Genomic DNA, 261,519 nt, shown 5'->3' with positions numbered 1-261,519 from the left:
GGGGAGGAGGGGACATTTTCTTTAGGCGGAAGGGAACCTTTACTGTGATGAGGAAGTGGGGGGAATGTACTGTGATGAGGTATAGAGGGTCCATGTATGACGAAGAGGGAGGGGGGCCCATGTATGGGGAGGGGGGCCTATGTACGGGGAGGGGGGCCTATGTACGGGGAGGGGGGCCTATGTACGGGGAGGGGGGCCCATGTATGGGGAGGGGGGGCCCTGCCAGATTAATTGGTACTGGGCCCCACAGTTTCTGATGGCGGCCCTGCCCAGAAAGGTCCAATATGGTGAATGGAGGATAACATTAATATTCTCTGTACTAATCCCAGCGTTTGGTATAAGGCGGGTGCTGCATTCGCTCATACAGTGTTTTCCTGGGACGCACCCTCATCAATATTCCAGACACACTCCACTTACTCTCTCTGGCCAAAAGGATGTTTCATCTTTCATTTAAAAATTATACACTGGTTCCCTGTAAGCTGCGTTGCCACGATTGGCTGCAAACTTAAAATCAATACTAATCAATGACAGGTCTGTAAAATAAGGCAGTTGAGTCATACTGTTCTCCCCACCCACTCACACCACTTCTTCTGGAAACGGCTGTAAGGAATCACACCACGAAACCCCCAAAGACGAGACTCATGATGTCAGCAAACCCACAATTAATATAAAACGCATTTATATATAGGAAATACTATTACTGAGCTTAATCATATACATGAAACAACCAGAGTGTGTATCCATAAATAAGTATACCCCTGCTCTTTCACTGTTCAGGATCCGTGCAGGGGGAGGGGCATCGCTTGTAGAGCAGACACAGAGTGAGTGACAGATTGGCAACCTTGCTGTGCAGAAATGCAGTTTGTGGACTGGTAGATTCGTACATAGGAACACGGAGAGTGATGTCATAGCTGCTCAAATGACTGCAGTCCCAGCTCTTTAATCAGTATAAGATCTCATTAGGACACTGTCCTGATGATGTGAGAGGAGCTGTCTGTAACTGAAGGGAGGGGGTAATGTCAGGGTCACACTGCACAGTGTATTTTAAATATTGGGGTTTGGTGTTTAAAGATGGCTTCAGACCTTCATAAAATTGATTGTGCCTTAAAAGCAGAAATTAACTTTGATATAGATTCCATTCCTCTCCAAAGGCTACAATGCTTTATTATTAAAAAAATATATATTTTTATTTTTTTTATCTATTTTTTTACATCTTTGTTTTATTATTTCTTCCAGTCCCAGCGTGTACACCTATTAAATTTTAAATTTTAAACTGGTGTTTGTCACTTTTCTTAATTCATTTATTAGCAAATTTCTAGTGACCGTATAGGTTTATTTACATCTCTGTCATTCCCACAATGGGTGAACGGCTTTTGTCCAATCTCAGAGGATCATCATCATCATCATCATCATCATTTATTTATATAGCGCCACTAATTCCGCAGTGCTGTACAGAGAACTCATTCACATCAGTCCCTGCCCCATTGGAGCTTACAGTCTAAATTCCCTAACACAGACCCACTGAGAGAGACTAAGGGCAATTTTGATAGCAGCCAATTAACCTACCAGTACGTTTTTGGAGTGCGTGAGGAAACCGGAGCACCCGGAGGAAACCCACGCAAACACAGGGTGAACATACAAACTCCACACAGATAAGTCCATGGTTGGGAATTGAACTCATGACCCCAGTGCTGTGAGGCAGAAGTGCTAACCACTGAGCCACCGTGCTGCCCACAGGATACAACAGGTTTAATATCTCTCTAGTTTCTGAAGATAACAGGTGCAATTCTCATTTATTTTTTTCACATTAAAGAAGAGCTCAGTACAACTCCAGCTGTAGCTGCTACATTACAGTATCCCCATTTCTGATAACAAAGTATCATTGTTGTGTAACAGTACATAGTACATTCCTCGTAGTGAGACACAGAACTGACATGTGCGACACGTGTGTTATTGTAGAAATACATAAAAACTCTCAGAATCAATTCCTGGTAAATATTTTACTGAGGAATAGTCAGGACAGTTTAGTCATTGTTTAGTAATTACTCGGATGTCACCTGGTGCCAAAGGTGAATTATATAAGATAAACTACAATAAAACTGCTCGTATCTCAAGGAAATTATATCTGCGATTACTGTACAATCTGATTAAAAGGTGCATTACAATGTCAATCATTAGCGTACGGCACGGAGTCATGTTAGAATTAACAAGACAATAAATATTTTACCAGGTGTGTAAATATATTTTTCAAAGAAAGTCAACTCCATCATTGGAGAAACTCTTTTCAATAAAGAAAGCAGAAATTGCCGTACAATGCGCACAGGCAGACGAACTTTGCCGGAAAATGTTTTAAACAAAATCAAGAGAAAGATATTGACAAGCTGAGAGCTGTGAGCCTGTGTCTGTGGAGCAGACTAATTGTGTCTGTCAGCCATTTTTGCTTGCCAAACAGAGAGATTTTGAAAAGGAGATAATGATTTGCCGGAGGATAGTTAAGATAAATGACTATCAGGTGCGTGCTTAAAAGGCAATTAACTTTATATTATATAAACATGTAAAATTCCAAGCGATTTTAGCATATCTCTGTCTTTATGTATAAATATGTTCTTAGTGCTTAAAGTTACCACCTGCGTCTGCAATTGAGTGTGTGCATTTTTATCAGTAATCACACTATGTATTTCTGTATTTTTATATCTGTTAATTTTCGTTGGTTTCTGCGATAGCCGTCAAGAGAGATCCTGAGCTGTACAAATACTCAAACGTAATCACATCTACTTATAATTCTCCATGTATAATTAGTTATTCTTTTACAAATGGAGCAAGTTGTGTTGCAGATACATTTCCATAAAAAGTAAATAATTGTGATATTGAAATACATTTAATAAATTTAAATCTTGAGTCTCCTCAATATGGCCCACAGGCACTGGTCCTCCTTTCTGTTTGCTTGTAGTATGTAAGAGTCTTCTGGCTCAGTGGTTAGCACTTCTGCCTCACAGCGCTGGGGTCATGAGTTCGATTCCTGACCATGGCCTTATCTGTGTGGAGTTTGTATGTTCTCCCTGTGTTAGTGTGGGTTTCCTCCAGGTGCTCCAGTTTCCTCCCACATTCCAAAAACATACTGGTAGGTTAATTGGCTGCTTTCAAAATTCACCCTAATCTGTGTGTGTCTGTATGTGTGTGTGTGTGTGAGGGAATTTGTAAGCTCAAATGAGGCAGGGACTGATGTGAGTGAGTTCTCTGTACAGCATTGTGGAATCAGTGGCGCTATATAAATAAATGGTGATGATGATGGTAGTCTCTTGGAGCTGCCGCTTTATAGATTATTGCTGGTTGATGGGACCTGCAAAGACCTAACTGGATGTACAAGGTAGAATGAATAGTTTTGCACTGGGTGATGGGTAGAATGGGGTGTGGGGGGGGGGGGGGTCCTCCTTATTGGAGAACAGGAAAAAATAAAATTATAAGAATTGGAATTTGATTTGCAGAATAAATAATTAGGAAGTGGTTGATCTGTACAAATTTTACATATTTAAAGGAATTGTTTCTTGTGATGCAAATATTTTTCTTTGCACAATATTTACTATTATACAATGCAGCTAACACAGCGTGGAGGTGGTAGACATCAGACTTTACATTAAATTACCTTACTCCATGTAGATGCAAGTACCCTACAATTATATAACAATGTGCATATAGGTACACATACAATAAGTGAACTGCGATGCTTTTATAATATGAGCTAACGCACCTACTTGTCTACCCAACGCATTTCATGTGTGATCGGCTCTCCGCCCTAGGAGAGGGCGTGACTGTGACATAGCTCCTCTGTATCAAGGGCAGTTGGACGGAATTTCCGCCTGTTGATTCTCTAAGACCCTGGTTTACAAATATGTCCTTAGACAGATCAACAATCTACAGCGCTGAACTAAATATAGCAACACTATTTGCATTTGGTCTTCGGGTCGCAGATGATACGTTTGGAAAACAACCTGAAAAATCAGTAAACCGAGTTGCTGCTTTCAGTCGTGTTCAGGACTAGTATATTCAGTAAGCTGCAGAGTTGGTGATGTCTTTATTGAACAACAAATACTGTATAAGAATTGAGGAGTAAAACCAACTGACCTGATTTATTAACAGGGGTGTCAGGTGGGGGCCCCGTCAGAGCCTGGTCGTGGGTGGGGAACAGTGACCAAGCTTCCTAGGGCCCATCAGTAACCGCCGGGAATCCTCTCTGCCGCCCTGTTCGTTTACTCTGATAAATTGTATTTGAAGATTATGGGGCTGATGCGTAAGTTGGACGAAATTGCGCCCAAAATCACCAGAGCAATTTGCGTTCTTTAAAAAAATCACAATTGCGTCCATATGAAATAACGTCAACTTCGTCAATCATAAGATACCAGATCGGCAACAGCAGTATATGCGCCTGGTTTACTGCTAAAACCCCTAATACAGCATTAACAACTCCACTTCTCGTGTACGGAAAGAAAACTCTTTGCTTCAATGCGCACACAAAAGCATATTCGACAGAGTAACAAAGAAAGAGAAATTGCCAGAGTAAGCCGGGGCTTTGTAAGTAGCCAACTGCAAGTGATTCGCAAGTGCTAGGGACCATCAAACCCATCATCCGCTATTTGCACCTGTCCCAGTCTGCATCTGTTCACAATTGTGCAAACACGCCCATAGAGAGCAAGTTCACGTGAGATGCGCAATGCAAACTATATACCCCGCACTTATGGGCGGTTATAAGTTATAATATTCCGTATGTGCATCAGTGCATCCACACGCATGAAGTGTACTCACCTGTACTCAGCAGGGAACGTCGTACTCAGATTTATTACCCTTGCGTATGGGCATATTAGTGTGTTTCCATATATAACAGGGTCCAATTGTGTAAATGGTGAATTTTAGGTCACAAAAGAACATTTTTGCTGCAGTTTTGCATTTCTGTTGTTTGTGAATGATCCAAAAGTAGATTCAAATATTTGACATTTGAAATAAAGTAGCTGTGATGTCCCCTGACTGTAATCAGTGATATGTAGCGTCATACCCTGCGGCCGGCAGGATGGGGGGGACACTGCGCCAGGCTTGGGGGGTGATATCTTCACGTAGGACATGCACAATGGACTAACTTCCACACCACAATAATCGCACACATCGGTTGTATGGTTTGTCTGCCTGAAATGTGTCTGCGGAAAATAATTGTTTCATAACAATGACAATTTGTAGCCCCAAATATCACCTTTTTCATCCCTTAATTCAGTTCAATAAAAAATGAGTTGGAGAAAAAAAGGGCGCAATCCTGCATACATTGATGTGCTGTGCAGTGTAACTCTTCCTCTGTATAAATTACCCCCTGTTCTGTATATACTTTGTAGCTTTGTATAAGCGGAGTGTAAGCTCTATGGCAGAATGATCCTGACATTGCTTTGCAGCACTGTACATATCCTCCACTAGGGGTGCTGTTCCATTGGTGTCTATGGAGGCTGCATCAGCTCATCTTAGCCACATAGTGCCCCCTGCTGTTAACTTAATATATACAGACCTGAGAGCGTGGGTCAGGATTCCTTATATGTCCATCTGTTTTACCAAATTATAACAAATGAAATTAAACATATGCTGATATTTCTCTGGGTATGATATAATGAAGGGGAGGGGAGACAGCATTTTTTCATGCAAGTAAAAACATGTCAAATGTATTTGTGCTGAATACCTGTTTGATCTGCATTTTTTCCTTGCAATTTGGAGATGAGTATATGGTTTTTAAATACATTAAAATGTGGCAAATGAACAGAAATGGAATAAGTAGTGTTTTGGAAAAAGCAAATACGTCATGGTCTCACTTGGAACAATGTCATCCACTTACAGGTGTTTAACTTGCACCTGTAATAGGAAGACGCTGGGAGCATGACTGTGACATAGAAGTGTGTGACAATATGTAATGCTCTGTCCTCGGTAGACGGAGAGAGTATAGGGGAACCTTCACCCATTTACCACCTGCACAGTCCACTTTAGGTAAAATGCAGAGATCATCTTTAATATTTGTTCATATCAGGCCTTAAAAAAGAATAGAAAAAGGCATTTAGAGCACAAAAATGTGGTCACACCATTGTCAATGCTCTCAGTATGCACAGCAAGGCTCCGCCCACATTGTGAGATTCCATCATGGCCGCTCCCAGCTAGAAAAACTGAAAATGTCAACATGAAACATTCAATTATCACTTCAACATGTCTGAGAGTCTCTGAATATTTCCATTGTGGGTTCATATTTTATCTTATTTACTGTATGTTCAGAACGTCTGACAAAACTTCCTGAGTTTAGTTTACTGTTGTCTAACTGAGCCCCTCTGGTTTTAATGGGAAAATGAGCTCCTTTATATAATGCCCACATATTACACAGCACTATACAGAGAATATTTAACCGTTCACACCAAACCCTGCCCCAATGGAGCTTACAATCGAAATTCCCTACCTTTGAGTGCTACAATATTTTGAATCATTACTTGAAATAAAGACCAACACAGCACGTTACCCGGTCTATGCTCTTCTGCATATCCAGTGCAGTAACACTTACCTATAATAACCTATCACTGTTCCTGAGCATGGGATAGCCTGAGCGCTGGGAGACAGGCTCTTGGTGTCATCGCGTGACTGCTATCGTCACTTAACCTCTCTGGTTCAGCTTAAATGAATGTAAAGGAAGCCTGTTTCCTCTACTTCCTCGCCTGGGTAGGATCTGCTCTAAATGTAGCCGGGAGTCTCCAAAGAATCTGAGGGACAACATGAAGACATCCAGGAATCCAGACCTCAGTCCTAATTGTACAATCATGTCGTCGATTTGAGGTGACATTTCACAGTGACCCGCAATTCAATTACACACCAGTAACCAGAGTTACAGCATAAATATTGACATACCCACGCCTTGTGTCATATACAGTAGGCTAAATGTTATTTCTCCAACATATAGACTGCAGGTTGGCCTAGTCTTGTGACTGTTCTGATGCTCTGATTGGCTGCAGGTTGGTTTAGTCCTGTGACTGTTCTGATTGGCTGCAGGTTGGCCTAGTCTTGTGACTGTTCTGATGCTCTGATTGGCTGCAGGTTGGTTTAGTCCTGTGAATGTTCTAACTAGATGCCCTTAAAGTTTGCAAAGTTGTCTCCAAAGAATGGTGACCGTGCACAAGAGCCAAAAAAGGGCATTTGCACTGTGCACTTTGTCTTATTGATGACTTATTGTTACCTACTGGGACCCTGAGTGTAGAGTGGATGTTACTGCCAGGTATACATATATATTCTCTTGCACGGTGCATGCATTCAGCGTAATTGCAGCATCTCTGCTGTCTGGCTACAACAGACCTGGTTATAAATGTTCTGTTACATGTATATCCCACAGGAATATTTACACAGGATTTATCTGAAATGGGCTATTACTATTAGGGCTAATTAACTGTAATCAGATTTAACCTAGGAAATGATTCATCTGAACTGGTTATTATAGTGTTGATGTGCAAACTGCGCTGTTTTGTGCTCACTCTTGGGGTTCCCTTATTCTTCATATCCGATTATAAATATATGATGACTACACGGTTTCCCCGAATTCTTATCATTAAAATGCAAACAGAGTTCAGTCCACAGAACAGTTATTGTCACCGGTTCTGCTCTATAAATCAACCTAACTGAATAAAGATAAATGTAATATTTAGCTGGTGCTGATCAGAGGAGCGGCTGTGAGATCCACAGAGAGGACACAGGGTAGAAGTACGGTATGCACTCAACTCACCAAATATTTGAAGTTGCCACCTTGAAAGTTAAAACATGCAAAGGCTGTGGTTAGGGGTTTGAGAATACTGAGGCAGCCAGATTTGGGGGTGCAAAAAGGAAGTCAATGGGAGTGGGCACAACATGTTAGGGGTGTGTCCATGTCACAAGGGGAATGGTAACAATTAGAGATGCTCACGTTCAGTTCCTCGGAAACCGAACACACTTGAACTTAGGGGATCCGAGTACCGAGCCGAGTCGGTTCAGTACTTTAGCCCTTTTTCGGAATCAAAAACGAGGCAAAACATCATTGTGACATCGTCTGATCTCGCGAGTTTTGGAATCTATAAATACCGCCCTCCATGGCAATCTAGCGCCATTTGAGAGAGGGACACAGAAGAGGTAGCATAGAGTGTAGAGCAGTTGGGCAGGAAAGTTATAGTATTGAAAGAGGAGGGTGGTAGCAGTGGTAAAGTAATCAGTGACATTCAGGAGAGCTCCATAGCTCCAGTGTTAAATCTCTTGCAGAAAAATACAAATACTATTGCTGCTGTCAGTGTAGATGTAATTCTGCAGTCCAATTCTACTGTGTTATATAGGTAACACACAAAAAGTAGAGCTGCGTTGGTAATTCTAATTGCATAAAAATAAAAAAACTAGTGCTGTCAGGGTTGGTGTAATTCTGCAGTAAAATTCTACAGTGTTATTTAGGTAACACAAAAAGGAGAGCTGCGTTGCTAATTGTCATTGCTGAAATACAAATAGTAGTCCTTGCAGTCTTTTCTTTTGAATTTGCACCAAAAAGTATATGGTGTTATATACACCCAAAGACGAGAGCTCCATTGCTAAATGTCATTGCTGAAATACAAATAGTAGTCCTTGCAGGCTTTTCTTTTGAATTTGCACCAAAAAGTATATGGTGTTATATACACCCAAAGACGAGAGCTCCATTGCTAAATGTCATTGCTGAAATACAAATACTAGTCCTTGCAGGCTTTTCTTCTGAATTTGCAGGCAAATTCTACTGCGTTATATAGGTAACAAAGAGGAGTGCTCCATTGCTAAGAGTCAGTGCTGAAATAGAAATTATAGGGCTGGCTGGCTTGGTTTAAATCTGCAGTTACATTTTACTGTACCATAGCTCACTCAGGAACAGGAGAGGTAGAAGGGTTCAGTGCTGAAACAGAAATTGTAATAATAGGGCTGTCAGTGTTCTTCAAAGTCTCCAGTGACATTGTATTGTGCCATAGCTCATACAGAAACAAGAGGGGTGACATTGTTGTTGTCACTCTCCAGTCTCAGTCATGATGATACTAATTCCTCTACCTCATGTGCTAAAGCCTATGGTCAAGTGCATAGTGGTTTTAAGTCAGGTAAACAAAAATGTAAATAAAAAGCTTGTACCTTTTCAAAGAAAAAAAAACCTCTCTAAAAAAGGCGAAAGTTTACTGTAGAAAAACATAAAATTGCCAAGATACCATTCTACCCAAAATATTACCAGGCATACCAGCACCATGTAGCTCCCTTCTCTTAGCTAGATTTCAGCACCTGCCATCTACACTGTCATCATATTCACCCTCATCATTGTGTACATACTTCCTCAAACAATACGAATTCATCCCCGCTGGAATCCACCATCACAGAAGTCTGTGTACTTTGATGTGACTGCCGATAATGGCCTTTCTCATGGAATTTGTAGTTCATTTTATGGAAGAGCTGTCACAATTTTTGGTCAATTCTTTTAGAGCAGAGCAAATGTCAAAATGTTGTGCTGACCCATCTGCATCACCACTGGGTGTCTTGGGAAAGCTAAGTTTTTTCCGAGAAGCATTTGCCAGAGAAACTGAAGGAGAGGATGTTGATAGCTCTTGGATCCTGGCGAAGCAAATTAAGTCCTAGATCTACAATTACAATATAGTTAGTGGATTTGCTTAGTTTAATTTCATCCTTCAATTTCTGTAGCTGCTTCTCAAAAAGTATAATTAAGGCAATCACTTGATTCAAGCTAACCGTGTCTGCACTCTCTTCACAGGTGACTACTTCGCTGGACTAAAGTACATTCCCCTCAAATTCTAGTCTTCTTGCAGCTGGTGCATTTTCCTACATGCTGTTGCAGAATACAGAAAATGACCCTAAAATTTCGGTACACAGACAGCATCTCCTTCATGTCATTGTCATTTATTAAAAAGTTCTGTATCACCAAGTTGATAGTGTGAGCAAAACAGGAAATGTGATGGAATTCCCCCCCTCGCTGCAATGCTCTAACAATATTGGTGGCGTTATCAGAAATTATATATCCTCAGGAGAATCCAAGCGGGATAAGCCTTGTTGCAATGAAATCCCTTAGTTTTTGTAACAGATTGTCAGCTGTATGCCTCTTAGTGAAGCCGCTGATTCACAGAGTAGCCTACTTCTTAAAAATATGACGTTCTTGTGTACATGCTGCTGCTGTCCTTGCTGGTGAAGGCGAATGACCAACCCAGTGGGCTGTCACAGTCATATAATCTTTAGTTTGCCCAGTTCCGCTTGTCCCCATATCGTGGTTAAGTGTACAGTGGGTAGTAATGCATATTGTAGCCCAAAAATTACATTTTTACGAACTTTCTGGTAGAGGTGAGGAATAGCTTTTCTAATAAAATGGTATTGTGATGGAATTTGGTAATAGGGACAGAAGACCTCAAGTAACTGTCTAAAACCAGCTGCATTAATAGTGGACATTGGACGCAGATCTAATACTGGCATAGTCCCCATGGCGTCTGTGATCCGCTTTGCGACTGGGTGACAGCTTTCTTACCTTCTTCCTCTAGCAAAGGATTGTTTAACAGTCAATTGTTGTAAACTACTAGTAGTCTTCTTCTGGGTGGAAGATCCACCACCAGCAGCAGCAGCGGGACTAACGCTCAATAATTCTTCAGAGGAATCATGGTTAGTGGAGGAGTCATCTCGCCTTAGCAACTTGGATGCAGGACTAACTCCCATCACTTGTGAGGATATTGATGATGAAGGTGTTAGGGGTGTAGATTGCAGGTGCTGGGATCTAGCTGAGAGAAGGGAGGTAGATTATGCTGGTAACATGGATAAGGATCCTAGATGGTTAAGGTCCCTACCTCTACTGACTGTGGCTTACAAAGTCTACAAATGGCTAGACAACTGTTGTCAGGATTTGTGTATAAATAATTGCACACATAAGAGGTGGATTTTGGTCTTATGCCCAGGCATAACAATGGGCTTCTTCTTATCACTGGCAAGAACTGCTGCAGTCTTCGTTTGAAAGTGTATGAAAATAATATTGTGACCTGTGATGTGGTCAAAATTGATTGCAAATGACTTTAAATTAGTGTTAGGGAGGTTAATAATAATGTAGGATCAAAAACAGAGCAAAATTATGTGATTTTAGCATATTTTAGCAATTTGTCTGAAAAAATACAGATCCAAAACCAAAACACACGAGGGTGGTTTTGCCAAAACCAAAACATGAAGCTAATCCAGATCCAAAACTAAAACCACTTCACGGGGGTCAGTGAGCAGAACTAGTAACAACCCCACCCACAGTCCCCCCAAATCAGGACCGTCCTACTGAATTCATGACAGTTGGGAGATGTAATATTGCTGAAAAATGACTAGATTTGAAGTGCATGCATCTCATTTAGAAAAGTTTCTGGTAGTTTGTAAAAGAGGGGTATTGTTTCGGTTCCAGTCTCAGGTAGCAGAATGACCAGGCACAACCCTGGCTGCGATGCCCCTTTAATCTGTGCAGATTACAAGTGACAGCATCAAATCCAATCTGTTCCTTCTACAACCAGAGACTGTGCTGTAAAACTGGCTACATGGCGCCCCCTACCGGCCAGACAACGCAACAGCTGCTCCTGCCTGATGATGAATTGCGATAAATTCTAGTACGAACCTGTAAATCAGAGAGCGGCAGCCTGGGGCTCTCCAGGGGCTGAGGAACTACAAGTGCCAGCATGCTGGGATTTGTAGTCCCCAAAACAATTAGATAAGTGATGATTACTCTGCTGCAGATGATACAACTGATCCGGGGGTACGGAAATAATAGGAGGGCGCCAAAGGAAAATGGATATTTTGCAATTATCAAAATAATTTACATACAAGCATGAGGTCTATATGGACTTTATGTGACAATCTATTGCCGAGTACGGAAATTGCATTATTATATACTATATATTTGTTTCAGGACTACACAATTATCTCCTGTATTGGGGTTAGTGTAGAGAGATTGGGGCTATTGTCGTATTATGAGCACAATAATGCTGTGTAAATCGTGACTGGCAATCGGAAATGTTTTATTTAATTAGAGATTGATTTATTTAAGTTTTAATTAACCCGTTCGCTTGTCACTTTGGAAGGGTTAATTAGAAGATAAGCAGTAATATAATTACTGTTATACTAATAATATCACATGGATAGAGCAGTCACACAAAGCTCAGGACGTTGAACGGCAAAACAAATATTTGTTATGCTGAATTAACCTCAAAACGACATATCTGATAAGAAAGATGACAACAGAGTTTCGTATTCAATATTTTATTTGCAGAAAATACAAATTTGAAATACCGGAAACGAGACGATTGTTTACAGAAGAAATGAGAAACACAGAATGAAAATATCAGAGTTACAATGTAACAAGGGGAAGATACATTACAATGTTATTACTGTACTAGGAGGTAAAGCCAATAATCTGGGAACGATATGAAAAATAAAGTAACACCTGACATATGTCAGTCTGTGCAAATATAAACATAGTCTGAGTGACAGTAAAATCCTATTGTCAGTAGTCTGTCATTGTTAATACAAGTGCCAGTTAAATTATGTCAGTAATATAAAACTTTCTGTAACAAGTAAGAGCCCATTGTCAGTAAGATAACAGTGCCTGGAAAAATCACACTGTCAGTAAAACCGCATTATCAATAGAATCTTAATGTCAGTAAGAGAATACAGTCAGTAAAATAATATTGTCAGTAAAGTAAAACTGTCAGTAAGGTAACGCTCAGTAAAATGACATTGTCAGTAAGATCACACTGTCAGTAAGGTAACACTCAGTAAAATTACATTGTCAGTAAGATCACACTGTCAGTAAGGTAACACTCAGTAAAATGACATTGTCAGTAAGATCACACTGTCAGTAAGGTAACACTCAGTAAAATGACATTGTCAGTAAGATCACACTGTCAGTAAGGTAACGCTGTCTGGAAAAATCACACTGTCAGAAAAACCACATAATCAATACAATCTTATTGTCAGTAAGATGACACTGTCAGTAAATTTAGATTGTTAGTAATATGTCATACAGTAAGGGGACCACTTACCCCGGGCTGGGGGATGTAGGGTCCTCTCTGGAATTATAGGAAACAATGTACTGAGATTAACACCCCAAATTCAGCCTGTTAAGATGCTCCCAGTAATTCATGTACAGTGTATATAATAATAATAATAATAATAATAATAATTATATACAGCCAGTCTCACTCCGCCCCCTGTGTCCTACTCACCCCACACAGGGTAATACATGTGTGATGCCCAGGTGGGGCACTTACTGCGCTGGATGTCCCGGATACATTACTTCAAGTGTCCTGCATACAAGAGGTGACATCACTAATTGGCTTTAATTTATGATCCAATCACTTGTCCGCTCCCATCGGAACCAGCAGTCACCAGTGATTCATCTCTGAGTGTTTGCCCATTACAGGGACTATGGGACGCAAACACAGAAAGAGCAGAGTCTCCGGCAGCGCTATCTATTACATGGAGAGCTGGAGATTAATAGTCAGCTCATTAGCTGCAAGGTGCCGGCTGCTTATCTCAAGTGCACCCACTTCATTCACTCTGCAGATGTGTCACAAAAGTACTATCATCAGCACAGTACCCCCAAATACCCCCTCCCTCCTCTTCCTTATGCCACCCCTGTGCTCCATCCATGATAGGAGAGGTATTAGTAGATGGGGTGGCAGCTATGTATGGGGGGGGGGGGGGGGGGGGTCACTGTACTCTGAGGACTCTTCTAGTGTCCGGTCCCCAGTACTATAATATGTGAGTAGTCAGCGATCCGATAAATCGCTTATCAGCCCTGAGTGTGTCTGCAATGCAGCACGGTTTGCAGTAGATGTCGTTTCTAATAAACGCTGTCCATTCAGTTAGCTGTCTTCTAGAACAAAATACAGTCATTTTTGGGGAAGGAGGGGATGGATTATTAATGACTGGAGAATCTTTCCTTACTTTTCATTAACGTTTCAAGATTTTTTTTTTCTTTTTTTTTTTTTTTTTTTCAATGACATCAATGCAAATGTGACTGTCAGGGGCCAAATGACTGGTAGATTTTGTGAATGGAATACTCAGTGACTGTAATGACGTCATTGGGACGCTGGGGGGGACATCCCCAGTTTGGGATTGGTCACTATAAGGGTTGGGAGGCTCTCATTGGTTGGCCACCAATGATCAAACGCCTACACACTGTCAGCCAGGCGGTAGATATAAAAGGCCTGGGTCCCTCATTGGTAAGCATTGAGATTTGGATACAGTCTCTCCCACTATCAGTACATCTACTACTGGACCATTGACTGGTGAGTATATCTCTATAGATATCATTCCTCAGTCAGCCATGGATGGGTCACACCACCTCCTCTGTGATTGGGCATTGATTCCATACTGGGACCTATCGACTGATTGGACAGAATGTGCCCTTTGATGTGTGTTTCTATTGAAGATTTGCAAATGATAACTTCATGTTCAGTTGACTGGATTTTTAAAGGGCATCACTGTGTCAAGAGTAGACAACCCGTGACTCTCCAGCTGTTGTGGAACTACAAGTCCCAGCAGTTGGAGAAACACAGGTCGCCTACCTTCTGCAGTGTAGGTTGATAGGATGTATTGTCTTGAGGTAGGAAATAACTTCATCCCCCTGAATGTAATACAATCTGCGCCACTAGTAAGATTGTCTAATAAGATTGTGTCTTGGTTGCAGAGATTAGTAGTTGCTGGTGTGATGGGTGTTGGTGCATCTGTTGGGTACAGGAATGAGGAGCTGACGGGGACTGGTTGCTTTTAGATGATTGCTCCGTATGCTAATACTGATGGGATTCCTGGCAGGCAGCCAATACTTCTCCTTTAAATCTCTGTAGAAAGGACATTATGGTGGTACTGAAGATCTCATCCCTTCTTGCTGTCTTGGGGTTGGTGGTGTGCCAGATGTACAGCTCACAGGCATCACCAGTCAGGTAAGGTTGTCCTGTCTGTCTGGCCCAAATGTCTGGATAATATCCCTTATAGATCAGATATCAGACCTTCATCCATTACCTTTCTCTCCATAAAGACCTGGCTTGGAGTCCTTACCGGACCGGGTGACAGTCAGTGATTACGAGGCGCGGAGGTTACTTAACGCATTGGTCAAAGAATTTGTACAGATGACAGCAGAGGAGATGGAGCAGGCAGGTGATGGGAACAGGTGAGTGTGGATCCACCTTTTGGGGGGGGGGGGGGGGGGGATTGGAATTCCCTAAAGCACAGATCACATTACTGCTGTTACACCTAAAGGGTCTGTGTACAGCACAGAGCACATTTCTGTTCCTGATTCTACACCTAGGCTGTCAATGTACAATGCAGAGCACATTGCTTTGAATGTATTTACCCCTAAATATCTATGTACAGCACAGAGCACATTAGTGTTCCTGGTTCTACACTTAGGAGTCTATGTACAGCACAGAATACATCACTGTTCCTGATTCGACATCTATGGCTCCATGTACACTGCAGAATAATTGCTATAACTATGTATACAGCGCAGAGCACATCACTTTACCAGCGTTTACACCCTATATACATATGTGTTTATAGGTGAAGCCCTTAGTCTCTCACATTTCCTGCACAGTGTACAGCGCCGAGTGTATGTTTATTCCGCACCTTGCTGCACACAATCCTCACTTGTTGCTGCGCTCACCTCACTCCTGGAAATGACATTTGTGCTCTGAGAACATTGTTGGATTTTTGAAAATTCTTCTTATGATTATGTTGTTATTATTCTGCAACAAGAGCCCGTAACTCCTTCACTGCCAGAGGTATCTGCAGATTGTGTGAGTCAGTGATAATCTAAGTGTCTATTAGTCATAAAGACAATGGATGGTCCCCACTGGATGCTCCATGGGGGATGCAGGATAAATTGTGAGTGGGAGGTATGTTATTTATTGCAGATAAGTAGTCCAGGGTGTTGGAGGTCCAGTCAGTGTCCCGCATGCCTTCCCCCCCTTATAGTAAAGGCATGAAGTGTAATGTCAGCTGGTTTGTCTGCAGTGAGAGCATTAATAATATCTGGGCGTTCACATAATGCACTAAGCGATGACTTCATTAACTGAGCTGAGAGATCAATAGCAACGCATGCCCTGCATTGAAATACCCCCCCAGCCGGCACTACAGCATGATTAGGTGATCTCAGCATGCTAGCACCCCCTTACTGCAGCTAGGGCTGTACCCCAACTCTGCCTGTAAGCACAAGGCATGCACTCTACTCACACTCAGCATGACACATGAGCAGGGCTAACAAGCGAGTGAGCTGGCTACTGGCATGGATTGTGCAGATAAGTTGCACGAGGGTGGTGCATGTGTCTACTTTAGTTTGGCTGTTTTTTTTGGCATGTCTTCTTTTCTCTGTCTCCCCCCCTGCAGCTTGGATAGACCCATGTCCAAACGTTGCTCGGGTCTGAGTACTTGCACGCTGTGGAAACTGTCTCAGGATTTGCACAAATTAAACTCTTATCCTCGTACTGATGTCGGTGCCGGGACCCCCGGCAAGAAGAGAAGCGCCCTGGGGGCTATGGACAATGAACATTACGCAAACTATGGCGAGCACTTCGATATTAATAACTAGGAGGCGAGGCTGACTCGGTGCATGCGGAGCTAACGTTACAGTCTTGTTTCAGCACCTGGACAGGGCCAAGCTCAGCTGGAGCTCAGAGAGAACAGGGGTGATAGATAGGTACCAGAGCCGCACCCCTGTACCCCAATAACACAAGCACACGCTGCAATCCACAGATTATTATTTAAGAAAATCTCACACAAAAATGAAGAAAAAAAAAAAAGCTTTTTGTCCCTTCCATTGCTGCTTCTACTATGTACAAATAAAGTAATCTCATCTGCCTGGTCAATGCACTTAGTTAATAAACCTATTTTTCTACAAGGATAAGCATTGTTGTTTTATTAAGGAGAATGACTTAGGGATTCTGGTAGGGAGAGAGCAGCATGTTACAACCTTACTAACAAAGGGGTGAATGCATGTAACAAATTATCAACTAAGGTAAGAAACTTATTTTTTTTTATTTCTTGATTAAGGAAATAGGTTTTAGAACTTTATTTTCTTGGAGGAGTTTGTTGACTTGTTGAATTCAACTTTTTCTTTTTAATATACTAACGTTAGATATCTGTATTTGACAAGGTAAATGTTTAATTTAAGATGAAAGAGCTAAATCCTTTAGAAATTCAATGTACACTAAGTTTGTTTCAGGAATCAGGACACAGTTGCTGTTGAGTCAGAAAAATATAGTTTCATTGTTTTTTAAATGCTGCTTATGTATTTTGAACTTATAATATCATGTAGATGAAGGTAATGGTTGGACGTTTGATACTTTATATCAGACTTAGGTGGTTCTCCAGGTGCTGTAGAATTATAAACCTGAAGCTGGCAGGTATGCTGGGACTAGTAGTTCCACAAGCTTGTGTTGCATAGATTAGTGAATATATATATATATATATATATATATATATATATATATATATATATTGCCAGCTATATTGTAAGGATTCATTGTATGTTGGAGCCACTTCTGTATTGCTTATAGAAGTCAAAATCTATTTGCCTTAATGATATTGATGGTGGTTTAATCCATGCTATTGTCATCCAGCAGTGTAGCACCACAGAAGCGAGCGTGTAACATGGCCACCTGTGTCACCCACCGCTTGGCAGACTTTCTGAGCCGGTCAGGAGGGATGGCAAAGAATAACTTTGTGCCCACCAACGTCGGTTCCAAGGCATTTGGCAGGCGAAGACGAAGCATCCACGTCTAAACTTAGCAATGACATCAGGAATACGGTAATGCTGTTCGCCAGTCACTGTCTGGACTCTGAGACCGCCTGATCTTTGTGGAGTTTTGCATTATGGTGACAACATTTTAAGGATCATTTATCTTTATCATCACTGATAATGCATCTTCATGTGGCGCTCACACTCATCATTTTAATTAAAATGTCAGTTTTTTTATTGTAAACTCCTATCCATTAGCAGATAATAAGATGAATAATATATTTTATTTTAATAATTACCGGTTATAGTCACTGGTCAGCTTCTCTGCAGCACTAACAGTTAACTGTTTCCATGCTGCACTTATTGTCAGTTCGCTCCACTCCCTGTCAAGGTCTTTTGTAGTCAGTGAGTCATCGATAAGGAAGTCGGAGCCCGGACTTCTGTCTGTTCAATCTCACTTGATAGAGGTCAGGTAGATTCTGCTTCAAACTAGCAGGTCTAATAAAACAGCGTTAGGATGTGCTTTATTTCCACAATATGGCAGTGAAAAAATGATGATCAATAATTTGCAAATAAACCTATTATCATTAGTGAAACTTATTTTTTTATGGACTGAGGTCACATTTAAAATAATTTATAAAGTAAGGTTATTTAGCTAGGGGTTGTGACCAAAATAAGGACCTACATATTTCCTCTTAATATATGCTGGTTTTAACATGTAGTGTAATAGACTGAAGCACGGTGATAGGATGATTTGTAGGCAAATGATATTGAAAGAAAAACAAGAAGAAAAGAAAAGAAAAATAACGACTTAATCAGAACCATAAATTTAGATTACAATAAAGCCAAATTAAACACAATAGTTACAATAATTGCAATTGTTGCCAAAATATTATTTTACCACTAAACCTTTTACTTTATTAGGGCATTTATTTGCATAGTAAACTCATATTCGGGAATAAGTACATTATATATTAACAACATAGGCCATTTATTAAGGGCTTAAGGTGTAAAGTTTAGAACAGGTGAAGAATATTAGGATAATTAGTGGGAATATAAATTATGCTTATATATTTGGTAACCAGATATAAGCAGGAATATGATTGGGGAGTTCTAGAGGAATATGTCACCTACAGATTGTCTACTAGACACCCCTGCATGCAGCACAAACAGCCAGTGGTTGCATTTAAGCTTCTAGTGTCTCTTGTGAATTGCCCATAGCTGGTAAATGACCAACTGTGGTATGTTTTACTGACTTAGCCCCCCTATACTGACACAGAGTACCCTTAAAGGTGTGCAAATACCAACATTGCATATGATAAAGACTGGTTGGGGGGCTAGGCACCATTGACCTGTACTTAGCTGAGGAGGGGGCTCAGGGTAGGATGTAAGCCAATCATATAACACTTATTCCCTACTGTGGGATGCCCTCTTTGGCCAGTTATGCCCGGTCTCCTGGGCAATCTTGAGTCATACTTTGATGCAGATGGGAAACTTTTTTAACGCATTGCCCCTTAGGAGTACTTATGGCAGATACCAGCTAGTATCCCCTCCAGTTTGATACATTTAAGTATGAACTGCACCAGGATGTAATGTACTGGGGGCAACTACGTCCCAATATGCTGATCAGGAATCCTAGCACTTCTGTTATTTCAGGGATAGGGGTAGATATAACATGGGGATTTGGGCTGGAGAGTCCATTTAAAGAGATGTATTAAAACCTTTGATTACTACAAGCTACATCAAAATCTATTAACGATGATCATTCTATAATTATCTGAAAATTAGTTTTTCTTTAAATTTTACACAGTATCTTAAAATAATTTTTTGTTTTCCAGTTGTAAAATCATCCTTCTTTGTGTTTCAGATTGCCATGAAAATGAGACGTCAAATTTCTTCCAAAACATCAAGAAGGCCAAAAAATAATGTTTTGCATCGTACTAGACAAACTCATGTTTTATAATTTTTCTTTTTTAAAAAAATAAAATAAAAACATTGCTAGCGCCCTTCTTTTATTTATTGTAAAAAAGAGTTATTTATTACAATAAAATTATGATATTCTTTTTTTTTTTTTTATATATATTATATTTCAAAATAAAATGTGATGTTATCCTTCGGTTCTTTATATTCCGGCATACGCAATGTGACTCTGCTTATAATGGCGACTTTGCAACTCTCGGGGATTAACACAAAATAGAGACCTCTCTGACAGCCGAGTTGAAGTTTGGTGAGCTGTGCCTTGGTGTGACACATTGGACTGACATGATTGTACAGTATGTTCAGAAAAATTATCAAAACTTAAACATTGTATCAATTGTGTATTTCAGCAAGATTAAAAAAGTATTTTAGATACACCTGGATTTTCCCTGCTGTTCTTTCTTTCTGGCTGTGATTATTATAGACATGTATTTATTAATGTTACATTCTAATCCCGGGGAACATCACATGCAAAGTGCTTGCTCAGGGGGCAAAAGTCCACCGTAACTTACACATGGTTGTGGTATGATCCAATAACTTATCGTTAGGACCCAAAAATGGCTTCAAGTCAAAGCTCCTCTCGACTGATCTGTGAGAATATGAAAAATATTGCAGGTAGCACCAGATCCTTCCCGTCAAAAAGGTATTATAATAGACATTGAGACCTGCTAAGGTAGATGCACGTGGGCAGGTCAGTCGTTTAGATTGGAAGACGGCACACACAGACCAAAAGTTGCCCTCCATTGCCCGCATGTACCAACATGTCTCATAATGGCCCAGTTGACCCTCATCGCATTATTACTGGACTTTGCAGCTTGTCCAGGCACCACACACTGCGATTGTGGTCTATTAACCAATATTGACTGCAATACGGCCAGCGTTAAACATTTCTCTTTACAAATAAACATCCTATAATTAATGGCAACGCTAACTGCTGTGATTTGTCTTACAGTAAGCTGTGGTCTACGAGCATATATGACATAAACGGGAACATTAATGAGAAGAGGGGGGGCTGGTAACTGTCCTTTAATAAAACCCATCAGCATGTTTTTATGTACTACTAGCAGCTATCAGACTTTGTGCAGGAAAGGTGTAGAATTTGCAGGTTTGTTTTTGAAACGCAGGGTGAGTAAACTGTGCTCGGATGATGTTGGACTGGCGCTCTATGTACCATCGTGGTAAGTGTCTAAGGGGTAAATTTATCAAGCTGCGGGTTTGAAAATGTGGAGATGTGGTCTATAGTAACCAATCAGATTCTAGCTCTTATTTTGTAGAATGTACTAAATAAATGATAACTAGCATCTGATTGGTTCCTATAGGCAACATCTCCACTTTTTCAAACCCGCAGCTTGATAAATTTACCCCCTAAGTCTCTGTACAGACAGCTTATAAATCTGCCCACATGTCTTTCACTCACAACGCAGCTTCATAAATACTGTCTATATAATTGTTACTCAACAGCTCATCACTGTAGGATAATAATGTAGTAATAGTGGGTTATAACGTAACTTCCACAATACTCAAAGTTGTTACAGTTGCTTTTTTTAAAAAATAAATAAATAAATATCATTGTTATCCAGAGTCTAATTCTCTTTATCATTAGCTTTCTGTATATTTAAATCCTTGTTTATACATTATAACCGGCTGTACATGCTACGTGCTGATTTTTATATATTGCTTTATGTATAGTCATTTATACATGTGGTTATTGAATCTGGCTCACCAGACAAGCTTTCTGTATTGCAAATCATCCATCTCTCTATCCCACGAACCTTTAATTACTACTGTTTATATACATCTGTGACTGTCCACATAGGCTCCTGCTAATTTTGTATCCATATGCCCATGTCTGTAATTAAGTACAACCTGTCACATGTCTCTATATTAGTTTATGTCTGTGGACAGGGGAAGAGTAGTTTTGGTTTATATAAAAGTAACAATGTTACCAGTCACTGTAGTAGGTCTTGTGGATCACAGTAACAGCATCTGGATTGGCTGTAATCCGATTCACAACGGCCTGATTTTATTTGAGGAAAAGTTGGTTGTTTTATTCCTGCTGGGTCACTGTGATACTGATGACAATACTACAATATAATACAATATACGAGACATCACCGATTGGGAGAAAACTAATGAGAATTAATCCACTGACATGTTATTACCTTTCTACACATTTCTTTTAGAAAGGTTCCCTGGAATTTTTACTGAAAATGAAGATTTCCTAACAGATATTTTGCCAGCTCAACAATTAAAATAACATTATACAGAAAAAACACAACTGATTTTAAAAATCATAGAAATCTTTACAGGCTCTTAATGCTAATAGAGAGAACATTGTTATTTCTGGCTACTGAGTGATCATTTATCATGTTGTTGTTTTGTACGGCTGAGCAGGCTGCTAATTTTCAAAACAGTTTGTCCACTGGGGGCGCTACACCTGCTCACTAATATCACCTGTCACCTACATACAGTGGAAGGGGCTGTTCTGTGAGCTGAAATATTATTCATGAAAAACGAATGATAGCAAGGGAGGTTTTTGTAAAACTTTGCAAAATATATGTATATAGTTATTGAGAATAACTTCTTTCCTTATATTATAGCTTTGAGAGAATATAAATGTGACTTCAGGTATAGTTTATTACTTGATCATTGTGGCTGCAAAGTAATAACGTGAGAGTAATGGTGCCCATGTAAGTAATTCTGTACGACCCACTGATAACTAGTAATATGTCCTCTGCTGATGTATTAGGAAATAGAAGTATCTGGCTGTTTAATAAACCCTCCGTACACTTGTTTTGTAAACAGAACATCTGTATAATAACATTTTCAGTTTCGCTCATAACATTGAAAGCTGATAGGATTACAGGAAGCCCATATCTCTGCTATTACTGACTCATTGAAATATAAGAGCTGTGTCCTTTTCATATAGCACCAAGCTAACAATCTAATCCTGCGTCTCTGTGCTCAATATTATACTGGATGCCAGAAATTACTCATATAAACCCCCCTGGTTTCAAATCTATTCCACAGTCCACATATTACTGTTGGGAACCGTATAAACATCATCTGCACAGAGGGGGGAACAATAAATTGAGATACTCCTAATTTAATACAATTTATATTTCGAGGAAGTTTGAGGAGGAAGAATATTCCTTTGTCTGACCTCCATCTTGAATACAATCCAAAATTACAGGAACTATAACATAAAGGACTTTTACATACACAGCAGAATACAGTGACCAGGACAAGAGACTTTGTGATGTTCCTTTTTGATTCCTTAATTGCCACCAAGAGAAGACAAACAAAGTCATCACAGGATACAACAGGATCGTAGATTAGGATTATGAGTTGAATACTGAGAATTCGGATATATCCTCATATTGAATATAAATTGCTTGTATCATAAATCACCCATTTGGATGAACATTTAATTAAGGACGATTCTTCTCAGGCTTCTTGTATATTTGAGAACCTGATTTATACTGTAGAGTTTGTGCATTTTTCTCACCTGCCTGGATGTCTATTTTTTACATTTCAATGATTAAGTACAATTATAACATAACACTATATACATTTTTATGGTAGTAATATCCTAATTATCTATTATTAATTTATTGTCCTCCACTCCCTGTTTGTCTTATATTATATTGAGTGTAGCTCCCATCTCGTTTGACCATCATCAATCTTCTATTGTCCTAACCAGTTCATCTGGTTACCACCATTGCAATCTTTGCCGTCACCATATAGACCTACCGGGCATCATTATATAACTTAATCTGTATTGAACACACACCAGAAAGTCAATTAATGGATTAATGTTACATGTGCTATTGATTACCAAGAAAGGATACTCTGTGTATTACTCTGTCCTTGGTCCATCTCTCTTGTTGCACCTTAAACAGCCTGCAAATATTATCAGTGTAATCAGACAATCACTAATTCACTCAACATTAACGGCCAATTAATTAAGTTCACTGAAGTATTCTAATGCAGACAATGACTGGTGATAACTGCCTGGAACGAGGTCCACTGACGTACTAATAGATTTCTTCTGGTCAGTGGAGTTCAAGGAAAGAGACCCAGGTTAGATATCGCTCTCTCCTGCATCTCACTGTACACCTATCTCAGGTAAGTTACCTCGTACATCTCTCTCTCCAAGGTGGGTACAGTTGTTGTCCTCTATAAAGAGGTCCCCAAACACTTATCACTGTTCTCTACTGCTGGGCGTCCTAGCAAGTATCCATAAAGTTGGGATTAGGCAGAGCGGGCGCAGGAAATGAACCAGTGACTCGGGCAGATAATCCCCAGGTTTTCCCCATGATGACAACATTTTACATCTCTTTAAAGGCAAATGCAAAACATGACTAATTATATTATTAAACCTATGGGTTGGGATATGTACTCTCCAGCACAATGGGCCACTGATAAAAAAAAAGTTACAGTTAGATCAATATATCCGGAGCCATTAGCCCTGGGCTCTCCAGGTTGTCCCGCAATAAATAATATAACAAGGTCTCTCTGACACGAAGGTCAGAGGCTTTTTTTCTTGTTACAGCTGGTAAGTAGATTTGGAGATGTCTGGCAGTCTCTCCAATCCACCCCATCTCAATTAGTTCCAATATACAATCAATTGTCAATCTGGGCTCCCCACCCCTAAATACCAGGTAATAGGAAGAAAGTCCTGTACTCTGATGCCTTCTGCTGCTGTAAAAGTGGACCCCTGGTTTTAAGATATCTACACCAAGTGTGCGAGCCCAATAGGGATGACCAACATGGTCAGGAACGTTCTCGGTGGATCGGTATCACCTATTGAATGCTAGGGAGTGGTCCAGGCTCATGGATATACAACAGCTGAATCAGCTCCTTCATCAATCTGCTCTCAGGGCTTCTTACTGAAGTTAGCGTAGTTGATGTGTAGGACCTTCGTCACTGTGACACCTCTCTGTCTTTCTCTGGGAGGGTCTGGTGGAACGGTCAATTACCACAAACACCTTCCCAGTCACTTTAGAGCCATTCTTCATCCTTATACAGAGGAAATCAGTGTATACTAAATCTTTATGGCCCAATATCTTCAAGATGCGGGTTGAGACGGGTTGGTCCATTATAGCAACCATTGGCTTATCTCAGACTTCTCCCATTCTCGAATGAATTCTCTACTCACTGGACAACAATTTCTTCAATAATTCAGGACTACTGACGCAGTCGGCCACAGAGACCCGATTATAGGATTTGTTTCTTGGTAATATTATGGTCTTTCTGGACAGGGAGAGTCTTACTCTAGGTCAAAAGATGTTGGGTAACATGGAAGGGTGTCCTTCTGGCCAACTCCCAGTAGATCCTCTTGATGTTCTACCAATATTGCTTTGGCACAAAGGACAGAGACAGATTAATCTTCCCCATTCATAAACTAAAGGTGCAACACAATTGTCTTGTGAGTGTAGATGTGAGGACACAAAAGTTTCTTTCTATGGAACTGTATTTAGATGTGTCCTGCACATCTCGTTTTGCATAGGGCGATGAATGGACCTAAATGGATTAAGTGCGTCCCTTGACTGCTGAAAGGTATATAAGAATAGGATCGATGCTATGCCAACTTACGAAAGATCTGCAAAAATGACATACATAAGCAGATACATGCTCACGTAGACTAAATAAAAAGCAATATTAAATACTTGACATTGAAAATAAAGACAGCTAGAAGTCCCCTTACTTCAAGGAATTATATGCAACATAAATTGTGTTAAAACAAAAAGTTTGTTAAGAGAAACTGAAAACTATTAAAGGAATAGACCGAATGTGACTATCGGTCAATGTCTAGTGGTGACGTTTCCATTGTTCAAGATAGTGTTCTGTGGGATCTCACCCTCTAAACCACCATGATCACAGCAGATGAGGGAGAAGAGGAATATTTTATCAAACAAATGTATCAATGCTCTTAAAAATGTCTTTGATGGAATGACAATACATGTTTATACCACTTTTATGTAAAAAAAAAAGGTATTATTTATATATAAAGTCCTGTTTTGTTGTAATTTTATTACTTAAAACGTTGTTTGTTTTGTAATTACTTTGAAAAAAAATGAAAATGTTATAGTTATATTCTATTCTCTTCATACATAATAATGTCCTACTGTTTCACAGATGCATTCGGGAAAATATTTGGAAAAACGGTTATACCAAACACAGTAATGGAGTAATTCTCTCATTCCCTGTGGACTGCGGATGAATTCATTGAAACCCGATGAGTAAATGAAAATAGGGACTTGGATTGTAATTTATCAGTGTGAACCATGTATGTTTATTTAGGGCCTCAGAGCATGTTCTCCGTCTATTCCAAGTCTGGGAGCGCGCACAGGCCATCCTCCGTCTCACTAGAAGAGGCATCGTCCTTATTCTCTATGCCCGTCCATTTAGTTCTTATCAAATGTAAGTGAACTAAGAATCTATTTAGCTTTATTTATGTTTTTCTGCAATATATATATATATTTTTACATACAAATGCAGGTGTCTGTCAGTATAGTGCATCCACAAACAGACACCCACAGTCCACTTTTGAGGTTCTGCCCATGGAAAATGGAGATACCCCTATGTACACAGGAATACTGGACCAACTGAGAACGTGAGCACTAACTAACGCTTGGTGGTAACACAAATCCCTTTGCTGGAATCTTACTAAACTGACTTCATACGTGACCTTCATATGTGCGTATTATCTACACATGTAAAATCTAATACCATCAGATGAGATTTAATTCACTGAAGTACAACCCGATATCTATACTGATATGAATCAGAAGTTTGCAGTGAACGGTTTGGAAGATAAATCATTTCTACATTGTATCATGATATAAAACCACAGGAATCATCAAAATGAATATTGGCTTTTGATCTCCAATGAGGATTTGGCTTCAGCCGCCCTGCATGGATCACTAGATGGGCAAACTATGTAAGATATTATAGAATCACATTTATATCAGTGTGACGATGTATGAGAGACGGAGCCCCCCACATCCTGGAGCATTGGGCACCAGACATTCTGCATATTGGGGTGTCCCTTTTTGTAATTATATATTACCCCCTCATAGCCCAGGGTACCCAACCACTGCTCTGCTTTCCTCTCCTCCCCTGCTTCCAGGAAATGTACCGACCAACTCTCTAGCCAGAAAGTGCAGAACTACAAGTCCCAGCTGGGAATTGGAGAGACCACAAATTATATAACGCTGATCTCTACTGCTTAGGCACCCTGGGGCTTTCCAGCAGCTGTGGAATTACAAGTCCCAGCATACTGGGACTTGTAGTTGTACCACAGGGCCAAAGGCTTGTTAACCCCGGCCAAGGATGACTCATTGTCTTCAGTCTTTACCATGTGAATACATCAAGATTAAAACCCTACTAACATCTGTCTTATAAATTTAATTTATAACTCTCTCTGTCATGTATTTGCTCCCCCAAACATGTTACACCCCCCAAAAGCCCTCGGCTTATTGAATAATCAGGCCCTTATGAGATGTTCACACAAACTTTTTTATTTTACCAATTTATCTCTTACCCCCAGGTAGCAGAACTGCGGTGGTCTCGTATCCAGGAGTTTCTTAGAAACTTGCCCCTGAAACGGGCAACAGTCACTTTTCCAGGTCTCATCCCCAAGAGAAATTTAAATAAATGTGATTGGACAAGACATGGTCGGCATCCAATCAGCTTCTTTCTTTGCTCATCTCTAATTTTATCACCCTCAGAATAATTAAAATAAAGGTTTTATAAATGAATAATAAACATTATCCCCATAATCCACCTAAATTGCTATTTACACCTCCCTGCAGTTTTGCGTGATGTCCTTGTTACGTATTTGACTTAAACTTTTGTAAAAAGTTTACTGGAATATTTGCAGGTTGAACATTCTCTTTGCCCTTTAGAGATGCAGAAATGGCGTCACCAGAAACCAGATCCGACAAATCCGTGGGAGAAGAACGAAATGACTGCTGACATCTCTTTTTATATCCTATAAAACCCACAACCTGTTGTCTCCATCTGAAAAAAAGATGTAGATGTCAAATGGAACGGGAGCGTAATTGGAATTCTTGCAAATAAAAATTACATTTATTTTATAACTTTTAAACTGATTTTTCTGCCGTGACCACGATTGTTGACAAATATCTCATGATATATCTATTACAGCCATACCGCAGAGTGATATTATATCACATACTGCACAAGGCTTCATATGATAAGTTCTATATTATTATTACTTGTCTGTCACCTAATTATCTTTACAGACACATCCCCGTCCTGTCCAGACACTGAAATACTGGCAGTAAAAATAAGGAGAAGTTGTATAAAACATCTGTCACACTCTATGTTCTTATGTAAAAGGAACAATATATATTGTTAGTGTAGCAGGTAGAGAGGCTGGCTTGGGATCCATAGAGTAAGATAAGTGCTAAATAGTAATAATAAATACATAATAATGTAATATATAATTATATTTCTATATCAGTAACATTCCAATAAGCAGTTTTCTAGTAAAACAAAAGAAACAACCTTAAATTATTAATATTCCCTAATTCCTGAATTAGATTTAGACAGTGTCTGTCAGGCAAGGTCCTGAGTGATCCAGGTAGCAGAGGTTTTCTCCTTAAAATCAATGCAGTGTTCGATGGTCAGGAACGTTACACTTCTATGGTGCATGTATGAAGTTCATGTCACATGCAACCAGCGGTCACGTGATTTCAGGAATTTGTTTCATCTGTAGAATCTATATTTTAATAGCATAAATACGACTTTCTTGAGTGAGTGACTTATTTCTATGATGCTGTTGTCTGAGCAGGGCACAGCTACCAAACATACACGTGACAGCCCTGCTGGGTGACCTGGAACATGTGACTTGCTAGGTGGTCTGGTAACTGTGACAGTTTTTTTCAGCCACATATATCAGTGCATCTTACTGGGACCACCCCCCAGCAATGTAACTTCGATTAAAGAACGTATACATATTTTGTAGTGTATAAAGAAAGTCTTACTTCCTTTAACATAGTGATTGATAATATAGTAATTTATTTATTATACTCTGTTGTTACAATTTCTACATGTAATGTAGAGTATAAAAAAAAGTTATTGAATTCAGTTACTAAAGTAATTTAGTCATTACATTTCAGTTTAATTTAAGGCAGTTACCGCCGGGTTTCTCTAGTCAATCAGATAGAAGGGAAATTGTTTTTAAATAGTTTCTACCATATCCCTTGTAATTGATAGCCATGTCAGTGGAGCAAACCAACTATTTTTATGTTTGTTTCAATCATTTAGATTAATTAAGTTGTGAATGTGGCTCGAAGTGAAATTAAGTTAATTTTCCCAATGTGCACCCTACTTTTAACTTTAAATATATTCACATTATTATTACCATTTATTTATATAGCGCCAACATTCTCCGCAGCGCGTTACATTAACGTTGGCATCAACAGTTGCAATTCTCAATTCTACAATGCTGTTAGGGCTGCTAATTGTGACAAATAAAAATAAAACAAGAGGGCATAAGCATGTGGGGTGTTCAATTATGAATTTAGGGCGTACACCCTCACTCCCTTTTTCACTTAATTGACTGTAGATGAATATGGGGACCATTAATACTCAGTATAGATGTCTGTTTGCAACATGTCAATCATTATTCAAATTAGAAAAAATAATATTCCCATTATATAGATATATATATATATCACTATCAGTGTAAATCAATGTCTCTCTACTGAATTTGCAATACACTTTAAAATAGAGAAGCATTTTATAATCGATTGGTCATTAGACCAAACACCCATGAATTCAGCCCTCTGCGTATACCAACAAGTGATGTTGTTGATTTAATCAACAATTTGATAAACATTTGGTAATAATCTCGTCTGGGACAAATGGATAAAGAGATCATTAATCTAACGGACCTGGTGGAATTATTAATGTAACAGGGAATGGTGACATTTTGTGTCTCAGGATTTGGGTAATAACTCACTTCGTCCTGCAGATGGAATAGAACCATATACATCGCTCTAGACCTCTTTACTTAGTGTTCAATTTTAGGCTTCTTAAATTGTTTGATATAAATGCATTTCTTTAGTTAAAACAAATAGCTGAGACTTAAAATTGTCTGATGTGGCCCAACAAGGCCCTAAGTAGCTAAGTACATTCTCAGACCCTTTTAAGATTATTAACTAAAAAATGTAGTCTGACCTCAGTGTTTATATGCTGTATGTTTATACAATCCATTATCCAATTCAAAGTACTATTCCAGTATGAACCATCCAGCAATATAAATCAGTCTGCTAACACAACCTGCAATGTGTAACTTAATTCCAAGTAAATATAAAATAATCTTCACACCCCATGAAACGACATGAGCTGCACTGACGTCACCAAACCCAAATGTCTGTCTCTTTCTGCAATTACTTAAGGTATATGTACAGATAGCATGCGGAAATATCCTATTAAATGATGAGGAATAGAGCCAGGGCTGTAATTAGAAAATACTGCACCCTTCTTACCCGTCTAATTACCATCTAATCACTAAAATCAAACTCACCTAACACACAGCTGCATCCACTAATTATATTCTACAATGCAATACAATAATTATATCTTTACCAATGTAATACAAGTGAATGTGATTAGTGTGTGAAATCAGACACACCTGCTGCCTCGTCCTCCACCTGCACTTCCTGTCAGCCTCTCCTCCTCGTCCTGCACTTCCTGTCTTCCCCCTTCCTCCTCCTGCACTTCCTCTCTTCTTCCTCCTGCCTTTCCTTCCTCTTCCTCCTGCACTTCCTGCCTTTCCTTCCTCTTCCTCCTGGATTCCCTTCCTCTTCCTCCTGCACTTCCTCTCTTCCCTTCCTCTTCCTCCTGCACTTCCTCTCTTCCCTTCATCTTCCTCCTGCACTTCCTGTCATCCTCTCCTCCTTGTTCTGCACTTCCTGTCTTCCCCCTTCCTCCTCCTGCACTTCCTCTCCTACTCCTCCTGCACTTCCTTCCTCTTCCTCCTGCACTTCCTGGATTCCCTTCCTCTTCCTCCTGCACTTCCTCTCTTCCCTTCCTCTTCCTCCTGCACTTCCTGCCATCCTCTCATCCTCGTCCTGCACTTCCTGTCTTCCCTTCCTCTTCCTCCTGCACTTCCTGTCTTCCCTTCCTCTTCCTCCTGCACTTCCTGCCTTTCCTTCCTCTTCCTCCTGCACTTCCTGCCTTTCCTTCCTCTTCCTCCTGCACTTCCTGCCTTTCCTTCCTCTTCCTCCTGCACTTCCTGTCTTCCCCCTCCTGCACTTCCTCTACTCTTCCTCCTGCACTTCCTTCCTCTTCCTCCTGCACTTCCTGGATTCCCTTCCTCTTCCTCCTGCACTTCCTCTCTTCCCTTCCTCTTCCTCCTGCACTTCCTCTCTTCCCTTCCTCCTGCACTTCCTCTCTTCCCATCCTCTTCTTCCTGCCATCCTCTCATCCTCGTCCTGCACTTTCTGCCTTTCCTTCCTCCTCCTCCTGCACTTTCTGCCTTTCCTTCCTCCTGCACTTTCTGCCTTTCCTTCCTCCTCCTCCTGCACTTTCTGCCTTTCCTTCCTCCTGCACTTTCTGCCTTTCCTTCCTCCTCCTCCTGCACTCTCTCTCTTCCCCTCCTCTTCCTCATGCACTTCCTCTCTTCCCCCCTCCTCCTCCTGCACTTCCTGTCTTACCCTTCTCCTCCTGCATTTAGATGATGATCCATATACACCTATCAGGAAACAACCGTTAGTAAATCTAGCCCTAAATCTTCTTTGACTGTATTTTTCTAACAGAAATTTGTTCCATCCATGTGCAAATAGTTGCTATGTGCTGTTTGGGAGAATCTTTTTATTGCATCACTCTAGTAATGCTCAGTACAGATTGGTGGATTCACAGACAGGGGAGTCATGTCATAGCAACTGTATAAAGAAATAACTGATAAAACCAGCTTTGCCATTTCAGCTTTTGCCCTACATCAGCAGCCATATATCAGATATATTTTTGGAGGACAGAATACTCCATTACACTTTACATTTTAACAAGGCTATTTTGAAAATCTGTGTAATTCAGAAAATTATATTTTACCTTCCTATTTCAATGTAATTGTTTAAGTCATCATGCAAACATGTTACCACTAAAAATAGTTACTTTATCTTCTTAGAATAAAATATTCAACAGGATGAGTAAATCATAATATAACTGAAAGAAATGTGAAACTTCTTCACGGCCGGGGCTCTTTTTTTTTCATAAACTTCAAACGCGTCAGCCATGGGATTCTTTCCAAACGTTCTGTTTGTATCCAAAACACTGAAAATAAACCTGTCCGTGGACAGATGAGACCAACAGACCGGTCCCAGAAGTTTATAATGAAGTTTGCATGTGAAAATCTCTGGAAAAATAACTTGTGGGTGGATTTACAGAATTTTTACCAAACTATTAAATCATTTAAAATCCTGGTGACACAAACTGCTCTCAATATCAAGTTATTACATGCAGATATAACGCGTTTCATTACCAGATGACACGTCACTGTGTGGTATCTTAGACAAGCTGGGGGTCTGACCACAGTGAATATTGAAGATCCCAGAAATCTGAGGTCTGAGGGGTTTACTGGATTTTTTGTCATCTACAGAAATCCAGATGTTTCAGGGTCACTTATCTCATAGATAATATAGAATCACCATCAACGTCCACTTTCCGGTGCTACATGAGATGGAGAATAGACCATAAACATGATACCCTCCTACATGTAACATTGTACATGAAAGATTTCATCACTGCAATCCTGCAACACAGAACAATGTCAGACTCCGCTGTGGATGTAAAACACACAGACCCCGATGTATGGGGGAGTTCAGAGACCACACATGAAAACGCTGCAAGATGGAAAATACACGACTTGCAGAAATGCGTTTCCTTAGCGGCCGCCTTCAGATGGTCGGAGTCAGAGATCTTTCCTAAGACCACGAGTCTGACCCGGGAGGACGTGGTCAATGGTACCAAGATCACAAAATAACAGGAAATAGTTTAAAGGGGTATTTTGTATTTTCCTTATAAAACCCACAGTCTACCATAGGAATGAATGTACAGCTTGAAGTATATTAATGTTCTCTGGTCTATTGTTTCATCATTCTTCTCTTCTGTCTGTCATAGTAAAAAGTTACTTCCATGCAGGAAATAGATGGATAAGCGAGAGGTCTGTCAAAGCCAGAGCCCCAGGCCCATCCCACAATAGGCCCTGTAAGGACGTTTTTATTTTCTTGAAAAGATGCAAAAAAATGATCTCGCACCTAGTACACATAGGTTCTAAACAAACAAGACAGGAACTTATTCATTTTTGGGGGTAGGAAAATTCAGTGTCCCATACAGAGCGGTTGGAGGAGGGAACTAAGTTATTGATTTTGGGAGTCAATAAAGTACATTTTGTGTCATGGAGCATTTTTGGGTGAGTCACCTATCATCCTCCCAGTAATATTTTACATATAGAGCAGTGGTGGCACTGCACCCTCCCACTGTGGCCCTGCACCCTTCCGCCTGTGGCCCTGCACCCTCCCACTGTGGCCCTGCACCCTTCCACTGTGGCCCTGCACCCTTCCGCCTGTGGCCCTGCACCCTCCCACTGTGGCCCTGCATCCTTCCGCCTGTGGCCCTGCATCCTTCCGCCTGTGGCCCTGCACCCTCCCACTGTGGCCCTGTACCCTTCCGCCTGTGGCCCTGCACCCTACCACCTGTGGCCCTGCACCCTTCCCACTGTGGCCCTGCACCCTCCCACTGTAGCCCTGCACCCTCCCACCTGTGGCCCTGCACCCTTCCGCCTGTGGCCCTGCACCCTCCCACCTGTGGCCCTGCACCCTTCCGCCTGTGGCCCTGCACCCTCTCACCTGTGGCCCTGCACACTCCCCACTGTGGCCCTGCACACTCCCACCTGTGGCTCTGGACCCTCCCACCTGTGGCCCTGCACACTCCCCACTGTGGCCCTGCACACTCCCCACTGTGGCCCTGCACCCTCCCACTGTAGCCCTGCACCCTTCCGCCTGTGGCCCTGCACCCTCCCACCTGTGGCCTTGCACACTCCCCACTGTGGCCCTGCACCCTCCCACCTGTGGCTCTGCACCCTCCCACCTGTGGCCCTGCACCCTCCCACCTGTGGCCCTGCACACTCATCATGCGGGGGTATGACTGGCATGTAGGGTACAGAGGTTATATATTTTTGCTTTATTTGCATGTTATCAAAAAATATTTTTATTTTTGCGGGCGGGAAGACGTGTAGAGGGGAGAGGGAGGGAGAAGGAACGTGTAATATATGTATGTGTAAATCTGTATGTAATACATTTATTTATAGTACTGGGACTGACACCCTGCACAAGAACTGAGACTCATCCTTAGTACAAAAACTTGGTATTGTGCCCCATACAGGGCGGAGCTACCGGTATTAATTTCCTGCAGGGGAAGTGGCCAGTTATAGTTGTACCTCTATTACATATTTAACAAGCTTGAATTTTCTTAAATAGATTGTTAGCTCCTCTCCTGGCCTTGTCAGCTGACACACAGATTATACTACACAGATTATATTTCCCATAATACATGAAGATTAGTCAGATGCAATAATCAGAACCCAGATGAAATCCTGTTTATATCAGAAGTTCTCACAATCATTTCCACAAACTTCTTCTTTCTTCATTGTAGCCTGAAGTGTCCCCGGAGACTGCGCAGTGTCAGAGCACATGGAAATCATTCCCTGGCTGTATCTGGGATATAACTGGGTCTCGTTCTGTATTAAATATAAACATCAAAGAGTTTGTTTCTCCCTTTTAAACTACAACTAAATATAGTAAATCTTATATTAGTCCAAATATTTCCTTTTGTTATCTGTGCTGCAGACAGGGCCTGAAAAACACATTGACAACACATGGGCTCAGTCTCAGCAGTTACTTTGTGTTTACAGTGCATTCTGGGAAATGTAGTCTTCAGATTAACTACCCAATATCACCTGCTTTTACGCACCCTAAAAATCTCCATATCAGTCAGGACAGGTTCATTATACTATTCTGTGCTAGAAAATAATACACTAATTATCTTATTATAATATTATTTTGTAATAAATACAGGATCTTGTTGTGTTACCTGCGGGTGGTGTGTTAGACACCTGTGTTGTGTTACCTGCGGGTGATGTGTTAGACACCTGTGTTGTGTTACCTGCGGGTGGTGTGTTAGACACCTGTGTTGTGTTACCTGCGGGTGGTGTGTTAGACACCTGTGTTGTGTTAGCTGCGGGTGATGTGTTAGACACCTGTGTTGTGTTAGCTGCGGGTGATGTGTTAGACACCTGTGTTGTGTTACCTGCAGGGCTGTATTGTACCCTCTGATTCCTTATTGCTGAGTGTTACAGGAGGTCTCAACTGATTTACAGTTTCCACAAAATGGTTTAATTACCTGCAGTCCCTGAGAATTGGGCTGTTTTCGGTGTTGTCGGTCTGATAGCCGGGTGGGGCAGAAAGGTAAATTATTTCTCTGGGACTAGTAATAAAAATAGGAACCTGCAGCCAAATAATCCTTATTTCCAGCTTGTCTGGCATCACTGCTTATTGATTGCTGAAATCCTATCTGTACCTTGAAGGCCCCAATCTGCACCCTCAGATCAAATGACTGTTCAGTGTAGCAAAAATATTACACCAGCCATCGCCCCCGAACTTGAGGTTCACCGAGGCTGGAATAAGGTGCTGCACTACAAGAAAACAGTTATAGATTGATAAACAATACTGATACTTGACACAGATCACAATTAGAGTAATTAAATCCTCGTTTATATTGGATTCGCTGGTCCCACTTCAGATAAGTGGTCTCAGAACCAACTGAAGTAGCCACAATCCAGTGGTAAAACGGGTTTAGAATACTCGCTATAGTCCACGGAAGACTTCTTACCACATTTGTGCCATCACATCTATTAACATTTATTCATTTGTTTGTACAATTATTCATGTTATTATATTTTTAATTTATTTTATTATTCTGTGCGCTATGTTTTTACTTTGACATTTATTTATTTTATTATTTTGTTTTATGATATTGTAATCTATCAACATGTCTCCAATTCAATCACTTTACTATACCTCAACTCATACCAACCTCCGGGCATCCTATCCTTGTTTGCTGTCTGTCACTCATTCTCTTACTGGCTGCCACCAATTACTGGTCCTATATTGGATACTGGGCATCCGATTACTGGTCCCATATTGGATACTGGGCATCCGATTACTGGTCCTATATTGGATACTGGGCATCCGATTACTGGTCCCATATTGGATACTGGGCATCCGATTACTGGTCCCATATTGGATACTGGGCATCCGATTACTGGTCCCATATTGGATACTGGGCATCCGATTACTGGTCCCATATTGGATACTGGGTATCCGATTACTGATCCCATATTGGACACTGGGCATCCGATTACTGGTCCCATATTGGATACTAGGCATCCGATTATTGATCTCATATTGGATACTAGGCATCCGATTATTGGTCCCATATATTGGACACTGGGCATCCGATTACTGGTCCCATATTGGACACTGGGCATCCAATTACTGGTCCCATATTGGACACTGGGCATCCGATTACTGGCCCCATGTTGGATACTGGGCATCCGATTACTGGTCCCATATTGGATACTGGGCATCCGATTACTGGTCCCATATTGATACTGGGCATCCGATTAATGGTTCCATATTGGATACTGGCCATCCGATTACTGGTCTTATATTGGAAATAGGGCATCAGATATACAGTGCCCGGTTCCACAACGCATAATTGGCGCCCTTATCTGTGTCAGCTGTGTGTGCTTCCATTTATCAAACATACTAACAGGTCTGTTATGTAAATTGGCTGTTGCCCATCCATGTGTGTCCAAGTTGAAAATTAGTCCCTATTGGCAGAAACCTATTATCAGGGCACCAATAGGTATCAGCGGCGTTGGTGGTAGATGTTAAACCACAAGAAGCTTTTAGACTTAACCAATTTGTTAGTTTTATTTCAGATCTACAGATGTAGACAGATAGGGTTAGGGTTGTAACAGATGATATATACATATAAACTGTTGCTTACAATTGATACTGACTGCAATAGACAGGCAGTATGACAAGCTTATGCAATTAATGTACTTAACACGATTATAGTACATTAATACATGCAGATGGTAGTAAGCTTATATTGTGGGCAATGTCAGAGATGTCAGAGAACAGGTTGTTCATATATATTTGTGTGCCTCCGCTCACTTTATATATCTATATATAAGTTTATACAAAAGGATGCAGCTCCAGTTATATCACATCTTTACAGCTCAACTGTCACTGGAAGAACCTGCTGAGAGCCGAACTCCTGTCTGTGCATGCTCAGTAGAGTGATTCAGACGGCTGAAAGCTGCCCCACTTCCTGTCTTCACTAGATTACAGGGGACACCACTACCAAGATGGGAGACGGAGCGTAGCGCTCCATATTAATAGTCACTGCCAACTGTGTAACAGTTTAAGTTTGTCAATGTTTATAATTTCATTTACAAACGATATGGGCAGTCAGAGCAAAACATCACCGTTGTCGCTCTATACAACTCAGCAAGTGGCAAGTTCATGAAACGCTCATATTAGCACAGTTGTCTTTCCAGTACACCTTCTACATAGACAGGGGTTGTAGACGGAGGTGAAAGCATTTGTTACAATTAAAATAACATTTGTGGTAAGTCGGCAGTAGTGAAAAATCAAGTCCATAAAATTTCTGTTTCTATTCTTTACAAAATGGATACGATCGATTTATTATCTTCTGAATATTTCCGTTTACTACATTTGTACATCTACAACATTTTTGCTCACAACTGTATTACAAAGGTAACGGCGAGTTTTTCATTGCTGTGCGCAGTAACTGCGATGATACAGTGGGAGATAATGTGAACAAAGAATGATACAAGTTCCACCATATAGTGACCTCTAAACGAGGGGCTTGTTGTATATTCCAGGAGAACATGGGGTGAGAATATTGTGGGTGACGATATATAACTACTTATTGTAGATATACTTGGTGTGAGAGGTGCTCTGTCTGCTCTAATGGAAAGTTTAACCCAAAACTGTGTAATAGAAAATGTTTGAAGTTACCAAACATGTAGCGTGTAGCTCCAAAACAAAATCCACCAAAATTCTGAGCATTTCAGACAAATTGGAGCCATTTTCAGGTCAAACCAGACACATGATGTAAACCTCTATTTTACTTAATGAGGGGTTTGTGTTTCATTCCCATCACAGTTTATATGAATGTTAAGTACAGTTTCTGCTGTAACAACTAAATTCTAGGACAGGGTGTACCCAAATCTTTACCCCGAAGACTGAAGACCTATATTTATGTTAATGTTTATTCCACATGGCTTTATGGAACTGCTGTATGGAGGCAAAAAAAAAAAGGTTTCCGCTCATCTAATATATAGAGTGTACCCTGGCTAATGTTAGAATTGGGTAACGTTAGAATTACACAACTATCTGACTTTACTTAGGAGGCACTTAGTATTCATATATTATATATATGGATTGGCCATGATGTTGAGCCCGCACAAGTACTCGCCTCCTCTCTGGGGCAATCTGTAGGAGCTGCACTGCGCAAAAGTTAGTTGTCATATACAAGTCCGACCTCTGGCCCCTTAGTACCAGCGTGAGGAAATGATTGGTTGCTTCGGTCAGTCATAGTGTGTGATTGGGTCATTATTTTACTATGACAGTCCAAGAAGGAAGAAAAGAAGAAAGAAGAAAAGAAGATTTCAATTTATATTTAATAAAGCGGCCAGCAAGGATTTTCAGGGAGTCTTTTGGACTACTGTCCATTATACTGGGATTTTAAAGTTGCCACTCCAGGGTCCTAATCTTTTTAATTACCCCAGCACCCACCACCAAGGGGGTCAGGAAGACTGATAGTCTCTGGAAGGGGAGGTGGGGGATGTTTTTTGCACCCCCTCCCAGAAGCAGCAGCTCAGTGGAGACCAGACTGACGCTGATTTTGACTGTAGCAGGGAGTCTCCGAGCCTGGGGTCTCCCAGTTAGAGAGGAAACCAGCCCATTTTCCTCTGCTCCTCGGTGGAAGCGCATCTGCGCAAATCACAGCGTGCCTTCAGTTTTCAACCAATCAATGTTGACCATCAATTCACTAAGAACCAGTTCCTCATGAATACTGCAAAATAGTCATAAAGTAAATCAGTGAGGTCACTTAGTGAATTAATTGCCCCACCCACAAAATGGCTGCCATCTGTATTACATTTGGTGCTGTTGAATTTTTTTTCAGCCTGTTGCAACTCTCTCCAAGAACTAACACTGTGGGGTAATAAATGTATTATACTCCGATTTTTTCAAGTCGCCGGAAATTGGCGAGTTTACAGCTAAAATTTAAAGTGGCGCTGGCTTGTAAAGGCAAGTTTGTGACTTGAAAAAAATCGGAGTATAATACATTTACCCCTGTATCTCTATCACAGCAGACTTTTTTTTTTAGCAATTAAAAGCTGAAAAATTCACATTTTCTTTTGCTTCATCTGCTGGGCCTATGAGGTGAGACAGGTCTGGAGCTTCACATTCCCTGGTCTGGGTTAGGATATCTTACAAAAACAGGCTGAAAATTCAGAGTTCTTGCATTTCCAGAAAGCTTCTGGGAATATTTTATTGCAGGAAACCGCAGTGTTTCACCTCGCTGGAAGGAAAATAATCTGGGAATGGGGCCCTCTGTCCATGGAAGAATGCTCATGTGCAAAGCTTTCAGTTCAGGGAAAGTTTGTGAAGAGAAGTAACAGGGAACGTCTGAAGGAAACACCTGTCATACATAAAAACATTCAGACTCCGGACGCTGCAAATTAGTAAATCATGTGTTTAGTCTCATGACTCTTTTTTTCTTTAACTGGGACATCACAATGTTAATACTTTTATGCACAATGTCATCAGGAATGTCAGAGATTAAAGCAACATTGAAGGACAGAACTTGTCTCCCTGTGGCGTTCAAGCTCTTGTGGAACTACAAGTCTCAGAATGCACACTTCTACTCCCTGAACTTCTGGACAGCCACAGCTGAAGATTTAATTGTTCCAGAGATTGTACGCAGTGTAGGATACTGTTCAGCTGCTGTAGAACTACAGGTCCCAGCATTACCTCAGAGCCAGAGCTGGGATTTATAGTTCCACAAATGCTTTTCAGGCGGCGGATCTTGTAAACATGGCACACAAACATGGCGATGGTCTGTTATTTTCTCCAGGAGATGATTGCCATTCTCCCACATTCTGTTCCACTCACGTTACCCTTCAACTCTCCGAAAGTCTCTAATTACCATCCTCAAAGCTTTGACCAACATGATCGAGTTTGGGGCCTCACCACAAATCTGTGAAAATATTTCCTCTGTGATGGCAGACGAAAATAGAATTATTCCAAGTCGTTTTGGACTCCAGCCTAAATGAAACTATTCAGATTTTCACTGGCGAGAGGACACCGTCTTGTGAGCAAATGTACCAGGATTCTCATTCTCCTGAAGCATCTGTACAAGTGGGAGCGAGGTCCTCAGCTGTCAGTCCCAACACAGTCCCTCCAGTAACTCGCTGGTTTACCAGGGAACGCGACTGTGAGCTGAATGATTTCATTTACACTGCGAACTCCAACAGGTTTTGAAGTAAGTTTTGGCAACTTTCTAACGAGATCAAACATTTTATTGATGGCAAAATCCTCTCCTGGCTTTTTAGGATTACTCTGGCGCGGAAACTTATGTGTAACGCTTCAAATACATTAGAATTTATCCTCCAGCTTCATTATGTTAAATAGTGTTAGAAAGTGACAGTATAACCTTTCATTGGCTTCAAGGAGCACAATACAGCAATAAGTACGTTGGTGAATAGACTTATTGCAGTTACAACAGCTGGGGGAGAAGTTGTCTTCAGTTTTCTTACTCTGGGGTGAGGATTTATTATCAGACGACAGGATCAGGAATTGTACAAATAACTTTATCACATGTGTGTAGGATTTAGACATTTCCAGCTATTTCCCATGTTGAATACTCTGATCTTATTGTGTCATTTCTCATAATAAGTTTGTGGCTGGATCACTTATAAATAACTTATTGTATAAATATATTTAAATTATTAGCACAGTGCGCCAATTTATATCATTGCAAATGTACAGATTTTTATGATATTGTGTTGCACTTTTGTATAGGAAATGTATTTATTGCTGAGACAGTAGACCAGATTTGTGTAACCTTTCTAAGGAAAGTCCCCGATGCTAATTAGACCCTTTGATGTGTGAGTGTCTAACACATCCCTTAGCAAGAAGACCCAGCAGGAGGTTGTTACCTGTTGTCAGGTCTTGTTAGAGAGACAGGATCCTGTCTGAGTATTGTAGACTCAGGATACAAGTAAAACAGAACTTAACACAGAGTTTTAGGAAATGAAAAGATTGATGTAAAATTTGTTAAAGATTAAATTGCGTTAGCTCCACAGTTATGGGATATAATACATCCTAATGATAATTATTGAATATGATTTATCAGTCTTTGCGGAGCCATCTAGGATCAGGAGGTGGTGTTAATATGTAAAGATTATATTAACGTTAACTAAATTAAAGCAAATGACTATAGGAAAATACAAACCATTTAATAAATCTATGCTTTGAATTTAAGTGTGAACACTAGAGGAAGAGACTTTATACACAGAAGTCAGAGAGAAGGTCAGGAGGTCATATTAAAGGGCTTAGTAGGCTACAATCACCATCATCATCATCTATTTATATAGTGCCACTAATTCCGCAGCGCTGTACAGAGAACTCATTCACATCAGTCCCTGCCCCATTGGAGCTTACAGTCTAAATTCCCTAACATACATACACACACACACACACACAGAACAAGACAGACTAAGAGCAATTTGTCAGCAGCCAATTAACCGATCATGTTTTTGGAGTGTGGGAGGAAACCGGAGCACCCGGAGGAAACCCACGCAAACACAGGAAGAACATACAAACTCCATACAGATAAGGCCATGGTCAGGAATCAAACTCATGACCCCAGTGCTGTGAGGTAGAAGTGATAACCACTGAGCCACTGTGCTGCCCTAATACAATGCTACAATCTGACTGGTTACTGTGGCTTACAGCACCTTGTGTGTCTGCACCAAGCTACATATGGGGATAAATGGATGATGTGATAATTGCTGTAAACGCTGAGTAGTTGTTTAATATATTTTTACTATTAAGTTGCCTTAGTATCCAATAAAGTGGAAACTGTTTCTTTAAGACGACTGTAGAATTCCAGAATGACATTCCAGACTGTTGTCAGCCAGAGCGAGATCCCAACAACCAGTCAGGAATGTGGAGACACAAAGGTCCAGTGTGTGAAATTATCCAGGATCCGCAGTATAATCAGATGGAGAACAGTGATACATTGTTGCAGTTTATAATCAGAGATTATGCAGAATATTTGTGTGACACAATGTATTGTTTCTGGGGACAGAGAATAATCCTGAAAACAGAAATATCCTTGTGCTTGTTACTCACCTGTACAGGTCTGTGTGAGAGGGTCGAATATACAGTGTTACTGTACTACACAACAGTGCTACAATGTCATAGGGTGAATATAGGGGAATAAGGAGGAACAAGCAGACAATTTTGACTCTTTCCTGTACATTTGCCCCGAGCTGGTCACATAGTCGGCTACCTTGGGGCTGGGTCACTGGGCTACATGCATTTTTTTCCTTTAAAATGTTCCTGATAAGCTGCCCCCTGGCCTAAAATTTGCCAGCCCTCTCCTGAAGTCCAGAGGAGGAGTGAGGCCACTGCAACTGCCTCCCCTATGCCCTGTGCTGAAATACTCTTAGGCATAACCTCCTAATGGCTCCGATTTTGGAAGGACATCCCGATTTGCAGTCCACAAAAGGGGTGGGGCTTACAAGGAGAGTGGGTGGAGTTTTAAACTATTTTGCCCAATTGTGGGTGGAATTTGTGCAAAACAGGGGCGTGGCTTATTCTGTCCCTCCTTCAGGATTCTAAACATTAGGAGGTGGTAGCAGAAGTCAGCTCTGTTCCTCTTCTGTATATATTAACTCAATAATAGATGTAACGATGCTTTGATCCAAAGATGGAGCACTCCAGCGCTGTGTAAGTTAATACATTGGAGACTACCGTGATTAACATCTTACAAAACAAAAGTCACTCACCCCCAGCAGTTGTATCTTTCCGGGTGGCCGACAACTGGGAGACAAAACAGGATATCAGACAATTGGTGATAACTGACCTATCTGCTTCAATACCGTTACAGGTACTGGCGAGGGTGGGTCATTGCAATCCCCTATAGCTATATACTGACCTATAGATGTATAGTGATTTATAAATGACCATTAGATGAATCCAGGACATATACAGTCAGCTCCAGTACTGAAAATCTACAGCCCGGCCGCTTCTGCCAGGGCCGGAGGGAAACTTGCTGCTATGATCTCCAGCGGTAGCTGAGGCCAATTTATTTATGCAGCCACTGAACAGGAGGCGTATTTAAAAAAAAATATATAGAAAAAAATGCAATGTGGTTGTCAATGAAAAGCGAAAATGTGTGGAAATGGGACAAGAAAACGGAACACAGGTACAAAGGCCAACGGGTACGGTAGCACGACAAATAATTATTTCCAGACCCATTTACATGATACACACCTTAGAAACACCTGTAAGATGCATTTTAAAAGACAGTGGGTTTGTGCCATAATTGACTAGATTCTAAATCAGTGACGGGCAACTGGGTCACATGTGGCCCACCAAGCCTTCAGCTGTGGCCCCGAGCTTGTACCTACATTAGGACTCGTCGGTCCTCCGCTTTTTGCCCCACCGAGCTTTGCCCACAGCCCGGGCGCTTGATAAATAAGTGATTGTGAAGACTAAGGGGGGTTTTAGATAAAGTAGGAAAGTGTTTTGGGGTAAGTGTGGTACTAAAGGGCATATGGGGGTAGTTTTGGTGAGTGTGCATTGTGAGGGGTCTGGGGACTTGTGGGCAGGGGCTGGGGGCTTCTGCACGTCTTCTCTCTGCTAATCTTGGTTTTCTTTACTTTTTTAAGCATTGTTTTTTCTTCTGTTCTTGCCGCTTTGCTGGATGGGCAGTTACACATCCGGGAAACCCTCAGTGTTTACTGACAGACACATTTGCTATAGAGAACAATGATCTTTATTTTGCACGAGTGCAAAATAATCTCCTGTATATATCTACCCTACATAACTAGTATTGTAACCCAGAGAGCGGCTGCATTGTTATAATACTATCCTCGCCCATACGCCGGCTGGACAGGGACAGATATAATTAGCTACAACAAGTGCATTCTTGTGATAACGCAGCCACACGTTAATATTGGATTCTTTAGAGAAAATATTTTAAATGTTCCCGGGTCTCTCTTTACAGCTTGAGGTCTGTACCCAGCATCAATTAGTCTTTTATTTAGAGAAAAAATGAACTTTACAATTCATTAGTTTTTCATGTTTCAGCAGCTTCTAATAAAATGACAAATACCACCCTGGGCTTCCTCTGAGCCCCCCCCCCCCCCCCCCCCCCCCCTGGAGAGATTTACATAGCAGAAAAACATTTCAGGACAATATTGTTTCCCAAATATACAAAGATGTTACTTTAACCCAGAGTCACATCACTTTCTGATACCATCTCTCACCTACAAGGTAAAGAGAAAGTTGTATGATGACGTCACTGAGCCAACACACATAAATATTTCCTACATTTATTTCTCTGAAGATTCACACGTGTAACCAATCCCTCAGCAAAATGTGAAATATTCATTTTCTCATCAGCAACAGGATAACAGCTTAATTACAGCACATTAATGTGTGTCCTTTACAATCATTCTTCTCTAAAGACCAGTAAACAGAGAGTAAGTGCAGACAAATATATTTTGTCATTTAGTTAAAAGAGATTCTTTGAGTTAGAGCGATTTTATTGCTCCCATTAAGTCATTTCTCAGGATTTTATGTTTGGAAGTGAATTTAATAATTGCGTCCTGTCACAATACCAGAAATCCTTTTAAGACATCAGACAAGGCCCTGTGACCCCGGGGAAACCTTTATTTCAGATCTGGGATGTAAGAAACAAACAGGCATACTGCAATTAAACAGGTTTGCAGCCTCCTAGGTAACATCATCCATCTGTAAAGATTACTGCGCTCACAAACAGAAGAGAGGCCAGAAATTGTTTAATCTACATAGCACAATCCCATATGAGGAGATCATTGAGAATGCAATGAAAGTCTAATGCCTATAACATATTTTTGGACGTAAATTCCAGAAATAATTAATATTGGCCGTGCAAACTCCTGAGTGCAGGATTAGCAGACACAGAGCAAGCACCAGGTACAGGGTGTTGTGCTACTACTGGCTGTACAGACATTATATCTGTGCTTTTAGCTCATACCTTAATTATTGTCCTCTGTATTGTGTGTGTGTATGTATGTGTGTATGTGTGTGTGTGTGTGTGTGTGTGTGTGTGAGGGGGGGGGGGGGGGGGGGGGTCTGTTAGCCTCCAGGAGAAGCCCCAGTGACCTGGAACAGGCGGCTCTCCTGTTACACCTGACTCCTAGTAAATGTTTCATGCGGCCAGGTACGGATCAGGCGTCCGGTGATGTCACTCGCCGGCTCAGTCCTGGCTTGTTACATTGTTACACACAGAGGGTAATAAATTCATCCATCCTTCTGTCATGACAACTTCTACCCCCCGGTGAGTGTTACGTGATCTTTATATTTATGTAGTATACTGGAATGGTATCAGGGAATTGTTGGATGGGGTGTGTAGGGGGTTTACTGCTTCTGTTGCTGCCATATGTCTCTATGTCCTTATGTTCATGTATTTCATTTTACATGGTGATGATGATGATGTGTTGGTAGAAACCTCTATATTTAAAGGATAACAGTAACATTAAAAACTGCAAAGGAAACAAAAGGTACATTGATAGAGTGTTGTAAAGTTATTATGTATTAGTTATAAAAAGAGGGACTGTAGAGGTCAATGACTATGGGAGGTCTGGGGTCTGATCCCTGTATTCCTGAATGTTATTCTACCTAATAACAAATATTATGAATGAAGACCTCCGTGGGTACTTTCTGCGCCCATGTACTCTCATGATGGCGTTGTATACTGCACTTAATACTCTGTGGGACGCAGTATATGCACGCAGTATTTTCCAGCACAGGGCTCAGTGGTTAGCACTTCTGCCTTACAGCACTGGCGTTATGAGTTCAATTCCCGACTATGGACTTATCTGTGTGGAGTTTGTATGTTCTCCCTGTGTTTGCGTGGGTTTCCTCCAGGTGCTCCGGTTTCCTCCCACACTCCAAAAACATACTGGTAGGTTAACTGGCTGCTATCAAAATTGACCCTAGTCTGTGTCTGTCTATCTCTCTCTCTGTCTGTCTATGTGTGTGTGTTGGGGAATTTAGACTGTAAGCTCCAATGGGGCAGGGACTGATGTGAGTGAGTTTTCTGTACTGCGCTGCGGAATTAGTGGCGCTATATAAATAAATGGTGATGATGATGATGGATGTTCTCGTGTGATTGGAATTCAGCGTTTTCACTCGTTATCAACCTGCTGCATTTTAATGGTGGATAAACATGAAGCCTAATTAGCACTTATCTAGGACAATTCTACTGTAGTGTAACTTGGTCATCACTATGGAATTGAACTTTGCTATTAATAACTGTCTGCAGAGATAGAGGAACATATACACATTGCTGGGTGCTGTGGCAGAACTGTCCCTCTGATACACTCCGGTGTTCTGCCCCATTAGGATGCCTCAGCCTGGATATTTCTGTTCTAGATACTGAGACGTACGCCACCTACAGTCAGGGCCAGGTACTACATCATCTGTAGATGCTGTAATACAAGGGATGCACTCGCTGGACTCCACGTACATTATTATTCCTGTAACAGTTCTCACCTGTATTGTATCCATATTCCTAACAGGTATCTGTACTCTGTATTAATGCACACATCAGGGTTTCCCAAACCCAGTCCTCAGGAGCCCTAACAGTGCAGGTTTTCCAGATCTCCTTGCTGGAGCACAGGTGTAATCATTACTGACTGACACATTGTAAACTAAATATAACAATTATGTAATAACCAGTGTCCAGATATAGATAAAAATATAGATTAAATTGTAAATCAAATGTTGTTGAAATGATAAAATAAAATATGCTCTAAAATTAACAATAAACTGGTTATATATAACTAGGCCCAAAATCCAGAAATGTTCTTATACAATAATTTATGTCCAACCAGGAATACGGATCAGTATGTTGAAAACAGAGCAGAATGTTCCTTACGTAATGATACTTCTCTCTCTCTTATGTGGTGGATGATGCTCATACAATTGTACTTTCATTATCTTGCCTTTGTTGTTCCATCCTCAATAAAAGAATATGTATTAGATCTAAATTTCCTATACGCAGGTACTGGGATGTACCTACCCTTCGTCTGGTACGGTGTGTGGTGTATATAGGATGTGAGGAAACTCTGACTATCGCTCAATCAATACATTTGGGACAGGAAGAGTTAAAACCATTTATTAATAAACCATAACCGTAATAAAATATAAATACCAATAAAAAGTTCAAATCAAACTTACATCAAACTTCACGCACCACGTGTGGTGGTATTTAGAATAAACACTACTGGGGTAAACCATAATTAAAATAACCCCTAATATACATAATTGAAAGGAGATTTGCCAGAGGGTCAGCGATAAACCAATAGAATGACAAAATGCACAACACAATTAGACTAGACAGTGTTAAAACAATCCACAATACCTAAATATTAACTAATGAATAGTACCTCACAAACCTCGCCGCTAGGAAGTGATCTTTTACTTATTCTTGTGGCTGAGAGACAGGGATCGAGTATTCTAACCTGTCTCCCCTGCAATGTGTCTATACTATGCGGATATACCTTCACTGTGGAACGCACTGTACTTCCGGAGTTTCGGAAGCCTGATTAGTTCAAAACAATGACCCAACGCGTTTCATCTTAGACTATTTCAAGGGCTGATCTGTGTCGGTTGTAATAGCGGTGATTATTTATAGTCCCACTGATCATTCAAATGTTCATTTGGGAATAACTGACTAAACTTTTTTTATCAAATGTGTTCAGAAGAATAGTGAGTATATTATTAGAAAGGAAGTATACACAGTAATATGCACGATGAGACAAATCCTTTTGTGTCCCAAAATATAGTTTGTGCTATAGACAATATAAATATTAATAATGAGACAATCCTTCTACATTGTAAACAAGATTAAATACAGACCATTCAGTCTTTACTTCCTATCATTTTATGACTTATCCTTCAAATTTAAATTACCAATCTACATGGCATAAAAGTAGCATATTATTTATGCCTGAATCTCATTATACCCTGGAATATTATTAGGTTACATGGTGCCAGCGGTCATTACTAATACTAGAATGTTATTTTTGGAAGTAGAAATATTAAGAGACCATGTTTTCTTTCTCTCAATTTCATTGGTTCAAAGATCTTTCTGAGGATATTCTGTATTTGATGAATAACTGTAGGTCTTCCTCAATCATATATAAATTGCATATTCATGAAATTTACTATGATTAGAACCACTCATGAACATGTTGAATGTGCGGTTACATAACCGATGGTGTAAACATATATAGCTCAATATTGGTTTTCAATGCATTTTGTTCTAAAGGAAACACTCACATGTAATAGGTTATCATAGTCATAGTGTTGTGATAAATTAAGAAATTGATGTAACATAGTTGACAAGGTCAGAGATGGAGTGACCTCTATCTGTCCTACTCAGCTACAATGGAGAGAATAAATCATAATCACTTGTCACCATGATTGGAGAATAATACGGTATCTCCCATCGTAAAGTGATCACCTTAGTTAACTGTTTGTGAATTAAATAATAAGAATTAAAATATCTTGACCTGGTGAATGAGTAGCGGCCGTGTAGTCTACAGTAACAGCTGGTCTTCATCCCGTTACTAACCTGGCTCCACTCTGCTTGGGTCCCAAGATCCGACGTGGTTGGTTATGTCCAGAGTGGTATTAGCACGACACCTATAAGTGAAGTATGGAAGGAATGACCAGAACTCTGCTGCCATTAAGGGCGACAAAGATATGGGAAGAATAGAATGAAGATGATATTTTATATTTAATAGTTTTAGTGGTGTCTGATGTTATAAAGGTAATTCCAAGGCCACATTTAATCCTTATGGTACAACGGTTTTCAGGGTATATATTAACTTAGCTTCCTCTATATTGATGTCCTTAATCCAGTTTCTACCTCTCCAGATATTATTTACTTTTATAATTCCAAAGAATTTCAGTCCTGTGATGTCACAATTGTGATCCGTCATGAAATGGTGACAGTGGGGGTGATTGTCGAAGCCTATTCTGATATTTCTAAGTTGTTCTCCTATTTGTGTCTTTACCTTCCTTACAGTATGTCCAATGTACTGTTTTTGACGTGGGCATTGAATTAGATATATCACATTCTCTGTACTGCAAGTGATAAATTCCTTGATTTCAGATTTTGTTTTTTATTGTGTGTCGACTGATATTGGAGAATTGGATTTGCACAGTAGTAGAATCCATAGCACTCGGTCTGACCAGTGCAGATAATTTTAAAACATTTGCACCTTTGTAAACAAGAAAGTTCCCCAAATCATCACAAAACCAGGGGCTTCTCTTTATAAAGAATTTTTTCTCGAAATGTGTTTGTTGTGCTGAATAAAACCATGATAACGAAACCTTTCTACATGATAGATGTGTTCTGTAGAGTCACTCACAAATCCTAAGATGATGGCCTTTGCAGTGCATATGCTGTGTGCACAAGACACAATATTATGTTTATAAGAAGCCTGCTTTTATCTTTTGCCGAACATCAACTGATTACATGACTCTTCCTGAGGGATGGGGAAGTGAGTGGCATATTGAATGTGACGGGGTGGATCATATAGGGAATCCAGCAGCCCATCCCCAAAACTGCATCTTACTGGACCCGCAATACAAATCAGACACATCTGCTAAAAACCACTCTGTACCAAGCACTAACCACACTAAAGTACGCTCCAGAGCACTACTACAATCCCTAACCCTTCCTTGGACAACCCCATTTTGCCTGCAACTCCTTATACCAGTCATTTCCAGATCAAATGTAATGGTCTTCCCAATAGCTCATACATAGATTTGCATTACTGGGGGCAAACTTTGTTCCCATAGCTGTACCTTGTAATTGTAAAGAGAAATGATTATTAAACCAAAAATAGTTATGGGTCAGAATGAATTCGATGTTAGATATATGAACTGGATTTGTGCTTCTTCAAAATGGCCATCTAGTTGTAAATGCTATTTTACAATTATAATGCCTAAATTATGTCTGATAATGGTATATAGTGAAGTTACATCACAGGAGACAAGCTAATAATTCTCCTTCCATTATATGTTGTTTATATATTATAAAATGTACGTGGTATATTTTATGTATTATTATCTATCAACTAACAAATAGTGTGAAAGATTTGATGGAATAAATCCAACGCATGAAATTGTCACACATTATAACAGATCCCTGGGTGGTATAATTATTTCCCCTTTCATCTGAAAAACCTGCACTGTTAGGGGTCCCTGAGGACTGGATTTGGGAAACCCTGGCGCTCATTTCTGTCTGACTACATACGGGGCCTGGTTCATTAAAAAACGTAAATGCAGATACCTGTATATTTTGCAGCCAGACCCGGGGGGGGGGGGGAGGGGGGATAAAATGCCTTTCTGTAGATCTTGGATAATATTCCATCTTTTGGTCTAGTTACATTTCTGAACAGAGATCACCTTTGCTTATTTGGAAGATTTCTATAACCTTAAGGAGAATATAATATTCTTATCTAGGTAAAGAAAAGTTCCCCTATGAAAATTGCTTAATGACAGACATTTAATTGCAGCTATTAAAGCAGAAATCCACATAAAAGATTTAAATATAAAGTTAAATGATTTTTAAGAATGCATCATCCTAGGTATCCTCCTACAAATCATTAACTTTTTTTCAAAAGCTCTCTGATTAGCAAGTAAAAATGGTTGCCAGACACACACACACAGCCAGTCTGCTACACAGAAACAGGCTCACAGCTCTCAACAGGTCATGTGATGGCAGAGAGGGGAGCAGGAGAATGTCACAGTGCAGGCAGAGCTCAGAAGCGCGTTCCAAAGCCACTCTGCTCACAACATCATGTGCCATGTGACTGTGGTTGCCATGGTTGTCCAGAAACCTAAATCATTAATAGCAGCCTGAAAACAAGGGTAAATGGTAAATATCAATATTCTTCTTATAGCCGGACAAAGTGATTAATGTTAATCACATCTGACTTTTTCATAGGTTTGCTGCTTTAAGTCAAACTAAACCCTAGAAATGCAGATACAGAGTCCATATATTTATTGCAAACTATTTGAAACTTTATAAAAACACATTTTCCTATTTGATGTGCTGGGCAGCACTCTGAGTTGGGATGGAAATAGCTGTTTGATTAAGATGCAGGAATTTATTTTATGTCAAACCAAGAAGCACGATCCGTTCCCTTGTGCTGTTTATCATCAGACTAATGATGCAGAAAATATTAAATCATGAGAATATAAGACAAACTCAGATTTCATTTTAAACAACGCACATAAATCCAGCATACGCCCGTCCATATGTAACAAGCAGCGGAAGTGAAGATACGTCTGGTGATGAATACAGGTCTAGCTCCGCTCTGCTCTAACAGACACTATACTGTACGATACGTCCAATACATATGTGGGATATAAAGTCGCAAAAGAACACACAGAAAATTTTTTAAATGAATGTTATCTGTTAATAATATAGTTATTCATGAGAAAACATTTAAAACGTTTTTTTTTCCCATTATTTTCTCAGGCGGCAGTCGTACTTACACCCACATGCGCAGAACCAGGGATAAGCGCAATAAAACTTTGCAAACATTTGTTTCATAGAGATAAATTAATTCACTATTAGGCTTAATATTATACAACAGAGATCACCTTCTTTACGAATTAAAGTATTTTTTGTTGTAAATACACTCGCAAAATAATATTATATCTGCACAAGTGAGAAAGAATATAATATTTAACATTTTCAGTTTCACACAAAATAATTTACATGAGAGTTGGTTTCTCTCCTCCCCCACTTTATATGGCAAGATACAGACATTTATCTAGAGAGAGTTGATAGGATAAATACATTTACATTTCACAGCAATGGCATATGGCATCCAATCAGGTACATCAGCCCCTACCAGAGAAATGTTTGTAATCAGCTCTGTGAGACCAAGGGCTAGATTTACTAAACTGCGGGTTTGAAAAAGTGGAGATGTTGCCTATAGCAACCAATCAGATTCTAGCTGTCACTTATTTAGTACATTCTACAAAATGACAGCTAGAATCTGATTGGCTGCTATAGGCCACATCTCCACTTTTTCAAACCCACAGTTTAGTAAATCTAGCGCCAAAGGTCTCTTTTTGGAAGAGGACTACACACAGACACATCCAGGAACTTCATTTCCCATTTGGACACAGTGAAAGCGTAACATTTTGAACATGAGGAAATATACTTAAATATTAGTAATATGTACACTGTTTATTGTTCATGTTTAAAGTAAAACTATAAATAATATAAACTATAAATAATAGCAAAAAGGTTATAGCATGGAGGGCTGGTATCTTGGAGAGATCACATTTGGTCAGTAATGATGTGGTGCTTGAAATTATATTCTTTGTTTTCTAGAAGTGTTTGTAGCTGTGATATGATAGGAATAGATCTTGTTAGATTTTGTTATTTAGGACATTCTCTGGTTACACTGTTTGTGAGAAATGTTTGTAGTGTATTGAAATTAGTGAATATTACTGGGATGTTTGTAGAAATCCCCTCCCCCTGTGAGACCGAAGAGAGATTAGTGGACAATGTGTGAAGACTGATGAATAGAGAGATATTTGTGGTGGATTTGCTAATACTGGTTGTAATAAGTTAGGGGCCTTTTGCTGAAGGTTGCAGTTTTAGTAAAATGGCCACCTCCATGCCGCTAGCATGCACTCGTGACAAAGCATGGCGTGAGGTCAGCCATCTTGGATGGTGACTTAGCACTGTAAGATGTATGAGTACTACAGTATATGTACATGCACGCAGGCACATATACATAATTATCAAGAAATTACTACGACACTGTACCTACACATAGATTGTCATCTATTTTATGTACCATGTGTAAGATTATGTTATTGAAATTATATTATGACATTATTGTACAAGTAAAGATTCTATCTAATATATATATATATATATATATATATATATATATATATATATATATATATATATATCTGCGCTGCGGTTATGAATTTATAAGTCTTGACAGAGATTATTTATTGAAATCTGTGAAATACATTAAATTAGGTTTAAAGGACTGTAGTAGACGTGTCATAAGAGGGAAAGTGTAAACACGAATGGTGATGTAACGATTGTATCCAGGAGCAGAACAAGAAGATAGCGTGCGCAATTATGGCGTAAATGCGGGTTCTTTTACAGCCAGCAGTAAAGAAAACTCCCGGCAGCTTCAGACATGAAATTGTATCAGCCATTTAGAAGCGGTTAGTTAGTGATCGTCATTATCACCAGTGCGTATTTGTACCAGATGAACCAACTGTTTATAATTGATAGCGCCTTTATCCAGCTCTGACTAAAGAACGTCTGTTTAACGGGCAGCTAAGCGTTTCCTGTATCCTGAAAATGGTGAAAGGAACGGGCTTTGGAATGTAACATTTCTATCCACTGTCCTACATGACAAAGCTGGATTCTTATTTTCAAAAATGCCAGAGCACTGATTGTTTTCCTAGACATGCTGAACGTGCCAAGGCTCGGCTGCCAACTCTGCCGTTTGTCAGAGGGGCTGGCGTGCCTAAGAGTATTACTGGGCTGGTTTAAGCTGCCAAACCCTTGTTAGAATGATCAGCCAGTCTGTATCTAATAAGCTATAACAGAGCCCTCTGTGCCATCACAGACGAGTGTAAGCTCTGTAGCCCAGCACAGACCTTGGCACCATTCAGCAATACAGAGCCACATTCTCTGTAGATAATACAGACTTCCTGTTTAACCCAGCTAAATCTTTGGTGCTGCAAATATTCTATACCCCCCCCCCTTTCCTTGGCCACTTACCTGCCCAAAAGGTATACTGGACTTCTAGTCTAATCCTGTCTGTTACATTCTGAGGGTCCCCCCTTACAAGATTAGATTATAAAATTATGGGGAAATTATTCAAAACTAAATTATCTTTGCATTACATTGTGCAACGTATATGAATAAATTATTTTCATTATTGCAACTTTTGCTATAATATGCAGAAGAGAAAGAAACATTTACCTCCTGTCCTCAATCACACACGCGTATACAATAAATGCACATAAAATTTGTAGATTGTTCAGTTTATTAATTATAGAAATTAATATAATGACTTTGTTTTTAATGAAGTGGTTTTATTGGTAAAGTTAGGTTTGTCCTAATTGAGTTTCTAAAATCATTTAGATAAATTTTTATTATAAATGGACAGATTTTCACTTTTCTTTTTCCTTTCTTTGAGGTCTTATTAGTTTTGCCGTGATTTGATATCGTCAGTTATTTCCCTCAGATTTATTTGATCTTAACTGGTTTGCAGGGCAAAAGTTTTAAAAACGGTTCAGTATTCTGAGAGCCAGAATATTGTTTGTAAATGGTAATTTGCTTTGATTTGCGCTCTCCCAGCGTGGATTTGTCACACCCACTTCCCATCAGTCCGCTACTATCTCTGTTGGAGCTTCTCATGGCACAACACAGTAAACTGAAGCTTGGGAACATGCTTAAAAGTTAAAATGTATCAGTATATAAAGCGGTAGAGAAATTGTATGTTTAAATAATATGAGCAACTAGGTACTTGGCATCTGGCTTCAGCATGAGCCATTAATCGCGCAGATTAAAAAAATTGAAAAGCACCATTGGAATGTGACATAAGGAGAAAGGGACGGGCAAGGATTAGCTTAAATATCAGCAGCAACTGGATAAATAGGAAATACAAAGGATTGTTAGTATCTTGGGAGGGGAACGTGGTTGTCATATCTGTTGAGAGTTACATTGGGGGTGGATTGGGGGGGGGTATAGTGACATTCACTCAAAAGTGCAGGATGAACAGCTACACACAAAGCACACCTGAGGGTTGTACAGAGTTACTGTGGTTAGGAAATAAGATCGCAATAAGAGACACAAATAGAGCTAGTAGCAATTTCCTTATTGACTATTCTTATAATCACACATTTAAGCAGAAAAACACAAAACACTATTTTAGTTCTGCACTAACTGATCCAATCTAATGCCCAATATTCTCACAACTAATTTAAAGGACTGACACTCGCCGGCACAGCGTCCTTCTTTCTACAAAGGCCTGTGGTGTGTTTGGGAGGTGACGTATAGCCTAAGCAGCATAGTAGGGTGGAAGAGGGTGGAGCAGGAGACATTCTAGGAGATTGTTTTGCATTGCGCTGGCAAATTACTGGCAATTTTTAAATTCTAAATAAGTTGAATGAGGATGAGGAGGCATCGGCACTATTTTTCTTGACTTCAGTACCACTGACACTAGCATTGCTTCTTTTCTTGTACAATGAATTTTGTGAGGTGGGGTTTTCTGAGCACATTTACCCTTTACTGATTGTGTCAGATTTTGACTTATAACTTGGTGGTTAATTATCATCATCTGACCACCTTTGAGTATGTGAGGAGAGTAAATGTTCATCCTCATTATCCTTCTGAGGATGACTATTAGATCAGAGTTCTACTGTCTCATCATACTCATCCCCAAACTGCTGTGAATAGTCACTGGCAGATAAAGCTCTGTACCACTAATAACGAGTTTAATCTGCCAACATGGACGTGACTCCGAGCTACCAATCACCTGCTTCACCTTATGACAAGTTAGTTTTTGTTTCTATTTACAGTGCATTGTAAATACACTAACTGTGGTGACAAGGCATTGCCTGAGTATTGGAACGCTGATAAGATCCTTTTATAATGCTATAGACGTGTGTCGTTTGCTTGTTCCTTGGCTTCTTCCTATTCAGTGCACTGTGATTGGCCTAATTCTCCTGTGAGTTTAAATTATTTAGCGAATTTTGGTAGAATCTGGACCAATTAACCAATGAATTGGCAACTTGCTGACATTCTTCTGACTCTCAGAATTGGCCAAATCAATTTGCCTTTTGCAGCCTCCACGGGTGGCAGATCCTAAAACACAGTTAAAGGGTGTTGTGACAAGATGGGTCACGATTTGCATCCTCTTCCCCAGTGGAGTGTGTGCATATGGACAATCAGCGTGGGGAGGAATATAAGACTGATCACAGTATTCTTGAATAAGCCAGGTGGGTGTCAGTTATTCATTCCATTGCTGTTAAAGGTTACAAAATGGGGGATACAGTCATCAGCTCCTAACGCCCCTACAGCATCACAGATGCTTGTACGGGGTTAAAATGGGGTGTTTCTCTTCATCACCTGGGATTAGGAATCTCATTAACCAGTTCTAACCACTATGGTTCTGTCCTGGACTCTGACAGACTCGGAGGTAACAGCCCAGCAGAGGAGAGCTACATGTGGGGAGAATCCTAATCCCTGACATCACCATCCCATCTTCCCTCCCAGCCAATCCTGAACCAAGCTGACCTAGAACTACCCCTGCAGGGTGGGATTTCCAGTGTGGGAAATTTTTTCTGTTTATAAAGACTTCTGGGTGTTCTAGGATTTCTTTAGCTTGGTGTAGTCCTGTTTCTCCAGCTATCTTGTGATTCCTGCTCCGTCCTGTGATCTAGACGCCTCTGCGGTGCGCATCCTGTCTTCCTGCTTGACTGCCAACAACCTTTGCTCCATCCGGAGTGCTTGTGGGTCTGTCTGCCTGGTGAGGCTGCTGGTGCAGGGAGACTGGGGCTCAGATCCCTAACAAGTCGGTCTACAGCAGTGGTCAGGGAACAGGGGTAAATTACCCCAAATGGGGTTAAAATGAAATTCCTGGGGGTAATGCTGCCGATTCACATGCTGTCAGTTGGATTGTAGACCCCTTTAAATGTGAAATTGCTGTTGTACCAGAAGAGCCTCAAGGGTTGGCAGAGACACTTCTTTAGCTGCGATACAATAATGAAGTACGTATTGCATTTGAAAACAATGCAGATCTGTCATATTTTTGGATGTCAACAGCTGCAAATGTATTCAAAATTGCACATGAGGAGGCAGTCAAAAAGTTGCTGCCTTTTGCAACAACCTACCTTTGTGAACAAGGATTTTCCACTCTAACGAACTAAGCAGAGAAATCGATTGGATGCTGAAGACTGTATCCAAATTGCTTTCACATCAAAATGCCCCAATATTGATGCTCTCGTATCAAAAATGAAGCAACATCATTTCTCCAAAACCTGAAGTTTTGAAGTTGAAGCTTTCAAAGAAATTTTGAATAGATTCATTCAATAAAATTTTTAATTCCAATAATTAATAATATATGATTTCCTTCCTTTCAAATGAAGGGGGTAACGTCGGCGCATCTAAATATATTTTGGGGTAAAAGGTAAAAAATTTCGCTGACCCCTGGTCTACAGCTATTGGCCAGGTGGCCGGGACCATCAAATAAGAAGAGGGTCAGTGCAATTGCTAGACCAGGAGAGTGTTTTTAGAAGGATACAAAAGATTTGAAAGGATTAGTTTCTCCAGCAACATCCTCAGCACCCCCAACTGGACTTCGACTTGTCCAGGGAGCAGCATAACACCACTGGGTTCATGTAAAGTAAACACTGTTCATCTTTAGTACGGAAAAAAAGCTCAAATATGGGCGCTAATGGGATCAACAATTCCGATTAATAAACTATTATCCTGCAGCTTCCGCTAGGCAACCTGCTGAAGTTGCCCCTCCAAAAGCTTCAAATATAATATTTGTTATGACAAATCGTTATTATTGATATGAGATATGAATGTATCGATGGACTGCTGATCTTCATCCCATACAAAAAATTGATCGTCAATATAACGGCCACAGAGAACCAGGTCCGCCCCAAGCAGCGACCCCCAAATGTACAGGTCCTCAAAGAGGCCCATATACAGGTTCGCATAGCTCGGGGCGAACCTGGTTCCCATGGCCGTCCCTCTGGTCTGTAAATAAAACTCTGAGTCAAAAATAAAATAATTGTGTTCTAAGATGAATTGGATAGCTGAAAAAATAAATTCAGACAGAGTCCACCATATTCTCATCCTTCTCCAAAAAATATCTAATTGCCTCTAGGCCACGAGAGTGTGGAATGTTGGAGTACAATGACTCCACATCACAGGTAATAAACTTATAGGTGTTCTTCCATTCCAGTCCATCTACCAAGTGTAGAAAATTGATTGTATCTTTAAGATGGGACCTTAATGCGAATACATAGCTTTGTAAATGAATATCCACAAATGATGACAAATTGCTAGTAAATGAGCTGACTCACGATATAATCGGTCTGCCTGGGGGCCTTTCCAGGCTTTTATGGATCTTAGGCAGTTGATAGTATGTGGGTATTACTGGATATTGGTTAAATATAAAACCAAATGTATCCTTATTAATGATCCCATTGTGCAAAGCCTTTTCCAAAAGGGTCTTTAATTCTTCTTGATAGACTTTAGTAGGATCTGCTTTGAGTTTCATGTGAAAGTCAGGGTTCTTCAGTTGTCTATGGGCTTCGCTGATGCAATCTTAAATATTTTGTAAAACCAGTCCGCCTCCTATGTCCGCAGGTTTGATTATAAGAGTCTTTTCAGATAACAAGCTTTTCAGGGACATTCTCTCTTGTCTGGTAAGATTGTCCTTCAAGGGTTCTCTTTCTGCTTTCTCACATAGCTTTCTGAAATCTTCCATGGTCTTTTTGTAAAAGCTTTCGACAAAAGGACCATCTAATACTTGACACTGAACTGAGTCATGATAATATAGACACCATTGAGTCCCTATTATAAATATTTACAAGAAAACATTTATATTCCATACTGGGATTTATGGATTATTACATTTATAAGATGTCTCATTATGACTATATGGGATGAATCTCAAGATGTTATGCGCATAACCTACAAATGTGAATTCACATATTTATCAACATCCCTATATAGACTATCAGGAATTTTAAACAGCAGCATATGTTTTGGATGTTTAGCAGCCAATTATTTTCTTGAGCTCTGGGTTAATTGATTGTGTAAGAATATATTCCTATATAATTTTTATTCATATACCTTGCCAGGTTTTTTTATTATGGTGCAATTTTAATAAAATATATCAATACTATTTTTCCAGCATATCCCTATTTGTTATATTTGAAACTTTATTACGGATGTTTGTAACTTTAAAGCACTGGTAAATTTAAGGAGTGTTGTTTGGATTTTGATGAGAACTTGGGGTTTGATTTTATATATATTTTTTAGTGACTATTGTTTGTAACAGATGTTTCATCTTTTGTATAAAGATTCTATTGTATCCACCGTCTCTCTTTGACTGTGTGACCTGGACCCCCAGATACCAGGACTTCTCTCTGGGTCTTTACCCCTAGATACCAGGACTTCTCTCTGGGTCTTTACCCCTAGAAACCAGGACTTCTCTCTGGGTTCTTACCCCTAGATACCAGGACTTCTCTCTGGGTCTTTACCCCTAGATACCAGAACTTCTCTCTGGGTCCTTACCCCTAGATACCAGGACTTCTCTCTGGGTCCTTACCCCCTAGATACCAGGACTTCTCTCTGGGTCCTTACCCCTAGATACCAGGACTTTTCTCTGGGTTCTTACCCCTACATACCGGGACTTCTCTCTGGGTTCTTACCCCTAGATACCAGGACTTTTCTCTGGGTTCTTACCCCTACATACCAGGACCTCTCTCTGGGTTCTTACCACTAGATACCAGGACCTCTCTCTGGGTTCTTACCCCTAGATACCAGGACTTCTCTCTGGGTTCTTACCCCTATATACCAGGACTTATCTCTGGGTTCTTACACCTAGATACCAGGACTTCTCTCTGGGTTCTTACACCTAGATACCAGGACTTCTCTCTGGGTTCTTACACCTAGATACCAGGACTTCTCTCTGGGTTCTTACACCTAGATACCAGGACTTTTCTCTGGGTTCTTACACCTAGATACCAGGACTTCTCTCTGGGTTCTTACACCTAGATACCAGGACTTCTCTCTGGGTTCTTACCCCTAGATACCAGGACTTCTCTCTGGGTTCTTACCCCTAGATACCAGGACTTCTCTCTGGGTTCTTACCCCTAGATACCAGGACTTCTCTCTGGGTTCTTACCCCTAGATACCAGGACTTCTCTCTGGGTTCTTACCCCTAGATACCAGGACTTCTCTCTGGGTTCTTACACCTAGATACCAGGACTTCTCTCTGGGTTCTTACCCCTAGATACCAGGGCTTCTCTCTGGGTTCTTACCCCTAGATACCAGGACTTCTCTCTGGGTTCTTACACCTAGATACCAGGACTTCTCTCTGGGTTCTTACCCCTAGATACCAGGACTTCTCTCTGGGTTCTTACACTAACCTTCTGATACCATCACAGTCATTTTACAAATCTATATAAAGTCTGAGCGGTTCCTCATCATCTTCCCAATTAGTTCTGTTGGATTCTGTAGAGATTTTTACTTTATTTCTCTGTCCCTGATTTCAGAACAGTCATTAAAATAACTCCGCTCGAGTGAACCGATTATTCCTCTTACATTTTGTATTACTAATTCACCATCAACAACGTCAAAAAGATAGGAAGGATAGATATGAAACCTCTGCTTCGCCGTCCAACCTTCCATCCCTAGAAGAAATAAATTAAGTAAATGTTATAAAGCCCTCTCTGCTCCCAAACAAAACAGACAACATGTCTATATTAGAGAATGCAGAGAAATCTTTTCTCTATATATTTATATTATCCACTACCCAAGATAAACCACGGCTGTGTGAGCAGCACCCCCTTTGTTTTATTTCTGTGTTTGTTCCCAGATGTAAAGCTCTGCAGAGTATGCTGGAGCGATATAGATCAATGTTAATAAAGAAATGGATTGTTTGCTAGATATTTAGCATCTCTGTGCTGGGGATGACCTGGGCAGCATCGGTGATATGTTGCTAGATCACTGGAAGTGAAGTCTACACTTTTCGGCTAAGTGTCGGCAGCTGGGTACAGGACAAGATAACCGTCAGAAAGGATTATTTAGATTGGGGCAACGGTCAGTGTGGAGGTCAGCAGCTGGACACGGTCAGAGGGTGTTAGATGACCCCGGACCAAGCTAAGGCAGAATGAGGAACAGGGAGGACGATTATTCCTGATGTTGCTGAGGTTCCTCTTGGTGCAAGGACAGCATTAGACGGACATGAGTGTATTCTCACCAGTAGGGTGGACAGGATAATGTACGGGACACATAGTGGTAGATCTCTGCCATTGTATTATCCCCAATCAATATGTTTGTGCATCACCGAATACTGACAAAACAAAGCATCATTTTTGGCTGTAACTTCCCCGTTGAGGGGAATTAAGTAAAGTGCAATTTAGGGTCATTACTGAGCGCAGAGCCGGGGTCTGACGTGTCAGCCGGGACACCACAAACGTCGCACTTTCACGTCCATAATTAAATCATTTACTGGTAACAGGGACCGTTTACCCTTCTGAGCAATAGAGAATTATTTGCCAAATGGATGTGAGGAGGTTCTGGCTTAATGTGTGGCAGGGTCTAGACTGACTCATCGAACATTAACCGTTAGGAATAGAAGCTGAATTCAGTTAGGGACAATTACAGACTGTGATTCTGTGTCTCTCTTGATCCCATTGTCTTACACTATCCCGACTGAAGGACGGCGGGGAAACTTTTATATTATTAACCATGTGTGAGGGGAAAGACTGGCAGATCTGGAATAAAGCTGCTGGGTGACATTTACAGGGAGCCGGGCGACAGACAACACTTCCGGGTGCGCAGAGAATATTATAAAACAACTGAACGGATCCATCTGAAACTTTGTGCAACATTTTGCAGATTTTCAAGCTGCGACTGAAATGACAGAACCTCACTTTGCTCCACTGTGACATTATGATATTATGAATTTGAATAAATATTTTTCCTCCTTCTGTTATAACTATAGCTCATTGGTCATTTTAAACAAATGGCTGTGATTCCTGATGAATTAGGAACTGATTTAAATGGACAAACTACACCCCTATCCATTATCGTCTCCTGCAAAACGACATCTCATTTTTTGATTTTTAAATAAAGACCCAGTTTTCTTGCATCGATCCCAAACTCTGTACGGGACAATCGTCTCTGCCCCAATTCTCGTCCGCCATCATATATAAAATCTACTCAACTCCCAATGACAGCGTCTTGCAGAGAATGTGTCATACAACTGACAAGTGATAGACAAGGAGGCGAGATATGAGGAATCCAGCTCTGGATCAGTAATATATACACCAGACTTACGGCAAACCTAAACAGCGTATTTGCCCCCATATGCAGAGCCTTATTGTCAAAGAACACTACATTTGAAGCATTTTGCCATCATTACCCTCGTATTTTCGTACGATAGAAAGAAAACATTGTATCAAGGAAACAGCCACATGTGCAATACATATTTTTCTCATTAATCTGCAACCAGCCAATCAGAAGTGGCCAACTAGTGTTGCTGATTATCATCATTAGTATTGTCATAGTATTTATAGTATTTATACCAGGGGTCGAGCACCTGCGTATGAGACGTCTCCTGGCGATCATAGGTATGTCTGTGACCAGGTATCAGTCGGGTGTCTGAACACGCCCTTATTGTACTCCAGAGACTTGGGAACGCCCCTTGCCTCCTCCATCACGGATCTCCAGTTGTAAAGGGTTGTAACTGTCGGATACGTCCGCCTCTGAATATGCACATTTGCGTCCATTTGTTTTGTGGGTATGTGCAGTAAGATAAAATCATGTATATTATTCTGTCAACTGATGTGCGTCCAATTCTGATTCCGACCCTCTGTGTATATACAGTATATATTGTGATACTGACTCCTGGCAGATGACAGACACAACCAACTTCTTGCTGGAAAGACGGTGCTTTTTATTGTTCACGTCACAAATAGCTAAGCAGACTTTTGTCAGGGATAACACCAGGCGACCCTGACTCTAGTTAGACACAGTTCAGCTGCCTAGTGACTGGTCAACTATCTGGCGTCGGTCACCCCGTCCACAAGAACATACAGTGTTTAATCCTCCACCCAATCACTACAAACCAATCACAGAACACAGCAAATCATTTACACCCCTGTGGTGCGTCTGTGTGCTGCACGTGAGACTGAGAGAATATATCCCTGTCTGCAGCCTGCTGCTTGGGCCTTTACCTATCCCTCTGTAGGAGGGGTGCGGGAAATAGGCATCTTTGTCAGACACACACATGTGTATATATATATATTCTTTAAAGTGTATTTGCTGTCCTCCTGTTAGTCAACGAATGCCTCTGTTACGTTACCTTACTGATCATACCCAGATCACAGCAGAGATATAATTGATATTGGCAGCATTGTATAAAAGAAACAATAATAAACAATAACTAGAATATAACAAATATGTTTTGATGTTATTGTAAAAACATATAATTGTAGAAAACATTTTTACATGTTCTCTGCTTTGTTATTGGTTTATAAGCATTGTCCTCCAGAACTAATCAGGCTGTTGTATATAATATACTATTTGTATTTGGGATTTTTTTTTTTGAGTCATTTTTGTTGCTTATTTTGGTGTTAAAATAATATCTGTCATTATCCTTTTTAAATGACAAACATTTTTTCTTATTCCCATATGTTTCCGTCTTGATATATATGATACATATCCTATATTCATTTTAACACAAAAGGTAATTGCTTTCAACAATGTCCAAAAACACTTAAAACAGTCATAATATTCTAACACTACAGAGATGCTGCATCCTATGCGCGGATATCTCAGTAATTGGTGCTTTGTCTACTAATGACTAATTACTGATCCCCTGGTGGGGGATTAGGAGAGGGATATAGAGACTGTATCCAGAATCAGCCGTTTTTCTACCAAAAAACAGATTATACCGAACATGTGATCGGGTCGGTCTCCTGGGATTATAGACGTTTACTGGCAGATAGATCACCCGGCAAAGACTTCTGTTGTGTTGGGCATTGGATGGAGAACGGATACTGATAGAAGAAGAATAGAGAGAAGAAATGAAGAGAGGAGGAAAGTGGATTTATAAAGAACAAACATTTTTTCCCCTGAGGAGATAATATGGGAAATATGATGAGATCATCGTTACATTGTTATAATTAACTTTAAATTGTGGTATTTCCCATTTTTCATTTCCATTTACAGTAAAACCTTTCCAGCAATGGGCAATGTGACATTTCTGTGGCACTCAGTTAATATTTATATAAATATATATCAGACAATAGGGACGGAGCCCAGAGCCCGGAGCCCGGAGCCCGGTACACAAGTACTAGGCCATCAATAGCTGTTCACTATGTGGTTGTTTATGATGGCTCGTGACTGATAAGACTGTGTCATGTGTTGGAGAGTTATTGGTGAAGAGCTGGAGATCAGAATCAGATATCTAACATTAGAAATCCCACAACAACTTTACATACAGAGTAACAAGTGTTACATTGACCACCATTCATGTAACAGGCCGCGACGCTTTCAGAAAACACATTGTATCGCGTTGCCGAGGTTCTTATTCTTGGTGACATTTCTTTTCACAAAAAAAATTCCTTTTGGCGCTTAATAGGACTATGGGCACATTTTTATTTACTATTTCTTTGCACAAACAGGACCATTTTCTACCACCAGAAGTGCCGGATTTCCCATTGAAACTCACATCTCAAAAATCCTTCATTGATAAAATCCAATTCCAACGAAAAATGTTAATGTTGATACTATATAGTTACTTTCTAGCAACACAACGCCAAAGCGAAACTCGGAAATGGTGCGACGTGTCGGGTAAGCAACACATGTTACACTAACCAAAACATTTCCCCTGCGCTCCCACACTTATCATGTATAGTGGGGTGGCATGGTAGCACAGTGGTTAACATTGCTGCTGGAGAACATTAGTGCTGTGAGTTTAATTCCCGACCAAGGACCTATCTCTGTAGAGTCTGTGGGCCTGACTCATTAAGGAATGCAAAATGAACATCATTGCATTACTTTTAATCTGCACATCATTTGAGGCGTACCCACACCGATATTCAAGTACAAGCAGATGGGAAGATCCGTCGGTGATGAATACGGGTCTCGGTCCACTCTGCTCTAACAGACAATACACTGCAGAATACGTCCAATACATATGTGGAATATTAGGTCCCAAAAGAACACAGGGAAGAAAAGTATTAAAAATATATATTTTTTCCATCCCCCCATATAATACATTTATTAGGATGTTATTAATGTCTACTGTACATAAAATACATTGTTACAGTTGCTTCTGATTACAAACACATGTTCTAGCTGTATACAAACACATGTTCTAGCTGTATACACAGCCGTCATCACTAGTAATCAGCACTTACACCTGACCTGTAGCTGGTACAAGTGATACGACAGGAACACACGTACCTGAGAGATGCCCAAAGCTTGAATCAGACACTGCTGCGTGCGCTCCAGCTTGGCACCTCCTTACTGTACATGACTACGGGCATACGCCCTGACTGTACACTGACTACGGGCATACGCCCCGACTGTACAGTGACTACGTGTATACGCCCCGACTGTACACTGACTACGTGTATACGCCCCGACTGTACACTGACTACGTGTATACGCCCTGACTGTACACTGACTACGTGTATACGCCCCGACTGTACACTGACTACGTGTATACGCCCTGACTGTACACTGACTATGGGCATACGCCCTGACTGTACACTGACTACGGGCATACGCCCCGACTGTACAATGACTATGGGCATACGTCCTGACTGTACACTGACTATGGGCATACGTCCTGACTGTACACTGACTATGGGCATACACCCTGACTGTACACTGACTACGGGCATACACCCTGACTGTACACTGACTATGGGCATACGTCCTGACTGTACACTGACTACGGGCATACGCCCTGACTGTACACTGACTACGGGCATACGCCCTGACTGTACACTGACTACGTGTATACGCCCTGACTGTACATGACTACGTGTATACGCCCTGACTGTACACTGACTACGTGTATACGCCCCGACTGTACACTGACTACGTGTATACGCCCTGACTGTACACTGACTACGTGTATACGCCCCGACTGTACACTGACTACGTGTATACGCCCCGACTGTACACTGACTACGTGTATACGCCCCGACTGTACACTGACTACGTGTATACGCCCTGACTGTACACTGACTAAGTGCATACGCCCTGACTGTACACTGACTACGTGTATACGCCCTGACTGTACACTGACTAAGTGCATACGCCCTGACTGTACATGACTACGTGTATACGCCCTGACTGTACATGACTACGTGTATACGCCCTGACTGTACACTGACTACGTGTATACGCCCTGACTGTACATGACTACGTGTATACGCCCTGACTGTACACTGACTAAGTGCATACGCCCTGACTGTACATGACTACGTGTATACGCCCTGACTGTACATGACTACGTGTATACGCCCTGACTGTACATGACTACGTGTATACGCCCTGACTGTACATGACTACGTGTATACGCCCTGACTGTACACTGACTAAGTGCATACGCCCTGACTGTACACTGACTACGTGTATACGCCCTGACTGTACATGACTACGTGTATACGCCCTTACTGTACATGACTACGTGTATACGCCCTGACTGTACACTGACTAAGTGCATACGCCCTGACTGTACACTGACTACGTGTATACGCCCTGACTGTACATGACTACGTGTATACGCCCTGACTGTACATGACTACGTGTATACGCCCTGACTGTACATGACTACGTGTATACGCCCTGACTGTACACTGACTACGTGTATACGCCCTGACTGTACACTGACTAAGTGCATACGCCCTGACTGTACATGACTACGTGTATACGCCCTGACTGTACACTGACTACGTGTATACGCCCTGACTGTACACTGACTACGTGCATACGCCCTGACTGTACACTGACTACGTGTATACGCCCTGACTGTACATGACTACGTGTATACGCCCTGACTGTACACTGACTAAGTGCATACGCCCTGACTGTACACTGACTACGTGTATACGCCCTGACTGTACACTGACTACGTGTATACGCCCTGACTGTACATGACTACGTGCATACGCCCTGACTGTACATGACTACGTGTATACGCCCTGACTGTACATGACTACGTGTATACGCCCTGACTGTACATGACTACGTGTATACGCCCTGACTGTACATGACTACGTGTATACGCCCTGACTGTACACTGACTAAGTGCATACGCCCTGACTGTACACTGACTACGTGTATACGCCCTGACTGTACATGACTACGTGTATACGCCCTGACTGTACATGACTACGTGTATACGCCCTGACTGTACACTGACTAAGTGCATACGCCCTGACTGTACACTGACTACGTGTATACGCCCTGACTGTACATGACTACGTGTATACGCCCTGACTGTACATGACTACGTGTATACGCCCTGACTGTACATGACTACGTGTATACGCCCTGACTGTACACTGTCTACGTGTATACGCCCTGACTGTACACTGACTACGTGTATACGCCCTGACTGTACACTGACTACGTGTATACGCCCTGACTGTACACTGACTACGTGTATACGCCCTTACTGTACACTGACTACGTGTATACGCCCTGACTGTACACTGACTACGTGTATACGCCCTGACTGTACACTGACTACGTGCATACGCCCCGACTGTACACTGACTACGTGTATACGCCCTGACTGTACACACGCTCACTGCGTATTCCCCTCACTGGCAGTGGAGAAGGAAAAACGTCACTTACATAATTTCCCTTCTATGGACACATTGTGTCCGGCGGCAGCGGTAGACGCTTCTTATAGATTTCCCTGGCTGACATTTACTTGTGATTCATACAATGCTGCCAATATATCTTTGTACATGTGCTGACACTCTGCATTTAAAGCTTCAGGAACAACATCTAAATCCTGTTTGATGCAGCCGTCTCGTTATAATCAGCTCTTGTAGAATATTCCTCTGTCCGGATCTCTTAATAACTGAGACTGAGCCACAACACGGACTGTAACCAATGGTGGATTCTCTTCATCAGGTCTTATGTTGTGTACGGGATAGGAGACGGGTCATATAGCAGTTATCATTAATATTAAGAAAATATTATTATATCTACTCATGAAAAGTAATGTGATAACTGAACCAGGCACAAATAATATTTTGTGGTGTGATCCTTTGTAATTATACTTTTTTTCTAAATATAAATATATATATTTAAAAAAACAGTCTGATTGGTTACTATAGGCTTATATTATTATTATTATTATTATCATTATATACAGTGATATATATTTGTGGGTAGTGGGAGGAGTTCTGCCAATAGACAGAAACAGAAACAGAGGTAACTGCTGAACACCTGCTTAAAAAGTCCAATACTTTATCCACTAAACAGACTATTTCTATACAGAACTAAACCTAAGATTCTCAGGTACATAATTATTTAGATACTGGAGATAATTGGGTGGTAAATGTGTACTTTTAGGGGCAATGTTCTGCAAATATCTCCGGAACGCTCGTGAATGTGCCCATTAAAGTCTTCTTCCCCGTTGTCCACTACGATTCCAGGTTTGTGAAGGTCGGTGATCATCTGCTGTATATTAGTTACAGTGTAACAATAAATGTAGACTCTGCTGGATGGGATTTGTCACATTCCTATATTAGAACCCACCTTTCATGGCATTCTGTGGATCTCTATAAACTCATTTATCTATCTGTGTGAGAGGAAATATAAATATGGCCTTTAAGACTAATGGTCTTAACTAAATTGACATTTACCAGATGCGTTAATGCTTTTACAATCATCATACTTTCGTGTAGCCTATAGTTCATTAGTGCCCTACTGGTCATCCTGCCTGTAAGACCCCTCCACAGTCAGCTCCTGTACGTTGTATGAGAAGACGAGCAGGTACCACCGATAAATCCCAGATCTGATCCATTGTTACAATACTAGAGGATTACCTACCTTGCATGAAGCTCATTGTCTCTATAGATCACTAAGGATCTTGGGTGTCAGTGAGCTAGCAGGGGCAGGTGTTTGGAAACTGGCCTTTTAAGGAGCCACAAGGGGTAGCCAAATATGTTACAAAATAACAGATTAGGAAATCACAGTAATCTTGCTTTAGGAATGGAGACCTCCAGCACCCAGCTTAGAAGTTACCAGTTTGTTGCTAGTGTTCTGTATTCATCACTGCGACACAACAGATAGATACATTTCTTACTGACTTAAGAAGTTATTTTGTTTCCTGGCTTAGAAAGACCATTGACCACATTGTAAATCTGACTAAACCCAGTGTTTGAAGCTGTTCTGGGGTCTCTCCTCTCTGATTTACCTTCTGTTTGCTGAAGTGATGGATGCTATTGACATTTCAGCCATTTGCGTAGAACAGTCTCCTAGTTTGTGCCAGTTTTTCTTTTATCCAAAGTGACCCCTCCTTCCCCGACCACAAAAGCTCTCTGCGGCTCCGTAAAATAACCCATGATATTTGTTTGGGACAGGTTGTGTTTGCAAATGTAAACTGCTTTTCCATTAATCTAAAAGGGTTCTTGACAGTCAGGGCTCTTGGATCTTTGTAGTTTTATTATTATCAATTTGAATTCATTATTAATGAAAATGTTTGGATTGTAAGCTCTTGTGAGCCCAGTAATGTTCCCATCTGTCCCTGGGTTGTATCTGTGTGCGGCAGTGGGAATTCATGGTTTGGAAGTCAGGACCATTAACTGCCATTATTATAACTAAGAAATGAGATTGGATGGCAGCGTTTGTTCTCACAGCAATGTGCATTAATCTTGTTTATTTGGGGGGTGAGGGACCCTATTTGTGTGTCACTCTGCCAGCTCCATGGCAAGCTGTAACTGCACACCCTAGCCGGCTAATGCCAGACAGGACTACAAAACACAGGCGTTTTACACTCCACTTTCCTCTAAGACTCAATTACAAGAGTTCAAAACCTCAACAGCTTATTTTGTGGCGTCATTCTCCTTATTGTGCGCAAATTAACCCATCTGTACCAGGAAGCAGCTAAATAAAGATGGCGGTATCTGCAAATGTTTGCTGGGAGGGGGGGGGGGGGGTCATTCCTTATTAAGTGCAGATTAGGGGCTATGAATCTAGGTTTGCACTGAAGTAGAAATGAGATTTAATTTTATAGGAAGAGATTATTTAAATAAAGTATTTGGCAAAGGGCGGTCACCACTTTACGGGAGGCCACACAACCCTTCCCTCCTACAGCCGGACCGGGACTGTCTGGCAGGTCAGGGATGATGGAAACCCAACAATTATAGTGAGACTTATTATGCAGCTCTGAGATGAATGGGTATTTGTAGGTGAATATGAACAGTGTCAGGGGCAAACGCAGGATTTGTAGAGGGGGGTTTCTCACACAATGTCGCCAGTGGGCCTGGCCAGCATGCATGGGGGCGTGGCTATAATATTAGACAGTGTTTGGCTGCTCTCCAACTCTTCCTATCCCCATAATATACATGGGCAATGCTGCATGCACTACTGTTAGGTCACACAGCTCTCCCTTTTCAAGCAGAGCCGTGTGAAGCGGGAGCAGGGTCCAGCCACCTCAATTATACAGTGCACCAGACTTGGAGGGGGGTTTTCCAGGTACTAGGACCCCCCCCCCCACACTCAGTTTGCCTGTGAGTGTCATGAGCAAAATACAAACACACACAAGTGACATTGAATAAACAGTCCAAATGGCCCCTTCTCAGTATTCATTGAAGACATAAATCAGGTTAAACAGGACAGTACACATTTACAGTAATAAAGGGGATGGACCCAAAGTGGAAGTAACGGGTCCGGAGTTGCATTAGACGTGATCGTTCTCTTGTACCATGAATCAGTTGACGGATGTTATAGCGCTAAGACACAGCGAGAGACGATATCTCAGCTCACAATGCAACAATGTCACCCACATCCATCCTCTCCTCCTCCACAGTCACCTACATATTAATTAAGGACATTAGAAGACAGAGGACGTTACAATGTATCTAGATGTGGTAAAGCAGGCAATCCGCTATGTCGGGTACTTAGTCTCCGGCACGGAAGTATAGAAAAGCTTTCCATCTAGTACTGGAATTTGGCCCCCAAACCTTGTAGCGCACAATACTGCTGCCTAGTCTGCCTCACCCTTGTCCAGTTTTGCTACTAAGGGCCTTATAATATAGACAAACAGATTTTCGATGATGATTTTCTCTCTTCAGTCCAAACTGAAGTGATGACAAGATATAAATACGAGATTTTCAACGTACCAGTTAATGACCCCAGCGTACACATTAGTCGTTAGCATGAAACTGACGGACGATAAGAGCACCAACTTCTATCCTATTCCCTGGATTAACATTAGCAAATAACATTTTCTATTTTCTTAGTGTTTTGCTCAGATATTAATGTGTGTTCTCTGTCCACGGTAAGTCCCTCAGAGGTAAATCTGTGACTATCTATGATGCTGGTAATACAGAAACGTAAAAGAAAATAAGGATTATTTGAATGGTAAAAAATTGCACACGAGAGATCTGCGCCTGGAGATTAGTAAAACGCTCTCATTAATGACCTTCACACTAATAACATTTCCTGCATGTTTCTTGTTACAATCTCTGTGTCTCCAGGGCTCGTTCCTCACGTTCTTCAGACCAGATAATGTTCTTTTCAGGAGAGACGAGGGATGATTTCTCTTGTCTTGTGTATTCCTTGTAAATAAACGTCTGAGGACCAGGAGAGCTTATTGTTTAATTATAGGAAAATCAGGGACAGTTATACAGGAGCATTCACAGCTAAATATATATTAACATATTGGATTGTGGGGAAGTGAAAGGCCGGCTCTCGAGATTTTTTCCCCCAATGTGTCTTATACAATGACATATGTAAAAACACCCCACAAGACCGGCCGGTTTGGAGATGCTCTGACTCAGCCGTCACAATTTGGCACTTGTCAAAGTCGCTCAGATCCTCACGTTGCCCATTTTTCCTGCTTCCAACACATCAACTTCAAAAGCTGTAAATTGCGCTGTACTGAGATGTCTGATGCTGCAAAATACACGGACACACTCGTCAGCCTCTCACTAAACAGCATAATGATAATTTAGATAAAGAAAGAAGACAATTAATTCTGTTTCATTTTCTAACTTTACTAAAATATTTTGTCATTTTTCTTTGTTTTTAGAGTGTGTCAGATGTGTTATATAGTTCTTGGGAACAGCTGAGGATGGCGTTTCAAGATGGAAGTCTATTTAACTCGCTGCCCGTTCATCGGTAAGTACATCAGCCAATTGTACAGTCATTTATAATTTGTCTCATTATTGTTATAATATGTTCTTTTCTCTGATCCCTTCCCCAGCATCTTCTCATCTTCCCTATGGCCTTTCCACTTTTCTGCTCACTTGTAGCTGGTCCTTATTTAAAAAAATATCAAAACAAACATTTAATAGGTGTCTCCTTGAATGTCCTCCACTTCTCCCGCTCCTCTAACATCATACTTAGACCGCTTGCATTATACGCAGACCGTTTGCATCACACTTAGACCGTTTGCATCACACTTAGACCGTTTGCATCATACGTAGGCCATAAACAATATTAGGATTGGTCTCTACAGAAAGACCACCCGCTGTTACCCATTACTCATTTTCTATGCAGCCTGGAGGTCTGGGTCTAGTAGTTCCATCATAGCTAGAGAGCTATAGGTTTCCTTTGGTTTAGAGTATAAATCCCCAATTAGACTTTCTAGTTTGCCTTCCAGATTTCGAAACGTCTCCATCTCATCCTCCCTCCTGAACACACTTATCCTGTGAGGTCAGCGGGAACTAATTAACAAGTCATTTGCTGAGAACCGAAAGAAATAAAGTAAAGCGCGTTGTGTGCGCATCAGGAGCAGCGCGGACTGTTAGTGACCTCGTTAGGCTGCTGGGTGTATTTAGATAGAAGCCAGTGTGGGGTCTGCAGGCTATTAATCCCCCTGAGAAACAGAGAACACGCTGCAGAATATATATTAAAAACAAATTAATGTAAAGAAAGGTGTAAAATGCTATAAAATTATTCGTTTACAGCATCAGGTTGAAGCCTCGTTAGACGTGTGGATCTGTTTCACACATTTATTGCTGGTTTTCTGCCTAAACAAGATTATGCAGATTGACTATATTAGGGAATTCAGACTGTAAGCCCCAATGGGGCAGGGACTAATGTGAGTTCTCTGTACAGCGCTGAGGAATTAGTGGTGCTATATAAATAGCTGATGATGATGATGGTGATGATGACGACAATAGAAGAAATTATGAGATCGGACCATTACCAGAGAGCAGTGATTGAGTGGGGGTCTGTGGGAGCCCCCTCATATATGGCCTCTTGTACTGTCTGCAGCTTGTGATACAAACTGCTTTTATTATTCTCCTTCCTTAATGTATAGAAGTGCAGCGCACAGGTCTAATGCTGAAGGTTATTTCTCTTACATAGGTGGGATGTAATTGACGTTGGTGCCATTGAGTTCTATGGGCTGGGATTAGAATGGACGCCGGGGGTCTCAACATACTACACGAATCCCCCAAACCAAATAGTGTGTGTAACAAACAAATCCACAAAACAAATTGTGCCTGGTTTGGTCATCTCTGTTTTAGCGGAAACTTTACTAGGAGTGTAAATTTTTGGACCCCCCCACTGCTCCCCTTTCTCCAGAAACCCCAAACTTGTAATTTGTAGATTTAGACTCTGCATTAAATTAGTCAAATTAAACACTAAACAGAAGACAATATGTGGAAGAATTGACATTGTGTGAAAACTAAAGAGGAATTGAATGAAACACAAGCTACTGTCTTTAATATCGCCATGGAACTTGTGAATAAGGGATGAGAGATTCTGGACCTTGTTTGTGTACATTATCGGATGGGGTTGGAGAAGCAGAGATCTAGAGTCCAACTCTGATTATCTCAGAACTGTAGCTTAAAATTTTAGCACCACCCCCCTAGCCTTCAATTTTAACCAAATTAACCTAAACTATTAATACCCTATGCCCCCCTTCAGCATTGAACCCTGGGCGGTCGCCCCCTCACACAGCCCTAGTTCTGTTTATAACGCATTACTCCTGTCTCCTGGGGACGGACACGACAAGTGCATTCACGTATCCTGTTAGATGTTAGGGGTAAAAATACTTTGATATTTCACAATTAATCCTGTCGCTGGCCAGGGTCTAGAAAACATTATTCTCCCAAGTGTCTGAACAGTTCTCTGTGTTTTACTTTGCATCGATTTGAACATTATTTCTGTCAATTACCCAGAGGGGGTGTGGCCGGGACATGAGGGAAAGTGGGCGGTGGCTAATTCAGCTCCGCCTCCACCAGCCAAACAAGGGGATCTATTTAAGTCTTGGCTCCCCCAAGATCATCTTTAATATAGTCATGCTCCCCTGACACCCCTAGACACAAGGGACTGGTAGAATGGGCCACTGTGAAAGTTTCAGTTACCCCTTTGCTCTCTAGCGCCATCTTTTCTGCATGGAGGTACAGTGCAGGCTGACAGGAGTCACCTGGGAAGTATGGGTAACTGATTCCTGTCTCATCACTGAGGACACGGCGTAAAGCTGGGGCCCATTCTCCATCCGATCCCACATAAACCTGGGGTGGGTACAGTTCTACCTCCCAACCTTGCAGGCTCCTGATTCAGGACAGACAGTGAAAGGGGCATGACCAAGTCACAATGGGCTGTGACCAAACCCCTGGGAGCATGTCTAGTGTTTGTGAATAACTAGGCTGCCCTATACACTCCTGCCCTCTATAACCCAATTATTGCCGTTGGCAGAGGCGTGGTGAACGTGACATACACCCCAAATTTCTGAGTGTCAAGACAAAGATGTCTGCAGTTGAGAAGATGGGAAAGACCCCTCAAATCCAGACTGTCTTACCTAAAGCTGGAGGGTAAAGTGCTGCACAGAAGCTGTGGGCAACAAGACCTCCTGCAATGAGCGCCACTAATCCAGGGTACCCCCTACCCTGACCTAATACCATTTATAAGACCTACCGACATACCCACCTACCTCACCTCTTAAACCCACTAGCATAATTACCAGAGGAAGATACAGGATTGGAGATCTCCCCCCGTAGGCAGCTACGACAAGGTAATAATGGAGAAGGGCCCTGCACCCTCCTGCACCACTATGTTATGGTGGGCCCCTGCTTTGTCCATTGGGCCCCTCATATCCATACCCCGTGCTGCTCCCATCTCCCCTTATTCACACTGTAGGAATTCACATTGTCAGGAAACTACTTTTAAAACGAATGAGACCTTTGTTATCTGACCTTGTAGCTAAATTAGGTTTAATTAAGATATTTGGTGTTGCTGTACTTGGGGGCAGCACTAATTGTATGACGGTATCTAGCAGTATAACTACAGTGTAGAAACGTTTATGTAAATATATAGATATCACCTTTAATCCACTACTAAAAGAAAGTCCGATCTGCACAGGAATAACGATATAAAACTTGTTAGAGTAGATTAACATATAAAAAAATTATTAACCTTTACATTGAGCCAGATATGACATTTGGTCTAAACATGAAGGGGTTAAAGTCCTCTGGCCGGGGCGATCTTCAGGGGCATTTTCCTGTCCTGTGAAATTCATATTTTACTTATGATGACAAAGTTATTTCTGTATCCAGCCGACACAATGATATTATTCAGCTCCCCCCAGGTTCCCAGGCTGCTGTCAGGGGTAAATGACTTATAGTTTGTCCATTATTACATTTCTACTATTACAAAATTTCATTTCTTTGTAATAAATGCAGATATTACACCTTTATCTGGTATATTTGTATGTATTGTGTTCAATACATTGATTTTCATTCATTCAGATTTACTGTAATTGGAAATATTGTCACTAACACCGCAAACAGCCGAAAGCATCTGACAACTGACAGAGCAGATGTCAGAGAAATGATCAGTGGTTAGCATTATATAGATAGCGGCACAGTGGTCAGCATTGCTATCTCAGTGCTGGGGTCATGGAGCCCTATCTGTGTGAAGTTTATAGGTTCTTCCTGTGTTTGGGTTTCTTCCCACACTCCAAAAAAAACATACTGGTAGATTAATTATCTTCTGACAGCGCTGGGTAATATGATAACCACTAATATATGATAATAATAATAATATTCTACTTCTCCATCCCTGTGAAACACTTCCCAAATAAATTCAACAAACCCATAAGGAAATATTCAGGATTTTAACAAAAATAAAATAAAAATAATTAAATCCATATGGTATTTTTTGCAAACCACCCATTGTATTTGTACATGTACTGCTAAATAAAAGTCCTCTCCATTCTTAGTTCAGCTGGTGATGTGTAAGGAGGATTATATCACAGAGCAGGCTGAGGTCTAGCCAAGGTCCACCGAGATATTACATGGTTGTGCAGCAGACCCTAAGTGCTGTGTGTGTTTATCTCTCAAATATTATATATATATATATATATATATATATATATATATATATATATATATATATATATATATATATATATATATTGTCAAAGGCAGTGGTTTTCCACAGGCCTGTAGAGGGGAGTTGGGTATTTAGCTGTCAGTCTGCAGACAGAGATACACATTTGTGCACCTAGTTTAAGGATACAGAACTGAAGGACATATGTGTGAATATAATAGTATAGAGTGTGATATAACACATATTGTGAAATCGTTTAGAGGTTTCTCTTCCCACAGCAGCAGCAGCTTACAGGGGGGGGTCTGCAGTGAGTTTAATTAAGCAGAGCACCTGTGGAGAGCTCCTACTTATAGACCAGGTGGGAGAGTCACCTGTCCATCAAGCTGGGGCTGTGGGAGGAGTGTAAAGCATTTTGTCCTATAGATTGTAAGCTTGTGAGCCGCGACCTCTGACCTCTCTGTCGATTGTCTTATTACTGTGTTAGTTCCCAATTGTAAAGCTGTAAAGCGCTATGGAATATGCTGGAGCTATATAAATAAATGATGATGAGTTATTCATTATGCAGTGTATATATATATATATATATATATATACATACACACAAAATAAAAAAGATGAGGTTGTACTCAATTCAAAGTTGCTCAGCGCTGTACAAAGTCCATAATGAAAAGACAAATCCACATTTGATTCATAAATTAGAACAGACCAGCATCTGTCAGGAAATATTTTTTAGAATTTTGATGAAAATAATAGAAAACACTTTTCTGCAGAAATGCAAAACTGATCGCACCAGCTGAGTGTTGCTGCTTTGAGCTGTATTTAAAAGATTGCAATGGTGATGTCTCTATATCCTAACCCTATGCCCTGATTAAAGCACAATGTTCTGAAACAATTTTTGGGCAGGGCATGAATTGTAATATATTTATATATATTTTCTACTTTTTTCATTAAAATTCCTAATAAATTGATGGAACAGTTGTGGATATATATATATATATATATAAATGTTTCCCCGTACACTCTGTGCAGGTGACAGATACACTTTATGTGACTCAGACGAGTACAGATATCTGCTCTCCACAGACTGTATCCTCAGCAGCCTCCTCTCTACCCATCAGTCTATTGTAATTGTGGTTTTATTTAATCAGAGAAACAAAGCAGAAATTAATGGGAACGCCGCCATACAATAGTCCTCCCATTATGTCCTGGGTGAATGGTTCCAGCATATGGTGAACGTTTGTCAAACAACAGAAGTTTCTGTAAATAGAACAAAACTTGTCCGAAGGGAGAAACCAGAGCAGCTATTGGCCAGATACAGCCCATAACGAAAACTAAAAGCGACAGTCGCTGATGTTGTGTAGATGCAGTTTTTACCTAAAGATGAGTAAAATAATTTGGTAAGATTTTATGTTTGTAGAAATTTGTGTATTTAAAGCCCTTACACTTTTTTCTGTATTTGGAGTTTCTTTGGACTAAGTTCAGCCGACAAATTTGTATTTAACTGTTTTGCTTCCCATTGCGAATCCGCAGTTGGTGTGACCCCGCCATAATCACAGCTATTTGTGACGCGTTTATCAGAAATAACCTTTAATTTAATTCTACCAAGCAAATGTTATGTTGTTATATTGAGACATACAGGAGTTTCCTATGGTTCTATATTATAATAATAAAAAAACATTCCCCAATTCTTCCTTTAGCTAATTGTTTGCAATTAACTTTTTTTTTGTGAAACTTCCATAATTTCTAAGAGAACAGCGATTAACTTATTTGAACGTGTTGTATATGTAAGGGGGCCTTCATAAAATGTGTATTTTTAAAGAGACACATTTAGTTTTTTATTTTGCAAATTAAATCCACATATAAGTTTGTAATTTCCGCAGCTGGAGATCCACAGGTCGTCCGTCACATTGTGTCAGCGCTCTGAGGATCCATTATATAATAAGATGTAACCACCGCTCTTCCATAGATACATTGTAACTGAATGAAACACAACCCCCACTCCTCCAAAAATGTCTAATGCAGAAATATCTTCTGGTTTCCTTTTCTTAATCTAATGAGATCTGGTTCTTTTAATTTGCACTATTCCATGAGGGAAAAAAAATCCAAAAACACCCCCTAAGAAATAAGTCAAAGAACAGCCCCTTCCCCTACAACCCCAATCACTGGCTCAGTGGGCACTAAATAAATGTTCCGGGGTCACTGATTCCCAATCTGAACGGCTGGACCAGTTAACCAATTAGAAGTGTGGAAAATATTTGAAACTTTTTCCCAGGTATCTGATTGGTCGGCCGGTACAATCATTAAGATGGGAGATTCGGTGTCACTCATAGCGCTGGTATAACTATCAGATGACCCTGAATCCACAGGATCTGCCCCGCTGTTCTATGAGCACCTCTGTGAGACGACCAAAGCTCGATTTGTGCAAAATATTGATTATATCGCTGGGGTTTCCTGCACCCCAGTGTCACGTTGGTACATATTGTGCACAATGATTACTCTTTCAATCAACATCCATTTATTACCTCTCTAGTTCAATGAGGGAACTGTTCCATTCCTGTTATTGACATATTCCCACCACCACCCCTTAATAAGGAGGTGCAACCTGTCTCAGTATCCCCAGTATCTGATAGTATGTAACTAATGCCAGGGATAATGATAATGAGAGTTCCGTGGCTTTTGTTTTCTCTTTCATACCTCAGTCCCAATATTCCTGATTTTGGCTGGCCAGTCCCTCTTCTCTGAGCTGGAAAAGGGGTGTGGCATTTTTGAAAGTGGGCATGGCTTCATGTGAAGGTGGGTGTGGTTTGTGCAGAGCAGGGGCGTGGTTTAGGTGAATCTTCGGTGGGACAAATATCTTGCCATAGTCACAAACGTAAATATACGAGGGATATAGAAAATAAGATTTGTTTATCTCCTTCACTAACTTTTTCAAATGACGTACAGCGCAGTCTCCCTTGTGCTGCTGTCGAGGTCATTTGTACCAGTAGAGCTTTGCTGGTCTGAGTATATGTTATAACAAGGTAACCCGTGCATGATACTCATGCATTATAGTCAAATCAAGCTACTTAAGGTGTTAAAAAGGTTCTTGTCATGCATTTGGGCCATAGCCCAGGCCTCAACCACCAACCACTCCCCACTGTCACCCCCGGCAACCACCAACCACTCCCAACTGTCACCCCCGGCAACCACCAACCACTCCCCACTGTCACCCCCGGCAACCACCAACCACTCCCAACTGTCACCCCCGGCAACCACCAACCACTCCCCACTGTCACCCCCGGCAACCACCAACCACTTCCCACTGTCACCCCCGGCAACCACCAACCACTCCCCACTGTCACCCCCGGCAACCACCAACCACTCCCAACTGTCACCTCCGGCAACCACCAACCACTCCCAACTGTCACCCCCGGCAACCACCAACCACTCCCAACTGTCACTTCTCCTTCAAGAAATATATATATATTTTTTTAAAATCTTTATAAACACTTTTAACAATTAACAAATTAAATTAACAAATTAAAAACATCTTAGTATACCAAATTTCAGCCCTTTCTGAATTTTTTTTTCACACACACTAAAAATGTAGTAGGTCAGTGTATAACTCCACCCAGCAGGTGGCGCTGCAGCTTGGTTTTATTTTTTCCACACACAGACAGACTAACACACGCCACTAAGCATTTATATTATAGATAATGTTTATTTATATGAGGCAAGTACAGTACTATATGTGTTTTGTTATATTGTTTGAAAAGTTTAAAAAAAAAAAGTAGGGGTAGGGATCCTATTAGGTTCCCTCCCTCATGTGTTCAATATGGTTTAACAGCAGAATTGTTTAATGTGTTCCCCCCACTATGTACCCCTTCAATCCTTCCCTTTTTTATTTTGTGTCCTTTCCTCACCCCCCATCCCTTTCTTCTTTCTGTACCCCATAATTTTTGAAAAATTAATAATAAAAATACTATTGAAGTTAAAAAAAAAAAAAAAAAAGTAGGGGTAGGATGCAGGAAACTAGAAACTGACATTTGACTGAGATGAGTGTTGCTGCAGTGTAAGAAGCCGGTAGTTAGTTTTGCTCTATAATAAAACATCTTCTTTACCATCCTCACCCGGACGATGTCCTGAGTTACCTGCGAGCAGGACAATAGCTGAAGTTCATGAGACACCAGAGGTCATCTGCAGGAAGGCTCCATTATTATTATTCTTGTTATTTATACAGCACCTTCTGAAGAACTGACCAACGGGAGAAAACCCAAACATACATCCGTTATAATGCGATGAGCCAGAGCGATTGTCCAGCTCCCATGACAGCAGCTAGAGGTGAAGACGGAACCACTAATCCTCCTTACGGTGAGGAGCAGATAGTGGTTACAGTCCTTCCACCCGCTGAGTCCTTCTCACAGGACAGCAGCATTATCGCAGGCTGCAGAGCATCACGTCGGCCGCTGTACAGTCCATTGAGGGATTAGCTGGCGGTATTGGCCAACAACAAGGTAGAAAGAGAAGCAACAGCTACGCAGCAGCCTCCGGCTTGTCCTGCTCCTTCCAATGACCCTCAGTAAAATAAGGAGACACAGATGAACCCACAATGTATGAAACTGAAGTCAGAATAACATACATTGTAGTTGCATTTGCCTGTTATCTGAATGCTGGACTGGGTTACATTAGTAATACATAAGTAGATTGGAGTGAGCTATTATAGAACCAATATGCTTATTATCCTTATAATATTCTGTTATATATAACTCCAGGCCCAGCGAGCGTCCGGGCTCATTCATTACGCAGAAAGCTCCGCCGCGCAGAGAGCGCTGGATTAATGTAATGTCACAGGTTACCCGGCTGAGCACTATCATACCTTGTTGTCAGACAATGGTGCGTCCAGCATTAACCTTATATCCATTTACTGCTTTCCAGGGATTTTGCAACAAATAAATTACAAAATGTAAATTTAGCCTGGAGAATAATAGCCGGATAATTGTCCTCTCTTCAGTCTGTTACATCCACCGCCGCCGAGGTTATGAATGAGGGAATAACGTGGAGGCTATTTGGATCATTCAGATGATAAAAACATTTTTTTCCATCTCGTCAGAGTATATTATAGGAAACGTATCTGAGATAAATCATAGAAATGACAGTATTCACACTAGTATTAACCCATATACATCTTATTTCATGTAGGTATATTCTGCACGTGCTGGGGTAGATAGCCAGACCTCGCGCTATGTCCTGCTTCCTTGTGTGACTTGCGGTGCCCCCTCTACATAGTCCTTTATCTGTTCTTATATAAGTTGAGGGGTTACTAGACATGATGTTTAGGCTGTTATTACTCTATATCAGCAATGTCCTCTAACTTCTATCTTAGACTTGTTTTACGAGGGGCTTCAATGACTAATTGCAGCAGTATTTGGTAATAACTTACATAAATTACCTGCCCAGTGTGGGGCTGAAAGCCACGCCCACCTGATGACATCACCAGGTGACAGGCTGCAGGTATGACACCTGAATATCTAAGACACGCCTCTCTCTACAACATCTGCTGCGCAAAACAAATGATATTATTATTATTGTAGATTTACAAGGTGCCACAGTGCTCCGCAGCACCGTACAGTAGGGAAAACAGGACATGCATTAAACAGCAGCATACTGGGCAAACAAAATAAATATAGACATGAAAACAAAGGGTATGGAGGACCCTGCTCATTACAGAGCTTACATTCTAAGGGGAGGAGGGCACAGCTGGAACAAGAGGAGCGAGTGTGGCTCAGAGTGGAGATTGGGATAGTTGTGAGGGTGCATTAATGTGAATAGTATCATCAGAGATAAGGTCACCTCTAATAAAGAGATGGGTTTTCAAAGAGCGTCTAAAGATTTAAGGGCTGTGGGAAAGTCTGATTGAGTGTGGTAGGGAATTCCATGAGTGGGGAGCAGCACGGGAGAAGTCTTGTAGGTGGGAGTGAGAGGTGGTTACCAGAGACGGGACAAGGCGCAGGTCAGGGTAGATCTAAGAGGGCGGGAGGGAGAGGTGGTTACCAGAGACGGGACAAGGCGCAGGTCCGGGTAGATCTAAGAGGGCGGGAGTGAGAGGTGGTTACCAGAGACGGGACAAGGCGCAGGTCCGGGTAGATCTAAGAGGGCGGGTGGGAGAGGTGGTTACCAGAGACGAGACAAGGTGCAGGTCAGGTTAGATCTCAGAGGGCGGGAGTAAGCGGTGGTTACCAGAGACGGGACAAGGTGTAGGTCAGGTTAGATCTAAGAGGGCGGGAGGGAGAGGTGGTTACCAGAGACGGGACAAGGCGCATGTCCGGGTAGATCTAAGAGGGCAGAAGTGAGAGGTGGTTACCAGAGACGAGACAAGGTGCAGGTCAGGGTAGATCTAAGAGGGCGGGAGGGAGAGGTGGTTACCAGAGACGAGACAAGGTGCAGGTCAGGTTAGATCTAAGAGGGTGGGAGTAAGAGGTGGTTACCAGAGACGGGACAAGGTGTAGGTCAGGTTAGATCTAAGAGGGCGGGAGGGAGAGGTGGTTACCAGAGACGGGACAAGGCGCATGTCCGGGTAGATCTAAGAGGGCGGGAGTGAGAGGTGGTTACCAGAGACGAGACAAGGTGCAGGTCAGGGTAGATCTAAGAGGACGGGAGTGAGAGGTGGTTACCAGAGACGGGACAAGGCGCAGGTCGGGTAGATCTAAGAGGGCGGGAGTGAGAGGTGGTTACCAGAGACGAGACAAGGTGCAGGTCAGGGTAGATCTAAGAGGGCGGGAGTGAGAGGTGGTTACCAGAGACGGGACAAGGCGCATGTCCGGGTAGATCTAAGAGGGCGGGAGTGAGAGGTGGTTACCAGAGACGGGACAAGGCGCAGGTCCGGGTAGATCTAAGAGGGCGGGAGGGAGAGGTGGTTACCAGAGACGGGACAAGGCGCAGGTCCGGGTAGATCTAAGAGGGCTGGAGGGAGAGGTGGTTACCAGAGACGGGACAAGGCGCAGGTCCGGGTAGATCTAAGAGGGCGGGAGGTAGAGGTGGTTACCAGAGACGGGACAAGGCGCAGGTCCGGGTAGATCTAAGAGGGCGGGAGGGAGAGGTGGTTACCAGAGACGGGACAAGGCGCAGGTCCGGGTAGATCTAAGAGGGTGGGAGGGAGAGGTGGTTAGCAGAGACGGGACAAGGCGCAGGTCCGGGTAGATCTAAGAGGGCGGGAGGGAGAGGTGGTTACCAGAGACAGGACAAGGCGCAGGTCCGGGTAGATCTAAGAGGGCGGGAGGGAGAGGTGGTTACCAGAGACGGGACAAGGCGCAGGTCAGCAGGAATGTCTGATCCTCTCCGACATGAAGTTCCAAATCACCCAAAGATTTGATGCTTCAACTTATTTCACCTAATTCCATCCAATCCGACATTTTACACTTTGGGATGGATACAGTTACAATAATATCTTTATTAAAGTATCATTAGAATTCCTGAAGATGCAGAAGATGTAATTTTAAGTCATAGAAATACAATAAACATAGAATATTTTATAGTCGTTATTTAAAGGGCTACAATTACTGTACCTAATTAAACATTAAGCAATGAGATAGTAGATAATTATATATGTTACTATACAAAGATCAGATGCCATAATACAACCGACAAACAACATTATTGATTTAGAATATAGATGTTTACTAATGACAAGATGTATTAATGAGTAGCTGTTAATATTTGATATTTGTATTAATATATCTCTGGTATCGTGTTGGTAAATGGTTAATGAAGTAATTGTAGGAACTGAAACAAGAGCTGTATGTTGTCCTCCTGCTGTTTGTCAGTTCTGTATAATGGAACCTTATAGTGACTTTGGCCGCACGAGTCATTTTTTTGATGCCGTAATACAGATATTATTTATTTGCACCTGTTCCTGATCTATTGTGGTGTCACTCAGTGCGCTGCTGTCTGCAGTATTACATAGGACGGGAGATAAATCTGGAAACCGAATACGGGATCAGATTAAATCGGGGCACATTTATCAATATTCACATAAAGTGAAAAGTAGTTTTCAATCCTTATCGCAATGATAAGGATTGAACTATTTCTCACATTTATGTACAGCCCTGCACAGAAACAGCAGTTCCGAAAAACTGCTGTTTCAGTGATAAAAAAAATCATACTTACCCCCCTCTTCGGAAGCGCTGTCTCCGGGTCTTCTCTTCACTCTTCAATTGCGCATGTCCAGTTCCAAGAACTGGACATGCGCACACAGATCCCCTCTCTGTCTCTGCAACTATCGTTGCAGAGAGAGAGCGCTGAGTGACAGGGAGGGATCATGTGATCCCCCCACACATGCGCTGTCCAGCTCTGCTCTCCGGAGCAGAGCTGACAGCATTAGATTTCTTCCATTCGGATGATGTACGCCAGCTTCAGCTGGTACATTAACATGACAAGTTCCCGAAAAAAATGTTTTTTCGGGACTTGTTAGATTGCGGCCCGGAGCAGTCACCATTCTCTTGAATGGTGACTGCTCCCAAAAACGAAGAGGAATGCAAAGCAGCAGATATCCATGATATCTGCTGCGGTGCCCCCTTAATAAATTTGCGGAGGACACTGTGGGACCTTAATGACCCGTTAAAAGCACTATCGTGCTTTCTTAAATATGCCCCTAAATCCTCAGAAATGTGAGCGCTCGTTTCATTGTCACTTTCGCATCGGAACAAAGTTTCACTAAGTGGTGACGACTTTGCGGCTGATTCAGAATGGGACAAACGCCAGTTTGTGTTACGTGACACAACGGCAGAATCCCGCACACGTGTCTGTCAGGAGGGGTCTCACCTGCTATAGGTGCAAATATCGCTACTGACATATTGTAAGCCAGGCGCTTACGCTGCACCGTGAGAGGCGAAGGTTACTCCTGTATTATGTCCAACTCTGATTCAGACGCAATGACACCCAAATTATGAAGATGAAGTTGCACTTATAACTGTTCTACCTGACTCAGAGCCTACAATTATGAGGGGGATTATAGGGTCTATTTATCAAGCCCTAAACCATGTGGAAAGGGTTTTTCCTGCATGGATCAGGCATTTGTAGGTATAGTCACAATTTAAGACAATATCTCCTACATTAGGCAAAGTATCGCATAATACTCAATCTCATGGTGAGAGCATTACAGAAGAGGGTATCTCTTTGGATCGCCCATTGGCAGACTTCCTGCTCTCCCCTCATCATCATCACTATTTATTTATATAGCGCCACTGATTCCGCAGCGCTGTACAGAGAACTCACTCACATCAGTCCCTGCCCCATTGGAGCTTACAGTCTAAATTCCCTAACACACACACACACACACACACACACACACACAGAGACTGGAGTTAATTTTGATAGCAGCCAATTAACCTACAAGTATGTTTCTGGAGTGTGGGAGGACACTGGAGCACCCGGAGGAAACCCACGCAAACACGGGGAGAACATACAAAGTCCACACAGATAAGGCCATGGTCAGGAATTGAACTCATGACCCCAGTGCTGTGAGGCAGAAGTGCTAACCACTGAGCCACCGTGCTGCCCCCTGCGCTAATTAACAGAAACAACTTTTGCACATTCACAGTAAAACTCCCGGAATATTCAATCAGAGTCATCGATGGGACATCTCAGTCCTGACGCGACTTTAATAGTAAATCGCAATGTTAAGTCATTTGTCGCGGCAGAAGTATAACATGGAAGCACCATTCTGGGTGCGGGATCTTCCCAAAACTTGGCACAAGATGCAATTTTGCTTATACGATATGAAACAATCTGCTGGGAACTGGCATGGAAGAGTAACTCTGTGTTATATTATGCACCCAGCGGCTATTCATCTATCTATCTCCGTACAGAGCGTCAGATTAGTAACGGTGGCAGCGAGAGGTGCACAGAGACAGTCGACATTTATAACCACAAACAACGCTTTGCCCTTTATGGGAACGGTGATGATAAAATTAAAATTCTCTCATCTTGGTCCAAATTGTGAGACTTAGATCCATCTGATACAGTAGCAAAGGTTAATTATCCATAAAGACATGAGCAGGGGCCAGCGAAGAATTTCAGAGGTGGGATTCCAAATGCTAAAAGTATAATAAAATAGGGACTATCAAATCTATCAGCAGAAATCTCCTCTTTACCCTTTGTCAAATATCACGTTACATTTGTGTAATATGACTATATGTTCATTGCTTGAAACTATTATCTTCATTGCTCTCTGCATGCTGCCACATTTCTGAGAAAATTTCCACAATCCATAAAGGACATTAGAGCAGGGATTATCAGTCATCCTTTCTGTTCATATATAACAATGCTGTGAGTAATACATGTGTTTCTGTGGATGCTTTTACTTCTACTTTAGCGCAAATTATTTTACGTTCCCAGAATTCTCCTTCCTAAATTAAAATATAGGATATTTTGTGCCATAAAGAGAAGCTTAGAGAATAACATTTAACCCTTTGTTCCTTATGGGACCCTAGTAAAGCACATAGGAGCCTAACTCCCCCTTGTCCTATTACTTTGGAGCAATTAGAATTTAGTTAGAATTATGGTAAAATAATCATTGTGTGAAAACTATCCAAAAGAGCTTACAATCTAACAGACATTAATAGACTACTCCCATTTTGTCTATTGCCTTGAAAACATTCTTAATTAAGAAATGAAGACGTGCCCTAATTCCAAGAGCTTGCAATCTAATGGAGCACTGTAGCTTCAGATATTGTTTACTAACACATAGATCGTTTGTCTCACTCTCTACGCAGCGTAAATCCCTTAATAACGTGATCATTAATAGAGCACAATATTCTGATAATCACACTTTTGAGAAATCACTTGTACGAATGATTTCTAGACATATTAACCGTTTCCCAACTTCGCATCAAGCGCAGACATTTTACTGGAACTATAAATCAGAAATCAATTCGAGCGGGTTCTCTGCAGGTCATTAACTGCGCGGAGTTCCGTGTGACATTATTCATAGTTAAATCAATCACTTCTTCATGCCAATAAGAGGAAATCGGAGACTTTTCAAAAGTGTTTATCAAGCAGGTTAAACGCTCAATCATTAAGCATCATTTCTGTAATAGGTCTTACAATAAATTGATTGTATAAATGATGGGAGCTGAAAATCAAATTCATGCTTCATAACCTTTTTGGGATTATTTGTAATTCTATAAAACATCTCAGATCTGATTCATTAAGAAACGCGTACCCAGAAATGAACTATACGCCAGAGAACGCAAGTGTATAAAATTCATCTTCACGCACAAAGGCCAAATAAGACACGTTATGATTTCATGGGCGGAACGGGGAGGGGATTGGGCGTATGCCCGTAGTCAGCGTACAGTAAGGGTGCACCAAGCTGTACGTATTTTATGTACAGTAGACATTTAATAACATCCTGATAAATATATTTCATAGGGGGGGGGGGGATACAATTTTGCAATCAGTAGTGTTTTTTCCTATTTACTGGATCACAGTTGGATATTGCTGGCAAGCTGGGTCTTGTAGTTCAACAGCTGCTGGTGAGCCAGGTTGCTGGCGCCCTGCATTAGATTACATAATGTCCGTATCATCGTTAGTTCCAATTAACTGATTGTTTTCAACCTGATGCCCGACCCACGTTATTACATGTTGTTTACAGTTGATATCGGAGACTACGGCCGGATGAAAGCACATTGTGATGTTGTTTATTTCATAAGAGAACTCTGCAATTATCAGCAAGCAGAAAACACAACGACGGTGATAGTTTAACCCCGAGGGCACTGGGTTTGCTGCAAGTAGGACAAAGTACAGCTCACTGCAACCTCTTCACTTTCAGACGCTCCAACTATTAGCGCCAGTTCAAAATTCGATTGAACCGCCCCGATTCGATGACCGTGAACTTTTGTCTCCGTCATATTGAAATTCGGAGTTATTGTTCGTTGTCGAATGAAATACAAAGTTCAAACTCAAAATTTGCAGATAGCATTAAAATTAACAATGAAATGTTGTTGAAATGTCTGAGCTTAAATGGCTGCGTTTTATAATATTGTTTTTGTCCTCACTAGTACAACAAATATTATTATATTATTAAAAAGATACAAATAAAAATACAAATACTACTACGCCATTAACGCTCTGTTCACTTTACATAAATTTACTCAGATTTCTTTAGTCAATTGAAAGTTTAAGAATTTAAAGTAAATTTTCAATCCACTTTAAAGCATCTATACTCCTAATTATAACGAAATACATGTATTTCAGGGGTCTGTATGCTGCCATCTGGGGTGGAATGTCACGTTCACCAGAATGTGACTTACACCAAGAAAGGTGAATACATTGCATTATTGTCCAAGTGCAACTGACACTTACAACTGCCTACAACTTGAAGGGCAGAACAGGGGTGGACAGACGTAGACCACGCTGGCTTCAGGGAGGTGGGCGTGCGGGGCTTGACGAATTGAATCATTTTGGCCCTGCCCCTAAACGATTGTCACAATATTACATAATTACTATTGCGGGGACGAGAACCGGGAGGCTGACCTGCTCTCCCTCCCAGAAATGCGGGAGTCTCCCGGACATTCCGGGAGAGTAGGCAACTATGCGTTAAAGAAAAGCAGCAAATGAATCTCTAGAGACTGAAGTGTCTTTTACATTTCTGTCTCCATTACTGAAGTCATGTTGTCTTACCTGTCAGTCTTTGATTAAATCTTGGTCTCCATGAAAATGGCCACCTCCATAGGCATCAATACTTGGACATAGGACACAATTTCTGAACTGTGTCATCATGCCACAGATGGAGAAGCCAACCACGTCTTGTACTGGCTCAGCATCAGGGAGAATGCCAGACTCTTCAGGGAGTGAGGGAGGTCACCCCTATTTCAGGGAGTCTCCCGGACATTCAGGGAGAGTTGGCCAGTATGACGTAGGCAATGTACAGTAAGTCTGTGCTGAGGGTGCAGATCCGGCTGACTCAAGCTCTGGGCATCTTGTGCGTACTTTTATTTTAGCTGCATCGTTTGCACCTACCAGGTGTGTAAGGACCGACTGATAGTGATGACTACATGTATGTGTGCCAGACTCTGTATTTGCAAGTAAGAAAATCTAAAATGCATTGTATGTACAGCACACATTAAGAAAATCCTGATTAATGAATTTCACCTTAAACAAAAAAACAAACAAACAAACAAACACATTGTTATCAAAAACATAAATTTTTATTAATGATTATAAAACACAAAGAATTGTTCATTTGTTTGATAAATATATATTTTTTACCTGCGTTCTGATGGGACTTTATATTGCACACGCATCCTGCCCTGTGTTCTGTCTGTTAACATACGGCAAGTAACGTACAGCCAGAGTATACTTACACCCAGATTCAAATGGAAATCTATCTTGCGATCCGCTTGGGCTTGAACACAGACAGACGTGCTTAGACGTTAAGAGCATGTTTTTTAATCACAAGTTGCGTTCAAAGATGAATAAGACCCTCTATATCTATCCCCAATAAGAAACCCCAACCCCAACAATGTTTAATCTGAGCTCCTTATGTTGCAGAGAGAAAATAGACCATTGAAGTGACCAGTGTCCCTGGTGCTGAGCAATAAAATTGGGGAGATTTTGCATTATCAGACTGTGCCGTAACACTACAATTTGCAGATTAATGTAAATCCCGTCCCTCTATCTCATGCATCAAATTACACTAAAGTTTATTTCTAGAAATCTTATTCCAGCACCGTGATCCGTTGTTGTTTTTCTGTTGCAGGATGAACCTCATCCAGGTGGACTCCGTCCAGCGGTGGATGGATGACCTCATGCTGATGACAGAGTGCGAGTGTATGTGTATCCTACAGTCTAAACCCATCAGCGTTGATGATGATTCTCAGACGGACCTCATGCTGTCCTCACAAGACAGCTCCAACAACACTCTGGAATTGCTGCTCCGGAGAGCGTGGATTATAAGCACCGAGCTGACCAAGATTGTCCAAAAACTGGAGAAGAACAGGTGGAAACGAGTCCACGCCATGAGCATTAGAACAGATTGCCACGTGCGCTCCATGATTAAAGAGTACAACGCGTTTAGTAGGACTTCAACAGACCAGATGCACCAGGTATGGAAATTAAACGTTAAAATCATATTTGTGCTTTGATCGGGAAAATAAATGTGAATAGATGTCGTCCGAATCACAGAGTATAGATAGTTTGCTGGTCACATCTTCAAAAGTAAATCACGTGATTCTTCCAATTGTTGTGTGTTGCCCCGATCTTCCTTACACCCTGTTCTGGGGGCTAGTCCATTCCTAACAAAGATTTCTAGGTGTCTCCACCAGAACCTTCAGTTAGATCCACCATTCCCATGGTGTCCACAGAGAGGTCACATTTCCGACCAGCCCAACCCTTTCCGGGAGCTTCGGCACAGAATGGCCAAATTGTTGGATGAAAATCACTGTATTTGTAATTCCCTATTGCTCTAATTTTTTCCCTTAGGGAATGCTAAATTGTTATATTTTCTAACTAGAAACCATCTCCAGCCCCCAAACTTATAGAACGATGAGAACATTGTCTTCAACTCTGCCTCTGACACCTCTCATCGCCTAAAATAATCCTCCTACTCCTCTACACACTTATTTAATTCCCTACTACGTCCGATCACACTCTCCCTCCACCTTTAAACATTTGGACTCTCTCCGAAAACCAGCTCTTCAATAAGCTTACCCGACACCCATCTATACTACTCACACTGGTTCACCCTCATACCTACCCTACTCCCACCTATACTAGTCTTACTGGTACACCCTCACACCTACCCTACTCCCACCTATACTACTCACACTGGTTCACCCTCATACCTACCCTACTCCCACCTATACTACTCACACTGGTTCACCCTTACACCTACCCTACTCCCACCTATACTGCTCACACTGTTACACCCTCACACCTACCCTACTCCCACCTATACTACTCACACTGGTACACCCTCACACCTACCCTACTCCCACCTATACTACTCACACTGGTACACCCTCACACCTACCCTACTCCCACCTATACTACTCACACTGGTACACCCTCACACCTACCCTACTCCCACCTATACTACTCACACTGGTACACCCTCACACTTACCCTACTCCCACCTATACTACTCACACTGGTACACCCTCACACCTACCCTACTCCCACCTATACTACTCACACTGGTACACCCTCACACCAACCCTACTCCCACCTATACTACTCACACTGGTACACCCTCACACCTACCCTACTCCCACCTATACTACTCACACTGTTACACCCTCACACCTACCCTACTCCCACCTATACTACTCACACTGGTACACCCTCACACCTACCCTACTCCCACCTATACTACTCACACTGGTACACCCTCACACCTACCCTACTCCCACCTATACTACTCACACTGGTACACCCTCACACCTACCCTACTCCCACCTATACTACTCACACTGTTACACCCTCACACCTACCCTACTCCCACCTATACTACTCACACTGGTACACCCTCACACGTACCCTACTCCCACCTATACTACTCACACTGGTACACCCTCACACCTACCCTACTCCCACCTATACTACTCACACTGGTACACCCTCACACCTACCCTACTCCCACCTATACTACTCACACTGGTACACCCTCACACTTACCCTACTCCCACCTATACTACTCACACTGGTACACCCTCACACCTACCCTACTCCCACCTATACTACTCACACTGGTACACCCTCACACCTACCCTATTCCCACCTATACTACTCACACTGGTACACCCTCACACCTACCCTACTCCCACCTATACTACTCACACTGGTACACCCTCACACCTACCCTACTCCCACCTATACTACTCACACTGGTACACCCTCACACCTACCCTACTCCCACCTATACTACTCACACTGGTACACCCTCACACCTACCCTACTCCCACCTATACTGCTCACACTGGTACACCCTCACACCTACCCTACTCCCACCTATACTACTCACACTGGTACACCCTCACACCTATCCTACTCCCACCTATACTACTCACACTGGTACACCCTCACACCTACCCTACTCCCACCTATGCTGCTCACACTGGTACACCCTAACACCTATCCTACTCCCCCTATACTGCTCACACTGGTACACCCTCACACCTACCCTACTCCCACCTATACCACCCACACTAATGCACCCTCACACCTACCCTACTCCCACCTATACTACTCACACTGGTACATCCTCACACCTACCCTACTCCCACCTATGCTGCTCACACTGGTACACCTTCACACCTACCCTACTCCCACCTATACTACTCACACTGGTACACCCTCACACCTTCCCTACTCCCACCTATACTACTCACACTGGTACACCCTCACACCTACCCTACTCCCACCTATACTACTCACACTGGTACACCCTCACACCTACCCTACTCCCACCTATACTACTCTTACTGGTACACCCTCACACCTACCCTACTCCCACCTATACTACTCACACTGGTACACCCTCACACCTACCCTACTCCCACCTATACTACTCACACTGGTACACCCTCACACCTACCCTACTCCCACCTATACTACTCACACTGGTACACCCTCACACCTACCCTACTCCCACCTATACTACTCACACTGGTACACCCTCACACCTACCCTACTCCCACCTATACTACTCTTACTGGTACACCCTCACACCTACCCTACTCCCACTGGTACACCCTCACACCTACCCTACTCCCACCTATACTGGTCTTACTGGTACACCCTCACACCTACCCTACTCCCACCTATACTACTCACACTGGTACACCCTCACACCTACCCTACTCCCACCTATACTGCTCACACTGGTACACCCTCACACCTACCCTACTCCCACCTATACTACTCTTACTGGTACACCCTCACACCTACCCTACTCCCACCTATACTACTCACACTGGTACACCCTCACACCTACCCTACTCCCACCTATACTGCTCACACTGGTACACCCTCACACCTACCCTACTCCCACCTATACTACTCTTACTGGTACACCCTCACACCTACCCTACTCCCACCTATACTACTCACACTGGTACACCCTCACACCTACCCTACTCCCACCTATACTGCTCACACTGGTACACCCTCACACCTACCCTACTCCCACCTATACTAGTCTTACTGGTACACCCTCACACCTACCCTACTCCCACCTATACTACTCACACTGGTACACCCTCACACCTACCCTACTCCCACCTATACTACTCACACTGGTACACCCTCACACCTACCCTACTCCAACCTTATCTTGAAACTTTTAACTTTATTGATAATTTTTATTTATTTTACAAGTCGTCTTTTCATAATGCATCTACTTGTACTTTACCTTACTGCCCTTTTAGCAAAAACTCATGTTAAAAGAAAATTGCAAACATTATTTTATTTAACCCATGTTATGGGATTCAATTTGCATTCATGTTTTAAGACTTTCAGGTGTTAGTTAATTATAGGGATAAATTGGCAGGAGACTGTTTATTGCAATAATTGAATTACTTCAGATAATTTTACTGTTTCCTCCTCCGAACGCAAAACAGAAGCTGAATTATCTACTTGTAATTTCAGAGGTCGTATCCATCACATTCAGACGCGTCAATTCAGCGCCCGTCTCTCCACTCACATACACTTATCCCAGTAATGGTTGCTTGGGATAGACGTAAATTATGGGAAAAAATAATGTGTTATCAGGTTTCAAAACAGCATAATAACTTTTAATTAAGTCGTTTTAGAGAAAAGTGAGTGCAATCACATCGCAGCAGATGAAAAATATGTTTGGCGGATATGGGCGATTGACTTGTTGGTGCCTAATGTGGCTGTTTTGTTGTTCAGTCTGCTGAGCTGGTGGATTAGTCTATTTATAGATCTGTGAGCCGGGACCTAATATTTATAGTCTTACAGGGACAAGCTTAATGTTTATGCATCTTATAAACATTATTCACGCTGCTTTTTAAATGATGTTGGTAAAAAAAAAAGAATCCTTTTATTTATCTGCAGAATGAAACATTATTAATGGAAAAATGTTCAGAACTTGCAGAAATCACTGAAAGGTAAGTTTGATTTATTGTACAAATAAATTGAATGACATTCACCCTATTAATGGACATTTGCAACTACTTTCATAGACGTGGTTGTGCTGAGCGTATTTTACATTTTTGCTTTTCCCCTCTCATTGATTAGCGTCCTTAATATTATACCTATGTCACACAAATAATGGTTTATTTAGCAGGTGCATCTTTAATTATAAGGTAAATTCCCACCCAATGATGTGAGATGAAGAAATGGTATTTTAAATGAATAGTACAATCGAGTGTCTGTTTCCTGGTACACTGACCGTACCGCCAGCCTCTTACTGTGCCAGTCTCTTACTGTGCCAGTCTCTTACTGTGCCAGTCTCTTACTGTGCCAGCCTCTTACTGTGCCAGTCTAACATTCATGCCCAATAAGAGTTTAAATTACATTAAACTCTTAAAAATATATCTGTTTGTATACTTGAGAAATGTAATAAAAATAGATCCCTAGCATTGTAATGTTTCACCTTATGGGTCATTTTCCCCTTTATTTCTTCCACCATCTCTCTCTCTCTCCCCCCCCCCCCCCCCATTGCCATCCCTGTCTCTCCCTGAGTCTCACCTGTCTACCACCCAGCCTCTTTCTCTCTGTATCTCTCTGCCTATTTCCATCCGTGCCTCTTTCAGTCTCTGTCTCTCTCTCAGTCTCTCTCCCTCTCTCTCTGTCTCTCTCTCCCTCTCTCTCTGTCTCTCTTTCCCTCACCCCATCTGTCTCTCTCTCTCCCTCTCTCTCAGTCTCTCTTTCCCCCTCTCAGTCTCTCTCCCCTTCTCTCTCTCTCCCTCTCTATCTCTCTCTCTCTCCCTCAGTCTCTCTCTCTGTCTCTCCCTCTCTCAGTCTCTCTCTCCCTCTCCCATCTGTCTCTCTCTCTCTCTCTCCACCTCTCTTTCAGTCTCTCTCTCCCCCCTCTCAGTCTCTCTCCCCTTCTCTCGCTCTCCCTCTGTCTCTCTTTCAGTCTCTCCCCCTTTCTCTCTCTATCTCTCTCTCTCTCTCTCTCTCTCTCTCTCTCTCTCCCTCAGTCTCTCTCTCTCCCTCAGTCTCTCTCTCTCTGCCTCTCCCTCTCTCTGTCTCTCTCTCTTTCTCTCCCTCTCCCCATCTGTCTCTCTCTCTCTCTCTCTCCACCTCTCTCTCAGTCTCTCTCTCCCCTCTCAGTCTCTCTCCCCTTCTCTCTCTCCTCCTCTCTCTCTCCCTCAGTCTCTTCCCCTCTCTCTCTCCTCCTCTCTCTCTCTCAGTCTCTCTCTCTCCACCTCTCTCTCAGTCTCTCTCTCCCCTCTCAGTCTCGCCCCCTCTCTCTCAGTCTTCCTCTCTCTCTCCTCCTCTCTCTCTGTCTCCCTCTCTCTCTCCTCCTCTCTCTCTCCCTCTCCCTCTCTCTCTCTAATCACATTACCCAGATTTTCTGTCAGTCAAAATCCCTATAATTACCAGGAATGTAGATTCTATTTTCCCATATCAGAGATACGCATTCTGGTACTATATACATACATATGTATTTTATATTATAAACAATGATAATTATATGTGTACGGTTAGAGCCCGACCCAGAGTGAGACGTGCTCCTGTTTGCATAGCGTATATCTGCGTACTTTCACACTGCGCATGTGGTCATGAAATGAATGTGCACAATTACGGCGTTTCAGACCTGTGACTTTTCGGCACTTACGACTCCTTGCGCCTGCAGAGGCGTGACGGGGGATGGAACGGGTGTTCTTACATAGGCAAAGGGCGTGTTCAAGCAATTGCGACAGATTCAAACTGGGACGTAGTCGCAGATACGGCTGAAAAAGTTGTTCTATTTGTGGGTGGTCAGGGGTGGGGGTGAGTAGCGGATGGTGAGGCTTACAGGCACCCAATAGAGGGAGCTGGTTCTAATTAGAAATTTTGTGAATGATTCACAGATGTTTATTGAGATTTCTTAGTCGCTCTGCCATAAATTAAGATTTCCCGAGCGTGTTGTAGCAAAGATAATATAATTAGTATTATTTTTTTTACGCATGTCAGGAAGTTGTTACACTTTCATGAATCAGGTCCTTAGAATTTATTCACATAAATATTATTATTATTATTATTATTATTTTGTGTATGTTATACTGCACATTGGTTAATTTGGAAATAGAAAGTAATATAAATTATTCAGAAACATTCTATGGTAAAGAAAAACAAAAAACAACAACATATTTTTTGTCCGCTTTTAATGTTGGATAGAATAATATAATTATGAGTCAGGACCTAAAAAAATTAGTACAAAGCAATAATCACCATCTGTCCGACATTTATATACTGTACATTTCATCAATCATTTCCCCCCAGAAATAAACATTTTTTTCATGTCTGCAATTATTTTGTCTACATTACATGTCTCCGTTTTCCCAACTGTACAGCACTGAGCACTGTGGTGCTTTATAAATCTACCTTAATATTTAGTTATTTACATTTTGCCTCAAATTGAATTGCCCCAATGCTTCTGCATCCCCTTCTTATTAACACAAATTCTCACAACAACAGCTTGATGTGGATCTATGGGGAGACTCTGACCACATCTTCGGGCCCCTGATACCTAGTTTCCCTGTCTCAGTTATAATCGCTCTCAAGGAGACAAACCAACAAAAGTAGCTGCAGAATATGTTAGAAACAGAAGTGAGGAGGGAGAGACCCAATCCCCTAAATCACACAGAGGGCGATTCTAGTCCTAGGACGTCCCTCTGAGCCCCAGCAAGAGGACCCGGAGGCAGTTACTTAGGTGGCCTAGTGAGCAGGGATGGCTTTGGTGGTATTACAGGTGCCCCATGCTTCATCGCTGGGAGCACTACCAGCCATGCCCCCTCCAGTGGGATCGGGGTGACCCCACAATGGATATGGCCCAGGGACCCACATTTGCAGAGGCTGGGTGTGACTGCAGCTCACCCAGGATACAGTCATTTTGCTGGACGTGTAATACAAACATCTGTCATCTCTCCTGTGTTCCATTCTGCTCAATTCTTAATTGGATCCCGGTTACCCCACTAGGTGCACCCAGACGGACGATGAGGACAGGCTGTCATCAATGAAATTCTGCATTAACGAGACCCTGACATCTGTCGGACAATATTTTAGTCAGCTGATCAATCTTGCGTTAATTCAGGAAGTTAAGGTAATCAATAAACCATGTGATTCAAATATGTAAATAATCAGGATATTAGCTAAAATATCAGCAAACAGCTTTATGCAGAGTTACATTGTTGCAGACAGTTCTACACTTACATACACTGTTACATAGTGGCAGACACAGTGACATGCTAGCATACAGTTACATAATTACATATGAAGTCACAAAGTTACATGCCTGTTACATATTTACAGAAAGTTACATAGTGTATAAATAGTTACATAGTTGCAGACACTGTTACATATTACATATGCAGTAACAAGCTTGCACTGTCTGTTACTTAAACAGTTACATTGTTGCAGACACAGTTGTAGCTATAGCTGCATATTCCTTTTGTCTCAAATGAAGGAAATAGGAGTCCAAAATGATAACTGTATCTCCCTCTGTCTCATCATTTCTAGATCTCATTAAGAATCATTTCCACAACCTTCTGTTTTCTATTTATCTGGAGAGATTTTTTTTTTTAGATATTTTACCAAATTTGATCAAACCTGACACAGATCATTTAAGAAACTGTAAAACATTAAGAGAGTGTTGAGAATGACTATTGGCAGTGGATGGGCAGGTCTGTGAGCCGCTCTCTGCCAGGGACTGTGGCGGGTTGTACAGTAACTCACAGGAATGATGTCATTCTATGATGTAATGTTCTGCTGTGGTGCTGCACGTCTACTGAGGTGACACTGCTGCAGGAAAGGTCACATCTTTCTGTCATTATCCTCTTCCATTATTCCTCATACTCTACTGGCTAAACACGGCCTAAAATCCTACAAAAAGCTTTAATACATTATTTACCAGAGTGACAAGTACTAAATGAATAAATACTGACATGCCGTCCGGATTACGGTAAACCCCGGGGAAATGTTTCCAGCTTAGTCATGTTGTTACCTTGTATCAATTCTCCATGGATAAAATATATACAGTATATATATACAGTCTGTGTTATCTCTTCCTTTACAATGCTTAGCAATGAGCTCACAGACTTGTATTATCCTGAAGGTCCTTAAACTGATATTTATTTCTTATTATTATAATTATCAACCTTCATTTATGTAGCACCAACATATTCTGCAGTGCTGTACAATCTGCGGAAACATCAGCCTTGGCCACATTGGAGCTTACAATATGTCTGCCACAGACATGTAAACACACAGACACCGGGGTCGATTCAGTTACAAGCCAATTATCCTACAAGTAAGTCATTAGCCCGTGGGAGGGAAATGCGGCACCCAAAGGAATCCACCCAAACATGACAAATATATCATGGGAAAAAATTAAATCTCCTGTAGTAATTAAATATCACAGTATTACTAGTAAATCGTGCCACAGATCCCAATAAAATAATAGGTCTATACCAATAATGCATCACATATATATGTATAGATAGATAGATATATATGTATATATATTTATATATAGTAAAGGAACAGGTAGCAGACACCATCTCCTGGGGTAGGTGGTGGTATTAATGCTGCAGCCAGAAAATGACACAAACACTCTGGTGCAAGAAGCCGCAGCTATTTTTTTTATAGGCAAGAAAGTAAATAACAAAATAAGATAACTCAGATTCTTACTAACTAGCTGGCTGGGCTGGGGGCATTTTCCCGGTTCCATAGTGGACTACCTTGGGCTGCGTCATCTGCATTTTTTCCTTTTTTTTTTTTTCCTTTTTTTTTAACCTTTGATTTTTCATTTTAAATTTTAGTCCAGGGAACTGAGCCAAGCCTCACCCCCAGAGTAAAATTTGCTAACCAGTCAACCCCTGCATTCCAAGTAGTACCTCTCACAGGCAGCAGATTGTCACACCCTTTTATTTAGGCCTGGCAGGTGCAGCTACTAATCAGCAGGTGCAGCTACTAATCAGCAGGTGCAGCTACTAATCAGTTTGTGTCTTCCAGCTGGGAGGCTGGAAGACACGGATTGGGCCTCGAGACTGAAGCTCCAGCAACAATTTCATCCCTATGCCCTCCATTTTATGCTTATCTTCACGATAAATACAATTTCACACATTATTTAAAGTGCATATAGGAAATTTGCATCTTGTGTTAACAATGGAAAGTGACTGGATATTTATATAAGTTTTTTTTCTTATTCCCTATTGCAGATTAATAAACTTAATTATTATGATCTGCTGTTATATATGTACAGTGCACATACTGTAACTTTTTACCTTTCTAAACTATGGTACCAAATAAGTGGTAATAATTTTAAAAAACTAAAAAAATATTACATTTAGTGGTTGGGAGTAAAAGTGAACATTATGTTCTTGCAGCAAAGAGGCGCTGAGGTAGCATCGGTCACTCGTATAAAAATATTGTTTTGTCTTTTTTCCTTCATTTATTTTTAAATACAGCACTGTTTAAAATAATTAGTTATCTATATATGTAGACATAGTGCTCGAGTGAACCCACAAAATAAAGACACATTGGGCCTGATTCTTTAACACATGAAAAAGGAAAGTAAAATGAGTTTCTTTAAAAATGGATGTAATCAGGTATACACATGTCCGTATTCAACTAGCAGCCGATCTGATACATCTGGTGATGAACACGGGTCTAGGTCCGCTCTGCTCTTACAGACATCACACTGCAGGATACGTCCAATATAAATGTGGGATATCAGGTCACAAAAGAACGCACAGAAAACAAAACCATTCAATTAATGTCATCTGTTAATAATATAGTCATGCATGATAAATATTAAAAAATAAGTGTTTTTTTCCTTCCATAAAATACATTTATCAGGATGATATTAATGTCTACTGTTCATAAAATACAATGTTACAGTTGCTCCTGATACAAACACATGTTCTAGCTGTATACACAGCCGTCATCACTAGTAATCAGCACTTATACCTGACTGTGAATCAGGTGCTGCTGTGGGCACATGAGCTTGGCACACCCTTACTGTACATTGACACATATCAGCATTTACATTCCTTAATGAATCAGGCCCATTATGTTTATTAATATTATTTAATTATAGAATTGTTAAAATATAGTTGTTTTCTTTAGGCAGATCTACTCTTCTGTATGCATATATGTATCATACGTAGCCTTCTGTGTAATATCATACGTAGCCCTCTGTGTAATAACATACATAGCTCTCACATGACATCATACGTAGCCTTCTGAGTAATAACATACGTAGCCCTCTGAGTAATAACATACATAGCTCTCGCATGACATCATACGTAGCCCTCTGTGTAATAACATACATAGCTCTCACATGACATCATACGTAGCCTTCTGAGTAATAACATACGTAGCCCTCTGAGTAATAACATACATAGCTCTCGCATGACATCATACGTAGCCCTCTGTGTAATAACATACATAGCTCTCACATGACATCATACGTAGCCTTCTGAGTAATAACATACGTAGCCCTCTGAGTAATAACATACATAGCTCTCGCATGACATCATACGTAGCCCTCTGAGTAATAACATACATAGCTCTCGCATGACATCATACGTAGCCTTCTGTGTAATAACATACATAGCTCTCACATGACATCATACGTAGCCTTCTGTGTAACATCATATGTGGCCCTCTGTATAGTAACGTACGTAGCTCTGTACGAGAGCATAGATAAGTGCTTCTCTAAATGACTATTAGGCTGCCGTGTGCATACTCTATCAACGGGTCCAGGTTGAGGCCTTTCCCCTGAATGTTATTGCTCTAGAATAACAGTTATCCAAGCTGTTAAGTATATAAATTGTACAAAGAGTATGATTCCTGGCGCCACATATATGTGATTCAATATTTAAGACAGGCTAAGTATAGTACACAGTTCTTTAATGAATTTCTATGTTACACAGTAGTTTGCACATAAAAATGCTCATAAAATTACAATAAAATCTAATAAAACCATCAGGATTCACCTGTGAGTCTGGTTTATCAAATGAAGTTCAATTGAATCAATATTATCTCTAATATCCACATACACTCCTCAGTGTTGTGCGATACTAAATGTCTTGGATTTGTGTCCCACAATTTATACTGTAAATTTTGTGAGTACTCACATGTAAGATTATATTCCTAATAATGTCCTTGTTGGATCGCAGGGTCTTTTCCAGGCAGTTGGGGGCTGTACGTTTGTCGTCCTGTGCGTGTTTGTAGCAGGATACTGCTGGTTTGCATCGATCCGATGCGCTTCTTAGGGTGCGTTCCAACTTCCGGTTCTGGCCTTGTCTCCGCCTCTCAGATTGGCTTAACCAATAACTTTTATCTTCTTACATTACATGTACTTTGCACATATATTGTTAGAAACTTAAATTAAATATATATATAAAAAATGAATATAAGTTGTCATATTAATAGTATAATAAATACTTTTAATCGTAAACAATTTTGAATGTAGCGAACAATTCTTGTTTTGCTGACTCTGATTTATAAATATACATTCTAAATCTTTAAAATGATAACATCTCCGGTCACAATAACCTCTCTTTATAATAACTATCTGTAGTACTTTCTTTTCAATATAGGAATGGGTGAATTTTCTAATTTACTGATTAATCTTCTAAAAAGCTGCCTAATTCAAATTCTTAGTTTAACCCTTAAGGGTGAACATTTCAAACATCCATTTCATTTCCTCCCTTGAAATTTTAGTCAGAAAGTCCCCTCGTCTCCAGGATTTGGTGATCCCTTTTATTCCTAGAAATGTAAGACTTGATGGATCTGCATTATGTTTAGTGCATAGTGGTTGAATACACTGCGATCTTCTACTTTATTTGTAATATTTCTACAGTGTTCACTAAGTCTCACTTTCAAGCTCCCAATCGTGCGGCCAATATATTGTAGGACATTGTAAGAGATAAATCACCTTTATAGTATTACATATAATTTTTTTTCTTTAATAGTCAATTTTCTCCTATTTGAGTTCGACATTAATTCACACGTAGGTTTTATACTTTTAACATTGGTAGTTTTACATACATGACAGTGGTTACAATGATAGAAGCCTGCCTTAATTTATTATAGCCATGTCCCTCCTGTATCTGTTGGTTGTATGGTAATTGCAATTTTTTACCAGATCTTGTTTTAGATTTTGACTCTTTTTGAACACTATTGTAGGTCTGTCTTGTATTATACAATCCAGTTTTTCATCTTTGAAAAGAATAGACCAGTGCGCCTCTACTATTCTCTTTAATTAGTAAGTTTGGTCTCTGTATGTGGTAAAACTCTAACTACTTCTGTGTCATCTCTTTCTTAATTTCTTTCTGAGGATTTTAACAATTTTCTTTTATCCATTACTTTCATATTTTCAAACTGTCTATTTACTAGTTCTGAAACATATTCTCTTTCAAGGAATTTAACTCTCATGTCCCCCGCTGGTTTCACATAGTCTGACTCTTTGGAGCAGTTTCTTCTAACCCTCAATAATTGGCCACTATGATCACTGCGGAGCCATTTGCTATGATGGTTGCTAGTGGCTGGTATATGTTGATTGCAGTCAACTTTCTTTTGGTAAGTTCTGGTCTCTAATTTTTCGTCTTCCACAAAAATCTCCAAATCCAAAAACTTATTTTTTTTACTTCTGACGTTTGCAAAAAAACGTAAATTAAATTGGTTGGAGTTGATATGGTTAACAAACATATCCAGGGCTTCTTTTCCTCCCCTCCAGATACATATAACATCATCTATATATCTCTTCCATTTGATGATGTGATCAGCGAAGGGGTTGTTCTGACAGATTTTACTGTTTTCCCATTGGGAGACAAATACGTTTGCATATACTGGTGCAAAACAAGTGCCCATTGCAGTGCCACATATTTGTCTGTAATATTTTCCCTCAAACCAGAAGTAATTGTGTTCTAGTATGAACACAAATTGCTTCCACGATGAAATCTATCTGTAAGTGATCTAATTCAGACTCTTCACACAAAGTTTTCTTAATTGCCTTTTTTGTGATTGATCACAAAAAATATATATATCGACATAACGTTGCAAGTCATGACCAGATAATCCTCTTTCCAAATGATGCTTTCGAGCATATTTAAAATCTGTGTCATGTCTTTCAAATAGCTCTTTTGACTAGTTACTAGTGGTTGTAGAAAATTGTCTATCTATTCTGACAGGTTGGCTGTTACTAACCCAATCCCTGATATGATTGGTCTGTCCGGGGGATTGGTGAGGTCTTCGTGGATCTTAAGTAAAAAATACAAGACTGGGAGCCTCAGTGTTTTAACATTTAAATATTCGAACTCCCTTTTGTTTAGAATACCAGTTTCCAGACTTCGAGCTAGTATCTCTTTCAATTCTTCTTTATATTCATCTGTAGGATCTTTTGGTAAAATGGAATAAGTTTATTGGTCATTAAGGAGTCTATGAGCTTCCTTTAGGTAATTAGGTTTGTCCATAAGGACTATCCCCCCACCTTTATACGCTGATTTTATGATCAATTCCAAATTTTTTTTGAGTTGACATCATCATCATCATTTATTTATACATACACTTTCTTGTTTTAGTTTTGTTAGATTTTTCTTACTTTTTTGTCTTATATTCCATTTTTCCAAATCTGTCTCAACCATTTGTTGAAACGTTTCTATATATGGGCCCTTTAAATAACTAGGATAAAAATATGATTTGGCCTTGAATTTTGTATGTTTAAACTTATCTGATGTTGGAATGTGTTGAAATTTGGATAGATTTTGAAGAAAATATTTCTTCAAGGTTTCAAATTTATGCAAATCAGTATATGTATTAAACATGTTAAGATTTTTTATTGGGGACAAATTTTAAACCTTTGTTCAGTACTTTGAATTGATTTGTAGAAAGTTTGTGTTTACTTAAGTTGAAGATCCCTTCTTCCCTTTTTGCTTTCTTATCTTTGGGCTTGTTCATGTTAATTGATCATATCATTAAGGAAATAAAGAGTCCCTAAAAGTAATAGGTGAATAAGTTAAAATGACTGAAAATAAATAAAGTCCATTAGAACATATAGAGGATTATAAAAAAATTGGAGGAAATTACACAACAAAAATTATATAAAATATCAGAAGAAATAATAGCTCCAAAACATAAAAAGTATCATAGGCATACTATAGACTATAAGAATGACCCTAGAGGATGACGTCAGAAATCCACATGTGAAATAAATAACACTAAGATACAGAACAAATATAACAAGAAGCGTTGCACAATCTATAATCCAGTGAGACACAACAACAATGTTACAATGTTGTGTGTAGTGGTTCTGTTACAATAAAATCCCCCCTTATAGAGAGGTTACCTTTAAGAAGAGATACTAATAGGATATATAAACTTCTAAACCCAGCCAATTTAAGTCAAAAGAGAGAGATTGGTAATGGTCTTAATAAACCATAGAATTATAAGAACTTAGAAACAGCTTCCAAAAAGGAAGGAAGGAATGAGAGGATTTAAGGGAGAAAGAAAAGTCACGCCTCATTAAGAACATTGCCAAAGAAAGGGTTAGATTAAAAGATTTTAATGATCCAGAAAAATGCATGGATCTTTTTTAGAGATAGCCAGGGAACAACATTCCCCGGGAATAAAATTAGTATTAACCCCCTTGAGCCTAAAAAGAAAAACATGGGCAGAAGAAGAGGAAAAAGAAGAGGAAAATCAACTAGGAACATGCCCAAAAATAAGAAAACAAAAAGGGAAACAAGAAAGCACTCACATGGCATTATATGAAGCCCTCTGTGTACATTAGGTCTAATGCACGTTATTTACTGGGGAGAATTCTATAAAGGGAGGTGAAATAACACCATAATGTATTAAACATAAACTGGAGATAAACATTATATTACTTATATAAATTATAATGTTAATTTACCTCCTTTTGAGGGACTGGTAACCTCAGGAATATGAAAGTCTTTTCCCTAACAGTGTAATTAATACCTGATATCGTATCACAAATTAATATCTATTGTTTTATTTAAACCATGTTTAATTGTTCTCTTTTTACTTTTGTTTTCCATGTAATTCTATAAATGTCTCATTATGTGATAACTGGAACTTACTTGTATCTCATTAATTGGGGGCACAGAAGGACATCTCTTTATTAGAGTATAGATCACACTCTAGATACAAATCTCTGTTACTACTTATTGCTCCTATCTCTTCTTTGTACAGAGAGAGAACATTATACTAATTTTGCTTACAATACAGGGATATAACATGAGATAAGTGGAATTAGGATTCTGGTCAGAAGAGCTTACAATCAAATAGATTTTACATGGATGGATGATACGCATTTCTGTGGTTTGTTAATGATATGAGCTGTTCCACTGCTACATTGCTCATTAGTAAAACTTTCAGAGAAGTGTTACAGGCCTTATAAAAATAATAGTGTTCGTTGTGTACAGCCTAATTACCTAATTTAGATTTACACAGTTGTAATAGGTTGAGCTTAATTGTCCTACTGGACATGTTATCCCAGTTTTTGTTATATATATGTCTGTATCAAACTCACATTTTTACATAGTAATTCTGATTCATTCACCGTTTTGCTGCCGATGTAAATTAGACAGTGAGGGGTTATACATTTGGGTCAAAAAACTTCATGGAGAAGAGATGAAGTCTGATTGTTTGTAGATCTCTTCTGAGACACATCCGACTACGTGACTTATTAATGATGTAATTGTTTCACGAATAAAACTGATTTTATTGTCTGTTGAAATGACAGAGGGAGCGTTGCTCCATCGTGACAGATCTCTGTATGTACAGCCTGGCGTAACGTATAAATGATTATTTTGCCCTCAGAGCCTGGTGGAAGAATTGGACACATGTGATAATATATACAGCATGGACTCAGCAATACACAGTCTGTTCAGCCTGACCCAGGAAGGGTCCCGGCTCTGCAATCTGGTGGCTCAGGTGAGATTATCAGTGTCATATTTACTGTTCAGTCAAATGATTAATCAATCCATCCTGCCATCCATCCGTCCGTCCATCTATCCATCCTTCCGTCCATCCGTCCATCCTTCCATCCATCCATCAATCCATCCATCCGTCCATCCATCCTTCCGTCCATCCATCCATCTATCCGTCCATCCTTCCATCCATCCATCAATCAATCCATCCATCCATCCATCCATCTATCCATCCATTCATCCGTCTGTCTTCCATCCATCCATTCATCCATCCGTCCATCCGTCCATCCATCCATCAATCCATTCGTCCATCCATCCGTGTTCCCCAACCTACCCACAGACCAGCTGATAAATAATCTTAAACCTGCACCTACACGCCAGCATCAGCAGCAGACCTGAGCGGATATGTGAGGTCTCAGTTAATAGTTTGTGGTATTATTTTTGCTCTGTGAATTTGACCCTATTTTGGGACATTCTCTGACAAACAACAAATGTTTTCAGTTCTCTTCTTGCTGCATAATAAGAGGGTACACACTGTGCAATTAGGGTCTGTCCCAGGCCCGGACACCCCCAATCCTCTCAAGCAAGGTGCGTCCCACTGCTACAATATATGTGATGCAGGTGCGATTCCTACAGACGCAGAGAATTTGGGGTCTTTGTGCAGGATGTGTCCTGTCACTCAGGTGCGACGTGCCCACCAATGGCAGCAGAGGACCCCGATCAGTTCTCTACTTACCATCCATGCCGGTGTCTTACTGCACATTTACAGGAACATAAAGTAACCCCAGACGGTTATTATCTACCTGTGAGAATTACATTGTATCCACAGAGGAGAATGATATTTTTACAAACATACTTTTCATTTTATATAATATAGGAGCAGAGTCTGTTCCCCATTCCTTCAATACTCATTACATAAAACATACAATGTTACTGCTATGTACCTATTATAGAAGAGTGTTTCTCACAGATTAACACCTAATCTGCCTCGTCCTGTGAAACATTTCCAGGTTGCCCTGCGTTCAATGACAATTTTACCCTGGAGTGTAGGAGTTAAACAGTTTTCCCGAAGTCGCAGAAAGTCATGTAATAGAAGTTTCCATAGGTCCCGAGTGATGATATTTGTAGAGAATCAGAATCATTTAAGACAGTTGAGGACCTGATTCAAAAATAGATTCTTTAATTGTTTTCTGGTCTCTCAATGAACTTCTGAGTGTTTTGCAGTTTAAATAATGACCGGACCCAGCGTGACTCTCCCAGAATGAGCGCATGAATGCGGTGACCCAACATTTAAAATGAGATTACATCTCTGAGGGTGATGGATGAAATGATCTTTTAAACAACAATCATCTACTGAAGAATATTGCTCAGTGTTCTGCTGGGGGAGATATCACATTAAACTGTAACTAAGACCAATATGTATTGTGTATACCCAGCTGAAGATGGCAGAGTTCTGGGCATTGTACAGACTTTTATTTCAGTTTATAGATGTAACCAGGTGAAATGGATAATTGAAATTCACAATTAATGATCCCCATTATCAGTGAATGTAACAGAGGCGAATTAAAGTCAAAAACATAGTTTTGTGTCTTAGTATAATGTGAGGTGTATTGTCTTATATTCAGACTTGTTTAGTCAGAGAGTGATTTTATAGTCGACACTTTCTCAGCATAAACAGGTAACAATTTTCGCTTCTAAATACCAGTCAGAACAAAGCATTCTGTTGCCATGGAAACAGCTTCCCTCTGACTGTGAGATAGTGGGCGGAGCTGTCAGAGTGCAGAATCCTGAGGGTTCACACTCAGTACCAGTCAGTGTGGAAGCAGTGATGGATGTGTAAACACTACAACCTCAATGTTAGTTCATAGAACAGGCACAGTGACTGATTAGAAAGAGGAATTACCCCCCCCCTCCCCGTACCTCTTATCCCTGACTGCTGATCATTGCTCGGGGACACTGAGGGGTGAGTGAGGAATGCACCCTGGAAATTGTTCCTTCAGAGACAACCTCCTCATCTCGCCTCATGGAAGGAACGGCCCTGGTTATAATGTATCTACAAAGATTGTTTAATGCCTTCTCAGCTCATCTGACTGCTGAGGACAAACCTTAGTGGTCCTACGCATTTCATTCCTCCTCGTTCCTATATGATAGGAATCTGGGTACTGGGTATTTCCACTTCAGGTCCGGTGGTGTATACGCAGCGCAGTCACGATATACAGACAATGGGCATGAACAAATCAGGATGAAACAGGTTACATTGAAGCCATTTGGGCAATTTGTGGTATGGTCAGGACTGGCAGCAAAGTTTTGTATCAGATTAATCAGATAATGGACATCTAGATGGTACTATCCCTCTCTATATAGTAATATAATCAGTGGACCCTAAGAGAGAGGAGAGCTGGTTACAGGAGCGTGCTAGAAGCTACAGAACAAATGTTTATGAGATGAAGATTTCAGGTGTTTGGAAGAAATATATTTTTCTGTGCGGCATATTCTTCTAAGCCTGAGAGTCACCTGTGACAAGCAAGGACACCGGTGGTTGGAGCGTTTGGGGCTTATACTAAGCTGGACACAGGCATTCATAGTAGCACGTTCACAAGGTTTATGTCTGAGATACATACACCCCCACGAACGTAAGAGTGCGCTTTATGTGGTCATGTGCAGTACAATTGTGCATATTTTACAAACGGACGTACACCCAACTCGCCCATCATCGTTTTAGTTTGCATAATGAACTAGTACTAGACAAACAATAACTTTACAAAGAAATTTATGTGACAAGGAGATAACAAGGAATAGCATGTACGCAATACAACGTTACATGTATAATTCCACTATTACACGTAGGATTTATTTTTAGAATATAATTTCCATTTCACAATGGATAGTTGCCAAATTCACCAGCAACGACACTGGACAGCTCTCTAGAAGCTTCAGTTTTTTCACTGAATTATGGAGGAATCAGGAATGATTTGTAATATTTTGGCCGATATAATGTAGTTTAGTAATTGCATTTGAAATTCTCATAACTTCTACTCCACGACTTTAAAAACTTCTATCAGTAGCCGCTCTGAACTGAAATTCATCATTTTCTGCTGCTATTCTGAGTTAGATGTGAGTTTAGATCATATGTTTTGTTTAAAATTCTGCTAATTCAAATTGATTGTGAATGACTATTTAATTGGGGGTCACAGAGGTGTAAGTTAGGACAGACAGGGGGTAGTCAAGACAAGGTAGATAGAGGGCGCAATTTCACATTGAAATAAAAGTTCAGACGGTGGAGGGGGCAGAGTTATATTAGAAAAAGAGAAAAGTAATTAAGAAATGGCAACGTGGCTGTAATTATCAGTGTCAGTTTGCCACTAATCTAGTTCTGTTTCTGTACCAAAGTTGCCTAGGGGTGTGAACAGTGTCCAAAGTTTCTGAACGACACCTGTGAGGGGCATTGGGTGATAGTGAGACGTACGCCGCACATATCAAGATTCATGACTTTCTGTATATTTTTCCTGGTTCATAAAAAAACACATCTGAGCCGTCATTGGGAAGTTCATGGTCCTTTATCAGTCATCTTGCATGAGTGGAAACAGATCTCGTATTACCACCCCCTTCTCCATTTCACCAATATGTAAGTTTAATGTAAGTTCGGGATAAGGGAGGGGTGTGGGTGCGGTCTTCAGTTCAAGTGAAAAATCTAAAATTGTTTTAATTTCCTGTTTTTTGAAACACCTGGATTAACATGCCTGTATTTATATAAATTATACAGGATTTGAGTCTAATTGGGACAAGTGACTTAGTTGATTCTGATGGAGTAACATTCAGGGGCATTTAACAAATCAGGAACTTCAAATAAATAAAGATTTGTCTCTACTTTTCAGTATAGGCTGTTACCATCCATTTTTGTTTACAAGTTAATATATATTTAAAAGGGGATCTGAGATGTAAAAATTTAAACTAATATCACATTCTGTAAAATGACATGAGGACATACCTACCCACTCTCCTGGAATAGCCGGGAGACTTCCAGATAGGTCTCCCAGACTGTCAGGAGAGCAGACCATTCCCCACATCCTGCCCTCTTCCTAATGAAGTGACGCAATCTGACGCAAATCTGTTTAATTCTATCCTTCCCCCAAGCGATGTGATTGCATCATTTCTCAGTGTGGGGAAGGGCAAAAATGACACGTTCCACGGTGCTCTGCCCCCTCCACAATTGCAACTCCCTTCCCCTCTGGGTTCTCCAGTGTGCAAGTATCATCATCATCATCATTTATTTATTTATATAGCGCCAACATATTCCGTAGCGCTTTACAATCGGGGACAAACACAGTAAACTAATAAACAAACTGGGTAAAACAGACAAAGAGGTGAGAGGACCCTGCTCGTAAGCTTACAGTCTATGGGACAATGGGAATTTGATACATGAGGTTAAGTCTACATTTTGCTTTTCGGCCCAGCCAGACTGCAAAGGTAAAAGTGACTCCTAAGCTAAATGATGGGGATTGTAGTGCTCCACGTCTCCCTAGACAGTATGACGTGTATCCTATGTGTATCCTACGTGGATGATCCGGGGAAGCGGCTGTGTACATAGCTCACAGCATTTTATGTTTGTCAATCAGGAAAAAGGGCTTGGTGGCATCACGCCCGATACACGGGGGCGTGTCTAGCGCCTCTGAAGTACTAGATCGCACTAAAAACCACCGCCCACTCCGGTGAGGACACCACCCAATAGTCCTGGCAGCAAGATAAAAGTCAGAAAAAGTGAGATTGTGTCCCCTAAATCAAGACAGTTGCGAGTATGCTGCTAAGTTGTTTAAACACCTGTGGATTGTGCACTTATGCAACACATAATAGGACCGCCGCCATACGCCCAGGTCCGTCAATCATCGCACAATCTGCTCACAAATCTGCAGTCCTATAAAACTAGCACAGTCCTTTCGCTCTGTGGTGTGATCATTCAAAACACTGAAGATTTATTTGTAACTAAGATGCAGCCTGGTTATTACCCCCATACCGGGAAATGTCATCATCATCATCATTTATTTATATAGCACCAACATATTCCGTAGCGCTTTACAATTGGGAACAAACAGTAATAAAACAATACTGGGTAATACAGACAGAGAGGTAAGAGGGCCCTGCTCACAAGTTTACAATCTATGGGATTAAATGTCCTGATAATAGAGGAAGAGACATGTATTAGGGTAAAAAAAAACAATTGAATTGCACCTTTATCTGATTGAAGTGTTGAGCCGCTTTGTGTGAGTTTCTTTGGAAGTTGTGTAAAGTTGAGCTGTGGACGGCAGTGACTATCACATCTGTAAACAGATAACGGCTCGGAGCCACGCAGTACAGACTCATTGTTTGCATTTGGAATTTGTGTGGAAAACAATTTATTTGAATCGATTTGTAAATAAAGATGTCACCTTCTGAATATCAGGTGGGCCCAGTAATACCAGATACCCTTTGTAGATGGTCGGCTGGACGGATGTTTTGATTGGAAGATGTAGACAGAACATTTATCCTGGTCGGCGGCTCCAGGTGACGCTTTGTGCTTCCTGTGATGGCTTCTGTGAGATGTCTGGAGATCAGCAGAGGCAGCGAGTACTGTACATGGGATTCCCGGTCCCAGTCACAATATCAGGTTCCCCTCCCAGTATTCACAGCGCTCATTAAATAATAAACACACTATAATGTACTCATCCAGCATGAACCATCCATTGTGTTAGTAGAGGTCACATACACACCCCAGAGGCAGCTGTGTTATCAGCTTACAGACATGAGGACTCTCATGTGGCCCCATTTTCTAAGGTCCGTCCCCCTTTCCCCCCAGAACAAATGTGTTATTCTTCCATTATTCAGACTCTTGATGCACCTGAATTACCACGATAAGTCGGTGTAGGTAACAGTTTCACCTTATTACGGTGACACCAGCAGCACGGTGACACAGTGGTTACTGACACCAGCAGCATGGTGACACAGTGGTTACCGACACCAGCAGCACAGTGACACAGTGGTTACCGACACCAGCAGCACAGTGACACAGTGGTTATCGACACCAGCAGCATGGTGACACAGTGGTTACCGACACCAGCAGCACAGTGACACAGTGGTTACCGACACCAGCAGCACAGTGACACAGTGGTTACCGACACCAGCAGCACAGTGACACAGTGGTTATCGACACCAGCAGCATGGTGACACAGTGGTTACCGACACCAGCAGCACAGTGACACAGTGGTTACCGACACCAGCAGCATGGTGACACAGTGGTTACCGACACCAGCAGCACAGTGACACAGTGGTTACCGACACCAGCAGCACAGTGACACAGTGGTTACCGACATCAGCTGCATAGTGACACAGTAGTTACCGACATCAGCTGCACAGTAACACAGTAGTTATGGACACCAGCAGCACAGTGACACAGTGGTTACTGACACCAGCAGCACGGTGACACAGTAGTTACCAACATCAGCTGCACAGTAACACAGTAGTTATGGACACCAGCAGCACAGTGACACAGTGGTTACTGACACCAGCAGCACAGTGACACAGTGGTTACCGACACCAGCAGCACGGTGACACAGTAGTTACCGGCATCAGCTGCACAGTAACACAGTAGTTATGGACACCAGCAGCACGATGACACAGTAGTTATGGACACCAGCAGCACAGTGACACAGTGGTTCCTGACACCAGCAGCACAGTGACACAGTGGTTACTGACACCAGCAGCACAGTGACACAGTGGTTACCGACACCAGCAGCACAGTGACACAGTGGTTATTGACACCAGCAGCACAGTGACACAGTGGTTACTGACACCAGCAGCAGTATGCACAGCCACTAACACCAGCTACTGTTCTTAGGAAACTGAATAGATCCATAGGAACCACAATTACGCAGTGATGCCGTCAGGGGTGCAGGACTTTAGCTTTTGCACGGTTTACAATTGGCGACCCAACCACTCCACCATTACGACCAGCTCTTCTGATATGTACGGGGGCAGGACATGTGTAGTCTTTACCAATTTCAGTTCCAGAACAAGAGAGGATCGTACACATTTCGTCACCACAGCCCAAGTTTTGCTATGGGGTCCATCGATTTAGCATTACGCCCAGGGTACTAATACTCATAATATACCTGTAACTCAGAGAGACGCACAGGACAGACCTGAGTACTTGCAGATGGAATTAATATATATAAACATTACATGTTTTTAATACCATTAATAACACTTAGTAGTACTAGGTATTAAGTACTCACTGTTACACACAGCTGCACAGTTACATAAACACAGCAACATGTGATGGGTTAATGTGAGAGCTTCGTCTTACACCCAGTCTGCGATAAACACATATTTCTGGGATCCCAAGTACATAGACAAACAAACCGTCATTCAAATGTATTTGCAAAATATATTAAATTCTGTGATACAATTCCGTCATCATAATATTTACTTCTTGTCCTCAGTCTCTGGCTTCACACTAATCATTCTAAGCAACTTTTAATATTCAGAATTGCTGAGGGATCAGAATATCTCAATAGATATATAATATAATATAATAATAATATAATAATAATAATAATAATAATAATAATATTATTATTAATAATAATAATAATATTATTAATAATAATAATAATAATAATAATAATAATACTACAATGATCAGAAAGGTTTTTTTGTTTTATTTTACAGTCTGCAGAATGAAACCACCCCCAGGTAACCGCAGGATAGACTTTAACACTTCTGTCCCTCATTTTATCTATTTAAAGGTGCAATCCTAAGCTGACATCACTGAGGCACGAGGCACTGTATCACTGAGGCACGAGGCACTGTATCACTGAGGCACGAGGCACTGTACCACTATTTCCTAGTAAACTGAATATAAACCCTGTGCTCAGCGTCAGTCAGCAGTTATCCGGCCGTCATATGAACTATGGCTCAGGCTTGTGTATAACTTACAGCTAACGTCTATTAATACCATCTTCTAGCATCTTACATAATAAGGACTTGATAATTAGGCAGCGATGTCTCAGTTCTGGGAAGCAGATTCAATTAATACAAATCCCAGTTTGACTTTTGCATCAATTTTAATTAACATGGTATTTAGAAATGCTAAAAGTCAATTGTGTAAATAAACGTATTGCGCCCACTTCAGACACATTATTAAGCCGTCTGTAGCATCAGGGTCACTTTCTATATCGGGAGCATGTTTCTGTTTAACACATTTCCTGATAAGGATTTTCTGTAAGTTATTTGTATAGAAGTACTTATTGTTACGTCTCCTGGGAGGGAAATTGAGAGTTTGGTGGGATCAGTGTAAGAAGTGTGAATATGGTGGATGTATAGATACTTCATGGTTAATTAGGTTGATGCCTCTGACTGGCACTTAGAGGTGAGTTTGCAATTTCTACATCTGATAGCCCAAAGTGGAGTAACAGCAATAGAAAACCCAATCATTATAATGTGGAGTAGAAACAAACTCACAATTATATGTATCATTTATCAACAACTGTGGAGTAAAATGTATATTAAAAAAATTGGAATTTGCCTATAAGTGTATCTCGGGGGACTGCCACCTCTAATAGCAATAAAACAGACAAGTGAACCAACGCACATTTATTTTCAATCAATCCCAATGTTTTTATTTGCTATTATGTGTACATGTTCCACTGGGCCCTGGCGCTCATTGGCATGCTGGCACTTGTAGTTCTAGTTAATGATTGCCTGGTATTGCTGAGACCTGTAGTTCCACAGACAATAATATTTATCTTTTTCAAAATACCACAAACCCCACTGCCCGGGGAAGGGGGGGTCAGGTATTTTGCAGTCCAGGTACCAGCAGTGAATTCAGCCCTGTGCTGACCAGGCCGGGTCTGACACTCGCTGCATGATGGGGCATCCAATGCTTTTTATCAACCCTCAGTTGGGAGCCCAGGCTATAAGCACTGGTACTGTTTACTATTTTTGGGAGGGGGATGTTCTTTTTACTGATTTAAACTTTTTTTACAATAACAAATATACAAGGTGCGGATCTATATCATCATCGTCGTCATACATCTGTGCCCCAGGCTGGATGGAGCTGCCGTTACTGTAACCAATGTTCTACAGGTGTAGGGGCCACAAATGCAAGTTTCCTTTCACTGTAATCTCCTCTCTTTTACTCCACATTTTACTGACATCGTCCATAATCCCATATTCCTGGACATTTCCTGGGCTGTAGAACTTCTTCTCGGTCATTTTAGAAAAACAATAAATTGCTTGTAAAGAGATCACCCATCTGACATAAAGCATGTACAGAGATATTCATCTGCTGAAGCAGCTGTAGACTTCTTCTCTGTAAATGTCATATAAGATAATGTGATACTTACAAATGCAAGCTGTAAGAGTGTACTGTGAGTCGTAGTGACCATCGTCTCAGTATGTTAAATCATTGCTCAGGTATGACACAAGCATTGGGCAGCTTGTACGGAGTAATTGCATATATTTATATTTACCACTGTGTTCTGCGTCATTGTTTTGCAGGAAGGGGCTGTTGTTGCACTATTCAAAATCTGTAGACAAGATCGTTTTAAGTGCCTGTACCTGCCGGCTCTCAGGACACTGGTGTCCGTGTGTTCGGTGGAAGAGGGGATTCAACAGCTGGAAAAGGTGGGTTGTGATTGTGTTTTATTAGACCAATAGCTGGATATTAACCCTGTTTTTTATAGGCTATTTAAATCCTAGGACCCAATAATCCTCTCACTATGTCCACCAAAATTACTAATCCAGCATATAATGGGTAAATTCGTCAGAATTTACAAATTGCTTTGGGAGCGTTTTGGCGCCACGTATAAACAGATGTGTGCAGCGAGTGCAAAAGGTGGAATTTACCCAAAACACACCTAAAAGTTAACTTATTATAATATAAAATATTTCACTAAATACTGTACAATAAATGCTATCTGCACAGCCAATCTATGAAACAACACGAGCGACATTTCTGAAAACTGTTCTGTAGAAACGGGAATGAGGCTTATAGCGACCAATCAGAGGTTTGCTTTCATTTTCTAAACTGTACTTGAGCCATGGCAGATTCTGATTGGTTGCTATGGATAACACTACCTTTTTTGCATAGCTGCCCATAAAACACTTTCATGTTCTTCCAGTAGTTTAGCATCAGGAACACCGTCAGGTAATTAGGTAATTGAGTTGGAGTGTAAGGACGGGATGTATTAAAGTGCGGATTACAAGCCGCTGCGCGGATGCAGTTTACAGATCCAGACTGCAGGATTCCCATAGAGTGTGCCAACCATAAGCTGGATGGTACTGGGCCACCACCAGTCTTTTGCACCTACTCAGAAAACCTGTGAATATTCCATGAAGAGTTCCTCACAATTTGTAGGGGTACATCCGTGCCCACTGGAAATCAAGGTAATTAGCAAAATCATATAGGATCTTGTTTGTGATATATATATATAGCACAAACTTAAGTTTCAATAAGACAGATGTTCACAGTGACATCCTCTTTGCCCAGGAAAAGAAAAGTACTTTTATAAAACATACACACACTTCTTCTTACCTGTGTGAAATTTATGATGTTCTACAAGATGTGAATACACTCTAAAACAGTTCCCACATGCAGAGCATGAAAAAGGCTTCTCCACTGTGTAAGTGCTCTGACGTCTAAGAAGATTTGATTTCCATGCAAAACAATTCCCACACTCAAAACTTGGAAGTGGTTTCACACCTGTGTGAATTCTCTGATGAGGAAAAATAATGGTATTATGTGTAAAACATTTCCCACATGCAGAGCATGAAAAAGGCTTCTCAACTGTGTAAGTGCTCTGATGTCTAAGAAGATTTGGTCTCTGTGTGAAGCTCACACTCAAAACATGGAAATGGATTCACACCTATGTGCATTCTCTGATGGGTAGTACGAGCATATTGAGCTGTAGAACATTTCCCATACTCAGAATAAGGAACCAGCTTCTCATTAGTGAGGACCGCGGGAGAGAAGAACGCTGTCACATGGTGCGTAGACATCAGCACACAGAACATGTCGCGGCTCACAAAGAGACACAACTGCGGATATAGGACCTGATTCACGTACGACGCAGCCTGCAGGCAACTTGCTCTTTACTCAAGAGCACAGAACTTCTGGGTAGATCTGACTATATTCAAATTCAAGCTGATCTCAAGATACGTTCCCATTTTATTCTGGGTGTAAGTGCGCTTCGCGGAAACGTTACTTGCTGGACGTAGACCGACACAACAGACTGCGGTAAACTCACAAGTGTCTGTACAATAAGATCCCATCAGATCACATGCAAAACAATAATGTAATTATAAAGTAAATGAATAACTCTTAACAGTATATTCATCAATACAAATATCAATCTATTTTTTTTTTACATTAAATACATAAATCAAGATGTTCTTAAAGCATACGGTACTTAGAATGTGTTTACTTAGTTTATCTTCCTGGCATATACATTTTCTTTGCTATCTAGTTTTAAATACAAATACTCTATGGTGTCAGTCATCACTATTAGTCGGAATTACACCTGTAGTCGGTGCAAATTGAGTTCTTTGGCTGTAAGGTCCATGTCTGAGCAGCAGTTGGTGCATTTCACGCAAGAAATGCGAAGAGACTGAACACAAGTCAGGCTGATAACGTGCGACACAATCATAACAGTATAAAACAGAAACGCATTTTGTGTTTTATCTGCACATTGGGAATGATCCCACCTGATGTGTCCTATTTATTCCTCATCCATATAGTTTTATAATATGAATCAAGAAAATGTCCAGTTCTTCTGTAACCACTGCTCAGACTTGGCATTGAAAATCAAATTGACATAAAAGTACCTACAAAATATATTAATAAAACCATGAAATTCTTTGTCGTGCTGCATGAATCAATATATATATATATATATATATATATATATAGTTATTTATTATGTTTATTTGTTATATGATGTTTTGAACCTTTGTGTTGTTTATTTTAGTTTTATGTTGCACATTCCTCGCTGGAGAGCGTTGTATTTAATGTGTCCTATCAGATTCTAGTTCTTGTGTTGCAACTTCATAACCAAGCAAAGATCGAAGTGTAATATGTATAAATAAAACTCTACACTGATGATATGAGGCCTTCATAACACCCATGGCGGTTCTCAAAACTCTTCATAACACCCATGGCGGTTCTCTAACCTCTTCATAACACCCGTGGCGGTTCTCAAAACTCTTCATAACACCCGTAGCGGTTCTCAAAACTCTTCATAACACCCGTAGCGGTCCTCTATCCACTTCATAACACCCATGGCGGTTCTCTAACCTCTTCATAACACCCGTGGCGGTTCTCAAAACTCTTCATAACACCCGTGGCGGTTCTCAAAACTCTTCATAACACCCGTAGCGGTCCTCTATCCACTTCATAACACCCATGGCGGTTCTCTAACCTCTTCATAACACCCATGGCGGTTCTCTAACCTCTTCATAACACCCGTGGCGGTTCTCAAAACTCTTCATAACACCCGTAGCGGTTCTCAAAACTCTTCATAACACCCGTAGCGGTCCTCTATCCACTTCATAACACCCATGGCGGTTCTCTAACCTCTTCATAACACCCGTGGCGGTTCTCAAAACTCTTTATAACACCCGTGGCGGTTCTCTAACCTCTTCATAACACCCGTAGCGGTCCTCTATCCACTTCATAACACCCATGGCGGTTCTCTAACCTCTTCATAACACCCATGGCGGTTCTTAAAACTCTTCATAACACCCATGGCGGTTATCTTACCTCTTCATAACACCCGTGGCGGTTCTCTATCCACTTCATAACACCCGTGGCGGTTCTCAAAACTCTTCATAATACCCGTGGCGGTTCTCTAACCTCTTCATAACACCCATGGCGGTCATCTGACCTCTCCATAGCACCCATTGTGGGCCTCTGACCTCTTTATAACACCCATGCCGGTCCTCTGACCTCTTTATAACACCCATGCCGGTCCTCTGACCTCTTTATAACACCCATGGCGGTCATCTGACCTCTTTATAACACCCATGGCGGTCATCTGACCTCTTTATAACACCCATGCCGGTCCTCTGACCTCTTTATAACACCCATGGCGGTCCTCTGACCTCTTTATAACACCCATGGCGGTTCTTAAAACTCTTCATAACACCCATGGCGGTTATCTTACCTCTTCATAACACCCGTGGCGGTTCTCTAACCTCTTCATAATACCCGTGGCGGTTCTCTATCCACTTCATAACACCCATGGCGGTCATCTGACCTCTCCATAGCACCCATTGTGGGCCTCTGACCTCTTTATAACACCCATGCCGGTCCTCTGACCTCTTTATAACACCCATGCCGGTCCTCTGACCTCTTTATAACACCCATGGCGGTCATCTGACCTCTTTATAACACCCATGGCGGTCATCTGACCTCTTTATAACACCCATGGCGGTCATCTGACCTCTCCATAGCACCCATTGTGGGCCTCTGACCTCTTTATAACACCCATGCCGGTCCTCTGACCTCTTTATAACACCCATGGCGGTCCTCTGACCTCTTTATAACACCCATGGCGGTTCTTAAAACTCTTCATAACACCCATGGCGGTTCTCAAAACTCTTCATAAAACCCGTGGCGGTTCTCTAACCTCTTCATAACACCCGTGGCGGTCCTCTATCCACTTCATAACACCCATGGTAATCCTTTGCGGTCCTCTAACCTCTTCATAACACCCATGGCAGTCAACTGACCTCTTCATAGCACCCATGACGGTCCTCTGACCTCTTTATAACACCCATGCCGGTCCTCTGACCTCTTCATAACACCACACAACCCTTCCCAGACTCACAGTCATCTCTATCAGCCTTTGGGGGACATCTGTACATCACACCTTGACGAGCCGTCTATAGTAATGCTGAAATTACCACAAATCATAATTACAATACTTTCTGAGCTTATTCCCTAAGAAGACAGAATACTATGGGTGTAGATAAGTAGAACAATATTTTAAACCTTACATCTCACTAACATATTTAAACCAAAAGAGAAATGTGAGGAAAATAGAGGGGATGGATTTTACATTCTAGACGACGTCGACAACTTTCAGGACTAAAGTAAAATGTTCTTTGCAATGTTTGTTTTTCTCCTTTTTTCTCAAGGGCTTAAATTATTATGAAAAATGGTAACATCCTTGTTTAGAGTTACCAAGTGATTAAAGTGACATCAAGCAGCCGCGGTTCACTTATTGCTACATTTTTTAATCTTTTATTAATAAAGTGATAGAATATTGGTCCTTTAAGTGGTGTTGGGGAGTCTTGGGTGGTATTCACACCTATTGCTAAATTACCGGAATGTCCAAAAACTGTTTTAAGAATTAAATATCAAGCTTAGGATAATAATGAGAAGTGCTTGCGTTATATACACGGAGGCTAGTGACAATCTTACTGCAACATAACGACTCGTTTACCAGGTAAAGACCTTACAACAACGACATAATACACTTATTCATGTCTTTACGTTTGTGAGATTAACCAGATCCAACATGATGGATTTCCACCCTCTCGCCCAATTAAGTCCCTCGATTTACCATTTTCAATGATCAACTCTAAATAAATTGCGATTACTAACCAGATGAGCAGAATTAGACAATGACATTATTGACAACATAAAATGCCTGTTACAGTGGAATGATGTAACAGACTCTACAAATAAATACAATAATAACAAGGAGAGATACATAACCAGTAATGAAGGTCCTTTCTCCTAGTACCGGGTTGGATGCCGTCTCTTATGTTCAATATCGACTGAAACATAGATTTACATATTAACTGTAACCAAATAATCTCACTCCACAAATGTGAGGACTGCATACAGAAAGGACTATCATCATATCTCCTGATCGCTGTATGATATAGAAACGCTAGACAGCCACTAATCCAGCCGTGCTTATAAATACAATGACTTTACCGACTAATAGTCAGAGCTCCTCGTGCTTCCAAACTATTGATATTTTACCTATACTCACTGCTGTACTTGTATTTCAGTGTCTATTTAGTAATATGAGATTCCAATTCATAGGCAAACCAAGGGGGGGGGGCTTTCCTAGTGCCTGGAAACCCCCTCCAAGCCTGGGGCACTGTATAATTGAGGTGGCTGGACCCTGCCCCAGCTTCACACGGCACTGCTTGAAAAGGGAGAGCTGCGTGCACCTAGCAGTAGTGCATGCAGCATTGCCCATGTATATTATGGGGATAGGAAGAGTTGGAGAGCAGCCAAGCACTGTCTAAAATTATAACCACGCCCCCATGCATGTTGGTCACGCCCACTGGCGGGGTGGTGCGGAAACCCCCCTCTACAAATCCTGCGTTTGCCCCTGACATTGTATTAAATACACTGTAATGGTCACTGCGAAACTTCCAAAAATACTGATCTACAGCACAAATGCCGATGAGTGAGGTCCCATAACTATTTTGCATGTTTGGGTCCATTTTTAATTGTAATTAAATGATGGAGGCATCGATAAGCCCTTGGTTCAAACTATTAATGGTAGCTAGTGGGGATTTCTATCGTGCCCATCTGCCAAAAGATATCTGCTGGATGATAAATATAAAGGAATAATATAAATGAGGGAATTTAGACTGTAAGCTCCTATGGGCCAGGGACTGATGGGAATGACAAACATTCTCTGTACAACGCTGTGGAATTGGTGGCGCTATATAAAAATGATGATGATTGAGTTCAGAGATATCAGACTATACTCAGATTGAGATGTTTCGTACACAGCACCAAATGTAATACAAACTAAAGATAAGTAAATGTGATTAAAAAAATGGCAATGTGCACATGTGGCGATCGTAATGGTCCCTTAGTCTCATATCGTGTAGAAGAATGAGGCTCCAACAGGCTGTGGTTTAGGAGAAAAATAGAAGCCTTGTGATTAATTAAGAAGGTGATTAAGTAAAGGGGTGGTCCTAAATAGAAAGTAGGTGGTGACTGTGCACTTCCGTCCATGGCGCAGTTCCGCTGGTGGTCACGGGAGGTGACCGCACACTCGTGTCTCCACGAGGCGCCCAATAGACACCTTGTATCACTAATCATAGGATACGTTACTGTTACCACAACATGGAATCTTAGGGTATAGCGCAGTTAAACATATACAAAGCTCTACAGGTAACAGCAATAAACCAACTGATGTTTCCTTTGTCTGCTGACATCACAATAGACTTCCACCTTTTGACCTTAGTAATCTTCACCCCCTCAGACCCCCGGAAATATAACACAAGCACACAGCTTCCAGTGCACGCTCGGTTATCTCTGCGAGTGTAATCCGGGATACAAAGTATCAACACAGAGTGTTTTAGTAACAGCAGCTTCAATCACTACAATAGAAACTGCAGAAAACTAATTCATCTTCACTTCTAATTGGCAAACAAATAAGCCCACAGGTGCTGGTTAGTTATACAGCAATGTATATACAGCTAACCGCAGCCCGAGGGACTTCCTGACGACCATTGTGGTTGAAGGATATTAAAAAATGCGAGCGGCAGATGTTTATATCTGGTTGTCTCATATTCCTAAGCATCCTTCTATCAATAAGTCGCTCCCAGGTACAATATTAAAGAACAGAGAAGCATCTCGTCCTCTGTACATATTTACTTGTGCAGTTATCACTCTATTTTCTCTGCTGATAATCTTAACCCCTTAGGTGCAGCTACAATTCTTAGTTGTATATAGGATTGGTCCATGTTATTCTTGTTTAACAAATGTTCTTCTGGAGCGACCAGTTACACGTTGATCTTTATTGTCTCTATGGAATATATATTCCATCTATTCAGGATAGAGGAGGTTTTATCGCAGGGCGTTAGATCTATTTTTCTGGTCGACAGATCGACCGCTGTAAACGGACAGAAAACCCAACGTTCTGAGAGCATCATGTGAAGGAGGAAACGCCCTTGTATGTGTCTGCATGTTGTATGTAAACATGCATGTGTGAGGTCAGCCCTCCTATTGTATTCATTCTTCAATACTGGTTACACATGGACGGACGATGCGGTGGGTGTGGCCAGATTGTGGCGGCTCCTGTCGCAGCGTTGCGGGAAGAAGGGAACCGCTCTGGTACAAAGGAAAGACTTAACATAGGTCACACATCCAATCACGGGCCGGGAAGGGGCCCCATAGCAAAACTTGGGTAGGTGCCCAGAGATGCCGCTGTAGCCTGCGGGGCCCCCGCTCTGCTCTGAAAAGAGCTGAAAGTATCCTGAGCCAGGGCCATAACTAGGGCTGTGCGATAGGGGCGACCGCCCAGGGCACAACGCTGTAGGGGGGCGCAATTTAGGAATATTTTAGGTTCATTTGGTTAAAATTGAGGGCTAGGGGAGCGGCATTTGTCTTTCTCGCCCCAGGCGCTAGAATTCTAAGTTACGCTCTGTCCTGAGCATTAGCGACCCAGGACAGAGGAGGTCTGCTCTATCCAGAGCAGAGGGGTGGTCTGGTGGAGTGGCTGTGTGGGGGCCTGGGAGGGGGAGAATTGCCGGGGCCCCCCTTTCGTCCAGGCCCCAGAGGGGCCACATCCCTGTGCCCACGGTAATTTCACCATTGGATCCAACATGTCACCATTTCTGTTGCTTATAAAACTGGGGAAAGTACAAAGGTTTTGTAATAATAAAATATTATTCCCATCAGCTCCCTGTAGTATTAAGGATTTAATTCGCAGGTTTCCAAAAATACAGTTATCTTCTTCTTTAAAGCTTTCCTTATACCATTATATATAATATTGTAACACAAGTTTCCATCTGTCCGGATATAGGATGAATGAATCCCGGCTCAGATCTTCTACAGATACACAACGTACAAAGCTCCAGAATGGTTTTTAGGTTTAATAAAATAACCCAGACCAACACCAGGATTATTACAGTCCTGAGCATTAATTAGATCAGGGCTGCAGCTGATTGGCTAATTTTTGTCCTGAGCATTAATTAGATCACAACTGCAGCTGATTGGCTAATAAAAGACCTGAGCATTAATTAGATCACAACTGCAGCTGATTGGCTAATTACAGTTCTGAGCATTAATTAGATTAGGGCTGCAGCTTATTGGCTAATTACAGTCTAACTAGCTCTTAACCAGTGCAGAGTTCAAGTCTTTCTGGGAATGGACGGATTTGAAAATCCCGCCCCCCAATGTATCATTATAATTTTGCTCTGCAAAACAACATTGTGTTTCTAGAATGACGACCTGTTTCCTGTTCCCCATCACTGCGCCCAGCGCCTCCCCCTCCTCTTATACAAACTTCTGCAATTGCCACCCTGACTCTACACGAGGGCGTGGCCACGTAGGGGTGTGTCCCACCCCCCGGCATTGGAGGGGCTCCTATCAGAGGTCAGAGGAAGATCTAGGAGGGCAAGAGGTAGAGTTCTCTCCGCCAGTTCCACACTTATGGATGGCAGACTTGAGACTTAATATTTTAATTTTTGTCATGACGATGCAGGAAATCATCTGATCCCAGTCACGGCAGACGGTCATGAGGAAATGAATCCTTACCCCAATATATGCCCAACGTCCAACCAACCACACCCCTGATTTCCATAGCCACACCCACATCTGATAGGCCACACCTTATTCAGGGTCCAGCATTCTGAATTGTTCCACCCAGTGTGCTTTACATTGTGGCGGTAAATTGAGTCAGCGATACAGGAAATTGTGTCGTAGTTTATGATCAGTCATCTACACACAACAGAGGCAGACTTGTCCATTTATCAGATAACTAGTTGGTGGTGCCTCGTACCTCATGCCTCGGTGATGTCACTGTTCCCTAGTTAATTGATAGGCTCCATTCCTATGAGTATTGGTACAATGGCTACCACAACGTGTGTAGACGACGGCCGCACTGAGCAAGTACAAGGACCCCCCCCCCTTCCAAATAATAACAAACATGAATTTTGCTAAGGCAATGTGCAATGATATCAGCGCCCCCCCGCTCGGGACTGTCTGGTCCGGGCGCTCATTTTATCTCATACAAAGGTTGGGGGAGGGCAGAGTCTGATGTCTGAAGATGCCGGGGAGGGGGGGGGGAGCATTTGTGTTACAGAGAATCATTCTACAAAATACAGATCATTTCTAGCCAGGGAAATGTATTTTAGGAGAGAGTTCATGGCACAATTAGATAATATAACATCCAATGCTCCCAAATCTGATTTACTAGGCTCAGCCTCTCAACGAGCCTTTCTAATTAATTGGCCGTGGAAATGTACTGGATTTGGTAAATTACACTTCTGTCCGAGCTCTCTGAAGATTCATTAAATCAGCGCAGTGAGAGCAGTCATTCCCCGTTCTGACAGAGCCTTTTATTACTGATCAGGATTTGATCAAGCCAGTAGCTGGAGCAAGAAATGACATGAATAATGAGACACTTAGAGATGGATTCCGGACTGCTGCGCTGCTTGGAGATTGGCGCAGCTTACTGTACATGACTACAGCACATGTGCTTTCCCCTATCATCAAGAATGTAGGCTCGTCCACTAAGAGCCCCTTTGCGTCCTGAAGACGGAGCAGACGGCTTGTTCACCAGAAGATACGTCCGTGAACACAGCCGTCTGCTCCGTCTTCATACGCAAAGGGCACTTATTACAGCCTACAGTTCTGGGAATGAAGGGGAAAGCACAATTTGCTGTAGTCAATGTACAGTAAGGGCGCGCCAAACTCAAGCAGCCACATCCGAATCCAGCTCTAAGTGTCTCAGTTATTCGTGTTTCTTGCTCCAGCTACAGGGCTTGTCTAAGTCCTGATCAGTAATGATGACAGTCTTGTGTGCATGCTATCAGGAGCTACTGTAACAATGTATTTTATGTTCAGGAGACATTAAGATAATCCTAATAAATATACAGTGGTGTTGTCCAAAGCTCCAGCGTTTCTGGCCAGACATCAAGAACTTGATCTTTGCTGTCCTCCGACTCATCGTCCCCCCAGAGCCTCGAACCTTCCTCTTGTTGGGCTCATAGTTTCAGCTCCCACCTGTTCTCTGACTGGAAGTAACCTACCGGTGATCCCCTCCAACCATCATAGGCCGGGTCTGGAACCCCCAACCTGTGGAATTCATGACTGATATTCTCAAGAACTCCTAAGATTTCTCCGACAAGGTTCGGGGTCCTTCTGATCCCTTTTACACTCTTGTTCCCCTTTTACTTAAATTCAAATTTGTCATTCTTTTTCTTCCTCTTTTCTTTCCCTTTCTCTTTAATAATCTTTAACGCTCCTTCCCCTCCTCTTCTCCCTGATCATCCTCCTTCTTATACCTAAAAACTGGTCGTATGTTTAATTTTGATTGATTACGTTTAGAAGTCGCACTCCTGTAGATGTGTTTGTAAATCAGATCTCTTGATGTTGTATTACTGTTATGGAGAGACCGAGAGACCATCAGCATTGGAGAGGCTGAGAGACCATCGGCATTGGAGAGACCGAGAGACCATCAGCATTGGAGAGACCAAGAGACCATCGGCATAGGAGAGACTAAATGACCATCAGCCTAGGAGAGACTGAGAGACCATCATCATTGGTGAGGCTGAGAGACCATCTTCATTGGAGAGACCGAGAGACCATCGGCATTGGAGAGACCGAGAGACCATCGGCATAGGAGAGACCGAGAGACCATCGGCATAGGAGAGACAGAGAGACCATCGGCATAGGAGAGACCGAGAGACCATCGGCATAGGAGAGACCGAGAGACCATCGGCATAGGAGAGACCGAGAGACCATCGGCATAGGAGAGACCGAGAGACTATCGGCATAGGAGAGACCGAGACCATTGGCATTGGAGAGACCGAGAGACCATCGGCTTTGGAGAGACTGAGAGACCATCGTCATAGGAGAGACTAAATGACCATCAGCCTAGGAGAGACCGAGAGACCATCATCATTGGTGAGGCTGAGAGACCATCGGCATTGAAGAGACTGAGAGACCATCGGCATTGGAGAGACTGAGAGACCTTCAGCATTGGAGAGACTGGGAGACCTTCAGCATTGGAGAGACTGAGAGACCTTCAGCATTGGAGTGGCTGAGAGACCATCGGCATTGAAGAGACTGAGATACCATCGGCATTGGAGAGACTGAGAGACCTTCAGCATTGGTGAGACTGGGAGACCATCGACACTGAAGAGACTGAGAGACCATCGGCATTGGAGAGACTGAGAGACCTTCAGCATTGGAGAGACTGAGAGACCATCTGCATTGGAGAGACTGAGAGACCATCGGCATTGGAGAGACTGAGAGACCTTCAGCATTGGAGAGACTGCAAGACATTTAGCATTGGAGGGGCTGAGAGACCATCGGCATTGGAGAGACTGCGAGACCTTTAGCATTGGAAAGACCGAGAGACCATCGGCATTGGAGAGACCGAGAGACCTTCAGCATTGGAGAGACTGAGAGACCTTTAGCATTGGAGAGGCTGAGAGACAATCGGCATTGGAGAGACTGAGAGACCTTCGGCATTGGAGAGACTGAGAGAACATTGGTATTGAAGAGACTGAGAGACCATCGGCATTGGAGAGACTGAGAGACCATCGGCATTGGAGAGACTGAGAGACCTTCAGCATTGGAGAGGCTGAGAGACCATCGGCATTGGAGAGACTGAGAGACTTTCAGCATTGGAGAGACTGCGAGACCTTCAGCATTGGAGAGGCTGAGAGACCATTGGCATTGGAGAGACTGAGAGACCTTCAGCATTGGAGAGACTGAGAGACCATTGGCATTGGAGAGACTGAGAGACCATCGGCATTGGAGATACTGAGAGACCTTCAGCAATGGAGAGACTGAGAGACCATCGGCATTGGAGAGACTGAGAGACCATCAGCATTGGTGAGGCTGAGAGACCTTCAGCATATGGTTTATAAGAACGAGAGGTGTCACTGTCTTGAACAGTGAAGAGAGGAAGGAGACGGAGGACAGTTCGGTATATTATGTGTCTCGAGCTTTCCAAAGTGTGAATTTGTTGTTAATATTTTTATGTAGTGAAAATTTTTTCACTGCTAGTTTACATACCCATGGAGTACGACAGTCGGGGCGTGGCACAATCATTATCTGCGGGGTGGAATGAGGTACGTGCAGGATGCGGATTGGGGAGATTATCAGGGTGGACTGTGGGTTTCATGTTTTAAGGTATATGGGGATTGGATTTTGGGTGTGCTGTTTTTTTCCAATTGTCCATTTTGCAGTATTGGGAAGCATAAGGTTTCCTATTCCAATGATCTTAGATTCTGTAAGAATATTTGCATACTGTATATACACTATATGGACAAAAGTATTTGGCCACACCTGGTAATTATTGAATTGAGGTGTTTCAATCAGACCCGTTGCCAGAGGTGTATAAAATCAAGCACCTAGCTATGCAGTCTCGCAAACATTTGTATACAAAATGGGTCATTCTGAAGAGCTCAGTGACTTCAATGGTACTGTGATAGAATGTCACCTTTACAATAAGAGGGTTTGTAAATTTCATCCCTGCTGGATATTCCACGGTCAACTGTAAGTGATAGTATTAGAAAGTGGAAGCGTTTAGGAACAACAGCAAATCAGCCATGAAGCGGAAGACCACGGAAAATCACAGAGCGGGGTCACATGGTGCGTAGAAGTCGCCAACACTCTGCTGATCCATAGCTGAAGAGTTCTGAACTTCCACTGGCATTAATGTAAGCACAAAAACTGTGCGGCAGGAGCTTAATGGATGGGTTTCCATGGCCGAGCAGCTGCATGTAGCCTCACATCACCAAGACCAATGCCAAGCGTCAGATGGAGTGGTGTAAAGCACACCGACACTGGACTGTGGAGCAGTGGAAACATGTTCTGTGGAGTGACGAATCACACTTCTCTGTTTGGCAGTCAGATGGGTGAGTCTGAGTTTGGCGGATGCCGGGAGAACGCTACCTGCCTGACTGCATTATACCAACTGTAAAGTTTGGTGGAGGAGGGATAATGGTATGGGGTTGTTTTTTAGGGTTTGGGCTAGGCCCCTTATATCCAGTGAAGGACAATCTTAATGCTTCAGCATACCAAGTCATTTTGGACAATGCTATGCTTCCAACTTGACTGGCCTATACAGAGCCCGGACCTCAACCCGATTGAACACCTTTGGCGTGAACTGGAACAGAGATTGCGAGCCAGGACTTCTCCTCCAACATCAGTGTCTGACCTCATAAATGCTCTACTGAATAAATGGGCACAAATTCCAACAGTAACACTCTAACATCTTGTGGAAAGCCTCCCAAGAAGAGTGGAAGCTGTTATCACTGCAAAGGGAGGACCAGCTCCATATTACAGTATATGTATTTGAATACAATGTCATTACAGTCCCTGTTGGAGTAATGGTTAAGCGTCCAAATACTTTTGTCCATATAGTGTGTGTGAATTTGACAACATAATATTTAATTTTCAAATAATGTAGGTTTTAGGCTTTATTATGTTTTAAAAGGAAATATCTCTTCCAGTATTTACTCATTTATCAGATTGAATCATCTCTGGGAGAAATCTCTGAGCTGTCGCGTCGGATGAGGCAGTTTAACACCTCACACAAGTGACTGTGAACTAATAATATATATAATAATATATCGGACCAACACAACAAAGTCATTTGCTAATTGCCGAAATATCCACAATAGACTGAACTGGACACAGAACTCTCAGTTAATCCCCAATGTCAGGTAGGTGATTGCTCGTTGCCGGGCAGCGCGGTTAGTCCGTTGTGCGGTTTATTCTTGTATATTGGTCCGTTAGTCCAGTCTGGGGTGTTAATTGCTCTGACGCATCCAGCGGCCTCAGGAACATACTGACGGTGATACCAGACTTAACCCCAATTGTTATTTATTAAACTCAACCATCATAAATCTTCATATCCTCAGAGCATTTGAATATATAATGAAAACATCAGTTCTAGAATTACTTTCTTTTGTACCTTTTTATATCGCTCCTATTCTCATATGCAAATAATAGCGAAGGGGGCACTTAATTCTAGCGGCACTTTATGCAAATGAGAGTGTAGGGAGGAGCCGCTGTAAGACGAGTCCGACTGACGGAGCGACGACAGAGGACTGAAAATACAACAATTAAAGTTTCCTTCTGTAACATAGTGATCAGACTGGAACATCCAAAACAGGACAGAGGCACTGAGGAGAGAGACACTGAGGACAGCGGCACCGAAGACAGAGGCACTGAGGACAGAGGCACTGAGGACAGAGGCACCGAGGACAGAGGCACTGAGGAGAGAGACACTGAGGACAGAGGCACTGAGGACAGAGGCACCGAGGACAGAGGCACCAAAGACAGAGGCAGTGAGGAGAGAGGCACCGAGGACAGAGGCACCAAAGACAGAGGCACTGAGGACAGAGACACCGAAGACAGAGGCACTGAGGACAGAGGCACTGAGGAGAGAGACACTGAGGACAGAGGCACCGAAGACAGAGGCACTGAGGACAGAGGCACCGAAGACAGAGGCACTGAGGACAGAGGCACTGAGGACAGAGGCACTGAGGACAGAGGCACCGAAGACAGAGGCACTGAGGAGAGAGGCACTGAGGAGAGAGGCACCGAGGACAGAGGCACCGAAGACAGAGGCACTGAGGACAGAGGCACTGAGGAGAGAGACACTGAGGACAGAGGCACCGAAGACAGAGGCACTGAGGACAGAGGCACCGAATACAGAGGCACCGAAGACAGAGGCACCGAAGACAGAGGCACTGAGGACAGAGGCACTGAGGACAGAGGCACTGAGGAGAGAGACACTGAGGACAGAGGCACCGAAGACAGAGGCACCGAATACAGAGGCACCGAAGACAGAGGCACCGAGCACAGAGGCACTGAGGACAGAGGCACTGAGGACAGAGGCACTGAGGACAGTGTAAGGGGAACATAATGTGCTATAGTCAGGCGGCTGCCATGGATTGGTAAAGATGTTATTAATGTCTCCTGGAAATGTTCATGTATCTCAGGCAGAGTCATAGTGATTAGATTTGTGTGTTGTGAGATTTCTTGATAGACTTCGATGGGCCGGGACACGTTCTGTATTTACATTATATTATGACACCCACCATCGCCCATAACATCCTCTGCATGTAGACTATGCCGTGCACCATCAGATTAATCTCAGACATGACTTAAAAGACAGGTAGCCAATCAGTATCATCAGCAGCTATTTATATAGCGCCACTAATTCCGCAGCGCTGTACAGAGAACTCACTCACATCAGTCCCTGCCCCATTGGAGCTTACAGTCTAAATCCCCTAATATACACACAGACAGAGAGAGAGAGTCTATGGTCAATTTGATAGCAGCCAATTAACCTACCAGTATGTTTTCGGAGGAAACCGGAGCACCCGGAGGAAACCCACGCAAACACAGGGAGAACATACAAACTCCACACAGATAAGACAATGGTCGTGAACTGAACTCATGACCCCAGTGCTGTGAGGCAGAAGTGCTAAACACTGATCCACCGCGCTGCCCAACAGTAGTGATCTCTCATCCGTCACTGATGATTGGCTGCCCGTCTATTAAGTAGGTGGGTGTACCGGACATTAACCCCTCGGGAGACGTCCTCTTCCTCTCTGTGGGGCTTTCTCCCTATGGATTACATTGAAAATCAGAAGACGGTAGGTTGGTAGGTAAGTACTCATTACACCGCAGTACAGGAGAGAATCGGTGGCAGATTTAAAACAAAAAAGGAGACACTAATTATATCTTATTTAATACAAAGGGGATTAGATTTATATTATTTCCCTGGTTCCAACTAACTGGTTAGTACCATGAAGGGCCCAATAATACTTAGAATTTGGTCGAGGTGCAGGGGGCCCCCCCAGAGGGCGGAGCTCGACGCTGCGCAGCGCGATCCGTTAGTGGAGGGGAGGGGGGTGACTTTGTTTTACGTTTTATTTCTTTGTTAGTTTCTTTCCATTATTAAGAGGCCCCGTACCTCGCGCCTCTCACCACTAAGCACATTGAGAAATGTACAGATTTCTTTTTTTTCAAAGAAAATTTCGGAATGTGATTTTCTAAGTGATGCTTTGTACAGTAGACGGTCGGTTTTGGCCTTAATAAATCTGGGGAATTGAAATTGCAAACAAAACTGCACTTTTGTAAAGTTACCTCCAAGGACTTTTCTACTTTGAAGATGTCACAGAGTTTAAACACTTTGGATCTTCAGGCGGGAAACAAGCGTCAGCGTAACTTGTGGATGAAAAGTCGCACATAAGTGTAGGTGTATATACGCGGTATACGAGGTGAAGATGCGTCCAGGTCTGAATGAGCAGTTACATCCGCCAGCCAACAGACACACCCTTAGATACGCCCCCCTCAGACACACCCTTAGATACGCTCCCTCGGATACACCCCCTCACACACACAGCCTCAGACACACCCCTTAGACACGCCCACTCAGACACACCCTTAGTTCCCCCCCTTAGATACCCCCCTCAGACAACCCCCATCAGACACACCCCACAGACACACCCCTCAGACACGCCCACTCAGACACACCCTTAGATACGCTCCCTCAGATACACCCCCTCACACACAGCCTCAGACACACCCCTTAGACCCACCCCTCAGACACGCTCACTCAGACACCCCCTAAGATACGCCCCCTCAGATACCCCCCCTCAGACAACCCCCATCAGACACACCCCTCAGACACGCCCACTCAGACACACCCTTAGATACGCCCCCTCAGACACACCCCTCAGATACACCGACTCAGACACACCCTTAGATACGCCCCCTCAGATACACCGACTCAGACACACCCTTAGATACGCTCCCTCAGACACGCCCCCTCAGACACACCCTCAGATACACCCCTCAGATACACCGACTCAGACACACCCTTAGATACGCTCCCTCAGACACGCCCCCTCAGACACACCCTCAGACACACCCCCTCAGACACACCGACTCAGACACACCCTTAGATACGCTCCCTCAGACACGCCCCTCAGACACGCCGACTCAGACACACCCTTAGATACGCCCCCTCAGACACACCCCTCAGATACACCGACTCAGACACACCCTTAGATACGCTCCCTCAGACACGCCCCCTCAGACACACCCTCAGATACACCCCTCAGATACACCGACTCAGACACACCCTTAGATACGCTCCCTCAGACACGCCCCCTCAGACACACCCTCAGACACACCCCCTCAGACACGCCCCCTCAGACACACCCTCAGATACACCCCTCAGATACACCGACTCAGACACACCCTTAGATACGCTCCCTCAGACACGCTCCCTCAGACACGCCCCTCAGACACACCGACTCAGACACACCCTTAGATACGCCCCCTCAGACACACCCCTCAGATACACCGACTCAGACACACCCTTAGATACGCTCCCTCAGACACGCCCCCTCAGACACACCCTCAGATACACCCCTCAGATACACCGACTCAGACACACCCTTAGATACGCTCCCTCAGACACGCCCCTCAGACACGCCCCCTCAGACACACCCTCAGACACACCCCCTCAGACACGCCCCCTCAGACACACCCCCTCAGACACACCGACTCAGACACACCCTTAGATACGCTCCCTCAGACACGCCCCTCAGACACGCCCCCCTCAGACACACCCCTTAGACCCACCTCTCAGACACTTCTATCTAACTTGCAAACAAGTGCAAAAACTTTTTATTTTATAAGTTACAAATGTAATTACTATGCAGCATCATTTAAACTTAATTTACCAAACAATACAGCGGGAATAACGTCCTGACGTGTACAAAAAATAATATATTTTTTTGTTTGTTATAACACATTCGTCAATCCTGATCTGTGGCCGAACAATTACTAAAGTCCCAATAAGCAGAAGCGAAACATTTGCAAACCTGTAATTACAAGCGGGTCATCCTCATCAGCTGCTACTTGCCCCTGCCCCTGCCCCTTCCCCTGACCACCCATAAATAAAACCGATTGCTCATATCTACGACTACGCCCCATACACGACGCCCGATCACGCCCTTACTGCACACTGCCTACGTTACAACACCCCGTCCTCCTCCATCACTCACTTTCTGTGTGCGCACAGTGCGCACAAATGCAAAGATCCGCTACGCAGCGGGCGTACGTCTCACCCTGAACCAGGCCCTTTGTATCCACTTCAGAAGACCCAGAATATGGAATTAAAATTTTATACCAAATAATACTGAACACTTGTTCCCCAGAGACTGTCGGCCTATTTATTAGACTGATAAGACCGACTATCGCCAGGATTAAAGCCCGTTAATAAGTGGCCGATAATTAGCACCAAACAAACAACAACATTGGCTCCATTTCATCTCAGATCCAGGACTCCAGTATGTACGACAGCAGCTAATAACTGGGGGTCCCGCACATTGGAGACCCCTAGTTATGTCCGTAGCGGGGAAGTTCTGCTTTATATCACACTGAGTGTGATACATAATCACAGATGACAATTATTACACTGTGGAACATTTGTCATTCTAATTAAAATACTGATCTTTAAAGGGGTCCTCTGCATTTGAGGGGGGAGTTACACAACTTTGCTCCACACATCGGTCGGGTTTCTCTCCTGAGGACAACGACATTCAGCGCAGTCCACTTATTATTGGTAATAGATAATTATAAACTAAAGTCACAGCACTACAGGATCCGACGCACAGAAACGACATCCCCCAATGGACCAATGCTCTGACCATCTGTAAGTTCTCCCTGTAATCAAGTTGATCCAATAAGATCACTCATCTTGTAACATTGACAAACCCTGACGTGAGTTTACGCTGTCACCTACATAGTTCTGAGGAAGCCATTTTGAGGGCTGAACCAATATCCAAAGGGGGGAGCAGTCACATCTGTCTGTTGTCCTTAAAACACAATAGAAATAAAACAAACAATAAAATGAAATAATAATAACTGCGCCGTGTTTCTTTAAACTAACATTCACTGCGTTATGTCTCCGCATGGATTTAATTATTGCTTACAAGTTAGTTCCACAAATTCTTTTTAAAAATACGAGAACTGCTCTTCAAAGAAAAAGAATTTACTATACAAGGAAATTGTTCTCATGACATCAATAAGTGCTGAACAGTATTACATTCTGTGAATGATTGGTCATAATTCACTTTGATAATTACTATATAACCCCAGATCATTATACAATGCTGCCACCTAGTGGTCAGTTGTGTGTGCTACCGTCAAGAGTAAAAGAGACTTTAAACTCCCAGGTTCCGTTCATGTTTCTGCTCCTAGAGAATGTTTACAGTATTTATCTCGTGGTCTAACATCGCTGCTCTTAGTGATTACTGGACCGTTGTAGTCTGAGCACATTGTAAGAAAACTGCAGAACGTTGACGCTGTCCTCGCTCGCCATCATCATCATCATCATTTATTTATATAGCGCCACTAATTCCGCAGCGCTGTACAGAGAACTCACATCAGTCCCTGCCCCATTGGAGCACACAGACAGACAGAGAGAGGCACACAGACTAGGGTCAATTTGTTAGCAGCCAATTAACCTACCAGTATGTTTTTTGGAGTGTGGGAGGAAACCGGAGCACCCGGAGGAAACCCACGCAAACACGGGGAGAACATACAAACTCCACACAGATAAGGCCATGGTCGGGAATTGAACTCATGACCCCAGCGCTGTGAGGCAGAAGTGCTACCCAATACGCCATCACATGTCCAGTGCAGACAGCGCAGGGTAAACACATTCTGGGGCTCATTCGTACGTGTTTATTTATGTAAGATATGGATTTCTATTATGCGCGCGCATTAAAAACGCTTACGCATATGTCTGTGTTTTGCGTATTGATGACATACGGCTCCTTACGCCTGGAGATGGGGGAACAGGGGCAGAGCACAGTATGGAGGTGTTCATGCAATCGCGACTCCATTAAACGCTAACGCATCCACAGATCTGCCTCGTAGGAGGACTGGTGCAATGATGCACAATGTCGATGATGGTGATGACTGTTATCAGATCTATGTAGCCGCTTCCGATTGGCTGATTGCATCCTGACCGCTAGGTCTTAAATCAATAGCGTTGCGGCTATTATATATCTATCCGCGGAAGTCTACATATTACATCATTGACATTTCCATTTGATTTTTAAAGGGGAAAACAGATGTTTGTATTTAGTTTACTTTGTATGTCATGACATTTTATATGAAACTTGAGACTTTTGCTTTTATTAATAACTATGCAGACACTGTTCACAGCATTATATTATTACATTGTATACAGATAGAGCACTGTGACTTCATCATTTACTACTAACACTGTCCACCCGCATCTGTGTACACTCGTTACACCTGATGTGCGCCTGACGCTGTTTGTGAGCTGGACATATGCAGATAAATACACATTGTTTTGTAATCTTTTCCCACCTATGTTCAATGTGCCCAATTCTAAGTGAGCCCGCTATGTGCCAACGGCTCCCAGTGACTATTATTCCATATTTTACCCACAATGTGTCAGTTGTGTTTATTAATAGAATGTTTAACAAAGACAAACTTGGAAAGAAATAGTTTGTGATTGTTTTTCATACTAATGAGCATTAAACATCAGGGGCCTCATTCATTAAGGATGCTGATACGTTGCGTATAATTACTCTGCGCATACACAGAACTGGACCATACATGAGAGAACGCAGCAACGTCCAATTAATCTTCAAGTGCAAAGGACATTTATGACAGCCTATGGTTTCATGGGAGAAACGGGGAGGGATCTGGACGTATGTCCATAGTCAGTGTACAGTCGGGGCGTGCCAAGCTGGAGCTACAGGTCAGGTGTAAGTGCTGATTACTAGTGATGACGGCTGTGTATACAGCTAGAACATGTGTTTGTATCAGGAGCAACAGTAACAATGTATTTTATGTACAGTAGACATTAATAACATCCTATTAAATAAAAAATGCATTTTGTTTAAAGAAAAACAGGTGACATTAATATTTTTTTCTGTACGTTCTGCTGGGACTTTATTCCACGTGTATATATTGGACATATCCCGCAGTCTGTTAGAGCACAGCGCACCTAGACCCGTATTCATCGATGTCCCCTATTGGTTCCTAACGCCAGCGGGAACCACCTAGAGTGTCAGCCTCAGACGTCCAGCAGTGACCAGTGAACCCCACGGGCACCTCACATGGATTCAGGGAAACTTGCATCTGTTAAATGTAGACGGCAGCAACATGACCCTAAATACTCTGATACATTAAAGGGGAACTCCGCAGTCAGAGGATTCCTCTGTCCAGGTTATATTATTGTTGCTTTTGGTTAGAACAACAGATGATGCATTGGACATAATTATATATACACAGATCTGTTGTAAGTAAGAGCAACAACATCAAATCTACCTGCAGCCCCCCTTTAACGCTGCACTAACCCATTTACGTTCACCCCGTTATAATAGTTGTTTAAAGGGGGGGTGTGAACAGAGGGCGACTACTCAGCGGGCGACTACTCAGCGGCAGTGACGTGTAGTGCAGTTGTTTTCAATGTATGAACATTGCTAGTGGCAGCTGCATTGAATTATTGATATTATTGTTTCATTGATTGATATATTGCAATAAATATTTATGTATTCTTCATCAGCCCGATGTCTGTGTAGATTTATCTATATTTTTAAACACTGATATTTTTGCTTTTTGTATCTATTTTGAAACAATTTCCCTCATTGTTTGATCTAGCAGCTATCATTATGATTGTTATATATATATATATATATATATATATATTAATATTTGTACACATTTTTGCTTAGCACCATTATAGTAACTACTTTTAGTTATAAACATTGGTTCAATCTACAAACTATCTTTGTACATAAGGACTACGGCTGCTTATACCGCCCTTTCCCATTTAATTAAAGCCGGGGAGGGGATGTGCAACATCTATAACATACAATAAAACAATCTCAGAACAAGCTATTTATATTGTTTCAGTTCTGCAGATCCTTCATTCCATAACATGTGCATAATGCAGACATCCTGCGCCTGTTATCTGACAGAGGGGACTGTGGATCTGGGGCACACAGACAACGCATCATTACTAGATGCACTAAAATAATCAATTTATTTTGATGCTGTTGACAAGAGACCTCTGAGACAATCAAAGTGTTCCGCCTGCGTGCGCGCTGAATCCCATGCATGGAGGGATGAGTCACAGGGCAGAGCTTTCACTGTACATTACTTTATGCAAAACACACTGCAAATGGCAGGAAAAACTCAACTGGAGTTTACTAACGTGATGCAAACTTTGGACAAGTGCTCAGAGCAACATGGAGCCTGACTGTGTACTTACAGGTGGCGGTACATTATTCCAGGTGTGGGGGCTGTCCTGTGGGCAGCACTTTTGCCCTGATTCGCTGCACGTTGGGAGAATTGTCCCCACTCACCATGTTGTTTCTGGTGCCCATGGCAATTGAAGGGTGATTTTTGGGGAAGTCGTTCCGCTGAGAGAATCCCAATGATCACTGTTATTGCCGCCAGTGGTTGGTTGTACCAATCATCGGACCTTTCTTTGTAATACTATGATACATGCCATCTATACATGTCATATTTCAGTGCAATGTCTCTTTAACCCTTAATTTACATTATATGTTAATCTGCGTGCGTCATCTGTAGAGTCGTTTGTCTGACAACACAGAATGCGGAGATATATCGATGACTGCACCGTTACATCAACATTACCTGTCTATTAATTCCGTTCTGCAGATAAATCTCTGTCTCACTAATTAGAGTGTTGCTCTTACTTGAATTGCTCTCCTTGAAGACAGAGGTCCGACGTTCAGGGTGAAATTGTGTCAGATTGGAGACGATGTTTCCTGGTGAGAAATGTTAAATCAGTTCATGAAAATCCAAAGTAAACATAGGAAGGAGGTTGTTGTGGAACCACAAGTACCAGTGCACCCTGCTAGCCCGTTTGGTGTCAGCGTGGGTCACGGTGGACCGTATTGTACGTTGGATTAGAGTCTGATCAGGTTGATGACTGTATGTAAGTTGTATGTTCTTTCCGTGTTCATGCGTGTTTCCTACACAATCTTTAGTTTCTTCTCACAGATAACAGACATACTGGTTGGGTACTGATGGCGTATGTCTCAGATTGTATCCACAATACCTGATCTGTAAACGTCATCTCATCATGGAAATAATAAGTTAAAATCATTTAAAAAATGCTTGAAAATTTTAGTAAAGCATTTTTAATGTTTTAATTTTTTTTTAAATGCAAGATTTTAAAGTAATTTTTACCAATGTTTAATTGTTCTGTTTTTTTTACAAGTGGCGCTATTAATACATTAACACATAATACAGAAAGGTCTCAGGCAGGATGTGATATGTCTCAGCCTCCGCTCCGAGCCTTGAGGAAGATCCCTGTCAGCTGAAACTTTGGCACTTACGGTGAACACTTCTAATTTATTGCCTTGGTTTTATTATAATACTGGTATATTACTCGCCCCCAGTCACAGGTCGCTCAGGCCCCCCCCCCCTTTACAAAACTGCCCCTCTCTGCCCTCTTCCTATGCTCTTTATAACACAGCACTATGTTTGTGGCAGAAATCTACTGTACTATTCACATTGCAAACTGATCTCTAGATCTGTGACGTCAGCTGACAGAGGCCTGGTGATATCATGGCAGCAATACTCCCAGCAAATATCTGCAGAGACGGTAACACTCGATGGAGTCTGAAGTGCAGAGGGTCGGCCAGAGCGTTGCAGTACTGCATATTATACTGATACTGAGCGCTACCAAACTAAACAATATTACTCCACAGGAGACCTGACGTGGCTGAATCTTCTAGTCCCCGCTCTGACAGCGGGATTGCCGGTCCTGCCTCAAATGTTGCTATGGAACCCGGTGAGGTTCTGTTACTGCCCCAAATATCATGTTGTATTAGTAGATATATATATATATATGTTTGGGCCTAAGATAAATAATGGAAGCCACGTGCATGATGGTGAATTATTTTAAAACTTTCCACAATTTTATGAAAAATAAACTAAATGGACATTTGAAATAAAGGAACATAATAGTCCAGTTTTGTCAAACCCTGTTCAGATTGTCAGCTCATTTGGTCAGGAGTGCCTATACTTTCTATTACAGTACATAATTGTATTGTTATGTGTCTGTAACTTTACTATCCTATTGCCAGCACTCCATGATATATTTACGCTTCATAAATAAAGAATAATAATAATAATAATAATATGAACGTGGAAAAAACCAGCAATCACTGTACAGATAGTAAGTTTGTGCGCAGAGCTGGTTAAACACCTAACAAACCCGTTCCTGGATTTTCTAGTATTAGTTGTGGAGTGATGCTCATTGTTTGCTGAATTTCCCCAGATACAGAAGATAGAAGATACATACACCAAGCAGCACAACATTAAAACCACCTGCCTAATATTGTGTAGGTTCCCCTAGTGCTGCCAAAACAGCTCTGACCCGTCAAGACCTCTGAAGGTGTCCTGTGGTATCTGGCACCAAGACGTTAGCAGCAGATCCTTTAAGTCCTGTAAGTTGTGAGCTGGGGCCTCCATGGATCGGAGTTGTTTTTCCAGCACATCTCACAGATGATCCATCGGATTGAGATCTGGGGAATTTGGAGGCCAAGTCAACACCTTGATCTCTTTCTCATGTTCCTCAAACCATTCCTGAACAATTTTTGCAGTGAATGCCAGGACCCAGGTTTCCCAGCAGAACATTGCCCAGAACATCACACTGCCGCCGTCGGCTGCCTTCTTCCCATAGTGCATCCTGGTGCCATCTCTTCCCCAGGTAAACAACACACACGCACCCGGCCGTCCGCATTATGTAAAAGAAAACGTGATTCATCAGACCAGGCCACCTTCTTCCATTGCTCCATGGTCCAGTTCTGGCCCTTCCATTGGTGGACAGGGGTCAGCATGGGCACTCTGACCGGTCTGTGGCTACACAGCCCCATACGCAGCAAGCTGTGATGCTCTGTGTGTTCTGACACCTTTTTATCTTAACCAGCAGTAACTTATTCAGCAATTTGTGCTACTGTAGCTCTTCTGTGGCATTGGACCGGACGGGCTAGCCTTCCTCCCCACACACATCAATGAGCCTTGGGCGCCCATGATCCTGTCACTGGTTCACCGATTGTCCATCCTTGGACCACTTTTGGTAGGTACTAACCACCGCATACCAGGAACACCCCTCACGACCTGCTGTGTTGGAGATGCTCTGACCCAGCCGTCTAGCCGTTACTGTTTGTCCCTTGTCACAGTCGCTCAGATCCTTACATTGTCCATTTTTCCTGCTTCCAACTCATCAATTTCAACAACTGACTGTTCACTTGCTGCCTAATATATCCCACCCCTGACAGGTGCCAGATAATCAGTGTTACTCACTTCACTGTCAGTGGTTCTAATGTTGTGGTTCATCGTTGTATATTTTTGGGGAAGGGACAAAGTTGCTCTGTGTAGTTGTTAATACAGAATGAAAACAATCACTGTGAGTGACATACAGAAGAATATAAATGTGATTTTGCATTTGCTGACATGACAGAAGTGGTTCTGCTCAATTGTCACAAAGATATTGAACACTGAAGCAAGAGATTAATAAGCGCAGTATAGACAAAAACGTTAAGACACAAATATTTAAAAACTGTGAGTAAAAATTTGTCATGAACCAAAGATGTGACCTTATCAGAATGATACTGTCTGTATATTTACTGAATACAAATATGTTCTCTAGAATAAAGTCTATAAACTAGAAGAGAATGAGAATATCTCATAACTCCCCGCTCCCCCTGCAAAAACTAACCAGTGTTTAATGATATTCCTTGAGGCAGCCGATGTGCCCTGTACAGAGCCGGCTCTGATGCTGCTGGTTTGGAGGGGGGGACGGGGGGGGCTCAGTCTGTAGACGGTGATCTCAATCTCTGGGATATCTGTTGTTATATTTCAACCACAAGACTTTTTTATTTAAACCGCAGTGTTGAGGACTGAAGAAGAACATTACATTACTGAGGACTCAAATCCATTATAATTATAAGTGTAGAATTATACGGCAAAGATAAACATAATCCATCCACAACGATACCGCACTTTAGATATCACAGACATCATTAAAGCTATAAAGCTCACTCTGCCTATTACATCATTCGTTGAACGATAGAGATTGCACTTTAAAATATTTATGCCGTCACCTTAAGTAAAGACCTCTAAGTGCCTCTGTGAAAGCACAAAGCAATAACGGGAGTGAAAAACAAACTTCTGCATTTAATTGAAAATTAACTATAGCAGAGTCTAAGTTAATGGTTACGCAGGGGCAGGATCGGTTAACACCAACTCGTAACTACCACAGGTGGTGAATGTGTGAGTGATTCACTATTGGGTGGTACTTGGGGGCAAATCCAAAGCAGGATGATTAGCAGAATTACCACCACCCCCCCTCCTCACCCCTGGAATCTATCATTGGTTAATCATCTTAATCCTGAGCCATGTAATTGATAATCTGAGCCCATTAGTTTCTCAGTTATTAGCTATAATAGTCATTCTTTGATTGGCCACGATGATCCGAAAGTCTAGTTCTTCACTACTGATTGAAATTGGCGCCTGTTATTCCGCCATATTCCAAGAGTCCAGTGTTCTTTGGATGGGGCGACATTGATTGGTGTCCAGGAAAATTGATTTGGTGTGTCTGTGGTTGGGATGAGGGGCTGCTGGAGTCGCTGTAAACATATTAGGAGTTTGCTATCAGGGGGTGACAGATCAGACAGCAGGTGTATATGAAGTTATATAAGGAGGTGTCACAGCCTGCGGCACAGGATGAGCAACATCCTATCAACTCCGGTCATTAATTGGCGGCTAGTGGCATACATGACCCGACCTGCCGGGAGTACAAAACACAGCTCCTACCCCTCCTCACATTTCTAGTTATGTTTTCTATCCCTTCCCACTTTCCTCCAGGGATTCAGCCCGTCCATTCATTGGGAGCAGACGATCAGAGTCACTAGGAGATCTCTGTACAGGTAACAAAAGGAGAATTTAGGTGTATTGGTTAAGGAGCTTCCAGACATATTCTCTAACACTTTGGGGAGAACCAACCCTGTAAAACAAAACATTGTTATGCCCCCAGGGGTTGTGGTTCACCAAAGACCTTACAAACTCCCTAATGGTAAAGAGAACCAGGTAAAAAAAAAAGGTCCAAAAGATTTTAAAGTTAGGGGTCATTGAAAAGTGCACAAGTGTGTGGTGTATTCCCATTGTCCTTGACCCAAAACCTGATAGAACCACTAGTCTCTGCGTGGATTATTGTAAAGTAAATATCATGTCCAAGTTTGATGCTTGAAGTTGATGATCGTGATGATCTTGTGCCTCGTGTGGACGAGTGCCTTGGGTCTTCTCACTAGATTTCTAGCCTTGATCTTACAAAGAGTTGATCGAGGAGGCAAAGAACAAAACTGCATTAGCTTCACCATTGGGGATATTCCAAATAAAAATAATGCTGCTTGGACAAAGTGGCCGGGCAGGGGCATAAGTACGTACAGAGCTTGAGGTGCATTAGGAGGATATGTAGAAAGAACCAGGCTGAAGGTGCCCGACAGGTTGGTAGGAGGGTTGGCAGAAAGACGGGAGGAAGGAGGCTCCTGCCTGAAAGTGCTCACATTCCTCTGCTAACAAACAAAGAAAGAGTTATGTTCATTTCTTGGCTACAACAGGAGGCTTATACCTCATTTTCTACTTTATTGGCCCCTTTAACAATCCATTGAAGAATTCAGCCCCAAGTCATATCCGATGGAGTCCCAACTGTCAGGAGTAATTTGACAAAATAAAAATGACTCTTTGCAAAGCTCCTGTATGTAGGTCCTCTGATATTGGATGATAATTTGTCCTGCAGACCGATGCTTCCTAGTGCTAGCTCCGTCGTCATGTTCATGACTCTTCTGCTACTGCCATCTTGGGCATTCAGACCATGAGTCCAGTACTGAACACTGCTACTCTCTGGCACCTCCTAATATACACCAAGCAAGTCTCAGACTAACTAAACCTGGGAGGAAATCTCCAGGTGCGGTTACTTTGTAGGTGAACATTGGAGACCAGAGCACGATATTCACCCAGATTCCGTAGTTCTTCACCCTCAATGATTGATGCTCAGCAGTATCGGCCGCCTTCAAGACTAAATCACCTCTAGAAATGTGCTCTGACACTGTATCATGAGAGTAAGAATCTAAATCTTTAGGGACAGTTCCCATACAAGCAGCTGTAAACAATTTGACATAATCATTCTACGATTCTACTAACATGAAACTTCCTTATACCGCATTACCATTAGGTGTTCACCACGCTCTGGGCGATGCAGAGATATCCCAGTTTCCAACTGTTTTGTATGACTTGAGATGATGGAACTTACAGCCACTTTTTACCCTATTAGTGTTCTGTGGAACGAGCTGTTCTATGTTGCACCGTATTTGGAAATTTGTATTTTGTGGAATGAATAGAGCTGGAGGGAGGGAGAGCGGTCATTTCATTCTGCTCTGTGTTTTGGTTGACCTAGAATCTGGAAAACTTGAGGCCAAATTCTGGGACCCCATTATCACTTGTATGACACAGTAATCTGCCTCTTCTCCCCTGATCTCCTATCTGCCACCTCCACCTGCATGTGCCACTAAAGCTCAACATATCCAAAACCAAGCTTATCATCCCCTCCTTAGTGTCACTATACCCCCTCCTCTAGTCTCCATTCCCTAAGTCCGCTGCATTGGTTCCGCCCTCAGCTTCACTCCCCACATCCAGTCCCTTGTTGCCTCCTCCTACCAAACATTGACAGAATACGCCCCTTCCTCACAGAGGAGATTGCCAAAACCCTTATCCCTTCTCTCATCATCTCCCGCATTGACTACTGCAACCTCCTGCTACCGGCCCTTCCCCTCCCCATCTATGGCAGATACACCCAGTGATGTCCTACCTATGGTGTTAAGCTGGGTGCATATTTTTAGATCCCTATATGTATAAACTTACATGTATCCACATTAAACCTTGTCAGTCATGTCGTTAGCAGCCTGGTCAATGAATTGGGGGTGGACCGTGGCTGCGTAGCTACTGATGGATAATTCCAATGCTCACAACGCTCTGCTACCCGTAAATCCCTGTGACACACACTTGCCTAGTATTACGACACATCAAAGTGTAACGACACAGTAGTAATCACTGCCGAGCTGGAGAGGAAGATCTACTTCTATCGATTCACAATAACAATGACAGATATTCAATCGATTCTGTCTTTAATATTCCTCCACAACATGACTGAAGACTTCAACAGTCTACGACCTGTATATTTTATTTGGTCACAGAACACCTCAATGACTTCACAGTAGGGAACATTATTCCATACGGTGCAGGATACTCTATCGCCTCCATTATTAGCACTTTTATATTAGTCTTTATAGTGTAATTTAGTGATTGTAAAGTTCTGAGATGCCTGCAGACATGTCATTGTCTTTATATGATAAATCAATAATGTATTAATTACACATTATAGCAATTTAGTCCTTGGTTCTCCCTACCTAGTATTTTATACAGATGCATTGTGGGTTGGGACCTCTAAGGACTGCGGTGGAGCTGGTGACAGTGGGGGACTCTCAGGGTGGCACAGAAAGAGTAGCCTGGGGGGAATATCATGAAATTCGCACCTGGTTAGCTGTATTTCTCTGCTTTTGCTTTTCTTAATATCAGGGCTTTTGCAAAACTTTAAAATTTGTCCCTATTTCTCATTAGTGTCCATCATAGCGGCTCCAAAAACATCTGCAAAAGTGCAAGCCAACCAAATTCCTCAGAAGTACTTTCCCAGTAATGGGAGAGACGGGGCGAGAGGCCGTATTTATTTACCGATGACCATAATCAAATACATTATTTATTCAACTGTCAACACGCGGAGAATTTTCTTTTTATTTTCAGGGTTTCTTCTCTTAACGACAGGACAAATTCCTTACACACACAAATCTGCCCCCGTCTGTTTTATGTCTAGGACCCCAGGGTAAACAACATTCACCTCTTCACTCTTTTTTTTTCAGCTCCGTATTTTCCGTCAGGCAATTTGTCATTATTATTATATAAATTGACAGCTCCTCAGCCAGTATTGCTTGGTCTGGCTTTGCTGTTTTTTAATTAAATCAAGGGACGTTACATACACCGGGCTCCATGAATTATTTAGAGACCTCAGTAATTTGTCAGCTTTGTAAATGAAGCTACTTTGATTATAATAAAGACAGGAAGGTGAGCGGGGAGTCAGTCTGGTGTATTCTGAGCAGTTACATGTGAATAAAATACACCCATATTATATTTACCAATACCGATAACCATGTTTACATGTCACAAACAGTCATTTATAAATAAAACAATCAATGTGTTTATTCTATGGGTCTGTTGCCAGTGTCTAAAGCAATATTGTTTAAATATTCCATTTAACGTTCTGTCGACAGTGTATTTTATATATTTTATATGTTATACAGAGCAGTTACTTTTTCTTTTTTGTAAATTTGGGAAATATCTGTTCTTCCTCCAAACTGTAAGGTGTTAATCAAACATCCACAAGATTTGTCGCGTTTGACTCCCTGAGGCTTAGATAAAATGTCTGTGATTTATTTCTCTACGCTGTTCTTGATTGACATTTCTGTAACTGTCAGACAAACAGGAAGTGTGGCATTGGATATTAACTAAATAGTATGACAGTCTTCGTCATTTGTTAATCTGGTGCATTGTGGACATATAATAAGAAACTGTTTATCAAAACATAAAATATGTTGCGTTATTTTGCAATTTTATTTCGTAAAGTCTGCTGGTACTTTCCCCAAAAATGTTACTATTACTAAAGTATTGATGACAAATGGTTACAGTTTCTTCAAATCTGCAAAAAAAACATTCTTTTATAATGTAATGTTTTTTATTTCTATGTACAAATTATTTTCAGGTATATCAGATCAACATTTCTATTGTTGGACGTTCACAAGCTCGGCAAAATCATAAAAGCATATAAGCATTTTTTAAAAATATTTGTCAAAAGGTTTCGGGACAAACCAACAAAATACATTTGCGAGGTCCCCATAAATTTAGCTGAGATAGTTGTGTAAATTGTGACAGTACAACCTGCAGTGAAGAGAAATAGACACAAGAAAACCGAAGAACACACTTTAATCTGGTTGCAAATTGGAAGATATATGTGAGCAAAAATCATTGTAAATATTTTTTTAAAATGCTCCATTGAACAGATCAGATGAAATAAAATAAAATAAATTACATCCATACTGGAGAGATTGTGCTGAAATCAGAACTTGTTATAATATTTATTATTATAATTGTCATTATAAACATTGTCATATTTAAAGGGGGAAATGTCAGAATGATAATTAGTCGTGGCCTCATCTTTGTATAATGTGTCGAGGTCGCAATGGAAGAGAAAAACCAACATTTTCAAAACTCTTCCACTAAATTTTTGACTCTTCTCCCATTTAGCCAATGACATTTCTCCCCGGACCCAGATGTGCGCTCGTTAACCCTTTATAGTAGGGGCGAGGGCTTGTGCTGCACTCTCGTTCCTCAGCACCAGAGGGCGACAGTCGATGCTGATTCGGCAGCGCGGGGGGATGATAAGTGAACTTGTGAATAACACTTAGAATCCCACATGGAATAACAGTCAGATTGATTCAGAATCTCTCAGCAAGATAACTATAATTAATCTTGACATAATTAAAAACAAAACAACCATGACTAATGAATCAATTAAATGGTTATTAATTTGATTTTTTTTAATTTAGAGAGATGTGGACAATAATCCAAATTAAATCTAAAATAAAAATGAAGCTAAATGCAGACGATTTTTGACATTAAAATATAAGAATAAGTACAAATATTATGCTGGACCCCACTGGTTACAAACTCAGATATATGTATCAATAATGATTGAGGTTCAAAACAGAAGAATTCTGTCCTATTTCTGTAACTGAGCAGTCAATTAAATCAGAGGAACCATCTTGCTGGTCCTGGTTCCATCATCTTGTTCCACACAGGAGATTTTCTAGCATTCATTTTTTCCACGTGCAGCCCTGTCCTCATTAACACATCACTCATCTTCTGATATACTATGTGCTGCTGGGGACCCTGCTCCTTCCTCTATATAACTCTCAGTCTGTGGTCTACTGCTGCCTCCATTCCCCTCCTCACATCATGTCACTGCCCCTGTCACATGTAGCCCTGTCCTCACTAACACATCACTCATCTCCTGATATACTATGTGCTGCTGGGGACCCTGCTCCTTCCACTATATAACTCTCAGTCTGTGGCTTCATGCTGCCTCCATTCCCCTCCTCACATCATGTCACTGCCCCTGTCACATGCAGCCCTGTCCTCATTAACACATCACTCATCTCCTGATATACTCTGTGTTGCTGGGGACCCTGCTCCTTCCACTATATAACTCTCAGTCTGTGACATCCTGCTGCCTCCATTCCCCTCCTCACATCATGTCACTGCCCCTGTCACATACAGCCCTGTCCTCACTGCCACATCACTCATCTCCTGATATACTATGTGCTGCTGGGGGACCCTGCTCCTTCCACTATATAACTCTCAGTCTGTGGCTTCCTGCTGCCTCCATTCCCCTCCTCACATCATGTCACTGCCCCTGTCACATGCAGCCCTGTCCTCACTAACACATCACTCATCTTCTGATATACTCTGTGCTGCTGGGGACCCTGCTCCTTCTACTATATAACTCTCAGTCACATACAGCCCTGTCCTCACTAAAACAACACTCAATATAAAATAAGTCAAAGTAATATATGCTAGTTTTAATCTGAATATGTTTTTGTGGTTGAGACATATAATATAAAACATTCTGTCATTCTCGTTGTCTCAATACGGTTACTGTTATTTTAGGTTGACGGGATTCTGTGTTTAACGGAAATCCTCACTGATGAGACTCACTCCGAGGCCACGAAAGCTGAAGTAGCGGCTGTAATAGCGCAGATCACGTCCCCTCATCTGACCTTCACCCAACATCTCAGCAGCTTCCTGGAGAACATGGAGGAGATTGTTACCGCTCTGCTAAGTGAGTACATTGTGTCATTGTATCATTGTGTCATTGTATCATTGTCTCACACTCACATTATGCCACTGAAGTATAGGGATCCCATTGCACAAACCACACAATTCATTTTATTTCCTGGTTTACAATTAGTTTTCGCTTTAGATGGATTAGCTAACGGCAGTCACTAGCGGCATAAGGGTGAGACATTGTGTGGTACCAGGTTTAATTATCAGAGCCATGGCTGATGTCAGATATAATATAATATACACAGCATATATGACTCTGTATGACACGGACAGGTTCTGCGAGTGGCAGTTGTGTATATAAATGTATTGAGCTGCGTTTCCTCCTCTCCGCAGAGTTGTGTGGCGATGCCTCCACCGCAGAGATCTACCTACTGGCCTCCGCTGCGTTAGCCAATATAACCTTTCTGGACACGATGGCCTGTGAGATGCTGCTTCAGATGAATGCAGTGAAAATCCTGCTGGACGCTTGTTCAGACAAACAAAGGGTTAATTCCCCGTACGCGCGAGACCAGGTAAGTCATGTTTCTATATAGATAGGTTCAGTGTAACCCGCGTGCTGTATGCACAATGTACTGCGTGTCACATTGTGCGTATATCTTACACAGAACTGAACACTGTAAACAAACTAATCAATAGAGATGGAGGATCTTCCTATATGTGATTAATGGGATCATATATCAATGGCAGAGATTTTGTATTGATTGCAGTAAAATCATAGAAAAATATCACGAGTCGAGTTTTACGGCTGAACTGTTGGTGCGACGCTCCAGTGATACAATCTTTGAGTTCCACATTTGCGCAGCTGTTTCACATGAATGGGGTGTAACAATGTAATTGTGCAGAATTTGTAGAGTATGAATAGACCGCAACGGTCAATTCTGCTGACGAAAAATTGCGCTGGTAAATTGTGAAAAATGCAGAATTCGGACACGATTTTGCCGTTTCCAATATTTCGCTCATCTGTAGTTTTGTCTTTATAGCTGCCACGTATTTGCCATAAATGTTGCCAGGGGCTCTGCTCTTTGGGACCTTCGCCTAATAGGGCCCAAGTAACATATTTTTACCCGATAAAAACATTGAATATGTGATTATTATAATGCATTGATCCAGACAGCCTGTTATTAATAAGTGTAGGTCATTTATGAAGCGCAGCCAGTGCACAGTATGTTCCGCTCAGCGCACATCAAGGTACGCGCCTACTGCGAGCTCCTGGGAGACCCCTGTACAACCTAGAAGTACCTAGATGTGTGAGGAGGTGGACAATTTAGAGGCCACCATTTAACACTATAGTACCACCCAGTGGTGTTGTCAGGTTTTGAAGTGAGGGGGAACAAAGGGTATAAAATAGGCGGATGTTGTTTTGAAAAGTGGAATGAAAAAAACCTGTAATTGAGTCAAGAACATTATGAATTTTTTTTTATTGGACATGAGACCCTGTAACCATTGGACCTAGATGAATATCAGCCTTTAAATCAGTAATCTTACTACTAGGGAAAATGTTACACAATATACTTACACAACTTACAACAGTAAAATCAAAACATATCTGAATTTTGGATATACAAATTCTGCCTCACAGCGCTGGGGTCATGAGTTCAATTCCCGACCATGGTCTTATCTGTGTGGAGTTTGTAAGTTCTCTCAGTGTTTGAATGGGTTTCCTCCGGGTGCTCTGGTTTCCTCCCACACTCCAAAAACATATTGGTATTCTCTGTACAGCGCTGCGGAATTAGTGGTGCTATATAAATATATGGTGATGATGATGATGTTATACAAAATCATTTCTTCTTTCCCCCGTTATTTACAACCACAGCTTTTTAGAATTTAGGGAACATGTTTTCCCCTCATGTATCCTGCCCCCTGCCCATGTATTCTGCCCCCTGCACATGTATCCTGCCCGTGTATCCTGCCCCCTGCACATGTATCCTGCCCCCTGCCCGTATACTGCACCAGATGCAGGCGCCAGAGGATTTATACCAGAGAAAGCTGGAAATTCTCTTTTTAAGTCTTCCAGCGTCCACGCCTGCATATTTCATATATATATTATGGAAATTATTTATCAGCTGCGACGTTGAAAATGTATCTGAGCAACTTGACAAGTAAAGTGATAAAGTGTCATATGTCTGTATATATAAAAGCTGATGTACTGACAAAATGAACTTTAACCATAGAGACTGCAGAGTGGAAGACAAGCGGATTTGTAAAAACAAGTTGTTGCTTTTAGATGCTTAACAAATTCAGTTAAGACCATTTGGAGACATAATAGAGTTTTAAAATCCCCCAAACATCCGAACTTCCTGCAACGTTCCATCAGAGTCCCCCTTTAGTACACACGTTATCCTGGATCCCGCTTCCCGTCTATCTCACGCTATCACGCCGCCGCCTATCTGCACTTTTTCGGATTCTCCACTTTATAAAAGTTGTTGAAGAAGCAGAAGATAAAATTATGATAAAGTTAGAAATGAAGTCACGAGGGAGACGTGTTTCATCCTGATAACCGCATGTTTTACTCCTAAAAGATAATGAAATCACTACTCAATCTCAATTTCTCCAAGGTAACATCACCGTATACACTATAATTAGTGCTATGTAATTGAAACATTTATGATAACCTCGCAATCACATTTATATTTTTTTGCATTTGAAATTTGATGATTATATTGATGAAAACCTTCAGTCATCAGAGAACCATATACTGGCGTTCAGCTGTAATGAATCCGCCTGATGCATCTACTTAGGACGGTACCTTGCGGGATTTCTCTAAATGCTGTTTATGACTGACACTGGCGCTGACTCTAACATAATGACACTTTCCAGTACTTTCCAAATCAGCTACGAGTGCTCACAGTTTATGAGACTTTATTTTGTCTTTTTTTGTCATTTTATATGTGACATCATACATTGCTGTTCTGTAAATGTGTAAAGATAAAAATGTTTGTATAATAAATCCAAACTAAGGGGCTGATTCATTAAGGATCTTAACTTAAGAAAATTCTTATTTCAGTCTCCTGGACAAAACCATGTTATAATGCAAGGGGTGCAAATTAGTATTCTGTTTTGCACATAAGTTAAATACTGATTGTTTTTTCATGTAGCACACAAATACTTGATAGCTTATTTGTACACTGAAACTTAAAGTCGATATTTGTATGCTACATGAAAAACAGTCAGTATTTAACTTATGTGCAAAACAGAATACTAATTTGCACCCCTTGCATTGCAACATGGTTTTGTGCAGGAGACTGAAATAAGAAGTTTCTTAAATTAAGATCCTTAATGAATCAGGCCCTCATTTTTTAAAAGAATCAACAAACCTCAAAATTGTAAAATCTCATATATATATATATATATATATATATATATATATATATATATACCTCACCCTTTACACAATCTATACAGAACAAGTCTACAAGACTGTCACTCCCATTCTGCTGGCTCAGATACACAAGCTCCTCCCTCCTAACATGGCTCCTGCTGCAGAGGGTGAAAGAGCATGGGGACAGATATACTATGTAACAAACATTTTATCTATTTCATTTATGCTCAAAAAACACAGAGATTGATACATAGATCCATGTTAAATAATTCACTTGTTATTTAATTCCCTTAGATTTCAGGTTGCACATTAGCAAATTATGATAAAGTTGACCAATATTATTCTATTTACATTTTTATACAATAATAGCAATAAAGTATCTGTATGTCAGAGAACTTTAATTATAACCAGTACTTCCCTATAAATGGGGAATATAAATCATCTATATAATTATCACAATACCGAGGCACCGACCAGCAACCGGTGGGAATGTACCAACAACGGATCCCACATCAAACCAGCACTTACCAGGACCTATATTCAGTCTAGACGGGGGAAAGTACTGTCACACCCGGGCATATATCTGAATACGCCAACAACGCTACAGCGACAGTGGAGCATCACACTATAATACACAGCAAAACAGGACCTCACAATGACCAATCCCTGGGGTATCCTGATTTTAGCTGTGCTTAAATTTTGTCAACTGTACTAAAAATCATCTGACTGCAGCCTATCAATCACTGGGAACAAGTGACATCCCTGAGGTACGAGGCAGCTTGTGTACCTCGTGCCTCGCAAGTGTTATTAGATTTTAGTAACTTGATAGGTAAATGAATATTTCCTTCTCCACCGCTGTGTACTGGAGACTGTTACACCTTCACCCGTAACAACCGCAGAGATATCATCATCAGTTATTTATATAGCGCTACCAATTCCGCAGCGCTGTACAGAGAACTCACTCACATCAGCCCCTGCCCCATAGGAGCTTACAATCTAAATTCCCCAACATACACACAGACAGACAGACAGAGACTAGGGTCAATTTGATAGCAGCCACTTAACCTACTAGAGATATAGTGTAAACGTTCCCACTGGCCGCAGTTACAGGTCTGAGAAAGTTCCGTCTCCCACCGCACACTTCCATATTTCTGGAATAACCAATATGACTGTAAGTCTCGCTCTGCATATAATCATATTACATGAATCACTCTGTATAATGGATGAGAATTTCCCATCTGACAACGTCAGCCCGTTCCTGTGATTGCTGAATTAATGTCACGTTGAGATTGGAGTGAATGGTAATTTGGTGTCAAGCTAAGATAATTCTACAAGTGGAGGATGTTTGTTGCGAAACAAAGGTTACAGCGAAAAGTTCAATTTATGACATTTATTCTGTGCATTTCTACAGAGAGATAAAGGAAGAGATTCATTGGGTGGGAATAACTCATTGACTGATATTTATGACTCGTAATATCTGAGTTTGGGGCCCTGGGTTTTGCCGTAACCCAATCCCCATTCACCCCCTCTGGGTCCTAACGCCTTCTCTGAATACAGTTGTGTTAAATTATTTCATTATTTTTTTAAACCTGTTTATAAAGCATTTAATTCTGATAACAATCAAAATAGATTTGGAGATGTTTTCCTTTCCCTGACATTGCAGAGTAAATTGTGTTGATCAGTGGAAAGAATTTCCAAATACATTGAGTTTGATTCCTGGTATAAGCTTTTCTAAAGATCCTGAAGATAGTTTTCCTGCTGAATGAAAGCAGCTTGTGTGACAACAGCCTGTGGCCTACTGCAGAGGTGACCAAGGTCAGTCCTCAGGGGCTACCAGCAGCTCATGTTTTCAATATTTCTTTAATCAGACACAGGTGAGTTAATCTATTTGTCTGCATCAGTAATTATCCCACCTGTTTCTACAGATAGAAATCCTGAAAACATGAGCTGTATCTTTTGAGGACTGGGCTTGAGCACCTCTGGGTTAAGCATTAGGTAAATCTCCCCCTGGGTAACTAATGACTTTCAGGGTAAGAGAACATGGGGTTACAGAAGGTGATTGCTGTTTGTTGTTCTTTCTTAGCTATAATTTTATTTTTAAGAATCCAGCTCTGTCCTAGTGAATCTAATGTCTGATTTCCATGAATGTCTCCTGGGCTGATTCTCAGTTTAGAAAAAAATTGTTCCCCAGACCTCCCAACATTTTAAAAAGCAAAATTGTGACACAAATAAGAAATTACCCTGATCCGTCCATATTATCCTGAGGCCATGCAGGTTTATTGGATCTGTGAATCTGCACTGTACCACTAGAATATGATAAAGATAGTAAGTAGGAAGTACTCTATGTAATCCATAATTCTGTACAATCGTATATATCATAAAGATCTTTACATTAAGACATCAAACATTCAACTATTTCCCATCTGATACAGTTTCATTAAAATAAACAAATGTGTTGTTTTAGCTGCTATTTGTTCATGTAACACATCCGCTAACGTTCTATATCTGTTTTCTTTCTAAATGTTTCAGATTGTGACAATTTTAGCCAATTTGTCGATCCTGGATCAGAGCGGTTGGGAAATACTTCAAGAAAATGGTAAATATTACTAGAGCGCTCTGTAATGTTGTGAATGGTGGAAAATGTATCAGAATATTCAACAAATATTCAGTAACCATAACAGCAAATCAGCGATTGGCTCTGATTGATTTAGTGCAAGTTAGACAATGAGGGTCATTAGCGAACGTTTGGTACGACGGCCCTGATTGTGCGCTGGTTCTGTAATCCTCAGAGAACATAGAATAAATAATATAGTGAGAAATATACTGGATGCCCCAAACAATCAGGATGGAAGGGTGTCAGAGAAAGGGTGACACCCAGAGGGGGGTGCGGAGACAGAAGGTGGAACGTCCCCAGAGGCAGAAATCCAGGAGACCCTGTTATATGAAGATAGTCGCGTGTCTTTATATGTTATATAGAGGACAGTCATAGATCCCTTGGGCACATTGTCCCATCATCACCTCCTTTCCAATGCTGCATTCACCCATCTGTGAGCAGATAATTAACGCAGCCGCTCGTTAGTATCATTGATCCCTACTGTATGTAAATCATGTCTGCGGCAACCTTGATCAGTTCTCCATTTTCTTAAAACACGTGAGCATTGGTCCCTATGTAAAACCGATCTTTGATGGTCCCTACGTTTTAATGCAGTATTTATATTAAGCCCCCTCTTAAACCACTATAGTATAATAATTACATTAATGTCCCCGTTATCTGGATTTATCATTGATGGTCACTAGGACAAATATTTTCCATTGTGCAAAAATTGTCCCCCTGCAGCCAGAGGCCCCTATTGGCCATTGAACCAGTCAACAAGCAGATCCTCCCCAATGTGCAATCCTGGGGCCAGGTTCTCAGATTGAGCAGGGGCCCGGAGGGCGAGCAGGAGCCCCGGAGGTGCTGGGCACCAAACCAAGTTTTGATAAGAGGTCTAATGTCTGAATATTAGATTGACACAACTGGGACCTGCTAGTCCTTTGGAAGGGAATATATTACACTGATAATCTCTTCTGCTGTTACTGCTTTTACCTATTAACAAAGGGTTCATCTCAGAGGTGAGCACTTCCTCCGGTACAACAGGCGCTGTATGTGCGTTATTATATCGCAGCTCGGCGAGAGGATTGCATTATAGCTGGAGGTGATACACTTTTATTATATATGTAACCTCTTCCTTCTGTGCTTCCAACAATGTCTTTGTATCAAAAGCGGCAACTCTGCCTGATATTAGAGATACATGGCTGAAAGTAACAGAAGAAAGCCAGAGATCTTAAGTAATGTGATAAAGTTTCAGGTGGGTGGTGCATACAAACCAATACATTAAAGTCACCTAGAGGTGGACAACGCACTTGAATTGATCTTTGTATTATCTGGTATTGATGTGAGCACTGGTGGGAATATTGGGCAACACATTTACCTCCATAATCGGATGGTAACAGTTGCAGCTGTGAGTCTGTATCACGCACACGATTACAACGTACAAACGCAGCTTTGTATTCTTATTGTCTGCCGCACAGGGGTGGAGACGCTGATCGCGATGCTGTCGGAGAAGCCGCTGAGTGGGAGTTTAGCTGAAGTCTCGGCCTGTGAACGCGTCCTCCAGAAATCTGCAGTCACCCTCGCACGGCTGTGCCGCCATCCAGACATTGCGCAAGCTGCGATCAAACACAAATGTACGGTCAAAATACAGGGCCCGGCATTACGTTATTATTATTATTTAATATTATTATTATTATGTTTATTATTATTATTATACTATTATTATCCAATAATATTCTTATTATTAATATTATTATTATTATTTATATTATTATTATTACTATTACCCAGCATTACATTAGTAGTAGTAGAATGAATGTATCACTCACTGTATAGTACATACTCTGTAGCACTGCCTGTAACACTCACTATTATTATAATCACCGCTGCCCGTGTCGGTCCTCATGTTGCTTTATACAATACTTATGGCACCGTGGGAAATACATTGTGGCTCATAGAATATTTTGCTTGTTGTCATTTCCACATATAAAACACCAGAAACATATTTATTTTGAGGACGGTGTTATAAGCAGCAGTGACCGTTTCTTTTACGCATGTTCCCCGGATCTACCGTGCCCGAGGCCTTTTCCCACCACTAGAACGCTGCTCAGTCTGCCCCTTCCGGGCAGTACACCGCAGCACAGAACAGGAAGTAGCATTCTCAGGTCACCTGACACTCGTAATACAGAGGGTTTATAGTTGTAATGAATCAGAATGTGAATTAAGAGGTGAAGTGATTACAGTTCAGACATCATCAATATATTGTAACGTGACTTATTCTGCCCCTGACAGGTATCCCGCGTCTCATTACTCTCTGCCGCCACCCAGAGGAGAGACAGAGCAGTGACGCCGTCCTTGTTGCCTGCCTGGTATGTCCCAATAAACCTCTGTCATCCAGAACACCACAAATAATCCTCAATGAATGATTTCTGAAGAACAGCGTCATGGGAGTGACAGATAGTTACCCCAGGGGCAATTACCTCACCCCTTATCTAATACAGAGGTCCCAGAAATAAAGCTGCGGGTCCATAACATGAAGCAGTAGGTGTCCTCTCCCCAATGTCTGTACAGAATGTTATACAGAGGTATAAGCAGATATATGAAGAATATTCCTCGTGTTTATTCAGCAGGACCCAGAATATCTGCCTCCCCCCCCTCTATAGAACTGGTCCTTACCAGGGGCCTCAGCCTATAGGAATCAGTGGAGGGTCTCAGAGGAGATCCAGAAATCCTGCCCTGCTAATGGAGGACACTGCTGGAGACAGCAACTCGCTCAGTAAAATTTTCCAGAAGCAAAATGATTCTATGGATTTTATTCAAGAGATATTTCCACAAAGTTTCTTTTCATTTGAAATATTTGAGCACACAAGAAAAACAATCTGATAAACATGATATATTAATCATACTTAGAAAAGAGATCATTCAGTTCTAATAGTTCATGTTCCTACACACTAATAATTGTGTTCAAATACTGCTGAGTCCTGAACAATTATACGTCTGAGTGATCTTATAAGAATCTGTGGCATCAAATATGATGATGTATTGTGATTAGAAATGGGTCACGTGTGAGACCCTCTAACGTGACTTACAGGGGGCAGCCAAGTAACGCTGCATTCTACAGCGCTCACAGTCACCTTACGCTTATCGCACATGGACCGGTCCAGTTGGGTCATCCCCGTTGCCCAATGACCACTTGTCTTTGTTTATGGACAGTCAGAGATTCCAGGTTATAATTAGAGTGCAACTGCAGCGATTCGACACCCAACCAGTATGTGGTCAGCGATTAACTAAATCAATCAATCCCTTCATCACTTGGATCAACACAGTAATGTCCATTCATTTTAATCACATACAAAGTTTCAGACTCTATCTGCCTGTCTGTGGAGAGCTTTAATAATAAGGATATAAATAAATACACAAATATCTCATATTCTGTCAGGGTGTGAGAGGAGTATACTTAGATTTATCCTGATTTCAGACTTATCTGTGTTTATGATCTGCACATATAATAGATAATTGTCTCTATATCTTCACCCAAACGTCCTTGTAAGATGAGGAAAGTGATGTATAATTCATACTGATTTGCTTTGTACTTTCTAGGCAGCGCTGCGCAGGTTGGCGATATCGTATCCTGAAGGCATTGACAACGCAGACTTACAACAACTGGTTAAACCTCGACTCGTCGATTCATTTCTACTGTGCTCAAACATGGAAGAAAGTTTTGTATAGCAGAAGACAAGAATCTGAGCGCCGGGTTCTGCAGTGGAGAAAATTTATAAAATATTGTAATTTACGTATGAGAAATATAAAAAGAAATACAGAGTTTGTGTGGAAAGTGCCGGACACAAACCGACAGAAAACATTTTATAAGACGCAGCGTTAAGATATTTCTTTGTGCTGTAATAAAACGGTCGGGTTGTTGCACAATCCGTTCCCTTAAATGTCAAAAACAAAACAAAAGCTTTATATTTAAGTTTTGTATGGGACAATCCTGTTTTGTTATCAGGAGACATTTTATAAACAACAGCGTTTATTAGAGTGCTACATTTATACAAGAATAAAGGGCGTCTTTGACCTATAAAATAAATGTTTGGTTATTATCTTTTTATCTAATCATAATTTAGCTTAAAAGAAATTTACCTTAATTATCATCCACCTCCTTTACTTTTAAGGGGTAACCCGCTGTGCGCCCCCAGATCCAGTATCTAATCTCACGTACCAGACTGTTATGTGGAGCAGCTTCAAACGCTGTCACAGACTCCAAATATACAACATTAACTTCACTACTAAGATCCAAAATATAACAAAAAGAAAGAGCACAATATAGAGCAGTAATGTATCATATCAGGGAATAGAAGTATATTCCCCTCTTACTTGGTTCCTCTGAAATCAGCTTATCTAATAACAACTAAAATCTCGACCTGGAAACAATAATATAATAATATAATAATACAAATTCCACCTCACAATGTAGTGACTGTTGTCACATTTTAATATTTATACATATACATTGCTAAAGAAAACCAAGATCCAGTTGGAAAAGGACATTCGTATTTTTTAGTCATGACAAATATGAAACCACATTCAGTAATATACTTCACAATCACCCCCATCAGAATCCTTTCAAATAAATGACACAGGACAGAAGCAGGGCCGGATTAAGGGAATGGAGGCCCCTGGGCTAAGGGTGCCTCCATTCACCCGTGAGGGCCCCCAATGTGAGCCACCCGCCGCCACCCCCCCGTACCCCCAAGCGCTTACCTGTCACTGTAGTCCTCCGTCCCCGGCACTCTGTAAGCTCCTTACTGAGGAGATCTCACGAGAATTCACTCGCGAGATCTCCTCAGTAAGCAGAGTACTGAGCGCCGGGGACGGAGGACTACAGTGACAGTGCTCAGCAGCATTGATCGGGCTGGGAGCGCCCCCGCCCCCCGGACCGATCAATAATGCTGCTGAGGACTTTGAAGGGCCCCCTGGATGCCCGAGGCCCCTGGGCTATAGCCCAATTAGACCTCGGGTTAATCCGGCCCTGGACAGAAGTCAGATTTGCTTTCAGTCTTTAATTACCTGGTCTATAACTTTTTTCCATTGGCACCAGGTCTCCTTTCTGCCAGTCTTGTGGCACTGATCCTGAGTGCTGTCAGTTACTGGACTTAGTTCCCTTATCACACAAGGGTGAATACCTTATCTGACTGTGAGGAAGGGTAATGTTATTGCCACTTATCGCTTTTTACTATTTAACACTAATTTATAGCCATGGCAGAGAGACCTGTCGTATGTCCTGTGCTATATATGCACTTATGGAACAACCATTGAAGAGTTAATACGGCTGTGAGACCGAGATGTTTCCGGGTTTTATTTCGTTAAGTATATGGTTGTATTATGTTTTCTAGTTGCTGCTTAAGCAGAAATCTGATGATATTTAATATTTTGCAGATAGTTTGTGTGTCAGGTATTCTCTGTAGAATTATTAAGGCTGCCGTAGAAATGCACATAGTGACTGTACGAGATCTATAGCGTCCGCTCCCCAGTGACTCATCCCTTAGTCACTGGAAAGCTGATTAAATGATATTTAGTGGTAGTGAGTCACTGGGAGAAGATATGTCCATCTCATCACTTTCTCAGTCATTAGGCAAGCAAATGAAAAGTGCGGCCACTAAATTATGTCAGGACGATTATTTATACAAGAGAATAGGATTGTAGAGCACTAAACGCTCAGAGAGACGGACGCAGACAGCGCCTGTTACTAGGCGAGATTAGGGGAAAACACAATTTACTAAAACCCTCCCTGGTTCTTATACATGGGGGGTGTTCAGAATATAGACTGGGAAGTAATACAAATGGTTTTGCTGACAGGATTGTGCAGTATTCTACTAACACATCCTTCTTTAGTTCATAAAAATGTATTTGTCTTAATAAAAACCGACATGTTCTCTATTCTCATCAGACAGAATAACGCCCCATGTGGAGCTGATTCAGTAGGAAAAAATACATAAATACTACAATATAACATATACTTTATAATAGTTATTTATGTTTATTAACTAAATCACCCCCAATTTTATTCAGTATTAGATGAGATGAAAGTGGAAGAATTAGTGACAATATAATGTTACAGCATACAAAAGTACAGGGGACAAAGATTACGATTTCCAGACTCCTCTGCTATAGAATATCCCTATTTACATATCGATATCTGCATAGTACCACTTCTCCAGTTCTATATATTGGATATGTGATATCTGCATAGTACCACTTCTCTCTCTGTATACTGGGACATGTGACATCTGCATAGTACCACTTCTCTCTCTGTATACTGGGACATGTGACATCTGCATAGTACCACTTCTCTCTCTGTATACTGGGACATGTGACATCTGCATAGTACCACTTCTCTCTCTGTATACTGGGACATGTGACATCTGCATAGTACCACTTCTCTCTCTGTATACTGGGACATGTGACATCTGCATAGTACCACTTCTCTCTCTGTATACTGGGACATGTGACATCTGCATAGTACCACTTCTCTCTCTGTATACTGGGACATGTGACATCTGCATAGTACCACTTCTCTCTCTGTATACTGGGACATGTGACATCTGCATAGTACCACTTCTCTCTCTGTATACTGGGACATGTGACATCTGAGTTATAGATGTATAATACACTGATTATTTCTGGGCTTTGGAGATGGAATTACAGCTCAGAGGTTCATGGCGACGTTTGTATTTGATATCTGTGTAATATTGCTCAGTCCAGATGAGTTACTAAGAAGCACAAAATGAATGTCACATGTTTTATAAGGACTTGGTCACATTTATATGTGTATGTCATGTATGTTTATGCCATGTATGTGCATGTCATGTATGCCTAGTTCTGTCATGTATGAATATGGCATGTATAAGTATATCATGTATGTGTAATGCATGTATGTGTATGTCATGCATGTCTAGTTCTGTCATGTATGAATATGGCATGTATAAGTATATCATGTATGTGTAATGCATGTATGTGTATGTCATGTATGCCTAGTTCTGTCATGTATGAATATGGCATGTATAAGTATATCATGTATGTGTAATGCATGTATGTGTATGTCATGCATGTCTAGTTCTGTCATGTATGAATATGGCATGTATAAGTATATCATGTATGTGTATGTCATGTATGCCTAGTTCTGTCATGTATGAATATGGCATGTATAAGTATATCATGTATGTGTAATGCATGTATGTGTATGTCATGCATGTCTAGTTCTGTCATGTATGAATATGGCATGCACCTTGCTGACTGGGGGCGGCCATAATGATCTGTATTATAGGAGCGGAGACAGAATATGCAATAATCATTAATATCTGCTGTAACATAGACTGAAGCTGCTGGTCAGACAGCACCAGGGAACACCAAGTACTGGAGAACGTTCTTATAATAATACAATTATCTAATTGTACTGATTGTTTTATATGTGGGAGCGATGATCCCACAGAGAGGACAAGGTTTCATATAGACTGATATCTTTTTATGCTTAACATAGAATCAAAAGTAATAATATGATTTAAAATGTATCTGTCACCGACATAACCGAATATTCCACAGATCTCTGAATAGACAACACAATCGTCATCAGTCCTGATTTAGGATCTTTGAGGGTAAGAGCCGGTCTACCACTAATTATGTGTACACGCCACCATTGATGTCTGGGCCAGTTCCAAGTTCTGTATATTAGTTTTATTATTATTACAATGTATTTATATAGAAGCAGAATACTCCATAGCACTTCATAACTAAACACTTGTTACATTTATGTTGTGTTACATCTGTATAGATCCTTCTACGTCCTCCATGTCCCACGTCACCGTGGAGTCAGCCATGCCTGGGGCAGCCCACGTAACGGTCAGTGCGCTCCTGAATCTCATCCTGTGATCTCGTCAGACAGTAGGAAGCCTGACAGCTACATCCTAGGCTCCTGCTTAGTCCAGACACCCCAAATAAGATTAGTCATCAACTCACAGGATAGCCTACACCAGCAGCAACCCACAGGAGAGCCCACACCAACAACAACACACAGGATAGTCCACACCAACAGCAATCCACAGTACAGCCCACACCAACAGCAACCCACAAGATAGCCCACACCAACAGCAACCCTCAGTATAGCCCACACCAACAGCAACCCACAGGATAGCCTACACCAACAGCAACCCACAGGAGAGAGCCCACAACAACACACAGGATAGCCCACACCAACAGCAACCCACAGTACAGCCCACACCAACAGCAACCCACAGGATAGCCCACACCAACAGCAATCCACAGGATAGCCCACACCAACAGCTACTTTCAATAATACCTGAGGCACTTTAACAGTAAGTGTGAGTCAGAGAGGGAGATGGTAAAGGTATCCCTAATTACCCCTAGCAGCTGTCAGGCAGTAGTGAGGCATAAAAGGAGAGGTGGGGGGGGATATGACAACACTCATTTTGACACCTTGCCTCTGCCCACTAAGTGAGCGCTCAGGCAGGGGACAATTTGCGCCATAGCGGCACACCCACGCCCACCTGTGCTTTGATGAGGATGATTACAGAGTGCGCCAAGATGGCGGCCTCACCCTCTGCACAATATGTAAAATGCTTTGAGTCCTATAATATTATTAAACTCATTTTCCTCCTTCAGGGCTTGTCTGCCGCATCCATCTCTGTATTGTATCTTGTGCTGTGCGGCGCTTACACCGGACGCCATATAAATGTTCTTATACATAAATACAGTCGGTTATTATTTCTTATACACAAATGTGGAAAGATTATCTGAGATTTAGTCACAGAATGCTAAATGCATCAATCTGTAATACCTGTAGGTTGCTAATTATCCTAAAATATGATATAACCCGACCTCTACTGATATTACAAGATATGACTATTCAAACTTCTATTATTTACAGTGATAGTGACCTCAGAATAAATGTCCTTTGTGTTTGTTACACGACTATGGAAAGATAGAATTTGATGGCCGCCTTTTATATATCATCTATTTATTAGAATTCCCTTTTGCAATAGTTTTTTTCTTGTCCCCAAAACCTGTTGTGAGAGGCGGATTTATCACCTTTACTATAATAAAATTGGGGTGACATTTAAGACAGGAAAATACTTCTTTTTTAAAAAATAAAATAATAATATTCACGTTTAAATATGTTGCCGATCCTAATCCAAATACTGTTTCCACGTCTGATCAACAACTAGAAACACTCACAATTGTTTAATACACAACTTTTTAATTTAATATGTGATTAGGAGACTCAGTAAGTTCTTGTCCCAAGTGTATTAATGTACAAGACTCAGACTCCCAAGTATTTAGCTGTGAGATCGTGGGAATAAGCCACAAGGTCACCTCATCCCACGTGAAGGTCAGACTGTCAGCACAGGGGGCGAATGACGGAGCTCGGGCCACAGGCTCTGCCCCAAATGGCCCCTCTAGAGTCACTACCGATATACAGTTCTTGTATTTTATTATAGAAACATAATTTCACAAGTTTAAATATTTCACAGTCCGATTTGAACTTTCGTGATATCCAGGAACGATTATTTATTGAAACGTTTCTATAATTATCCATTTATTTCCTGTAGTTTTACTTATTGTTCACTGATCTGTCTCTGAATACAATCCATCCTTAGCTGAGCATATAAAGTGCCCGGACAGCAGCTTCAGGGTATATCTTGGAATTGTAATCCGGCATCTATGGCTCATTATCTGAGAGCAATAATTTTAGCTCTTCCAGAAAGTTCCAGATAGTTCCTTGGTTTTAAGGACAGACAGTTTGTGCTGACGTAACTTACTTTTGCAGCATAGTTTACGGAGCGACATCTTCGGTTAAGTAGCCAGTGGTTATATTGACTTTCGCTAAGAATTTCCTGAGACCTTTAATTTCTCTCTGCAGATCGGAGCAGCGAATTGTCGCCGTTTTCCGTAGTACTTTGAGGACTTGGTCGTTCCTCGTCTCCTCTCCGCGATTCACAACCCTCGCCCACTGAAGAGACATCGTGTCCTCTACTTTCTTTACGGACATTTTCTTCACTTTCCCCGTCGCCATCTCTCGCTTTTCGAGATTCAGAAGTTGTGATGACCAGGAAAAAAAGAAGAGGTTTCAGGGAATGTTCTACCTAATGTGTATGATCCTGCCGAGCAGCCAGTTAATAATTTACTGGCTCTTTCTGAGTCGTTGATCACATCGCACCCCTGCTGTGCTCCCCCCACTTCACAGAGATCCGACACATTCATTCCTTGCTGCTCATCGTTATAGTAAGTACGCAGGAGACCCACACGGTTCACACTAAATAAAAATTATTTTTGGTGTATATTTTAGTGGGTAATTTTTTGAAAAAAAATACTTCTTAATGTTTGTTACAGAAATATGTGGCCCAATCAACCTCTTATTTTTTTAAGGATACTAAATGAGAAAGTGTGATATGCGAATATCATATAAATATATTTGATAAATAAAGAGCCTGATTCATAGTGAGATTTAATCCATTTGCCATCGTATCTGTCATCTTTGTCTAATACACGTACCCAGAAAGTGAACAAAAGATGATTATGAGAGGTGAAGATCACAGATCTGACAGTAAGTCGTGCAGGTGAGTACGTAGGTTTGTATCGGATGCTCATCAGGACTTTCAGTTGTTGGTGAAATAGTTACAATCATTACATCTCTTCCGCGGTACAATGTAATACTGTGTACTAGATTCATGCTCGGCTTCCAATCAGGGTCAGAAGATTTCTGATCACTCACAAAATTAGTTGTCGTTCTTATCGGACGCTACAACATGTCTGATAGTTCTGTTACGCGCACGTTAGTTTATTAATCTGTGGTAATGAAGCTGATTCTCAATCTCTTATCGCTGCAAGTTATCAATAAACATATCGCAGGACACCCGAGCGATATGCGGTGATATTGTCCAGAAGCAGTAAGATAAATGCATTATCTGTATAACTGGTCCAGACTTGTGGCTTTCAGTTCCACTAATAATAATAAAAATAAAAGAAACTAATAGACTTCTCTTTTCTCAAGTGACTCCATAACTACACTGGAATAAAGAGATTTGTAGAACATCGGGGGCAGTGTGACATCGGGGGCAGTGTGACATTGGGGGCAGTGTGACATCGAGGGCAGTGTGACATGGGAGGCAGTGTGACATTGGGAGGCAGTGTGACATGGGGGGCAGTGTGACATGGGAGGCAGTGTGACATGAGAGGCAGTGTGACATGGGAGGCAGTGTGACATGGGAGGCAGTGTGACATTGGAGGCAGTGTGACATCGGGGGAAGTGTGACATCGGGGGCACTGTGACATCGGGGGGAAGTGTGACATCGGGGGCAGTGTGACATTGGAGGCAGTGTGACATCAGGGGAAGTGTGACATCGGGGGCACTGTGACATCGGGGGGAAGTGTGACATCGGGGGCAGTGTGACATCGGGGGCAGTGTGACATTGGGGGCAGTGTGACATCGAGGGCAGTGTGACATGGGAGGCAGTGTGACATGGGAGGCAGTGTGACATGGGGGGCAGTGTGACATGGGGGGCAGTGTGACATGGGAGGCAGTGTGACATGGGAGGCAGTGTGACATTGGGGGGCAGTGTGACATGGGGGGCAGTGTGACATGGGAGGCAGTGTGACATTGGGGGGCAGTGTGACATGGGGGGCAGTGTGACATGGGAGGCAGTGTGACATTGGAGGCAGTGTGACATGGGGGGCAGTGTGACATGGGAGGCAGTGTGACATGGGAGGCAGTGTGACATTGGGGGGCAGTGTGACATGGGGGGCAGTGTGACATGGGGGGCAGTGTGACATGGGAGGCAGTGTGACATTGGGGGGCAGTGTGACATGGGGGGCAGTGTGACATGGGAGGCAGTGTGACATGAGAGGCAGTGTGACATGGGAGGCAGTGTGACATGGGAGGCAGTGTGACATTGGAGGCAGTGTGACATCGGGGGAAGTGTGACATCGGGGGCACTGTGACATCGGGGGGAAGTGTGACATCGGGGGCAGTGTGACATTGGAGGCAGTGTGACATCAGGGGAAGTGTGACATCGGGGGCACTGTGACATCGGGGGGAAGTGTGACATCGGGGGCAGTGTGACATTGGAGGCAGTGTGACATCGGGGGAAGTGTGACATCGGGGGCACTGTGACATCGGGGGGAAGTGTGACATCGGGGGCAGTGTGACATTGGAGGCAGTGTGACATGGGGGGGCAGTGTGACATTGGGGGCAGTGTGACATCGAGGGCAGTGTGACATGGGAGGCAGTGTGACATTGGGAGGCAGTGTGACATGGGGGGCAGTGTGACATGGGAGGCAGTGTGACATGAGAGGCAGTGTGACATGGGAGGCAGTGTGACATGGGAGGCAGTGTGACATTGGAGGCAGTGTGACATCGGGGGAAGTGTGACATCGGGGGCACTGTGACATCGGGGGGAAGTGTGACATCGGGGGCAGTGTGACATTGGAGGCAGTGTGACATCAGGGGAAGTGTGACATCGGGGGCACTGTGACATCGGGGGGAAGTGTGACATCGGGGGCAGTGTGACATCGGGGGCAGTGTGACATTGGGGGCAGTGTGACATCGAGGGCAGTGTGACATGGGAGGCAGTGTGACATGGGAGGCAGTGTGACATGGGGGGCAGTGTGACATGGGGGGCAGTGTGACATGGGAGGCAGTGTGACATGGGAGGCAGTGTGACATTGGGGGGCAGTGTGACATGGGGGGCAGTGTGACATGGGAGGCAGTGTGACATTGGGGGGCAGTGTGACATGGGGGGCAGTGTGACATGGGAGGCAGTGTGACATTGGAGGCAGTGTGACATGGGGGGCAGTGTGACATGGGAGGCAGTGTGACATGGGAGGCAGTGTGACATTGGGGGGCAGTGTGACATGGGGGGCAGTGTGACATGGGGGGCAGTGTGACATGGGAGGCAGTGTGACATTGGGGGGCAGTGTGACATGGGGGGCAGTGTGACATGGGAGGCAGTGTGACATGAGAGGCAGTGTGACATGGGAGGCAGTGTGACATGGGAGGCAGTGTGACATTGGAGGCAGTGTGACATCGGGGGAAGTGTGACATCGGGGGCACTGTGACATCGGGGGGAAGTGTGACATCGGGGGCAGTGTGACATTGGAGGCAGTGTGACATCAGGGGAAGTGTGACATCGGGGGCACTGTGACATCGGGGGGAAGTGTGACATCGGGGGCAGTGTGACATTGGAGGCAGTGTGACATCGGGGGAAGTGTGACATCGGGGGCACTGTGACATCGGGGGGAAGTGTGACATCGGGGGCAGTGTGACATTGGAGGCAGTGTGACATGGGAGGCAGTGTGACATGGGAGGCAGTGTGACATGGGGGGCAGTGTGACATGGGAGGCAGTGTGACATGAGAGGCAGTGTGACATGGGAGGCAGTGTGACATGGGAGGCAGTGTGACATGGGAGGCAGTGTGACATGGGGGGCAGTGTGACATGGGGGGCAGTGTGACATGGGAGGCAGTGTGACATTGGGGGGCAGTGTGACATGGGGGGCAGTGTGACATGGGAGGCAGTGTGACATGAGAGGCAGTGTGACATGGGAGGCAGTGTGACATGGGAGGCAGTGTGACATTGGAGGCAGTGTGACATCGGGGGAAGTGTGACATCGGGGGCACTGTGACATCGGGGGGAAGTGTGACATCGGGGGCAGTGTGACATTGGAGGCAGTGTGACATCAGGGGAAGTGTGACATCGGGGGCACTGTGACATCGGGGGGAAGTGTGACATCGGGGGCAGTGTGACATTGGAGGCAGTGTGACATCGGGGGAAGTGTGACATCGGGGGCACTGTGACATCGGGGGGAAGTGTGACATCGGGGGCAGTGTGACATTGGAGGCAGTGTGACATGGGAGGCAGTGTGACATGGGGGGCAGTGTGACATCGAGGGCAGTGTGACATGGGGGGCAGTGTGACATGGGAGGCAGTGTGACATGGCAGGCAGTGTGACATCGGGGGCAGTGTGACATGGGAGGCAGTGTGACATGGGAGGCAGTGTGACATGGGAGGCAGTGTGACATGGGGGGCAGTGTGACATGGGAGGCAGTGTGACATGAGAGGCAGTGTGACATGGGAGGCAGTGTGACATGGGAGGCAGTGTGACATGGGAGGCAGTGTGACATTGGAGGCAGTGTGACATCGGGGGAAGTGTGACATTGGAGGCAGTGTGACATCAGGGGAAGTGTGACATCGGGGGCACTGTGACATCGGGGGGAAGTGTGACATCGGGGGCAGTGTGACATTGGAGGCAGTGTGACATCGGGGGAAGTGTGACATCGGGGGCACTGTGACATCGGGGGGAAGTGTGACATCGGGGGCAGTGTGACATTGGAGGCAGTGTGACATGGGAGGCAGTGTGACATGGGGGGACAGTGTGACATTGGGGGCAGTGTGACATGGGAGGCAGTGTGACATTGGGAGGCAGTGTGACATGGGGGGACAGTGTGACATCGGGGGCAGTGTGACATCGGGGGCAGTGTGACATGGGGGGACAGTGTGACATGGGGGGCAGAGTGACATTGGGGGGCAGAGTGACATTGGGGGCAGTGTGACATCGGGTCAGTGTGACATTGGGGGGAAGTGTGACATTGGGGGGCAGAGTGACATTGGGGGGCAGAGTGACATTGGGGGCAGTGTGACATCGGGTCAGTGTGACATTGGGGGGAAGTGTGACATTGGGGGCAGTGTGACATCGGGGGCAGTGTGACATGGGCGGACAGTGTGACATGGGGGGCAGTGTGACATGGGGGGACAGTGTGACATGGGGGCAGTGTGACATTGGGGGCAGTGTGACATCGGGAGCAGTGTGACATCGGGAGCAGTGTGACATGGGGGAACAGTGTGACATGGGGGAACAGTGTGACATGGGGGGCAGTGTGACATTGGGGGGCAGTGTGACATCGGGGGCAGTGTGACATTGGGGGGCCAGGAGAACTGAGCAGGAACATTTTACAGAGCGGAGGATAGATACAAGAATCAGTTTCCCGGGGTTGTGGTCGGGGCTCATACAGTAAAAGAACGGAAGTATATCTGGGACAAATATATTATTATTGTTATCAAAACTGAAATTGAAAAAATCAAGAAAAAAGGGGAAAAAGACAAGCAAAAACTACCCCCCAATACAAAAATAAAAAACATCCACACATAAAGGGCAAAAGGGCAGACTAGATAGTCCTGTATTGGTGTTTCTATAACAAACACCAGGAACAACTTAAATAACAAATTAGGCAGCCCACCCGCTATGTGATTGGCTGGAAGTGAGGGGGAGTCCTGCAGAGTTAGTCCTATTGATGTCATAAAAAAATATTAGAAAAATGTTCTTTTCATGCCAACGGCCCATTCATTTCAGTTGGGTTTGTACATGTAGTGTACGGTCCCATTGAAATGAATGGGCCATTGACATGAATGTGAGTGTAAGTGGCTATGTACAGCATGCGCTCACATAAAGGGGAATGAACCGGTCCATGTGGAGGAATATGAGTGAAACAAACTGACATGGAGAAGGCAGCTTCCAAAAGTTCACACAACAACAAAAACACATACAGGTGTGATGGGACACATAGAAGTAAATGGGTTCTAGTCACACATGTGGTCGCTTGATTTGCACATCCAGTAAATACGCAGCAGCGTTTGAGGGCCCTAACTACAGCAATATAATAGACTATAAGAAATGTATCAGTGGCTAAGTGGTTAGCACTTCTGCCTCACAGTACTGGGGTCATGAGTTCAATTCCTGACCATGTCCTTATCTGTGAGGAGTTTGTATGTTCTCCCTGTGTTTGCGTGGGTTTCCTCTGGGTGCTCCGGTTTCCTCTCACACTCCAACAACATACTGATAGGTTAATTGGCTGCTAACAAATTGGCCCTAGTCTGTCTGTGTGTGTATATTAGGGAATTTAGACTGTAAGCCCCAATGGGGCAGGGACTGATGTGAATGAGTTCTCTGTACAGCGCTGTGGAATTAGTAGTGCTATATAAATAGTTGATGATGATGATGATAAGCACAAATTCATGAGACCATAAGTGACAAATCATTTTCAAATAGATCAAAAAGAATCCAGAATAAATATAAACATCAATATTAAACATTTCTCTTTTAACTGGATACAAATAGTGTCAAGCCGAGTCTTTGCTACAATGTTGTTTAGTTAGGACGAAACGCGTTGGGTACAGTTTTCGCTCTAACATAAATGATACCAATTGTATTCCCTACTGAATATATTTAAATCTGCTAAATCAAACAGTTTCGCAGGTTTTTTTTATGTGCCTTTTCCCCCAATATATGTACAGTAACTGTATATGTTGAATACACATTTATCCTACGTACCTACATTGTTATTCCTACACCATAAATTTGTTAGCTCGTCTGCCTGTAAAGAGATGATTACATAGTTACACAGAGAGCGGGGAGCATGCAGATGTGGGGATCTCCCCCGGGATCCAGCACCTGCAGCCTATCAGCTAATCCTGACATTTACCACTGGGACAAAGATGATTTCTGGAAGCACAAAGTACCTGTTGGCTCATATTATCCTCTCTGTATGTATCGCAGACCCTTCATCAGTACAAAACGTGCGCTTAGTTAGTCTGTCCATGCAAGGAGGAGTCTTTACAGGAATCCTGAATAAAAGCAAGTTAGCAGGACACTATGCTACATTGTATCTCTGTTTATTAAACGTCAAAGTGATGAAAACCTAAATATTATCAACTGGGAACTCTGCAGAATAACCAACAAGTTACCCTGGCTCTGAAATGATCGTCCCTCTTGTTTAAAGTGCAAATGTCATCTACAGACGGTGGGAGTGGCCATTTTGTGGGCGGGACAAATGTTCACGACACTGTAGCCGGATGTGCCGATGTAAGTAAATGTTTTAGAGCAATTGCACTATATTTGCTACGTGCGTGTTTACAGTGATAGAACTTATATAATCATAAATTAAATTAACAACTGGGAACAATATAATAAATCAACAGATAAAGAAAACAAAAAAAAGTATTACTATCATTTTTCCCAATATAATCCATATTTTTTAGATTTTTTCCGACTTTTACTTTAAAATAACTAACTAAATAAATAGCAAAGATAAATGCAAACGTGCGCTACTTGTCAGAAACTAGATCTGCAATCTGTGATGCCTACTGAGACGCATGATTGGCAGTAATTAGAGACAATGACGCGTCGGCTATCACTATGATCCGTCATTGACACCTGCCTTGTAGCTGGTGCAAAAGACGGCCACAAACAAGTATACTTACTGTAAACTGAATCTGCATGACCCCCCCCCCTTACTGTACATGTTCTACATTAGTCCGCCCATCCCTTTCCCGTTTCACCTCTCAAGTTGTAAAGAGTCATAAGTGTCAAACGCGTTTGTATGTTTGGTGTCTAGGCATGTGCAGTGTGAATTACATGTACATCCGGGCTTGAATCAGGCCCAATCTGAGATTCTGAGTGTAATATAATATTTTAAACAGACACTCTTCAGTGCAGAAAGAAAGTCTCCTAGTCAATAGCCGAATAATTGGTGTATCTTACAGGGACTAACATCAATTTTTGATCTCCTTTTGACTAGTCATCCGGTAAGACTACTGTGCCAATGAATAGCTGTTTAGCCGCCGTGCCTAGGTTTCGAAAAATCCAATCTCTGCAAATGCCAGTAAAATGTGTACACACGAAAAATAGGGAAAGGAGGTGCAACCAAGCTCGTCTACGTCTGCTGACGCGTTTCTCCGCCCCTTTTGTAGGCTGATGAAAACTGCCTAGACTTTCTTTCTGCACTGAAGAATGCTAGAGCTCCATATATAAATTGTGATATTAACAACTGTGTTTTTGGAAGCTATATACCTGGGACTAATTGCTGGACATTCCGCTATTATGCTACTAGTATATGTGTATTTATAGTTGACCATTGGTGCCTATAAGAAATTTCATGCAATATCTGGTGCTACTTTACCAGCTCGTTGAACGTGATTGTTGATTGATATATTTATTTTATATTCCTTCTTTTTAATTAAACAAGCTAAGTGTTAGTTATACCATCACTACTACTTGTCTGTTTTATCTTCTGTTTAGTGGTTAACAAGCCCAGTACTTGTGATGTGTGGTTAGCTGCAGGGTGACTTTTAGCAATCCCAATATCCTGCTATGAAACAACATTAATGGTTTGAATATTTTTAATCTTCCAACCAGCACTTGGTGTTTTTTTCCTTACTTATAATATAATATTTATAAATTTGGCCACAAAAGACAGAAATGTTCAGCCCATCTGTATCAATAGATAAAACATGATCAAGAGCTGAGATTAAGAAAATACATTTTATTTCAGCAATTGTTAACATATGAATAGAATTCACAATTTTAAATTTTTACACAAGTACAGAGTTAAATAAATAAAGGGACAAGTTGGGTAACCAACATATTTCAAAATAAATGACACTGCTGAAAAGTTATTGGCCAGTAGTAAAATGAATAATCAGCATAGATGAGATTGGCAGAATCTGGCATTGCACATGCGTGGTAAGATGCAATACTTTCCTTTACAGCGCCACCTGGTGTCCTTTCTTATTACTGCAGTATAACAAATGACAGGACCAACTGTCTAGGAGCATGTATTAGGCTCAGCAAATTGGTCTTTGCACATCATAAAACTAACTCCATCTGTATATATGTAATACAAACGGCAAGCCAAACCCAAATTAATATCTAAACTATTAGATAATGACATAAAATAAATCCTTTGCTCATAAACAGCATGAAAACATCATTTCTTATTGGTGTACAGACACTTTCATCCTCAGCTTCATAAAGTGTTGAAAAAAAGGCAATTAAAATTTCTTCCAAAGTGAAAACATTCAGCCATAGAAAGTTAAGATCTGAACATTTATATAATCTGCAATCTGAAAATATGTTGGAGAACGACAGAGCTCAGAGACGTTATGTGAAGCTTATTTTAGGTTTAGTGGGTTCAGATATGTCGCAGTCTGTCTGCAGATCCTCTCTTACAACATGTCAGGAACAGACTGTATTACGCTGTGTTTACTAAGCTCCGGTGCGCAGCAGTAACGCATTGAGATGAGCAAATTGTTTTGTTGCAGTTCAATGTCTCTCTGACGGTGAAACATTTTACTAATATGGAGCCAAAACATTTTATAAACAGTTTTAGACATAGAAATATACACGAGTTCATTAGAATGCAGTAATTAATCACAGGGCATCCTTCTTCCCTCTGGGTAACATTGTCATTCTGGACGGGGAAACACTGTGCTCAATCTGTACGAATTTAGTGTATTGTTTGATTGGTAAAATGATTGTGGTATTAGTATTAATACTTGCGGTAGGTCATTGGTACGGCCTCATCTAGAATACTGTGTTCAGTTCTGGAGGCTGTATCTCCAGAAGGATATAAATACATTATAGACTGTACAAAGAAGGGCAACTAAAATGGTGCATGGCCTACAGCACAAAACTTACCCGGAGAGACTAAAAAATCTTATTATGTATAGTTTGGAGCAGAGAAGGGAACGGGGGGACATGATAGAAACTTTCAAATATATCCAGTGTTATAACAAGGTGCAGGAGGGAAACATTCTACAAAGGAAGAGAAGTATTAGAACACGAGGACATGTACTGACACTGGGGGGAAGGAGGTTCAGAGGAAATTACGTCACAGAAAGGGTAGTGGATAAGTGGAATATCCTCCCATCAGAGGTGGTAGAGGCTAATACAGTAGAGCAATTTAAACATGCTTGGGACAGACATAAGGATATCCTTACAAAGAACTAAAGATCAATACGGTTTGAGGTTATCATAGGTTAGAAATTGAGCAGACTAGATGGGCCAAGTGGTTCTCATCTGCCGTCAAATTCTATATTTCTATGTCTATGTTTCAAATTCTATTAGATAAATGTAGGTGGAGGGACAACGTGAGGGCTGGATCTGCAGACTCCCAAAAGGTAATAATATTGGTAGGTAGCACTAGCCAGCTGCATATCACTCTGCCATCATCGATCAGTCACCATCAACTATTTTTGTATTTATCTTGCTGCAATTCCTAAAGATTGTGCAGGTCCTGTTGTCACAGTGGTAGATTTGTTTTTTCTGCCTAACAGGATTATAGAGATCTGTGAAGAGAGCAATGGTCTGCAGACCTCTAGAGAGGTCAGTAGCCAAATAGTACCCCCCCCCCCCAACTTCCCCTCTTTGTGTCACTAAATGTCTACTCCATCAGCTCTCCTGTAAAATCTAAACTCTCAAAACTCCGCAAAAGTAGAAAAAGTAATATGGTCCTCCTGATGATATATAATCAGTAGCAATATGAAATATGTTTGTATGTATTTTGGAAGTTTACAAATTATTTTGGGAGTGACAGGCGAGCTTATAGGTGTCTGGGCCTCGTCCATTTACTGGTGCCGCCATATATGTGTAGTGAGTTATAAACTGTACTACAGGAGGAACATCGGCTACACAATGTGTAGAGTTTCTTTTCCATGTAGTTTACATCCATGAAGAGGGTAAGTTACAGGGACCCCATGAAAATCGTGCTTTAGCCCAAATGTAATAAGTGGAAAATATACACCCCAGTGTAATCCTTCTGGATAACACAAATTAAATTTCATTTTAGATAAACAGAGAAACCTATATATCAACTTCCACTCAAAATAAAGGAAATATGTGGAGCACTGTGTACAGAATCACTATAGACACTAAACAGTTACAGCAGAAGGTGTAAGAATGACCTGTTATCCCCAATATACTATTTTGTTGCATTCCTTGTAGCCGCCATTAGGTGACAGCAAACTACTACATTACGCTTCTGCTACGTTACATAGTAATAATTATTTGTTGAAGTCTTTTCTGGCATCACTTTAACTGTAGATTTTAATTTCTCCTTTCTCCCAGTACAATATCATTTCCAGTCATTCGTATTTTATATTCCTCCTGGATTTACAACAAACGGCCAGGGCGATTGTCTGTACCAACAATCTGATTATTGTGCTAAACATCACACATAAATCTGAACACTGGATGGTCTCGTGTTTCATGTACTGGACGTTATTTGCTTCATATCATAAAACCAGTAAATGATATTAATGTGGGGATTAAATCATTGTTTCTTTGTCCCGTTTATAGTTAAATAAACTGTAGTAAATAACAATTTGAGTAATAGTGCCAACATCTTAATGTCCTTTCTATAACTGCTTTGCAGTCAGCCAGGTGCATATAACGCTACAGTTCATGAGGATCTGTAGACGGACGTAACATAGTTATAATACAATTCCATTAAATTCAGCATAATCAGTAAGATCAGGTCTGTGGATTACACACATCACAGAGAACAACAACTTTTGATCATGTTATAAATCGTGATGGCGATTTGTAAATTGGTGGTTTGTACTGTGGATTTCAGGCTTTTAACTGGCGGTTTGGCCTCCAGCAAAACTAGTGGTTTCAACAAACCGCCGTTTAGTAAATCTAGCCCTTTATATAAGTTTCCCGTGATTACGCATCTTGCTGAAGAGGAGGCAAAGGATTGGATGTAAACTGATCATGTGACGCTGTCGCCTAGTTCCCAGGCCAATCCCAAGTAATATTGCACAGCAGCAGTTTCCCCATTAATAACTGGACCATGTTAGTACATTGTTACATTTTGGATGAGATACATTTACAATAACTAGTGATATTTGATTTCTGTGTTTAATCCAATTAAATGTATCCATCTTAACATCCGTCCTGATTTAAAGTTTGGTTTAATTTTGCACCTTGGCAAATGCATGAGCAGGAGAAGCAAATGTACAATGTGCGAACTTTGTGTAGGGCGAGGAGGGCGCAGCTCAGGTCTAAGTCGCAGCGTAAAGCAGCCAATACTATCTCCCCCTTTGCGCCCCTCTGTGTCACAGTGTGGTCTGTCCAGGTGTGAATTTACTGACTTTTCTCCTAACTCACAATCACTGTGTGCAATAAATATGTATTTCGTCTTAATTCCCCTTAAGATCAGCACTGCATACTGGTGAAATAGCAGTATAGTATTATTACTGTACATTCCTGCAGATAACTGCCTGACTGAGCATTATTTCTTTCTTTTTAGAATAACTTACAGAAATTAATTTATATGGACAATTAAAAGTGAATTTACCTCTTATTCTATCCACACACACTGTTATTGGACCCGACATCAGGCACGTGTTGCCTGAAATTGTTCACAATTCCACATAATACACAGTAATCAGGTCGTTATCAGACATGTGGTTAGATCGGACCCTTCGCAGCCATCTTGCGTCTAGCGGTGTTTCCTCTTCTGACCATTACAATGAGAGGAACCCTCACTAGTGGATTTACCAGATGACAGTGATCCAACTTCACTATAAAGTACACACAATGTCATGGGAGTTTGTTATATTAATTTTGCACCTTTTTTTTTTATCTTTAAAGGTCCGTTCTGGTTATGGATTATACGGGAGGAGCAGTGATCCTTCTGTGTAATACAATCTATTATAAGATGGGAGGAGCACAGAGGTTATAATGGTCCTCGGTGTAAGCTGCAAGACATCTGATAGGGTGGATAATACCAGGGGAGGGGCCAGTCAATGCCAGGACCGGCCACTTATATATCAGGACCGGCCACTTATATACCAAGGATGGCCCCAAATGCCCGGATCCGACCAGACCATGGCATCCCAGTGAACACCAGTTGTTACCAGTATAAATATGATGTATAGCACAATAGGAATATGGGGTTTTGGTTTATATAACGACTAAAACGTTTAAACTTTAAACCCAACAACAATTGTCCTCATTTTTGTGAGTCCCAGAGTGGACATCAAACACGGAGCCCATTATTTGTACATGAGAGTTCGTATAGAGGCTCCAGGATCCTGCTGAGGAGGATGGAGGAGTAGAGGGAACAGTCCCTATTTTCTGGGGTCTGTCCCATACAGGACCCAGGTTCCCTGTGTGAGGTGCACAGTTTCACCTTGCAGTCGGGTTTATGTCCCTGCAATGTAGGGCTGGTGATGAGGATGAATCCTCCGACCCCTGGCGTGGAAATATCAGAATAAATGGATCACAGCGCACGTGAAATAACCACACGGACAGGAGCCATTTACTTTTTTTACCACAATAAATTTAGTTTTAATGTTATGATGTAACAATTTCAAATTTCACCAGCACCGCACTAATTCAGCATATTAATTAATGCATAATGATTATAACCCAATCTCCTGAGTGATGCCCACAGCAGAATATATAGACTATAAATTATTATTTAATAAGAACGTGACCTCCTTCATATCATGTGACCTCCTCTGCATCATGTGACCTCAGCATCATGGAAACTACTCTGCATCACGTGACCTACTCCTCGTCACATGACCTCATCTGCATAGCCACATCACATGACCTCCTCATATCATGTGACCTCCTCTGCATCATGTGACCTTATACTTGCCAAATGAGGGGAGGTGAAGCTCAATTGCAGAGGGGACAGGGTGTCACATATCGTGAAGAATCGTCTCATGGAGGCCCCCACCTCATCCACTTCACTAGGAAGTGGGCAGGATGCAGAAGAATGGCCTGCTCTACCAGGAGACCTACCCAGAATTTGGGCGTTTCCCAGGAGAGTGGGCAAGTATGCGCGACCTCCTCCATATCATGTGACCTCCAACGCATCATGTGACCCCCCAGCGCATCACATGACCTCCAGCACATCACATGACCTCCAGCACATCACGTGACCAGGGAGATCACACAGCACCAGCAGGAAGCGGGATACACAGTCTCCACCATGCAGCCTCCCGCCTTTCCCATCGGGAATTAGCTACGTGATTTCATGCTGATATGTTCTTATCGATAGGAGTCTCTTTCTTCATTAAATCTAGTTTGAACTCATTACTGAGATTACAGGTGATATGTGGCCCTTTGGAAGGTTAGGGGGCCCCACATGCGGCTTCTGAAATACATCAGGCTGCCCATCATTAATCTATAGGAAGCGGCCCCCAAAAAAAGTCCCTGTTTGTCTGCAGCTACGGCGGTGATTGACGGGTGCCCTCTAACGTCTACATTATTGGTGTTGTACTGGGCAGTTTAGCTCCTGGTTACTGAAACGTTTCACTTAGAAATTTTTATCCACAAGAAAAAGTTATTATAAGCTACAAAAAAATGGTGTAAAAACGGCACCTTTGTTTATCGCATAAGAAAATCCTCTTCGTTTCAACTGGGGAAAAGTGTTTTTTTAGGGATTCCAGTGCGGTCTTTAGAAGCTATTTTCATGCCAATACGAAAACACTGTGCAGCTGTGTTTAATATGAGGATATTAACAAGGAGAAGCAGTTTTATACAATGCTGGTTACATTCTGCATTAATCCGCACACAATAAGTCACCCAATTGACAAATCCCCATATTGCTGCGGAACAGTGGACTAAATATTTGTAAAGTTGCTCAGTTCTTTGTTAATTAAGTGGCAGAAATGAGATAATGATTTGTCAGTCGTTTGTGTGCAAGCATCGCACGGAGGACAAATACATTTAAATTGAGTTGTTAAAATAATGGAATCCTCGAGCACTGATGCAGTATTAAGTGACCGGCAATATTATTCTTGTAGGCTGAATGTATTTTCACATCCTAGTGATTTTACAGCGTTTTACAGCTGTGGTTTTTGAAAACTGTCAAATCAGCACTTTCCCCCCAAATACTGCAGCGATGATACCGGATATATTTGGTCAGAACACAACAGTAGATAATTACAGTGTACACAGCGGCAATGCTATTTATCAGCAACGGATATAGATAGCTAGAGATGTGGGGGGGGATGATACCCCAGATCCAAGGTCGTCTGTGCTACAATGAAACCTTTAAAGTGTTACTAACACTTCCTCCAGGAAGTCAGGTTGCTTCATCTAATTAATATGAAGAAGAGACGAGGGACCTCACAGAGGCAAAGTGGAGGATTCACCCATTTATTGCGACAGGGAACACACTGCATTTTGGGGAGTCTAAAGATATTCAGTTTGTCAGCTGTAAATATTTATTGGTCTCTGAAATCCTTATTAGCAGGTGCTATGCTCCAACAGGGCTTGTGGGATCACTTAGGCATGAGGTAAAGAGTGCCTCATGCCTCGTTACTAGTCCCTTGTGAATTATTAGTCTGCACTCTCATGAATATTGGTTCATCCAAAACAGTTGCTTCTACTTTGCACAGTAGAGATGGATTCAAATCACAGTGGAGATGGATTCGAGTCACAGTAGAGATGGATTTGAGTCACAGTAGAGATGGATTCGAGCCACAGTAGAGATGGATTTGAGTCACAGTAGAGATGGATTCGAGCCACAGTAGAGATGGATTCGAGTCACAGTAGAAATAGATTCGAGCCACAGTAGAAATAGATTCGAGTCACAGTAGAGATGGATTCGAGCCACAGTAGAAATAGATTCAAGTCACAGTAGAGATGGATTTTAGACACAGTAGAGATGGATTCAAGTCACAGTAGAGATGGATTCGAGCCACAGTAGAGATGGATTCAAGCCACAGTAGAAATAGATTCAAGTCACAGTAGAGATGGATTTTAGACACAGTAGAGATGGATTCAAGTCACAGTAGAGATGGATTCGAGCCACAGTAGAGATGGATTCAAGCCACAGTAGAAATAGATTCAAGTCACAGTAGAGATGGATTTTAGACACAGTAGAGATGGATTCAAGTCACAGTAGAGATGGATTCGAGCCACAGTAGAGATGGATTCGAGCCACAGTAGAGATGGATTCGAGCCACAGTAGAGATGGATTCGAGCCACAGTAGAGATGGATTCGAGCCACAGTAGAGATGGATTCGAGCCACAGTAGAGATGGATTCGAGCCACAGTAGAGATGGATTCGAGCCACAGTAGAGATGGATTTGAGCCACAGTAGAGATGGATTTGAGTCACAGTAGAGATGGATTCGAGTCACAGTAGAAATAGATTCAAGTCGCAGTAGAGATGGATTTTAGTCCTGTAGGGATGGATTTTAGACACAGTAGAGATGGATTCGAGTCACAGTAGAGATGGATTCGAGCCACAGTAGAGATGGATTCGAGCCACAGTAGAGATGGATTCGAGCCACAGTAGAGATGGATTCGAGCCACAGTGGAGATGGATTCGAGCCACAGTAGAGATGGATTCGAGCCACAGTAGAGATGGATTCGAGCCACAGTAGAGATGGATTCGAGCCACAGTAGAGATGGTTTCTAGTCACAGCAGTGATAGATTTGAATCACAGTAGAGATGGATTTGAATAAGATATTTAGAGAGGTTGCAGATTTTAGGAAAAATACAAGGTGTCCATTTGCTTTATCAGCTAAAAGATATACCAGATAAGTAGTGTATGGTGAACATGTGATGGGGTTTTGCTACACAACATGTACACAGCACATCAGCCTCATTAATACAGAAATTTGTTGAAATTTGACCATTTGACGTCCAGTAATTTAATTGTTCTGCAAAAATGCTCTGATTCCAAAATTCCTGTCCTCTTGCTGCAATAATCCAGGTATATGTCTATTAACCAGTAAGCCTCAGCGCTGTCATATAAGTAATATAACCTCTGAAACTGATTATCACTGTGTAACAAGGGACACTAGACAGCCCATGTAAGGTCCTAAGCCTCATTCCTTGCCATATAAATGACTGTTTTATTTACTCCAGACGAGCAGGGGTCCCACAAAGTAGGTGACTGTGGGTTGGGTAAAGTTTTAAAGTCTCCAACCACTTTATAAATGACATTTTTACTTAGTTGATTTTTCCACTTGCTGTCATAATCCGTCATTGTTCTCTCAGCCCCCCGCGGCAGGGGTTAATCATGTCAGTGAAAGGCAATATTTATGAAGAAAAACAAAACACTTATTTGCATGCTGCAGTCACAAGAGGCTTCGTTCTACCTCGCTGGGACGCGTGCCAAGTGTTTAGAGAGTTCTTCCACAAGCTGTGCAGTTTTATCAATATAAAAACAGTCGTATTAAGTCTTTTACTACCTTACTGTGCAATTAGGCTTGCAGGTAATTAGATTCCTTTATTCCAGTTTGAGTGGCCCGCGACGCTTGGGTAAGACCACCAGGCGCAGGCACAGATTATAGCCAATCTCAGACGGCTAATTCTGTTGTAGATCAATGTACTCCGACATCAAAGTGAGGCGCTCAACCTGCTCCCTGATTACATATTTAATTACACAGAAATCTGGGGAATTTTCTCAAGTAGATTTCTCAGGTACAGCGATAGAGACATTATAGCAGAATATAAATGCCGGCTATGAAGGTGATCTGATAAAATGCAAACTTGGATAAACACATTTATCATCTTATCCATCATGTTACATCTCAGTGAATTGTTTTCTGAAATGAAAAAGTCTGAACTGTCCTTAACTTCTGTGTTGTATGAGAGGATCTGACATAAAATGTTATAAGCAGGTCTGTATTACAGGAGGCAAAAGGAGAGTGGGGGGGGGGGGGGGGGGTATACAGGGGTACGTCATACTACCCTCTCTCCTGCTGCTACATCGTAACACTATCACATTCCAGTCACTTGAGAGATTATATATATATATATATATATAGTAATATAATTGCATTGGGGATGCCGTCCTCTGGGGTGGACAGTTGCACTTCAGCCAGAAAAATCACACAAATCCAGTGTTTCAGGTCCAATAGCCTCAGCTACCTTTATTCACCATCTTGCAAACAGAACAAAAACAAGCAAAATCCTAGCTGTCCAGCTACCACAAAGGTATTCCCTCTCTAGAGTGAGGGGCCTAGTGTCTCTCACTTATATCAAACAAATGGAACTCACAGGACAAAGTTTTTCTTAGGGGTCATCTGACCTCCTCCCCAGACAGTGAGAGACTGATTGAGACAGAGCTGCAACCTTATACAGACACCCCTCAGGTGCAGCTCCTAATTAGTCTGCTGTGAGCCTGCAGACCAGAAGACCCGGACTGGGCCATTTATATGGAGCCCACCCTAGGTCTCTCCATACAAAACACAAGGGACCCTTACCAGCCTTTCCTGAAGCTGAGGAACACATCTTGAGAAGCTTTTCCTCAGACACAAACAATCTCCCTGGTGTTATAAAATACAAATGAGAGGAATCTAGGACTTATGTACCTGCCATTCACATCTTTCCCAGTGCTTCTGTCACTATATATATATATATATAATGATGTGTTTTATTATTATATGACAAATATCTTATTATATTTTACTATGTTATTATATATAAAGCTGATAATTATTTATAAATATAAAAGTATGTAAGCTGTGATTTGGAAAGGAAGGAGAAGACACAACAACATGTAAGGTGTGTAGTGTATAGATGACACAACTGTGCATTGTGTAATAGTAGTTACATGACAGTCTGACAGAACAGCATTCACGCTAATGTCTGTGCACATTAGGAAATAAATGGCTCCCTGTTATAGAGACGACTTTACAGATGATCTTCTCATGAATAGAGCTGAGAAAAGTACATTGCGGATATGTGACAGAATATAAATTAATTGTTCTGGCTAATTTCACACACAACGGCGCAGCGGTGTCAGAGGGTAACTGATGATCACACCAGTCAATCGCTGGCAATCCGAGACGGGCACATGTATATTTCATTCACAGCTTTAACCTGCCACAAACAATGATCTCTCCACTTCCCGGACGTAAGGTGCATTTCATCTGCTTTCTGTCTGCCTGACAGTAATTTAGTGTCAGGTACATACGCTGCTCTGTAATTTGACATCCTTGCCCCAGGCTCTACACACGGGCAGTCGGAGTGTTACTAAGGGAATAACGAGGAAATAATCGGGACAGCTCCTCCAGAGTGTCAGTCTGCCCAGGATAAATAGGGAGTCTAATTAGTGTCTCTAAAAACTCACCTAGTAATCAGGATTTCTTCTTGCATGAAGAATATTAGAGATACAAAACTACAGATGAATGAACAATAGACCCCCTACCCACCGTCACCCCAGGGGGAAACTAGAATTACATTTTTTTGGGGTGGGGATTACTGATCCCTGTGGACCACATGTCCGTAGGGTCCTGTCTATTCATGTTTGCTGCTTAATATTTGAAGTCAGGGCCCTGATTTGATAACATGATCTATTAATAAGTTATTTCACTTCAAAGGTTCGGTTTACTAAACATTGACTGAAGGAGAAATTTTAATGTAAACATGAAATGATTAAACGCAATATTGGTTTTGCAGAGATGTTCTTGCTGTGTAAAACAAGGGAGAGATGATTGGTTGCTTTGTAAAATTGGGTAAACATTCTGCAATTTTATTTGACCACTGAGGTGGATGCAAATAGCGTTTCTTGCGTATAATATACGTTTTTACTTCTGCGCGAGGCCACAAAGCCGTACATAGGCAGACTGAGCCGCACCTTGCGATTATGGGCGCTTGCGATTCATTACGATTGAAGAGGTGGAATGGGAGAAAGAGGGGACGTACAAAAGTGCGTTAGAGTGAATACAACTTGTGGAGACTGAGACTCAGACGCACACGCGCCTCTCAGGCGACAATCATCAGGGTTATTTAGGAATTGATAATGATGACGATCAGCTTAGATGCGGCTGGCTCAGCCTTCCTTGGTAAAATGTCCCTTTTTCTTGGATGCAATTTCCGTCTGCGATTTAGTCAGAAATTGCGCCCAAATCTACGTGCGCAAATACAAATATTCTGCGAAACTGGGACATTTTTGCAAAACAAGTCATGAGCAGAAACTCTATAGAAATAAAGGGATGGAATGTATTTCGGAGATGGGTGTAATTTTAAATCCTGCAGTTGTTTTGTAGTGTCCCTAAGCACAGCTTAGTTATTGCAGGTGTATACGCCTTACAGGAAGCCAGATACTTACTATAGATAGAAGAAGCCAAAACTGGGCTACTATGTCTGAGTAAAGTAATCGTACCCACTTCAATAATTATGGGGGGTATTCCCAGCCATTCTGAGTAATCAGGGATCAGGTTTATTATCGTAGGCATTCTAACCGTGCGACACGTTTGATATTTGTTTTTATGGGGCCTATTTAAGTAGGATCGCATAATCTGAAAGATACTTTTCAATCCTCATCACATAGATAAGGATTGAAAGATCTTTCATATTTATCCAAAAATCTCCACAGGAACAGCCGTTTTTCGGAACGGCTGTTCCTGTGGAAATGGAGCTCTTACTTTTCACGGGGTCTTCTATCCGAAGAAAAATGTGATGATTTAATCTTCCTGCAAATCCTAGTGCTCATGCGCTGACCGAAAGTACTGGGCATGTACACAGAGAGCACTGAACAGCGTGTGACAGGCAGGGATCACATGTTCCCTCCACACATGCGCTGTCTGCTCTTCTGAGCAGAGCTGACAGCACTGAAACTGTTCAATTATGATGTTACGCACATTAACAAACATGCTAAAAAAACAATATATGCTGGAATGCAGTGATAGTAAATAAGAATTTTGCGGTTAATCCCCGAAAACTGACAATTTTGGGATTGAACACACTTTTTCGTTTCATAAATAGGCTCCTATTAGCGTTAAAAGAAGCTCAAAGTAAACAAATCAGTCACTATGTGGCCGTAGTTGTACAAGAAGCAAAGTTATAAAACAGCAGATCAATCAATAACAACGGTTACAATAATCTTATTAATTGCAGAATATGAGTTTGTGCATCCTCTGTATTTACTGCTCACTAATAAGGCTGTTAGAATATAACATAAGATGTCACAGACCAGCTATGTTCTTTTCATCGTCCTCTTTGTTCCCTGTTCCTTGATTTTCCTCTTACAACAAATCAGATATAAATTGAGAGGAGCAAAATGATCTCAATACTAAACTATCAGATATCTACATAACTAAAATATAAAAATAGTCAAATAACAGCAAGGGAGGAATGGAAACCTTTATCCTGGGGGTCAAGATTCGACTCAGCAGCCTATTAGGAATATTTTAAAGGAAAAGATAACGGTAAATAAACAGCCGCCTCTGTCAAAAGTTTGTAACGGAGCCCCGTGCGCTTCCAGTACAATAGTGTGCATGAAAAATGTATTTAAAACACGTTAAAAACGCATCACAGGTCAGTTCTCATGAATTTCTACCCATTTTCCCAGCGTAAACTTGTGATGGAGATCTTAAAGATTCTATCCACAGAAAAAAAACAGAAAAAGTATTTGCAAAAATAATTTCTACTTTTCATTAATTTTAATCTAACTTCATCTTGCTATGATATCCTTCATCAAGTACAGCCATGGAATAGAGAGCCGTTCTGAGTGTTCTCTGCGTTCCCTTAATATCAGGTTTCCCTTCTCACAATTTAAATTATTTAAACTTCACTAAAAATTGCTGTAGCGCTTTCCATTTTAATGGCAACAGCACAACAATGAAACTCTCTACTTGTGACCCACTTCAAGGTTAACAAGAAATAAGGGCGTGTTGGAAGTGATACAATCTCTATGTAGTAATTCAGCGAGATTGTTTAATGGTTGCAGAAATAACGGCTTTGAGATTATGACTGAACCCACATATATTGTGCGCACTACCATAATCTTTTGTTAACTACCTGCGAAAACCACATGCCTTCCCTAAATTACCCTGAATAAACAATGTAACAGAAGCCATCATTATTGCATTTTAGTTTTTTTTTTCAAAAGGGAAAAGGATTTTAAATCCATTTGTTTACGACTAATAGAAATGTCTGTACATATTGTAAATGCACCTTTATTGTTCCCGGCAAAAGGCGAGAACCTCGTCTAACTGATATGACATTTATGCTGAATATAAAAATGCACATTTAGGATAAGCCAGGCGATTCCCTGCTGAAACGCTGCTCGTTCATTTGTGTTTTCCAAGTAAAATGTCTGTAAAATGCAGAAAGTTTTACATATTTTATCATTTACAGAAGTAAGAAAAACTCTGCGACCTGTAGAAGATAAATGGGATATTTACAGTATAATTATGGGGTGAAGTATTATATAGCCCAGATGTTAAAACAGCTTAAATTGCAAACAGCTTAAATTGTCTGTATAAAACTGGCGTGTGCTGGATGTCAGTCTGTGGGAAAGGAGGTGTCCACTCCATTTAGTCATATTTCCTGGTGGACAGTTAGATGATTTACAAACATTAGGCAGTTTTCTGTTGTCTTATAGGTAAAAGCTCAGATTAAATGCGTCACCTTCTCTGCAGCGCTAACGGCGTCGCACAGCGAAACACCCTTGTTTCAGCAAAGTACAAAGGTTACATTAGTCTCGGCTGCCTGCCAAACTCTGTAGTGAACAGGTAAGAGAGAAGGCGAGCTCAGGCTCCTGACTTCTTAAGTCATACACGTCAGCTCACAAGTAGATATGGTAGAAATAAATTTAATATATGCTTATTTTTCACCAAAATGCTGCAGAAAAGGTAAGAACAATAGTTTGCTCATCATCTTACTCAGTGTCAATTTAGAAGTGGTGGAATGGAAAATGGATGGTGGGGGTGCCGTCTAGCCCTCAATGCTATTGGCTTAAATTAATTTTAGCCCTAATTTTAGATGATTTATAACACTAGTAACATACAAACACATTAAAGTATCTGCTTATGTCATTTACTAGATGCTATTGAACAATAATTAAATGTTTAGTAAATAGTAAAACTCCTGGTTTGTTCATTCTGCTGAGGGAAAGTTATTAAATAAAGTTTTGCCAGAACATCAGTTTCAGCTAATTACTCTCTATCACAGAGTGTCTCTATTACTGACTGACTTACATGAGTGGCAGCCATTTTAGTGGAGACCAAACTGCTTTGAAGCCTATGTATATAGCTCAGCCACTGGGGCTTCTGCATTGGAGACAAATTTGTTTGTAACAATTGACCACCCTGGTACTACCCTATATCTACCTAATGCTTTTGCTGTAAATGAAGGGAAGTTTATTTTACAAATAATGTGTGGATATCTCTGTAAGCCATTCAGTGCTGGACATCTGTCTGTACTCTGATTCAAGGCTGCTAGGGGTAAGTGACATTCGAACAGTACACTTACATATAATACAGTCAAAAAACATGAAGGGATTATTAATAGATATCCGAGGATTAATTATGTAGGTAATGGGGTGTGTTATGGCTAGATACAACCTGCGAAGGGGTCTACTTATTAAAGGGGTCACTGCTGGTGGTCTATTTACCAAGCATCACAGCAGTACATGTACCACTGCAATACTTGTTCTGTTATCATCATCCCTGACGGGTACATAGTGATATATTCTGCAGATTATTACATTACTGACCACTCTAGAGCTCTGCAGAACATTGCTCTTTTCCATCTTCCCCCTGACAGATACATAGTGATATATTCTGCAGATTATTACATTACTGACCTCTCTAGAGATCTGCAGAACATTGCTCTTTCCCATCTACCCCCTGACAGATACATAGTGATATATTCTGCAGATTATTACATTACTGACCTCTCTAGAGATCTGCAGAACATTGCTCTGTCCCATCTACCACCTGACAGATACATAGTGATATATTCTGCAGATTATTACATTACTGACCTCTCTAGAGATCTGCAGAACATTGCTCTGTTCCATCTACCCCCTGACAGATACATAGTGATATATTCTGCAGATTATTACATTACTGACCTCTCTAGAGATCTGCAGAACATTGCTCTGTCCCATCTACCCCCTGACAGATACATAGTGATATATTCTGCAGATTATTACATTACTGACCTCTCTAGAGATCTGCAGAACATTGCTCTGTCCCATCTTTATCCTGACAGATACATAGTGATATATTCTGCAGATTTTTACATTACTGACCTCTCTAGAGATCTGCAGAACATTGCTCTGTTCCATCTTCTCCCTGACAGATACATAGTGATATATTCTGCAGATTTTTACATTACTGACCTCTCTAGAGATCTGCAGAACATTGCTCTGTCCCATCTACCCCCTGACAGATACATAGTGATATATTCTGCAGATTATTACATTACTGACCTCTCTAGAGATCTGCAGAACATTGCTCTGTCCCATCTACCACCTGACAGATACATAGTGATATATTCTGCAGATTATTACATTACTGACCTCTCTAGAGCTCTGCAGAACATTGCTCTGTTCCATCTTTATCCTGACAGATACATAGTGATATATTCTGCAGATTATTACATTACTGACCTCTCTAGAGATCTGCAGAACATTGCTCTGTTCCATCTTCTCCCTGACAGATACATAGTGATATATTCTGCAGATTATTACATTACTGACCTCTCTAGAGATCTGCAGAACATTGTGCTGTTCCATCCATTACTTTTTTCCCATAAAACATTTTGATTTGCTAAGAGCAAATTGGACCATTTTTTATTACGGGGATACTACTGTAATTGAAGACAAAAGAGAAAGAAGTTTAATTTAAATCAATGGAGCAATTGCTAGTGGTTGTTTGCTATTTATCTATATTTAATATAATATTTAAATGTCATCTTGTTTTGTGAGTATAATATTTTGTTTTTCCCAATTATTTTTCTTTTGGAAGGGGGATTATGGGTGGCAGTCCCTCATTTTTGCGCTTTTCTGCTTCAAAGACCATTGGGGGTGTTAAAAAGTCTGTTTAATCAAAATCTGGCTGGTGTTGGGAACAATGTCACTCAATTACACAAAAAACAATACTCAATGCTCTAACTACTTTGTTTAATAAGCCCCTTTGCCTACTACATGTTGTGTTAGTTTCTAAGTGCTTTTTAAATCAAGCTGTTCTTTACTCATAAAATACTATGATGTATAATTGCTTTTCAGCTAAGACTTCTCCTTCTAACACTGAGATTAGATAAAATAACAGCTGTTTCAGTAAAAGTTGAGAAACTGTGAAGAGTGTCTAGAGCGTAGAGTTACAACAGTGAAAATATGGATCCTCCCGACTTGTTACAATTTCTCAATCCATTTTTAACACATGCGGCTTCAGACAATCTCGTGTTAAACAGAAATGTTTTTCTTACAGCCGGATCCTGCTCACAAGACTTTTAAATTGAAACCAAAATGAGCGAGATATTTCATCCTGATAATTCCACCGAATCACTAATTCTTTACAGGTCATTGAGCAGCTTCACATTAATGGAAGATACTTAATGTACAAATTTCACACTTTTCCCTTTTTTTGAAAAATGTTTCATATCATTTGCAAATTAGGAAGGACATGTTACATTTCTGGAACATTTACTTAAAATAATCAAAGAAATGGGAGCTGGATGAACACTGTGTTCAATGACGCTGTTAAACAGATCACCATTTATTTCTAAGCAAGAAATTATTTTTCTAAGCATTTAGCATCACACTTTTTTTTTATTCTAAAGCGTTTTATATTAAATTACATTATTTTTATGATTGTGCAAGATTTATTTCTAATATAAAGCAGTCGCTGTCCTTGGTACAACTAAAGAGTCTCTCTTTGTCCTGAATAGTAGGATAGAACACAGGTCCTACAAGTCTGAACTATTCTCATGTCTCCCCATTTTTCTCACCCCCTGAAAAATGTAACTACCTGTATTCCTATGTACCAGACTCCTGAGACACTGAAACTAACTAATCTTCTTCTGTCAAACAAAATCTCTTCAAGTTGCTGTGAAATTAAGCTATGCTCACGTCCCTAATCATTACCTTACAAGAGACCCTCCCGATCTGTCCAAAACCTCCCATTAGACCCCCACAGACCCCGCTATCTTGGCCCATAAATCCTTGTGCTTCCCAGTAAAACACTTCTACAAATGTAGGTACATCACGCCACATATGTAGGTACATCACGCCACATATGTAGGTACATCCCGCCACATATGTAGGTACATCACGCCACATATGTAGGTACATCACGCCACATATGTAGGTACATCCCGCCACATATGTAGGTACATCCCGCCACATATGTAGGTACATCCCGCCACATATGTAGGTACATCACGCCACATATGTAGGTACATCACGCCACATATGTAGGTACATCCCGCCACATATGTAGGTACATCACGCCACATATGTAGGTACATCACGCCACATATGTAGGTACATCCCGCCACATATGTAGGTACATCCCGCCACATATGTAGGTACATCACGCCACATATGTAGGTACATCACGCCACATATGTAGGTACATCACGCCACATATGTAGGTACATCCCGCCACATATGTAGGTACATCACGCCACATATGTAGGTACATCATGACACATATGTAGGTACATCCCGCCACATATGTAGGTACATCACGCCACATATGTAGGTACATCACGACACATATGTAGGTACATCACGCCACATATGTAGGTACATCCCGCCACATATGTAGGTACATCCCGCCACATATGTAGGTACATCACGCCACATATGTAGGTACATCCCGCCACATATGTAGGTACATCACGCCACATATGTAGGTACATCACGCCACATATGTAGGTACATCCCGCCACATATGTAGGTACATCACGCCACATATGTAGGTACATCACGCCACATATGTAGGTACATCCCGCCACATATGTAGGTACATCACGCCACATATGTAGGTACATCACGCCACATATGTAGGTACATCCCGCCACATATGTAGGTACATCACGCCACATATGTAGGTACATCACGCCACATATGTAGGTACATCACGCCACATATGTAGGTACATCACGCCACATATGTAGGTACATCCCGCCACATATGTAGGTACATCACGCCACATATGTAGGTACATCACGCCACATATGTAGGTACATCACGCCACATATGTAGGTACATCCCGCCACAACTGTAGGTACATCCCGCCACATATGTAGGTACATCACGCCACATATGTAGGTACATCACGCCACATATGTAGGTACATCCCGCCACATATGTAGGTACATCACGCCACATATGTGGGTACATCACGCCACATATGTAGGTACATCACGCCACATATGTAGGTACATCACGCCACATATGTAGGTACATCCCACCACATATGTAGGTACATCATGCCACATATGTAGGTACATCCCGCCACATATGTAGGTACATCACGCCACATATGTAGGTACATCACGCCACATATGTAGGTACATCCCGCCACATATGTAGGTACATCCCGCCACATATGTAGGTACATCACGCCACATATGTAGGTACATCACGCCACATATGTAGGTACATCACGCCACATATGTAGGTACATCCCACCACATATGTAGGTACATCATGCCACATATGTAGGTACATCCCGCCACATATGTAGGTACATCCCGCCACATATGTAGGTACATCACGCCACATATGTAGGTACATCCCGCCACATATGTAGGTACATCCCGCCACATATGTAGGTACATCACGCCACATATGTAGGTACATCACGCCACATATGTAGGTACATCCCACCACATATGTAGGTACATCCCGCCACATATGTAGGTACATCCCGCCACATATGTAGGTACATCACGCCACATATGTAGGTACATCACGCCACATATGTAGGTACATCACGCCACATATGTAGGTACATCCCGCCACATATGTAGGTACATCACGCCACATATGTAGGTACATCACGCCACATATGTAGGTACATCCCGCCACATATGTAGGTACATCCCGCCACATATGTAGGTACATCCCGCCACATATGTAGGTACATCCCACCACATATGTAGGTACATCACGCCACATATGTAGGTACATCACGCCACATATGTAGGTACATCACGCCACATATGTAGGTACATCACGCCACAAATGAGCGTCTGCACTGCAGGTTTCTATGTTTGTGAATGATTCTGGTCATATTACTTCAGATTATAAATCTAAGACATAATGTTTTACAGCAATGCATTCTGGAACTGAGTGACAGATTTATCACCTTGCATGCAAAAAGAAACCACTAAATACTAGCAATCTATATATCCATGTAATACACCATAGTTATCGATAGACATAAACAATTTATGTGAAAAGTAATACAATTATTGACTACTGATGTCAGAAGGTAATCCACCCTGCACTGAATGCTGCTCCCCACTACCACTGAAACTCTCTTCCTGCTCTCTACTGCCACTGAAACTGTCTAACTTCTCACTGCCACTGAAACTGTCTAACTTCTCCCTACTGCCACTGAAACTCTCTTCCTGCTCTCCACTGCCACTGAAACTGTCGTCCTGCTCTCCACTGCCACTGAAACACTCTTCCTGCTCTCCACTGCCACTGAAACTATCCTCCTGCTCTCCACTGCCACTGAAACACTCTTCCTACTCTCCACTGCCACTGAAACAATCTTCCTGCTCTCCACTGCCACTGAAACTGTCTTCCTCCTCTCCACTGCCACTGAAACTGTCTTCCTCCTCTCCACTGCCACTGAAACTGTCTTTCTCCTCTCCACTGTCACTGAAACTATCTTCCTACTCTCCAATGCCACTGAAACTGTCTTCCTGCTCTCCACTATCACTGTCTTAATGCTCTCCACTGCCACTGAAACTGTCTTCCTGCTCTCCACTATCACTGTCTTAATGCTCTCCACTGCCACTGAAACTCTTTACTTGCTCTCCACTGCCACTGAAACACTCTTCCTGCTCATTTTTGTAGTTAAAACCACCCGCATAGCTGTTGCTGTTATTCTCTGTGCTGCTGTAGGTTACATAGCTATGGGGATGTTCTATATTGCAATGTGTGTGACTAGTAAATGGGATTGTAGCCCTGTGCTTTTATGTGGTCAGAAAACTATGTGTTGTCATTTAATAACTTTGTAATCTGTAGTAGTCATTTAATATCACATAGGATGCATAGTGATATCCATACATGGAGATATGGATAGAGAGGAGAGAGTTTTGCTATTAAACAGGCTGTTTTCAGGTGCAAAGTACATTTTTCAAATATTCCCATTCTGCAGAATACCAATCCGCATTGTATTTGTAAATTCTCAGCTGACGTCATTTATAGTCTATAGAGCTTGGACAACGGTCACTTCATTCTGCTGTGTGGTTGGGCTGACTGAAAACATTTAAGGACAAATTCCACCAGCAGAACTGGCTTCCAGATGTGTAACGAGATTATTATTTACTGGAACACTTTTTGCAATTTCTTTCTATTTATAGGGAAGTGTAGGTCAAATAATATGTGATTTATCCTGTACTCTTACACACGGGAAAACTTAATATTTATACAGCAGTAAATCTGCCAATATATTCAACAAAGCGCATAACCCCACCCACTGCGCACAACACCCGCGGTACTCTGCTACACATATAGTAATAATAATCACTAACATTCACCATATATTCTGTGCATATTTAGCACACATCAAATATACTACATACTTATGAATCACATGAAACATTTACATGTTGTCCACATATCACACACATCGCCTTGTAACAGTGTTCACCCCACTAAAAAAGCAGAAGCAAAACAGATTTACAAAAATAAAAAATTTGCCAATAATGAATTATGAAGTTTAAAATGTACTTTAAGAGTCTATTGATTCACAATAAAAATACTGTCTGGAACAATCAGTCTCAGTGTTATTTGTAATACAGACGGATCTGTTTACTTTTTAGGGGATTAATACTTTTGCAAACCTTGGTATGTGACTTCTGACAGATGAAGGAGAGGGGAGGGCTGACAAATTGTAGGGCAAGACTCAGCTCAGCAGCCTACTAGGAGCAGGTGGCCCAGTGACCCAGCCCAAGGTAGCCTACTATGGGACTGGCCCAGGGGGCTGATGCCTCTCTACCGCCCAGCCCAGCCCCTGGACCCAGCCCAAGGTAGCCCACTATGGGACCGGCCCGGGGGGCAGATGCCCCTCAGTCCCCCAGCCCAGCCCCTGGACCCAGCCCAAGGAAGCCCACTATGGGACCGCCCGGGGGGAGATGCCCCTCAGTCCCCCAGTCCAGCCCCTGGACCCAGCCCAAGGAAGCCCACTATGGGACCGCCCGGGGGGAGATGCCCCTCTGCCCCCCAGCCCAGCCCCTGGACCTAGTCCAAGGTAGCGCACTATGGGACCGGCCCGGGGGGCAGATGCCCCTCTGCCCCCCAGCCCAGCCCCTGGTAGCCCACTATGGGACCGGCTCGGGGGACAGATGCCCCTCTGGCCCCCAACCCCTGGACCTAGTCCAAGGTAGCGCACTATGAGACCGGCCCGGGGGACAGATGCCCCTCTGCCCCCCAGCCCCTGGACCCAGCCCAAGGTAGCCCACTATGGGACCGGCTCGGGGGACAGATGCCCCTCTGGCCCCCAACCCCTGGACCTAGTCCAAGGTAGCGCACTATGAGACCGGCCCGGGGGGCAGATGCCCCTCTGCCCCCCAGCCCAGCCCCTGGATCCAGCCCACAGTAGCCCACAATGGGACCGGCTTGGGGGACAGATGCCCCTCTGGCCCCAGCCCAGCCTGCCCCCGATCTTCCCCCAGTGTTGCAGTACACGAGGGCTGGTTCACAGCTCCATATAAGTCATTTTTTATTAGATTGTAAGTTGCTGTGAGCAAGACCATTACTCTCTGTCTGAAGTTAGTGATGTTTGTTGTCTCATCTCCCCTTGTACTGACCTATAACGTGTTCTAAATAGAATATAATACTGCAACAAATATATCAGAAATCATATGACAGCCAGTAATTGTGGAACAGACCTCCCAGAAGCCCTCTTATAGACCCATCCACCTGCCCGTTACCTCTCTGGTTGATGATTTGATAGAATTTCATGGATATATCCCATTGATGGGTTTCAGTATTACAGTAAATATGATGTTATAGGATATGTGTATTACAGGGGTGTCAGCTGCATTGTCATTGGAACCTTATTCTATGTATGGATCTCATGTGTCTCAGTAGGGGGTACCCCTGGGTATCCGGGGGACACTGCTATGAGATATTGTAGTATATGGCTCCGTCAGATGAGTATATAACTTTGGGACAGAGGAACAGAGAAGGGCCCGCGGGGACATGGCCGGCCTGGACCTCTCATCTTACTGCCGTCTCTTGTGAGGACACTCAGATCATTTTCTTATTTAATCTGAAAATAAATCCGTCCACCCGCACCCAGCCGAGTGTTTATCACCCGTTTGTGAACCTCCCAGCAATATGTTCATTTAATCTCTAGTGCAATATAGTTAAAGGCTCTGTGTAATAAGTGCTTGACTCGCCAACTGTTCCGTTACATCTGTTTTGGACTAATTTGTGTATGTATACTGTGTACTAGGCAGCAATGGATCTTACTAGAGAAATGAGGGAAATAGTGATCTATGTAATGGTACATCTTACCATTATCTTGTGTCATCAGTACCGTGCTGTGTATACTGTCTTTAGTACAGTGCTGTGTATAATGCCGCCATTACAGTGATGTGTATAGTGTCATTGACACATTACTGTGTATAGTGTCATTGGCACAGTGCTGTGTATAATGTCATTAGCACAGTGCTGAATATAATGTCACCTGTACAGTACTGTGTATAGTGTCATTAGCACAGTGCTGTGTATAGTGTCATTAGCACAGTACTGTGTATAGTGTCATTCATGACACACCTCATCAATCAGCAGGGGGTAGGACCATTATTACACGCATGGCATCATCAGAATCCACCCAGCGAGACCTGGTGACACAAATAGCGCCATCAAGACCCTGCGGGACCCGAAGTGGCGGCCTGCTCCTTCCAGGGGACTCCCCAAAACAGTGTAGATGAGTAGTTCCTCCCCCGACTACACCACCCAGCAGACAAACAGTCCATCGTTGTCCTAGCTCTATTCATAGTCCATAAACTCCACAAAATGCAAATTAAAAATACAGTGCGGAATAGCGGAACGCTGGATATTTTATTTACAGTCAACTTCTCTACTTTTATCCTATGGATAAAATGATTACACATGTCTGAAAAATTTAAGGTATTGAAAGCTTTTTTAATAATACTTTTATATTCTTAATTATACTCCTAAATAAATAAATAGTATATAAAAAACATTATCACATCACATTTACTTATAAGGGGGTTACATACATTTTTAAGAAAAAACAAGAAGTTTAATTGTTCTTGACATATTTATTGTGAAATACGAAGAAGTGTAAATGATATCACTGTGTTTTTGTCTTAATTACATAATAAAATAACAATAAAATCAAACAATAATAGAAACAAAACCATAATTATTGAAAAAATCGTTAATATATTGTTTTTTTTTCTTCAAACTTCGTTTTGTTGCTTGTAAATTTTTTCTGTGTGCTCTCTGTGTATCATCCAGCAGTAGTCAGCCATCATGCTGACGTCCAAACGACCCTGGTATCGTCTCTGTGTATCATCCAGCAGTAGTCAGCCATCATGCTGACGTCCCAACGACCCTGGTATCGTCTCTGTGTATCATCCAGCAGTAGTCAGCCATCATGCTGATGTCCCAACCACCCTGGTATCGTCTCTGTGTATCATCCAGCAGTAGTCAGCCATCATGCTGACGTCCCAACCACCCTGGTATCATCTCTGTGTATCATCCAGCAGTAGTCAGCCTCACGCTGACGTCCCAACGACCCTGGTATCGTCTCTGTGTATCATCCAGCAGTAGTCAGCCTCACGCTGACGTCCCAACGACCCTGGTATCGTCTCTGTGTATCATCCAGCAGTAGTCAGCCTCATGCTGATGTCCCAACGACCCTGGTATCGTCTCTGTGTATCATCCAGCAGTAGTCAGCCTCACGCTGACGTCCCAACCACCCTGGTATCGTCTCTGTGTATCATCCAGCAGTAGTCAGCCATCATGCCGACGTCCCAACGACCCTGGTATCGTCTCTGTGTATCATCCAGCAGTAGTCAGTCATCATGCCGACGTCCCAACGACCCTGGTATCGTCTCTGTGTATCATCCAGCAGTAGTCAGCCATCATGCCGACGTCCCAACGACCCTGGTATCGTCTCTGTGTATCATCCAGCAGTAGTCAGCCATCACGCTGACGTCCCAACCACCCTGGTATCGTCTCTGTGTATCATCCAGCAGTAGTCAGCCATCATGCCGACGTCCCAACGACCCTGGTATCGTCTCTGTATCATCCAGCAGTAGTCAGCCATCACGCTGACGTCCCAACCACCCTGGTAACGTCTCTGTGTATCATCCAGCAGTAGTCAGCCATCATGCTGACGTCCCAACCACCCTGGTATCATCTCTGTGTATCATCCAGCAGTAGTCAGCCTCATGCTGATGTTCCAACGACCCTGGTATCGTCTCTGTGTATCATCCAGCAGTAGTCAGCCTCACGCTGACGTCCCAACCACCCTGGTAACGTCTCTGTGTATCATCCAGCAGTAGTCAGCCATCATGCTGACGTCCCAACGACCCTGGTAACGTCTCTGTGTATCATCCAGCAGTAGTCAGCCAACATGCTGACGTCCCAACGACCCTGGTAACGTCTCTGTGTATCATCCAGCAGTAGTCAGCCTCATGCTGACGTCCCAATCACCCTGGTAACGTCTCTGTGTATCATCCAGCAGTAGTCAGCCATCATGCCGACGTCCCAACGACCCTGGTATCGTCTCTGTGTATCATCCAGCAGTAGTCAGCCTCACGCTGACGTCCCAACCACCCTGGTATCGTCTCTGTGTATCATCCAGCAGTAGTCAGCCATCATGCCGACGTCCCAACGACCCTGGTAACGTCTCTGTGTATCATCCAGCAGTAGTCAGCCATCATGCCGACGTCCCAACGACCCTGGTATCGTCTCTGTGTATCATCCAGCAGTAGTCAGCCATCATGCTGATGTCCCAACCACCCTGGTATCGTCTCTGTGTATCATCCAGCAGTAGTCAGCCATCATGCCGACGTCCCAACGACCCTGGTATCGTCTCTGTGTATCATCCAGCAGTAGTCAGCCTCACGCTGACGTCCCAACCACCCTGGTAACGTCTCTGTGTATCATCCAGCAGTAGTCAGCCATCATGCCGACGTCCCAACGACCCTGGTATCGTCTCTGTGTATCATCCAGCAGTAGTCAGCCTCACGCTGACGTCCCAACGACCCTGGTAACGTCTCTGTGTATCATCCAGCAGTAGTCAGCCTCACGCTGACGTCCCAACGACCCTGGTAACGTCTCTGTGTATCATCCAGCAGTAGTCAGCCTCACGCTGACGTCCCAACGACCCTGGTATCGTCTCTGTGTATCATCCAGCAGTAGTCAGCCTCACGCTGACGTCCCAACGACCCTGGTAACGTCTCTGTGTATCATCCAGCAGTAGTCAGCCATCATGCTGACGTCCCAACGACCCTGGTAACGTCTCTGTGTATCATCCAGCAGTAGTCAGCCATCATGCTGACGTCCCAACGACCCTGGTATCGTCTCTGTGTATCATCCAGCAGTAGTCAGCCATCATGCTGATGTCCCAACCACCCAGGTATCGTCTCTGTGTATCATCCAGCAGTAGTCAGCCATCATGCTGATGTCCCAACCACCCTGGTATCATCTCTGTGTATCATCCAGCAGTAGTCAGCCATCATGCCGACGTCCCAACGACCCTGGTATCGTCTCTGTGTATCATCCAGCAGTAGTCAGCCATCATGCTGACGTCCCAACGACCCTGGTAACGTCTCTGTGTATCATCCAGCAGTAGTCAGCCTCATGCTGACGTCCCAACCACCCTGGTATCGTCTCTGTGTATCATCCAGCAGTAGTCAGCCTCACGCTGACGTCCCAACCACCCTGGTATCATCTCTGTGTATCATCCAGCAGTAGTCAGCCTCATGCTGATGTCCCAACGACCCTGGTATCGTCTCTGTGTATCATCCAGCAGTAGTCAGCCTCACGCTGACGTCCCAACCACCCTGGTATCATCTCTGTGTATCATCCAGCAGTAGTCAGCCTCATGCTGATGTCCCAACGACCCTGGTAACGTCTCTGTGTATGATCCAGCAGTAGTCAGCCATCATGCTGATGTCCCAACCACCCTGGTATCATCTCTGTGTATCATCCAGCAGTAGTCAGCCATCATGCCGACGTCCCAACGACCCTGGTATCGTCTCTGTGTATCATCCAGCAGTAGTCAGCCTCACGCTGACGTCCCAACCACCCTGGTAACGTCTCTGTGTATCATCCAGCAGTAGTCAGCCATCATGCTGACGTCCCAACGACCCTGGTATCGTCTCTGTGTATCATCCAGCAGTAGTCAGTCATCATGCCGACGTCCCAACGACCCTGGAATCGTCTCTGTGTATCATCCAGCAGTAGTCAGCCTCACGCTGACGTCCCAACCACCCTGGTATCATCTCTGTGTATCATCCAGCAGTAGTCAGCCTCATGCTGATGTCCCAACGACCCTGGTATCGTCTCTGTGTATCATCCAGCAGTAGTCAGCCTCACGCTGACGTCCCAACCACCCTGGTATCATCTCTGTGTATCATCCAGCAGTAGTCAGCCTCATGCTGATGTCCCAACGACCCTGGTAACGTCTCTGTGTATCATCCAGCAGTAGTCAGCCTCACGCTGACGTCCCAACCACCCTGGTAACGTCTCTGTGTATCATCCAGCAGTAGTCAGCCATCATGCTGACGTCCCAACCACCCTGGTAACGTCTCTGTGTATCATCCAGCAGTAGTCAGCCATCATGCCGACGTCCCAACGACCCTGGTATCGTCTCTGTGTATCATCCAGCAGTAGTCAGCCATCATGCTGACGTCCCAACGACCCTGGTATCGTCTCTGTGTATCATCCAGCAGTAGTCAGCCATCATACTGACGTCCCAACCACCCTGGTATCGTCTCTGTGTATCATCCAGCAGTAGTCAGCCATCATGCCGACGTCCCAACGACCCTGGTATCGTCTCTGTGTATCATCCAGCAGTAGTCAGCCATCATGCCGACGTCCCAACCACCCTGGTATCGTCTCTGTGTATCATCCAGCAGTAGTCAGCCTCACGCTGACGTCCCAACCACCCTGGTAACGTCTCTGTGTATCATCCAGCAGTAGTCAGCCTCACGCTGACGTCCCAACCACCCTGGTAACGTCTCTGTGTATGATCCAGCAGTAGTCAGCCATCATGCCGACGTCCCAACCACCCTGGTATCGTCTCTGTGTATCATCCAGCAGTAGTCAGCCTCACGCTGACGTCCCAACCACCCTGGTATCATCTCTGTGTATCATCCAGCAGTAGTCAGCCATCATGCCGACGTCCCAACGACCCTGGTATCGTCTCTGTGTATCATCCAGCAGTAGTCAGCCATCATGCCGACGTCCCAACGACCCTGGTATCGTCTCTGTGTATCATCCAGCAGTAGTCAGCCATCATGCCGACGTCCCAACGACCCTGGTATCGTCTCTGTGTATCATCCAGCAGTAGTCAGCCATCATGCCGACGTCCCAACCACCCTGGTATCATCTCTGTGTATCATCCAGCAGTAGTCAGCCATCATGCCGACGTCCCAACGACCCTGGTAACGTCTCTGTGTATCATCCAGCAGTAGTCAGCCATCATGCTGATGTCCCAACCACCCTGGTTTCGTCTCTGTGTATCATCCAGCAGTAGTCAGCCATCATGCTGACGTCCCAACGACCCTGGTAACGTCTCTGTGTATCATCCAGCAGTAGTCAGCCATCATGCTGATGTCCCAACCACCCTGGTATCATCTCTGTGTATCATCCAGCAGTAGTCAGCCATCATGCCGACGTCCCAACGACCCTGGTATCGTCTCTGTGTATCATCCAGCAGTAGTCAGCCTCACGCTGACGTCCCAACCACCCTGGTAACGTCTCTGTGTATCATCCAGCAGTAGTCAGCCATCATGCTGACGTCCCAACGACCCTGGTATCGTCTCTGTGTATCATCCAGCAGTAGTCAGTCATCATGCCGACGTCCCAACGACCCTGGTATCGTCTCTGTGTATCATCCAGCAGTAGTCAGCCATCATGCTGACGTCCCAACCACCCTGGTATCATCTCTGTGTATCATCCAGCAGTAGTCAGCCTCACGCTGATGTCCCAACCACCCTGGTATCATCTCTGTGTATCATCCAGCAGTAGTCAGCCTCATGCTGATGTCCCAACGACCCTGGTATCGTCTCTGTGTATCATCCAGCAGTAGTCAGCCTCACGCTGACGTCCCAACCACCCTGGTAACGTCTCTGTGTATCATCCAGCAGTAGTCAGCCATCATGCTGACGTCCCAACCACCCTGGTAACGTCTCTGTGTATCATCCAGCAGTAGTCAGCCATCATGCCGACGTCCCAACGACCCTGGTATCGTCTCTGTGTATCATCCAGCAGTAGTCAGCCATCATGCTGACGTCCCAACGACCCTGGTATCATCTCTGTGTATCATCCAGCAGTAGTCAGCCATCATGCTGACGTCCCAACCACCCTGGTATCGTCTCTGTGTATCATCCAGCAGTAGTCAGCCATCATGCCGACGTCCCAACGACCCTGGTATCGTCTCTGTGTATCATCCAGCAGTAGTCAGCCATCATGCCGACGTCCCAATCACCCTGGTATCGTCTCTGTGTATCATCCAGCAGTAGTCAGCCTCACGCTGACGTCCCAACCACCCTGGTATCATCTCTGTGTATCATCCAGCAGTAGTCAGCCATCATGCCGACGTCCCAACGACCCTGGTATCGTCTCTGTGTATCATCCAGCAGTAGTCAGCCATCATGCCGACGTCCCAACGACCCTGGTATCGTCTCTGTGTATCATCCAGCAGTAGTCAGCCATCATGCCGACGTCCCAACGACCCTGGTATCGTCTCTGTGTATCATCCAGCAGTAGTCAGCCATCATGCCGACGTCCCAACCACCCTGGTATCATCTCTGTGTATCATCCAGCAGTAGTCAGCTATCATGCTGACGTCCCAACCACCCTGGTATCGTCTCTGTGTATCATCCAGCAGTAGTCAGCCATCATGCCGACGTCCCAACGACCCTGGTAACGTCTCTGTGTATCATCCAGCAGTAGTCAGCCATCATGCTGATGTCCCAACCACCCTGGTATCGTCTCTGTGTATCATCCAGCAGTAGTCAGCCATCATGCCGACGTCCCAACGACCCTGGTAACGTCTCTGTGTATCATCCAGCAGTAGTCAGCCATCATGCCGACGTCCCAACGACCCTAGTAACGTCTCTGTGTATCATCCAGCAGTAGTCAGCCATCATGCCGACGTCCCAACGACCCTGGTATCGTCTCTGTGTATCATCCAGCAGTAGTCAGCCATCATGCCGACGTCCCAACGACCCTGGTATCGTCTCTGTGTATCATCCAGCAGTAGTCAGCCATCATGCTGACGTCCCAACGACCCTGGTATCGTCTCTGTGTATCATCCAGCAGTAGTCAGCCATCATGCCGACGTCCCAACGACCCTGGTATCGTCTCTGTGTATCATCCAGCAGTAGTCAGCCATCATGCCGACGTCCCAACGACCCTGGTAACGTCTCTGTGTATCATCCAGCAGTAGTCAGCCATCATGCCGACGTCCCAACCACCCTGGTATCGTCTCTGTGTATCATCCAGCAGCAGTCAGCCATCATGCTGACGTCCCAACCACCCTGGTATCGTCTCTGTGTATCATCCAGCAGTAGTCAGCCATCATGCTGACGTCCCAACCACCCTGGTATCGTCTCTGTGTATCATCCAGCAGTAGTCAGCCATCATGCTGACGTCCCAACCACCCTGGTAACGTCTCTGTGTATCATCCAGCAGTAGTCAGCCATCATGCCGACGTCCCAACGACCCTGGTATCGTCTCTGTGTATCATCCAGCAGTAGTCAGCCATCATGCTGACGTCCCAACGACCCTGGTAACGTCTCTGTGTATCATCCAGCAGTAGTCAGCCATCATGCTGACGTCCCAACGACCCTGGTATCGTCTCTGTGTATCATCCAGCAGTAGTCAGCCATCATGCTGACGTCCCAACGACCCTGGTAACGTCTCTGTGTATCATCCAGCAGTAGTCAGCCATCATGCTGACGTCCCAACCACCCTGGTATCGTCTCTGTGTATCATCCAGCAGTAGTCAGCCATCATGCCGACGTCCCAACGACCCTGGTATCGTCTCTGTGTATCATCCAGCAGTAGTCAGCCATCATGCCGACGTCCCAACGACCCTGGTATCGTCTCTGTGTATCATCCAGCAGTAGTCAGCCTCACGCTGACGTCCCAACCACCCTGGTATCATCTCTGTGTATCATCCAGCAGTAGTCAGCCATCATGCCGACGTCCCAACGACCCTGGTATCGTCTCTGTGTATCATCCAGCAGTAGTCAGCCATCATGCTGACGTCCCAACCACCCTGGTATCGTCTCTGTGTATCATCCAGCAGTAGTCAGCCTCACTCTGACGTCCCAACCACCCTGGTATCATCTCTGTGTATCATCCAGCAGTAGTCAGCCATCATGCCGACGTCCCAACGACCCTGGTATCGTCTCTGTGTATCATCCAGCAGTAGTCAGCCATCATGCCGACGTCCCAACGACCCTGGTATCGTCTCTGTGTATCATCCAGCAGTAGTCAGCCATCATGCTGATGTCCCAACCACCCTGGTATCGTCTCTGTGTATCATCCAGCAGTAGTCAGCCATCATGCTGACGTCCCAACGACCCTGGTAACGTCTCTGTGTATCATCCAGCAGTAGTCAGCCATCATGCTGACGTCCCAACCACCCTGGTATCGTCTCTGTGTATCATCCAGCAGTAGTCAGCCATCACGCTGACGTCCCAACCACCCTGGTATCATCTCTGTGTATCATCCAGCAGTAGTCAGCCATCATGCTGAAGTCCCAACGACCCTGGTAACGTCTCTGTGTATCATCCAGCAGTAGTCAGCCATCATGCTGACGTCCCAACGACCCTGGTATCGTCTCTGTGTATCATCCAGCAGTAGTCAGCCATCATGCTGACGTCCCAACGACCCTGGTAACGTCTCTGTGTATCATCCAGCAGTAGTCAGCCATCATGCCGACGTCCCAACGACCCTGGTATCATCTCTGTGTATCATCCAGCAGTAGTCAGCCATCATGCTGACGTCCCAACGACCCTGGTATCATCTCTGTGTATCATCCAGCAGTAGTCAGCCATCATGCTGACGTCCCAACCACCCTGGTATCGTCTCTGTGTATCATCCAGCAGTAGTCAGCCATCATGCCGACGTCCCAACGACCCTGGTAACGTCTCTGTGTATCATCCAGCAGTAGTCAGCCATCATGCTGATGTCCCAACCACCCTGGTATCGTCTCTGTGTATCATCCAGCAGTAGTCAGCCATCATGCTGACGTCCCAACGACCCTGGTAACGTCTCTGTGTATCATCCAGCAGTAGTCAGCCATCATGCCGACGTCCCAACGACCCTAGTAACGTCTCTGTGTATCATCCAGCAGTAGTCAGCCATCATGCCGACGTCCCAACGACCCTGGTATCGTCTCTGTGTATCATCCAGCAGTAGTCAGCCATCATGCCGACGTCCCAACGACCCTGGTATCGTCTCTGTGTATCATCCAGCAGTAGTCAGCCATCATGCTGACGTCCCAACGACCCTGGTATCGTCTCTGTGTATCATCCAGCAGTAGTCAGCCATCATGCCGACGTCCCAACGACCCTGGTATCGTCTCTGTGTATCATCCAGCAGTAGTCAGCCATCATGCCGACGTCCCAACGACCCTGGTAACGTCTCTGTGTATCATCCAGCAGTAGTCAGCCATCATGCCGACGTCCCAACCACCCTGGTATCGTCTCTGTGTATCATCCAGCAGCAGTCAGCCATCATGCTGACGTCCCAACCACCCTGGTATCGTCTCTGTGTATCATCCAGCAGTAGTCAGCCATCATGCTGACGTCCCAACCACCCTGGTATCGTCTCTGTGTATCATCCAGCAGTAGTCAGCCATCATGCTGACGTCCCAACCACCCTGGTAACGTCTCTGTGTATCATCCAGCAGTAGTCAGCCATCATGCCGACGTCCCAACGACCCTGGTATCGTCTCTGTGTATCATCCAGCAGTAGTCAGCCATCATGCTGACGTCCCAACGACCCTGGTAACGTCTCTGTGTATCATCCAGCAGTAGTCAGCCATCATGCTGACGTCCCAACGACCCTGGTATCGTCTCTGTGTATCATCCAGCAGTAGTCAGCCATCATGCTGACGTCCCAACGACCCTGGTAACGTCTCTGTGTATCATCCAGCAGTAGTCAGCCATCATGCTGACGTCCCAACCACCCTGGTATCGTCTCTGTGTATCATCCAGCAGTAGTCAGCCATCATGCCGACGTCCCAACGACCCTGGTATCGTCTCTGTGTATCATCCAGCAGTAGTCAGCCATCATGCCGACGTCCCAACGACCCTGGTATCGTCTCTGTGTATCATCCAGCAGTAGTCAGCCTCACGCTGACGTCCCAACCACCCTGGTATCATCTCTGTGTATCATCCAGCAGTAGTCAGCCATCATGCCGACGTCCCAACGACCCTGGTATCGTCTCTGTGTATCATCCAGCAGTAGTCAGCCATCATGCTGACGTCCCAACCACCCTGGTATCGTCTCTGTGTATCATCCAGCAGTAGTCAGCCTCACTCTGACGTCCCAACCACCCTGGTATCATCTCTGTGTATCATCCAGCAGTAGTCAGCCATCATGCCGACGTCCCAACGACCCTGGTATCGTCTCTGTGTATCATCCAGCAGTAGTCAGCCATCATGCCGACGTCCCAACGACCCTGGTATCGTCTCTGTGTATCATCCAGCAGTAGTCAGCCATCATGCTGATGTCCCAACCACCCTGGTATCGTCTCTGTGTATCATCCAGCAGTAGTCAGCCATCATGCTGACGTCCCAACGACCCTGGTAACGTCTCTGTGTATCATCCAGCAGTAGTCAGCCATCATGCTGACGTCCCAACCACCCTGGTATCGTCTCTGTGTATCATCCAGCAGTAGTCAGCCATCACGCTGACGTCCCAACCACCCTGGTATCATCTCTGTGTATCATCCAGCAGTAGTCAGCCATCATGCTGAAGTCCCAACGACCCTGGTAACGTCTCTGTGTATCATCCAGCAGTAGTCAGCCATCATGCTGACGTCCCAACGACCCTGGTATCGTCTCTGTGTATCATCCAGCAGTAGTCAGCCATCATGCTGACGTCCCAACGACCCTGGTAACGTCTCTGTGTATCATCCAGCAGTAGTCAGCCATCATGCCGACGTCCCAACGACCCTGGTATCATCTCTGTGTATCATCCAGCAGTAGTCAGCCATCATGCCGACGTCCCAACGACCCTGGTATCATCTCTGTGTATCATCCAGCAGTAGTCAGCCATCATGCCGACGTCCCAACGACCCTGGTATCATCTCTGTGTATCATCCAGCAGTAGTCAGCCATCATGCCGACGTCCCAACGACCTTGGTAACGTCTCTGTGTATCATCCAGCAGTAGTCAGCCATCATGCCGACGTCCCAACGACCCTGGTATCGTCTCTGTGTATCATCCAGCAGTAGTCAGCCATCATGCTGACGTCCCAACGACCCTGGAAACGTCTCTGTGTATCATCCAGCAGTAGTCGGCCATCATGCCGACGTCCCAACGACCCTGGTATCGTCTCTGTGTATCATCCAGCAGTAGTCAGCCATCATGCTGATGTCCCAATCACCCTGGTAACGTCTCTGTGTATCATCCAGCAGTAGTCAGCCATCATGCCGACGTCCCAACGACCCTGGTATCGTCTCTGTGTATCATCCAGCAGTAGTCAGCCATCATGCTGACGTCCCAACGACCCTGGTAACGTCTCTGTGTATCATCCAGCAGTAGTCAGCCATCATGCTGATGTCCCAACCACCCTGGTATCGTCTCTGTGTATCATCCAGCAGTAGTCAGCCTCATGCTGACGTCCCAACGACCCTGGTATCGTCTCTGTGTATCATCCAGCAGTAGTCAGCCATCATGCCGACGTCCCAACGACCCTGGTATCGTCTCTGTGTATCATCCAGCAGTAGTCAGCCTCACGCTGACGTCCCAACCACCCTGGTAACGTCTCTGTGTATCATCCAGCAGTAGTCAGCCTCACGCTGACGTCCCAACGACCCTGGTAACGTCTCTGTGTATCATCCAGCAGTAGTCGGCCATCATGCCGACGTCCCAACCACCCTGGTATCGTCTCTGTGTATCATCCAGCAGTAGTCAGCCTCACGCTGACGTCCCAACCACCCTGGTAACGTCTCTGTGTATCATCCAGCAGTAGTCAGCCATCATGCCGACGTCCCAACCACCCTGGTAACGTCTCTGTGTATCATCCAGCAGTAGTCAGCCATCATGCCGACGTCCCAACCACCCTGGTAACGTCTCTGTGTATCATCCAGCAGTAGTCAGCCTCACGCTGACGTCCCAACCACCCTGGTAACGTCTCTGTGTATCATCCAGCAGTAGTCAGCCATCACGCTGACGTCCCAACCACCCTGGTAACGTCTCTGTGTATGATCCAGCAGTAGTCAGCCATCACTCTGACGTCCCAACCACCCTGGTATCGTCTCTGTGTATCATCCAGCAGTAGTCAGCCTCACGCTGACGTCCCAACCACCCTGGTATCGTCTCTGTGTATCATCCAGCAGTAGTCAGCCATCATGCCGACGTCCCAACGACCCTGGTAACGTCTCTGTGTATCATCCAGCAGTAGTCAGCCATCATGCCGACGTCCCAACGACCCTGGTAACGTCTCTGTGTATCATCCAGCAGTAGTCAGCCATCATGCCGACGTCCCAACGACCCTGGTATCGTCTCTGTGTATCATCCAGCAGTATTCAGCCATCATGCTGATGTCCCAACGACCCTGGTAACGTCTCTGTGTATCATCCAGCAGTAGTCAGCCATCATGCTGATGTCCCAATCACCCTGGTATCTTCTTGTTACATCTTTATCGTCTTGGTGGAACCGTTCACCCTGTTCTTCTCTGTAGTCTCCGAGATTATTCGTGAAATGCTCAATATGGGAATTCATAAAATGTACCTTTAATTTCATATTACAGCCAAGGTTTCTGTAACTATTAAGCATTTCCCTGAAAATTTCTTTGTAGTTTGGATCCTTGACATTGCCTAAAAATGTTGGAATCACTTGTTTGAATGAAGTCCAAGCTGAAAGTTCCACATTATTCATTACACGCCCGAAATGTTCATCTTTTATTAACTTTCTAATATCAGGGCCTGTAAAAATGCCTCCTTCAGTTTAGCATCGGATATGTCAGGGAATTTGGTACAAAGATATTTGAACGTTTCTCCATCTTTAGGCAGTGCTTTTTTGCAAATTGTTTCATCAGTCCTAGTTTTATATGTAGAGGTGGAAGTAAAACTTTATTTGGATTTACTAAACTGGATTTCATGACATTAGTTTTTCCAATTTCTAAACTTGTTCGAGCTGGCCAATTGTTTTTTTGCCAATGTAAATTTTTAGCTCTGCTATCCCATTCACAGAGAAAACATGGGAATTTGGTGTAACCTTGTTGCTGGCCTAGTACCATGCATAAACTTTTAAGGTCTTCACATGTTAACCAGTTGTGTGTAGCATATCCAATCAGTTCCAAAACAGTTTTCAAATTTTCACGTTTCCTTATAATAGACTGAATGTACTAATGGTATTGGCGCGTATGTGTTGCCATTGTGCAATAAAACAACTTTTAAACTTCTTTTTGAAGAATCTATGAATGTATATGTACTGTGTGTGTAGTGTGTACTGTGTGTGTGTAGTGTGTACTGTGTGTGCGTATGTGGTGGTAGGCAGGGGTTAAAATGAGCCGGCACAGGACAAAATTGTGTTGCATCTGTTGTATTTGGTTCCACTTTCGCCAGCTCACCTTGTAGTTGTAGTTGCTGTGTGTGTGCAATGTTCCTTTAGACAGTATGGGGGGTTTAGGCCCTTTGTAAATTTCAGCTCCAGGCCCACGTGGACCATAGTCTGGCACTGGGCGGGGGGAAGTTTTATGATGAGAACTAAATTGCAATGTTCTATACTACCGACTGAATTAATTTAAGACAATGTTTTATAAAAAATGTAGGCAGAATACATTTATTATTTTAAAGAATATAAAAAAAATGACTTATTCATAAATACACGTTTTGCAGAAAAACGTGATGTGATCTGCAAAATCATCATCATCATCATTTATATATATAGCGCCAACATATTCCGTAGCGCTTTACAATTGGGGACAAACATAGTAAACTGATAAACAAACTGGGTAAAACGGGAGAAATTTTCGTGTTCAGAAGCCAAAAATCTATAAGTATCACATAAATTCGTTAAAAAAGCTTTTTCATGGCAGATCTGTGTTATATGTATCAATAACTACAGCAGGGCTTTATTCAGAACAATTTTGCATCATACTAGGGATTCATTAGAGAAACAAGAGCGTTTATCTGACCCCAGGTGAAAGTCACCCCTGTACTATAATGCACTGGCCGCCGGGCCGCCATAGGTAGATGAGATTGTCATCTTCCTGAATACGAAATGTGTAAGCTGGCAGCAGCATTGATGATTTAAGGCACAGGAAATAAAGGGCAGATAAAAGAAGAGACTATGGATTGGGTGGTGAGCGTCTGACACATTCATAAACACTTCTTCCATGTTGCCCAAAGACAGTGTGATCCACAAGTCCTTTGAACTATTTTAGTTTCATGTCTCTGATAATTAAAGAGCAATGGGCTTCTCATTAGAGCGGAGAGCGTGATGATCATTGTCCCTATATTTCTTAATGGAAGCGAGATACACATATGATTTGGGGATATCAAAGCAATCCTGTGTTATTTAGTAGAGTCGGAATTATGGAAACACACAGCAAACCTTTAGTTTGAATTACAAGTGTTAATGTATGCAGTAGCAAATGAATAGAGCGCCTTTCTTCCTCCCTTGTATCTTAAATTTTTCATTACAAATTTTCAAAGCTTCAAAGTAACATCTCACAGTCAGTCGCCTTTTTTCTCTCCTTGCATGACAAAGAGCTGTCAAAAATCGTTCCCGTGTTTGTTAGTGTTTTTCTTTCATTCTCTCATCTAAATGTCAAACAACTTAGCTTAAATAAAGGATAGCATTCTTCATCTGCGTCTCCCAAGAAAAACAACAGCGCAGAAGGCATCTAAAAAGGCCCTAATTAATCTTTCTCATTGATTTTGTTTTAGTGTGATGTATTTTATGAAAAAAATATGAGTCCAGAAGGCGCTCTCATTAAAATCATTAGCAACTCAGTGTTAACTGAAAACAGCTTCGTCTTTGGTGTTCTGTGTGGTTGTGGAATAGCGTTGTCCTGGCATCTATCCGCGGTGAATAATAATAATAGTGACACAGTTTATTTCATGCCGTTGTGTTAAGATTCCTGGTATCGGCACACCCTGCGTCGGAGATCCCAGTGGAGAAATAATTCAGATTATAATATACCTTACAAGGCGTGTGAGAGTATTGAATAAAAGTATTGTACAGGTTTACAACACGGATAACGTCAGAAAGGACTTGTCAGTATCTGGGTAACATGAAATTATTCAGATGTTTTCTGCATTTGTAAAATAAAATATATCCCCAGTTAAGTTTTTAAGGTGATTTTACCTGCAGGGACAAATATTACATGAGATAGGGGTGTGAAGCAGTGAGCCCTGCAAGGCAGAAAATAATTAGGGACCTCAACATTTGGTTTAATTAATATGTACAATAAAAATAATCCACTATAAATATTTTAAAGACAGGTAAATAGGGAGGTTGCTCTAGTACAGGTGTAAATACTCTGCTTGTCAACATCATCATCAGCTATTCATATAGCGCTACTAATTCCGCAGCGCTGTACAGAGAACTCGCTCACATCAGTCCCTGCCCCATTAGGGCTTACAGTCTAAATTCCCTAATATACACAGAGACACACAGACAGACTAGGGTCAATTTGATAGCAGCCAATTAATCTACCAGTATGTTTTTGGAGTGTAGGAGGAAACCGGAGCACCAGGAGGAAACCCACGCAAACACAGGGAGAACATACAAACTCCACACAGATAAGGCCATGGTCGGGAATCGAACTCATTGAAGAGATTTTATTATTCATCATCATCATTTGTTTGTAAATGTGAAGGTGATGTTATACAGAGGGTGGAGCGTGAAAAAACGAGAGTATTAAATATTACAATTAATTTTTCAGATTTTTAGACTTTTAAGACTTTCTCCTGCCGCATTGGTGAAGGCACACAGTTTTGGGGACATTTTGACCAGCTTCTGGCTATTTCCCAGAGAGTAAAATGAGTGTATGTGTCTGTGGGTGAGTAGTTAAGGGGAGTAGGTGGGGGGTTATTTTTGGATCTTTGCCTTAGGCTGCAGAATATCAGAATAACTCCTGATACTTGAAATAGGACTTCTGCCTGAAATTGACAGTTGGAAACTCAGACATATCTGATGCTGCTATTTGACATGTTTTGAATATTTGACATTCATTATTCACCTTGTAAACAAATTGTGGACTGCAATGACTGTCTCCATGGTTACAGATCTCACTAAGGACTGGAGGGCCAGATACTCAGCACATGTCTGCTAAATGGGTGCAATAGACATGTCTACAAGTGCTGATTTCAGGCATTCCAAGTACCAGGTATTCTACCGCTAAGTCTTGGTTAGCAGAATTTTTTTAATTTAGGCAATGTGTAGTTACCCTTTAAAGCGGGCCGGTCACCTAGACATAGTGGGGGCAGAATTTTGTGAGCTAAACCAGTATACAGCCAATCAACATGCTAGAAACCAATGACATCACTGAGGCCACACTGCTAGCATTAGCAACGCTTCCCATATATAGAAGATGTCTGAATGATCTTTACTCGCACTCTGATAAGTCTACATACTGTGTATTTTTCGAATAAAACTTATTTAACTTGGAGTTTTACCATTTAGTTTAAAACTGATAAAATAACCATCAACAATATTCATTAGATGTTGTCTCTTTTATCCTGTAGTTTTCTTCTGAATATAGATGGGAAGAAACCAAATTAAACATTTTTCTGTCATTTCTATATCAGTTTGTCATGTTTTCATTGTATTCTCCTTTTCCTAAAAACATGTATATGTAGAATAAGATTGTAATGTAATGTTTAACGTTTAGCCAGCAGTGATGAAAGATATTCTCAGTACACAAAGAAACCTCTGCATTCATTATAGTGGTGATTATTACATTATATGTGGCAAGAGATAATTATCATTTTTAAATTATCTATAATGCTGAATTTCCCAAATGAGTGCAATGTACATTGTAACTTAAATCACCCACATCCAGTCTTATTTGAGCTATAAACATGACTATAACAATTGCAGTGATTGGATTAATCAGGATATAATCCTATATTCAATAAACAAAAGTATAAATGTTTTTGCAGCACCAGTGTAGTATTTAGACGTTGCATAGATACCTGGAAGGATCTGCTATTACCTAGACATTAATTCCAGCTAATATCAGATTTCTGAACATTCTAAAAAGTTTCAAATAATTAATAATCCGAGTTGGGCAGTTCCAGTAAACTATGTGATTTACATTTATTCCAAAGTCATTTTCAATATTTAAATGACATTTCTTCTGACATAAAATTAAGTTTCCATCTCTATTTACTAACAATCTTCTGCTTTTGGCTGTCAGTCCCATATTACAGACTACGACAAGATGGATATTTAGGGGAGCTGCGTACAGGGCGATGAATGCACAAAGCGTCTTGTTTACTGATAAATGCCTCATATATCATATATTGAAGGACCGCATACTATTAATAGATGAGAAGGTTAGACCTTCATTATGTAAAAGTACAATTTACTAATTCTACAAATGGCATATTTGATGAATATCCGAGCACATGTGATTGACAGGTGTCTCGTCATTTCCTAATTTACCAATTACAGTTTATGTAAAGCAGCTGCTACCCGGGAAGACAGTTTGCCCTTTTCGCCGAGTTAAATGTAACATTTCAATCATCGCGTTTTGTGAGTATATAGAGGCCTGGTCTCAGTATCATTTATAAGACGTCTGATAAAGATATTACCGCACTGCGGATCGCATGTGGCGCCCTATAAATAAAAATTAATAATAATATTAATAATAAAGAGCCCATATGAGCCCTTGATCATTAGAATGTATAGGGGCACTTACCCACTGCCGTGTCAGTTATACATTTTACATGAGCTTTTGACAAATATGAAACGCATTTAGATGAATATGACGCTAGAACTCACGGCTCCTAATGTGACCATTCCCATTGGCGGTTTTACTTACGTGCTCTTCCGTTGAGGCAACGTTGCATTTCCGTGTGTTTTCTGCACAGTGGGAAGCATGTAATGATCTCTAACACACTAGTAACTGTTCTCAGATACTAGTGATCATGTAGTGTCGGTACTATGGGGGCCATAATTCTGCACCGCTCAGGGTACCCCCGGTATAGCTCAGACTCTTCACACGCCCAGCTCCGTGAGGTAGGGAGCTGGAAATTGGCCTTATACATGGAAGTGTGAAAGCACAGCTGTATATAGGATATCACAAGTTCATCAGTACAGGTCACATCACAGTTAGTATAATCATGGCTGCCTAACAATAAAATACACTTTGTTATTGAATATCTCCGGCTTATCAGTTGCAAGAAATGGCGGTGTTTCAATAATGTTACTGAAGAGCTGACACTCTATGCCTTGTTGATAGTAACTTGGGTGCTCAGTTTCCCTGATTTCCTAGTATCTGGGTATTTACATAACACCTTAATGTCTCTTGACCCAGTCTCAGGACACGGATATTATACAAATTACAGGTTCCAGGCTCTGTTCATGGGATTGGGCTCCCCGTCATCACAACGTTACTCCCAGCAGGGGCGATGTAACAGTTTTGGGCTTGTCGCACTGTCGGTCCCACATTGTTTCACATCATTTCAAATCCCCCGGCGGTGGTTTCCTGTATGGGGTATAACCCACGAAACAGTGCTCAACCCAATAGACATTATGTATGTGTATTATTTATTTGTTTTTAGTATAAAAGAAAATACTTTGATTTCTAATCTACTGGCCAATATAGTGTAAGCACTTCTGATAACCATGTATAAAGCTATATACTCATTCAGTGCCCGTCAGACTCACGGCTTATCCTCCATCTCTATTAGAGATGACAGCATTACATCTCAGCATACGGAGATACTGTTGCAGGGATGCCAAGTTATATCATGTTATAAACTGTAAACATATGGCAGTTATATTGTGAGCAATGCAGAACATCTCCTCCAGCCTGGAGAAAAACATGTTTGTACTCTGTGGAAATGTATCAAGAGAGACCCATATAACATAATAAAGTCCTGAGTCCTGTGGGAGCACCAGTTTGTGCGCCAAACGCATTTCAAGGTTTCCGCTCTTTGTGACTGTCCCAGGAATGTCATCTGCAAATAGTTTTTCTGGTTTGCGGATCAATATGAAAAGGTGCAGGGTGGAAATGTCACATCAAAATCACTTAAGGCACGCATAACGAATGTATTGTGCGTTTTTTTAAAAAAAAAGAAAAAACACAGATAAATTTGGCACACGCATGTCTGTATCCAATACATATGTGGAATATAAAGTCCCAAAAGAATGCACTAAAAAAAAAATTTCAATTAATGTCACATGTTAATTATATAGTTATTAATGACAAAATATTGAACAAAAATTAAAATGCTTTTTTTAATTTAATTTCCCCCCATAAAATACATTTATTAGGATGATATTAATGACTACTGTACATAAAATACATTGTTACAGTTGCTCCTGATTACAAACACATGTTCTAGCTGTATACACAGCCGTCATCACTAGTAATCAGCACTTACACCCGACCTGTAGCTGGTGCCAGTAATACGGCTGAAAATCACGTACCAGAGAGATGCCCAAAGCTTGAATTGGATGCTGCTGTGTGAGCTGGAGTTTGGCACGCCCTTACTGTACACTGACTACGGGCATACGTCCTGACTGTACACTGACTATGGGCATACGTCCTGACTGTACACTGACTATGGGCATACGTCCTGACTGTACACTGACTATGGGCATACGTCCTGACTGTACACTGACTACGGGCATACGTCCTGACTGTACACTGACTACGGGCATACGTCCTGACTGTACACTGACTATGGGCATACGCCCTGACTGTACACTGACTACGTGTATACGCCCTGACTGTACACTGACTACATGTATACGCCCAGTCCCTAACCCATTATGCCCATGATATCGTAGGCTGTATTAAGGGACCTTTGTGCTCAAAGATGAATTGGACATTGCTGTGTGAGCTCAAGCTTGGCACGTCCTTACTGTACAGTCACTATGTGCATACGCCCTTACTGTACAGTCACTATGTGCATACGCCCTTACTGTACAGTCACTATGTGCATACGCCCTTACTGTACAGTCACTATGTGCATACGCCCTTACTGTACAGTCACTATGTGCATACGCCCGGTCCCTAACCCGGTATGAAATCGTAGGTTGTATTTAGGGACCTTTGTGCGCAAAGATGAATTGGACGTTGCTGCGTTCTCTGGTGTACGGTTCGGTTCTGGGCAGGCGCTGAGCAATTTTATGCAAAATACAGCACGTATCGGCATTTGCGTGTCTTAATGAATCAGGCCCTAATACTTTAGCGGCACCTATATAATCTTCTCCTGGAAGACAAAAGCTTGTTTGTGCACACGAGTAAAAAAGTGAAGATCCGCACTCGGCATGGAAACACCCCAATTCTGTCCACCGTCTCCAATGACAACGTTTCCACTAGACCTAGCCATCTTGTCCTATTAATGCAGTTAGTTTTCTTTCTAAATAACAGGGGAGCCCTTATCCAGCGACCTATTTGTTGTTATAAAGTAACAAGATGCGAGTCGCTCTGTACTTAACATTTCATAAAATAAATCACTTAACATCCAGATACCAAAGCGCTCTCCTTCCTTCACATGTGAGTGTCAAGTACTAGAGTAATTATCAGACATCAAGTCAAATATCAGATTAATTATCCATTTTAATTGTTTTTGAGGCTCTCTAAAATAAAACAACTTGACAGCGAGTTCAAACTGATGGGAATATGAAGGGGATTTGTAGCTTTTTCCGTCCTATTTATTTACATTTCCTGCTACACCTGCCAGGACCACCTTCCAGTCTTATGTAGAAATGTACATGTCCATTTGTGGAGCAGAATTAATGCAAATAGGTTTCCAATTATCTGTGTTAATTTGATATAGAAGATATTTTAGGTTTCAAGGGAGCAAGTAAATTATAACGTGTTCCGCTGAACACTCCCAGTGATCACAACATAATACATCTGATTATCCCTAAAACATATCACTAATTATCTCAATCTTTCAAAAACAGAGCTAATAATATTAGCCAACAGAAGTTACCTACCTGACATCTCTATATCTTCTACCCCACAAGCTCGCTGCCTAGGTGTGATCCTGGACTCACAACTATCATTTATTCCCCACATCAACTCCATATCTAAATCATGTTACATACATCTAAAAACATTTCCAGAATACGCACATATCTCACACAGGACACTGCAGAAACATTAATACATGCACTCATCATCTCCCGCACAGACTATTGCAATTACATCCTTATTGGTCTTCCCAAAGTCAGACTTGAGACCCTACTATCTATTTTGCACACAGCGACTAGATTGATTTTCCTTGAAAATCGTCCCTCTTCTGCTGAGTCACTCTGTCAGTCTCTACATTGGCTGCCTGTTTTTCAACGAATCCAATATAAAATTCTTCTACTAACCTACAAGGTAATAAACACTCTCATCAATTCCTCCCCTTCCCGGTTACAGGACTATTTTCGGGCTGCACCCACTTTGTGGAATTCCCTCCCTTGCACAATAAGACTTTCATCTGGTCTTCAAACCATCAAATCGTTCTCTGAAAACCCCACCTCTCCAGGCAAGCTTATAATATTCCTCAACCACCCTCTTACCCACACTAGGTTACCCCATTACCGCCCTCTACACAGCTAACACAAGACAACAACCCTCTGACCAACATAGTTGTGTGACTGATCACACAGCCCACTAAGCACTTTGTACCTTTGCAATCTGGTTGGACCAATATGTAATATGCAGCCTTTACCCTCATGTATCAGACTCCCATTGTCCCATAGATTGTAAGCTTGCGAGCACCAGCCCCTTACCTCTCTGTATGTATATATTACCCAGCCTCTTACCTCTCTGTATGTATATATTACCCAGCCTCTTACCTCTCTGTATGTATATATTACCCAGCCTCTTACCTCTCTGTATGTATATATTACCCAGCCTCTGACCTCTCTGTATGTATATATTACCCAGCCTCTGACCTCTCTGTATGTATATATTACCCAGCCTCTTACCTCTCTGTATGTATATATTACCCAGCCTCTTACCTCTCTGTATGTATATATTACCCAGCCTCTTACATCTCTGTATGTATGTATTACCCAGCCTCTTACCTCTCTGTATGTATGTATTACCCAGCCTCTTACCTCTCTGTATGTATATATTACCCAGCCTCTTACCTCTCTGTCTGTATATATTACCCAGCCTCTTACCTCTCTGTATGTATATATTACCCAGCCTCTTACCTCTCTGTATGTATATATTACCCAGCCTCTTACCTCTCTGTATGTATATATTACCCAGCCTCTTACCTCTCTGTCTGTATATATTACCCAGCCTCTTACCTCTCTGTATGTATATATTACCCAGCCTCTTACCTCTCTGTATGTATATATTACCCAGCCTCTTACCTCTCTGTCTGTATATATTACCCAGCCTTTTACCTCTCTGTCTGTATATATTACCCAGCCTCTTACCTCTCTGTCTGTATATATTACCCAGCCTCTTACCTCTCTGTATGTATATATTACCCAGCCTCTTACCTCTCTGTATGTATATATTACCCAGCCTCTTACCTCTCTGTCTGTATATATTACCCAGCCTTTTACCTCTCTGTCTGTATATATTACCCAGCCTCTTACCTCTCTGTATGTATATATTACCCAGCCTCTGACCTCTCTGTATGTATATATTACCCAGACTCTTACCTCTCTGTATGTATATATTACCCAGCCTCTTACCTCTCTGTCTGTATATATTACCCAGCCTCTTACCTCTCTGTATGTATATATTACCCAGCCTCTTACCTCTCTGTATGTATATATTACCCAGTATTGTTTTATTACTATTTGTTCCCAATTTCCATAAATGAGGATAAATTAAACTGATTTTAGGAGAAAAGCTGAAAGTTTCCTATAGTAAAGGGGGGTCTTAGAGTGGTTGCAGATTTCCACAATGACTATTTCCACTCGGACCCACAATCCGTGCTTTGTAAATTTCCTTAATATTGTCCTGTTCTACGCTACAGAAACTGATGTGATTTCCCTGCAATTATTCTATAAAATGAACCATTTGCTGGAGCTGTCTGTGATCAGTGTGTTTGTTTTGACCCTGCAAAGTTATTCCTAATATTTCCTGACTGGCTCTCTCATCTCTAACCGTCAGTAAGGTCCCTTTTTCTATGTGAATGAGTGGCCTTCTATTTCTGTAGGTTGATGCATGAATAGACCTCCTGTGTTTTAGGATAGCCCCAGGAAATCTTTCATTTGGAAAGTTTCTTGTCTAACATACTGAGAACAGACTCTCATCACGGTTTTACTCCATTTGGCACCCGGTAACATTGAGCTGTTTCCTAGAATTGCAAGGTGGAGTCTGCAGATTGGTTAGATGACAGTTATTTGTTTGTCTGTTATAGCAATATATTGTTATACAATGTTATAACTGGTATCACTATATATTACATGGCTCCTGGAGTTATTCTATGGATAGAGATATGTGAAACTTTTGGGCCACAGTAAATTTGAATATCAGTGTTTTATAGTAAGAGAATCAACCCACAAGCCCCCCCCCCTGTTGGAAGCAGCACCCTACCCCCTTCGTACCTTGGCAGGAAGGAGCTGGAAGTGGGCGCTGGGTTGTGACATCATAGCCAAGCACCATACTCCTCGCATAACACTGGGTTTTTTTAGATGCTCCTTAACCATTGACGCTCTAGGCAACGCCTAGGTTCACCTAATGGTAATTCTGGTCCTGTAGCAACTGATGTATAAATTAATTGACAACCAATTTCTCTCAGTGCTACATTCGTTTAATATTTATATATTAATAGCATACGTATGACTTTTATGAGTGAATTATTTCTATGATACCATTGTCTGAGCAGGGCATATCATATACCAAATGAATGCTCTTGATCTGTAGAATGGCATTGTAGTCAGTCACATCATTTCAGGGTTATGACGCAAAACATCCACCTTCCAATAGCAGTAATGCATTACCATTGTCCTCTGGAAAATGTGACAGTTGGCAATACACCTGTGCACCTGCGGGTCGCTCTGGAAACTGTGACAGTAAACTCTCCATGTGCACCAGCTGGGAGACCTGGAACATGTGATCTGCTAGGTGATCTGGAACATGTGACCTGCTGGGTGGTTTCGAAACTGTGACAGTTAGTGAAATCTCCCTGTGAAACTGCTGGATAACTGGAACATGTGACCTGCTGGGTGGTCTGGAAACTGGGACAGTTATTTGAAGCCACATCAGCGCATCTTGCGGGAACCTCAATCACGGACTGCTGTGTTAGTTCATTATTCACTTATCCTCACTTTGTTTACAAAGAACATGCCAAGGACGTCGACGTGGTGGAACCCTTACAGGGCTCCCAAAGCGCGCAGTTCAAAGATCTTACAGTCAAGAATATTATCGTCACAATCAACATACAACCACAAACAACTGATACACCGCTTGCATAATTTATTAATTATACTCTGCTTTTAACATTTCTAATGTAGTGTATAACAAAGTTATTGAATTCTGTTAACAAAGTAATTTAGTCACTACATTTCAGTTTAATATAAGGCATATACTGCCAGGTTTCTCTAGTTACTATTATCATCTGCAGCGAATGCATTGCATGATTCTGAGATATAAAATATAACAAAGGATAAAATAAGAATGAACTGGGGATATTCCGAACAGATCAATGCTCTTCAGATCTATAAAGAGATTAGTAAACAGATTATTTATAAGCTATTCGTACAAAGCAAAGGGGATGATCTGCAAAAGAGATCCAAAGTATTTCTGGATCTTAAAATTTATTAAGGATTGAAAGATTTAGTGACTTTAAGAACAAAGCACATTTTCTCAGCTACTCTGATTTCATACATGAACAAAATAAAAACAAACTTTGTATACTAGACTGAACAATGGATTTTATTTTTTAAAGACAGTACGGAAAAGCAAATACAATCTGTTGTCTCTTTGTCAGTAGATGTTTGCTTGCTGCCTTTATCATTCCCTATAAAACTGGTTTCATCAGAGAGATGTTTGTAGCTGTGTTGTTACAACAAGGACAAAGTACATTTCTCTTCAGACCCTGAATATTTCTGCTTCCTTCCCATTAGCGGAGCTGTCAACCGAGGTTTCAAAGGTAAATAACGATACCGCAATCAAATAAATTCATTTGCAGATATAACCTTAAATCAATAATAATTTAATACTTAAAGTGCGCTGATGCTTTGTAATATTTCCTCTTCATAAAGAACACAATAGTGAGGTCATCCGCAATAAAGATATTAATATTCTGCCACCTGCTAGCATTTCATTTTAGGCAAACAAACCATTAGTGGCAGATAAATGCAAGTGTGATTTCTAAAATATTATCTTATGGGAAAAGCTCAGTGACACTATAAAACATTCACTATAAATTATACATTCAGCATTAAGGTCTAAACAAGAAAACTCTGAATTAAGAAGGAAGGTGTGGGCGCAGGAGTGTACATAAATCAGGAGATTGCTAAGAGAATACTCAGTGGACACAGCCCATAATGGGGTAATCATTTTTATGACTTTCTGGGGATAGTAACAGTTTATTATCAGGACGTAGCTCATGTCGTACACATCAGGCTGCAGGAAGCGGCATTTTTCTTAATACCATTACTTTGGTTTATTTCTTGATAGCTGTACAAGGACTCTTTACCAGTTCTCTCCAGTGTTCTCCAGAGATGTAACCTGGCTGGTAACGCGATGAGAATACTGAGCCCCATTTATACACCGCAGAACATGACATTAGGAAACAGCCGTTATTGTTTCCTTGCTGCTCATTGTACAAGTAGCTACATCTGGAGCCTCTGTCCCCTCTTATATCTAGTGCAATCGTCCAAGCTGCAGATTATCTATATGTCTCAACCATTCTCAGCTAGTTCACAGCTGGATCATCTGTTAGTCAACCTAGGCTCCGGTCTAGGGGCCAGTGAGCACTGAGGGGCCCAAATTACTCTAATCTGGTTTTTTTTGTATGCTTCATCTTTTACAAACAGAGGGGAATACGGTGGCCCAAAAACAGTATCTTACCTAGGACCCCATGGGGTGTTAGACTCTGGACTAGTGTGATCAACTTAAATCTGAGAAGTCTGCCCAGTAGCAACTGGCACCAGGATTTAGCATTTTCCAGAGGTCACCACACACTGCCCATAGGGAGCGAGCCCTAGAGATATCCACACACTGCCCATAGGGAGCGAGCCCTAGAGGTAACCACACACTGTCCATAGGGAGCGTGCCCTAGAGGTAACCACACACTGCCCATAGGGAGCGTGCCCTAGAGGTAACCACACACTGCCCATAGGGAGCGTGTCCTAGAGGTAACCACACACTGCCCATAGGGAGCGTGCCCTAGAGGTAACCACACACTGCCCATAGGGAGCGTGCCCTAGAGATAACCACACACTGCCCATAGGGAGCGAGCCCTAGAGATATCCACACACTGCCCATAGGGAGCGAGCCCTAGAGATAACCACACACTGCCCATAGGGAGCGAGCCCTAGAGGTAACCACACACTGCCCATAGGGAGCGAGCCCTAGAGGTAACCACACACTGTCCATAGGGAGCGAGCCCTAGAGGTAACCACACACTGTCCATAGGGAGCGTGCCCTAGAGGTAACCACACACTGCCCATAGGGAGCGAGCCCTAGAGGTAACCACACACTGTCCATAGGGAGCGAGCCCTAGAGATAACCACACACTGCCCATAGGGAGCGAGCCCTAGAGATATCCACACACTGCCCATAGGGAGCGAGCCCTAGAGATAACCACACACTGCCCATAGGGAGCGAGCCCTAGAGGTAACCACACACTGCCCATAGGGAGCGAGCCCCAGAGGTAACCACACACTGCCCATAGGGAGCGAGCCCTAGAGGTAACCACACACTGCCCATAGGGAGCGAGCCCTAGAGATATCCACACACTGTCCATAGGGAGCGAGCCCTAGAGGTAACCACACACTGCCCATAGGGAGCGTGCCCTAGAGGTAACCACACACTGTCCATAGGGAGCAAGCCTTAGAGGTAACCACACACTGCCCATAGGGAGCGTGCCCTAGAGATAACAACACACTGCCCATAGGGAGCGAGCCCTAGAGGTAACCACACACTGCCCATAGGGAGCGAGCCCTAGAGGTAACCACACACTGCCCATAGGGAGCGAGCCCTAGAGATAACCACACACTGCTCATAGGGAGCGAGCCCTAGAGGTAACCACACACTGCCCATAGGGAGCGAGCCCTAGAGATATCCACACACTGTCCATAGGGAGCGAGCCCTAGAGGTAACCACACACTGCCCATAGGGAGCGTGCCCTAGAGATAACCACACACTGCCCATAGGGAGCGAGCCCTAGAGGTAACCACACACTGCCCATAGGGAGCGAGCCCTAGAGGTAACCACACACTGCCCATAGGGAGCGAGCCCTAGAGGTAACCACACACTGTCCATAGGGAGCGAGCCCTAGAGGTAACCACACACTGCCCATAGGGAGCGAGCCCTAGAGATAACCACACACTGCCCATAGGGAGCGAGCCCTAGAGATATCCACACACTGCCCATAGGGAGCGAGCCCTAGAGATAACCACACACTGTCCATAGGGAGCGAGCCCTAGAGGTAACCACACACTGCCCATAGGGAGCGAGCCCTAGAGGTAACCACACACTGCCCATAGGGAGCGAGCCCTAGAGGTAACCACACACTGCCCATAGGGAGCGAGCCCTAGAGGTAACCACACACTGCCCATAGGGAGCGAGCCCTAGAGATATCCACACACTGCCCATAGGGAGCGAGCCTTAGAGGTCACCACACACTGCCCATAGGGAGCGAGCCCTAGAGGTAACCACACACTGCCCATAGGGAGCGAGCCCTAGAGGTAACCACACACTGCCCATAGGGAGCGTGCCCTAGAGGTAACCACACACTGCCCATAGGGAGCGAGCCCTAGAGGTAACCACACACTGCCCATAGGGAGCGTGCCCTAGAGATAACCACACACTGCTCATAGGGAGCGAGCCCTAGAGGTAACCACACACTGCCCATAGGGAGCGTGCCCTAGAGATAACCACACACTGCCCATAGGGAGCGAGCCCTAGAGGTAACCACACACTGCCCATAGGGAGCGAGCCCTAGAGGTAACCACACACTGCCCATAGGGAGCGAGCCCTAGAGGTAACCACACACTGCCCATAGGGAGCGAGCCCTAGAGGTCACCACACACTGCCCATAGGGAGCGAGCCCTAGAGGTAACCACACACTGCCCATAGGGAGCGAGCCCTAGAGATAACCACACACTGCCCATAGGGAGCGAGCCCTAGAGATAACCACACACTGTCCATAGGGAGCGTGCCCTAGAGGTAACCACACACTGCCCATAGGGAGCGAGCCCTAGAGATAACCACACACTGCCCATAGGGAGCGTGCCCTAGAGGTAACCACACACTGCCCATAGGGAGCGTGCCCTAGAGATAACCACACACTGCCCATAGGGAGCGTGCCCTAGAGGTAACCACACACTGCCCATAGGGAGCGTGCCCTAGAGGTAACCACACACTGCCCATAGGGAGCGTGCCTTAGAGGTAACCACACACTGCCCATAGGGAGCGAGCCCTAGAGATAACCACACACTGCCCATAGGGAGCGAGCCCTAGAGGTAACCACACACTGCCCATAGGGAGCGTGCCCTAGAGGTAACCACACACTGCCCATACGGAGCGTGCCCTAGAGGTAACCACACACTGCCCATAGGGAGCGAGCCCTAGAGGTAACCACACACTGCCCATAGGGAGCGAGCCCTAGAGATAACCACACACTGCTCATAGGGAGCGAGCCCTAGAGGTAACCACACACTGCCCATAGGGAGCGAGCCCTAGAGATATCCACACACTGTCCATAGGGAGCGAGCCCTAGAGGTAACCACACACTGCCCATAGGGAGCGTGCCCTAGAGATAACCACACACTGCCCATAGGGAGCGAGCCCTAGAGGTAACCACACACTGCCCATAGGGAGCGAGCCCTAGAGGTAACCACACACTGCCCATAGGGAGCGAGCCCTAGAGGTAACCACACACTGTCCATAGGGAGCGAGCCCTAGAGGTAACCACACACTGCCCATAGGGAGCGAGCCCTAGAGATAACCACACACTGCCCATAGGGAGCGAGCCCTAGAGATATCCACACACTGCCCATAGGGAGCGAGCCCTAGAGATAACCACACACTGTCCATAGGGAGCGAGCCCTAGAGGTAACCACACACTGCCCATAGGGAGCGAGCCCTAGAGGTAACCACACACTGCCCATAGGGAGCGAGCCCTAGAGGTAACCACACACTGCCCATAGGGAGCGAGCCCTAGAGGTAACCACACACTGCCCATAGGGAGCGTGCCCTAGAGATAACCACACACTGCTCATAGGGAGCGAGCCCTAGAGGTAACCACACACTGCCCATAGGGAGCGTGCCCTAGAGATAACCACACACTGCCCATAGGGAGCGAGCCCTAGAGGTAACCACACACTGCCCATAGGGAGCGAGCCCTAGAGGTAACCACACACTGCCCATAGGGAGCGAGCCCTAGAGGTAACCACACACTGCCCATAGGGAGCGAGCCCTAGAGGTCACCACACACTGCCCATAGGGAGCGAGCCCTAGAGGTAACCACACACTGCCCATAGGGAGCGAGCCCTAGAGATAACCACACACTGCCCATAGGGAGCGAGCCCTAGAGATAACCACACACTGTCCATAGGGAGCGTGCCCTAGAGGTAACCACACACTGCCCATAGGGAGCGAGCCCTAGAGATAACCACACACTGCCCATAGGGAGCGTGCCCTAGAGGTAACCACACACTGCCCATAGGGAGCGTGCCCTAGAGATAACCACACACTGCCCATAGGGAGCGTGCCCTAGAGGTAACCACACACTGCCCATAGGGAGCGTGCCCTAGAGGTAACCACACACTGCCCATAGGGAGCGTGCCTTAGAGGTAACCACACACTGCCCATAGGGAGCGAGCCCTAGAGATAACCACACACTGCCCATAGGGAGCGAGCCCTAGAGGTAACCACACACTGCCCATAGGGAGCGTGCCCTAGAGGTAACCACACACTGCCCATAGGGAGCGAGCCCTAGAGATAACCACACACTGCCCATAGGGAGCGAGCCCTAGAGGTAACCACACACTGCCCATAGGGAGCGAGCCCTAGAGATAACCACACACTGCCCATAGGGAGCGAGCCCTAGAGGTAACCACACACTGCCCATAGGGAGCGTGCCCTAGAGATAACCACACACTGCCCATAGGGAGCGAGCCCTAGAGGTAACCACACACTGCCCATAGGGAGCGTGCCCTAGAGATATCCACACACTGCCCATAGGGAGCATGCCCTAGAGGTAACCACACACTGCCCATAGGGAGCGTGCCCTAGAGATAACCACACACTGCCCATAGGGAGCGTGCCCTAGAGGTAACCACACACTGCCCATAGGGAGCGTGCCCTAGAGATATCCACACACTGCCCATAGGGAGCGAGCCCTAGAGCTAACCACACACTGCCCATAGGGAGCGTGCCCTAGAGATAACCACACACTGCCCATAGGGAGCGAGCCCTAGAGGTAACCACACACTGCCCATAGGGAGCGAGCCCTAGAGGTAACCACACACTGCCCATAGGGAGCGTGCCCTAGAGGTAACCACACACTGCCCATAGGGAGCGAGCCCTAGAGATAACCACACACTGCCCATAGGGAGCGAGCCCTAGAGGTAACCACACACTGCCCATAGGGAGCGTGCCCTAGAGATATCCACACACTGCCCATAGGGAGCGAGCCCTAGAGATAACCACACACTGCCCATAGGGAGCGAGCCCTAGAGGTAACCACACACTGCCCATAGGGAGCGTGCCCTAGAGATATCCACACACTGCCCATAGGGAGCGTGCCCTAGAGATAACCACACACTGCCCAAAGGGAGCGAGCCCTAGAGATAACCACACACTGCCCATAGGGAGCATGCCCTAGAGATATCCACACACTGCCCATAGGGAGCATGCCCTAGAGATATCCACACACTGCCCATAGGGAGCGAGCCCTAGAGGTAATCACACACTGCCCATAGGGAGCGTGCCCTAGAGATAACCACACACTGCCCATAGGGAGCGTGCCCTAGAGATAACCACACACTGCCCATAGGGAGCGAGCCCTAGAGATAACCACACACTGCCCATAGGGAGCGTGCCCTAGAGATAACCACACACTGCCCATAGGGAGCGTGCCCTAGAGATAACCACACACTGACCATAGGGAGCGAGCCCTAGAGGTAACCACACACTGCCCATAGGGAGCGAGCCTTAGAGATATCCACACACTGCCCATAGGGAGCGAGCCCTAGAGGTAACCACACACTGCCCATAGGGAGCGAGCCCTAGAGGTAACCACACACTGCCCATAGGGAGCGTGCCCTAGAGATATCCACACACTGCCCATAGGGAGCGAGCCCTAGAGGTAACCACACACTGCCCATAGGGAGCGTGCCCTAGAGGTAACCACACACTGCCCATTGGGAGCGAGCCCTAGAGATAACCACACACTGCCCATAGGGAGCGAGCCCTAGAGGTAACCACACACTGCCCATAGGGAGCGTGCCCTAGAGATATCCACACACTGCCCATAGGGAGCGAGCCTTAGAGGTAACCACACACTGCCCATAGGGAGCGTGCCCTAGAGGTAACCACACACTGCCCATAGGGAGCGAGCCCTAGAGATATCCACACACTGCCCATAGGGAGCGAGCCCTAGAGATATCCACACACTGCCCATAGGGAACATGCCCTAGAGCTAACCACACACTGCCCATAGGGAGCGAGCCCTAGAGGTAACCACACACTGCCCATAGGGAGCGAGCCTTAGAGGTAACCACACACTGCCCATAGGGAGCGAGCCCTAGAGGTAACCACACACTGCCCATAGGGAGCGAGCCCTAGAGATATCCACACACTGCCCATAGGGAGCGAGCCCTAGAGATATCCACACACTGCCCATAGGGAGCGAGCCCTAGAGATATCCACACACTGCCCATAGGGAGCGAGCCCTAGAGATAACCACACACTGCCCATAGGGAGCGAGCCCTAGAGGTAACCACACACTGCCCATAGGGAGCGAGCCCTAGAGGTAACCACACACTGCCCATAGGGAGCGAGCCCTAGAGGTAACCACACACTGCCCATAGGGAGCGAGCCCTAGAGGTAACCACACACTGCCCATAGGGAGCGAGCCTTAGAGGTAACCACACACTGCTCATAGGGAGCGTGCCCTAGAGATAACCACACACTGCCCATAGGGAGCGAGCCCTAGAGGTAACCACACACTGCCCATAGGGAGCGAGCCCTAGAGGTAACCACACACTGCCCATAGGGAGCGAGCCCTAGAGGTCACCACACACTGCCCATAGGGAGCGAGCCCTAGAGGTAACCACACACTGCCCATAGGGAGCGAGCCCTAGAGATAACCACACACTGCCCATAGGGAGCGAGCCCTAGAGATAACCACACACTGTCCATAGGGAGCGTGCCCTAGAGGTAACCACACACTGCCCATAGGGAGCGAGCCCTAGAGGTAACCACACACTGCCCATAGGGAGCGTGCCCTAGAGATAACCACACACTGCCCATAGGGAGCGAGCCCTAGAGGTAACCACACACTGCCCATAGGGAGCGTGCCCTAGAGATAACCACACACTGCCCATAGGGAGCGAGCCCTAGAGATAACCACACACTGCCCATAGGGAGCGAGCCCTAGAGATATCCACACACTGCCCATAGGGAGCGAGCCCTAGAGGTAACCACACACTGTCCATAGGGAGCGAGCCCTAGAGGTAACCACACACTGCCCATAGGGAGCGAGCCCTAGAGGTAACCACACACTGCCCATAGGGAGCGTGCCCTAGAGATAACCACACACTGCCCATAGGGAGCGAGCCCTAGAGGTAACCACACACTGCCCATAGGGAGCGAGCCCTAGAGATAACCACACACTGCCCATAGGGAGCGTGCCCTAGAGATAACCACACACTGCCCATAGGGAGCGTGCCCTAGAGGTAACCACACACTGCCCATAGGGAGCGAGCCCTAGAGGTAACCACACACTGCCCATAGGGAGCGAGCCCTAGAGGTAACCACACACTGCCCATAGAGAGCGTGCCCTAGAGGTAACCACACACTGCCCATAGGGAGCGAGCCCTAGAGGTAACCACACACTGCCCATAGGGAGCGTGCCCTAGAGGTAACCACACACTGCCCATAGGGAGCGAGCCCTAGAGGTAACCACACACTGCCCATAGGGAGCGAGCCCTAGAGATAACCACACACTGCCCATAGGGAGCGAGCCCTAGAGGTAACCACACACTGCCCATAGGGAGCGAGCCCTAGAGGTAACCACACACTGCCCATAGGGAGCGAGCCCTAGAGGTAACCACACACTGCCCATAGGGAGCGTGCCCTAGAGATAACCACACACTGCCCATAGGGAGCGTGCCCTAGAGATAACCACACACTGCCCATAGGGAGCGAGCCCTAGAGGTAACCACACACTGCCCATAGGGAGCGAGCCCTAGAGGTAACCACACACTGCCCATAGGGAGCGAGCCCTAGAGATATCCACACACTGCCTATAGGGAGCGAGCCCTAGAGGTAACCACACACTGCCCATAGGGAGCGAGCCCTAGAGATATCCACACACTGTCCATAGGGAGCGAGCCCTAGAGGTAACCACACACTGCCCATAGGGAGCGTGCCCTAGAGATAACCACACACTGCTCATAGGGAGCGAGCCCTAGAGGTAACCACACACTGCTCATAGGGAGCGTGCCCTAGAGATAACCACACACTGCCCATAGGGAGCGTGCCCTAGAGATAACCACACACTGCCCATAGGGAGCAAGCCCCAGAGGTAACCACACCCTGCCCATAGGGAGCGAGCCCTAGAGCTAACCACACACTGCCCATAGGGAGCGAGCCCTAGAGGTAACCACACACTGCCCATAGGGAGCGAGCCCTAGAGGTAACCACACACTGCCCATAGAGAGCGTGCCCTGGAGGTAACCACACACTGCCCATAGGAAGCGAGCCTTAGAGCTAACCACACACTTCTCATAGAGAGCTAGCCTTAGAGGTAACCACACACTGCCCATAGGGAGCATGCCCTAGAGCTAACCACACACTGCCCATAGGGAGCGAGCCCCAGAGGTAACCACACACTGCCCATAGGGAGCGTGCCCTAGAGGTAACCACACACTGCCCATAGGGAGCGAGCCTTAGAGCTAACCACACACTTCTCATAGAGAGCTAGCCTTAGAGGTAACCACACCCTGCCCATAGGGAGCGTGCCCTAGAGCTAACCACATGTTACACCTAGGGTGCGAGTCCTAAAGGTACCCGCACATTACCCGTAGGGAGCGAGCCCTAGAGGTATCCACACACTACCTGTAGGGAGCGAGCCCTAGCGTTATAAACACACTAGCCATAGGGAGTGAGCCCTAGAGGCAATGACACTCTGAAAAACGCCATCTTCTATCCTACTGTGGATGATGATACTGACAAGCAGAGGAATCCAACATAAAATGCTGTGTCAAAATCACATCAAGAAGTAGGTGAACGGGTGGATGGGTGGAAATGCCACTGCGCCATTGTCTGACGTGGGCCTGAACAATTCCTCTAAAAGGGAAGCCCACTTCCGCCACTGTCTTTTTGTAACAAGTAATAAGTTGGCAATTCCTCTAGGTCAGTATACAATGTTCATCCCTATACATGTGTACATGCCACTTTTAGGAGATGCTGTATTGTGAGATGATCATCATACGTGATTGTGATTTACTGCAGGACCTTTGGAGCAGGGATTATGGGGGAAAGACAACAACAACAACATTGACGAATTATACAATCAGATTTAGTAACACTATTACAGAAGCTAATAAAACCACAGCAACATGAATATTATTATTTATCCATCTCAAAGATAAATGCAAATGGAAAATGAAACCTAAAATATAGTGACAAGACATATAACATGTGCTTTCATATTTTGGGTTTAGTTCCAGTTTAAAGTACCAACAACATAAATGAATAATCTCACCCGCTACCCCCTCAGTTTAATGTACAGCTAGTTCAAACTTTTATTGAAAATTATCATAATGCCGTATAACATTTAGATTCTGCTTTCTTGCTAAATCAAGATCAAGCTAAGTAATTATAATTGGAGTTGAAGCTATTGTACTGAATGAATGGAAATGAAGAGTTTTTTAGCACAATTTTTCAAATCCAGGGTATTTTCTATATCTCTTGCATTTATGTAGAAATGACTGGATCTCTGCCTTATTGGGAAGATGTCACCTTTCTATGTGTAAGTGTTCTATAACAGGCATGGATGAGTGATAGATAGATGCCAGTGCTACAAGTCCCAGTTACCATGTGCGGAGCAATGTGTATATTGTATATGTGCATATTCTATATGTGTCTATATATATATTGTATATGTGCATATTCTATATGTGTCTATAATGTATATGTATGTATTGTATATGTGCATATTCTATATGTGTCTATATTGTATATGTATGTATTGTATATGTGCATATTCTATATGTGTCTATATTGTATATGTGTATATTGTATATTAAATGTGTACATATTGTATGTGTATATATTGTAGATATGTGTATATTGTATATGTGTATATTATATGTTTATGTATTGTATATGTGTGTATATTGTATATGTGTATATTATGTTTATGTATTGTATATGTGTATATTCTATATGTTTATATATTGTTTATGTGTGTATATTGTATATGTGTTTATATTGTATGTGTAGATTATATGTGTATATATTGTAAATGTGTATATATGTGTATATATTGTATATGTGTATTTTATATGTGTATATATTGTATGTGTGTGTATATTGTATATGTATATATTATGTGTACATATTGTATATGTTTATATATTGTATATATGTGTATATTGTATATGGGTATATTATACAGTATGTGTGCATGTTGTATATTTTAATAGTCTATATGTGTATGTATTGTATATGTGTGTATATTGTTTATGTGTATATTATGTTTACGTATTGTATATGTGTATATTCTATGTTTATATATTGTATATGTGTTTATATTGTATGTGTAGATTATATGTGTATATATTGTATATGTATATATTGTATATGTGTGTATATTGTAAATGTGTATATTATATTTGTATATGTATATATTGTATATGTGTATTTTATATGTGTATATACTGTATATGTGTATATTATATGTGTTTTTATTGTATATTATATGTGTATATATTGTATATGTGTACAGGGTGATTCAAAAGTCGTAGTACACCCTTTTATTTCAAAAACTCTACAGGAAATTGGGAAACCTGAATACTCCAGTAAAGTATGGGTGACGTGGTCTATCTTTCACGGTATGTACCAAACATGGGCGCCATCTTGAAATCGGCCAACCGGCCCAATTCCTGTAGAGTTTTTGAAATAAAAGGGTGTACTGCGACTTTTGAATCACCCTGTATATTGTATATGTATGTATTGTATGTGTATATTATGTGTACATATTGTATATGTTTATATATTGTATATATGTACATATTATATATGTTTATAGTCTATATGTGTATATATTGTAAATGTGTGTATATTGTATATGTGTATATTTTGTTTATATATTGTATAAGTGTATATTCTATATGTGTATATATTGTATATGTGTGTATTTTGTATATGTGCATATTGTATGTATTGTATATGTGTATATTCTATATGTGTGTATATGTGTATATATATTGTGTATGTGTATATTCTATATGTGTGTATATTGTATATGTGTATATTATATATGTGTATATTGTATATGTGTGTATATTGTATATGTGTATATATTGTGTATGTGTATATTCTATATGTGTGTATATTGTATATTTTATATGTGTGTATATTGCATGTGTATATATACATGTTATATGTACTTGTGTATATATTGTATATGTTTATATTATATATTGTATATGTACATATTGTATGTATATATTGTATATGTGTATATTGTACATGTGTATGTATTGTATATGTATATTGTATGTGCATATTGTATATGTAAATATTGTATATGTGGGTATTGTATGTATGTATTATATATATGTATATATTGTATATGTTTATATTGTGTACGTGTATATTATATGTGTATATATTGTATATGTTTATATTATATGTGTATATATTGTATATGTATATATTGTATATTGTATGTGTATATTGTATATGTATATATTGTATGTGTATATTGTATATGTGTATATTACTTGCGGTTGGGGACACTCAAGTTTTGTGTATCGCTCCTTCCATCCTACCCTTTTCTTCGTGCTATTACTACCCATGGTGAGAATATAAAATAAAACTAATAGAAGTTACTAATTGTCTGCACTTGATCAGGTTCAGTTCCCCAATATGGATATAAGATTCTCAGTATTTATTTCATATTTTTGGCGTTTACGTTCCCTCTGTTTGATGCTGTTATTTACAGGAGTCTTCTCTGCCAGCTCAGCTCTTAGAAACGGAAATATTTTCCTGGTGTTGTCATTGCAATACACTGAAAGGATGAATTATTCCTGACGTTAGTCTTCCACTTACTGTCAATTGTTACTCCGGCGGTAATATGCATTCATCGTTTCAAAAAAAATGCACATTTTAATAGAGAAATCAAAACACATTTCAAAGAGGAAAGAAATCCCTTTCTTTTTTGCAGCCCGATGATTATTTTATTATTTCAGGCAAATGTAGGAAACGTATCATTTTGGCAACACAAAAACCTGTGAAATTTGCATGAACCACAACAAACTTCAAATGTTTCTTACAGAAGAAGTAGATATTATTCTTCAAAGAGCCGCGACCTCAAAGTATATCTTATTGTGCATAGTACATGTGTTGGAATAATCACAACTGTGAAGGGAGATATTTCTTTCCTGTTTCTTAAACAATGAAACATCGGTCCTTTCACGTGTGCAGAACAAGTCATAGATTATAAATATTCCTGTGACGGGAAACATCCCACGTTAGGTTTTATGTACATCTGTAAGCGCAAAGTAATGTAAAATGTTGGTTTCTAAGGTGCGTTCTTAAAGCAATAGGATTTTTCCACTTACTGTTACAGATTTAAAAAATGTGCAAATAGCGACCCATTCACACGTACTTTACGCAGATTTAGAGAACACAGATTTGGGCTAAATCTGCGCTTATTATGCAGGTGTGAATGAGCCTATAGTCTAGTACAGTCAGCGTACCTCCTCTTTTTCACTTTGGTAAATCCCCTTCGCATGAGCTGCTCTAGGAAGAACGAGATTTGGTTTATTTGTGGAAAGAGAGGAGAGGAAGAAATTGTTCCATTAGAAGAAAATGGATCTAAAGTGCCTTAGTTATGTCATACCTCCAGATATGAGGCGGCTTTCTTGGAGGTCTGGCAGACACAGACTATGGTGGGGGTGGGTGGGACAGCAGTCCGGGATGTTTCTTGAATTTGGCCGTGCACTAGAGGACAAACAATACGGAGTCCACCACCAAAAAAATGCCCACAACCAGCCCTCGGCTATAACAGACTGGATTAGTAACGTTATAAAGCTGGAACCCTTAATCTTTTCAGCATGGGGCTGAATTCTTTAGGGTATTTTGGTCCACCAAAAACAATCGGGGGGCCACTCCCAACACCCCTGGTCATACCCTTGTGGGTTTCTCCGGTTTCCTCCAACATTCCAAAAACATACTGGTAGGAAACAGACTTCTGCGAAAATAAACTCTAATTTATGTGGATGGGAATTTAGGCTGTAAACTCCAATGACACAAAGTGACACCCCCTTTATTACACCTGTTATGTGCAATACTGTAGGAGAGCACCCTCTGGCTGGCACATAGCTGAGGAAGAGGTGCGGGGAAGTGGGCATCAGAAATAACATGGGTATCTGTACAGCGTGCCAGCCTTCATCTCGCAGATACATTCATTCTCATTATCACATTTATTCCTTCATAGAGCAGCACGAACAGCCAAAAAGGAAACATATGGTAATTAACCAGTCCAGATGGGAGATATATTCATTATTCTACAGAAACAAAATAGACAGACAGATAGATCGGGTTATTGATTAAAGGGATGTGCGGCCTCTCTGCTATTTTTAATCTTACAAGTAAAAGGATCATGTTTGTTTTACTGTTTAATTATTGAGCACGCAACAAGGAGACTGTTTTGCCAACAGCAGCGCAATAGGTCTCTAATGAGGTGAATTGTAATATTAATAATTATTCAGGAAGAAGAGTTCACTGACGCATTGTAAGAGTGATAGAATCGCTTTCATGTCGATTTATCCAGCAGCGCCCTGTTCTGTAAACTGCTGATAGATTACAGACAGAAATAAAGACACTCGATGTAAGATACCATACATGGGAATGGGATAAATGGGTATTTAGTGTATTGTACATCATAAAACACTAGAGAAGCTTTTCTACCTCGCTCTGGATTTAGGAACCTTAAATATTGATTCAATCATCAGCTTGGTAGAATCTCCAATTATAGGATTACTTGTGTTGCTTTTCTGTAATGTTTACTTGTTGCAGTTTTATTCCGATCACACGGGACGTTTTTTTTATTGAAAGGTCGGCACGGTGCACAAATATGTAAAACCACAAAACAGTGCTCAGGGGTGCAGTCACCAAAGAGGGCCCCTCTGTGAAAGAGAAAAGGCCCATCCATCCCGGAATCATAAGGTCCCTCAGGGGCAAGGGTCTTCAGGCTACAGGATCTGTCGCAGCTTCCTCCAGGGCATAACATCCCCCCACCCCCCATCCCCATAAAAGTGACGTCGGATGTTTGAAGAATGTGGATACAACACCATCTCCCCTAGATCACAGAGGATGGGCCTGTAGTGGCCACCAAATACCACTCATTATATGATAAAAAAAAACCAATAAAAAGTGAAGCGACAAAACAAGTGAGAACATAAAATAAATACATTTTGACCATGAATTGCTGTAATTATTAACATTGCTCCTCTCCAGCCAAAGTCCTGAGCAAAGAAAGCCATGTGCAGCTCAAAAGTGGGGTTCATGCCAGGTGCCCTGGTCTGTCAGATGGGGTCACCACTCCCATGTGATTTTCAAGCACCTCCAGGTCACCACTCTGGGGGCACTACGTCCTGGGCTTTCAAGCTACCGGCCTTTTGGCCAGAGGGCCAAGGTAGTCTTCCCATTATAGGAGGGCCCCTGGCTTACCCTCCTAGGACAGAACTATACCTGATCTTAGCTAGAAGGTATTGAAGCACCCTTCTATGGGGTCCTTGCTGCACATGATAAGGGCAGTGGGGGAGACAACGTTGTCCTGTTATCAGTATAGGGATAAGGTGGGATGTTTTAGTACCTCTGACCAGCTATAGAATACAAATCCTCTTGTAGGGAGGGAACAATGACACGCCTAACCACAAGTCAGGGAACGCCTCCCTAAATGCGCCCCAGCTACCCTCTGTAGCTCACTTAAATAATCCCCTCCCACAAAATGAAATGTTTTGTTAATCCTGAAGTTGTACACTAAGTTCCCTCAGCAAAGAACTTTGCCCCTGATCCACTCAATTTTTCCTATTGTACCCAGCGAGCCTGTGCACCCCCTCAATCAGCCCCATCTTGGCCCTTAAATCCTGTAAAATTGGAGTTAGACAAGTCATTTTCACTTCACTTTTGCACATTTATAAAATATCGTATGTGTGTTTTGTCTTCTTCACCGACAGTTGTCCATTGCATCAAGTATAGGCAAGATACGTTATGGCCGTGAGACTCCCATGCGTGTGTTTTGAGACAGAAAACTTGCAAGTTCTCAACCATTGGTGTAACTAATGAATTTATGATGATGACGATCAGCTGAGTTGCGTTCGACTCAACATGTCCTGGTAAAATGTTTTTTTTACGTCCGCAATTTACACCTGCATTTTAGACAGAAATTGCCTCAACTCTACTGGAGGTACCATAAGAGGAAATACTAACCAGTAACCCGTGTGCTCTGCAAATGGGGCTAAGCTGTGACTTCTAATATCCTTTTTGGTTTTATCGGATTCCTATTCCCCAGATATAAGGAAGTATATTATAATTGTGGAATCTCTCCCAGAAGACTTTGCAGTATTGCCGCATTGGTCACATGTCCCCTCTGTCTATTAGCTGGTTACATTGTATCCCATCTGAAGAGTTTTGCCAACAAGCGCAGAGGAGGATTTTACGGAGGCCGCACATAACGACGAGACGAGTACACTTCATACAGGAGAAGTACTTTAGAACAGAAAGATTGTCACCTCTTGTTGATGAAATGACACCTCAGAATTACTGCGCTTATCCTTTTTGTAACGATTCAGAGGAATTAATATGTTTTATCCTCCTGAGCCAACGTTATAAAGGCTGAAACTGCCTTTAGATGAAATTATACACCTGAGTCTGATTGATAAATAACAGTTATTCAACTCAGTTCTTCATGGATTTCTGTGTCTTTTATTTCCCTTATTTTAACTGTGTCTTTTAGGGGGAACTAAAAATATTCACAATATAAAATGAAAGAACATTTTGTAACATTCACAATCATCTGTCCCATGTTCTATACATTGAGACGAAAGCGGCTTTTTTAATTATCCCCGTACACGGACTCCTCTTTTGAGGACCCTCATTGAGAAAATAGGAAGAAAGTATCCTAATATTATGGCAAAATGTACTTCATCATCATCATCATCATCATCATCATCATTTATTTATATAGCGCCACTAATTCCGCAGCGCTGTACAGAGAACTCATTCACATCAGTCCCTGCCCCATTGGAGCTTACAGTCTAAATTCCCTACTATAGACACACAATCACACAGACAGACTGAGAGGGAGACAGACAGACAAAGAGGGAGAGCCTAGGGTCAATTTTTGATTGCAGCCAATTAACGTACCAGTATGTTTTTGGAGTGTGGGAGGAAACCGGAGCACCCTATATATATTATAGATACAGGTTCATACTTTACGTATATCATTGAGGGGAATATTAGGCTACGTACAACATCAATATTGTTTACTGTAATCTAATTTCCAAAGCCAGAATATAAGTGATGGACTAACCCTGGGACTCCCACACAACAGGGGTCCACACAATCTACCTGGCTCCCTGCTACACAATCACTTGGCCGCAAAATGGGCCAGAAGCAGAGAGTTTCCAGCTTCCTAGTGAACAGCGCAGACCCCCTGGAAAACCTGTGATAGGAGAACCCCTACAGGTCACACGAGTCTTTATTCATCCCGACTTGTGGCACTGAGAGGTGGCTCCGCAGTATCTGCGTTAGTAAAGAGCGGCTCATTGTTGGTGACCAACATCTTGGTAGTAACATTGCTCTAACAATCATGGAGCAGGCAGATTATTTCCTTGCAGGAGTGAACCATCCTGAATCTTATGTTTCAACTTTTGCAGAAGATCCCTTTACTTTCTGTACAAATAATTTGCAGGATAATAGTTTACTAGCATCTCTCAGGACCACAGAACAATGCCCTCTGCTCTGGTTCCATCTTATGTTTAGAAACCAGTAATAGCCCCAAAATCAGATTTATTTACCCTTCTCTTGTAGAGCCTCAGAATACATACACTAGCCACTAGATGAACATGGCTGCTGGGATGCACTTCCATTCAGCCACAAGAGCATTAGTAAGGTCAGGCACTCATGTTATTTGGTAGTCATTGTTCTAATTTACCTCAAAGGTTGAGGTCAGGGCTCTGTGCAGGCCAGTCAAAGGTCTTCCACACCAAACTCTGAAAAACCATTTTTTGATGGACCTCGTTTTGCTAGAGCAGGAAAGGGCCTTCCTCAAACTGTTGCCACTAATTGAAAGCACACAGTTCTCTAGAAAGTCACTGTATGCTGTAACATTAAGTTTTCCCTTCATTGGAAAAAGAGCCCCAGAACATTATTCTTTTACAGCTGGCAGAACCCATTTGTGTAGGAAGCGTTTTCCTGGCATCCGTCAAAGCCGGATTTGTCAATCAAACTGCCAGAGGGTGAAACAGGATTGGTCACTCCAAGGTTTCCACTGCTCCAGAGTCCAATGGCAATGTGCTTACATCACACCAGTAGATGATTGGCGCTGTGCATGGTCAAGCTCCCAACAAACAGTTCTTGTGCTGACAATGCTTCCACGCTGTTTGGAACTTGGTAACGAGTGTTGCAGCCAAGAACAGCCAATTTCCATGCATTAGATGTTTCAGCACTTGGAGGTCCCATTCTGTGTGATCTAACGCTTCGCAGCTGAGATGTTGTTGCCCCTTAGAAGCTTCTACTTAACAGAAACAGCACCTACTGCGGCCGGGCAGCCGTAACAGGACAGATATTTGACAAACTGACGTGCTGGAAAGGTGGCATCCTGTGACAGTGCCATGATAGTCATTTTACTGCTAAGGTCTGACTACGGAGATGGCTGTATGCTGGATTTTATGCATCTGCCATGGATGTGGCTGCAATGGGCAAACACACTAATTCGAGGGGGTGACCACAGACTTTGTAGTGCCATCTCAGTTCCTCCTTTTGTGGTCTCCGCTGCCTTCTTAAGTCCTGACTCTGTTTCCAGCAGCGAACACAATGGTAAAGTAAGACACCAGGCTCATAGCGACGCCAGTTTGACAGTTAACCACAAGTGCAGCACGACAGCAAATCCTTCTCCACAACCAGAAGAGGATGGAGGTTCAGTTACTATAACTGGCCTGACAGCAGCTGAGTATGTTAAGGATTGTACAGTGGCTGCTTCTTGTTTTGTGTCTCCAGTCTCCGCTGTCTCCTCGTATCACCCATGACACACAACCGGCTAGTACACAGAGATGCCATCCACCAAGGACTGCTTTATATTTAACGGCTGATAATGCTGCTGCCTTGTAATAACAACATAGCACATGTCCAGCTGTTAACGTTGTTATTCCGCTGCCTTCTGTATCAGGTACATGTACCCAAACCGCTTAGACTGTAAGCTCATTGGAGCAGGGCCATCTGCACCGTTTGTTTCATGTCATTGTATGTAATGTGTTTATGTCATGATCCCCTCGGTGTACAGCTCTACATAGTCAGCACTTTATAAATAAGAGATAATATAATAATAATATAGAATGTCTTGTTAGGGATATTAATATACTGTACTTAGGAACTAGTGCTGCGGTGTCTTGCGTCTCATTCTGCTTAATCACAAGAGTCCATCTGTGAGAACTGTGACTTGATGCAGGCAATACAAGACATCAGTCTGCCTGCTAACGAGGCCGACGAGGTGCGATATATTTTTATATATACTCATGGTCATGTGACACAACTGCCAGGGGTAAAAAGGAAACACCTTAGTGGTAGAAAAGGTAAAAAAATAATAGTGTTTGAAGTTGCAAATGAATGGAAAGAAAAAAGGCAAAGAAAGAATAAAATTGCTGAGAGTATATAACCGAGAGACAAATAACCAACAGACGGTGCCCTACAAAGCAGAAGTAACATGACCGCAGATTGGTGATATCACTGGCTGGTTTGGTACTGGGAGTAGGAAGGGAGTAGGAAGACGTTGGTACGGAGAGGGTGATAGAGCTGCAGAATATTCTCCAGCAGATGTGGTCAGAACTCATACAGTAGAAGAATTGAATCATGCATGGGTTAAACATATGGCTATTGTTATAATATTATGGGGGGCAGCATGGTGGCGTAGTGGTTAGCACTTCTGCCTCACAGCACTGGGGTCATGAGTTCAATTCCCGACCATGGCCTTATCTGTGAGGAGTTTGTATGTTCTCCCTGTGTTTGCGTGGGTTTCCTCCGGGTGCTCCGGTTTCCTCCCACACTCCAAAAAACATACTGGTAGGTTAATTGGCTGCTAACAAATTGACCCTAGTCTGTGTGTGCCTCTCTCTGTCTGTGTGTGTGTGTGTATGTTAGGGAATTTAGACTGTAAGCTCCAATGGGGCAGGGACTGATGTGAGTGAGTTCTCTGTACAGTGCTGCGGAATTAGTGGTGCTATATAAATAAATGATGATGATGATGATGATGAATATTGCTTGCGAAAATATCATATCCCTCATAGGGATGAATCACTGAGTACTACCTGTGTGCAGACATTGAACACTTTTTTTGGGCATATTTTTGGCGAGTTTTTTGGGGAAGAAGCTGTTCTTGGCCGGCATCCGGCACACAGGGAGTTAGTTGTTAGACGTTTCCTCTCCGACAGTCCCTTATATGTGGCGAAGTTCCAGCTTTGTATGATGGTAAAATAGATAATATAGTGCATTTGTTCTTTTATTATGACCTTACTGCCCAGACAGAAGCTCCGGGTTGGGTACGTTTTAACGGTGATGAGAACCCCGACACACTTGACACCTACACCAAAATTACGATTTGACCCAAAAACGAATCCCATATAAACAGACTTCCCTGATTACCTTACCTGATTACTGTTTAAACATTTAGCCTGCGGGGTCCAGGCATTGCCACTTTAAATTAACATTAATGTAGGGCACACTGCCGTGAAACTGAGGTGCCGGACAGCTGGATCTTCGGAATGACTGCCTGTCTGCATGCGCTGCCGCCGGACAGCTGGCTCTTCGGGATGACTGCCTGTCTGCATGCGCTGCCGCCGGACAGCTGGCTCTTCGGAATGACTGCCTGTCTGCATGCGCTGCCGCCGGACAGCTGGCTCTTCGGGATGACTGCCTGTCTGCATGCGCTGCCGCCGGACAGCTGGATCTTCGGGATGACTGCCTGTCTGCATGCGCTGCCGCCGGACAGCTGGCTCTTCGGGATGACTGGCTGTGTGCATGCGCTGCCGCCGGACAGCTGGCTCTTCGGAATGACTGCCTGTCTGCATGCGCTGCCGCCGGACAGCTGGATCTTCGGGATGACTGGCTGTCTGCATGCGCTGCCGCCAGACAGCTGGCTCTTCGGGATGACTGCCTGTCTGCATGCGCTGCCGCCAGACAGCTGGCTCTTCGGGATGACTGCCTGTCTGCATGCGCTGCCGCCGGACAGCTGGATCTTCGGGATGACTGCCTGTCTGCATGCGCTGCCGCCGGACAGCTGGCTCTTCGGGATGACTGGCTGTCTGCATGCGCTGCCGCCGGACAGCTGGCTCTTCGGAATGACTGCCTGTCTGCATGCGCTGCCGCCGGACAGCTGGCTCTTCGGGATGACTGCCTGTCTGCATGCGCTGCCGCCGGACAGCTGGCTCTTTGGAATGACTGCCTGTCTGCATGCGCTTCCGCCGGACAGCTGGCTCTTCGGGATGACTGCCTGTCTGCATGCGCTGCCGCCGGACAGCTGGATCTTCGGGATGACTGGCTGTCTGCATGCGCTGCCGCCAGACAGCTGGCTCTTCGGGATGACTGCCTGTCTGCATGCGCTGCCGCCAGACAGCTGGCTCTTCGGGATGACTGCCTGTCTGCATGCGCTGCCGCCGGACAGCTGGATCTTCGGGATGACTGCCTGTCTGCATGCGCTGCCGCCGGACAGCTGGCTCTTCGGGATGACTGGCTGTCTGCATGCGCTGCCGCCGGACAGCTGGCTCTTCGGAATGACTGCCTGTCTGCATGCGCTGCCGCCGGACAGCTGGCTCTTCGGGATGACTGCCTGTCTGCATGCGCTGCCGCCGGACAGCTGGCTCTTTGGAATGACTGCCTGTCTGCATGCGCTTCCGCCGGACAGCTGGCTCTTCGGGATGACTGCCTGTCTGCATGCGCTGCCGCCGGACAGCTGGCTCTTCGGAATGACTGCCTGTCTGCATGCGCTGCCGCCGGACAGCTGGCTCTTTGGAATGACTGCCTGTCCGCATGCGCTGCCGCCGGACAGCTGGATCTTCGGAATGACTGCCTGTCTGCATGCGCTGCCGCCGGACAGCTGGCTCTTCGGAATGACTGCCTGTCTGCATGCGCTGCCGCCGGACAGCTGGCTCTTTGGAATGACTGCCTGTCCGCATGCGCTGCCGCCGGACAGCTGGATCTTCGGAATGACTGCCTGTCTGCATGCGCTGCCGCCGGACAGCTGGATCTTCGGGATGACTGCCTGTCTGCATGCGCTGCCGCCGGACAGCTGGATCTTCGGGATGACTGCCTGTCTGCATGCGCTGCCGCCGGACAGCTGGATCTTCGGGATGACTGACTGTCTGCATGCGCTGCCGCCGGACAGCTGGATCTTCGGGATGACTGCCTGTCTGCATGCGCTGCCGCCGGACAGCTGGATCTTCGGGATGACTGCCTGTCTGCATGCGCTGCCATTGGAAACTGGATCTTCGGTTTTCAGGTAAGTCTGTTTGTATTGGATTAATTTTTTGGTCAAATCGGAATTCTGGTGTAGGTGTCAATCGTGTCGGGTTCTCGTCACCGTTAAGACGATTACCACCGGAAACTCCATGTTCATTCTGTTACCCATTAATCTATTAGAAAATTTTACCTTTAATTTAGATTTTATATAGTGCATACTATGTTTATACCGCACTTTTAAAAATACATTTTCAGACTCTGACGCAGATTAGAGTAACATTTTTGCCAGCTAGTAATGTGACGCCACAAGCAGGCGACCTTTACATTTAGATTCTCTGTGTCATTGTTTTACAGACAGTGCATTTTACTACAGAAACCCCTTCTCCCAGGCACAACTTCATCAGTCTCTGCAAACGTAAAATACGCTCAAGTTTCTGCACCAAACAGCCCCGTCTTGCGCTTTATTTATAAAAAAAATTACCCACAATATTATGACAATTTCTAGTTCTAATATACAGCCTATAATTATTTCCAATCTGCTTTCAGAAAATGAAAAGCCTGTACGTGTGATGGTATAATGACAGTTCTGGATGCGGGGCTGTGGTCAGTCTGGATTTCATATCTGCCAAAAAGTAAATGAATCACTTATCCCATTTGGATTTTTTAAAATGTCTTCATTGCTGCCAATTAATTTCTTATCTTGCTAAATCTAAACTCCAGAAAGTAAAACTGAATTTGTTAAACATCCACCAAAGCGAGAAAAGAGTTACAACCACTGCAGTATAACAGGCCAGAAATTCAAATCCTTTAAGGCAGCAAAAAATATAACATAGCAACAACTGTATATTTCTAATTATAGGGTTGGATCCGGCAGGTAGAATGTCAAACCTGCCGTACAGCGGAAATCCTGAGGACACTGTTTTAAAAGGCTTTTATTTAACCTTTGAGCACATTGGCATCTGTGAGAGACGAGGGACGATCTTCATGTGTCAGTCGTAAGTTCAGAAAAAGTTCATATTTTATTTTAACCATCAAAGGCTGCGATTAGCTGGAGACTGTGTTTACAGTCAAATATCCCATTTATTTTCTATCATCGGTTCCTGAGCATTGCAGAAAACATCTTTTTTTTTTTTGTCTGCTAATGTAACATTCGCCTGTTTTCTATATTCTTATGTTACTCGGAGAAGGCTTCTAAGTTCCATTGTAAATCCATTATGTCCCCTTCACTCAGAAATTATAAATGACAACTGGTCCCAAGGTAAAGACAGTATTATTTTGTGGAATAAAAAAAAAGGGTTAAATCACATTTTTATAATATGCCTGTCCTCTTGGTTATGACAAACTGAATGTATTATTTAGCTTAAGTGCATGATTAGGGGAAAGTAGAGGTGCATCCAGGGAACATTTCCACAAAACACTATACTTACCCTACCTCATTCTGCCGTATAATAAAGAGAATGACATCTTTCTGTATGAACTGATCCCTTCCTAAGTATAGATGTGTACGTTGCTTCAACGCAAAATGTAAAGGTCAGGTGATCATTATTATTCAACACCAAAATTCACGTCTATATTTTCGCTGAAAAAGGGTTTATTTATTTGCAATTTCAATAATATATATATATATATATATATATATATATATATGTGTGTGTGTGTGTGTGTGTGTCTTTACAGTTTTTATTGATGTAAAACAGATTAAAAAAGTTTTAAAAAAAAGTTACAGTTAAAAAAAATTACATTTTACAGTAATTTTCTAGAAAACTAAATAACAGTTCCATAAGCCGTATGCAGGATTTCTGATGTATAAATATTGCGGATAACATACAAATATGCCTTGCACATCTTTAATTATTCAACGATAAAAATAATTACTGTTTGAAAATATTTAACAGATTAAAAAAATATAGATCACTGATCCTTGTTTTTTTGACAGATGTTCTTTTAAATCTACAACATTTATTACAAAGTCAGAACATTTGCAGACGAAAGCAAAATTAAATAAAAGGAGGAAAAAATCTTTACCTATCAGCAGAGAAATATTACCTGGTAAATGTAAAATACCTACGGTATTTTTTATAATAATAATATTTTTATTATTATTACTATTTTTATATAACAGGGCACATTGTTTCCATAGGTGGTCTGTATGTAACCGATTTTATTTAGTAAGAGCTGCTGATTCCTCATTATCACAATGTGTATACTTAGTGCTTCACCAAATTATAGCGACAAAAAATGATACTTCAGAAAAGAAGGAACCATTTAGAAATCGTATGTGGTTTTTACATATGCTACATTTACTGCAAACTGTAGCCATCAAATGTGCTATGAGCGACAAGGTTGTATGTATCAGTGTTTTGGGCCAAAAGGTTTTACAAGCTAGGTGAAACATATGTACAAATGTAAATAAGATTATTTGTCCTATAAGACCCCTGTACTTGTTTGATTCTGCCAGTAAAAGGGGCAGGACTTATCAGCACAATTTATTTTTTATTAAATTGCAGTATTATGATAATTTTAGATGCCAGGACAAGAACCAGAATGCAGTACATCGGGATCATGAATAAGACAGGAACCGGGGGCAATTTGTCACCAGTAGTAGGACAGCGTTACAGATTATGGTTATAAAAATTTAACACAGGAACAGAGATCCTTAAAGCCAAAATATGTTCTCCATTCTCAGAGGCAGCTCTGAATCTAAACAGTCTGCAGTATCCGTCAGGCAGAAAAATCAGAATTTTTTTAATGCAATATATAGATGTCTACTAAGTGGAAAGATAATGAAATACTAACTTAATAAGAGCGATATTTCTAACCAGGCAATATTTGCAGTGGAATTGGAGGCATGTTTCTGTAATAACAAATATTGCCCCAATAAAGAAAATATGTATATTCTGTATCATGATCACCTAGGGATGAGCTTGCAGGAATATTTAATCTCCCAGCTGGATATGACTTTGCTCCTGGTTATGAATAAATGAGGTGAGATCCTATTCACAGACATTGTGTGATCTGAAGCAGTAAAAACGAATGGATCACTATCGATCCATTACACTGACTACCACCTCCCCAAATCCACTGTCACATAAAATCCTGGGGCTATCATATCATCCCACGCGTGTATCCCTTATGTCAGTGATATTATTTACAAGGGAATTATCTTTCATTTTTTAAGATAATTTGTCATCCGGATAAAGTCTAATAACCCATCTGCGCTGTTCTAGAGATTTTTACTCAGATAGTTACAATGTTTCTGTTTTCTTTCAATATTTTTTTTCTTCAATGCAGTTACATTTCTTTGTCAGTGACAATAGCTACAATATATAACTTTCTATCCTGTGATACAGACAGTGATGTTAGAATCTAAACTGATGATAGTTTATTAGGAGAACGCACAGAAAGGACCCTTCTCGCTGCTCTTCCTTAACTCCCACATTTAAACTCACAATTATTAATATTTATTATTTAGCCCTGCAGGCAATTTAATGTAATGTACTTGTGTTTTATGTTTTAATTCCATGTGGGGGAAAAAGGCAGATATATATCAAAGACAAGATCTTTGTACATAAAATATGGCCATATGTTTCACCGTTAAAGAGAAATGTGTCTTTATTCCAACTCTAAAATTCTAGCTCATTGCAGAAGTAAAGTGATGACTCGGGAAGATGGTCCTATAGTGGCCACATCTATGCAAATACCATAGTAACGCTTCCTAAATTTACTTTGCCCTAAATACCTCCAGACAAATCCAAAGTGACAATTCACCTAACTTGTTTTCTATGTATTTAGGTAGCAATGTATCTATGTATACATTTATTATTTATTGAGTGCGCAATTTATAGTAGCAAATAAATCTGTTTTTATATAGAAAAATCATTAAAAAAGAAAACTTTTAATATATTGGATTTAATTATTTATGACATTTAGTGATCTACAAATAAACATGTATTATCAATGCTCATTTAATTTGTAGGCACTATATAAAGTATAATAATAAAAATAAATAGAATTGAAAGATTTAGTTCTACATGATACAAATGTATTGTTATGAAATATATATATATATATTGTAGCATATGACTACAATCATGTTATTTGCTTTTAGAACTAAAGTCTGGAGGTGTTACATGTAATTAACCTGCATGAAATACCATACATGTGTAGGAGAGGTGATAAGAACATTGTATCACTGTTGTTTCCTATCAATATTTCACCACGATTGCAAACGCTCGGCCTTAACTTTAATTGAAACATATGTCCTTGCAGCTGCTGGATTTGAAACAAGTCAATTTCATCTGCTCGTCTGGTCTGCAGCTCTTTCCCAATATGTAAAAAGACGATATTATCAGAGGCACAATTGGTAAGTTCCAAGCAATTCAGATGTGTGCCATTTCCGTACAAAAGAAAGCGAGGCATGAAAGACATGTAAATTAGAGATAATTAGACTTTTAGATGGTTACTTAAATACCTGGCTTTTTGCACTACAGGCACATCGCTGCTGTCTGAAGGGATATATACCTCAGATATGCTAATGCTAGTAAATGCCTTTGGATTACGGCAGAGCAGGATCGCAGATACTGATGCTGCGCACCTCGCCTGGGTATTGGTACATTTCCACTGAGGCATGTTTGGGTAAAAGATTTAGGCTATTATACGTACTTTGATTTTCTGTTAATGCCAATTGCTTCCAAATTACAACTTATTTTACGTAGCGTAATTATTGATATTTCAGTCACTTTCGGCTGCATCTGCTGAAGGATGATTCCGCAGACCCTGCTTAGTTTTAGCGTAACCCTGTCTGTCTCCTACTTATGTATATGCTGACACATTGTCACGGGCACTAGGAGTCTTTACCCAGGGATCACCAGGTGATAGGCTTACCAGAGCAGTATAGGTGGTAATATGGTACTCTGGTAGCAGGGTGATCACGGAACAGGAAATAGCAGATGATGAGATGCTCAGGAAAGTCTATGACTAGCAGCACTGGCAATATGGAGGTAGTAATACACGAGGAACTGTATGGACAAAGGACACGTGAAGGTAGTCAGTGGTCTGCGGTAGCAAGTTGTACCACTGCTATAGTGAGGAGGAATGTCCAACAGAAACGAGGAGGTGATGAGAGTCAGCGGTCTGCGGATAGCAAGTTGTACCGCTGTCTGAGTGAAGGAATGGAATCCAAGTGGAGGTATCCGGGGAGTCAGTGGTCTGCGTTAGCAAGTTGTACCACTGCTATGTGAGAGGATACTGGAACAGGTGAAACTGTAAACAGGAGTCAGTGGTCTGCCACTAGCAAGTTGTACCACTGAATATATATGTGAGGAGGTGCACGGGGAGAGACTGCAACACAATATATACACGGGCACCTTGACTTTGATCCACAGTAATATGCACAATATAAATGTATAAATGACTGAACAACACTGCCAATATAGAAAGTCTCTTGAAGTAATCCAGCATGAGATAACACAGTCAATGATGGCAGTAGAGTCAGCAGATAGTACACTCCAGAGGAGAACCAACACAGTCCAGCAAGGTATGCAATACACAGCACAGTCAATGGGAAGTATGCATACCGTGGTTCAGGAGAAGGCAGTCAGACAGGAGTGCAGAGATACCTGAAGGGCAGGAGGCCAGCAGGATACAAGTCCCTGGATGGGTGAAGCGGGGGTCTAGCAGGTGCAGCGCACAGGTAGGTAGACCAGCAGGGAGCACAGGAAGGCGTGGAGAGCGGATCAGCAGTAGATGGATGAGTAGCGCTGAGAAGTAACAGCAGCGGGTCTCTGCGGGAACACGGAGGTAACCAATAGCAACCAGCAGGTGCAGTAACGATGGGACCCCGGAGCAGAGTTGAACTGGAACAGATGATCACGGAGAGTAGCGGGTAGCAATAGTGGCAGCAGACTCAAGGAAACACGGTAGAGTTGACAAGGACTGAAGACTGAAGCGCACAGAGGCAGCGGATAGGAATCAGCTAGCAGTCACGATGATGAAACACAGACGAGTTGCAGGTTGAAGACTGTAGTGCACGGAGGCAGCGGATAGGAATCAGCCAAACAGTCACGATGATGAAACACAGACGAGTTGCAGGTTGAAGCCTGTAGTGCACGGAGGCAGCGGATAGGAATCAGCTGGCAGTCACAATCATGAACAGGTGAGTGGATGTGGTTGAAGCCTGTAGTGCACGGAGGCAGCGGATAGGCATCAGCTAACAGTCCCAATGATAAATGGTAGAGTTGAAGTGATTAGAAGACTGTAGTGCACGGAGGCAGCGGATAGGAATCAGCTCACAGTCACGATGATACAGTAGATGGTAGAAGTGGTATGGGAACCACAGTAGTAGAAGTGGTTTGGAAACCACAGAGGTAGAAGTGGTTTGGAAACCACAGGAATCAGCAGGGCTGAATAAACAAGGAAACACAGGAACACCTTCAGAGGCTCATGGGGAATGAGACTCCAAGATCAGGCAACGTGGTGTTGACCACAGGTGCTTAATATAGGGAGGTTGCCTGATCTGCCAATTAAGTTAAAGGAACATACACTGAAGGTTTGGAAAGGGCTGCGCATGCGCAGTCCCTCAGGATAGAGGACGTCCACGGTTCCTAATAGTCCGGGAAGAAGCACTCACAGTCCGGTGAGTGACAGTACCCCCCCTTTTAAAGGTGGGCACAGAACGCCTGGAACCGGGCTTGTCCGGATTTTTGGAATAAAACTTCTTCAGAAGGGCAGGAGCATTAAGATCTTCAGCTTTGATCCATGAACGCTCTTCAGGACCAAAGCCCTTCCAATGAACGAGGAAACGGAGGACTCCTCGCGAAATTTTTGCATCCAATACCTCAGTAATCTCAAAATCCTCCTCCTGATGAACTTGAACTGGCTGCGGTGCTGAGGAAGGAGTCGAGAAACGGTTGATGATGAGAGGTTTGAGCAAGGACACATGGAAGGCATTGGAAATCCGAAGATTCTTAGGAAGAAGAAGTTTAACACATACTGGATTGATAACTTGAATGATCCTATATGGACCAATAAAACGAGGGGCGAATTTCATAGATGGAACCTTCAAACGAATATTTTTGGTAGATAACCAGACACGATCTCCAATTTTTAGTGGTGGAATAGCCCGCCTCTTCTTATCTGCGAAAGACTTATATTTGTTAGATGTCTTCTTTAAACAGGTTTTGACCTGAGACCAGATATTTTTGAAGGTCTGACAAGCAGTCTCCACAGCAGGAACTTGGGTGGGCGGGAGGGCAGGAAATTCCGGAAAAGACGGATGGTGACCGTAGACCACAAAGAATGGAGTTTTGGATGATGACTCATGGTACATGTTGTTATGGGCGAATTCAGCCCAAGGGAGCAATTCTACCCAGTTGTCTTGGTTGGCTGAAGAGAACATCCTAATAAAAGTCTCAAGATCTTGATTGACTCGTTCCGTTTGTCCGTTAGATTGCGGATGGTAAGACGATGAGAGTGCTAATCGTATGCCCAAGGTTTTACAAAGGGCCCGCCAGAATCTGGAAACGAATTGTACTCCTCTATCTGACACAATCTCAGACGGACATCCATGGATGCGGAAGATTTCTTTAATGAAATGTTCAGCCAGAGTAGACGAGGAAGGTAAACCGGACAGAGGGACGAAATGAGCCATCTTCGAAAATCTGTCTACCACTACCCAAATAGTATTGTGATTCTTACTTGGTGGCAAATCAGTAATGAAATCCATACTAATATGGGTCCAAGGCTTGGACGGAATGGGTAGTGGTCGCAGCAACCCTGCTGGAGTTCTGCGGGAGGATTTGAACTGAGAACATAAATCACAGGAAGCAATAAACTCTTTGACGTCTCTCCTCATTGAAGGCCACCAGTAACTACGAGAGAGAATCTCAAAGGTCTTATGTTCACCGGCGTGTCCAGAAAAACGAGAGGCATGGAACCACGAAAGGATTTTCCGCCTCAGAGTAGGAGGCACGAGGGTCTTCCCAAATGGTAGCATTTTGGTGGATGAAGCAGCCAGAGAAATACATTTGGGGTCTAGAATAGCATGGTTGGGAACCTCTTCTACATCAGAGGACGTCACAAAAGCTCGAGATAGAGCGTCAGCTTTCTTGTTCTTAGCAGCTGGTTTGAAGGTTATAATTAATTCAAAACGGGAAAAGAAAAGAGACCATCTTGCTTGACGAGGGTTCAAGCATTGAGCAGATTGCAAATATGACAAGTTCTTATGATCCGTGAAGATCGTCACCGGATGGCGAGCTCCTTCCAACAAGTATCTCCATTCCTCTAATGCAGCTTTGATGGCCAGCAACTCCTTGTCCCCGATAGTATAGTTTTTCTCTGCGGGCAGAAGACCCCGAGAGTAGAAGGCACAAGGATGTAATTTTTGTTGCTCCGAGCGTTGGGAGAGAATAGCTCCTAAGCCCACATTAGAGGCATCTACTTCTAGGAAGAAGGGGAGTGTCACATCAGGTTGTCGCAGAATGGGAGCAGACGAGAAGGACTCTTTGAGGATTTGAAAGGCTTGGAGAGCCTCAGATGACCATTGCTTAGTATTAGCCCCTTTCCGAGTTAAGGCCACAATGGGAGATGCAATGGATGAGAAGTCTTGAATGAAGCGTCTATAGTAATTGGCAAAACCTAAAAAACGCTGGATGGCACGAAGAGTAGTTGGCTGAGGCCAATGTAGTACAGCATTTACTTTGTCTGGATCCATCTTCAGGCCAACTCCGGAAACTATATACCCCAAGAATGGAATCTGGGGTAACTCGAATGAACATTTCTCCAATTTACAGAACAACGAGTTTTTCCGTAGTCTGGAGAGGACCTCTGCCACATGTTGGTGATGAGAAGGCAGGTCCTGTGAGAAGATCAATATGTCGTCCAGGTAGACAACGACACATACATATAATAAGTCCCGAAAGATCTCATTGATGAAACCCTGGAAAACCGCGGGGGCATTACACAGCCCGAAGGGCATTACTAAATATTCGTAATGCCCATCTCTGGTGTTAAACGCGGTCTTCCATTCGTCACCGGAACGGATTCTAATTAAATTGTAGGCACCACGAAGATCCAACTTAGTAAATATCCGAGCTCCCTTGATGCGATCAAATAGCTCAGTGATCAGCGGAATGGGATACCGATTCTTGATAGTAATGGCGTTGAGTCCACGAAAATCTATACAAGGGCGTAATGATCCATCCTTCTTTTTGACGAAGAAGAACCCAGCTCCAGCGGGAGAGGTGGAAGGTCGAATGAACCCACGCTGGAGATTCTCCTGTATGTACTCAGATGTGGCTTGAGTTTCAGGTAACGAGAGAGGATAGACCCGACCCCTGGGAGGAGTCTTGCCAGGTAGAAGGTCGATCGGACAATCCCAAGAACGATGAGGAGGAAGACGTTCAGACTGAGCTTTATCAAACACATCGGCAAATGAAGCATACTGAGGAGGGAGTCCCGGGGAGGAAGATGAGATGGAAGATTGCTGTACTTTAAGAGGAATAACTTGAGAGAGACAACGATGGTGACATTCAGACCCCCAAGACGTAACTTGAGGGGTGCGCCAGTCAATCTGGGGAGAGTGACATTGAAGCCATGGAAGGCCTAAGACAATCGGACTTGTCGTAACTGGAAGAATTAAAAACGAAATTTCTTCATGGTGTAGTACACCAATCTGAAGGGTTACTGGAGACGTACTCTGGGTGATGAGACCATTGATGAGACGTGATCCATCTATAGCCGTCACAGTAATGGGTGTTTTTAAAGTGATCACTGGTAGGGACCATTGATTCACTAGTGATTTAGAAATGAAATTTCCTGCTGCTCCGGAATCAATCAATGCCTGTGACTCAAAGGATTTGGTAGCAAAGGAAATCGTAACATCGAAAGCGCAGACTTTAGATTTCATAGACAATGGAGAGGACTCCAGGGACCCTAACTTCACCTCTCCAGAACTAGTTAGGGCCTGGCATTTCCCGATTTCTTAGGGCAAGAACTGAGCATATGTGTGGAATCAGCACAATAGATACAGAGTCTATTCTTTACTCTTCGTTTCCTCTCTTCTAAAGATAATTTGGAACGTCCTATCTCCATGGGAATCACAGAAGGTGAAACTGGACGAAATTGAGGGTTTAAACGAAGAGGTGCTTTAGCAGAAGTTGTTTTCTCAGATTCTCTTTCACGAAATCTCATGTCTACACGATGGCAAAGAGAGATCAAATCTTCTAGTGACGAAGGAAGCTCTTGGGTAGTCAGTGCATCTTTAATTTTATCGGAGAGCCCCTGCCAGAAGGCGGCAACTAATGCTTCAGTATTCCACTGAAGTTCAGAGGCTAAGATCCTAAATTGAATGACATACTGTCCTACTGTATGGGAGCCTTGTCGCAAACGAAGAATGCTGGAAGCAGCGGAGGTCACACGACCTGGTTCATCGAACACACTTCGGAACGTGGAAATGAATTTGGCACTATCTTGTAGAATTGGATCGTTTCTTTCCCACAGAGGGGAGGCCCAAGCCAGGGCTTGTCCAGAAAACAATGAGATAAGATAGGCCACTCTGGAACGATGGGTAGAAAAATTTTGAGGTTGGAGTTCAAAATGGACTGAACATTGGTTAAGGAAACCTCTACAAGTTTTGGGGTCCCCGTCATATTTTGACGGAGTAGGCAGGTGAAGCGTAGGAGCTGTAGACACCTGGGATGGCACTGGGGAAACGGAGGAAAGCACAGGAGCTTCAATACTAGCTGTAACAGTCTGTCCAGATGTTCCTTGGGAGGTTAACGATTGGTAACATTGAAGTAACAGCTGTTGGCGAGCATCCTGTTGCTCCACACGGCTGACCAGATGCTGCAGCATCTCTTTAGCGGTAGGTTCCGTATCTGGGTCTGTCATGGCCTGATCTTACTGTCACGGGCACTAGGAGTCTTTACCCAGGGATCACCAGGTGATAGGCTTACCAGAGCAGTATAGGTGGTAATATGGTACTCTGGTAGCAGGGTGATCACGGAACAGGAAATAGCAGATGATGAGATGCTCAGGAAAGTCTATGACTAGCAGCACTGGCAATATGGAGGTAGTAATACACGAGGAACTGTATGGACAAAGGACACGTGAAGGTAGTCAGTGGTCTGCGGTAGCAAGTTGTACCACTGCTATAGTGAGGAGGAATGTCCAACAGAAACGAGGAGGTGATGAGAGTCAGCGGTCTGCGGATAGCAAGTTGTACCGCTGTCTGAGTGAAGGAATGGAATCCAAGTGGAGGTATCCGGGGAGTCAGTGGTCTGCGTTAGCAAGTTGTACCACTGCTATGTGAGAGGATACTGGAACAGGTGAAACTGTAAACAGGAGTCAGTGGTCTGCCACTAGCAAGTTGTACCACTGAATATATATGTGAGGAGGTGCACGGGGAGAGACTGCAACACAATATATACACGGGCACCTTGACTTTGATCCACAGTAATATGCACAATATAAATGTATAAATGACTGAACAACACTGCCAATATAGAAAGTCTCTTGAAGTAATCCAGCATGAGATAACACAGTCAATGATGGCAGTAGAGTCAGCAGATAGTACACTCCAGAGGAGAACCAACACAGTCCAGCAAGGTATGCAATACACAGCACAGTCAATGGGAAGTATGCATACCGTGGTTCAGGAGAAGGCAGTCAGACAGGAGTGCAGAGATACCTGAAGGGCAGGAGGCCAGCAGGATACAAGTCCCTGGATGGGTGAAGCGGGGGTCTAGCAGGTGCAGCGCACAGGTAGGTAGACCAGCAGGGAGCACAGGAAGGCGTGGAGAGCGGATCAGCAGTAGATGGATGAGTAGCGCTGAGAAGTAACAGCAGCGGGTCTCTGCGGGAACACGGAGGTAACCAATAGCAACCAGCAGGTGCAGTAACGATGGGACCCCGGAGCAGAGTTGAACTGGAACAGATGATCACGGAGAGTAGCGGGTAGCAATAGTGGCAGCAGACTCAAGGAAACACGGTAGAGTTGACAAGGACTGAAGACTGAAGCGCACAGAGGCAGCGGATAGGAATCAGCTAGCAGTCACGATGATGAAACACAGACGAGTTGCAGGTTGAAGACTGTAGTGCACGGAGGCAGCGGATAGGAATCAGCCAAACAGTCACGATGATGAAACACAGACGAGTTGCAGGTTGAAGCCTGTAGTGCACGGAGGCAGCGGATAGGAATCAGCTGGCAGTCACAATCATGAACAGGTGAGTGGATGTGGTTGAAGCCTGTAGTGCACGGAGGCAGCGGATAGGCATCAGCTAACAGTCCCAATGATAAATGGTAGAGTTGAAGTGATTAGAAGACTGTAGTGCACGGAGGCAGCGGATAGGAATCAGCTCACAGTCACGATGATACAGTAGATGGTAGAAGTGGTATGGGAACCACAGTAGTAGAAGTGGTTTGGAAACCACAGAGGTAGAAGTGGTTTGGAAACCACAGGAATCAGCAGGGCTGAATAAACAAGGAAACACAGGAACACCTTCAGAGGCTCATGGGGAATGAGACTCCAAGATCAGGCAACGTGGTGTTGACCACAGGTGCTTAATATAGGGAGGTTGCCTGATCTGCCAATTAAGTTAAAGGAACATACACTGAAGGTTTGGAAAGGGCTGCGCATGCGCAGTCCCTCAGGATAGAGGACGTCCACGGTTCCTAATAGTCCGGGAAGAAGCACTCACAGTCCGGTGAGTGACACACATAGTGATTTATATATTGTTTATTTCAGAGCGCTGGACTTTCTTTTCTTTTGTTAACCCTGGCTGTGCGATATACACAAGAACAGTCACAACATTAAAACCACCTGCCTAATAATGTGTAGGTCCCCTCGTGTCCCCAAAACAGCTCTGACCCTTTGAGGCATGGACTCCACAAGACCCCTGAAGGTGTCCTGTGGTATCTGGCACCAAGACGTTGGCAGCAGATACTTTAAGTCCTGTAAGATGCGAGATGGGGCCTCCGTGGCTCGGACTTGTATTTCCAGCACATCCCATAGATGCACGAGCAGATTGAGATCTGGGGAATTTGGAGGCCAAGTCAGCACCTTGAGCTCTTTGTCCTGTTCCCCAAACCATTCCTGAACAATTTTTGGCAGGGCGCATTATCCTTCTGAAAGAGGCCACTGCCATACCGCTGCCATGACGGTGGTACGTGTCATAGTAACATCCACATGAATGCCAGGACCCAAGGTTTTCTGGCAGAACATTGCTCAGAACATCACACTGTCTCCGCCAGCTGCCTTCTTCCCATAGTGCATCCTGGTGCCATCTCTTCCCCAGGTAAATGACTCACATGCGCCCGGCCGTCCACATGATGTAAATGTGATTCATCAGACCAGGCCACCTTCTTCCATTGCTCCATGGTCTGGCGCTCATGTGCCCATTGTAGGCACTTTCGGTGGTGGACAGTGGCCACCATGGGCACTCTGACCGGTCTGCGGCAACACAGAGCACACAATGGATCCAGCTCGCTGCGTATGGGGCTGACACCTCTCTATCACAGCCAGCAGTAACTTCTTCAGCAATTTGTGCTAGAGTAGCTCTTCTATGGGGTTGGACCAGAGGCCCTAGCCTTCCTTCCCCAGCGCATCAATGAGTCTTAGGAGCCCAATATCCTGTCGCCAAATCACCGGTTGGCCTTCCTTGGACCACTTTTGGTTGGTACTAACAACTGCATACCGGGAACACCCCACAAGACCGGACGCTTTGGAGATGCTCTGACCCAGTCGTCTAATCATCACAATTTGACCCTTGTCAAAGTCGCTCAGATCCCATCTATCTTGCTTCCAACTCATCAACATCAAGAACTGGCTGTGCACTTGCTGCCTAATATATCCCACCCCTTGTCAGGAGCCATTATAACCAGATAATCAATGTCATTCACGTCACTTGCCAGTGGTTTTAATGTTGTGGCTGATCGGTGTATAAATAGCATTTTATAATGTATGTGCAGAGTCCATATGAAAACTAGATTCTGGACATTAGTGCTGGATCATCCATGAGACAAACTAAGCTCACACTAACCTGTATTTATGTGTGTTTTAGTTTTTGGGCAAATAAAGGGGAGGAGGAAAGGCCTAAACCAGTATCTTTTCTAGGACCCCATTGGGGTTATAATCAGCCACTGGCGCCCGTGAGTCCTTAGACTGGTGTGATTCAGACAGAGAGCCACTCTTACCGCTCATTCAAACAAGCTGTGTGTTATACATAGCTAAATAGATGGCCCCTCCCACGTGTGTCACATGATCCATTGTGAAGACATTGCATGACGGAATATGTAACTGTCACCTCAAAAGAGCAACCTGATAAATCTAAAACTAACAATAAAATATAAAACAAGTTGCACAATTAAAAGTATTTTCCACTTTTGGAGTGATGCCCAGAACAAAAATAACTCTCTTCCCAAAACACTCCTTCCCTGACCTCTACCGTCTCGCTATGTGGGGGGGCACAAGGAATGAGACCATCAGGACAGAAGGGGTTTAATAATCCAGCTGGTATTTCTCCTCATCCTAGTTGTAGAGTGCACGAAGCAGCTTCTCCTAATGCTCGTAGTTCCAGACAGACCTGGGAGTCAGTCCATTAGAAAAATGTGTGTACAGGACTGGGAAAAACAGATTAAAATGAATGCTCTTTTGTAGCATACGGCTCTATTTAAGTGAGGCTTGTGCAGAAATGAAAGGGGAACTATTATATCCTCTATTTGTATTTATAATGTTATTATCTATCCTCCCCCTTCTCACATTGTAATTCTCTCAGCGTTGCTGCTTGGAGAGTAAGCTCCTCTGGATAGTGAAGTGAGTGAAGTTTTCCGGTAGATTGTTTGTACATATTACAGAATTGGGCAGAAAATGCACATTTTGGGGGTCTGTATCTTGACAATGGTGGAAGAGCCCATTATCCTGTTAGTTGAAGGATATGCTGGGAAATAAAACTACAAAAATAAATAATAAAACCTGAATAGTTTCTATAAAAGTAAATGAATCATCAGATTATGTAGCCACACATACAGAATGTCATATTATGTAGGGTAAATATCATAATCATATTTATCTAATCATTTTGATCTTTAAGGGGCAGATTACTTTTTGTCATAAATATTTATTTTGACAGAGACTATAAAAATTGTCCTAGCCCTGGCCGAAAGGCCAATAGTGCTGCCTAAAAATCACAGTCCCTTATTCTGCAGGTGATGTCCCCTCTCACCTGTGCTCGGGCCGCACCGGGGTACAGAACACTTCTGGCTTCAGGCAAATGTCCCTTTGGCCAAAGACCCACGGCAGTGCTGTTCATTGTGTGCATCCCATAAGAACGGATACTACACTTGATGTTAGCCAGAAGGCCAGGAAGCAGTTTCTACGATGCTTTGTCCTGATGCCCAAAATGACTGGTCTCAATTGCTTGCATGAGCAGACTTCTCATGGAACAACCTGGTGCAGGAGTCCATGGTATCTCCCTTCTCTCTTTAACCACCTGGTGGTCATCCCATGTTTCCTAGCCCCCTTGAGTTCCTTCTGTAGATAAGCAGGATCTCCGGGGGCATCTGGAAGAGGCTGCAGGAGCGGCTGAAGAGTGTAGTAGTTAAACCATCAGATAAGATCTGATGGGTCCTAAGTACACTAGTCCGCACCCAATCATCGAGAAGATAAATGTACATGCTACATGCCACCTTCCGTCTGGTTCCACCCTGTGTTTCCCGTCTCTGCGGTGAAGGACCTGTTTCCAAGATGAAAGATGGTTTCTTGTCCGCAGTAGAGGGTCATGAGGAACACACCATCCAGTCAGTCACTGATCCAGGAAAGGTGTGCAATACCTGGAGCATTGGACGCGCTTCGGTCCTGAGGACAGTTCTTCAATTAACTCAATTGATGTTCATGCACCTTCTCTGCTCGCCAAATTCTTCAGACTGCATCCTGCCAGGCCTAAAGGGTCTGCTCCTAAAAGGGGGGCACTGTGAGGATTCACCTCAATACCAGCTACAGGCGACAGGTGGCAGTGCACTGAGAACTGCACATTCTTGTTCACTTACTACAGTCAGCGCTCTGCTAAAGGTCAGATGAATTAGGTCTAAGAGAGCTCACCTGTATGCAGCCTTTATAAGACCCTCACTCCTACCGTTCTTTGCAAGAGAAAGCTTTGTAGTTTGTTTCTCTCATGGTGCTTCAAGAGTCCTGTGCTGTTTGTCTATCAGCTTTGGCTTCATCCCTCATGATTCTACCTTCTCCAATCCATCAACTTCAGATTTGTCCCTCAAAACTTGTTCTCTGAGGACTAAGCGGCTTGGGCAGATGTGTTGTGTCTCTGATAGACACCCCTGCCAAGACGTTCTTGTGCAGGAACAACCAGCACCGCGACATCACATAAATATTAACTAATAAGACAAAAATATGTAATGAAATTGAGAACATGTGACATTATAATACAGTAAATAATAGCAGTTGTATGAGACTCAGAATCCTGCATCATCTCTGATACTGAACCAGTTATTAACCAAGGACTTGTTTCCAACCAGCTGTAATTAACACTCTGCTCATTGCTCTGTAGGTTTAGCCCTTTGCCCTCCCCCCCAGTTAATGATTTCCACTTGCAGGACAGGTTTACCAGGTATCTCTTCTCGGCTGCAGGCTGCACACTCTTGCAGAACTACAGTACTTGGAGCTAAATGATGACATAATGAAATCCTGACCTGCAAATGGTTTGATATCACAGTGGTATCATATAAGAGAAATATTTATTGCTACAATTAACATAAGAACTTTGACCATTCATAATATATATCGTACGTTTAACATATTCATTAAACATCTGACCTATAAAACATACAAGAAGAAAGTGTACTGAGGCAATTTACTCCATGTAACAAGACGTCTGTCATTAGGAAAATGGTTTTTTTTTGCAAATGTTCAGACGTATAAGGGAAGATCTTTATCAACTGACTTTCATGTTGGCTCCTATTGACAAGTGAAGTTATCTCCTCGCACCGCTCTGCGGAACAGTGAATCGCCCACAGCAGCCGCCAATGGAATATTCATTTGCAGAACGAGAAGGAGAAATTGTTGTTATTAACAAACTTTGACCACACTCAGTCTGGGGAGAACCCTACAAAACACAGCAA

The 261,519-nt window shown here is 42.8% G+C and overlaps 2 protein-coding genes and 1 long non-coding RNA gene across 5 annotated transcripts; all 3 read left to right on the top strand.

The window, feature by feature from the left end:
* Positions 1-14,315: 14,315 nt before the first annotated feature.
* On the top strand, positions 14,316-20,133 carry CALCB (calcitonin related polypeptide beta). Of its 3 annotated transcripts, none has more exons than XM_075187408.1 (5): positions 14,316-14,333; positions 14,892-14,987; positions 15,083-15,214; positions 17,664-17,848; positions 19,647-20,133. In XM_075187408.1, the coding sequence occupies exons 2-4, from the start codon at positions 14,902-14,904 to the stop codon at positions 17,821-17,823; spliced, it is 378 nt and encodes a 125-aa protein (XP_075043509.1). In that variant the 5' UTR covers positions 14,316-14,333; positions 14,892-14,901; the 3' UTR covers positions 17,824-17,848; positions 19,647-20,133. The 3 variants fall into 3 exon arrangements, with proteins under 3 accessions (XP_075043509.1, XP_075043508.1, XP_075043507.1); XM_075187407.1 differs by having other exon boundaries at positions 17,661-17,848; XM_075187406.1 differs by lacking the exons at positions 17,664-17,848; positions 19,647-20,133 and adding an exon at positions 16,429-16,945.
* Positions 20,134-39,736: 19,603 nt separating this feature from the next.
* On the top strand, positions 39,737-159,721 carry INSC (INSC spindle orientation adaptor protein). Its single transcript, XM_075187405.1, has 13 exons — positions 39,737-40,438; positions 72,300-72,388; positions 90,288-90,633; positions 94,604-94,656; positions 97,679-97,802; positions 106,550-106,663; positions 116,191-116,316; positions 149,576-149,747; positions 150,086-150,264; positions 155,601-155,667; positions 157,143-157,298; positions 157,957-158,033; positions 159,265-159,721. Exons 1-13 carry the CDS (start codon positions 40,400-40,402, stop codon positions 159,391-159,393), a joined length of 1,671 nt encoding a protein of 556 aa, XP_075043506.1. The 5' UTR covers positions 39,737-40,399; the 3' UTR covers positions 159,394-159,721.
* A 28,885-nt stretch (positions 159,722-188,606) lies between these two features.
* On the top strand, positions 188,607-248,757 carry LOC142103340 (uncharacterized). The gene is made up of 5 exons (XR_012679327.1): positions 188,607-188,718; positions 213,166-213,266; positions 245,251-245,386; positions 246,328-246,440; positions 248,661-248,757. It is a non-coding gene; the product is annotated as an uncharacterized LOC142103340 (long non-coding RNA).
* The last annotated feature ends 12,762 nt before the right edge of the window (positions 248,758-261,519 follow it).

The sequence above is a fragment of the Mixophyes fleayi genome, chromosome 10 (assembly GCF_038048845.1).
Source record: "Mixophyes fleayi isolate aMixFle1 chromosome 10, aMixFle1.hap1, whole genome shotgun sequence".
NCBI lineage: Eukaryota > Metazoa > Chordata > Amphibia > Anura > Limnodynastidae > Mixophyes > Mixophyes fleayi.
Note: the sequence above shows the minus strand (reverse complement) of the source record. Positions and strands in the feature narration are given on the sequence as shown.

Excerpts from the sequence above, each read along its gene's own strand:
- CALCB (XM_075187406.1), top strand. The coding sequence starts at position 14,902 with ATGGTGGTACTGAAGATCTCATCCCTTCTTGCTGTCTTGGGGTTGGTG. Across the intron at positions 14,988-15,082 it reads TCACAGGCATCACCAGTCAG|ACCTGGCTTGGAGTCCTTAC; the intron begins GTAAGGTTGTCC and ends CTCTCCATAAAG. Across the intron at positions 15,215-16,428 it reads CAGGCAGGTGATGGGAACAG|CTTGGATAGACCCATGTCCA; the intron begins GTGAGTGTGGAT and ends CCCCCCCTGCAG.
- INSC (XM_075187405.1), top strand. The coding sequence starts at position 40,400 with ATGATTTCATTTACACTGCGAACTCCAACAGGTTTTGAA. Across the intron at positions 116,317-149,575 it reads GGATTCAACAGCTGGAAAAG|GTTGACGGGATTCTGTGTTT; the intron begins GTGGGTTGTGAT and ends CTGTTATTTTAG. Across the intron at positions 158,034-159,264 it reads CCGTCCTTGTTGCCTGCCTG|GCAGCGCTGCGCAGGTTGGC; the intron begins GTATGTCCCAAT and ends TGTACTTTCTAG.